At 47.6% G+C, this 253,564-nt stretch overlaps 8 protein-coding genes and 2 non-coding genes across 16 annotated transcripts; 6 read left to right on the forward strand and 4 right to left on the reverse strand.

Annotated features, from left to right (window-relative positions):
* Positions 1–20,323: 20,323 nt before the first annotated feature.
* Positions 20,324–69,654, reverse strand: LOC132583346 (cathepsin D-like). The gene is made up of 9 exons (XM_060255008.1): positions 69,518–69,654; positions 64,921–65,068; positions 55,716–55,839; positions 47,541–47,659; positions 42,476–42,675; positions 38,134–38,262; positions 28,195–28,384; positions 25,742–25,840; positions 20,324–20,605 (listed from the first exon to the last, which is right to left on the reverse strand). Exons 1-9 carry the CDS (start codon positions 69,580–69,582, stop codon positions 20,324–20,326), a joined length of 1,356 nt encoding a protein of 451 aa, XP_060110991.1. The 5' UTR covers positions 69,583–69,654.
* A 5,416-nt stretch (positions 69,655–75,070) lies between these two features.
* LOC132584438 (protein kinase C and casein kinase substrate in neurons 2 protein-like) lies at positions 75,071–109,171 on the reverse strand. Of its 3 annotated transcripts, none has more exons than XM_060256317.1 (10): positions 109,055–109,171; positions 92,649–92,716; positions 91,129–91,285; positions 85,607–85,842; positions 84,392–84,553; positions 81,931–82,106; positions 80,697–80,817; positions 79,668–79,765; positions 76,271–76,365; positions 75,071–75,457 (listed from the first exon to the last, which is right to left on the reverse strand). In XM_060256317.1, exons 1-10 carry the CDS (start codon positions 109,095–109,097, stop codon positions 75,342–75,344), a joined length of 1,272 nt encoding a protein of 423 aa, XP_060112300.1. In that variant the 5' UTR covers positions 109,098–109,171; the 3' UTR covers positions 75,071–75,341. The 3 variants fall into 3 exon arrangements, with proteins under 3 accessions (XP_060112300.1, XP_060112301.1, XP_060112302.1); XM_060256318.1 differs by lacking the exon at positions 109,055–109,171 and adding an exon at positions 103,932–104,123; XM_060256319.1 differs by lacking the exon at positions 109,055–109,171 and adding an exon at positions 102,672–102,877.
* A 5,534-nt stretch (positions 109,172–114,705) lies between these two features.
* On the forward strand, positions 114,706–114,789 carry LOC132584917 (small nucleolar RNA SNORD88). The gene has a single exon (XR_009556292.1). It is a non-coding gene; the product is annotated as a small nucleolar RNA SNORD88 (small nucleolar RNA).
* Positions 114,790–115,461: 672 nt separating this feature from the next.
* On the forward strand, positions 115,462–115,551 carry LOC132584916 (small nucleolar RNA SNORD88). Its single transcript, XR_009556291.1, has one exon. It is a non-coding gene; the product is annotated as a small nucleolar RNA SNORD88 (small nucleolar RNA).
* An 11,358-nt stretch (positions 115,552–126,909) lies between these two features.
* Positions 126,910–138,472, reverse strand: ACP4 (acid phosphatase 4). Its single transcript, XM_060255904.1, has 11 exons — positions 138,236–138,472; positions 137,192–137,287; positions 136,895–136,981; positions 134,757–134,894; positions 133,434–133,532; positions 132,331–132,426; positions 132,115–132,247; positions 130,319–130,401; positions 128,345–128,451; positions 127,279–127,448; positions 126,910–127,054 (listed from the first exon to the last, which is right to left on the reverse strand). The coding sequence occupies exons 1-11, from the start codon at positions 138,332–138,334 to the stop codon at positions 126,969–126,971; spliced, it is 1,194 nt and encodes a 397-aa protein (XP_060111887.1). The 5' UTR covers positions 138,335–138,472; the 3' UTR covers positions 126,910–126,968.
* Positions 138,473–149,462: 10,990 nt separating this feature from the next.
* LOC132584468 (integrin alpha-M-like) lies at positions 149,463–154,806 on the forward strand. Its single transcript, XM_060256360.1, has 5 exons — positions 149,463–149,587; positions 150,068–150,213; positions 151,246–151,399; positions 152,404–152,554; positions 154,459–154,806. Exons 1-5 carry the CDS (start codon positions 149,513–149,515, stop codon positions 154,641–154,643), a joined length of 711 nt encoding a protein of 236 aa, XP_060112343.1. The 5' UTR covers positions 149,463–149,512; the 3' UTR covers positions 154,644–154,806.
* Positions 154,807–157,275: 2,469 nt separating this feature from the next.
* RABEP2 (rabaptin, RAB GTPase binding effector protein 2) lies at positions 157,276–169,083 on the forward strand. 3 transcript variants are annotated; one of them, XM_060256313.1, is made up of 13 exons: positions 157,276–157,535; positions 157,815–158,045; positions 158,391–158,512; positions 158,600–158,719; positions 159,574–159,888; positions 161,684–161,779; positions 161,875–161,973; positions 164,379–164,510; positions 164,621–164,798; positions 165,757–165,768; positions 165,880–165,902; positions 165,951–165,998; positions 168,796–169,083. In XM_060256313.1, exons 1-13 carry the CDS (start codon positions 157,529–157,531, stop codon positions 168,856–168,858), a joined length of 1,446 nt encoding a protein of 481 aa, XP_060112296.1. In that variant the 5' UTR covers positions 157,276–157,528; the 3' UTR covers positions 168,859–169,083. The 3 variants fall into 3 exon arrangements, with proteins under 3 accessions (XP_060112296.1, XP_060112298.1, XP_060112297.1); XM_060256315.1 differs by having other exon boundaries at positions 161,875–161,937; XM_060256314.1 differs by lacking the exon at positions 165,757–165,768.
* A 7,945-nt stretch (positions 169,084–177,028) lies between these two features.
* On the forward strand, positions 177,029–183,085 carry TUFM (Tu translation elongation factor, mitochondrial). The gene is made up of 11 exons (XM_060255630.1): positions 177,029–177,305; positions 179,331–179,377; positions 179,489–179,648; positions 180,647–180,813; positions 181,064–181,168; positions 181,305–181,469; positions 181,550–181,682; positions 181,794–181,898; positions 182,065–182,216; positions 182,430–182,549; positions 182,680–183,085. The coding sequence occupies exons 1-11, from the start codon at positions 177,254–177,256 to the stop codon at positions 182,851–182,853; spliced, it is 1,380 nt and encodes a 459-aa protein (XP_060111613.1). The 5' UTR covers positions 177,029–177,253; the 3' UTR covers positions 182,854–183,085.
* A 1,932-nt stretch (positions 183,086–185,017) lies between these two features.
* On the reverse strand, positions 185,018–198,177 carry ATXN2L (ataxin 2 like). Of its 2 annotated transcripts, XM_060256652.1 has the most exons (23): positions 197,820–198,176; positions 195,852–195,888; positions 195,057–195,113; positions 194,528–194,599; positions 194,230–194,380; positions 194,019–194,143; positions 193,833–193,924; positions 192,513–192,713; positions 192,043–192,218; positions 191,640–191,744; positions 191,342–191,539; positions 191,027–191,116; positions 190,769–190,833; positions 190,411–190,685; positions 190,254–190,323; positions 189,846–189,992; positions 189,616–189,685; positions 189,180–189,367; positions 188,945–189,074; positions 188,725–188,846; positions 187,189–187,398; positions 185,665–185,845; positions 185,018–185,468 (listed from the first exon to the last, which is right to left on the reverse strand). In XM_060256652.1, exons 1-23 carry the CDS (start codon positions 198,065–198,067, stop codon positions 185,419–185,421), a joined length of 3,060 nt encoding a protein of 1,019 aa, XP_060112635.1. In that variant the 5' UTR covers positions 198,068–198,176; the 3' UTR covers positions 185,018–185,418. The 2 variants fall into 2 exon arrangements, with proteins under 2 accessions (XP_060112635.1, XP_060112634.1); XM_060256651.1 differs by having other exon boundaries at positions 185,018–185,845; positions 197,820–198,177.
* A 6,403-nt stretch (positions 198,178–204,580) lies between these two features.
* Positions 204,581–219,007, forward strand: SH2B1 (SH2B adaptor protein 1). Of its 2 annotated transcripts, XM_060256655.1 has the most exons (10): positions 204,586–204,729; positions 206,303–207,231; positions 207,369–207,470; positions 208,448–208,539; positions 208,832–208,938; positions 212,720–212,908; positions 213,274–213,500; positions 213,605–213,776; positions 214,039–214,147; positions 217,828–219,007. In XM_060256655.1, exons 2-10 carry the CDS (start codon positions 206,380–206,382, stop codon positions 217,844–217,846), a joined length of 1,869 nt encoding a protein of 622 aa, XP_060112638.1. In that variant the 5' UTR covers positions 204,586–204,729; positions 206,303–206,379; the 3' UTR covers positions 217,847–219,007. The 2 variants fall into 2 exon arrangements, with proteins under 2 accessions (XP_060112637.1, XP_060112638.1); XM_060256654.1 differs by lacking the exon at positions 214,039–214,147 and having other exon boundaries at positions 204,581–204,729.
* Positions 219,008–253,564: the final 34,557 nt, after the last annotated feature.

A 253,564-nucleotide genomic window follows, 5' to 3' on the forward strand; every position in this document is an offset into this window, starting at 1 on the left:
AAACTTGAAAAAAAAAAAGCTTGGGAGTACTACTGGAGCTGTCAGAACTTGTAACTTTCCTGTATGCTAAATGTGGTACTGTTAGCCTGACAGACTCCATGTTGGAAAGCCTTACTAACCAAGTGCTGTTATCTTTATGCCTACTAACTAAATGCCTTTGCATTTCAAACAAACCCAAGGCTCTGGGAAGCATCTGCAGGTGTCCTTTGAAGCCGGCTTGCCAGAGCAAAGCAGCAGGGTTCCTTCCTCCGCCTTGTAGATAAGGGGCCTGGGAACAGACAACTGTCTCCCTAAGTGTGAGAAAAGGTTTTATTGTTTCTGTTACCCCCGTATAAAGAATGCGCCGATAGCCAGACTGGTTATCAGAGTCAATTTGCTTCCTTACTGAATGTAGTTCTCAATAAACGCTTCAACTTTTGAAACAAAGTAACGCGTCTTGTCTGAAGTTCTCCAGTTCTGACAGGAGCCTTCCTTGACAATGGAGGCCCAGATAGCAGCCACCGCTAAATCCGCCTTTTTCCATCTTAGAGGGCGAGGCAGCTGGCCCCCTTCCGGGAATGTAGCAACCTGGCAACAGTGATCCATGCAACGGTCACCTCGAGGTTGGACTACTGTAATGCCCTCTACATGGGGCTGCCCCTGTACCAAACTCGGAAACTGCAGCTAGTGCAGAATGTGGCAGCCAGGTTGTTAGTGGGACTACCTCGGTGGGAACATGTATGGCCTAGGCTGTGGGAACTGCACTGGCTGCCAATTGTGTACCGAGTTCATTACAAGGTCCTGGTTATTACCTTTAAAGCGCTATATGGCCGAGGACCTACCTACCTTAGGGACTGCCTCTCTCCATATGTTCCCCAGAGAGCACTGAGATCTAGTTCTCAAAATCTTCTAAAAATCCCTGGACCAAGGGAGGCCAAGCTAAAAACAACAAGGGAGCAGGCCTTCTCGATAATGGCTCCCCAATGGTGGAATCAGCTGCCAGAGGAGGTGCGAGCCCTGCGGGACCTCAATCAGTTCCGCAGGGCTTGTAAAACCGCCCTCTTCCAACTTGCTTTTAAGGTGGAATCCTGGTAATGACATCTAGCCATCTTTATATATATGTATGGAACTGTAGCACTTTCAATTTATACTGGTTTTAATTTATTTATTTAACTTAGTTTATGAATCTGTAATTTAATTGTATTTTATTGTAATCATGGTATGTACCATGTCCTGTGAGCCGCCCTGAGCCTGCCTCAGCGGGGAGGGCGGGATATAAATAAAAATTTATTATTATTATTATAGATGCAGCTGTTGTTTCCTTTGGGGCTCTGAACCCAGAAGGAAGCCCTGCCAGCAGGAAGCACCACAGTGCTTTTTTTTGTAGCAGAACTCCTTTGCATATTAGGCCACACACCCCTGATGTAGCCAATCCTCCTGGAGCTTACAGCAGGCTGTACTAAGAGTTCTGTAAGCTCTTGGAGGATTGGCTACATCAGGGGTGTGTGGCCTAATATGCAAAGGAGTAGTATGTACAGGAGTGCAATTCCAGCTGGCTTGGCATAGGGGGTATGGCCTAATATGCAAATGAGTTCATGTTGGGCCTTTTCTACTTAAAAAGCCCTGTGTGAAACAATGGTGAAATCTGGGGTGTGTGGCCTAATATGCAAATGAGTTCCTGCTGGACTTTTTCTACCAAAAAAGCCCTTAACATACCCTTGGTTGCATGCAAAGATCCAGGTAATGGGTTGGATCCAATCAGCTTTGTCATTCACACTTGCCTAAATCTTCTCACTCTTCAGCCCCCCTCCTTTGGAAATGCCTGGAGATTTGGGTGCTTGAAGAGAGTGTAGTTTGGGGAGGGGAGGATGTTCAGGCAGGATCTCATGCTTTTTCCTTCAGGAGAGGTGGTCTTTGTTGCCTGGAGATTTGTTGGAATTCTAGGAGAACTAGTCCTGTCCTTGCTTAGAGGTTAGGGTTGCCAAGTCCCATTTTTAAAATATCTGGGGACTTTGGGAGTGGAGCCAGGAGACACTGGGATGGAGCTAGGGGGAGGGGGGGAAACGGCGCCGGGGAGCGTCGCTGCGCTGCCGTGGCTGCTCCTCCAAGATGGGCTCAGGCTGGGCCCATCTCGGAGGAGCAGCTGCCGGGGGGGGGGGGGAAGAGGCGTCGCGGCGGCGTGGCGCGCTCCGCCTCTGCATTGGAATGGGGGGGGGTGGAGGCGGGCCAGGAGCGTGGCGAGCCGCGAGTCCGGGTCCTAGAGGGGCCCGGATTTGCGGCTCGCCATGCTCCTGGCCTGCCTCCACCCTCCCCTTCTCTGGTTTGGCTGCTCCTCCGAGATGGGCTCAGGCTGGGCCCATCTCGGAGGAGCAGCTGCCGGGGGGGGGGGCGGCGCGTCAGCGTCGCGCGCTCCGCTCAGCCTCTGGGTTGGAATGGGGGGTGGTGGAGGCGGGCCAGGAGCGTGGCGAGCCGCGAGTACGGGTCCTAGAGGGGCCCAGATTCGCGGCTCGCCATGCTCCTGGCCCGCCTCCACCCTCCCCTTCTCTGCTTTGGCTGCTCCTCCGAGATGGGCTCAGCCTGGGCCCATCTCGGAGGAGCAGCTGCGGGGAGGGAGGGGGCGGCAGCAGCGCGGCAGCGTCGCCCACTCTGGGATGGGGTGCCCGCCGTTTCCCCCCTCCCCCCGCTTCTGTTTTTTGGGGGAGCGGGGGAAGAGGGTGGAAAACCTGGCATCCCCCGCCAGAGCGGGAGGGTTGGGAAGGCTATTAGAGGTTGGTAGCCCTGTCCCTCATTCTCATGGTTTTTGTCCATGCAGGTCCCAGGATTCCCAGTCTAGCCTTTTGGATGTCAGAGGGGTCTCCCACCTCCCTTTCCACTTGTTCTGTTGAGGGAAATGGGAACCAGATATGAGTGCAAACTGCTCCTCCTTCTGATTTTGGCATAATACATTCACATGTTTTGTTTGCAAACAAGGAAAAGATTTTGCCAGTTATAAAATCATCCGCCCAAATTGTCTTCTCCAGGATCTGAACTCATTGCTCAAGCTTCGAGAACGTGCCCCTCCGCCAAACACTCACACGTCATCACCAAAATATGTTATATATGTATTTTCAAAGCAAACACAAAGGTTCCCCCCTCTCCACGTCTGCCTTCTTCCTCTGAAACTATTTTTATGAAGCCGATTTCTGTAATCGTTTCTAATGAAAATTAGAGCCCCTGTGCGTAATGCACAGTGTGATTGGTGGAACTCTGGGGAAAACTCGTGTGCGGCTGTCAGATGCTGCAGGAATCCACCTGCTAGTACAAGACAGCAAGGAAGAGATGTTTTCCGGTGATCAAACAGGGTCTCACAGAACAAACGAGGCCTTTTAATGTGCCTGTACGTAGTTCTGTGTGTGCACGTGGCTGAGTGACAGATTCTTGTTCTTTTTTTCCCTCCCCAGCGTCTCTTGCTATGCCCAAGGGCCTTTCCAGATGTAGATGCCTTTGCACAAAGAATGCACAATTATTCTTGATTTATTGGATGGATCCAGATGTTAATTTCCCTAGAGAGTGCACAGGCCAAAGCTGGAGTAATGCCCCACCCCCAAGTGGCTGTTCTATGCAATCCAAAAGGGGTACCCTGGCCAAGACTCAAGCATCATCCAGAGAGGAGAGAGACATGCACATGTAGGCTTGTGGGTCTGGCAGAACAAGCCTGAGCTACCATTACTGTAACATGGTCTTTTATGCCACTTTGGAAACAATTTATTTTTCTTTCATGAGTGCATGGGTTGGGATGGCCCAGGCTTTCCAGGCTCTGGATCTCAGAAGGTAAAGCACTGTTGGCCTTAGTTAGCACTTGGAAGGGAGACCACCAAGCAGGCCTCATTTTGGGCAGGAGTTCACAGGAGTGGAGCTCCAGAACCTCTAAATTTTATTGTGGTCTCTCTCCCCCCCCCCCCCCAAAAAAATACTTGCTTCTGGGCTTCATTGTTCAAACCCCCTGTAATTTTGCTTAACTCTAAGATTTGACAATTTTTTAAAAAAAATTCCCCACAAAAAGTGGGAAAATAACCAAAACATATAAAGCAGACATGAAAATCTTCATCAAGCAAGTGGTCACACAGGAGAAAGTGGTCACATAGGAGAAAGCAATTGAAAAAGTATGATGGGCTTATGACAATTCTAATTCAAGAAAGGCTTATGACAATTCTAATTCAAGAAGCATTTTAAGGTAGATGCTGAGCTGATATAACTTAGTGCACTTCCCAGCTACTGAGTTGTGCTAATGAGCTCTGGCACCTCTTTTTCTACAAAATGACCCCTGCCACCAAGGAAGTACAGAGGCAGCCAATAGCAAACCATCTCTGCTTGTCTCTTGCCTTGAAAATTCTACCAGGTCACCACAAGGCAGCTGCGTCTTAATGGTATTTTAGATCACTGGGATTGGGAATCCCAGGAATATGATTCTGGGGGAGTATTTTAGGCTGCTGTAGGAGTCAGGATACCATGTCTGGGGTAGAAGTCATTCTGCTCATAGAAGCATTAGCCTGGATCCTGTGTATGTCTGTGTATAGATTGCGTGAAGGGGGAAAACACAGGGCTATTTTTGTAGCAGGAACTCCTTAGCATATTAGGTCACTCCTTCCTGATGTAGCCAATCCTCCAAGAGCTTACAGGGCTCTTATTACAGGGCCTACTGTAAGCTCCAGGAGGATTGGCTACATCAGGGGTGTGTGGTCTAATATGCAAAGGAGTTCCTGCTACCAAAAAAAGTTCTGGGGAAACACATTACAACTTTGTACCTGGAAAAATGATGCTTAGAAACTGCTCCTGACATTGTCTGTGATGCTGTGAGAGGTCCTGGGATATACCTATTGGCTTGCACCCTGCTTCAGTGGAGCCTTTCAAACTGCCCTGAAGGTTATTTATGCAAGGCAGATAGCCCTGAACATGTGCCTTCACACTCTTTAAAGAATTAACCAGATCCAAGTAGTATAGCAACCTGTGAATAAGATACACTCGCAAGCCAGAGCTATGTAGTAACTTGGGGCAAAACAGAGCATCTTAAACAAACAAGCTTGTTTGGGGAAAACAGACCACCAAAATGGGGAATGTTCAGGAACAGCATGCTGACTGAAAATGGTGGCACAGTGGGATAATTCTCTGCAATCCAGTCATAGCTGTTTCAGTATTACAAGCACATGGAATTAGAGGGGAGGATTACAACAAAGCAAAATTACTCACCTATTACAGAAGAAAAGGTACTGATTTAAATATGGCTGCTGGCCTTAGTAATCAGGTGATTCTGAATCAATCCAGAAGAAGAGTTGGTATTTTATACCCCATTTTTCTCTACCCTAAGAAGCCTTTCCCTTCCCACAACAGGCACCTTGTGAGGTAGGTGGGACTGAGAGAGTTCTGAGAGATTTATGTCTGGCCCAAGGTCCCAGCAGCTTCATGTGGAGAAGGGGGAAATTAGACTTACTTCTCCAGATTAGAGACCGCCAATGTCAAGATCGACTAATAACGACTTAAGACTGGGGGATCATGGCCTAAGCAATAGGCCCTGTTAAAATCATAATGGATCCACTGCTGCTGATGTTTTACCTTAGTTACTTCCCTTCCCCCCTTTTCTTATTTTGATTTGCAACTGGTGTGAAGGAGGATGCGGATGGCAACCACCAAAGGGCCCAATCCTGGACCCATGGAGCCGGAGGAGATTGATTCCATTGTGGCAGTCCCACTACACAAAGAGGGCCCGGAGCCAGACAAGGGAGAGCTGGGCGCAGTGGCTCCCAAGGACGAGGAGGACTAAACAGCCAGGGAATTTTGAGCCACGGTCCGCAATGAAGTGGAGAGCGTGGTCAAGGGCCTGAAGGCGGAGATGCAGGCCATGACCAACTGCATGGCGAGAGAGATCACCCAGGAGATCTCTCGCTCTCTAGGGCTGCCCGGGCCTAGAAGGCGACTCAACCCCCCTTGATGCGGCAGCAACCAGCACCAGCGATCCCCGTGCTAGCGGCCCGGGCTGTGGCACCAGCGCCGCCGCAGCGCCCCGGCAGGCGGCTCCCCCTCCCGCACCTCAAGACGGAGGGAGAGGAAGGGAGCTTGATGCTACATTTGATGGGGACCCCGACGAAGTAGAATACTTCACCATCCAGCAAACAGCTACATGCATTATTGGGGGAACACCTTCCTGGACGAGTTCAGCCGAGTGGATTACCTGGGGTCGAAACTGAAAGGGGTGGCTAAAAGATGGTAAGTGAGTCTGTACGAAGCCATGAGCCCAGAACTGGACTATGTGGCAACGTTCCTACAGGCTCTGTTGGCCCAGTACGAAGACCCCCTCCAGGAGACCCGAGCTTTGGCAGCCCTGCACAAAATGCAACAGGGGCAGAAGTCAATCCGGGAGTATGCTGCGGACTTTCGAGCCAACGCAGCGAAGGTGCGAGGGTGGAGTGAGCTAATGAAGATCGAGCACTTCACCCGGGGGCTGAATGCAGGCATATTGGATCAGGCCCTCAAACAAGCCCGACCTACCATGTTGGTAGGTTGGATCCAATTAGCGGGTGAGGTTAAGACCAATATGAAGCGCATCGCCATGCAACGCCAGCAACAGAGCGGGAAAGGGGGATGAGACCCAAAGGCAGCCCCGAAAGCAGAGGCGAAGAAACCGGCAGGGAGTTCTAGTGGGGGCAAGCCTGCTGGGCCCCAAAAGTGTTTTCGGTGTGGAGACCCTGGGCACTTAGCAAGCAGCTGCCCGAACCCGCCACGAGCACCACCAAGTGCCCCGAAGCAGAGCACCCCTGTGCCCAAGAAGGCCCCCAGCCGCTCTAAGGATGCAGCAAAAGGCAGCATGGCGACCATCGAGGAGGCAGAAGAGGACCCGTTCCTGAGTGATGAGCTGAGCGAGCTGGGCTGGATAGAAGAGCTGTCAGGAAACGAGAACAACCTGCTCTGAAGGGTGCCCACCAGCAGGTCGCAGAGGAGCCGGCACCAGTGAGGGTGAGAGTGACTGGATCACTAGACTCAATTTCTGCCGATGGGGATCGAGGAACATTGGGAGCAGGAGTCTTTCGTAATCGCCCCCTCCTGCTCTTACCCAGTAGTGTTGGGGGTGGGGTGGCTGGCCAGGCACAAACTGGACATTCGGTGGGGGAGGCAAACCATAAGGTTCATAGACCCGCTGTGCAAAGATCACCTATGGAACTCAGAGTGGGGGCCTAGCCCTCCGCCCTCCACCGAGAGAGTGTGCCTGACACTGGAAGAAATCCTGGAAATCCCCCGGGCATACCGGGACTTGATGGGGGTGTTCAGCAAGCAGGGCGCCAATGAGCTGCCGCCCCATAGGGACACGGACTGTGCTATCAAATTAATACCGGGGGAATCGCTCCCCAAAGCCAAATTGTACCTGATGGGATGGGCGGAGAAGGCGGAGCTGCGCAAATTTCTGGACAAGAACTTAAAACAGGGATTTATTAGGCCGGCCACGGCCCCCCATGCAGCCCCGGTCCTGTTCCAGAAAAAGAAAGACGGCTCGCTTAGACTTTGCACAGATTTTTGCGGGATAAACGCGATTTCAACCTCCAATGCCTACCCCATCCCCCTCATTAAAGACTTGTTGAGTACTGTATCGGAGGGGAAAATTTTCACAAAGTTGGATTTGAGAGATGCATATTTCTGGGTGTGCATTAAGGAGGGGGACGAGTGGAAAACAGCGTTCAACACACCACTAGGGCAGTTTGAATACCTGGTGATGCCGTTTGGACTGCAAGGGGCCCCCGGGGTGTTCATGAGTTTCATAAACAATGTACTGAGAAAGTTTTTGTTTAAGGGGGTGGTGGTATATCTGGATGACATCATTATTTACTCGCAAGACGAGTGGTCTCATGTGAAACTGGTGCAGGATGTGTTGAACACCCTGTTGAGTCATAAACTGTATGCTAAGCTGTCCAAATGTGAATTTCACAAAACAAACTGGACTACTTGGGCTTCCGAGTGTCCGCTAGGGGGCTGGCAATGGACCTGGGAAAAGTGCAGATTGTGCTAGATTGGGCTCCCCCGAGGACACGTAGACAACTCCAATCGTTCCTTGGGTTTGCAAATTTCTATAGGACGTTCATACCGGGGTTCGCACAAATCATGCTCCCCTTGACTGAGTTGTTAAAAATGAAGGGGAAGGGCCCAGAAGCCAAGCGACCGGGAGCCCGGTTAAATTGGACTTCAAACTGCCAGTCAGCGTTTGATAAATTGAAACGGCTATTCACAAGTGAGCCGGTCCTGAGCCACCCCAACGAGCTCAAACCCTTCGTTGTGCAATGCGACGCCTCCGATGTAGCCGTCGGGGCCCTTCTCATGCAGAAGGATGAGGAAGGGAAACTGAGGCCGTGTGCTTACATATCAAAAAAGTTTGCAGCAGAGCAAAGAAATTGGTCAGTGTGGGACAAGGAGGCGTTTGCAGTAATGTTTGCATTAAAAACATGGCGGTCCTGGTTAGAAGGGGCGAAAGTGCCGTTTGAAATATGGACCGACCACAAAAACCTCGAGGCCCTCACAAGGAAAAGGAAGCTGAGTGAGAAACAAATCAGGTGGGCCATTTTTTTCTCTAAATTTGACTTTGTGCTAAAGCACATTCCAGGCACGAAGAACTTTCTAGCAGATGCTTTGTCTCGCTTGCCCCAGCACAACAGCCAAAGGGAGGAGATAGTGGACTCGTTAATTTCGCCCACCCAAGTGGCCACCGTTGTAACTACACGGTCACAAAAGAAATGCCAACTACAGGGGTGGGGAACGGAAAGAATGGCCGCAGAGACTGAAAAGGAGGGGGACGAGCGGCCAGGAGAAATCCAAAAAAGAGAGGATGGGCTATGGTACAGGGGAGAAAAGCTATACGTCCCGAAAACCATGAGATTAGAGGTATTACAGTTCTGTCACTCCAACAAATTGGTTGGGCATTTTGGGTACATCAAGACCCTACATCTGGTCAACAGGCAGTTTTGGTGGCCCTCCATGAAAAAGGACATATCTGAGTTCGTGTCTACATGCCCTATTTGCATAATGGCTAAAAGAAGGGGAGGAAACCCCCTGGGCTACTCAAACTGCTGGAGACCGCCTCTAGACCTTGGTCGATAGTCTCCATGGACTTTATTGTGGAACTACCGCCCTCTCATGGCAAAACAGTAATATTGGTGGTAGTAGATACTTTTTCCAAGCAAGCCCACTTTATTCCTTGTGCCCAATTCCCCACCGCAAAGAAGCTGGCGTATTTATTTTTCAACCATGTAGCCAAGCTACACTCAATCCTTGATAAGGTGATCAGCGACTGCAGCCCGCAGTTCGTTGCCAACTTCTGGCGGGAGTTCTGTAAACTGATGGGCATGGAGCAGGGGTTGAGTTCCGCCTACCACCCACAGACGGACGGACAGACTGAGCATGTGAACGGGCTTCTAGAGCAGTACCTAAGGTGCTATATAAACCACCAACAATCCAACTGGGTGGACCTATTACCCTTTGCAGAGTACTGCTATAATAACAGTGTCCACAGCTCCACCAAAGCCTCCCCATTCCAAACCATGAGTGGATATGAGGGAAAACCCCTCCCCTTACTACCAGGGGGGATGTAAAGAAAGAGACCCCTTTGATCAGTGGTGGGGCACACTGACTAAGAGTTGGAAGGAGATACAGGAAAACCTAGAAATAGCCAAAGAAGCTTACAAAAAGCAGTATGACAAAAGCCATGTCCCTGCCTGGGATTTCAAGGTGGGAGATTCAGTGTTTGTGTCTACAAACAATCTTCCACTCACTCAACCATCCAAAAAGCTGGCTTACAAATACCTGGGTCCTTTTAAGATCAAGAGGGTGATAAATAAAGTGACCGTAGAGCTGGAGTTGCCAAAGATGTTTAGCAAAGTACATTCTGTCTTTCATTGCAGTCTTCTTCGAAAAGACCCTGGCTGTTCCCCTTGGCATCCTCGGCCGGAAGCACCTCAGCCTATCCAAATGGGGAGCCAGAGTCACCATGAGATCCAAGAAATCTTGGACTCAAAGCTCAAACATGGGAAGCGGTATTATTTAATTAGATGGAAACATTTCCCTCCTAGTGAAAATGAGCGGGTAGCAGAAAAATATGTGTCAGCCCCTGACCTTATCAAGAAATTTCTATCCAAACACCCTCAGAGGCCGAGAGGGTCAGCTTAAGGGAGGCAGTATGTCAAGATCGACTAATAATGACTTAAGACTGGGAGATCATGGCCTAAGCGATAGGCCCTGTTAAAATCATAATGGATCCACTGCTGCTGATGTTTTACCTTAGTTACTTCCCTTCCCTCCTTTTCTTATTTTGATTTGCAACTGGTGTGAAGGAACTAGTCGGCGCCTTCTCAGGGCCTGAGGTGGGAGGAAGCCTTGCATAACAATCCAAGGGCATTTGCTGGATATCACCTGAGAAAGTATCTAGTAGTTATGTGTGAATGTTCCCTCCTGTAAACGCACCCCCCGGTAGGAATGTTTTTGAAGTGTATCTTAAAACCCATGTATCAATCTATTGGTTTCATTCTTAGCAAGCTAGAGGCTTGCACCAGAGTACCGGTTATCAATAAATGGGAACTTAGTATCAACTTTGACTCATTCTTGAATCCATCGACTTGACAGCCACTCTTAACCATCGTGCTAGCTCCAAATCACTTCATTTAACCAAAGGCTTAGAGACAAAGTCTTTGCAAGGAAGGAGGTCACCCACTAGAGAAACATTCATTTGGAAGTAGCTCTTGGGAATGATATCTTGTTTATCATCATGTCTATACATACATACATACTGAACATCAGGTCCTTGGAAATGTCCAGCTATATTTGCAGCATGGATGGTTTTCTGTTCAGATAAATAGACTATGTGGCTGTACCCCAAGAGTATAACGCTGTCATTTGGCTATTGATGAGCATGCACATAACACAAAATAATTAGAAAAATGAAGTTAATAGGTGTCCCGCCCAACCCGGGCGAGGACTGCGCAAGGGCGACCCCCCGGTGCCTGCCAGCCGCTCCCAGCCCCCGTCGCCGCCCCAAAAGCCTCCCACACCTTCCCAAGCCCCCGCGGTGGCCCCACCCCTCACCTGGGCTGACGGGGCGGCAACAGCCGCCCGAACGACGCCCCTCAGCCAATGAACCCGTCTCCGGGTCCGAGGAGCCTGGCCAGAGCGAGACATCGGGGAGCAGGAGGGAGAAGTTGAGCCCAGCACTGGGCAGAGAGGAGGAGAGCCGCCTAAAGAGTTCTGTACCTCTTTAAGTTGCAGCAACTGCATAGGATGGGGGCTGTAGCTTCATGGCAGATCTCCTGCCTTGCATGCCAAGGGTCCCAGGTTCAGTCCCTGCTATCTCCCCCTTGAAAAGGCTCTCAGGCCTCAGAAGGACCCCTTGCTGAGATCTTGATGAGCTATAGCCTGTACAGAGGGGGGGGGGAGAGATGAATTAATGGTCTGACTCAGTTTTAAGGCAGCTTCATAGATTCCAACGGAATGGTTTAAGCATCGCAAGATAGCCTTGTTATCAGTGGAATAAATTATGCAAATTGCAAAGACGACATAAGCTGCCATTTGCTAGAGCTATTTGATCTGAGAATTCAATTATATGCCTTTGATCAGTTTATTAGTTTGTGGCTGCAAGCTCCATTAAGCATCCGCAGAAGTGGTAGCAGTTTATTCCAGGCACTGGGAGACAAAAGGGCTGAGATCAGGAATGCCTGAATCCCACAGTTCTACAAAAAGGCAGGAAGGAAAGATCTAAAATCTAGCGCTGACTACAGCATTCGGTTTATTTATTTTCATTTATTTATTTCTTTAGTTGATTTGTATTCTGCCCTTTCCCAGGAGTGGGCTCAGGGCAGATAACAACATAGATAAAACAACAATTAAAACTTACAATTAAAATCAGAACAGTCTAGAACAATACAATAAACTATATGAGTTATAGACCATAGATGGTGGTTTCAGTTGGGCACATTCTACAATTCAGCATACTGGTGGTCTAAAAATATGGTGAGTGATGATAATAAGATGGTATCGCAGCAAAGAAGGTCACCCTATGGAGTAGGACGTCTGCTGCCTCAACCAAAGGCCCAGTGGACTCAGCCAAGACAACAGAAGAAGGATTGCCTTATGGAAGCGTTTCTTGAGATCCAGTTCTTATCACTTTTTCATTTAAGGAAAACCCAAGTTTCTAGCCTTTGCAATACAATGGCAGACTTGCCTCATGGAAGCATTTCTTGAGATCCAGCTCTTATCACTCTATTTAAGGAAAATCCAAGTTTCTAGCCCTTACAATACAATGGCAGCCTTGAAAATATTTGAGCAATATCTGATGAGATCTCAGAAGACCCAGAGGTGACTGAATCAGATTTACATATGGGATGGGGCTCTGTGTCCATAGAGGGGTTGATTTTCAATACCCTGCTTAGCTCCTTTACCTTTCTGCATGGCAAGGAGAGTCAGAATGAATAAATTATTCAAATAGGTTTGATTTGCATAATTTTTTTTTAGCTGGTGAAGCAGCATGGAATGTTTTTAAATAGATCCCATACAGACTTAGATGTTTTGCTTTAAATAGTGGAAATGGAATAAAGGGAAATTAGAATGGAAGCACAACAGATTTGAACACTGAGAAGTGGCAGTAGCATTAATTGGAAGGGGGGGGGGTTCTATTCCAAACACACAAACTGGAATTAATTCGCAGGGTCCTTTTAAAGACTGCAGTGAAAGAACAAAATCCTAGAAAGAATCAGATATGGGTGCCCTTCACTGTTTCCTTTCTTTATTAGGATATACAAAATAGTTATCATTCTTGTGTCATGTATAAATGAAAAATATCAAGGCCATCTTCTCTTGATACAGAGCCTCTCAATTCAACAAAACACGGCATTCTTTAAAGCACTGTCCATACAATGCCTACTGCGACATGAAGGTTAAATAATCTAAACAGTTTCCAAGAGTAAAACAACAAAAAGTGAATTGGCCAGATCTGGTCTGCTTGGAGCAGTCAAGGTGGGAGGCTTCCAGCAGTGATGGAGAATTGGCAGAAACTCAGAGAGTGACCGGTAAGAAGAGAAAACATCCCCTCTTACTCCCGTGAGCCATCTTTTATACATATCCGAGATGTAATCTCCAACCCCTTAACTGTGTCATGTCAAACTGATATGCAAGCAAAGGACAAATCCTTCTTTACAGGGTGAGTTGTTGATACCTTTCTGGTTTATTGTACTTCTATGTACAACATCCCTGACTTGGATAGCCCAGGCTGGCCTGATCTTGGAAGCTAAAGAAGGTCAGCCCTGACTAGTATATGAATAGGAGACCTCCAATGAAAACCAGGGTCATTTTTTATGTGTGTGTGAGAGTGTGTGTGCACCTGGGAGTCATGACAACCTCTGGTGACTGACTCCTACTGGGGGCCTGGAGGTGGCCGAATAAAGCCTGTCCCTGCCTCCTAGCTCTAGTATTTCAAGGAGGACTCCCATCCAAGTACTTGCCAGAGTCAACCCTGCCTAGATTCTGAGATCTGATGAGATCGGGCTTGCCTGGGCTACCCAGGGCAGGGCAGGAATATCAGGGTCATGATGTCTCTTGCCTTGAGATCACTATGGGGTCATCACATCACCATAAATCAGCTGTGACTTGACGACAAAAAATGTATAACATTCTAGAAGATTCTGACCAGAACAGACACCACCAAATTATTGTGTCCTCTCCTTGTGTTCTGACAACTTATTTCATTATCTTTCTCGCTTTTTCCTCATATTCTGATATGTGCCTCAACAACACAATCAGTGGTACCTCCCCTGGCTAACAACACACACACACAGTTCAAGAATCTTCCTTTCTCCTGATCTGGAAGATAGTTCCAGCCTTTTTCTTTAAATTTAACCTCCATCTGGTTCCAATCAACTGGTGCCTCTCAGGATGGCAATATCCTACCCTAGGTTACCATTGGAGCTGACTGTCACGGCTGGGGCCGGGTCAGGCAAAGTCCAGAGGCAGTCCGAGGTCTTTAGCCAGTAAGCAGGAGGGTCCGAGGCGCCAAATCCGAATCACTGTAGAAGTATCGCAGGTCTGAGGTCCAGAAGCCGAGGTCAGGGAGTCCAGAAGTCCAAAGCCAAAGTCAGGGAGTCAGGAACCAAAGTCAAGCCAGAGTGGATGCTAGAATGTCAGGGAGATGACTAGTTGCTTCCACAAAGCTTCCTCCCAAAGCCCACAGCTATATAGCCCTCTGCTGGCTGTTGCCCGTTTGGGCTAATTGCTGGCTCAGGGAGGCAGCCAGGATCCTGTTACCACTCAAGCATCCTTGCTCTTAGAAGGGCCAGAATCCTCTCAGAACTCAGGGCTCAGGGAGCGTCTTGCTTGTGAGCGTGCCGCCCTCCTCCGATCCCTGAGGTCCTGCCGGAGGCGGTCACGCACACGAGCCACCCGAGAGGGCGAGGCAGGGGGGCTGGGATCTTCTCCAGCAGGAGGCAGGGGCACTGGTGCAGGTGGCAGGGGCACAGTTTCCTCATCAGACTCAACTTCCTCTGAAGGGTCCCCAGCACCCATGACACTATCCCCCCCCCAGGGCCCCCCTCCGTCGAGGGACCTGGAAGGTCGGGGTGGTCGTTGTGGAACTGGTGCACCAAGTCCGGGGCATGAAGATTGTCCTCGGGCTCCCAAGACCGGTCTTCTGGGCCGTATCCCTCCCAGTCCACCAGGTACTGGAGGCCTCCACGATGGTACCGGGAGTCCAGGATCTGGCGCACCTCATATTCTTCCTCGTCATCCACCAACACTGGTGGTGGCGGCGGTGGGGAAGGAGTCCGAGCTGGGTCAGGGGGTGCAGCCGGAACAAGGAGGGAGCGATGAAACACGGGGTGAATGCGGAGGTGGGGTGGCAACTGGAGCCTGAAGGCGACGGGGTTTATTTGTTCGACGACGGGGTAGGGTCCAATGAACCGTGCATCCAGCTTGTGAGACCGACCAGGCCGGCGCAGGTAGCGAGTTGAGAGCCACACCTGATCCCCCGGCTGCACTGGAGGGCCTTCTTGCCTCTTTCGGTCCGCAGCCCGTTTATATGCCTCCTTGGCTTGCTGTAGCTGCTCTCGGAGCAAGTCTTGGCTGGCACGGAGTTCTTGCAGGTAGGCATCGACGGCGGGGACATTCGTGGGTGGTAGGATCGCTGGGAAGAACCGAGGGTGGTACCCGTAGGTTGCAGCAAACGGGGTCATTTGGGTGGATGAATGGACCGCGTTGTTGTATGCAAACTCCGCTAGGGGCAATAGAGTGGTCCAGTCATCCTGCTGGTAACAGGTGTAACAGCGGAGATATTGCTCTAGCGTGGCATTGGTGCGCTCTGTCTGGCCATCTGTCTGTGGGTGGTAGGCCGAGGACAGGTGCACTCGAGTACCCAGGCTGGAATGGAGGGCTTGCCAGAACCGAGAGGAGAACTGAGGGCCCCGATCGGAGATCAGATGGGCTGGGAGTCCATGCAGACGAAAGATGTGTTGCAGGTAAAGCTGGGCCGTCTCCTGAGCTGTGGGGAGTTTCGGGCACGGAACAAAGTGGGCCATCTTGGTAAATAGGTCGACGACCACCCAGATACAAGTCTGACCCTTGGAGCGTGGAAGTTCCGTGATGAAGTCCATCGAGATGGTATCCCAGGGTCCTGAAGATGTGGGCAAGGGCTGCAGCAACCCTGAGGGTTTGGCTGGGATGTCTTTGGCCCGTCGGCAGACGTCACAGGAGCTGACATAGCGGGCAACATCAGCGCGAACTCGTGGCCACCAGAATTCCCTTGTCAGCAAGTGGGTGGTCTTATGCTGTCCAAAGTGCCCGGCGGGTAACGAGTCGTGGGTCAGGCGTAGCACTTCTGCCCGCAAGGGCCCGGGCGGCACATAGAGGCGTTCGCGGTGTAGCAAGAGGCCGCCTCGAGTCGTGAACTCCCCTGTTGGGTCATCTTGGAGAGCCTGGAGGTGTTGCTGGACCCAGGGATCATTGGCCTGGCTAGCCCGAATGTCCTCCACGAGTGCTGGTGAAGTGGAGGTGGCTGCAAATACTGAGGGCGGCAGGATTGGAGCAGCGGGCGCGGTCTCAGTTGAGGCAGGGGCGTATTCCGGTTTCCGGGAGAGCGCGTCTGCTTTCCGGTTCTGGGTATGGGGGATGTAGGAGATCCGGAAGTCGAAGCGAGAGAAGAATAGGGACCACCGGATCTGGCGCTGGTTGAGACGGCGGGTGGTCTGGAGGTGTTCCAAGTTCCGGTGATCGGTGAGCACTTGAACAGGGTGGCGAGCCCCTTCGAGGTAATGTCGCCAAACCTCAAACGCCGCCTTGATCGCGAGCAACTCCCTCTCCCAGATGGTATAGTTCCTCTCTGCAGCAGTGAGCTGCCGCGAGTAATAGGCGCAGGGCTGTAGTGGCTGGGACGGCTCCTCGCGCTGGGACAGCACTGCTCCCAGGGCCACGTTGGAGGCATCAGCTTCCACCGTAAAGGGAAGCTGGGGGTCGGGGTATCTCAGGAGTGGCCCGGTGGCAAAGCGAGTCTTCAGGGTGGAGAAGGCGTTATCGGCCTCTGGGGACCAGTGGAAGGGTTCTTTGGGGCGGAGTAGTTGAGTCAGGGGTGTGGTCAGGGATGCGTAGGCCGGGATGAATTGCCGATAGTAGTTGGCAAAACCGAGGAACCGCTGCAGGTCTTTGCGATTCTGAGGAGCCTGCCAGGTCAGGACCGCTTCTACTTTTTTCGGGTCCATGAGGATCCCCTGCGGTGACACGATGTGCCCAAGGAACTCGACGGAGCGCAGGTCGAAGTCGCACTTCTCCAGCTTGGCGTAGAGACCATGGGCTCGTAGGCGCTGCAGGACCTGGCGGACGTGCTCGGCGTGCTGGGCAGGATTGCGTGAGTAAATTAGGATGTCATCCAGGTATATGATCGCGAAGCGGTCGAGCAGGTCCCGGAATATGTCATTCATGAACCTCTGGAAGACAGCGGGGGCATTGGTCAGTCCGAAGGGCATTACCAGGTGCTCGTACTGCCCGTATCGGGTCCCAAACGCGGTCTTCCATTCGTCTCCGGGCCGTATGCGCACCAAATTGTACGCTCCACGGAGGTCCAGCTTGGTGTAGATTTGGGCCCCCTTTAGGCGATCCAAGAGTTCAGGGATCAGTGGTAGAGGGTACCGGTCGCGGATGGTGATCTTGTTCAGGGCCCGGTAGTCATTGCACAGCCGGAGCTCCCCACTTTTCTTCTTCACGAAGAGCACTGGAGCAGATAGGGGAGAGGTTGAGGGTCGGATGAATCCGCGTTTCAGGTTCTTGTCCAGGAAGTCTCGCAGAGCTGCCAACTCCGGCTCCGACATTGGGTACAGACGCCCCACCGGGAGTGGTGCCCCAGGTACCAAATCAATGGCACAGTCGTAGGGCCGGTGAGGGGGAAGCTGATCAGCTCCTGTCTCTTCGAAGACATCAGCAAAGTCCACATACTTCTGAGGGAGCTGAGGACCACCACTCGGGATGCCAGCTGCTAGAGTGGTGGGAGGAGTCAGATGGGGGCATGGGTCTCGGAAGCGTAGTTCCTGCTGGGCCCAGTCCACGATGGGGTTGTGCAGCTTCAGCCAGGAAAGGCCTAGAATCAGCGGGAAGCGAGGCATGCGGGCGACATCAAACCGCAGCTGTTCTTGGTGCTGCTGGACGTGGAAGGTGATGGGACAGGTCTCCTGGGTGACGGGGCCAGAACGGAGGAGGCGCCCGTCAATAGCCTCCACCAGCGACGGAATCCCTTTTGTCTGCACAGGGATCTGGTGCTGCTTCACAAAGGCGGCATCTATAAAACAGTGGGCCGCTCCCGAGTCCAGCATGGCATACACGAACAGCCAGCGTTCGTCAGGCAGACGGAGTTTGACTGGTAGCAGGAATGGCCCTGGGGTATCAGCCCGCTGTTCGGAGGACCCAGCTAGTCGCCCCAGGCTGGGGGGTCCACTTACGCCTGGGGCTGCCCTTTTGGCGGCGGTGGCAGCGAAGGTCCAGGTATCCGATGCTTAGCAGGGCAGCCAGAGGCATAGTGGCCTGCCGTGCCGCAGTAGAGGCACAGATTCTGCGTGCGGCGTCTGGTCTTTTCCTCTGGGGTCAGGCGGGGTCGAGCAGCTCCAAGCTGCATAGGCTCATCTTTGGTGCTGGTACTAGCTGGGGACGGGCGAGGAGCCAGGTAGCACGGCGCAGGGAGCTGGCGCCCTCTGGTCTTGGCTTGGCGGCGACTTTCCAGGCGGCCATCGATGCGGAGGCAGAGGGTGATAAGTTCTTGGAGCGTGGGTGGCTGCTCCACCCTGGCCAGTTCATCCAGGACCTCCTCTGCCAACCCCTCAGTAAACTGGTCCATCTGGGCAGCCTCATTCCACGCCAAGTCCTGGGTCAGGAGCTTGAATTCAGTGGCATATTGAGCCACCGAGGAGTTGCCTTGTTTCAGTGCCCTGATCTTCCGGTTGGCTGTGGCTGCTTGGACTGGGTTTGAGAAAGCAGCAGACAGGTGGGCCTCAAACCCCTGGTAATCAGTCAGTAGGGGAGAGGACGCGACCAGTAAGGGTGTGGCCCATTTGGCTGCCTGCCCCTTTAACAGACTGATGACGAAACACACCTTGGTTTTGTCATTGAGGAAGTCCCGTGCTCTCAGTTCAAAGTACAGCCGACACTGTGCTAGGAAGGCAGGAAATTCTTCCACGGCACCCCCAAATCTGTCAGGTGGGGGAACTGGGCACTTGGCTGGAGCACTGGCCGCAGGTTGTTGCTGCAAGTGCACTACTGCCTGTGTTAGCTGCTGTACCTGGGCTTGGAGCGCAGCCAGTAGTTCTGTGGTTTCACTTGCTTCAGCATCCATCCTGTGGAGTGGGTGTTTGTCGGTGGAAGCAATCTGTCACGGCTGGGGCCGGGTCAGGCAAAGTCCAGAGGCAGTCCGAGGTCTTTAGCCAGTAAGCAGGAGGGTCCGAGGCGCCAAATCCGAATCACTGTAGAAGTATCGCAGGTCTGAGGTCCAGAAGCCGAGGTCAGGGAGTCCAGAAGTCCAAAGCCAAAGTCAGGGAGTCAGGAACCAAAGTCAAGCCAGAGTGGATGCTAGAATGTCAGGGAGATGACTAGTTGCTTCCACAAAGCTTCCTCCCAAAGCCCACAGCTATATAGCCCTCTGCTGGCTGTTGCCCGTTTGGGCTAATTGCTGGCTCAGGGAGGCAGCCAGGATCCTGTTACCACTCAAGCATCCTTGCTCTTAGAAGGGCCAGGATCCTCTCAGAACTCAGGGCTCAGGGAGCGTCTTGCTTGTGAGCGTGCCGCCCTCCTCCGATCCCTGAGGTCCTGCCGGAGGCGGTCACGCACACGAGCCACCCGAGAGGGCGAGGCAGGGGGGCTGGGATCTTCTCCAGCAGGAGGCAGGGGCACTGGTGCAGGTGGCAGGGGCACAGTTTCCTCATCAGACTCAACTTCCTCTGAAGGGTCCCCAGCACCCATGACACTGACCCAGATCAGTCAGCAGCTTTCCAGAAGTAAGAAAAACGCCTCTTGAGTCATGACCTGCGTGTAGCAAGGCCAAGTTGCATCAGATGAAATGGCACAGAGGAGACACAAAGAAACTGGGGAGGAACCACAGCTCAGTTAGTGATAGAGCATTTGCTTGTATGTAGAAGGTTCCAGATCCATTTCTGGCACCACCAGTTAAAAAAGGGATCAGGTAGCAGCAGGAGGGGTGACAGACCCCTGCCTGAGACCCCAAACACCTGTGGCCAGTCAGAGGAGACCAGACTGCTTTTGATAGACCAAGAGTCTGAATCAGTAGAAGTGCACTGGGATCACGTAAGGTTGCCAAACCACCACCTGGAGATTCCCTTTAAACCCTGCTGCTGAATCTGGAGATTAAGGCCTCCTCCAACCCATTCCACACACCCCTCATGTCCTTTCATCTCACTTCCTTCCACAACCACTGCAGAAATCAAGATTAATGGTACGGTTCTAACTAAGCAGTGTTATACCCTTCTAAGCCCAGTGTAGCTCTGTGAGGAACTCTGCTTAGGGTGGTGATACCATACCACAAGTGCAGGAGGAGAGTAAAAACCAGGTGGGAAGTTTAGCTGGAGGAAGCTCCCTCATCTCCTGGCTCAGCACATTCCAAGGTTCAAAGGAGAGTCTCCAGGTTGCAACTCAGCAATCCTTTTCTCAGGAATCATAAGGGTCAGAAACTTTTTTTAAAAAGAGAGAGAGAAACTAGTAGTCTCTGGTGACTGCAGATTCCATGCAGGAAGCTGATTCAACCAGTTCTTCTATGCAGCCTTGCCCCTCCCACAACCCATTTTCCTGAATCGCAGAGAACACGACACAGCTAGCATTGGGCTTCTAACTCTGCCTCTGAGCTGGCAGAGGTGGTGGTTTCACTGGCAGCGGTGGTAGCCGTGGTGGGAGTTGCAGTTGTTTCAGCATCAGAAGAGGAGCTGCAGAGGGTTCTTTTGGAAATGGCCAAACCGACACGGTCGTTATCTCGATCAAAGACAGAGTAGTATTGGCGGAGGAAAACATCACCTAGGATCCAGAGCGGGCCAGTGGGGGCAGGGATATCGAGGCTCATGAAACCGCTGACGCAAGCGGTCATTTTCATCTGGGTCACCTGCAAAGAGAGGGGGAAACGGCATAGTTCAAAGGTAGGGCCGGGTGCGTTACAGGGAGAACATAAGAGAAGCCATGTTGGATCTGGCCAATGGCCCATCCAGTCCAACACTCTGTACACACAGTGGCCAACAAACCCAGATGCCATCAGGAGGTCCATCAGTGGAGCCAGGATACTAGAAGTCCTCCCACTGTTGCCCCTCTCAAGCACCAAGAATACAGAGCATCACTGCCCCAGACAGAGTTCCATCAATACGCTGTGGCTAGTAGCCACCGATGGACCTCTGCTCCAGATGCTGATCCAATCCCCTCTTGAAGCTGTCTGCGCTTGCAGCCGCCACCACCTCCTAGGGCAGTGAATTCCCATAAGGGATTCTCACCCCCGCCCCACGTGGACCTCACTCCTGATTACTGAACTGATGTGCCTGAAAATGTCAATGTTTGTTATCTTTCTCAGTCAAGAGCAGAGGAAAATAATGGCTGCCCAGCTCGTTGTGTTTGCTGCACATTCTGCGGATTGGCAATAACCATAAGCCAGTCTGTAGAAGTGTCGGAGGAGTACATATCTGGTGAACCAAGACAAAGATTAAGGGACTGTCCTACTAATGGCATCACTCTTATCAAGCCCAAAGAGCCGCTGCTGACTCAAAAGGTTCTTCCACCCAGGGGACATATGATTTGGAGGTATGCGTCAGTTCAGATGTCTCATATGTCTTCTAAGTGCGCTCTATTGTGCTGGAAAACGTGTGGAGAAGTGGGTTTGCTTGAGCATTTTTGGTGGAAGTGCAAGGATGTCAAAGCATTATGGGAACGGATTTTAAATTGGATTTATACTATGACTGATTTTAATATATCTATGGAACCAAGTATATTTCTTATTTCCAAATTACTGGTCAGATCTAGATATGCCAAAATCTACAAAAGAATTAATAGTCACATTACTGATTGCAGCAAAAACAGCTAGAGACAAGTCAGGTCCTTTCCTAAGTATGTGGCATAACAAGATATGGAATTTGTATATAATGGGAAATAATCACTGATCAAATAACTAAAAAAATGATATGGATATATACTCCAAATGTATAGAAAAGTGGTTTCCTGTTATTAGGTTATTTGTCTTCTCACAATGCAGTTCCTAAAATATTGGTCCATATGAATTTGCTTAATATCTGATATTAAAAAGGTTGTATGTTAAGTTCCAAAAGCAAGATTGTTTGGATGTTGGTTGTTTTAAATTCGTTATGACCCGCTTCTTTAATGCAACATAATTGAGAAGTATTTTTGTATGACATTCTATGCATCTTATATGTTCAGTATCTTACTTATCACAAGGCTGTATGATACTGCTATGGTCTTATTTTGTATATATACTGCAATAAACTCAATAAAATGTTTTTTTTTAAATGTGGAATGTTATTAAGGGCAACTATTAAACTTCTAACTCCCATCCAGGCAAGCACTGAGTGTGACACAGTTTTCTAGTGACTTGGAATAACAAAAGGCTCTCAACATTCATCAGTATCTTATTGGCTGCCATAGAATGGTATGAAAACATTAAGTTGCCTTATAGTGAATCAGACTCCTTGGTCTTCTCCTATTACTTACTCAGACGGGCAGAGGCTCACTAGGGTCCCAGGTAGAGGTCTTTCACATCACCTACTACCTGACCCTTTCAACTGGAGATCGGAAACCACAATTCCTTCACAGTGTTGAGCAGTGTTCCCTCTAAGCTGAGTTAGCATGAACTAGCTGACAGATTTTTAGCCTCCAGCTCAAACATTTTTGTTTTAACTCAGGAAGGATGACCCCAGAGCACACTAATTTATGCAGTAGCTCACAACTTGAATGCTAATGCCAGTAGCTCACAAAGTATAATTTTTGCTCACAAGACTCTGCAGCTTAGAGGGAACATTGGCGCTGAGAGAAGGGAACTGGTCTCTGTAGGCTGGGGATTAATTGTAATTCCAGGAGATCGCCAGGCCCTACCTGGAGATGGCAACCTGACTGTACACCTGTAGGAGTAGAGTCATGATTTTTTTTTGGGGGGGGGGACCAGGCTCAGGCAGTGATCCTTGTTCTTGAAAACGAGCACCACCAAGCACGTCACTCTTTTCATCTGTGAACTGTTGACACGTATGCAAGCACCAGGCTTTACAAAAACCATTTATGTGTTACATTTTTATACTGCAGGAGTGGCCAATGGTAGCTCTCCAGATGTTTTTTGCCTACAACTCCCATCAGCCCCAGCCAGCATGGCCAATGGCTGGGGCTGATGGGAGTTGGCAAAAAACATCTGGAGAGCTACTGTTGGCCACCCCTGTTATACTGCATCCTGTCCCTGTGTGGCCTTGGAGAGTTTTACAATAAAATATTTGACAATAACATGCCATAAAATGGATCTAAACATTAAACTTTGGCTAGAGGTGTGGGAGAATGGGACTGTTCCACTTCAGGATACAGGGTGGAATGTAACATGTTAAGTACCTTCCTGTGCTTAAAAAAAAACAAGGGAAAAAAGCTCCCTGCAGTGAAAATATCTAGCATATAAAGGGTGAGGTCTTTCTAAGGTGCTAATTTTCTATTTGTCAGGACTTTTCCGTACAGACAACATTAAACCTCACCCTTGATATGCTAGATATTTTCACTGCAGGGAGCTTTTTTCCCTTGTTTTTCCTTGTGTGTAAAGTATGTGTGTGGGAGGGCTCAGTTTTATGTTTTGAGACACTGTTTTTATTAGCTGCTGTTTTAATATAAAATTGTGAGTCTCCGCTGCTAATCATTGATCTTTTGAGCTGGTTTTTCAAGAGTCTATTTATTTCTGCAGCTGTTTTAAATGTGGAATGTTATTAACAGCAGCTATTAAAAGCAGGAAACAATGTAAGGCAGAACTGCTTAAGAGGGCTTTTAGCTAATGTTTAGGTTGACGTGAAGGATGTGGACAGACTGTACAGTTGCAAGATGCTTACGGCCTGTGTTTTGATTTTTAATTTCTTTCATAATTGATTCAATCTTTGTATGATGCCACCTTAAGCCTGCAAGCAGGAAAAGGCAGGGTAAGGCCACCTTAAATAATGTATTTTTTGTAATGGTGTTGTGAACCACCCCTGAGTATTTCTTGAGAGGCAGGACAGACCATAAATATTTTAAAATGAGTGCACAGCACTCTCCACCACCCAAATGCCTGCTTGCTCCCTGTCTGCACAACCTGTACATTTGCAAACAAACAGATATTATTAAAATGTCAAGAGGTCTTCCAGTTCTTTCCCTTCACAGGAAGTAGTTATTTATTTGTTTATTTATATATTTATACCCCACTGTTCTCCCCAGCAGTAACACAAAATAGCTTCCTGCATTGTTCTCCCCTCCTCCATTTTATCTTCTAACAATTCTGTGAAAGAGATGAAGCTAAGAGAGTAGTTGGCCCACTGAGCTTCCATGGCAAAGTACAGATTTGGTCTCTTAGATCCTAGTCCAGAGCTCCCCAACATGGTGCCTATCACATAGGGTTGCCAGCCTCCAGGCAGGGCCTGGAGATCTCCCACTTTTACAACTGATCTTAGGGTTGCCAATCCCCAGGTGGGGGCTTCCCGGTTTGGAGGCCCTCCCCCCGCTTCAGGGTTGTCAGAAAGCGGGGGGAGTGGAGGGAAATGTCTGCTGGGAGCTCTATTATTCCCATAGAAAATCATGGAGAGTTGATCCGCAGGTATCTGGGGCTCTGGGGAGGGGCTGTTTTTTGGGGTAGAGGCGCCAAATTTCCAGCATAGCATCTAGTGCCTCTCCCCAAAATACCCCCCAAGTTTCAAAAAGATTGGACCGGGGGTCCAATTCTATGAGCCCCAAAAGAAGGTGCCCCTATCCTTAATTATTTCCTGTGGAAGGAAGGAATTGAAAAGGTGTGCCGTCCCTTTAAACGTGATGGCCAGAACTCCCTTTGGAGTTCAATTATGCTTGTCACAGCCTTGATCTTGGCTCCACCTCAATGTCTCCTGGCTCCACCCCCAAAGTCCCCAGATATTTCTTGAATTGGACTTGGCAACCCTAACTGATCTCCAGCTGGCAGAGATCAGCTCCCCTGGAGAAAATAGCTGCTTTGAAGGGTGGACTCTAGGGCATTGTCCCATGCTGAGGCCCCTCCACTCCCCAAAACCCCACCCTTTCCCGGATCCACTTCCAAAGTCAGGTATTTTCCAACACCAACCTGACAACCCTATGCCAGGGTCAAAAAGGCTGGGAACACTATGCCACCTATGTGGTATAGTTAGAATGTTAGATTTGCTTGGAATGTTAGACTTGGTTTGGAAGGCCCAGACTTAAATTCCTGGATGCTGTCAGGGCCTGATTACACAATACTCTTGCTCCTGGGTCAATCTCCAAGTCACATAAAGCATAGTGTGCCAGGAAAGGGGAAGGGGTGTTGGTTGAAGTTTGGATTCTCAAGTGTGCTGGAGCAGATTCAGATAAAGACTACAGTTTTCCCAATCTGCAACAGCCATGGACCTATTGTTTACCCCACAGAGGAAACTTGTGTGTGCCCTAAACAGGGCCGGATCTAGGGGGGGCAGAGGGGGGGTGCTTGCCCCTGGCGCCAATGGAGGGGGGGCACCAAATTAGGTATGGAGTCCATTGTATTCTATGGGACCATAAAATAGAATGGCCCATAAGGGGGCATCATTTTTTAATTTTGCCCCCCCCCCTCAAAAAACATGTAGATCCGGTCCTGGCCCTAAGGACAACATCACGTGTCAGGTTACTGTGAAGATAAAATGGAATGGTGGTGGTGGGAGACATGCGCATCACCTGACCCCCATGGAGATGGGTGGGATTAAAAAAAAAAAGTACGGTAACTTCATCTGTCAAAACTTCCCCCATTCTTTTATCCAGAAAAACTGAGGCAGCAAAACAGGCGCATTCTAAACCAGGACAGTTACACTTTGAGTCCAAAGTTTGTGCTGCCCAGAGTCCTCATGAAGTGGGCAGCATATAAATTTAAAGTAAATAAAGTAAATAAATAAATAAAAACTGACCTAAGCATCCTATCAGTGACAAGTGAAATGATTTCTGACCCAAAATATGCTGTCTGATATGCTTGCCAAAGGCATCACTAATACTTCACAGGTCTTTGTTGCAATTCTCTTACCTTGAGGGTGTATACGTCTGGGGTCAGGGTGTGGGGTTTGCCACTGAGGTAGAAAGTCACATTTGGTAATGTGGACATCTTCTCACAATCTATCAGGTACTGTGGGAAGAAAAAAGAAAGTACAACTGAGGTGGGGAAAGAGAGTTCAAACCATCACCCACTGTGGCCTGTGCCTCTTCTAAGATATTCGCTACATGTTTTCACTGCAGCTTCCAAGAGAACAGATGAACTAGATGTTGCATATCTGCTGCAAATATGAAGCTGCCACTGAAAATGGTATCACTCTTGTTCTCCTTATCTTCCTTGAGAGATAGAAATACATCCCAGGCCAGCCCAATCTCATCAGATCTCGAAAGCTAAGCAGGATTGGCCCTGGCTAGTATTTGCATAGGAGACCACCAAGGAATATCAGGATCACTGTGACCTGGATAGCCCAGGCAAGCCTGATCTCATCAGATCTTGGAAGCTACACAGGGCCAACTCTGGCAATGAGAGACCTTCTTGGAATACCAGCAGTTGGAAGGGCAGAGGCAGGCTTTATTCAGCTACCTCTCTGAATATCCTCCAGACCCCCAGTAGGGGTCAGTCACCAGACATTGACATGACTTCCAGGTGTGCGTGAACACACACAAACATGCACATTAAAAATTACAAAAATACCCCACAAGGAATAGCAGGGTCAAGGTGCAGAAGGAGGCAATGGCAAACCACCTCTGAATATTTCTTGCCTTGAAAACCCCATTAGGGGGCGCCATAAATCAGGTGTAATACACACACACACACTACAATTCCACTGTGATACAATATTATCATACAGCAAACTCTCAGTGTGATGAATTTCACTTTATATTACAGGGAAGAAAAGGAGAAGATACAGAGATACCATTTTGCAAGGCAGCTCTTAACCAAGAACATAAATAAAAGGGGATGAGACAAAATATCCCCTCAATATCCTTAGAATCTATGCTGAGAGGCCATTTTTACTTCTCTCAACTTTGGCTCATGCATTAAACTGACATCGCATAAAAACTTAGTTCATTGTCAGAATGATGTGCACACCTTCTTTCTCCCTCTCCATTCTCTCAGTGCAATGAATGACTTGTGATTTAAAACAAACTCTGGTTACTCTGTTAATCAGAATTAGTTCTCTTCTTGCTGCTACTGGGATTTTAAACCAGGATTAAACTGTGAATTAGAATCCCAGATTGACTAGGAGGTGGTGGGGGAGCTGATTGGGAGGAAGGCTTCTACACACTTGATCTCAACCAAGAAGTGAGAAGGGCTTCAAGAGCCACAGAATATGTGTGAAAGGTTGACGTGAAGAGACTTTTGTCTCTTTAAATCATTTCTCCAAGCCAAGCCAGCTGGCAGCCTGGAGAATGCTTTTACTGTTAAAGTTACTTTCCTTCCTTCCTTCCTTCCTTCCTTCCTTCCTTCCTTCCTTCCTTCCTTCCTTCCTTCCTTCCTTCCTTCCTTCCTTCCTTCCTTCCTTCCTTCCTTCCTTCCAACTCTCAAACATCTGATGTTCATGTCTTGCAGCTCTCAGACATCTGACATTCATTCTATGTGGCTGTTACGTTAAGCAAGTTTGGCCATCCCTGACATATACACTATACTGCTCCTCCTGCTCTGAACCTCAGAGCAATTGCATCACTGCCTGCTGAGGTTCAGGGCTGGATGAACAGCAAGCTAATCTTCACCCAGCCCCAGAGCCCTGCAGCACTGTTCCGCTCTGTGTGGTTTGTTGGCCTGACCTATGTTATGTTTGATCCCTCCCTTCCTTCGAGGTGCTCAGAGCAGAACATATTGTTCTTGTCCACTTCATTTTCACAATATTCTCCTTCTCAAATGCTCACGCTTGCAATGTAAGCCAGAGGATTGTGCAAAATGCAGCAGGTTAGAGACCCTGGGTCAAGGTCACCCGGTGAGTTTCCTGGCTGGAATCTGAACCTGATCCCAATCTGTCATTCCAACTACCATACTATACTGACTCTCACTGCCTGGGAAGAATCCTCCCATGAATCACTGCCATGTGGTATAGTGGTTGGAGTGCTGGGCTCAGATCTGGGAGACTCCAGGTTCAGACCCCTGCTCTGCCGTGCTAGCTCGCTGGGTGACCTTGGGCCAGTCACACTCTCTCAGATTAACCAACTTCACAGGGTTGTTGTGAGGATAAAATGGAGGAGAGGGAATGATGCAAGCTGCTTTCGATCCCTGTTGGGGAGAAAAGAAGAGGACTGAAGTACATCTCTAGTACCAAAATGTTATGACGATTAGATTGTGCATAGAGACCAGATTAGGTATAAATAGGAAAGAGAGAGAGGCAGAGACAGAGAGGCAAATGAGTACAGGATCAAGGTGTGGATCAGTTCAAGTGGAAAAGCAAAGGTGTGTTGGTTGGTTGGTTGGTTTTTGCACTTAGCATTATGAGATCCAGGCACGTTGTTGCTTACCTGGCCTCCAAAGGCGTGTTCAGCCCCAATAGCCTCGTGCAACATACGGATATCCTCTCTGGGCCCTGTGATTAGCGAAGTTCCTGTGTCCACAATTGCGTTGCAGCCACCTTTGCATATCTTCCCTGAACTAGCATCAAACGCTTTCCAGGGCCAGCATCTCTTCTTGGGGAACACATCCACCGTCATCCTAAAAGGAGAGATGGGGAGAGAGAACAGTGATTACACAGGGTGTTTTGGCAGAGGGAGAATGGTAGCTTCCCTGACCACAACACCAGGAGCCAAAATGAGGCCTCTGCCACTGGATCTGTTGGCCAGCTCCTCCCAGGCCGCAGCAAAGTTCTTACAAACCAGCAAAATATTTCCCCCATCACAGGCTCCATATCATAGAAATAAAAAACACTTAATTTCAATGGGAATTATCTCAAGTGAGTGATTCAGGCCACTCATGCAGAAAGGGTGCTGATGTTGAATAAAAGTTTATTCATTTGTTCATTGAGTCATTCATTCTCTTTCCTCCCCAGTGGAGACCTAAAGCAGTTTTCAACATTGTTCTCCACTCCTCCATTTCACCAGCCCCTTGAGGCAGTTCAGCTAAGATAGTTTGGTACAGTGGTTAAGAATACAGACTCTAATCTGGAGAAATGGGTTCAATTCCCCATTCTTAACTTGAAGCCAGCTGGGCAACCTTGGGTCAATCACAGTTCTCTCAGTCCAAAAAATAAACTTAGCTTGCCACAAAAAGAGCTAGAGTTTCAGGCTGCCAAACAGCTGCTGGACAGATCTCCTGGCTATACAGCACCCACCACCATATGATAATTATTTGTTCTGTTGAAAGGGAGACTGGGCTGAGGTTATCATCAAACTACTGTGGGCCAGTCAGAAATCTGAAACCAGGCCTCCCAGATCTAGGGTTGCCAATCCCCAGGTGGGGGCAGGGGATCCCCTGGTTTGGAGGCCCTCCCCCTGTTTCAGGGACATCAGAAAGCAGGGGGTGGGGAGGGAAATGTCTGCTGGGCACTCCATTATTCCCTATGGAAACTGATTCCCATAGGGTATAAGAGAGAATTTTTCTGCAGGTATCTGGGGCCCGGGGAGGGGGGCTGTTTTTTGAGGTAGAGGCATCAAATTTGCAGCATAGCATCTGATGCCTCTCCTCAAAACACCCTCCAAGTTTCAAAAGGATTGGACAAGGGGGTCCAATTCTATGAGCCCCAAAAGAAGGTGCCCCTATCTATTATTTCTAATGGAGGGGAGGCATTTAAAATGTGTGCAGTCCCTTTAAATGTGATGGCCATTTGGAGTTCAATTATGCTTGTCACACCCTTGCTCCTGGCTCCACCCTCAATGTCTCCTGCCTCCACCCCCAAAGTCCCCAGATATTTCTTGAATTGGACCTGGCAACCCTACCCAGATCCTAGCCCAGCATTCTAAGCACTGCACCACCACACTGATTAGCAGAACAATCAGTTCTGCTAATGATTCTTGCTCTCTGACTCTTGCCTCTGTTGAGAGCTCTTTGGGAAGCTAAAAGCAAGTTCTGCTTCCACCACTGTCGGGTCTTCGGTACCCCTCCCGGTCTCCCGGTGTCGCCGTTGCCCCTCCCGGGCACTCTGGGGCGTTCCCCGGAGGTCTCAGACACAGGGGTGGGCGCTGGGTTACTTCACCGCAGGCCCCCGTTCCCCTCTTGGCTGTGCTGTGGCTCCTGTCCCTCTCTTGCGAGGCAGCCTCTTTGCGCATCAGCCAGTTTCCTCAGCGACCTCCTCCCTCCCTCCTTTTATGCTCCCCGACCCCTCCTTCCCCTTTCCCGGGTCCTGCCCCCCTCTGGCCCCTCCCCCCTTCAAAGCCCCCGACGCCCAGGAGAGGCGTGCCGGGGCTGGGCTGACTGGGCGTGCCTCGGGCGTCCTAGCCCTCGGCTGCGTGCTGCGATGGGGCGTCTCGCGCTGCGACGAGACAAACGGGTCTCCCCCTCTGGCGCCGGGCTCAGCTTCTCCCTCTTGCTTCCCGGCGTCTTGCCCTGGCCAGACTTCGCGGACTCGAAGCCGGGCTCGCCGTCTGGGAGGTGTTGCTCGGGCGGCTGCTGTTGCCCCGTCAGTCGAGGTGAGGGGTGGGGCCGCCCCGGGGGCTTGGAGAGGTGGGGAAGGCTCTTGGGGCGATGACGGGGGCTTGGAACGGCTGGCAGGCGCCGGGGGGTCTCCTCCGCGCAGTCCCCGCCTGGGCTGGGCGGGACACACCCCCCCCCCGTGTCCCTTGCTTCTCCGCCTCCTCCTCGAAGACCCGGGAGAGGTAGTCGGCCACGCGGTGGTCGGCCCCGGCTTGATGGTGCACTGTGAAGGAAAAGGGGAGAAGAGACATATACCAGCGAAGGACTCGGTCATTGGAGTCCTTCATCCTCGACATCCACAGCAGGGGGGTGTGGTCCACCACCAACCGGAAAGGGTTGTTGGTGAGGTAGAACTTCAATGCCCCGACGGCCCACTTGACCGCCAGGGCCTCCTTTTCTACGGTGGAGTACGCCCGCTCAGCGGGCAGGAGCTTGCGGCTGATGAATAGCACCGGGCGTTCGTCCCCAGGGCCCCCCTGGAGCAGGGCCGCCCCGATACCGGTCCCCGAAGCATCCGTGTGTAACACAAAGGGCTGGGAGAAGTCCGGGTTTCTCAGCACGGGGTCTCGGAAGAGGCTCGTACGCAGCACCTCAAATGCTGCGTCTTGGGCTGGCCCCCACTGGAGGATGTTCGGGCACGCCTTCCACAGGCTGTCCGTCAACGGGGTGGCCACTGCCGCAAAGTTGGGGATAAACTTGCTGTAATAGCCCGCGAATCCCAAGAAGCGCCGTAGCTGCTTCTTGGTGCGCGGGTGGGGCTGCTGCTCTAGGGTGACGACATTCTCTGGCAGGGGTCGGAGTTGGCCTTTCCCTACCAGGAACCCTAGATATTTTAGCTCCTGGAAGCCGAGGCGGCTTTTCCGCGGGTTAGCGTGGAGCCCGGCGGCCTGCAGGGCTTGGAGTACCTGGCGGAGGTGGAGCAGGTGGGCCTCCCAGGTGGGACTACACACCACGATGTCGTCGATATAGGCCCGAGCGAAACCCTCGCATTGGGCTAGGGCCTTGTCCACCAGCCGCTGGAACGTGGCCGCAGCCCCATTCAAGCCAAAGGGCATGCGCTTGAATTGGAACAAGCCTTGTGGGGTGGCGAAGGCAGTCTTTTCTCTGTCGGCCGGGTGTATGGGCACCTGCCAATAGCCCTTGGTGAGGTCCGGGGCGGAGAGGTACCGGGCCTCCCCCAGCTGGTCGATTAGGATATCGGCCCGTGGCATCGGGTAGGCATCGAATTTGGCCAGTTTGTTCACTTCCCGATAGTCCACACAGAAGCGCACGCTGCCGTCGGGCTTTGGCACCAGGACCACTGGGCTGCGCCACTCACTCTGTGATGGTTCGATGACGTCGAGGCGCAGCATCTCCCTTACCTCCCGGGCGATCACGTCCCAGCGCTTCTGTGGGACGGGCCTCCACCGGGCGCGTGCCACCTGGCCTGTAGGGGTCACTACCCGGTGCTTGACCAGGGTGGTCAGGCCCGGCTGGTCGGAGAATACCGTCGGGCACTCGGCCAGGACCTTCTGCAGCTCCTGCCGCTGGCTGGGGGTGAGAGCGGCGTCCAACACCGGGCCTCCCCCAGTGCCCCCCGCGGTCTTCCAGGGCAGGGTTCCGTCCTGGAGCTCGCCCGGGTCTTCGGCCAGGAGCCCCTGCTCCAGCCGCGCCTCCCGCCGCACCCAGGCCTTTAGGCTGTTCACATGGAGGGTCTTCCTTTGGCGGGCGCGAGGCCCGCACTGGACCTCGTACGTCAGGGGACCCAGGACTCGGGTGATTCGGAAGGGTCCCCGCCACGGGTCCCCCTGGCTCTGGCCCATCGCTCCCCGGTGGACCAGGACGTCGTCTCCCGCCTGGAACCCGCGGGCCTTAGCGCCCTTGTCATAACGCCTCTTCTGGACCTCCTGGGCCTGTGCGAGGTTCCCCCGGGCCTCCCGCCGCACGTCTTCTAGGCGTTCCTGCAGCTGTCTGACGTACTCCTCCGGGGCTTCTTCTGGCCCGGCTCTGCCTTGCACCCACTGCTCTCCGAGCAGCCCCAGGATGCCCCGGGGTTGCAGCCCATACAGCAGCTCGAACGGGAAATACCCCAGGGACGCCTGGGGCGTCTCTCGGATGGCAAAGACCAGCGGGTCTACGTAGAGATCCCAGGCAGTGGGGTGGTCGTATGCCGTCTTCCTCAGCATGGCCTTCAGGGTCTGGTTCATCCGCTCCACCAACCCGTCAGTCTGGGGGTGGTGAACGGAGGTGAAGAGCTGCTTGATGTGCAGCGTCTGGCACACCTGCCGCATGAGGCTCGCCGTGAAGGGTGTGCCTCGGTCCGTGAGTATCTCCCGGGGCAGCCCCACGTGCGCGAAATAGTGCATCAAGGCCCTGGCCACGCCCGCGCTCTTCATGGTGGGCAGGGGGATAGCCTCCGGGTACCGGGTGGCGTAGTCCATGAGGACCAGGATGTAGCGGGCCCCACGAGGGGTGCGGGGTAGGGGCCCCACAAAGTCCATGGCCACCCGCTCGAACGGAACCCCCACTATGGGCAAGGGGGGCTTGCGGCTCGGCCCTAGACGCGAGGCGTTGGCAGATGCCGCAGGAGCGACAGTAGGCCTGGACCTCCCGGGCTACGGAAGGCCAGAAAAAGTTGGCTAACACCCGGGTCAGAGTACTCTTCACCCCCTGGTGGCCTGCCCATTGGTGGTCGTGGGCGCCCTTCAGGACCTCGGGCCGGTACCTGTGAGGGACCAACAGCTGCTTCCCGGGGCCCAGCCGCCCTTTTACCTCTCTGAACCACACGCCCTCTTCCCGGATGATTCGAGGCAGGCGCCGGCTCCTGCGCTCGTCCACGATCACCCCGTCGCGGACTGCTTCGTGCCGTCGCAGCGCTTCCAACTCTTCGTCCTCGGCCTGAGCCTCCACGAACTGCGGGTCCGCCGGCCACGTCTCTCGGGCGCCCGCCCCGGGACGTTCCGCGGTGGATGGGCCTTCCTCTGGGTCGCTGTCCTCTGTCTCCCCAGCGGGGGCAGCGTCGTCATAACCGGCCCCTGCGGGCTGGCCTGGTCGGCCGGGGTCGGCCGCCTCCACTACGTCGCGAAAACGCGGAGCATCCCGCCCGAGCAGTATTGGATAGGGCAGGCTGGTGACTTTGGCGACTGGCACGCTCCAGTAGCGGCCCAAGTATTTAAGTGGGATGGACACCACTGGGCTTCTTTCGATGTGCCCATGGACGCACCTGATGGCGGCGGTGCGGATGACAGGCAGCGGGGCGGTCACCAAGTGGGCCCGTATCATGGACAGCGAGCTGCCATTGTCGACCATGGCCTGCAGTTGCCGTCCTCCCAAGGACACCGGGACCGTCCAAGGGGGGGGGGGGGCGAGCCCCCACTTCCGCCGTCTGCAAGGACTCCTCCCAGCTCACGTCGCACTCCATCAGGGGGCACTCACGCTTGAGATGGCCCCACTGGCCGCAGGTGAAGCAGGGCCCTATGTCTCCCGTCGGACGGCGGGCCTCTGGCGGCGGGCGTCCCTCGTTCTCCCCCTCATGGCCTCTGGGGCGTAGACCCAGTCCGGGTAGCACCGGGCGTGCTCCGGGACTCCACCAACCCGGCGTGGCACGGGCTGGCGGCGGCCGCGCCTGGCCCCCGCAGTCTCCGGCTCCGGGCGCCCTCCCCGGTGTCGCTCCTGGGGCGGCCCGTCCGCCGGGCGGGGGCAAGCCCTTCCCTGGCTTGCTGCCCTCTGCGCGGGGGGGCAGGCCGTGGTGGTCGGCGGCCTGAAAGTTCTCCCACAGCTCCTGTACCTCGCTGAGACGGGTTGGCTTCCAGCAGGCCACCCAGTGGCGGGTACGCGGCGGCAGCACCTGTAGCAGCTGCTCCACTACCACCAGCTCCACGATGCGCCGCCCGTCGCTGGTGGTGGGGTTGAGCCAACGGGTGGCGGCATCCTTGAGGGTCGCTATTGCTGAGCGCGGTCGCATCTCCCCTGTTGGAAGCCAGGAGCGCAGCTTCTGGCGGTGGGCTTCGGGTATGATCTCCAGGCGGTCCAGGATGGCTGCCTTAAGCGCGGTATAGTCCGCCGCCTGAGCCCGCTCCAGGGCCTTCATGGCAGCTTGGGCCTCCCCGGTCAGGTAGGGTCCCAAAATAAAGGCCCACTGCTCTCTGGGCCAACGAGCGGCCTCAGCCACTTGCTCAAACGCCTCCAAGTAGGCCTCGACATCGTCCTCCGCCCCCAGCTTCGTCAGAGGGGGCCAGGGGCTCCTCCCGGCGCCGAATGGTGCTGGCCCCGCCGGCTCCGGGCGGGCGAGGAGCGCCTGGTGAAGATCCCGCACGAGGGTGGCTTGGGCCGCCGTCTGCTGCTGGGTGACCTCCCGCAGGAGTTGCGCCTGGTGGTCTGCGAGCCACTGCCCAAACTGGGCTAAATCCACGGGGGCGGGGTTAGTGTCCATGGCGGCGGTCCGCCCCAGGTGTATCACGGAGTCCTCACTTGACTCGTCTGTCGACGACTCGCTGGACTCCGGCTCAATGGTTGGGGTCGCCACTCGGCTTGAGTGCCACCCGGGCGGGGCCGGAATATGGGGGCGTGGCCGTCCTAGGCTCGGGAGAGTGCCCGCGTTCTCAACCACGTTGTCGGGTCTTCGGTACCCCTCCCGGTCTCCCGGCGTCGCCGTTGCCCCTCCCAGGCACTCTGGGGCGTTCCCCGGAGGTCTCAGACACAGGGGTGGGCGCTGGGTTACTTCACCGTAGGCCCCCGTTCCCCTCTTGGCTGTGCTGTGGCTCCTGTCCCTCTCTCTCGCGAGGCAGCCTCTTTGCGCATCAGCCAGTTTCCTCAGCGACCTCCTCCCTCCCTCCTTTTATGCTCCCCGACCCCTCCTTCCCCTTTCCCGGGTCCTGCCCCCCTCTGGCCCCTCCCCCCTTCAAAGCCCCGACGCCCAGGAGAGGCGTGCCGGGGCTGGGCTGACTGGGCGTGCCTCGGGCGTCCTAGCCCTCGGCTGCGTGCTGCGATGGGGCGTCTCGCGCTGCGACGAGACAAACGGGTCTCCCCCTCTGGTGCCGGGCTCAGCTTCTCCCTCTTGCTTCCCGGCGTCTTGCCCTGGCCAGACTTCGCGGACTCGAAGCCGGGCTCGCCGTCTGGGAGGTGTTGCTCGGGCGGCTGCTGTTGCCCCGTCAGTCGAGGTGAGGGGTGGGGCCGCCCCGGGGGCTTGGAGAGGTGGGGAAGGCTCTTGGGGCGATGACGGGGGCTTGGAACGGCTGGCAGGCGCCGGGGGGTCTCCTCCGCGCAGTCCCCGCCCGGGCTGGGCGGGACAACCACTTTAGCCCTTCAGTCACTACATGTGGGTGGTGGTGGTGGAATATTAATATTAGCCTACCTCACAAGGCTGTTACAAGGAGGATGACAAGATAGTGAGTGCAAAGCATTTGAGAAAACACAACAAAACCACCCACTTACCATTCTCTATTCCCTACACACAGCAACAGTGCATGAAGCAACTTTGTGAGATCTTATCAGCGACTTTATTTTATTCTACAACCCACCTTTCTATCACCAGAAATTGAAGGTGGCAAGCAGAAAGTTCCTTAAGCATAGTGGCCAGGCAACAAGCTAGGGCTGCCAATTTCCAGGTGGCACCTTGAGATCTCCCACTATTACAACTAATCTCCAGGCGACCAAGATCAGTCCCCCTGAAGAAAATGGCTGCTTTGGAGGGTGAGCTCTATGGCATTATACCCTGCTGAGGCCCCTCTCCACCCTCCCCTGGCTCCACCCCCCAAACCCCAGGTACTTCCCAACCCAGAGCTGGCAACCCCAGAGCTGACCCAGAGCTCTTTCACACACTGAGCTCTCCAACCAATCCAGATGGCACATCCTCCCGCCATACCTTTAGCACGATCCTCCTCTCCCTCTGGCCGGCCTATCCCTCCCATGGACCGGGGTGGGGTGAGGAATCAGATTCGGGAGAAGGATGAGACCGGTCGTTCTCAGTTCCCAGCAGTTTCCTCCTGTCCAGCGTCAGCCTCACCCCGGGATAGGGTAGAGGGATGGTATAGTTTATGGGAGTTGGCTTTCTGCTCCCTCACGCCTTTTTCTCTCAGGATGGTGGATGGGAGATGGGAAGCTGCGAGCTGTTTGAATGGCTCAGACTATTCTGCATCTCCTCAGCAAATCACACCTATCTAAAATACGTATCTTGGATGGTACAGCAGCATTGCCCCCTAATGGCTGGTGCTGCCATTGCAAAAAAAAAAACCCTTGGAAACGTGTTCAATAAATTAAAAAATGATAAACTAAACTATCAGCAGTAATTCTAGCACACTGGAATGAAACGAGTTAGGGTTGCCAGCCTCCAGCTGGGGCCTGGAGATCTCCCGCTTTTACAGCTGATCTCCAGCTGGCAGAAAATGGCTACCTTGAAGGGGGGACTCTATGGCATTGTAACACGTTGAGGCCCTTCCCCAAACCCCGCCCTCTCCCGGATCCACCCCCAAAATCTCCAGGTATTTTCCAACCCAGACCTGGCAACCCTAGTTTCAATTAGCAGAAGCCAAACAAGGAATAAACAACTTTGTCCTTCTCTGGACACCTCTGATCCAATCAGGACTGCACATTCCTGACGTTTTGCTTTGCAAGAAAAAAACCTGTGACCTTCTTTGTGTCTTTGCTCTGTCATTAATCAGGGTGACTCTTTTTGCCAGGTAACTCTGGACCTGTCTCTTCCTGTCTATGCTGAGTATCACAGCTTGAACTATGAGGGCTCTTTCAAGAAATCCACAAGCTCCACCCCCTTTAGAGTAACCCTTCAATGGAACAGAACAAAGTCTGAGTCCAGGGGCACCTTTAAGGCCAACAATCTAGGTATAAGCTTTTGTGTGCATACACTTCTTTGGATATCTGAAGAAGTATACGCTTTCATGTGCACATGCAAGCTTATACCCTAGGGTTGCCAGTCCCAGGTGGGGGCAGGGGATCCGAAGGTTTGGAGGCCCTCCCCCACCCCACTTCAGAAAGCGGAGGGGGGGGGGAGAGGGAGGAAAATGTCTGCTGGGAACTCTATTATTCCCTATGGACACTTATTCCCATAGAAAATAATGGAGAATTGATCCATGGGTATCTGGGGTTCTGGGGGGGGGCTGTTGTTTGAGACAGAGGCACCAAATTTTCAGTATAGCATCCAGTGCCTCTCCCCAAAATACCCCCCAAGTTTCAAAAAGATTGGAGCAGGGGGTCCAATTCTATGAGCCCCGAAAGAAGGTGCCCCTATCCTTCATTAATTCTTATGGAAGGAAGGCATTTAAAAGGTGTACAGTCCCTTTAAATGTGATGGCCAAGCCTTCCTTTGGAGTTCGGTTATGCTTGTCACACCCTTGCTGCTGGCTCCACCCCAAATTCTCCTGGCACCACACCCAAAGTCCCCAGATATTTTTTTAATTGGACTTGGCAACCCTATTACCCAGAATTAAACTTGTTGGTCTTAAAGGTGCCCCTGGACTCCCACTTTGTCCTACTGCTTCAGACCAACATGACTAACCACATGAATTTACCTTTAATGGAATGAGAGAGACCAAATCTGTTGGCTAAAGGGGCCATCACTAAACACAGAGAGCTGCCCCCTGGAATTCAAGCCCTGCCATCTGTCTATTGGGGTAAAAATCAAATCAAGCTCTTATACAGGTAATCACCCACCAGCAGTCCTAGTTCTCAAATATCAATGTATTTTTGTCAAGGAAATCCAGAATTTGTGCCCACCAAATGCACAGACCGGCTTCATTCAAAACAAGCATTTTCTTTGCTTTTAGAAGAGCAGATCCCTTATGACATCTAAAAGACAAGCATATTCATTATGATGAGAACCACAGATAAGGCCGCTCACTTACTTATCCATCTTGATCTGCCAGTAGGCCTTGCGTACTACAGGATGGTACTGAATTTTCCCTTCATAGGCATTGTGATTGATCTCCCCAAAGCTGATTTCTCCACCATGGTCTTGTGAGACATAGTTGGTGCTAAGAGAAGAGTTGGAAAGGTTACAAAGCTAGGTTCAGAACTGGGAAGAAGCCACAGTCAAATAGCCACTAACTTACTGTGAATGTTCCCAGCTGGCCTACTGCCCTTTTATCATTATTATTATTTGTTTATTTTTATCCCGCCCATTCCCCCATTTGGGGGCTCAGAGTGGAGTACATCAAATAGAAATAATATCACAATAAATCATAATAAAACCAACTTCAACATTCAGTAAAGTGCAACAAAATGATTCAGCAAGATGATATGACAGCTAGGTGGTATAGCACAAAAATGGTACCACAATACAGTAGTGCAGTAGGGCCGTAGGGGGAGGCCAACCGGTCTACTAGATAGATGCCCACTGCCTCATCCAAAAACCTGGCAGAACAGCTCCGTTTTACAGGCCCTATGAAAGGCCAGCAAGCCAGGCAGGGCTTGGATCTCCGTCGGGAGCTGATTCCACCAGGTTGGGACCAGGACCGAAAAAGTCCTGGCCCCGGTAGAGACAAGATGGACATCTTTTGGGCCAGAGACTATCAGAAGATCCTGGGAGGCCAAACGAAGCGACCTCTGGGGTGTATATGGGAGGAGACGATTCCTGATCCACTGTAGGGTTGCCAAGTCCAATTCAAGAAATATCTGGGGACTTTGGGGGTGAAGCCAGGAGAATTTGGGGGTGGAGCCAGGAGACATTGGGGGCGGAGCCAGGAGCAAGGGTGTGACAAGCATAATTGAACTCCAAGGGAGTTCTGGCCATCACATTTAAAGGGACAGCACACCTTTTAGAATGCCTTCCTTCCATAGAAAATAATGAAGGATAGGGGCACCTTCTTTTGGGGCTCACAGAATTGGACCCCCTGGTCCAATCCTTTTGAAACTTGGGAGGTATTTTGGGGAGAGGCACTAGATGCTATACGGAAAATTTGGCACCTCTACCTCAAAAAATAGCCCCCCCCCAGAGCCCCTGACACCCGCAGATCAATTCCCCATCATTCCCTATGGGAATCGTTCCTGGAGGTGCATAATGGCTGTGGGGGTGGAGCTTCCCCCGCCGGCCAGCTGGCTGGGGGAGGGGGGAAGCCTGTAAAACCAGGGGATCCCCCGCTAGGACCTGGGGATTGGGAAACCTAATCCACTGGCAGCCATAAGCCAGGCAAATTTACATTTGTTGGCATTGTGGCTCTGGTTGAAACTGAGTGGCTCCTATGGCACTGCCAGCAACACAGGATCAAGTGGGCACAGGATACTCCAGAGCTTTTAACATCCCAATCCACTCATGGGGAGGTGGGTTAGTACTAGGCTTGCCATGTGCCTGGAATTCCTGCCCTCAATTGTCTGCATTTTATCAGTTCAGAAGAGGGAGAAAAATGGGACAGGGATGACAATGTGGATGCTATGGGTGTTTTCCCACAGAGCTTACCTCGGAGCGACGTCCCTCTTCACTGCGCAGCGTCTGTGCAGATTTCCCACCAACTGCTCCGCATAACCAGGAAGTGCCGGACCTTTTGCGTCGCAGATGTAAACCGCTAAAAACCAGTTTACGTTAGCGACGCAAAAGCCGCGGCTCTTCCTGGTTATGCGGAGCAGTTGGTGGGAAATCCGTGCAGACACTGCGCGGTGAAGAGGGACGTCATTCCGAGGTAAGCTCTGTGGGAAAACACCCTATGACTTTACTTCTAGGCAGGGGTGGAATTCTAGCAGGAGATCCTTGGATATTAGGCCACACCTCCTGATTTAGCCAATCCTCCAAGAACTTACAAGGCTCTTTTTTTGGCTACATTGGGGGGGGGGGTGGCCTTATATGCAAAGAAGCTCCTGCTAGAATTCCATCCCTGCTTCCAGGTCACAGAAGTAGCAGCACAATATCTCTATGGTCTTTAGCACAAGGATAGGGAACATTTCAAGAACATCATAGGGCTATGATGCTGTGATGTTAAAAGTGGGTCTAGAATGTTAAAGAGTCACAGTGTCTGCTTCACCCTCTCCAGGCTCCATCATCCACAACTCCTTGCGATTCATGGACACAGGACTGGCAACCCTTGTTAACATAGCTGAGCTTCTGTGTGGCTTTCCTTACATTTTCTCTTGGGGCACTGTATACTCTACAAATATAGATTTGCCTCCTGTACAGTGTTTTTTTAATGGGAGGGCTGTGGCTCAGTGGCAGAGAATTTTTTGGCATGCAAAAAGTTCCATATTCAATCCCTCCCTTTAAAGAAGCTCAGATGTTGGGAAAGATCTTTCTCTGCTGGAGAGTTACTGCCAATGACAGCAGACAATGCTGAGCAAGCAATAGCCTGACTCAATACAAAGGAGCACAACATGTTCGAGGAAATCAGTCTTCCAAAACTGCCTTGTAACTAAATATCACTTGGGGAAATAGGACGACGTGTCAGACAGTAGCATGGCTAAAGTGCAACCAAAACAACTTGTCACCAAATGAGGAACAGCTAAGGATTAACAGAAGTTTGGGACGTACACACAACCCTGTGTGAAGTTTCCACTTTTAATATATGCATTCTGGCATGGGCTTGGCTACACAAGGCAATGAGATGTCTCTTAATTGTACTGTGTACACTGAGCCTATTTTGAAACTCTAAACCAGTCTTTGAACCAGTCTTCATGAGTCACAGAAGAAGAATGCTAAGGCAATAGCAAGAAAGACAAAACAAAGGGGGAAAGCAATGACAACACGGACTGCTCAGATCTGTGCATAAAAAAAAATATATCTGACTGCAATAAGATGTGCAGTTCTACAGCAGGCTCTTGTTAGGAGCCAGAAAGGAATCCATAAGCAATATTACAACCCTTTGTTAAACTTTTCTTGAAGTCACCTACATCCAGTCGTCATGGAAATAAACAACAATCCATTATAGTATTGTGAAACTGCTGTAACAGGACATTGAAGGAGACTATCACTATGCATTTGGCCTCAGGAGACACACCTTGTAGAAGATAGGGTCTACAGTAGAAGACCACTAATGTTACGGCTGCTAGGTGACCATTCCTTTACTAGGTTAATAGCTCAGAATTGTCAGCCATAACATGATCAGTGGTGCTTATTGATAGGACTGATGAGAGAGAATATGGGGATAAAATTTCAGGGGCCTAGTCTCAGTGGAGGACATGGAGCCAGGCAAGTCATATGGGTGGTCTGACAATGGGCCCAAAGGAAATTTTTGAGGGGCTATGGTGTAACTTTGCTGACCTACTAGAAAATGACTTCCTGTTAGCTTTGGTGTGGGATGGAGAAGGTGACCCGTGGTTGCCAGCCTCTAAGTGGGGCCTGGAGACCTCCTGTTTTTACAACTGATCTGCAGCTGGCAGAGATCTGCTCCCCTGGAGAAAATGACTGCTTTGAAGGGTGGACTCTGTGTAGGGCTGCCAAGCTCCCACCGAGGGCAATGGATCCCCTAGTTTTTTGGGGGGGCACCCTGCCGGCACAGAGCAGGTCCCTGGGGGGGTCCCCACCCCCAAGCAGCCCCATTGCCATGCAATGTCCTCCGTGTGATGACATCTCCCTGAAGTGTCATCATCACACTGAGTATATCATGCTGCGGATGCTCTAGGATTCACAGTAAAATTCTATGGTACCATAAAGTTTTACCACGAATCTTAGAGTGTTAGTGATGCAACGTGCCCTGCATGATGGCATCACTTCTGGGTGATGTCATTGCACCATGTGTGCAAGAGAAGAGTCCTCCGCTGGCGTGGTGGAGGGACTTGGCAACCCTAACTCAATGGCACTGTCCCATGCTGAGCTCCCTTCCCTTCCCCTCCCCAAACCCCACCCTCTCCCCAAAGTCTCCAGGTATTTTTCAACACAGACCTGGCAACCCTAAGGTGACCCCTCCCAGCTCAAGGGAGGGACAGGGGTATGTGTGGAGAGAGAGAGAAGGAGAGCTGTCAGTCAGTTGAAGTTTAGAGGTGCAGGATTTCTCCCTCTCTCTTCCTCTGGAGAATCTCATGTATGGCAGCCATTCTGTTGACTGGTAAGAATGCCTCTTGCCTCCACATAAGATTCTAGTGTTCTCTTTCATCAAGAGAAATCCCAAACCCAAGCAGCTGTGCCCCTGGAAATTCTCACTGCCCACATCAACAACAGCCAGGCCAGGGAAAAAAATGAAAGGCACTAGAAGAGATCTGGACTTGAACCAACACACACATAGCTAAGAAGAGAGAAACAAGAAGATTGGGGGTGGGTTTTCATACTTGCAAAGATGAAATGTAAAGATGTTTTTCTTGAGCATCTTTTCCTTCATCATGTTATCAAAGGGTGGGATGACATTGTTCACCGAGATGGTGGGATAGGCCAACCCCAAGATACCGTCGAACTTGGCAGCTACAAAAACCAGTCCTGGCATATCTGTGGCCTCGGCAAATGTCTGGTTTTTAATGGTCATGTTGCCAATCTGAGGGGTAGAGAGAATCACAGCTTGTGGTCTGTTCTACAAAGTAGATTGTCCGTCTCTCCTCCACGAAACAAAGCACACCGAACTTCCACTCTTGCCCTCTGCCTAGTTTAGTTTAGTTTATTGGATTTATATCCCGCCCTCCCTGCCGAAGCAGACTCAGGGCGGCTCACAGTACACAGCAGAATACAATAAAAAGCATTTGCATTAAAAACATTAAATTAAGACAATTTAATAGAGGATGGGATCTTAGACCTTTTCCCTGACAAAAGCCGGCTTGACAAGGTCTCATTTATGTCTGATCTGACCCTCATAACAAATGAGTTTGACACCCCTGCTCTAGGGCATCACAGCCTCTCTTTAGTCGAAGCCCTTTGCCAAATCCTGATCTCTTCAGGCTCCATCCCCAATCTCCAGCAATTTCTCAAACTGGAGCCAGGTTTACTCAGGACTCACTAGCACTCAAGGACCAACTCTCCCCGTATGTCCCTGTGTGCCTACTACAGTTCTCATGTTACCAACTACTGTTGTACCGCTACATAAGGTAGCCCACCTAGCATCTACCAGAGAGCATATGCCTTTTTTTATAGTACCTCCTCTCTATGGAACAGGCTCCCTGAGAAGGTGAGTGGCTACCATCTTTAGATACTTTGAAGAGATGCTGCAAATCCATTTTAGTTGCCAGGGCTTGCCAGGGATTTGGGGGGGGGGGAGGGGTTACCTGAGTTTTTATTGTATTTTTAAAATTTGGAATTGTAAGCTGCATTGAGCCACAAAGGAAAAGCAGGGTATATTTTTTAAAAAATAATAAATCACCCTCATTGCAGCAATAGAACCATTGTGGTGTGCTGGCTTGAGGACTTGGTTTAAAAGAAAATCACATTCAGAGCCCATCGGGTAGTCATAGGCCTAACCTACTTCCTAGCTCTGTTGTGTGGATAAAAAGGGAAATAAACATAATTTCTCAACTCCTTGGATAACAAGGGTGGAGTTCAAGTATAATAAATCCATTTCACTGCATTCTAACTTGGTTAATTGTGTCCCTGACTTGCCTTTCCCTCCTCTCTCCCCTCCCCTTGTGTTCTTTGAAATGTAGATTGGAAGTTCTTTGGGGAAGAGACCTTTTTTTGTTTTGTTTTGGCCACCTTGGTAAACATTGAGATATTAATTATATTATATTACCGGTATATTAATTATAACAAGGATGACTAGCATCAGCATCATTTTAATTAATACTCTTCCACTGCCAAAAGATTTTTACTTGATTTATCATCTATTGCTTAATTAACCCTTCCATCTATCATTTAGTTAGCGCATCACATTTAAATACATTGGCAGGTTATAGACCTTTCAACATGAAGATCTAGAAGGAAATGTGAGGTAACTCCCATTGAACATCCAAAAAACAAAATAACTCATTGTTAGGAAGAACATCCTTCTTGTATATTTTCCTTTTTATTCTCTCTTACAGCAACACATACCAGAGCAAAAATGACCTAAGGTATTTATATCCTGCAGACCTTGGTTAAAGTTTGATCCCACCAGTTTACCGACTAAAGTTTTAGTATATTTTGTACATTTTTGTCCCGCCCTTCCATCAAGGCACTCAGAGCAGCATCCATGGTTCATCCCTCTCCCATTCTCACAACTCTGTGAGGTAGGTTAAACTGAGAGAGTCTGGCTCACAAACTCCCAGAAAGCTTTAGGGCTAAGAGGGGAATTTGAATTCCAGTCTCCCTGCTCCCATTTCCTCCTCACAAAAACCCGATGAGAAAGGTTAAGCTGAGAGAGACAGCAGCTGGCCAAAGGTCACCCAGTGATCTTGACAGTTTTAAAAGTGGATCTCCCTAGTTCATCCCTGACAATCTTATCACTATGACACATTGGTTGTCACAAAATTAATTGACCTTTCTACCCTGTTAAACTGATTAAAACTTTGTTGCCTAATTATAAACAATTCTTCGGGATGGGGCAGAGTTAAGTCCAAGATGGTTGACAGGAGAACTGTTGAGGGATCTCAAATGTATATTGGTAGTATCCATGGGAGCCCATAATTCAAACTGGGTCTCTGGTGCCCCCTTCTATATGTTCATCTCCCATCCCTGGGGTTGCTATTTACTTCACAAGGACAGTATATATGTGCTAGTGTGGTCTACTGAGGAAATAATTTTTTAACTCATTATGAGTGTCATGCTTTTAACTCATTCATATATTTGTTTGTCAGGTCAATCAGCTCTACTTGGATATATTTGCAATTTTTCAAGAAATATACATTTTTTAAGTTTCAAAAATGTGCGATCAATTTCAAATTTCTTAAAAAGGCAGGGCCACTTTTAATATTTTTAAATAAAATACACTGGTGCAAATGCCTTCAAACATTGGTGGTGGTAGTAGTGGAAACTACCATCAAGTCGCAGCCAACTTGTGGTGACCCTGTAGGGTTTTCAAGGCAAGAGATGAACAGAGGTGGTTTGCCATTGCCTGCCTCTGTGAAGCAACCCTGGACTTCCTTGGTGGTCTCCCATCCAAGTACTAACCAAGGCCAACCCTGCTTAGCTTCTGAGATAGGCTGGTCTGGGCTATTCAGGTCAAGGCTTTTCAGATATTAACCAATTCAAAAACTTTTTTTCCCCAAAATCTGGATCTTTTCCCATAATTACTCATAGATTTTTAATTTCTCCTTAGCAAGTTCAACATCCATGAGTAATTATGGGGGGAAATCCATATGTTTAAAAAAATTGTCTTCCACTAAGAACATTCAACTTCTGTTGCCTTTACAGACAAGAGGAGCACGGTCACTCTGAAAAGCAGAATTTCTGTCAGATTTTGACTCCATCTGGAGGCAAACACTAACTTTCAGTGCTTTTTCTATCTATCACAGAAGAAGGGGTTTCAGCATGAATCCAAGCAAAAAATACTGCTACAAACAGTACTGCTGAAAACAATACAAATGCTTCAGTCCTCATATAATTTAAACCAGTGTATACAATGTCATCATACCTTGCCTCCAAAGAAATTACAATTACAGTTCATTACAAATCAATTGCTTCCAGTTTCCAATAGAGGGATTTGTAGTCTTCAACAATTCCTTCCCTCAGTAATTAAAGTTCATAATACAGTCCATGAAAAGTTCTGAAATTCTTTCAAGTAGGAAGGACCAGGAAATCCTTCATAAGACATCCCCTCTAGATTTCAAGATGTTTCAATACTGATCTTCTTCAGTTATCAGGCTGTGAAACTGGAACCCAATTTCAATGACTTCTAACGCAGACTCATAGCTTACAATAGAATCAATAGGTTACAAATTGATTTGTAAGGAATTGTAATTGCAATTGTAATTTCTTTGGAGGGAAGTTATGATGACATTGTGTAAACTGGTTTAAATTATATGAGGACTGAAGCATTTGTATTGTTTAGAGCGGTACTGTTTGTAGCAGTATTTTTTGCTTTTCTATCAATCAGGCAGAAGACAGGAGAATCATTGTAGTGTGTTATAGGAGTTAACTAGCTTAACAAAACTATTTGAAACTTGTGAACAATTGAAGCAAGCTAAGCATCCTACACAGAGCCGGCCCTAGATTGTCTGGCACCCTAGGCAAGGCTAACTTCTGCCCTCCCCCCACCACACCCCGATAATGTCACCGAGTCACATGGGGTGCCCAATTCAGTGCCCAAAAGGCTGGCACCCTAAGCCATCACCTAGTTTGCCTAGTGGCAGGGCCAGCCCTGATCCTACAAATAGCTCTTGATCTGAGCCCTTAATACTATGGCCCAAAAGATGTGTTTCTCCCACCCCACCTTTTATATTTTTGAGATCAATCCTGATGAAGAGTTCTGGAGAACTCAAAAGCTTGCCTGCTGTTTTGTAACATTTTGGTTGGGCCTAAGAAAAATATCCCATGGCTTTGGTTTTCATATTTTGTTTGGGATTAATATGGCTATTTGAGCCCTCTTTCTGCATAACCACGGCTGTAATGTATTTTTTTGTTATTTTCTTCATTATATCTGAATTGGACATCATTACATCTCACCTAGTCTTTCCTGCATTTCACCCTTTGACTCTACTGTAGAATTTTTTTTACCTCAGATATAGAAGAAGAAGAAGATATTGGATTTATATCCCGCCCTCCACTCCGAAGAGTCTCAGAGCGGCTCACAATCTCCTTTACCTTCTTCCCCCACAACAGACACCCTGTGAGGTGGGTGGGGCCGAGAGGGCTCTCACAGAAGCTTCCCTTTCAAGGACAACCTCTGCCAGAGCTATGGCTGACCCAAGGCCATTCCAGCAGGTGCAAGTGGAGGAGTGGGGAATCAAACCCGGTTCTCCCAGATAAGAGTCCGCACACTTAACCACTACACCAAACTGGCTCTCCTATCTGAGAAAGCGGGCTCTAATTCATGAAATCTTATGCCAGAATAAAAATGAGTTAGTCTTTAAAGTGCTACAAGACTCCCATTGATCTTTGTCTGATGTCAACCCCATCAGTTACTGTTGAGATATTTCTTTCATAAGACACTGAGTAACCCAGCATTAAATAAATAAATAAACACATGCACACATACAGTCATCATTACATCTTGGCAACCTGATTAATTATATCCAGAATCTTACCTAATTGCACCCTTCCCCATACTAGGATCACTAACCTCCAAGTGGGACCTAGGGTTCTCCCAAATTGCTACTGATCTTCAGACTAAACAGATCAGTTTCCCTGGAGGAAACAGGCAGCTTTGGAGGGCAGCCTGTATGGCATCATATCTCCACTAAACTCCCTCACTTCTCCAGATTCTGCCCTCCCAAGACACTGCCCCCAAATTGCCAGGAATTTCCTAAGACAGAGTTGGCAACCCTGTCCTATACTCACAGTGAGACTATCCCGGCTCAAGAATCCTTTCAGGCTGCCGCTTCCGTAGTGGATTTCAAATTTGGATTTATCAGCCTCGTGGGTGCAAGAAAACAAGGACCGGTAGTGACTGTGTACCCCTGAGGAAAGAAAAGGAATTAGTGGTCATGGTGAATGAAAGCAGGTCTTGAAACAGATAAGGCTTCCAGATCTCAGCAACTTCCTTCTTGATTGAAACCCAGCCCAATCTACCCTGAATGTTGATCCCTTATAGCAGAGTCCCCCAATTTGATGCCCCAGGATGCTGTGCAACCCACAGATTTCAAGAATATTCAGTGTTCCTTAGTTTTGTTTTTGTTTTACTTCACTAAAAATGCATATTTACACACTTTGCGTGAAAGTTTTATTGCTTCTGGTGGTTATCTTATTGTTGTGTCCTAGGCTCAAATAGGAGAACTGTTACTTTTGGAGGGAACTGTTACTTTTGGAGGGAAGCTGAACAAGCCAAAGCTTGTACTCCACACCAGGGTTCCAGAGAAGGCCTAAGCGTGCCCAATCAGGGGAAGGATTGAAACATAAGTAGCCAATCAACATCTAGGCTCATACTGTACCCTGATAGGCCCTTAGGCCCCTGTAAATAGCCAATCCATGTACATAGTTAAGGACCAATCAGAAGGGGGCAAGAATTGTATAAAGGAGCGGGAGGTTTGAATAGAGCTCAGCTCAGTCTGTGTTGGTGTTCCTGAAGTAAAGCTTGCTGAAATCACTCTCCGACTCTGGTCTCTTACTACATCGACCCCAGTACTTTACACTGGCGACGAGGATGGGATGCCAGTAAGAACCAGCAACAGAACCAGGAACACGGAAAGGTGGCTAAATCCAAGCCATCTGGGTCCGCACCTCCGCTCTGCGCACACCCCAGCTCGCAAGCCGCCCAGACACGCTGCCAAGAATGGAGGCTCCAGCCAACCTCCTACAGCCCTTTAGCATCGATCGCCCCGAGCTGTGGGACTCGTGGGTCGAAGGCTTCCAGTCATACCTGACCTTCCGGAAGATTACAGAGACTACCATGCAGAGAGCTCTGCTTATCAGTACGTGTGGCACGGAGACCGTGGACTTAGCCAGGGCTCTTCTCCAACCCAGGAAGCTCTCAGAGACGCCGGTGGACGACATCATCAGCGCTCTGGAGAAGTATTTCCAGCCCCAGCCAACCAAGCTCACCCGGCACTGGGACTTCCGACAAAGGACACAGAAGGCAGGCGAAACCACCATGGCGTTCTTGACAAGCCTGCGCCGGGTGGCAAGCCGATGCAGTTTCGCAGACCTCAATGAAGCCCTGCTCGACCAGTTTGTATGGGGCTTGAGGGACGAAAAATTAGTACAGAAACTCCTGTCCCTCTCCGAGTGCGACCTAACAAAGGCAATCGACGTGGCCACCAGCTGGGAGAAGGGCAGATCAGTAGAGCCGCGGCTGACAAGACAGGCTGCGACACACCAGATCAACCCTGAACCATCTACAGAGGACTCAGATGAGGACAAAGCTCTACAAACCGGCTATCGTTCAGCAGGAAGGAAGACCACCCATGTCCCACAGGGCATGAGACACAAGACACCACCTGCATGTGCAAGTTGCGGGGGCCAGCACGAGCGGAAGACCTGCCGATTCCGGAATGCCACCTGTCGACTCTGCAACAAGAAAGGCCACATCGCCTGTGCCTGCAGATCCACATCCCGAGCACGCGTCCCGCAAAGATCTGCGCACTCCGAAGGCCAGCCAGACTTCGAGACCGACGCTCTCCACGCCCACCCATACCCGGTACAGTACCTACCCTCGCCAGTCAGGCCCTCCAAAATCTGGGTCAATGAAGGGATCGGGGGGGTGCCCTGCCAAATGGAGGTGGACTCTGGGTCAGCATCATCTATTATAGCGGCAGAGACATTTTTTAAAATCCCCACCAAGCTGAGGCCTCGTCTCAGGGACCTGGGGTTTACCTTAGTGGACTTCCAGAAGAATAAGGTGCCTATCTTGGGAGTGGGCCCGGTCCCAGTCCAATACAAGGGGTTCAAGGGCCAGCTACAAGTGCTAGTGGTCAAGAACCACCTTACAAACCTTTTGGGTCTCGACTGGTTCAAGCCCCTGGGAATAGAGATCAGGGGGGTCAATAAGACTGTCGGAGTGGACTTTAACAAGGTTTGTGAAGAGTTCCCGGCCATTTTCGATGGCACCTTGGGCTGCTACAAGGGTCCCCCGGTTACACTACACCTCGACCCCACAGTGCGGCCTATTAGGCTTAAAGCGCGGCGAGTTCCATTCGCGCTCAAGCCTAAAATTGAGGAGGAACTGGATAAACTGATTGCACAGGGAATACTAGAGCCTGTCACCCATGCAACCTGGGAAACTCCCATCGTGACTCCAGTCAAGCCCAGTGGGGAAGTGCGGATCTGTGCAGACTATAAGTGCACCCTCAACAAGGCTCTTCAGGCCCACGCATACCCTGTGCCCATCGTCAGCCACGTTTTAGCCACCCTAGCCGGCGCAAAAATTTTTGGCAAGTTGGACTTGGCCCAAGCTTACCAACAGCTGCCGGTGGATGAGGCCACGGCCAACGCCCAAACAATTGTGACCTACCGGGGGGCCTTTAGAGTAAAGCGGTTGCAATTTGGCGTGAGTGTGGCTCCGGGGTTGTTCCAGGAACTCATGGACTCTCTTTTAAAAGGACTTCCCGGAGTCACTCCATTCTTCGATGATGTCCTGATTGCTGCAGCCTCGCCTGAAGAATTCGCCGCCCGCCTTAGAGGAGTCCTACAACGTTTTGAAACAGCCGGCCTCAAGGTCAAACGGGAGAAGTGCCTCCTGGGCGTGGATCGGGTGGAATTCCTGGGGTTCTCCATCGATGCCCAGGGGGTCCACCCCTCCGACGCCAAGCTGCGTGCCATCAGAGATGCTCCAGCGCCCACCAACAAGCAAGAACTCCAGGCCTTCCTCGGCCTCCTAAACTTTTATCATGCTTTTCTCCCCCACAAGGCAGCGGTGGCCGAACCCCTGCACCGGCTTCTAGACAAGAACCGACCCTGGGCATGGGGCCGCCAGCACGCTAAAGCCTTCCAGGATATCAAGGGCCTCCTGATGTCCAACTCCGTCCTTGCCCATTTCGATGAGACCCTGCCCTTGGTCCTTGCATGCGACGCATCCCCTTATGGCGTGGGGGCAGTTCTGGGCCACCGACTCCCTGATGGGACCGAAGTCCCTATCGCGTACTACTCGCGGACCCTCTCGTCAGCGGAGCGGAACTACGCCCAAATCGACAAAGAAGGGTTGGCAGTTGTGGCCGGCATCAAAAAATTTCATGATTACATCTACGGCCGGCCCTTTACCCTCTATACGGACCACAAACCCCTCTTGGGCCTCTTTGCATCGGACCGGCAGACCCCTCAGGTGTTGTCCCCATGGGTCCTCCGATGGTCCATTTTTCTAGCCGGCTACACTTACACCCTAGTGCATCGCCCGGGCAAGGCAATGGGCCATGCTGATGCCCTGAGCCGCTTGCCCTTGCCTGACGTGGATCCCAATCCAGCCCCGGCTCATCAGATCCTACTGATGGACATGCTTCCGGACAGGCCATTGCTCGCCCGCGACGTTGCTGCCCGCTCCACTCGTGATCCAGTCCTCTCCCGTGTCTTGGACTGGGTGGGGAGGGGGTGGCCCAAGGGCTCGACTGGGCCAGAATTTACTCCGTTTGCAGCCCGGAAAGACGAACTATCTACCCACAAAGGCTGCCTACTATGGGGCAACAGAGTCGTCATCCCCAAACCCTTGCAAGACCAAGTGCTTAGAGCCCTGCACGAGGCACACCCAGGCATAGTCCGCATGAAGGCTCTCGCACGGAGCTATGTCTGGTGGCCCGGCCTCGATGCAGAAATTGAGGCTTGGGTTAAAAGGTGCCCGACATGCCAGGTGTCAAGGCCTGAACCCCCACGTGGCCCAGTGCAACCATGGGAATCCACCAAAACCCCCTGGTCAAGACTGCATATGGACTTTGCTGGCCCCTTCCATGGGCGGACTCTACTCATACTAGTGGATTCATACTCCAAGTGGTTGGAGGTGGTCCAGGTGCCCTCGCCATCATCGCAGGCGACCATCACGGCTCTGAGGGCCATCTTTGCAACCCATGGGTTGCCGGAGACCATCGTCGCCGACAACGGCACAGCATTCACGTCCGCAGTGTTCCAGGACTTCTTAGCCAGGAACCTCATCAGGCACATTCGCTCTGCCCCGTTTCATCCAGCCACCAACGGCCAGGCAGAGCGGATGGTGCACACGGCAAAGGAGGCCTTGAACCGTCTGGGCCCCTCAGACTGGCCAAAAGACATGGCGTGTTTCCTAATGGCCTACCGAACCACACCCACCGCCTCCACAGGTCGCAGTCCAGCCGAACTCCTCATGGGCCGCCGCATCACCACCCTGCTGGACAAGCTGCACCCTGACCGAGCCCCAGACAGGCGACCGGCGCCGGAACACCTTAAAGCCCCCAGAGGGTTCTACCCAGGGGAGACAGTGTGGGCACGGAACTATGCCACCACTGGCCCCGCCAGGCTCCCTGGAAAGGTGGACCACGTCACCGGACCGGTCTCCTATGCAGTGACCTTGGAGGGTGGACATCTCCTGAGGCGACACATCGACCAACTCCGTGGTCGCCTGCCTGCCGGGGAGCCAAGGTCAGAGGCTCCAGATCCGGACAACGTAAGTCCCCGTGAGCCTGACACAGAACAGGGTTCCGTGGAGCCCGCTTTGGCCCAGCAGGAGGAGACCCCCGACCGCGCAGCTGAACCCAGGTCTCCCGGGGCCGCCGTCCCAGATGTCTCCAGCTCTGCAGCCGCGGAACCACCAACCGAGCCGGAACGCCCAGTCCCCTCGGAGCTCTGACGCTCGACACGAGACCGCCGCCCTCCGGCATATCTCCAGGACAATGTCACCTGATAGCTGGAACTATGGGGGGAGGGGTGTTGTGTCCTAGGCTCAAATAGGAGAACTGTTACTTTTGGAGGGAACTGTTACTTTTGGAGGGAAGCTGAACAAGCCAAAGCTTGTACTCCACACCAGGGTTCCAGAGAAGGCCTAAGCGTGCCCAATCAGGGGAAGGATTGAAACATAAGTAGCCAATCAACATCTAGGCTCATACTGTACTCTAATAGGCCCTTAGGCCCCTGTAAATAGCCAATCCATGTACATAGTTAAGGACCAATCAGAAGGGGGCAAGAATTGTATAAAGGAGCGGGAGGTTTGAATAGAGCTCAGCTCAGTCTGTGTTGGTGTTCCTGAAGTAAAGCTTGCTGAAATCACTCTCCGACTCTGGTCTCTTACTGCGTCGACCCCAGTACTTTACACTTATATTGCTTTTTGGAGATCTGACTGGCTGTGCAGATTTTTAAAAGTTGCTTTGGCTATAGCTGCCGCCACATCACAAAGAACTTCACTGTATGACTGAAGATAAGCTATGTGTATGCAATAGGGTTGCCAAGTCCAATTCCAGAAATATCTGGGGACTTTGGGGGTGGAGCCAGGAGACTTTGGGGGTGGAGCCAGGAGACACTGGGGTGGAGCTAGGAGCAAGGGTGTGACAAGCACAATTGAACTCCAAAGGGAGTTCTGTCCATCACAATTAAAGGGACCTCACAACTTTTTAAATGCCTTCCTTCCCTCCACCCTCCCCTTCTCTGATTTCACCTCAGAGGTGGAGCGGAACGGGCGATGCCGCTGCGCTGCCACCTCTTCTCCGCTTCACCGTAGCTGCTCCTCCGAGATGGGCTCAGCCTGAGCGCATCTCGGAGGAGCAGCTACGGTGAAGCGGAGAAAAGGCGGCAGCGCAGCGGCGTCGCCCGCTCCGCTCCACCTCTGAGGTGAAATCAGAGAAGGGGAGGGTGGAGGCAGGCCAGATTCGCGGCTCGCCATGCTCCTGGCCTGCCTCCACCCTTCCCTTCTCTGATTTTACCTCAGAGGCGGAGCGGGCGATGCCGCTGCGCTGCTGCCGCCTCTTCTCTGCTTCATCTTAGCTGCTCCTCCGAGATGGGCTCAGCCTGAGCCCATCTCGGAGGAGCAGCTACTGTGAAGCGGAGAAGAGGCAGCGGCAGCACAGCGGCATCGCCCGCTCCGAGATGGGGTGGCTCGCCACGCTCCTTGGCGCCATTTCCCCCCCTCCCCCCGCTTCCGTTTTTTTGGGGAGCGGGAGAAGAGGCTGGAAATCCCGGGGTCCCCTGCCAGGGCGGGAGGGTTGGGAAGCCTAGTATGCAATGCAAGAAAACATTTTAAAACAATACATTCATTTAAAAAGGCATCCTGGCATTTCTGTCCAAAATGTTAGAGTTACTATTTGGAAATAGATTCCAAATAGAATTTATAATTATAGAATTATAGATTCAGGTGGGGTAGCCTTGTTGGCCTGAACCAGCAGAAGGAAATTTGAGTCCAGTAGCACCTTTAGAACCAACAATTTTGAATTCAAGCTGCAGTGCAATAAGCTTTCATGTGCATACGGAGAGGGCAGGATAAAAATCTAAAGTAATAAATAAATAAATAAATGTGCCCTTATTTGGATGCACAGGATACATTATGCTCAGGGTTGGGGGGTTTTGGTAGAAAAAGTTCAGCAGGAGCTAATTTGCATATTAGGCCACACACCCTGGCATCACCATTGTTTCACACAGGGCTTTTTTGTAGAAAAAGCCCAGCAGGAACTCATTGGCATATTAGGCCACACCCCCAAGGCCAAGCCAGTTGGAACTGTATTCCTGTGCGTTCCTGCTCAAAAAAAACCCTGATTATGCTGATCGTATCTGCTAATTGGTGAGAGAGGGACACTCTACACTGACTCAGAGGAACTTCAGAAATTCCATTCTCCACAGCAGAGGTTCTGCACCGAAGTCACATTGTGGGCACTGCTCTGGCATAGTTAAATCCAGGGCCCTCTCTGAATCCCTTCTAAATAAGCCCACATCAACTAGCATAGTAATATAGTATAGTAGCATAGTAACATATAACATACAGTGCTGAAAAGAGGTAATGTAATTAAACCATCACATACAAAAATATGTAAGAATTAGAAATATAGAACAAATCCGATAATATCTTTTTAAAAAGTGAATCACTGTGTATCTGTTTTTGTACAGAAAATTATATTGCAGACATTTGGGCATATATATCCACCATTGGGGCAGTCTTAGCCAATGGACAACCAGTGGAGGCCACCTACCACCCTGTACCCCAGCAGGAAAAGAAGCAGGCTTCTCTTGGCCTGCTGCATGTGCTCACCCAGATCAGTACTTGTCTGGTGTCCGCTCAGTGTCCGCTCACACTAATGGCTGCTTGTACCCATCATGAAGGCTTGTACAGCCCTGACTGCTGCTTGTGCCTACCTCATCCAGGGCTTGGGGAGCTGGCTTCCAGTGGTACGGGCAGCTCCCATCTGCCTTGCACGGGATAGGGCTGCCCTTTACCTGGCCCTCCTGAAGTGTTCAATGCCACTGTGTTCCATGCTACCCCCTAGGTAAAAGCTCACCCACCTTTGCCATCCTCCCTCTCCTCTAGGATAAAACAGCTGCCCTCGCATTACAGGAATGGTGGGGGGACCCTGGTCAGGATGGTGATGGCAGCAGTGATTCTGGGGCCCCTTCCTGGATGTTTGCCCAGGGCATTATCACTAAGGCCAGCCCTAGTCCCACATCTTTATCCTTGTAAAATTAAGCTCAATTTGGTGACCAGCAAAATGTCACTGTAGCCAGTGTGGCTATAGAGCCCACTACTCTTAACCACTACACTAAACTGGCTCTTATCTGCTGGATGGACAAACCATTCAGGTGTTGGTTCACAGCTGCCAGTTCATGGCAACAGCACTCAGTGATTATGTGAACCATCGTCAATCTATAATGTCATATTAGTGAACATCAGTAAACAGAAACTGTCTGGGAGGAGCCAGTCCACAAGTTCATTAAAACAAATTTAAAACTGAGGAATAAAAAAATAAACAACTGATGTGTGAACTACCTCTCGCGTGCTTGATCTAGTGAAGCCACATTCTGGAACTTGAGAATCCCCTAACAACTGGCCATCTCTTCCTGGAGAGGCCTCACATCAACTTCTGGACCATCACCATTTACCACCATGCCCTTTTCCCCAGATAATTGAGTTAGATGAGCTCTTACAGCAGGCCAGATGTGCCAGGCAACATCTGGAAGAAGGCACCCACAAATTAGAAGAACCAGTATCAAAGACAACAGTGAAGCGCTGTTTCGGGGTCCCGAGGTAGATGTCCCCATAGTACTGTGCCTGGAGAGGGGTGGGGAAGAGAGAAGGAAAGAAAAAGATGAATACGGTCTCCCACCCCTTCTCCCCTGTCCTGTCCATAGAACTACCTTGCTGGATCAGACTGCCTAGTTCTGTCACCTAAACCTGTGGCACAGACTTCATAGAATCATAGAGTTGGAAGGGGCCATACAGACCATCTAGTCCAACCCCTGCTCCATGCAGGATCAGCCTAAAGCATCTCTGACAAATAATCATCCGGCTGCGTTTTGAAGACTGCCAATGAAGGGGAGCTCACCATCTTCATTTTAACTACCATGATTAATTGCTGCTGTCAAGAACATCTTCCGTGAATTTGTCTAATCCTTTTAAAAACTCAACTGAGTAACTGGCGATCTTTACAGTGCTTAATTTCAAAAGAGAGAGGCGCTGGGGCTCCTGGGAGCTTCTGTCCAGATCAGCCATTTAGGACTGCAAAACTTGGATGTTTGACCAATGAAAAGAGGAGCGCATTGAGGCATAACTATTGCTGTCTCTGTTTGCCCACCAAGGATCATCGCTGCTTGAGTGCCGCCCCATTACACAGAGCTGAAGGTTTTTCTCTACCTGCTGCGCACAGCTTTTGTTTACTCTGTTATGTCCGGGCTTCCGAAACAGCTTACTAACTGTCCGTAACAGCTTCCTTTAAAGAAATGGATCTTAGAATGTTAAATTGAATAATATTTCATTTTACAGTGGATCCGTTTGTACTTGGAACTCTAACACTCTGACGAAGACAACAGTATTTATCCCACAGATAGGCAATTATTGCCATGTTCCCACATGGATATATTTACATGTATTTAGAGTTAAAGCAGATTCTAACCGCCCTTTCACATTTCTGGGAGAGAGGACTGAACAATTCTACTGAATCATGGATAGCTGCTGCTGATCAGATTAGATAATGCTGAACTAGAGCATCTGATAATCTGATTTAGCATACCTTTATCTGCTACATTTTAATTCCCCCTTACACTAGGGATTTGTGGTAGCCAGTGTTCCCTCTAAACTGAGTGAGTGTGAGCTAGCTCACAGATTTTTAGCCTCCAGCTCACACATTTTTGTTTTAGCTCAGGAAGGATAATCCCAGAGCATACTAATGTATGCAATAGCTCACAACTTTAAAGCCAGTAGCTCACAAAATAGAATTTTTGCTCACAAGACTCTGCAACTTAGAGGGTACAGTGATGGTAGTGTACATCAATCTCCTTTTACTCACAGTAGCCCTATGAGGCCAGTTAGGATGAGAGAGTGTCCAGTGCCACTCATGGCAGAGTGGGATTTGAACCTGAATCTCCCAGATCTTGACACATTAACCAATACACCAAGTTTCTGGGTGTGCACTGCATTTTATTGAAAATGGATCCTCAAAAGGCCAACAGGAACAGCAATTTACCAGATATGTTATCCCTCTATTGCAAATGCACCTGTCTTTGTTCCTTGTATATGAAGGAAGAGTCTCCTTTCTGGACACTGACTGGATGCAGTTAGCTTCAGGAGCCATCAGACCAGGGCTTGGAACCCCCAAATAGGGCTTGTCTCTGATAGGAAAAGGAAAGGTCCCCTGTGCAAGCACCAGTCGTTTCCGACTCTGGGGTGACGTTGCTTTCACGTTTTCACGACAGACTTTATACGAGGTGTTTTGCCATTGCCTTCCCCAGTCATCTACACTTTCCCCCCAGCAAGCTGGGTACTCATTTTACCGACCTCGGAAGGATGGAAGGCTGAGTCAACCTCGAGCCGGCTACCTGAACCAGCTTTTGCTGGGATCGAACTCGGGTCTTAGGATTGCAGTACAGCAGCTTTAATACTCTGCACCACGGGGCGCAGATAAATAGGTAGCAAATATATGTCTAGTCAGTTCATCAGTTAGCCTAATCCATGAAAACCGTTCTGATCCACTACTCCCCAATTCATTGTGGGGCAGCGTTGTTGTTGTTGTTTATATTTTTGTATTTTTAGTGTGCACCTGGAAATTATGGCGACCTCTGGTGACTGATCCCTACTGGCGGCCTGGAGGATAGTCAGAGAGGATATTCAAAACGCAGCTGGATGATAATTTGTCTGAGATGCTTTAGGCTGATCCTGCATGGAGGAGGGGTTGGACTAGATTCTTATGTTTGCAGACTGCAGTGTAGCTGCTACGCTGCATGAGCAGAGTTTGCTTCCCTGGATGGGAAGAGTCAGGGGGCACCCGTTTCGGCACGCAGAGATAAAGGCTCCTCGTTGGCTCCTTGGTCTTGGCAGACGATCGGCTGAGGCTGAGGCTTTTCTTTTGTTTTTGGTTGGATGTTGGGGTTTGTTGGGGCAGTCGACTGGGCAGTGGCGGGTGAAGTGTTGGCTGGAGCGTCGGCTGCAGTGCTGCGGGCTGGCAGCAGCATCGGAGGCAGTGGAGGACATGGCGTTGTCCTTCTTGTTGGCTGAGTCGGCCTAGGGTTTGGGGTCTGCTGGGGCAGGGGTTGTGGAGCCCAGGGGTTGGTCTTTCCTCTTTTAATTTTTGAGGGTGTGGGGCAACCTGGGTTTTTATTATTGCGCTTGAGGTTGGCAGGTAACCATTTTGGAGAGCCTCCCCCCCCCCCATTTTTCTCCTACTGGAGACATTGGTGTTCAGCAGAGGCTTTTGTGGCCATTTTGAGTTCCCTTTCTTCTTCCAGGGGGAAGCCATTTTAGAGTGGAGCTGCAGGAGGCCATTTTGTGGTCTTGTGCTTACTATTTAGATGGCTGGTGGAAAAGGGTTGGGCAAGCCCAAAGGAAAAAAGCCAGCGCCTAAGGCGCCCAAGGTTCCTGCGAAAAGGCCACCACCGCCGTTATCCTCTTCTGATGAGGAGGGTGATATGGTGGTTGATTCCAATATTACTTGTAGATTGAGAGCATTGGAACAGGCAGCTGGCATCCTTTCTCCAGGTGGGGAGGATGGTGTGAGGCAATCTAAGAAGGGTAAGCAGGCGAGTATTCTCACCAGGCTGTCTATTCTTGAGGGCAGGTCTGGTGGAGTCATGCCTGGCAGGGACGCTGGCCCTTGCGGTCCGGATGTGGGTTTGACGGCGGCAGCTGGAGCATCGGGGGACGGTTTGCCATTGGTTCCTGCTGGATTTGAAGGTAGGTCAGGTGATAATTTACAGGCGGGGCCTGGGCAGGTTTGGCCATGGGGAGCATGGGGGCCTGCTTTGGCAGCCGGGCAGGGCGCTTCCATGTCAAGTGCGGGGGCGCCTGCCTCCTCTGCATTGGGTGCATTTCAGAATTGGGCTTGGCCATGTGGGCAAGGCGTTCCTAGTGTGTACCCGGGCGCAGGGCATCCTGGCATGGCTGGTTCCTTTATGGGGGCACCCTCAGCATATTGGATGGTGCCTTTTGCTGCTTTGCCGTTTGGGGAGGTTGCCTTGCCACTGGGGGACCACTTGCTTCCCGCCACTAGGGAAAAAATATTAAAAGGGAAGTACGTGGATATTTTTTCTCTTCTCTTTCGGGAGGTTGAGAAAAAAGACAAGGAAGAATTGGATGAGAAAGAGAAGGAAAAATTGAAAAAACAGAAGGTGGACAGGACCTGGGCTAATTGGCTTCCTGGGTTCTGTATTTATGCCGGGGTGATTGCGAGGGCGCAGCCATGGCGGGCGGCATCCCTATTCCAGTATTTGGACATAATTTATAAAGGCTATACGGCCTTTAGTGGACCAGCCTGGTTACAATATGACCAGGAATTTAGGATGAGGATTGCCCTGTATCCGTCCCTTCAGTGGGATCGGATCCATCAGCAGCTTTGGCTGCAGGTTATGTCCCCGGCTAAGCCTAACCTGGGTGATCGCTCTGATAGCGGTCACTTGGTGAGTAGGTCATCCACATCCGCTGCTGGTTCATCAGGCTCTCCCCGCCGTGCAGCGGGGCAGGCGGTTCAACCCCACATGCTCTGCTGGGAATTTGAATCCCTTGGGGTATGTAATAGGAAGGCATGCCAATTCAAGCACAAGTGCCCCATGTGTGGTGGTTCCCACTCATTTGACAACTGCCCTAGAACCCATGGGCATAAAAATATGAAGAAGCCTGCTGGGAGCGGAGGTGCCAGCCCGATAAGGGTGGGACCTCTTGAGCAGTGGCTGGCGAGGAACCCTCGAAGAGTTGATAGTTTGTATTTGTTAGAAGGTTTTAAAGTTGGGTTTAGGATCCCTTTTCAGGGTCCTCGAGTTCCGTTTATGTCAGGAAACCTTAAGTCAGTTCAGGGCTTGGAGCAGGTTGTTAGGGACAAGATTGCAAAAGAGCTGGCTGAGGGAAGGATACTGGGTCCTTTTTCACATCCTCCAGAGAGTACTCTTAGAGTCTCACCTTTGGGTGTGGTGCCTAAAAAGGCGCCTGGTGAATTTCGTTTGATTCACCATTTATCTTTTCCTAAGGGGAAGTCCGTGAATGATGGGATCCCGGAGCACTTATGCTCTGTTAGGTACACCAGCTTTGACCAAGCTATTGCTGTGGTGAGGCGTTGCGGGGTGGGGGCAGAATTGGCAAAATGCGACATTAAGTCTGCGTTTCGCCTTTTACCTGTCCATCCCGATGATTTTGAACTTCTAGGGTTTTCTTTTGAGGGTCAATTTTACATGGATAGAGCATTGCCAATGGGCTGCTCTGTGTCATGTTCGGCTTTCGAGCGTTTCAGCACATTTTTGGAATGGGCTGTGTGGGAGAAAGTGGGTTTGCAGGATGTCGTTTATTATTTGGATGACTACCTTTTTGTGGGTCCCGAGGGGACTGGGCATTGTGGGCAGCTGCTGTCTGGCTTTGTTGAGCTGGTGGCGGAGCTTGGGGTTCCTTTAGCGCCTGAGAAAACTGAAGGTCCGACCCAGAGGTTGACCTTTTTGGGGATTGAGATTGACACTATTGCGCAGTTGTCTAGGGTGCCTTTTCAGAAAATAGTGGAGCTGAGGGCTAGGATTTCTACCTTTCTTCTTAAAGGGAAGCTTACTTTGTTGGAGTTGCAGCAGCTAGTTGGGCACCTCAACTTTGCTTGCAAAGTGGTTGCTCCTGGGAGGGCTTTTCTTAGAAGGCTGTGCGATGTTATGGCAGGGTTACGCTTGCCTCAGCATAGAACTAGGGTCGCCTGCAGCATGAGGGTTTGGCAGGAAATTTTGGAGTCCTTTAATGGAGTCTCTTTTTGGAGGGACGACATGAGGCTCGAAGCTAAGCTTCAGGTCATGTCTGATGCTGCTGGTTCCTTGGGTTTTGGAGTCTATTTCCGCGGACACTGGTGCATGGATAGTTGGCCTGACTCCTGGGTAGAGGTTGGTGTGAACCGGGATCTTACGTTTCTTGAGTTCTTTCCTATTTTAGTCGCGATTTGGCTGTGGGGGAAGGATATGGCCAATCACACTGTCCATTTTTGGTGCGATAATATGGCAGTGGTCCACGTCATTAATTCCCTTTCATCCAAATCTGGCCAGGTTATGACATTGGTGAGGGCCTTCACTCTGCGCTGTTTGTGGCTTAACATTTTGTTTTTAGCCAAGCATGTTCCTGGGGTGAGTAACGGGGTGGCTGACGCTCTATCTCGTAAACGGAGAGGTTTCGTCAGCTGGCCCAGATGCCGAAAGAGAGCCGGTGCCAATGCCCTAGGAGCTATGGCTGATTGAAGAGCCGAGGACTGCAGAGCGATAGGTCTAGCCATTGTGCCGAGCACCAGGAAGTCTTACGAACAGGCTGTGCGGCAGTTTGAAGACTTTAGGGCTGAGGTAGGGTATTGCAGGGTTTGGCCCCTCCCAGTGGAGCATTTGCTCCATTACTGTGTTTCGCTGCGAGGTAAGAGGTTGGCCGTGTGATCCATTAGGGGGCTCCTGTCTGCATTGGCTTTTGTCAGTAAGGCCTGGGTTATAGGGAAGTAACAGCTGACTTTTGTATTCGAAAGATGCTGGAGGGTTGGCCCAGAGAGGCCGGTCCCAGGGTTGATATGCGGAATCCTGTGTCTCCTTTGATTCTGCGGGGTTTGAAGAGGGTTTGGGACGTGGTGTGTGCTTCATCATTTGAAGCATGTTTGTTTCATGCTGCGTCTTTGTTAGCTTTTGGGGGGGCTCTTAGAGTAAGTGAGCTGGTGGCACAGTCTAGAAACGATGTTTCTGGTAAGGTTCTGTTGTTAAGGGATCTGCAGCTATTTGCGGTAAGGCAGTCATCACTGTCCGTCGCTCTAAGATGGATCAGTTGCAGAAGGGTACGGTGCTCGAGTTGGGTAGTTGTTCAGAGCTTGAGCTGTGTCCAGTTACTGCGTAGGCTGCTTATTTGGCAGTTAGGGGGCCCATGGAGGGTTTTTTGTTTATACACTTGAATGGTAGCCCGTTGATGAAGCATCAGTTTTGGGCAGTAACGTCACAGGCTTTGGGTGAGTTGGGGTTGTCTGGGGTGCAGTTTGGGACCCACTCCTTTAGAATTGGGACAGCCTCAACAGCGGCTGTCATGGGGTATCCTTCCACTTCCATTCAGAGATTGGGCAGGTGGCATTCCTCAGCCTATAAGGCTTAAGTGCGACCTTTTATTAGGCCGTGAGTGACTTGGTGTCTGTTTATTGTTGGTTCTGTTCTTGTTTAACTGTTTTTTCTCTTTAGATGCTGTTGTTCCTGGCCAGAGGAGCCGAGTTCTCGTATGCGGCCATAGCCACGTGTTTTGGGCCGCTCATCAGGCTCAGAGAACTGCGGTTGGCTCTCAGCTGGGACTCAGCCAGCATGTGTGTATCGAATGGCGGGGGCGCCGGGGCCTTCAGTGGCCGGGCCTGCTGCCTTTGTTGTTTAAAGATTGTGTGGGTCCTCCTCCTCAGGTTTTAACTGTTCACCTGGGAGGTAACGATCTGAGACTCTTAAAGGGCAAGGCCTTCGTTTGGCAGGCCCGGGATGATTTCCAGCACATTCAGGAATGATGGCCTGGGACCACCATAATTTGGTCAGCCATGCTGCCCTGTCTGGTGTGGCATTGTGCTTGGGACCCTGCAGCTATAGAAAGGGCCCAGTATAAGGCTAATAAGGAGATCAGGAAGGTGCTGGAAAAGGGGTTGGGCCACTATTTGCCCCATCCGGACATTTTGTTGAAATTTTCTGACCTCTACAGAGGGGATGGGGTCCATCTCTCGGAAAAGGGTAATATGCTTTTTCTGAGATATTTGCAGCAAGGGTTGCAAGTGGCTTTGGGCCTCCCGGTGGGCGCTAAGCCCTAAGTAGAGACTTGGCTATAGTAGTGGCAGGTTTTTGGGGTTCAGGGCACTATGCAGCTAGGGGAGGACTGTGAAGCATTCCCCTTTTGGGGAATTTGGGGTCTGGCATGATCAGCCTTCGAGTTTGAAGACCCGGGTTTGGAGAATGCAGACTGTCCGGGAGGCTCGGCTAGCGGGTGCCTTTCTGGTGAGATGTGCGTCTGGGTTTGGGCCCTCTGGTGCGTGCCTCTCTGCTGGGCCTGCCTGGAGGGAGCTGAGTAACACTCAGCTCCGGCTGGGGGGCTGGGTCTCTCGCCCATTAATGGCAGGGGAGCAGTCGCGGTGACCCCTAGCCCTGGCCAGGCCGCTGGTGGGGTACCCTTGCTGTTTATTAGAATATTGAATAAAGTGGCCCAATTTTATACCAATACTCTGTGTCTGACTCTTTCCCGTCCTTAGGGAGCAAGGTCTGTATGGCCCCTTCCAATTCTATGATTCTATGAAGTCTGCGCCACAGGTTTAGGTGACAGAAAATGCCCCTGTCCTCCTGACTGCTGGTATTCCAAGGAGGTCTCCCATCCAAGCACTTGCCTGAATCAAGTGCTTGGTTAACTTCTGAGATCTGATAAGATCAGGTTTCCTGGGCTATCCAGGTCAGGGCCCATTGGCTTTTAAAAATGTCATTGAAATATATTCTTCTTTCTCATACAGGAGGGAATGCCTTTCCTAAGATGGTGCCAGCTGGCTCAAACGCACGCCTCACTTCATAAACAAGAAAACAACTATATCCTTTTTCTATAGAAAGTAGACACTGTCCTACCTGAGGCTGGAGGAAGCTGTTCTGGCCTAAGGAATGTTCCTTCAATGTAAGTGGTTTTTCCACAATGGAAGAGCCACTTAAGTAAGAGAAAGTCTCCACAGATTGGAGGAAGGGATCCAACTTTGCTTAGTGCAAGGGCAGAATCCAGGCCAGGATGTTTCGCTCGTATGCAAAAGCATGGCAGTTTCAATTATTAATGATCCCCTGATAATGAACGGCCGGGGGGGGGGGGGGGAGGCTAAACTGATGGAGGCTGCAGTCCTAGACACACTTACTTAGGAGGAAATGCAAAGGCCCTGACTTCTGAAAAGATATACAGTACATAACACTGGACCGTGCGATAGCTCTAATCGCCTAGACCAGTGGTTCCCAATCTTTTTGGCATCAGGGACCGGTTTCCTGGAAGACAATTTTTCCATGGACCGGTGGGGGGGCCAGCACTGGGGTTTTTGCCGCCCCAGGCTGCCCCCACCTGCCCCCCATCCCTGCCCCCATGGGGATCTTTAAATGGGGGGGAGAGGAGAATGGGGCTGTTTCTGCCATCTCCCCGCTAAGTGGCCTGGCAGCAGAAGGCCAATCCCCTTCCATTTAAAGACCCCTGCCAATCAGCTGATCAGCTAGGTCTATAAATGAGGGTTGGTTAAGGTTGACTTCTGCTGACCCGGGACCCAGGAAGACGAAAGAGGTGGTGTGGCCTCGCTCTGAGGCTGCCTCCCCTGCAAAGGGAGGTATCTTCGGAGCAAGGCTGTCCTGCCTCTTTCATCTGCCCAGCTTCTGGGCAGGCAAAAAGGGCGGCGGGGCTGCTCTGCCTCACTCCAAGGCTGCCTCCCTGCCTTGGAGTGAGGCCGTGCTGCCTCTTTTGTCTGCCCAGGTCCTAGATGGGCAGGGGTGGTGCGGCAGCTCTGCCTCGCTCCGCAGCCTGGTTGCTAGCAGGCCACGGACCAGGACTGGTCCATGGACCAGTGGTTGGGGACCCCTGGCCTAAACTGTCCAACCAAGGCAACCCTGCCCTCACACAAAGCCAAACCAAAGGGTCACTGCTAGTCTTACTCTTAGCTATTGTCACCCTCAGAGGAAGTAAAGCACTTACATCCATATAGTTGTGGAGACGTTGGTGGGTGACAGAGGCATTAGGGGGCTTCCCAGCCCTGAGTCCTCCTCGCCTTAAGAGATCAGCAATGGGCAGGCCCGACTGGCCAAAGCGATTCCGGACTGATGGGAATTTCTTCAGAGGGATCCTGTCCCAGAGAACAAAATCAGTGAAGATGGAGGGTATCAGAAAACAGTCTGGAGACTGCCTGTTATGTTGTTTTTTCACAGCCAGCTTTTAGCCCTCGCCAGTGTTCTGGTATCATCCAAAGGCCTCAGAGGAGAACCACCCCCACTGATAAATGTTCATTATCGTATTCTGAGTTTTGCACTCAGTGTTGTAAATAGAGATGAGGAAGGGGAAGATCAGTAAACAACTCATTTATAGTTAAGCACAAACATGGCTGTTTTGTAAGGTTGCCAACTCCAGGTTCAGAAATACCTGGGGATTTGAATGTGAAGCCTGGGAGAGTGGGTTCTATGGAAGGGAGGAACCTTGGTATGGTATAATGCCATGCAGTCCACCTTCCAAAGCAGCCATTTTCTCCAGGAGAAGTGGATGAATGTTATGAATGAATGAGTGAATTAATTAATTAATTAATTAATTGCTGTTGCATAGAGATCAGCTGTAATTCCAGGAGAACCCTAGCTCCTACCTGGAGGCTGTCAACCCTCCTGTTTTGTTGTGCAGTTCTCACAACACAATTTCCCCTTTCCCACTTTTAGTCTTCCCAATCACCAAATGGGTTAGACCTATGGCTGTCAACCTGGACGTCCAGGTGCTGGCTCCCTCCTGGATGTCCAGCTGGAGGGAGCCAGCACCTTTGACTCAAAATGTTTATGAAAAGAGTATAGACATATGAAATTTTGCATGACCCCTATATGAATATCTAATGAAGCCTCCATGTGAAATGGCCAGCTCCAGCTTGTGGCCACATGATCAACTCATGGAATTGGGGTTCAGCTTTAATGCCAGTCTCTGAAGAATGGCACTGGACTTTGCCCTTTGAATGATTGGAACGGTTGCAGTGGAGTAAATTGGTTTTCGAACTGCTGTTTTGTGGTCTCCTGGATTCACTGGGAGTTTATCGGGTAGACTTGCCAATCCCCAGGTCCCAGCGGGGGTTCTTCCACTTTCCCAGACTCCTTCCCGTCCCCAGCCTTTGCACCTCCAGAGGCTTCAGTCTCCGATTGAAAGGGTTCCTCTTGGGATGGTGTGTCTGTTGCTGTGAAGAAGTTGGCAGCAACTTGTGAGTAGAGAGGCCAAACCCTCGCTTCAGAGTCGCCAGAAATGGGGTGGGGGGGAGAGAAAGGGGAGGGAAACGTTTGCTGAGCACTTCATTATTCCCTATGTGGAGATCGATTCTCATAGGATATAGTGGGGAATTGATCTGGAGGTTTCAGGGGCTCTGGGGGAGCTGTTTTTTGAGGTAGAGGCACCAAATTTTCAGTATAGTATCTAGTGCCTCTCCCCAAAGTACTCCCCAAGTTTCAAAATGATTGGACCATGAGGTCCAATTCTATGAGCCCCAAAAGAAGGTGCCCCTATCCATTATTTCCTATGGAAGGAAGACATTTAAAAAGGTGTGCTGTCCCTTTAAATGTGATGGCCAGAACTCCCTTGGAGTTCAATTATGCTTGTCACACCCTTGTTCCTGGCTCCACCCCCAAAGTCTCCTGGCTCCACCCCAAAGTCCCCAGATATTTCTTGAATTGGACTTGGGTCAAAGTGGAAAACATAGGAACAAACGCATGATAAAATTGTTTTTTAATGTTTATTATATATGTTGGAATTTTTGAATAATTATACTCTTTACATCGTTTAGTGTTTTTGCCAATAATTTTCAGCTATGAGCCCTTTGGCTCTATATGTTCCCATGGCTTCCTCTTATTTGCTTGCTCCAACTCTAAGGGTGGAGGAAAAGAGTAGTGGCTCAGTGGCAGAGCTGCAAGGTTCAATCCCCAGGATCCCCCATTAGAACAGCTACATGATGTGAAAACCTTCCACCTGAGACCCTGGAGAGCCACTGCCAGTCTGAATAGTCAAGACACAAGAGTGATCTATAGTCTGGCTCAATATAGGCAACTTCCTGTGTTTGTGCCTGTAGGAAAGGCTGGAAAGCAAAACCCACAATGTGGGAGGCCCTGCTAGCAACCAACTGGAGGATTTTCTGAGTGTGTATTTTAAGTCATCGGTTTTTTAAAGCTCATCTTCCCTTCACCTACAAGCCATTTCCGGCCTGTGTGACAACTGAGCTTCGTTCTGCTCAAACATCAGGTATGCTATTTAACATGCATTCTTCCACCTCCCAGTTCATGCTGGAATACATTAGCCAAAAAATAATATTGCTTGTTAAGAGGGCCTCTATAATTAGCCACACCGATACCTGGGCATCACCCAGTCGTAGGCAGCTGAGTGGGGCAGGGCTGGTAAGGGTAATTATAGAGACGTAACTCCACTTCCCATGTTGCATGGCCCTGCCACACTCTCTAGGTTAAGGCAGGGACCAATAGTGCTTTGTGACTTTTTCTTTGCCCACATATCAGCAGTCCTATTTGCATAGAGCTGATACGCTGGGAAGGACAGCCAGGAATGGTGGGTGACAACAACATGGGGATTCCCCTAGAAACAGTGGGTGGGTTAGATCTCTCCCTATTAGGGTTGCCAATTCCTAGGTGGGGGCAGGGGATCCCTTGGTTTGGAGGCCCTCCCCCCACTTCAGGGTCATCAGAAAGCAGGGGGAGAAGGGAAATGTCTGTTGAGCACTATGAAGACCGATTCCCATAGGGTATAATGGAGAATTGATCTGTGTGTATCTGGGGAGGTTGTTTTTTGAGGAAGAGACACCCAAATTTGCAACATAGCATCTGGTGCCTCTCCTTAAAACACCCTCCAAGTTTCAAAAAGATTGGACTGAGGGTCCAATTCTATGAGCCCCCAAAGAAGGTGCCCCTATCCTCCATTTCCAATGGAGAGAAGGCATTTAAAAGGTGTGCAGCCCCTTTAATGTGATGGCCAGAACTCCCTTTGGAGTTCAGTTATGCTTGTTACAACCTTGCTCCTGTCTCCACCCCCAAAGTCCCCAGATATTTCTTGAAGTGGATTTGGCAACCCTACTCCCTATTTGCCCTGTGCCAAACCCCTTTCCAGACTTCTGATCACATTTATCACTAAAGCTGCCTATGGTTTCCACTCCTTTCAGCCTTTAAATGTCTTTGGAACAGATATTCAACAGGCAAAGCTCCTGTAGGTTCAGTGATAGGAGCAGACATCCCTGTTGAATTGCTGTCTGTTTTCACAAGTCACACAAATATTTAAGGGAGCAAGAGTTGCATCAGGCTGGTAGCAGTAATGATACTTATGTAACTCTCATCCAATAGAGTCATCAATTAGGGCTGCCAACTCCTGATTGGGAGATTCCTAGAGATATGGAAGTGGAAGTTGGGGAGGGACCTCACAAGGCTATAATGCCATAGAGCCCACCCTCCAAAGCAGCCATTTTCTCCAGGGGAGATTATTTCTGTAGTCTGAAGATAAATTGTAATTCCGGGAGATCTCCAGGTCCCACCTGGAAGATGGCAATCCTGTCACCCCAATTCCTAACAAACCCAACAATTCATATGTGGTTCCTAGGGAATTAAGGATTATCCAGAAACTGTTTGCTGTCTTTCATGATGTTTCCTTTTATTAAAATTAAAAAAAAAAATCATAGAATTTAGGAATTTTGCCATTGACCCTCATCCTATTGCTATTAGGAATTCTGTATTTGTTTTGTTTAAAATGTCTGTAACCCATACACTCATCACACAACCTTCTCAAGGCAACTTCCAGACGTATCTAAATCATTTCTCAAGTGTCAAATCCCATTCTGTTCCCACATAATTCAATCACACCCAAACCTTTAATTCACCCTCCAGTTCTAATACGCAGAATCCTTTGCTCCAGTTCAAGGATGTCCAAGCTGTTTCCTGTCAAACACCGTCTCTGAGCTGCTGCTGTTGCCGCTGCCACCAAACACCCCACCATGCCATTTCTTTCGCCTCCCCCACAAACCTTTGTTCTCAGCTATTGTTTAACCCTTTTCCTACCAAAAACCTTGAAGTTCTCAGCTTGGCTGGGCAGCATCCCTTTAACTCACTAGAGGTCAGAAATTCAGGTATCCATCAGTTTCCATCCATCAATCTACTTTTAATCCCTGTGTAGCCCAAACACTCTCTGCTTTAATCCACTGGTCCATATTTCCTTCTTGGAGTGCTGTCACTCTCTTCACTTCCTGATCACTAGGCCCTTATCCCCTCCTGGAATACCCAGAAGTCATGGCTCTCTAATCTCTAAGTCTTTCTCCATCATTAGACTCCACATCTCATCCAGAAAATTTATCAGAGTAGCTCAAGCTTCAGTTTGAGCTTTCCTCTCCTAGAAGATCGATGTCTGGAATCCCTGTCCTCTCCAACCCACAAAATTCTCTTTAAGAAAGGGGACTTTGGCATCTCCTCCCTATAGAATGCAGGAGTCCAAGCTTCTAAAGATGCCACTCTGGACCTCTGCCCCTCTCTTTGGTCAGCTCTGGGCATTCAAGGATCTTGCATGCACTTACCGCAATCCTTGAACCCCAATTGCCAGCAGCAACATCATGATCCAGACTTGGCCTCCCATCTTCATCCGTTCTGCCCTACAACCTCCAGCTGCCTTTTCTTCCTTCTGTCTGTCCTGGCTGCACCCAATAATTCAACTCTGGGGTGGACTAGATTAATATCTAGACCGGTTGGGTAGCAGCAAGCTGCCTCACCCATTAGCCCCAGGAATGTTGATTGCAGCTCCTAATTGGCTGAGTCCTGGGGCTCACCACCCCTATTTCATACAAATCATTGGGGTTCAGGCCCTGATTGGCTAAAAACACCCAGGGCATGGGTTCAACCTTTGTTGAGCCCAGATTCTAAATGAATGATTAATTTCCAGAACTTGGAATCTCATTGGCCACACAACAGAGTGTATTAGATCTTCAAAAGTCTATGGGATCCAGATGATAACTGGCTGCTGATTCTCATGGTTCAGTTCTTTACAGATTATGAGATTTGAGAAACAACTTGGTTTCCCCTAAACTCTCAGGTGGGTAGGGGAACTGAAGGTGCAGAAGCATTCTCCTCCTCCTTACTACCCCCAAATCTGATTTGACTGAGCAGTATGGACTTCGGGGATCCCCTGACTCTTTTGTCACAGATCTGGCACAGGTTTTAAACAAATTTCCCAACTCTGGCTTTGGGAATTCCTAGAAATCTGAGAGTGGACTTTGTGGAGGGAAGGAGTTGATGCCAGAGTCCGCTTTTCAAAGCTGCCATTTTTCTCCAGGGGAACTGATCTCTGTCGTCTAGAGATCAGTTGTAATTCTGGAGAAACTCCAGGCCCTGGCAAATAAGGAGGAAAAAACACGGTGAGGTTGAAGACCTGGAGATAACCATGTACTACGTTACTAATATATATTTGCTACTTACTATTCTTCTTTAGCACTTAACACTAGTTTGCTTACAAGAATCACAGAAGAGGATTATTTCCCTAGTGCTAGTGGACTTTAGCTGTACATTCACTCTATGGAACCTATGTGTTGTTCTTAATGTATAAGTGTATTTATCAAGTTGTTATGTATCTCTTAGTAGTGATAGTAAATAAAGAGCAAATATAGATTAATAACATAGTACATGGTTATCTCCAGGTCTCCTGTCTGGAGGTTGGCAACATCCACAAACCATCTTCTTTAAAGTGGGCCCCCGCCTCATGCAAAGTAGCATACTACCCAGTTTAAATGAGACGCCACTTGTGCACAAATTCCTATTTTTGCCCTGGCCAGCATCACATTTCAGTCAGGCCTCAGTGAAGCTAGGAAAAGGGGTTAGACCCAGGAGTGTACTCTAACCCGGGTAGCCCAGGCTAGCCCAGTCTCATAAGATCTCAGAAGCTAAGCAGGCTTGGCCTTGGCCTATATTTGGATAGGAGACTTCTGAAGAATAACAGGGTCCTGATGCAGAAGCAGGGAATGGCAAACTACCTCTGAATGTCTCTTTTCTTGAAAACACTCTGGGGTTGCCATGTCAGCTTTCCACCACTACCCAGGAGCATACTTTGACCCCTCATAAAGAGGCATTCTCTGACTGGCAAACAGCAGTTCTAACAAAGGATTGTTGAGAATCGGGGTGGCACTCTCAGTCCTTTTCCTAACAAATCAGCACTAAGACAACTGAGGCTACTTAGTACCACCACAGCACTGGTTTGTTAGGCAAGGTGGGAAGAAGACCTTGACACAGAATCAACATTTTTTTTTCATGGCACTGACTCAACAGTTTGATAAACCACGCAAACTAAGCAATGTATCAGCCAAGCGGTAGCCCTACTTTGGCAGCCTCTCCAATAATTCACCTCCGTGCCCTGTTCCCTTTCATGGAGCACAGCCTCTCCCATCCTTTATTAAACCGAAGCCTGCAGGGCTCTAACCTGAGAGATCAGAACTTGGATATGCAACCTGGGGGCCGAAACTGCAAACCTATGACTATGAATGAGCCCATTTATGTAACTTCAGAATAGTCCTTTTTCCTTTGTGGCTTACAGGGTTGAACATATGGGATAAGATTGTGTGTGTCTGTGGAGGGAATGGGAGTGGGGCGGGTAACATGTTCATAAGGGCCCAGAGAACTGATGCTTGAGCTCTGGCGAAGCGACCCCCTTCAGATGGCAGATTGCCAGGTACTATTCAAGGGCTGCTGCTAATTATTCTTATGTCATCCTTTTCTTCTGGTTTTGTTGTTACATTTCGATTGCCAGCCTTACCTATCAATATATCTCAGGGCCATCTCAGGGTAAATCATTTGCTTGTTGCGTTTCCCAATTCCGTGAAATGCGAATAGCTACCTTTCACATGACTATAGGGAAATATTTTCCTTCTGCAGTTTACTTTGCTGTCAACCCTGTTTCCAATGCAGGCCTCAAACTCCCATCATCTTACTTCCTGGACAGTTCACCATTCCTGACTCAGGAGAGATGATCAGGACGAATATCTCTAAACAGGTGTGGAAAACCACAAACTAAATGCTTGTTTCTTACCGTTGGGTAATAATGGCTCATTGTGTAAATCTTTTAGAGTTGCCAATCCCCAGTTGGAGGCAGGGGATCCCCTGGTTTGGAGACCCTCCCCCTGCTTCAGGGTTAGCAGAAAGTGGCGGGGGATAGATGTCCCCTGGGCTCTTCATTATACCCTATGGAGACTGGTTCCCAAAGGGTATAATAGAGAACTGATTTAGGATATCTAGGGCTCTGGGGAGGCCTGTTTTCTGACGTAAAGGCACCAAATTTCCAGCATAGCATCTAATGCATCTCCTCCAAACCCTCCCTCGTTTCAAAAAGTGTCCAATTCTATGAACCACCCAAAAAAGGTGCCATTCTCCAGGCATTTAAAAAGAGCATGGTCTCTTTAAATGTGATGGCTAGAACTCCCTTTGGAGTTCAATTGTGCTTGTCACAACCTCGCTCCTGGCCCCACCCCCAAAGTCTCCTGGCCCCACCCCCGAAAACCCAGATATTTTCTGACTCAGACCTGGCAACCCTAGACCTGTCACAAACCCAGCTGTCAATGGTTAAACAAAGCAGGCCTGAGAATGTATTTTTTTTACCATTTCAGCAAAGTTCTTGCTGTCACATCGTTGGAACAATAATTGTGAATCACTGGAAACTTGCCCAGAAATAAATCTTGCAAACTGAAGAACAGCCAGATCGCTGGATTGCAACAGAGCTTTGGGAAAGCTCAGAAACGCTTACATCATACATTTGAGGAGATGAATTAATTTGCTTTGATAGTTGTTTTATCTTCTAATCTTAAAATGGAAGAGATGACATATATTTGTTTTTGATTCGTTTACATATGCGAGTATTTTTTGTATCACTGTGATTCTTTCATACAGGTTTCACAAGCGATGAGTGATTTTAAATACAAATCTTGAAAGATAAACATGAGCGATCTTTCACTGGGTTACAAAGTTTTCACTTACCTGGAATAAACAGACTTCTGTCTTCTGTTCAGTTGGAGGGCTGATAACTCAGAGACTGGTTATTGAAGAGAATAATCCTCTCAATATAGCTCCGTGGTTTAGCAGTTGCTTTGAAACAGGCAGAGAGACTTTATTTCTATGTGCCTGTTTTAAAGAGAATGCTTCCCCCACAGTTGGAAGAACTGATGGGACAATTTCCAGGCAATCATCGGCTCTGGCACCAAATGAGTCTCTGGTTATTCTCTTTGAAGCACTGAAATGGGGCTGGAAACAAAACTAGATCCATCTTTTTTAAACCAAAAAAAAAAAATTCTACTCACAGAGGGGCCAGCAACCCTGTGGCTCTCTGGCAAATGGACTTCTGCTGGGACTTTTCCTTTTTGGTTCCAAAATGTCTGCCTGCTTCTGTAAGGCCAGCTTTATAATGCATCCCAGGTGACAGACTGGGGCACTCAGTTCGTATTTCCCTCAATTATATTCTATACAGCAACCAGAATTTTTCCTGGAAAGTAGAGCTTACCTGTATCTCCTTTACTAGGTTAATGCCAGTGGTCAAATAAAAAATGCCAGTGGTCAAATAAACAAAGTTGGAGCTGCGCGTTGACAGCATGATCACACACATCCAGTGTTTGCAATTTCACCAGGCATGACCCCACACTTCCAAAGTAAACTACAGCCATAAGGACTGTAAGAAACATAGAAACCAAAAGGCACAGAAATCAGCCATCGGGCATGTTTATTAACTGATTTCCTACAATTTTCAGATGATGTCAAACACCTCAGATTTTTTTTTTCTTTCAGAATGTTCATTCCCATAAGCTTGCTGTACAATTTTTTTCTCAGCCTGTTTTTTATGCTTTTTTGGGTGGAGTCAGGTAACTATTTTATTACATGGTTTCCTCTATATTTGTTGCAAATTTTCAAAAATCCCGCTCCCTAACTTTCCACAGAGGAAAACAGGGGCATGCTTGTTTCACCCATATTCGTACCACAGATCACTTTTCTAGCCCCTCCTACACCTTGCTGAAGGTTCTACTCTGTCAGCTGTGAACAGTGGTTACTGACTGTATGGTTGTCCTCCATGAATTTAAAAGCCAAGACTGCGCTCCTTCTCTTGCTTAAAGGAGTATTAGAAAGGCGTCGTCATTTGACATTATTCAGTCACAGTTCAAAATATACCAGCAGGCGTAATGTCTGAATCCGCAGGCTGTGCGCTGCGCAGTGTGATCATGCGCACGTACATGTGCTTGAGACAAGATGAATCCATCACCACCACAGAATTTAACTCCCAGCAGACCCCGGGGGCAGGAACTGAACCCTGAAGAATGGCCACTCGGGCATTTTGTGCTAACAGATTCTTAAAAGTTATTCCCCCAAAGATAAAAATAGGATCAAAATAGCATTGGTGTTTGCAACTGGTAACCAGACACAGCTATCCCTGGTAAATAAGAACATTTGGAGCAAACTCTGTGGCTTATGAACAGTCAGTTCCCTGCTGAGTTAATTTCCACAGGGGGAAATTTCCAGCCAGCACCTACACACTCAATGATCATCTCCCTCTGCTCTCGGTAACCCACGTCAGTCCATCCGTTCTGCTGATAAACATCTTGTGATTTCTGTAAAACATAGCTCGCCAACTTGGAAACGACTTCCTCGTTTTGTTTTTCAAATCCTCAAGTCACAAACAATATCTTTTGAAGTCTGACTCAAGTTTCCAGAAAAGGTTTGCCAAGACCTCGGAGGCAGGGAGGTCCCCTGTCTCAGCCAGTCCAATGAAAGCTTAAAGGCACCTTGGTTTATTGGCATGTCTGTCATAGACATGCGGGAAGAGTGTGGCAGTGTGCGTGCAAATGTGTAGGTGGGCATGAGGCGGCCAGTGCACAGTATACAAATCAAACCGGACATGTGCATAGTTACTGGTACATGGAACACATTGCATTTCTGTTGCGAACCGGGTGACAGATGCTTATTTGCTTTTGCCTATTGATCATCCCCCTCTTTTCTTTACTTTGCCAAGAAAAAGTCAAATTCTGCCCCCCCCCCAATAAATTATGCAAAGAGAGCATAATTAATCCTATAACTAGACACACAGGGAGGGCAAGAATTTGTGCAAACAACCCCCTTCTATTTGGTTCAGCTCAGCCCACCTGGGCTTCTGAGATCTCCCCAGCCATTTTCTAAATTAACTTTGCAGCCATAAGGACTAGAAACTTTAAAGAAAAAAATAAAGCTAAGGATTCTCAGGATGCCGAACGGTGGCCTGTTTTGTGGTCATGTGGTGTGATCTCATAAGTGCAGAATAAACGCAGTCTTTCTAAATTGGTGTACGGGTGTGAGATTCCCCCCTCCCCCAGCCAGACCCTTCCTACTGTCCCTAAACCCTTCTCGCTAGCCTTGTATGGGTTCCACGTAATTGGCTGGATAGAGCCCCACATGTCCGCTGTCTGTCACCCCCTTGCACCAGCCTTGCTCATCTTCATCTTCCAGCTTGGTAAGCAGCTCTCCTGAGGGAAAGACAGAGAGAGAAAACACTGTATATTATTACTAATAATGGAAGGAATTGAATCATAACGATGACTAGTATTGGGTGCCAGTGGTCAGGGGTCATTTCATAGAAAAAGAGGTGCCAGAGCTCATTAACACAACTAATTTGCGTAACTCATTTACACAGGACCTTTTTTGTAGAAAAAGCCCAGCAGGAACTCATTTGCATATTAGGCCGCACCCCCTGACACCAAGCCAGCCGGAACTGCATTCCTGTGCATTCCCCCTCAAATAAGAAGCCCTGCATTTTGCGTGTGCCACACACCCCTGACATCACTGGAAGGTGTACTAAATTATATCAGCTCTGCATCCACCTTAAAATGCTTCTTGAATTAGAATTGTCATAATAAAACCTTACTCCCATCATACTTTTTAAATTACTTTCTCCTGTGTGGCCAACGTAGCATGATGAAGATTTCCATCTGTCTGCTTTATATGTTTTGGTTATTTTCCCATTTTTTGTGGGGAAAAACATTAGAAAGTTTGTCAAATCTTAGAGCGCAGCAAAATTCTCACAGGGGGTTTGAACAATGAAGCCCAAAAGCAATTATTGGGAGGGGGGGTAAGAAAGAAAGAGTACAATACAATTTAGAGGTTCTGGAGCTCCACTCCTGTGAGCTCCTGCCCAAAATGAGGCCTGCTTCTAGTCCTCATGGCTGCTATGGTAACCTTTGCAGGCCACCTACAGAAGTCAGAAAATAGCTCATAGCTGAAAACCAGCCTTTGGTAGGATAAAACAGGGGCCAGGATGAGAGAAGCAAGGTAACACTCACCAGCCTTAAAGCTTAGCTCATCTGCCTCCTGGCCAGTATAGTCATACACAGCACGGACCCGCTGTCCTGACATGGAGATGGGTGCAGACTTTGCACTGTAGGAAGAGGTGACAATTTGAGCAGAACTCCGGGCAAGCTCCCTCCTTCCCCTTTTCCATTATTTATCCCATCATGAGTTCCTCATGGGCAGGGCCCAAAGGAAGATGACTTCTGCCAAGTCCATGTGGCAGCAGCTCTCTGGGCTCTCTTTGGCAACACATTTTCTAAGATACCCTGGGAAGGGGCTACGAGTCAGTGGAAAAGCCTCTGCTTTGCATGCAGAAGGTCCCTGGTTCAGTCCCCAGCATTTCCAATAAAAAAGGATCAGGCAGTAGGTGATGCGGAAGATCTCTGCCTGAAACCCTGGAGAGCAGCTGCCAGTCAGAGTAGACAATGCTGAGCTTGATGGTCTGATTCAGTATAAGGCAGCATCATGTTTATTTAGCTCAGAAGTGCCAGGGACTGTACCCGCAAAGCAGGGGATTTACCTCTGAGCTTTCTTCAAGATGCGTAGGTACTGCAACGAGGCTTGTGCAAGAGGACTTTCAATGGGATGAGGATTGAGTTCCATGTTTTAATTAGGGTTAAGCAGCTTTGACAATTGGCTTTCCTGCCTCTTGGTCAGGCAAGACAGTTTACGACATTCCTGGCTGGTGATATGAGGTCTGTCAAGAGGACTTGCCATGAGTGTTGGTCATTGCAAACCATGATGTGCGTTATGTGGCATAAAGGATTTTTTAAATTTAAAGTATCAGTTGCAATGCTATCTGTCCAGCTGTGTGTGGTTCTCTTTTGTGCTGCGCCAGCTGCACTGGTGTCAAGATTTTGGTGTTGACCTTTAAGGCCTTGAGCAGGACTGATGTATCTGTGGGACTGTCACCTCCAGAATGTCCCCTGTGGGGGGTGTTACACTCCTTGGAAAGCAATCTGCTGGTAATCCCTGGCCCTAAAGATATCCAGCTGTCCTCGGCCATGGCCTTTTTGGTCCTGGCCCCAACCTGGTGAGATTCTCTGCCAAACACCTTCAGGGCCCTGCAGTAGGGCCTGTAAGGCAGAGATATTCCGCCAGGCTTTTGGTTGAGGACAGAGATGCCTTCCATCCTGGCTGGCACCCTCTCCCCCTCCTCAGATTGCTTTACCCCTTCTTGTCCCTGCCCACGAGGTGGTCGCAGTCCAGAACCGGGAAGAAATTGTAACTTTCGCCACCTGATGCTTTTAGATTGCTATATTAGTTTTTACCTATGTATTCATTTTATGGTTTTTAACATTTTTATCATGTATTGTATATCACCCAGAGCCTGCAGTAGCAGGGAAAGAAGAAGAAGTGATGACTTCTACAGCTTCCTTTAAACAGTTAGGAATGATTTGTAGTATATGGGACCTCAGAGCTTCTAGAGCAGGGTGGCCAAACTTGCTTAACATAAGAGCCACATAGAATAAATGTCAAATGTTTGAGAGCTGCAAGACATGAATGTCAAATGTTTGAGAGCTGCAACATGGATGGATGGATGGATGGATGGAAGGAAGGTGACAAGCTACCAACTCAACATGCCAAATGTATGTGGTAACTCTGATGAGCAAGCAAGTATATCACGCGAAAATAGTAATCTCCCTGTGATGACAGTATTGCGTAGACTTCAACTTCGTTGTGCCTTAATCACTCACCCTCATGCTCACAGCCTCTTCAAGAGGGAGCTTGTAGCCCCACCCCAAGTGCCTTGTCTCTTAACTGATCTTAAATGAGGCAGGGCCCAAAATCTGAAAAATGTGATTTGTTATAGAGGCAACAGAGCCTCTGTGCATGAGCAAAATACACTCACGGCTCCCTACCCGGTTGGGATGCCAACAGGCATGGAGAAAAATATCCAGTCCCTTTAACAGAGGCTTAATGGGATTTTATTTACCAGGTGATGTTGTTTACCTCCATGCCATGAAAAGGAGAAGAGAAGAGATTGGATTTATACCCTTCCCTTCGCTGGCCAAAGGAGTCTCATAGTGGCTTACAAATCTCCTTTCCCTTCCCCTCCCCACAACAGACACCTGTGAGGTAGGTGGGACTGAAAGAGCTCTCCCAGAACTGCTCTTGAGCAGAACAGCCTTGAAAGAACTTGTGGCTGACCCAAGGTCAAATCAGCAGGTGTATGTGGAGAAGTGGGGAATCAAACCCAGTTCTCCCAGATAAGAGTCCACACACTTAACCACTACATCGAACTGGCTCTCTGCTGCCCATTTCCATACATTAAGCTTCTATTAAAGGGACAGGATGTTTTCCTCCATGCCTGTTGGCAATCCTGCTATACAGGCTTTTAAGCCCCTCTCTGTTTTGTTTTGTTTGCTTTTTACATGCTCTAATTTACCATGTACATTGATAGCCCTGTATACCTGTTCTCCAAGAGCCAGAAGAATACTGGAGCCATGCAGTGGGTTGAAAGGTCCCTTGTTTGAACCTCCAGGGCTTTTTTTGTAGCAGGAACTCCTGTTCCTGTAGCAGGAATTCCTATCCACCAAGAGCTTACTGGGTTATTCTTACAGGGCCTACTGAAAGCTCTTGGAGGATTGGCTACATCAGGGGTGGGTGGCCTAATATGCAAAGGAGTTCCTGTTACAAGAAAAGCCCTGTGAACCCCAGTTCAGCCCTGAATGCAAGAGGTAATATTACTGGTTTCTCATCAGTCTCATCTGAAAGATGGATATGAGAATCATCCTGCCCAGCCCTAAAGTGCTGATCTAAAGATTAATGAGATACTGCATGCGAAGGACTCCAAACATCTGAAACAAGACACCATGAGAACAATTATGTATATATCAAGAATTACAGCTCCTCCTAGTGACAGTCTGTGGTAGCACATCCATTGACTGTTTTTCGGCAGGAGCTCTTAACAAGGTTTCTCTCAAGTTATAAGGATGGGGTTGATATGCAACAGCACCCTCAAGAGTGCCCTGTGTAAGTTAAATGGCTTCCAGCTGACTTCGGTTTTACAGCCTTTCTGCAAAGAAAAGACATGAAGGAATGGCAGCCATGTGGCGAGTACAAGTTCTCTGTGGGAACACACTTCTGGAGTGCTGCCAGGGGACCAAGAAGAGGCTTCAGCCTCCCCTCCACCACACTGTTTCCCCAACCCTGTAATGGCTCCAGGAGAAGTGTTATTTGCCCCATGGCTGGGCTGCATGTGTACTGAAGCTCTGAGAAAGTTGCCCACCATCCCTTCCTCCTCTGTCTTTGGGAGCCTCTTTGAATATCTGGTTGCTTGCAGCAAAGCTACCACTATAGCCAAAGCACTGCAGATTTCTGTTCCCTTCCTCTTCTGTTCCCTTCCTTCCTTCTCTATCACTTATTGGGAGGGGGGGCAGAACTCACCTGCTCTGGGAAGGGGTGACACTGCGGAGAATGGCTTTCTCCGGCTCTTTGGTTTTCTTGATTTTCACTGTTGGCCGCTCCTGGTCAGGGCTCCAGCCCTAAAGGGAGAGAGGAAAAGAGGAGAAACAGTTAGGCTTTGGCTACAATTTCGTCTCCAGTGTCTAATTTTAGGACCTTTGGGGATCCCTTGTTAAAATGATATTAGTAAAGTAGTACTGCTATTCTCATTTCTCCAAGTCTTTGGGAGTTAAGCTCATGATGTGGAATGGAGATGTCCTCTCTAGACTACATTTGTGTAAACGCTTGCAGTGCACTGAAGGCCCTGTGGTGCCCAGATTTCCATTTCAAAACTGTAGCTGCTGAGGAGAACTGTTGATAATATGATAAGGGAAGAAGGAGTATTACCAGCAAGTCACTACGTACACCTGAGAAACACTGAAGGGTATGCAGTAGGAAGCTCCAGGGCAACCTTTGGCAGGACAAGTTTCTAGTGAAGTGAGTGAACTGATGGCTGAAAATCAATTTATTACCAAAAAAAGGGTTTACAGATGTACAAACTGAGCATGGGGGAGACAAATGAACAGGTGTTTCTGGAAGCTTTTTAAATGAGCTTCCACTTGTGGCTTTTTGAATGGACTTCCACTATCTGGCACCATTTCTCTCTGTGTATACAGGTTGGCTGGAGAGAAAAGTGTCTCTGGAAGTTTGCAGAATACTTCTCCTGTAACTAACCAGGGGCCCATGGGGCCTGGCCTCTTGACAGTTTTGGAGGGCCCCTCATCCCCAGACCACCCCTCTCCCTCCTGCACAATTTAAATCATATGGAAGGGACACCCAGGAGCAGCTGTGGCCCCTCCCATGACATTTAAAGGGTCCACAAATCAGCTGATTGGTGGGATCCAAATCATGAGGGAGGGGCGGCAGGAACAGTCACTAGCCTCCTGCATTATTTAAAGGGCCCCCTCCTCCATGGCCCCTAGCTACAGCGCTAGACTTCTCCCATCATGAAAGAAGGGAGATGGTCCCTACCTCAAACCGTGGCCAGTTCATGGGCATCCCAGGACCATTTCGGTTACGCCACCATTTGAGGTCCTCCTGGTCGTTTATGTCCTCAATCGCTTGTTGCAAGTCAGCATAAACTGCTTGGATGCTGAATGAAAGGAGGAAAAGGAACAGGAAGGGTTGTTGGATGGCATTTCACAATCTGCCTCTCTATGTAGCTCACCCGTAGTGGGAGAATCCTCTTGACTAATTATTAGAATTGAGTTCGTAGATTAACTGATGTACAGCAAGAGATTTTAGAGTCTGGTTAGCTGAGTGTATAGGTTACATACCTTTTATCTATCTTTAGTGGAAGGTGATGATGGCTGTAATATTTATGTAACTTGTATACTTGCCAGTTTATATATTAATAAATATTATATATTTATATATTTATTTTACAAAAGAAACTGTTATAAAACATAAAGGTAAAGGTAGTCCCCTGTGCAAATACTGAGTCATTAACAACCCATGGGGTGACGTCATATCACAACGTTTTCTTGGCAGATTTTTTACAGGGTGGTTTGCCATTGCCTTCCCCAGCCTTCAACACTTTCCCCCCAGCAAGCTAGGTACTCATTTTACCAACCTCAGAAGGATGGAAGGCTGAGTCAACCTTGAGCAGGCTACCTGAACCCAGCTCTCGAACTGAGGTTGTGAGCAGAGCTTAGACTACAGTACTGCAGCTTACCACTCTGCGCCACGGGGCTCAATCCTTGTAAGACTAGCCATGCATGAAACTGCACAATCCAACTCTTCTTTCTCCTAACCACAAAACTATGATAATTTCAAGGAATCCTTTTTTCCTCTAGAGGCAGGCAGAATATACTGCAGTCCAAGCTTGGTGTAATACCCTTCAAGGCAACAATGGAAGCCTTGGTGCTCCCTCTAATGACCACTAGTGGTAATGCAGCCCTGGAGGACTGATCCCTTCTATTTTGATAGCTGTTGGCAGGACTCCCAGTCCTACCCTTGAGGCTCCAACACATAATGGTAACTTGAGAGCCCCTATAAATGAGGAAATGCTGTGTCCTTTGAGGATGAATCAAGAGCGGAAAGCACACAAGAGAATCAAAAGATCCTGTGGGATCATTATTATTATTAGTTTATTTATATTCCGCCCATCCCCCCCATTTGGGGACTCAGAGAGGCCTTGAAGAGGCCTTCAAGATGCTGCTCTATGTAATGTATTGTCTGGGCCTCAGCTAACCCTTTCTCACACCTGGGTTCAGCGGTGACATCTAGGCGCCGGTGCAGGGCGAGGAAGGCCCCTTTGAGAAACATGATGCGTCGCTGCTCCAGGGCTTGCCCCTGTTCAAAAACCGTTTCCATTTCCTCCATGTAGCGAGGACTGCAGCGGTCAAGCTCCTGCAGGGCTTTCTCATAACGTTCACGAACCTGTAGGAAGGGGTGAAGGATTGTCACAGGTCTCCTCTCCTCTGAAGCACAAGCCCTTTCTATCACTGTGAAATCAGGAAGTGGCCAGAAAGCAACCTTAGATACATAGCTCATGGTTAAATCACAGGCCTCCTCCCTTTCCTTCCCCTTCCACCATGGCCAACTTTTACCTCCCATGTCTGATGTAGGGTTGCCAAGTTCTCTTCGTCCTGGAGTGGGGAACTTTTTTTTTTGTACCATAGAGTTTTCCCTCCAAAATGGCTAGAGCGTCCAAGAAAACCATAGTTTTCCCGGAAACACCTAGAGCAGTTGCTGCACACCATCACCAACTCGATGATGTCACTTCCAGGTGAAGTCATCGCACTGGTGACGTAGGGAGCGGTTCCCAATGTGGGCTGGCAGGCTGGGAACCTCCCGGGCAGGGGAATCCCTGCCCGGACTAGGGGCTTGGCAGCCCTAGTCTGATGGCCCTCCAACTGTAGGCAACACGTTTCTCTAAGATACCACTCAGATCACCTCAGGGCTTTTTTTTTGTAGCAGAAACTCCTTTGCATTTTAGGCCACACACCCCTGATGTAGCCAATCCTCCAAGAGTTTACAGGGCTCTTCTTACAGGGCCTACTGTAAGCTCTTGGAAGATTGGTTACATCAGGGGTGTGTGGTTTAATAGGCAAAGGAGTTCCTGCTACAAAAAAAAGGCTTGGGTCACCCAATGTACACTGAAAAGGTGCCATCTATGAAATGATGAACATTTTTTTCACATCCTAAAGGAACAGGCCCCCTTTTGAACCAGCCTCAGCTCCTGTGCTTTCAGCATCAGCTGGATCTTCAGATACTAGCAAGGAATCATGCTCCCAGGGACATAGCCAGTGGTGGGGAGGGGGACTGAGGCCAGTGCCCCCTACAGAACCTGCAGCGCCCCCAACCAATCTTTCCCAAGCTTCCTTTTCCCTTTCAGTGAAGAAAGTCTTTGGAGATTGGGGAAGACTGGGTAGGAATGCTGCAGATTCTATATGGGGCACCACCCCCAGTGCCCCCTGCTGGCTACGGCCCTGTATGTTCCTCTCCACACGTTGAGACAGCACAGGATAGTGGTTACAGCATCAGAGTAGGACCTGGGAGATGCAGGTTTGAATTCCCACTCTGCCCTGGCAGCTTGCCAGGGGACCCTGGGCCAGTCATTCTTTCACTCAGCCTCACCTTCCTCACAGGGTTGTTGCTGTGAGGATAAAATGGAGAAGGGGAGAACAATGCTTTAGGATGTTCTGGTTCTCCAATGGGGGAAAAGGCAGGCTCTAAAAAAACTAAATGCTTCCGTTGCTGATTCCTGGAGACCAAGATGCTGTCTAAAGCACAGGCAGAGAACAACAACCCAGGATCACAGTACATATTACAGGCAATACAAAAAACAAACACTGTGATATACCAGCTAACAATGTTTAATAAAACTTTGAAAGAATCCCATAATTATTTTCTATATTATAAAGAAGAAGATATTGGATTTATATCCCACTCTATACTCTGAATCTCAGGGTCTCAGAGCGGTCACAATCTCTTTTATCTCTCCCCCCCCCCAAAAAAAAAACAGACACCATGTGAGGTAGGTGGGGCTGAGAGGGCTCTCACAGCAGCTGCCCTTTCAAGGACAACTCTGAGATAGCTATGGCTGACCCAAGGCCATTCCAGCAGGTGCAAGTGGAGGAGTGGGGAATGGAACCTGGTTCTCCCAGATAAGAGTCCGCACACTTAACCACTACACCAAACTGGCTCTGCAAGCACAGCTTTGCAATATTACAAGACAGGTCCATCCAATGAACACCCAGATATAGGCTCATTTCATCAAAAATTCCTCAGGAGTATTCCTATTTACTTCAAGGTTATTGGCCTCTTGTTACAATTCTGTGATAATGCTCTCTACAACGTCTTGATTTCCTTCAAACTCTCTCATCCTGGAATAAACATGGTAATTACAACAAGATAAAATACAAAGCTGAATGGAAGTGGATAATTCTTAAATTACTAAATGAATGGTTTTAAAAAATATGATTGTTATTAAGAACTTGGTGTTTCTTTTCTGGTCAGTGGGCTTATGAGGAATAAGGTGGCTGGCCTACAGGGGCAGTGAGCAACAGGCTGAATGACTCCACAGCACAGGTTAATGTTCTGAATTGGGAGCTGTAAGCAGGTAGCCAACCTGGCAATTCAGAGTGACACAATACCCTAGGCAGAAGGTCCGTATTGCTGCAGGGGCCCAGATATAGACAGAAAGGAAGGGGGGAACCCACCTTGTTGGCATCCTGGCTGCAACGCTGATGCTCTTCTCTCAGGGTACGCTGCCGATCGGGGGGCACTTCAGGCCCCCCCGAGGCCTGGATTCCGCTCTCCCGTAGTGCTGCAATGTGTTCTTTGCGACAGGCCTTGTGGTACAAAGATTTGGCTTTCTCGACCTGGATATGTGTGCAGGAAAGGGATGGGTAGAATAAAAGAGGCAGACAATCAAGCAGCAGATGCCTCAGGGTTTCTTGTCCCTTCCCCAGAGAATGTAGGTATACCCTGGTTCCCACACCCCTCATGACCTATGGCAGGAATCCCCAGCATGGTGCCTGTGGGTGCCATGCTGCCCACCAATACCTTTCCCGGGACCCACCAAGTATTTTTAGAAAGTGGGCAGGATGGGGTGTGTGGACTTTTGTCCAGAAAGGGTTCTGATTGGCCTTGGGATATCTGATTGCTTGCGTAGATTTTTTAAAATGTTGCCTAGGCAACAGCGGCCATCACAGCACAAGGATCTTCACTATGTGCTTGAAGGAAAGTTGTGGCAGCCATTTTGTGTCTGGCTCCACCTTCTGTGGTAGCCATTTTGTGGCTGCACAGCACACTGTGTCACAATTCCAAAAGTACCCAAAGGCTGAAAAGGTTGGGGACGCCCTGACCGGGATAGCCCAGGCAAGCCCAATCTTGTCAGATCTTGGAAGCTAAGCAGGGCTAACTCTGACAATATTAGATGGGAGACCTCCTTGAAATACCAGCAGTTGGGAGGAGAAGGGCAGGCTTTATTCAGCCACTTCTCTGAATATCCTCTAAGCCCCAATAGGGGTCAGTCACCAGAGGTTACCATGACTTCCAGATGCACACATGCACATATTTTAAAAAATACAAAAACAAAGTTTGGGACCCCTGCCCTACAGTCAAACCATGGGTGTGGGCCCCCAGCAGAAAAAAAAACACTAGTAACACGGAAATGCATGATGGGCCTGCCATGTGAGCAGGTAGGGTTGACTTTTTAACCTGCTATCATTGGCAGCCACAGACAGCCACATTCTATCGCTCTTTTCCAAACTAGCCTTTTAGCGACTGAGAAGAATTGAAGCCAGGCAGAAATATGGGGTGACAGGAAAAAGACAGTGATCATAAAACCAAGGCCCATCCTCCTTTCTGGAGAACCTCAATTTCTTTGACCCGCTAGGATCTCCCCGTCTGCTCCTAGGAGTTCCTCCTACCTTCTTCAGCTTCTTGGTCCAGGGTTTCTGTGCCTTCTGGAAGCCGCTTTCTAGCTCACATGCCTCCTTGAAGCCTCCAAACAGCTTGCGGTGATAGGAATCATGCTGCCAGGACCGGATACGTGCAGCATCCTCTGAGACCAAAGCCCTTTGCATCTCCATGTGGAGCCGGCTCAGCCGCTCGGAGGCTCCCAAGAACGCTTGCCAAGCTCGGAGTAGGGAGCCATACAGTGGACCTGTATTGGGGGAAAGGAGGGGGATATGAAAAGGGATTGCTAATGACTTCAGATTTCATATTTTGAGTTTTCTGATAGCAAAACCAACAAAGCCGAAAGATTCTCATGGATTACAGCACTGTAAAACTGCAATCATTACATTTCCTTTACGGGCCAAAGTTACAAATTGGGAGGAGGTGGAGGAGAAGTTGTTTTTATACCCTGCTTTTGTCTATCCTAAGGAGTCTCTAAGTGGCTTTCAATCATCTTCCCTTCCTCTCCCCACGATGATCACCTTGTGTATTAGGTGGGGCTGAAAGAGTTCTCAGAACTATGACTGGCCCCCAAGCCTGCTTCATGTGAAGGAGGGGAGGAAAGCCATGAGATCACTTTGTGTGGCAAAATATACTTCCTGCCAACAGATTAAACAGAGAAGTAGAAAAGATCCCAAGGTAACAGATGATGTCCATCCCTGGTTCACCAACTGGTAACAACCTTGGCAACGAGCAATACAAAATGGCCTCCAAATGGCGGCCATAACATATAAGCTTGTCCTCAAGCAGGCAGGGATTCTGAAATCTTGCCATGCTTGGGCTCTTTCTCTCAAGAAAATAGCTTTGCAACCAATCCCAGATGCAAATATTATACATCCTAGATATACTGATTAAAAACCAGTTGATAATTTCAATAAACAGAGGGCTTACAGGGTGATATTTTTTTCTGCTCTGAGTACTAGTTCAGTAAGACAAAAGCAGAACTATTCAGGCCCACATCATTTACAGGCCAAAAGCATCTGGAAAATGTGTGGCTGCTTTACTGATTTCTATCAGGGATAAACCCTGGCTTGGGAACAAAGGGTGAAGAAACTGCTAAATAAAAAACAGGAAAACAACATAAATTGAAGTATGAAAAAGCAACATTCTAGCTAAGCATTCTCACATAGTACTAGACACTGCAATAACACAGGTCAAGTCACAGGACTTTAGAGTAATCTCTTTAAACCATATTTTGTCAGTACATTTTTATCCGACCATTCCTCTAAAGAGCTCAGAATCGCATACACGGTTCTTCCTGATCTGACTCCATTTTAGCAGCATAATAACCCTGCACAGGGCTTTTTGGGTAGAAAAAGCCCAGCAGGGATTCATTTGCATATTAGGACACCCCCCTGACATCACCATTGTTTCTTAAAGGGGTTTTTTATGTAAAAAAGTCCAGTGGGAACTCATTTCCATATTAGGCCACACACCCTGTCACCAAGCCAGCCAGAACAGTGTTCCTGTGTGGTCCTGCTCAAAAAAGCCCTGCCCCTACAAGGTAAATTATGCTGTCACCACAGGGGGACTTGAACTTGTCTCCCCCCATTTGCACAGTCAATGGTGAAGAAATGGAAATTGAAGATCTTCTTTTCCTTGGCTGAACCATCAACTAAAAGGGAGACTACAACCAAGAAATTAGAAGGAGATTGAGGCTAGAAGGAAAGGCAGTCATCAAGGAGCTAGAAAAGATACTTGTGTAAGGATATGTTGCTGGTGACCAAGACCAAGATAATTCATATTATAGAGACTAAGATAATTCCTACTATAGAGCCAGTTTGGTATAGTGGTTAAGAGCATAGACTCTAACCTGGGAGAACCTGGTTTGATTCCTCACCCCTCCACATGCACCTACTGGTGCAACCTTGAGTCAGTCACAGTTGTCTCAGAGCTGTTCTCGAAAGAGCTCTCTTAGCCCACCTACCTCACAGAGTGTCTGTTGTGGGGAGGGGAAGAGAAAAGAGACTGTAAGCCGCTCTGAGAATCCAAGCGAAGGGCAGGGGGTAAATCCAATCTCCTCCTCCTCCCTTCTATTCTCTATTACTATGTATGGGTGTGTAGGCCCGGCCCTGAAGCGCATGGCACCCCAGGCAGACTGACTGCCCATCACCCCCTCCGCATAGGCACCCCCCTGCAGCGCCATGCTCCCCCCCACCCCGCGCTTACAGCAGCAATCCTCCTGCCATGCTTTGGCGGGCATTCTCTTTGAAGCCCCTTTCTGATGCTTGCTATGGAGAACGCCTTCCAAAGTGCAGTAGCAGGAGGATCACTCCTGTAAGCATGGGAGGGGAGGGGAGCGTGGAGCGAAGGTGGCGACTGGCAGTTGGAGGGAGCAGCGGGCAGCTACGTAATACTCCTGCTTCCGCATTTCGGCGGGTGTTCTCTTAACAGCAAGCAGCAGGAAGGGGCTTTGATTTGAAGCCCCTTCCTGCTGCTCGCTATTAAGAGAATGCCCGCCAACCGCGGAAGCAGGAGGATCATGGCGCTCCTGTAAGCACAGGGGTGTGTGTGTTCCTCTGGGAAGCTCATGGGGAGGAGGTGGGGCAAGTGAGCTAAGGAGGAGGGGAAGGGGTGGGCGGAGGAAGAAGATGGTGGACAAGGGGGGAAAGGGGCAGGCGGGCTACTGAAAAGGAGAAGGCCCAGGTGGCCGGAGGAAGAAGACGGCAGGCGGGCGAGCTACGGGGGTGGGGAAAGGGTGGCGGCAGCGGCGGGAGAGGGGGGAAGTGTGGCAGAAGGTAGTGGGCTGGCGGCGGCTGGGGAGGCAAAGTAGGCTGTTATCTTGGGCACCAGGAGGAGGGGGAGCCCAATTTGGTGCCCCCACCTTCCTGGCGCCCTAGGCAACTGCCTAGTATGCTGTAGCAGTACGATTCTTCCTCAATCTCCTTTTGTCCTCAAGACCAGCTATGCGTGCGTTCTCAAAGGAAGAGACAGCCTGGTGGATGGTGTGCCTCCATGCTTTGCGATCTGAGGCTAGGCCAGACCACTGGTGATGGTTAATGCAACAGGTACCAAGGGATTTCTTCAAGGAGTCCTTGTACCTCTTCTTTGGTGCCCCTCTATTTCGATGGCCGGTGGAAAGTTCGCCATAAAGGGCAATCTTGGGAAGGCGGTGGTTTTCCATCCTGGAGATATGCCCTGCCCAGCGCAGCTGCGTCTTCAACAGCAATGCCTCGATGCTTGTAACCTCTGCCTGCTTGAGGACTTCAGTGTTGGTCACAAAGTCACTCCAGTGGATGTTGAGGATGGTGCGAAGGCAGCGCTGATGAAAGCGCTCAAGGAGTCGCAGATGATGACGGTATAAAACCCACGATTCGGAGCGGTAGATGAGGGTTGTCATCACAACCGCTTTGTAAACATTGATCTTTGTGCCTTTTTTCAGATGCTTGTTGCTCCACACTCTTTTATGCAGTCGGCCAAATGCACGGTTTGCCTTTGCCAGTCTATTGTCAATCTCCTTGTCGATCTTGGCGTTTGAGGAGATGATGCACCCCAGGTAGCTGAACCGCTGGACTGTCTTCAAAACTGATTCACCCACGGTGATGCAAGGAGGGTGATAATCTTCCTGGGGTGCAGGCTGGTGGAGAACTTCTGTCTTCTTCACACTAACTTCTAGGCTGAATAGCTTGGCAGCCTCTGCAAAGCAGGATGTCATATGCTGTAGAGCTGATACCAAGTGGGAGACAAGTGCAGCAGCATCAGCAAACAGTAGCTCTCGGATAAGTTTTTCCATTGTCTTGGAGTGGGTCTTTAGTCACCTCAGGTTGAAGAGGCTGCCATCGGTGCGATAGCGGATGTAGACACCATCGTCATCATCTAAATCTACTGCAGCTCTTTGAAGCATCATGCTAAAGAAGATCGTAAAGAGAGTTGGCGCGAGAACACAGCCTTGCTTTACACCTGTGCCTATTGGGAAGGGCTCCGAGAGATCCTTGAAGTGTCTGACTTGGCCTCGCTGGTCTTCATGTAGCTGGATGACCATACTGAGGAACCTTGGGGGACATCCTAAACGTTCCAAGATTTGCCACAGGCCGTTCCTGCTAATGGTATCAAAGCTTTGGTAAGGTCAACAAAAGTCACATAAAGACCTTTATTCTGTTCCCTGCATTTCTCTTGGAGCTGCCTGAGAACAAATACCATGTCGGTGGTGCTCCTGTTAGCTCTGGAGCCACACTGGCTCTCTGGGAGGAGTTCTTCTGCAATGGTGGGCACCAGTCTGTTCAGGAGTATTCTAGCAAGGATTTTGCCTGCGATGGAGAGCAGGGTTATCCCCCGGTAGTTGGAGCAGTCTGATTTTCCCCCTTTGTTCTTGTGTAGAGTGATAATGATTGCATCGCGAAAGTCCTGTGGTAGTTTGCCTTGTTCCCAGCAGGTGACAAGTACTTTGTGAAGTGTGCTATGTAGTACTGTGCCCCCATGCTTCGAGATCTCTGGTGGGATTCCATCAACTTCCACTGCCTTGCCACTTTTCAGTTGCTTGATGGCTTTAACAGTCTCTTCTAGGGTGGGGATCTCATCCAACTCTGTTTTCACTGGTTGAAGTGGGGTGAGGTGGATTGCTGAATCTTGAACTACGCGGTTGGCACTGAAGAGAACCTGAAAATACTCCGACCACCGGTTCAGTATGGATGCCACGCAGCGTTCACTACACCGGGAAAGGAGAGGCGATGTATTGCGCATGCACTTTCCCTGGGGGGGGGGCAGGACACCCAGAGGGAGCCCACCCCCCCACCCTCCCCCTATGGATACCATGGATAGCCAAAAAGACAACTAAGTAGATTCTAGATCAAATAAAGTCAGAACCCTTCCTGGATGCTAAAATGAGTAAACTGAAGCTATTATACTTTGGTTACATTATGAGAAGTCAAGACTCACGGGAACACTAGGGAAAGATGAAGACCCAGCATGAGATGGATTGACTCAATAAAGGAAGCCACAACCTTCAGTTTGCAAGACCTGAGCAAGGTTGTTAGTGATTGGATGTTTTGCAGATCATTAATTCACAGGGTTGCCATAAGTCAGAAGCAATCTGATGACTCATACTATAAACACACACAGAGAGGCCTAGTCCAACACTGTTAGCAACCAAAAGGCAGCACGAGTCTTTATAACTGACAATTATCACAGTACCACACTGACGAATGATATACCTTTTAAACTTTGATACTAGTTTGGTGATGACTCGGAAGTTTAGAAATCTCATTATCAGTGCTATAGTTAGCCATATCACCATTCAGAATAGGTAGAAAAGTACAGCAAATGTTCAGAGATACAAAATAGATAAAAATTGGTTAAGTATGTATTCCTGTCAACCTTAAGCAAGATCTCTTTTCAGGACAATATCAATAATATTTATATATCATAAAAGTGTTTCAGCATTTCTGTTATCTCTTCTCACCCTGCTTATTCTCCGGAAAGGCTCTGCATTGAAAATGGAATAAATTATACAGATCAGGCATTAAAATTGCTTTGAAGGAAGGGTACAGCAACTCACTTGCGTCCACAAGGGGCCGCCACTTGCGAGTCCACTCCTCCATCTGCAAAGCATAACTGCGCTCGATCTTGGCCCTGTCCTGGAAACACGCAACAATCTGATCGCAGACGCGGTAGCCATCATCCAGTCGTTTCACTGTGCTGTGGTAGTGACTGGGCTGAAGGAGAAAGTAAGAAACAGACAGGAAGCAGTTTCAGCTGCAGTGTGGAAGGCCCTCCCCTCAAACAAATACCAGTGATGCTAAAATTGTCCAAAGAACTACAGAATCCTGGATCCCAAAACTGCTGAATTAGCCAGTCCTTCCTTATCCCCCTCCCACCTTGACTTCCAGCAACCCCTGTTCCAGCTCAGGAGACCAAAAGAGGGCAGAAAGTAGTGAATTGGTGGGCTTTCCCATCCCATCCCATGCCCCCTTGCTGATTGCTGGGACTCTTGGAGTGGGTGCTGTAAGAACAGTGAACTCACTTTGATGCAACCCGGCACTTCTTATGTTCTTAATAGTGCAGGGGTGGCCAAATTCCGGCTCAGGAACCACATGTAGCTCTTTCACACATACTGTGTGGCTCTTGAAGCCCCCACTGCCCTGTTGACCAGCTTGGAGGAGGTATTTGTCTCTAAACCACTCTGCCAAGCCAGCTAGAGGCTTGGAGAATGCATTTAAAGTTGCTTTCTACCTCTCTCTCCTTCACGCATCTATTTTCCTGCCTGCCTGGCAGCTCTCAAAGATGTGACATTCATGTCTTGCGGCTCTCAAACATCTGATGTTTATTCTGTGTGGCTCTTACATTAAGCAAGCTTGGCCACTCCTGCAATAATGCATTCTCAGGATCACAGCAAAGACTGGTTATAGAGTCTACATATTCTTGCCCTGCCCTGGGCAGTCCAGACTAGCCTGATTTCATCAGATCTCAAAAGCTAAGCAGGGTTGCTACCCAGAGGCAGGCAACAGCAAACCTCTGAACATCTCTTGCTTTGAAAATTCCATGGGACTGCCATATGCCAGCTGCAACTTCACAGTACTTTCACCTCATGTATTCTTATTTTTTAAAATTAATGGAGTACAGAGATTATAGGGGTTTTTAAAAAGTAGGTCAGACAGGATTGGTTAACCCACCCCAGCTCTAGACTATTCCAATCCCCAAGCATTTCAGGTCTCCCACCCCCTTGCCCTGATTCCACATTTTCTCCAGAAATTTAGTACTTGAGAGCAGCCATGTTGGTCTGCAGTGAAACAACTAGACTTGAGACCAGCAAGATTTCCTATGGTATAAGCATTTGAGAATAAATCTTGTAAGTCTCTGAAGTGCTACTGGATTTGATAATTGCTGTTCCAATAATTTAGGAATCATGATTCCCCTCAACCTTGATCCTATTAAACCTCTAGGATTCTCCAGAAAACCTGTCCCATGTTATTGCACATGCAGTCTGTTAACACCACTGGCTGCATCTTCTGTCCAAAAGGTCTGTCAGTGTCTCACCTTTCCACCTGCCAAGCTATATCAGCCTTTTCAGGTACTCACCATCCAAAAACTGTTGGTTGTAGGCTCATCTGCAGCGACTTCACTGTATATAACCGACATGGTATCACCTGTAGAGGGAATACATGTCAGGGGTGAGACTGACCACATTGAGAGCATTTTTTAAAAAGAAAAATATTGCCATGCATTTCCCAGTCACTAGGGTAGTGACAAATTCCACAGGCAGCACCGCCAGGGTTAGTTATACAGGTTGGTTTTCCCATGCACCAGAAAGCACATCACTGGGACCACTGCAGGTCAGAAAAATGGTGCTGTAAAGGCTATACCTCCTTCTCCACAGGTATCACAGGGCCAAACTATATGATATGCTTAACCATGATTTGGGTTGGAGTTCCCATGACCTGACTCACTTTCAGGGCTGGACCTAGACTATCTGGCATCCTAGGCAAGGCTAACTTCAGGGGGGCACACTGATAACCACATTGCAGGGGTGCCCAAGTCGGTGCCCCAGAAGGATGGTGCCCTAGGCAATCGCCTAGTTTGCCTAGTGGCAGGGCTGGCCCTGCTCACTTTCTCCTCAGCCAGACAATCTTCTTCCCTAAGTGTCATGGGGCCAATTCAAGTCAGGACTGCAACACCAGGGGAGAGGGGGACCTCTGCCTACACACACACACCACCCGTGTGGCTTTTCCAGAGACAAGATGGTTCTAGGTGGCCACTATTTTTCTGACCTGCATGCCACTGGGGCAAAAAAATGACCCCAGGACCCTTTTGCCTCAAAAAAACAGCATGAGAGGGAAGCGGAGGCCTCTTGCCCCTGGTGCTGTGTACCCAGTCCAAATTAGGACCTGCACTGTCTGGGAAAGAAAAAGTCTCTCACAGCTTCCATGAGCACAGAACTTTGACCCACCTTGGGGCCAAACATATTGACAAGTTTGGCTCTACAGACATGATCAAAATTGTGGCACCAGATGAAGGGAAACTGAGGAGAACCCACAGCTCATGTGTGACTGTTACACAGGACTCAATCTGTGCTTTTTGTACTGGGTGAATTGTCCTGGCCCAATTTGAACCTGGATTTCTCAGGTCATAGTCCAGCCGCTACACTACAGTAGCATAGCTTAGAGGTCCCAATTTGCCCGCTAGGAGGACAAAACAATGGGGCTTACAAAGGTTAAGGGGAAAGGAAATTGGAGTGAGATGCAGCAGCAGAGGAGGCTCCTTCTAGTATCTTCTGCTGTGTCAACGCATTTCACTCAACCCCTGCAGATTCTGAACATAAATTTGACCAAAAAAAGCAGCTTCAGGAATGCTGAGCAGCAGCTTAAGGAATATTGAATACCAATGATAAAAAGAGCTGAATTTAGACATAGCGGAATAATCCTTTAAAAAAAAAAATGCAAATAATTTAAAGGGGAAGCCAGTCCCCCCATAACCTATGCAAAAACGCAAAATCAATTCTAGCACAGAATACTAGGCCACAGGAGGCTAACCAGTTAGCTAACTTGGCTATTTACAATTCCCCCCCCCCCACACACACACACCCCGTTCTCAAATGACACGATTTCTCTGGATCCGGCTGGCAGTTGTGTTTCCCTCTGTCTCATTTCTCCCTTAACTCAACTCCACCCCCCCCCTCCTCCCCGCACCCCCAATTCCCAACCAGTCTGCCAAGGGAACTTGGACTGCATCACTTGGGAAAGGAGGGAGCCTCCGACAGACCTTTTGTCTTCAGCACCGGGTGGAAAAGTCATTGGGAAGGGGGGGAGGGGGGCAGGCCTCGAGGCTGTAGCTGTGTTGGAGACATGTGTTTGCAGTTAGCGCGGACCGCAGGCTGGAGAATAAATAGCAGATTGTAGAGAAAGGCCGCGCGGCAGCCGCATTGTCCCAGGCGCACATTCTTCGGCAGGCCGGACTCCAGGCTCTAATGAGCCTTTCCACAAGGGGGACCCAGCAGAGAAATCCAGCCTTTGAAAACTGCCACTTCGCTGCCAGCAATCGGCTTTCAAGTGGAGGCTCACAAATTCTAATCGGGTGGGGAACATTTTTTTTTCTTGCAAGACGCAGTAGGAACTCGGCTTTTATAGGAGAAGTGTGCTTTCTGGCCTTTCCCCACAGCTGTAGTATTAGTTGGAGGGCCCGATTTATAGAGTGGCCAACTCCAGGTTGAAAATTCCTGAAGATTTTGGGATGTAGCCATGGGACAGCAGGGTTTGGGGAAGGGAGGGGCCTCAGTGGAGTCATAATGCTGTAGAATTATTCTTCCAAAACATCCATTTCCTTCAGGGGAACTGATCTCTCTGGTCAAAATCAACTGCATTTCGGATCTTCAGGCCCTAGTACCTAGAGCAGGGGTGGCCAAACTTGCTTCACTAAGAGCCACATAGAATAGACATCAGATGTTTGAAAGCTGCAAGACATCAATGTCAGATATTCAAGAGCTGCAAGAAATTAGGAAGGAAGGCAAGCAAATAGATGGGGGGAGGGGAGGGAAGTAGAGATGGAAAGAAAGCAACTTTAAATGAATTCTCCAAGCCACCAGTGGTGGGGGCTTCAAGAGCCACATGTTGCTCCAGAGCCACAGTTGTCCATCCCTGACCTAGAGTTTGCCTAACCCTAAGGCATCCAGCATTCCCAAGATTAATCTTTGAACATTTGGGGAGCCATTTTTACACCTGCATTATGCCCTGCAAGCTATCCTGGTAAGTAGGCCAGCAATTATGCTCTAGTGCCAGCTCTAGGTTCAGCAATTCCTGGAGAACTGGAGGTAGAGCCTGGGGAACATGATGCTTAGGGAGAGGAAGGGGCTCTGCAGGGATGGGATGCCACAGAGCAGAGTGTCAGACAATGGGATCTCAAATCAACCAGACTTTGAATTGTTGCAAAGTTAGGCTTTATTCGATAATCCATAAGTATCTGAACGAAGGAAGATTGAGACTGATACATTGTAGCATTAGGAGGCTGGCTATATGGGGATACATCAAAGGAAACTACAAAGCCACAATTCTAAACATTGTCGAGGTGAGGTGCAAAGATTCACACCGTCTCTCCCTCTTATCTCATTGTTGCTGCTAGTCTTCCCGGGATAGCCAGGTGGCTGTCCCTGGAGGCACCTTATCTTCAAAGAGGGGAATTTCTGCCCTTGTTAGTATCAAGGGAAAGAAAGGTTCACACAGAGCATTGGTAACATCTGCATTCTCTGCTTTGATATGCAAGGTCTTTTCTCATGGTTAGTAACAGTTTAAAAATGGCTACAGTTCGGCTAAGCATTGTGTCCATTAAAGTTACATCAGCTGACACAGAGGTGGCCAAAATTGCTTAACATAAGAGTCACATAGAATAAATGTCGTATGTTTGAGAGCCACAAGACATGAACAAATATTATACACATGTTTTTATTAAAATTCTTAATTCTTTCTTTCCACAGAAAGATAAAATACGCATGTATGTACTTTACAACACAACCATGCTAGGGGATACTTTAAATTTGATTTATTGTGAGCCTTATTGGTACAAAAGCTGGGAATAACAGTCCCCATAAAACCAGCATAGGGAAAGGTTGGGGAATTATTTTTCGGCACCAGTGGGAGAAGGAAACACACATGTACCATATAAATCACCATTTGCATCATTATGCATCACTCTTTGCCTTGACTCCAAGGTTAGCAAATAAAGCTCTTACAAAAGCCCTGAAACTAAGGGGGAATCCTGGAGAACAGTTGTAATTCTGGGAAATCTTCAGGCTCCACCTGGAGGCTGGCAACCCTACCTTACAGGTAGGATGCTTAAGACTATAACGGATCACCTCCAGGCACTCGGCACTCTCTGAACTATGCATAAATTTGATTCAGGGTCTTCCAAGCTTATGCCCTGCACCCATGGCATTTCTTTGCAGCTGGGTGACGTAGAAATTACTTTGCTGCAACTGGGAAAGCAATAAATGAGTTTTGCTCTATCGCTACCAAATTTGGGTGGGACCATGGCTCAGTGGTATAGCAGCTGTTTGGTATGCAGAAAGTCCCAAGTTCAATCCCTACTGTCTCCAGTTAACAGGATCAGGTTGTATATTATGGAAGACCTCATCCTGAGCCAATGAGAACCAGCTGCCAGTCAGAACTGGCAATGCTGACTTTGATGGACTGATTCAGTATAAGGCAGCTTCATATGTACAGGTGTGCAGTCTTAGACTTAGACATGGGAAGCGCCCTGTAGTTGCAGCTGACTTATGACAACCGGGTAGGGTTTTCTAGGCAAGAGATGGTTTGCAATTGCCTGCCTCTGTACAGCAACCCTGAAGTTCTTTCATGGCCTCCCATCCAAGTACAAACCGGGGCCTACCCTGCTTAGCTTTTGAGATGCCAAGATTAGGCTAGCCTGGACCACACCTGTCAAGCCAAACACACTTACTGGGGAGTAAATCCCATTGAAATCAATGGCATTTTCTTCTGAGGATACACATTTAGGATTGTGCCACAAGTCCGTGCAGCCAGAAACAATGCTGTGTACTGGTTAGAATATCAATATAGGGCTTGGAGACCTTAATCCAAATCTGTGTGTCAGACAATGGAACTTCAAATTAACCAGACTCCATTTGTTACAATGTTAAGGCTTTATTTGATAGTTCATAGTTTCTGAGTGCAGCAAGATTGGAACTGATATTTTAAAGACTTGTACATCAAAGGTTTCTAAACAAATCTACATTCCCACTATGAAGTGATACATTTCATATGGTTGCTTTCTCTTATCTCTTTGTGGTTCCCATTCTCACAGGGATAGCCAAACCAGCATTCCCGGAGGCACCTTATCTTCAAAGGGATGTTGCCTCTGTTAGTATCAGGGACAGAAATTCACACCAGTGTTAGTAGCAACTGTGCTTCTACTTTGATATGCAAGGTTTCTCCTTGAGGTTAATAACATATGCTAGAAAATGGAGTCAGTTAAGCTAAGCAATTCATCACAGTTTGAACCAAGCATCATATTATATCATAGTAACTTTCCAGTGTCTGACACTGTGCAGCAGTGGTGCTCATTGGGTGTCTCAGGGTTGGGAAATTCCTGGAGATTTGGGGACATAGCCTGTGAAGGTAGAGCAGGAAGTAGTGCCATAGAGCGCACCCTTCAAAGCAGCCATTTTCTTCCTGTCATCTGAAGATCATTTGTAATTCCTGCAAATCTCCAGGATCCACCTGGAAATTATTGAGTCTGTGTGAAGATAAAATGTGGAGCGGCATGGACGCTGACACAGGATCCTTAAAACAAGAGTGAGATAAAACATGCAAAACCAAAGAAGGTCTAAAAATTGATTTGTGAAAGTACTAGAACAGAGGTGTCAGACTCATTTGTTATGAGGGATGGATCTGACATAAACAAGACCTTGTTGGGCTGGGCCTGTGTGTACCTATTTAAAATTAGGTAACAGAGATATAAACTTTATAAAGGACACAGATAAACACAAAAACTTAAAACATGATTAAAACATTAGCACTTGTTGGTCTTAAAGGTGCTTTCTTTGTATCTCTCCGATGGGATCCAGGGAACTGGGCAAAGAAAGCTCTGGCTCTTTCCTTCCCTAGGAGGCCAGGAGAGGGAGGAGCCTCAGCCAACAGAATAAAGAGAGGCTTGGCTCAGTAGCTCTGCTGTGTGATTGAGAGAGTCTGGCAAAGCAAGTTGTCCCTCCCCAAGGGAGGAGCCTCAGCCAATAGAGAAAATATAGACTTTGCTCTGAGGCTCCTGTGCGGTTGAGCAAGCCTGGCAAAGCAAGCTATTATGCAGAAGAAAATGAGAGAGGGAAAAGGATGCAGATGACAGCCAGGTGCTTGGGGGCCTGATAGGAGCCCTCCGAGGGCCTGATTTGGCCCCTAGTCTGCATGTTTGACTTCCCTGGACTAGAAACTTCAAAAGATAGAATTTGGCTTGCTAAAAGTCTTAATGCTACCCATGCTTAATACCAAACCTTTCTTATTTTTAATTAAGCCTTTACCAGGTGAGGTTCCAGGCAGGTCTTTTTTTCCTGTGAAAAGGGGTGCTAGAATTCTGAAGAGGGAAATGGAGAAATTATTGGATTTATATCCCGCCCTCCACTCCGAAGAGTCTCAGAGCGGATCACAATCTCCTTTATCTTCCTCCCCCACAAGAGACACCCTGTGAGGTGGGTGGGGCTGGAGAGGGCTCTCACAATAGCTGCCCTTTCAAGGATAACCTCTGCCAGAGCTATGGCTGACCCAAGGCCATTTCAGCAGGTGCAACTGGAGGAGTGGGGAATCAAACCCGGTTCTCCCAGATAAGAGTCCGCACACTTAACCACTACACCAAACAGGTGCCCCTCATGAACTTTTAAAACATTTTTTGAGAATTTTGTTTCCACAAAGAAGTTCTGGAACTCCATTCCACCGTGGTCCCCAGAAAAAATAGTTTTAAAACTATTGGGAGGTGGCTCAGGAATGCCAAAAGCCTGCTATTCAAAGAGATAACTCTATCCTGAATTTTTTAAAAAAATTCAATGTGGAATCTACACATTTCAGGCTCTGTTCAACATTCAGAATATAGACGTAAAAAACCCTAAGATCTGGGCATTTTTTAAATACTAAATATTTGAGAACCTTTAAAAAACTAAGTGCACAATCCAAACACTGTTAAGTGCATGGAAATCCAATTTATTTCAGTTAATCATATGAGAAATTCACATTAAAATCAGACCTCAATGTTATTCAGTTTGGATCTTTCCATAAATGTTTGGCAAAAGAAGGTTCAGGGTTAACTTGCCAAACTCAAAAATATTTTCAATGACCCTCAGTGCAACTTCATTCATTGATTGGTGCTGTTACAAAAACTAAACTATGAGGATATCAGTTTGAGTTTTTCAGAGCAAAGAACAAGATTTCTCTTTCTACTTAAAAACTAATTTCAGCTCTGAAAAAGGCAATATTATAACAATTCTTTGAGCCCATAACAATGCAGTGCAAAATAGGGTTGAATCCAGCCATGCTTTTTTCATTTAGTCATCTTCCTCGTTTCCTCTCTTTATTATATCCTGGTCACAGGTGGCTTTTGTCCATGATCCTCAGCATAGTCTTTCGGGGTTACTAAAGGAGATGCCTTCCTCCCTTTTTCTCAAAAAGAATGGTTTGCTGGATCCAACCCATAATGATCACTGCCATCTCTTTTCCTGTACTCAGGACAGTGGCATCAGGCAGAAATTTAGCAGATACAACCTTCGCCATCATTACGTGAAAAGCCTGCATTTGCTGAATTGCCACCCAAAGCTTTTAAGGGCACAGGAGTGCAGGCCAAGGGAAGCAAACTGCATTCTTGCATAATTTAGGCTGCAATTTTAAGTACACTGAATGGAGGAGAGGAGAAGAAAGAACTTCCCTTTGATTTCCACTGACAGTACTAGCCCCAAGTTTTGGGGTTTTCTGGGCAGACACTGACCAGGGGTCCCCAACTGACCATCTTCCCATGCCTCCTTCCGCTTGCAAGCCCCCGCACTGCCCATGCTCAGTAGCCTGCAACGTCTGCACACCTTTCCCCCAACAGCACTGGCCAGCAGGATGTGCTGCTGGCATTGCCACTAGGAGTGCCACTACTGTGCACTACCCATATGCCCTTCCTCAGTGACACTGGGCAGCTCAAATAACGGGTACAGACAGATGGCAGGGAAGGTGCATGGGTGGGATTGGCTGCAATAGGCCGTGCTAGACATCCTGGGCCCTGGCAGCTGCCCTGCCTCAAGATATGCTGACGCCAGCCCTACCCACTGGTGAGAAAAGTGAGATTCGATTGAAGCAAATAAACAAAAGAATACTTGGGATTGTATTGTAAATACACTTCATAGAATCATAGAGTTAGAAGGGACCTTCAGGGTCTAAAACTTAAACACTGTTGTTTAGGAGGGGGGGGACGACATTATAACAGCAATTTTGAATGCCAGACCTATTCCTATCCCAGCCCTTTTACCTGGGGAAAAGTGTGTGTGTGTGTACACATAGAGGCCTTCTCCCTGCTGCTTGCTCTTAGCTCCATTCAGCTCCTCTTCCCCTTCTCAGAGCTAGGATCCATCCATGTGTTTTAATTCCATTTTGGCTCTGGCTGGTTTTTCCAAAAGCTGAAAAGCTGGAAAAATACCGAGAAGGAAAGAAGGCAGGCCCAACTGTGGTTGGCAGGAGTGCATCTGGGCTGGGGAGGATGGCTCGGGGTGTGTTGCGAGAAAACTGGCTCTGCTCTGCTGTTCCTAACCTGGCTTTGAGCAACTTTGGGTTTCCATCCAGGAAAAGTGAAGAATGGGAAAGAAAGATGGGAGGGGGGGCTGCCAAATCATGGCCACCTCTTTCCTTTCTAAACTGGGGGTGGTGGGGGGGGATAGTTTCTAAGCCCTGCCATCTCAGTACAGTTCAACATTCCTAAATCAGTATATTTCCACACATACCCAGTTTCCTTTACTTTATTCTGAAACCCCAAACTACCAAATATGGGGTATGTGACATCATGACAGCCTGTGATGCTTTTGATGTTCCTGACCTAATCTAGCCAAACTTAGTCCAGACTAACTGCTCCATCTCCCAGTTAACAGCTTCCAATAGCTGTTTCTAGGCATCTTCCAAGATGGCAGAATTCCTGAACAGCCTAACCTTTCCCCATAAAAGCATCCATCCAGGGCCTCTAAGGTGGTAGCCCCCCAAGCTAGACAGATTTCTTAAAATAAATTGCCAACATACCCAGGGGTCATTTTGTGGAAAAAGAGGTGCCAGAGCTCACTAGCACAACTCATTTTCATAACTCATTTGTATATGCCACACGCTCCTGACATCGCTGGAAAGTGTACTAAATTATATCAGCTCAGCATCGACCTTAAAATGCTTCTTGAATTATAATTCTCATAATAAACCTTACTCCCATCATACTTTTAAAATTGCTTTCTCCTATGACTCAGCCTTCCATCATCCGAGGTTGGTAAAATGAGTACCCAGCTTGCTGGGGGGAAAGTGTAGATGACTGGGGAAGGAAATGGCAAACCACCCCGTAAAAAAGTCTGCTGTGAAAACGTCATAATGCGACGTCACCCCAGAGTCGAAACCTTTACCTTTTTATGTGGCCACAGTGGCATGATGAAGATTTCCATCGATCTGTGTTCTTTGTTTTGGTTATTTTCCCATTTTTTGTGGGGGAAATTTTTAGAAAGTTTGTCAAATCGTAGAGGTCAGCAAAATTCTTACAGGGGGTTTGACCAATGGAGCCCAGAAGCAAGTATTTCTTTGGGGGGAGGGGGGAGCACAATAAAATTTAGAGGTTCTGGAGCTCTGCTTCTGTGAGCTTCTGCTCAAAATGAGGCCTGAACATACCACAAATTAGTGGGTGCCCCCCCCTCCGGCAACAAACCTAATATTTTACAGCTATCCCTAAAATTGCACAGAAACTATACACAATCTGATTACACACTATTTGTGTACTCCAGAGAGGGACTAACACAACAGGATCCCCTCCAAATAACTGCCGTATCCAACTTAAGACTGAGGTCTCAAATATCTTCTCATGTGCCACATCTGAGGTGCCACATCTGTAAATTCACAAAGTCTACAGCCACCGTGCCCTGCAACAGGCATGTCCCCACAAACTGGAGACTCCTCACAAGCATCCATGCCACAACCCCACTGAAAGTCTGTACCTTTATCAACCACCCACTCAATCCACAGCAGTGATTTCCCTCCACTTCTTCTGCCCTTCTCAAATAATATTCACTACCCGCGCCTCCCAAATTATGTGTCCTACAAAACAGACCGAAAAGTGGCCTTTTGCCAGAATGACAATATCAGTTCCTGGAGAGTAAATATTATATGCCTTTCTTATATGTGGTATAGGAGCCCCCCACCCCTGCATTTCACCCCATTCCCTATAACCTTTCCTATAACCGTAGGCTCTCTCTCCCTTGACATTCTTCACATCACTATTTTCATCCAATTTTAGTGCATACTCTGTGTTTTTTGGACACCCCTTTCTCCCCATTTCTTTTTTCCTCAGCAAATGCCCAGCCTGCAGTTCTTCTCCCCACTGGGAATAAGGGACACTTACCCTCTGAAGGGGCCCCCATCCTGCCTCTTCCTGCCCCCAAAGCAACAAATGGCGGCAGCTTTCAGCTGGGTGAGTGGGACGGCGGAGGGAAGAGGAGAGAAACTTGGGGCAGGTGCCAGGGAGGACTTAGCTGTGGCGCTCTCCCTTTGCTGCTGTCTCTCTCACACTCCCGCTGCTCGCTAGTTCTCCATCCGTGCCTGCCACACTCACTAATTCACAGCGCCTCCCTCCCTCGAGCGCTAGCTTCATCCAGCTACATCGACTGTTTATTCATCCATCTTCAAAGACTCTCCCTTTAAATGTGTAACCTAATCTCTATTCTCCTTATTTTCACTTGATTTCTCTGTCCGCTCATCCCCCAAATATACGATTTCATTTTGTCATCTCTTTTTACGAGTTTTTATTAGGTTTAACTTTTTTCCCCTGTCTCAAACCATTGATTCATTTCCCCTCTAATACAATTTTCTTTTGGTCTGTCTAAGTTCTCTTGTATGTACCATAAAACAAGAGAGTGATTTCCATCCGTATGATATTTCTATACAATAAACTGTTGGACTCCATTCATTAACATAGATCCTTCACTTGGGGAAATTTTTCCCCCATGCCTCAAATCTGCCAGGTCCAATACTCAGTAATAGTGTGTGTCATAAACCCCAAGAAACCAGCTGGTCTTCATGGTGTTCCGCAAGATTTTTTATTGTTATGGCTGCCACATGGCTACCACTCTGGCTTTCATTCTAAGGCAGAGTAGCCTGAACCAATAAAGAGATCTTAGCATTTGCACCCATGCAAGTTGCCTTTTCCTCTACCCCTTTATCTTTTCCTTTGCCCTCTCAATTATCTGCCCTACATTTTCAAAACCACATGTATCCTTTTTCCTCAAATCCATTAGGAATGCATAAAGAAATCTTTATACCTTTAGAAAGTTCTAGAGGCAAACCTCCCCTCTTTATCTTATCAATCTTCATAGAAATGCTGTGGGTGGGGTGAGGAAGATCACAATGGTTTCCTTTTTAACTGGCAGGAAAAACTGGCAATGAGAACTCACAGCTTGCCCAGTGAGGCGGAATTTGAACCCAGCACTCCATCCCACTGGCTCACACTTTTCCCCCCATTGTGCACCGTTTGAACAAACTGTTTGTGATCCACTCCCCCTTCCCAAGTCTATCACTCTATGATGCTGACTCTCATTCTTCACTCTTTTCACCTACTTTCCCCCCTTGCACCCACACCCCGTTCCTTTGTGCCAGTTTCACTTACCCTTTCCCCCTTTCTCCTTCTCTCCGGCCTTTTCTTTCATGCCGCTGCCTTCAGTCCAGAAGACCCCAAGGCTGGAAAGAGGCTTGGCTGTTGGAGGATGAATTAGGCCTGGAAAATTCCTGGCTGGGGAATGTCAAACTTCAGAAGGGAAAGGGAGGGGGGGGGGTGACATTCATGCTCTGATTAACCCTTTGCTGCTAAAGCCATCATTCGTTATCTCATGGCCCCCCACCCAGACATGGAGGCATTGCTGTGGAGAAGCTCCCAGCGCTACTGTCCCCACACAGTGACCCTGGCAGGCAAAAAAGTTGTTTCCTATGTGCTGTCCCGGCACATTCCTGGCCACTCCACGCCCTGACAGCTGCCACAGCTGCACCCCTGGCCCTTTTCCAAAGCTCTGGGGAGTGAGGTTCTTCCATTCCAGGGTGACATCGCATATACATGCGGGCAGGCAGCAGATTTCAAATGTTTTACTAAGGTGGTTATGCAGGGGAGAGGCTGTCTTGCCAATAGATTTTTCTCTTTGTTCAGGACGCCAAAAGTAAAAAAATCCACTGCAGTTATTTAGGCTACATTCTCAGAGATGAAAGGAAATCTAACAGCCTATCCAAAATACCAATAACTGTAAAAAATCAGGACGTTCCGTGGAGTTTCAAAAGCAACAAAAATTAGGCCAGTTATTAATACATGTCTGTGTCTGTGCTGGCATTCAGAATTTTTGTTCTGTATGTAAACACATTTGTTTGTTTGTGTGCATGCAGTTTTATTTCAGTTTTTGGCAAGAATTAGAAAAGGAAGATGGGAACATTTGGAGCATTTCCTGGAAGTTTTTAGGGATTGGGAACAGAAGCAACCAGTTTCTGTGTCCAGGATAGTTCCAACCCCTTTAACTGCAGGGATTCCTATCCATTCCTCTGCCTTGAACAAAAATTGGCTCACACAGTTTTAGTGATTTATCCCTACCTGGGCTGGCCCTCCCGCTAGGCAAACCAGGCAGTTGCCTAGGGCGCCGAGAGGCGGGGGGGCAGCAAATTGGGCTCTTGCCCCCCCTCCAGTGCCCCAGGCAAGCGCTTAGCTTGCCTCCCTCCCCGTCGCTGCTGATGCTAGCCCCCTCTGGGCTGCCACCGCCGGCCCCCCTTGCGCAGGCGCGAGCTGCTCGCCAGCTAAGCTTACTTTTAGCCAGCAAGCCCGAGGGGGAAGGGAAGGGAATGAGTGGAGCGCTGCTGCTTTTAGTGGTGGCGGGCAGGCAAGCGGAGCGCTGGGGAGGGGTGGGTGGGACACTGCGCCGGGGGGGAGGGAAGGGGGCATGGAGCCATGGGGGCGAGCCTGGGGGTGCTTTGGGGGGGGAGCCTTGGGGGCGCCAGGCAGCAAGTCTGCCTAGGGCACCCCAGGGCGTCGGGCCGGCCCTGCTTTCTACAGCTACCGGGACTAGGCACTTACTGAAATGAAATCTTTAACTTCTAAAGGCTCCAAATTCAATATATTCGGTGTTGTATTCAGTGTGTCAGCGAGATGGTCAAGCAAAATCCAGGCCTCCCTGTGTATTGTCACCAATGACTTCTGCTGAGTCCGTTTTACACCCTCCTGCCATAGCAACTGCAACCCCTTCCTGCTGTTGCAGATCACTGGGCTGGGCTACACAGAAAGCCAGGGGCAGCCCCACACTGTCTCCAGAGAAAGAGCTGGAGAGGAAAGAGTAGGATCCCATCTCAGCTTCCTTCAATCTGCATATTCAGTGGTAGTCCAAACCTATAAATATCCCCTCATCCTTCTCCCACACCCGTCGCCTGGCTCAGCCTCTGAGAGCAGGAATTCACAAGCCGTCTATTTTGAGGGAGGTTTCTGGTTTCAGCAGCTAGTTGCTACCATTTTGAGGGCCTGAACCACCTGGAGAATAGGCTGGTTCAAAGAAGAAAACTGGATCTTGTTTTTCTCCCCCCTCTCTGCAGGGTAGTCAACATACCCTGAGTGGGGGGAGCTGCCCAGGCCTAGGACTTCCAGGAGGGGCCATTGCTGACATTCTCCCCTACTCACTTGCTAGCACTCTGCCGCCCATCTTTGCACACTTCCCAGGGACAGGGGTTGCAGGAGGTGCAGGTGGCTGTAAGCCTGGGCAGCAGGAGGCCTCACAGGCAGGTGGGAGGCATGAGGAGGGGTGGAAGGGAAAGAGGGTGTGAGCAGGGCCTGGTAGTTGGCAGAGGAGGGGAAGTGGGGGCCTTGGGAACTCTCTGCCCCAGGGGGCCTCCTAAAACCTGAACCCAGCCCTGATTTGAGGAGGAGGGTATACCAGGAAACCCCAGGGAACAGCTGGTATTATTAGGGGGCTAAGACTTTTCCTGAAGCTCAGATGTAGCAGAAGGATAAGAGAACCAGAGATTTGTGGTAACTAAATGAGGGAAAGAAGCTTGGTTTCCATTCCAGATATATTAGGGATCATGGGTGCCTTAGCCCTGGAAGTTCTGGAACCCAGATGCAGCCTGGTAGAGATTTCCTCTCATTGTGTCATTTCCAAAGTATGAGGGCAACAGAACTGTTTTTACATGTCTTTTTTTGGTGAGCTGGCATTCTGCAATCCACTGCGTACAACAGCTGGCATTCAAGATGGAAATTGCAAGCCTCTCAACGCCACCTGCCAATTTGTAATTTGTATTTTTTGCAGCCATTGTTCAGGCCTCTGCCAATGCAATGCAAAATACACATTCATTCTCTGTTTCCTGGCTTTTGAAATGAAGCCCAATCAGCACCATTACTCCTAGGTAGTGTTCCTTCTAAGCTGTGTTAATGTAAACTAGCTCACAGTTTGTTATAGGGTTGCCACGTCCAATTCAAGAAATATCTGGGGACTTTGGGGGTGGAGCCAGGAGACTTTGAGGGTGGAGCCAGGAGACATTAGGGTAGAGCTATGATCAAGGCTGCGACAAGCATAATTGAACTCCAATTATGGCCATCACATTTAAAGGGTCGGCACACCTTTTCAATGCCTTCCTTCCATAGGAAATAATGAAGGATAGGGGCACCTTCTTTTAGGGTTCATAGAATTGGACCCCTTGGTCCAAACTTTTTGAAACTTGGGGGGTATTTTGGGGAGAGGCACTAGATGCTATACTGAAAATTTGGTGCCTCTACCCCAAAAAACAGCCCCCCCCCCAGAGCCCCAGATACCCACAGATCAATTCTCCACGATTTTCTATGGGAATAAATCTCCATAGGAAATAACAGAGTTCCCAGCAGACATTTCCCTCCCCTCCCCCTGCTTTCTGATGACCCTGAAGCAGGGGAAGGGCCTCCAAACTGGGGGAACCCCTGCCCCCACACACCCTGGTACCAAGCCAGCTGGAACTGCATTCCTGCTAAAAAAAAAAAGCCCTGCTCCTACGTAACTCCTACTGAAGCTGCTCACACAGTTCAGGTATTTTTACTTGAGTGCAACCTTGGGGGTTTAGCTTGGAAGAGACCCTTTGTGTAGCTTTCTTTTCAAGGCTGCTCTATCATTTTTATAAGAGCCCCGTAGCGCAGTGTGTTAAAGCTGCAGTACTGCAGTCCTAAGCTCTGCTCACGACCTGAGTCCGATCCCTGGTGGAAGCTGGGTTTTCAGGTAGCCAGCTCGAGGTTGACTCAGCCTTCCATCCCTACGAGGTCAGTAAAATGAGTACCCAGCTTGCTGGAGGGAAAGAGTAGATGACTGGGGAAGGCAGTGGCAAACCACCTCGTAAAAAGTCTGCCATGAAAACGTGAGAGCAATGTCACCCCAGAGTCGGAAACGACTAGTGCTTGCACAGGAGACCTTTCCTTTCCTATCATTTTAACCTTTACTGGCCATTTATTTACTTTATTTATATCCCAACTTCCCCCCAATGGGGACTGTGGAGAAACGCCATCTTAGTTAATGTTGGTGCTTCATTGGAAGGGAACATTAAACTACTAAAGCAGGCTTTGGCCTAGCCTCTCTTCATCCCCTCCTCCCTTCCAGAGTTAAACCAGCGACTCTAGGGGGATAGCCTCCTAGAGGGGCAGGAAGTTCTTTTGTTTTATTTATTTGAGTTAGGCGGGAAAAGGCCAGTTCTCAGCTGGCGCTCAAAGGAAGAGGTTGCCAGTGTGGGGGCTCTTGCCTGTGGGAGAGGCCTACTCAAGAGGAAAAGGACCCCAAGCAGTCAGACCGAGTAAGTCATCCACAAGGCAGGGCACGTTTAGACCAGGGACAGTAGGATGCGTTTAAATCCACCTTTTATTTGTCATGCTGGTTGCTGTGCGGGTGCTGTGCTGTGCTAAACTTTTACATGCAACTGTTTTTGTTTTGTTTCTCTTTTCTTTTTCTCCTTTAATTAAATATTTTTACTGTTTTGAATGCTGGCAGTCAAACTCTGTACCACATAGATCCCCAACCGCTTTAGACCACACTTTATGAAGGGGGCCCCGGGGAAAGGGGGAAGGCCTGTGGTTGGATAAGGTGCCAATCCTCCAGGGGTTCCCTGAAGAAGTGCTGTGGTCTCTGTGAATCCCAAGTACAGGGTGGCAGAGGACCGCCTGGGCTCAGAGCTGGAGAGGGGGATTGGGAGTCCTGTTCCTCTCAATCCGAACCCCTAGACTGAGCAGGTGGTGGCAGCGAGCCCAAGTGGCCGAAGGAGAAATAGCTCCCTCCAGGAGTTGGTGACTCAATAGGGAGTTGACGGGACTGGGTCTGAAGGCAGAATTGGGCCGGTTCCGTCACAGGGACCAAAGCGGCTTACGTAGTTCTTCCCTCCTGCAGCTTATCCTCACAACAACCTTGTGAGGTAGGTTAGGCTCAGAATGTGTGACTAGCCCAGGGTCGCCCAGCAAACTTCCATGGCAGAGTGGGAATTCAAACCTACGTTTCCCAGATCCTAGTTTGCCACTTTAACCATTACACCATGCTGTTTCTCTATTATGACCTACTTGGGCCCCAGAAGAAGGCTAAGCAATCCTTTTAAAAATATTGAGAAAGGAATTAGCTGAAGAGTAGGATGCTAGTCCATACAACTATTTTTTGTGATTTTCCTATAAGCCACAATACAGAGTCCATCGAAAATTCATCTTCCCAAAGCAAAACTCCCTCTTTACACTTTTTTTTAGACGGGTGCATCAATACAGACGGTTTTCTGTGCCTTGGCTTCCAAAATGCAGCGAGTTGTTTTGTCGCATCCACATGACGTTGTCTTCCAATAATTCACTTTCCAGGCTTTCTCCATTCTTGGCATGTCCTTTCTCAAACCTGATCTGCTATGATCTTTCCATAAAGAATGCAGTCCAAGCACCTCAGCAAGCTGTCTGAAAAGGAAGGTGCACATTTCCATAGGTCCCACTCACACTAGTGCTATTTTCTTTCCATCAGCCGATCAGTAATTGCTATCGCACTGTTAACACAATGATCCATTTCCGCAATTTATTAGTTCCTCTGAATTTTCAGCTTTGTTTAAAAACAAACAAAAAGGGGTTCCTCTCATACCTCTGGAACAAAAAGGGCACCAGTTTCTTTTTCAATAAATGGAAGCCAGGAATTCAAAAGGAGTAGATCATAGCAAGAGATCATCATGGCATTATTTCACTATAAAGCAATATCAATCAATAATTTCTTAAAAACCTCTGGGAATATGGGGAGGGATGCAGGAAAAAATGGTTGCTGACAGAGGAAAATGTGCACAAAACTCCCATTTGCATGCTCCACTGCTCCTGTGACTACCTGTGGAGTCATAGCAGCTATGGAAAACAGAATCCTTGCTCTGTGAATGTAGCCTTGAGAGATACTTACTTTGTAATAATCATAAAGAGCCTCGCAGCACCGTAAACACTTGATTGTGGCATTTGCTTTTGTGATCACTTTGTCAGAGGCACAAAACCACAATCAATTCATGAACCTTTACTGTGCCATAAGATTCCATGCTATTTTCGGCTGTATTTTGGAATTTACCTTATGATGACTTTGGGACCCCTTAAGTAATCATGCACGGCACATACTGTAAGGTTCCAGGCTTCACACGAGAAGAAATGCTAATTATAACACAACTAAGCACAGATTAAAAATACCTTAGTACATATTTCCTCAAAATAGTTGTCCGTTTGGATTCCTGCAATCACACTGCATGAAAAGGACAGGCTCCCAGGCTGATTTGTGGCAGCCCAAAGATTACATTAGAGCAAACAGGGCCAGCGCATGGGAATAAGCAAACTAGGCAAATGCCTAGGGTGCCAGCTCCCAGCAGGGGCGGGCACCCCCTCCCCACTCGCGCCATCCCCTAATCTTCAAGCCAAACTCTGCGAGCGTTCCAGAGGGAAACCAACCAGAGTTTTTTCTTGGCTATAAGGGGTCAGGAGAGCTCCCGACCCCTTAAAGCCAAAAAACCAGGGCTTCCCCTCTCTACTGCCTGCAAAGCGCTGCAGAGGGGACGTGCTGAGTGCCTGGTATGATGACATCACCTCTTGGTGACATCATCATGCTGTGTGCACACAAAGCATGCGCGCAAGAAATCTACTTGGAGAGGCATATGTTGGGGTTCTGCCTCAGGCGACAGAACCCCACACACCAGGCCCGAGAGCAAAGACCTGTTTCTAGTAGCAAAATACCCACAGTGCAAATCAATGGGAGGCCCACAACCCTTCTTTCCAAGTAATTTTTCTGGCCTGAAACAATCCCAAAGTGGTGGTGGTCAGTGTTCCCTCTAAACTGCAGAGTATTGTGAGCAAAAATTCTACTTTGTGAGCTACTGGCGTTAAAGTTGTGAGCTACTGGCATTAACCTTGTGAGCTACTGTGTAAAGAAGACGAAGTAGATATTGGATTTATATCCCGCCCTCCACTCCGAAGAGTCTCAGAGCGGCTCACAATCTCCTTTACCTTCCTCCCCCACAAGAGACACCCTGTGAGGTGGGTGGGGCTGGAGAGGGCTCTCACAGCAGCTGCCCTTTCAAGGATAACCTCTGCCAGAGCTATGGCTGAGCTAGCAGGTGCAAGTGGAGGAGTGGGGAATCAAACCCGGTTTTCCCAGATAAGAGTCCGCACATTTGACCACTACACCAAACCGGCTCTCCACACCAAACTGGATCTCCAAATTAGTGTGCTCTGAGGCCATCCTTCCTGAGCTAAGACAAAAATGTGTGAGCTGGAAGCTAAAAATCTGTGAGCTAGCTCACACTAACTCAGCTTAGAGGGAACACTGGTGGTGGTGGTATGTGCCCAGCTAAGTAAACTTATGTGCAGGCTGTGGCTTGGTAGGAGAGCATCTGCTTGGCATGCAGACAATCCCAGGTTCTATCCCCAGCAGCTCCGATTGAAAGGGACCAGGTGTCAAGCATGCGGTTTCAATGACCAGTCGAGTTTGATACAAAACTACGTTTATTGATAGACTGATACTTTCAGTGTAACAGATTCTTGAGAGTGATGCTAAAGATACACTGATACAATACTTTAAAGGCTTACTTCAAAAGGATTGCAAAAGGTGGGGGCGAGGGATGCGCTCTCACACATAAACTATCATAAATGTCTACATTCTCATGGCGTTATCAGTATCTCGTCCTTGCTTTCCCCAGATGTGTCACACTCCCTAACAGGAATGTATGGGAAGGTACTGATTACTCTTTCTCAAGTTAGTTTTGTTTCTCTCCACTTCTACTTTGCAAACAATAAAGTAAGAAGGGGGAGGGGGAAAGAATAACAACGCTAACAAACCTTGGCCCTCCATATTTCACAGACCAGCTTTATGGAGGACCCTAAAACAATCAATTACCATGCTTGACACCAGGTAGTAAGTAAAATGGTGGAAGACAGGAGGGCCTGGCGTGACTTTGTCCATAGGGTCACAAAGAGTCGGACTCAACTGTGTGACTGAACAACAACAAAAGTAGGTAAAAGACTTTGGAGAGCTGCTGCCTATCTGAGTAGACAATACTGACCTTGATGGACTAAGTATGAGGCACAGTCACAGGAAGGCTTAAGCTCTTGTCTACCCATGCACCCCTGGCTCAGTCTGAATCATCTCCCCACCTTTAACCTGGGAACTGAGCTCCAGGCATTGAAATCACAGCACATGTCTAATCACCAAAGCTCTTGGAGGGGTGGGGTGCAAGGAAAATGCAACACACACTTAGGCCCTAGCTAAACTGCCAAGTATGGAGTAGCCATCAGAGTATTAGGCTAGAGGCAGGGAGGCTTGGGATCATATCCTCCCATAGCCATGGAGGTCACTGGGCAATCTGGAATGCATTGTTTTCACTCTAACAGGCTGCATAGAGTTGCTGTGGGGATAAAACAGAGAAGTGGAGAACACCATGGTTGCCATTCTGAATTCCTAGGAGGAAGGATGGCATTTCTCTTATATATATAGTCAGAAGCCAGCACATCAAAAGTGGTTTAAGGAGCTTTGTGATCTGAAGAACGGGGCTGGGATAGAACTAAGTCAAAATCTGGTCCAGAAGATAGATCTTTAAACTTAATCTGGGTCCCTCTGCTAAGTCTCCTTGACTGGCCAGGGGGAAATCATTGTTCACGCATTTCCAGTCTGAAAACTGGGAATGTTTTCTCCCTGTTCTAAACAAAGAGAATATTGTGACATACATAAACAATGGGCAGCTGGTGTTAGTAAAGCTCTTAATAAAAAGAGAATTGTACTAATGCAGCAAGGCCACACTGAAACGCACATGCTAATGTCACGCATGAGAATCTACATTTAGGTTTTGTTTCCTGCTGTTTTATGCATCCAAAGGCTTCCCATGGTGACAGGTGCTCCGAGAACCAACACAGGATAGCAGCCAAAGCTGCAACTGTACTCTGTGTGTAATTCCTTGGCAGTAAGCCCCATTATCTCAATTCTGTGTAGATTTATAGACCAAACGGTCAGTGTTCCCTCTAAGCTGAGTTAGTATGAGCTAGCTCACAGTTTTTTAACCTCTAGCTCACACATTTTTTGTCTTAACTCAGGAAAAATGGCCCCAGATCATACTAATTTATGCAGAAGCTCACAACTTTAATGCCAGTAGCTCAAGGAGTAGAATTTTTGCTCACAAGACTCCGCAGCTTCCAGGAAGTATTTTAAGCGGTCCCTATTTTAGATCTTGTTTTTACAACGAACTCACCAGGTGGTCTTCGGATGCCCCCACCCACCCGGAGACCTGCAAATGATACCAAATTCCCCGTCTGATGAAGTGTGCTTGGAGCACACGAAAGCTTCCGTTCTGAATAAAACTTTGTTGGTCTTAAGCGTGCAACTTGACCCCTACTTTGTTCTACGGCTGCCCACTTGGATCTATTTTTTGGAAATGGAGAACATTTCGACCTTCCAAGCGATAACAGATTTAAAGGATACAATAGTTTAGCGGCACCCTCATTATTCTACATGTGCGAGCCAGGCCTTACTCTTGCCATTCCAAATAACTTCATAAGAATTCTATTCCTGGAATGCATAAACTCCGACAAACTTAATACTCCCAAAAGGGAGATGCGCCGCGTGTTAAAAAGGAAGAGATGAATGGGCATCTATCCACTCGGCTCCACCTCCAGCACCCGACCCGCTCACTACGCACGCGCGGCAGCGAAAGGCGACATCCGCTTATCCAGGCAGACGGAAAGATCGGTGCGCCCTTGCTTCAATTAGGCGCCTGCGCAAAACGGCGAGCCTTGGGCGGGCGTCCTATCCGGAAGTGTGGGAGGGGCCAAGGAGAGTGAAAGTATAAAAAGGCCACGTGGCGCGAATTTGTTCTTTTTCGATGGCGCCGGGAAGGTGGTGAGTCTGGGGGGTTCAAAAAGGTGCAGGCGAACCGGGTTTTCTTTGTCCCCGCCCTTAGTGCCTATAGCAGTCACAGTCATTCAGCTGCAGTTTGATTTCACTGTGCAATCCAACCGGTGAAGCTCATCCTAGCTCTAAAAACGGACAGCGGAACCTTTGGGATTTCTGCCCGGCTAGAGGTCGAAAATGGCAAGGTTGGAATGGGCGATGGGCATGGAAGGCGGGGAGGTGTATGGGGCTATCTGGACTCCTTAGGAGTAAAGGGGAAAAGGAGCGGATTAAGAAGCCGCTGCTGGGACGTAAACGTGGCGAGAGAGTCTTAAATACAGGAGAGAGGTTATTTCGGCGTCAAGGTGCTAAAGCTAAATTCCATAAGGTGGTGGTGGCGCTGAAATTAAGGTGGGAGAAAGAGATGCATGGTAAGGGGGAGTTGGGAGGGGCTTCAGCAAGGTGATCCTGTGAAAGAACTGAAAGGTGGTGCTGTGAGTGTGGGGAGAAGGCAAAGCATACTCTTCTGTAGGACTAAAGAACAACACTTAAGAGCAGAATTACATGTGTAAAAGGAATCAAGGTGGGGTGATGGGGGTTCCTGGCACATGTGAATAATTACACATCTTGTGTCTTACTTGCAGGAGCTTTTCTTTTCACTCTTCTCTGTTCCAAGCAATGAAGCAAGAATTGAAGGCTGCCAGCCATTTTGTGATGTTACTGTACTGGGTAAGCATTCCCTGGGAGGGCATGCATCTTCAGGCTGTGGTCCAGTGATGTGTGGGGTCCCATTAGGGGATTGTCTGCAGAAAAATCTGTAGTTGGGTGAGGCTGCACTGTTCAGCTTTCCCCTTTGAGGTACAGCTGCGTGTGTTGGGTTTTGTGCTTTGGTTTTGTGCTGGTAGTTCATACAGGATGACAGTCAGACCAAGACAGAGGCCTGGCCCAGCACCGAAAGTAGAAAGCTTTCCACTTCAGTCTTCCCTTATTGCTTCTTTTCAGAGATTGCTGTCAATAAAAGATGTTGATGACAGCTTATAGGCGTCAGCAGGATCCCTTCCATGATGTTAGCACTGGGCTCGGATTACTGTGACGATGACTGTGCCCCCCTAGACATTATGGGGGACTGAGGAGCAAAATCCCTGCTTATTCCAGGTTTCCACCTTTTTCTCCTTTCAGTGTTTCCTTACCAGTGTGGGAATTATTGGCCTTGATTAGTCAGGAGTCCCTTACCTTTCCCTATAGTTTAAGTCTTGGTCCTTAAAAGGAATTCTAATGGATATAACTGGTTGAATACAGAACTGTGTGTGTTAATTTAAGAAGATGAAGTTTTGTGGAGGCAGGTTCAAAGTGCATGTTCCAAGGGTGGGGTTAGGGGGAAGCCAAGACAATAATTTAGGAAGTCAAGAATGCTGTTTTCTTCTGCCCTTCTCGCAGAGCCATGCATTTTGATTGTGAATGGGGGGGAGGAGGTAACCATCTTTCTCTTCTCCCTTTCTCCAGCCTATTCAGGAGGGTTCCTGACATAGTGAGAGACTGAATAGATTGAGAATTCCTATTAGTGTCTAGCTGTTAACTACAGTTGCTTTTTCTTGGTAGATGGCGTTAATCATTTTGCATGTGGTCCCAGCATTAGCCCCAGGATGAAGATGGCCACTTTATATGAATATGGCTGCCTTTGGGGGTGTTCACTGTTGGAATAAGGTAAGAAAGGTTGTCTGGCATTTGCTTGGGGTGACAGGGAGGAGAGATGTGGAAGAAAGATGCTGGAGTTAGCAACGCAGCAAAGCTCAAAGTGGAGAAAGGAGACACCCCCAATGATGTCAGCACTGGGCTCTGAGCACTGTGAAGTCACGTGTGCCTCCTGGGGACTTGACACCCCAGGAGACTGAGGGGGTTCTGAATCTGACTATGCTTACATGTATATACCTGGCATGCTGAAGTGGAACAGTTACAGCCATGGATTCCAAGCCCTGATTCTTCTTTCTTAAAGGGAATGGTTAGATCTGGGGAGACTCCATAAAGTAATCTTGGCCATTCAGTTGATGGTGAGTCTCTGAATTGTGACCAGCTGGAAATGTGGAATAAAAAATGCCAAAATGTCTATTTCAAAACTTCAGGAAGTGAAGAACTTCTTGAACTTAAATGAACTTCAGAAAGTGAGAATTTAGAGTGGAAAAACTGCAAGAAGCAATGCATGGGGTTGGACTAGATGGCCTGTATGGCTCCTCCCAACTCTTGTGGCAAATTTTTTTATTAGTAACATATGGTAGCAAAACTATATCTACAACTTATAAAAGCTTAAAATGAAAGAAAAAACTTTCTGCCCCACATCTTACTTTTCCCGCACCCCTCCCCCCGTTACTTGACCCCCGCCAGTGTTATTTACTTAAAGAAAGCAAATATTAAGGGTACCCTTAACTATTAAAAAGAAGAAAGAGAAGAAAAGAAAAAAAACCCCAGAAGTTATATTATTATTTTAAAAACCTTAATCATTATCAAAGATTGTCCAATGTCCTTTTATTTTCCACTCTTTTTCTACGTATCTTCTGAATTTCTTCCACTCCAACTTAAAAAGTTCCAAATCAGAGTCTCTTAATTTTCTTGTTAATTTGTCCATTTCACTCCATGACATAACTTTTGTAATCCAATCCCATTTCTCTGGTATTTTTTCTTGCTTCCACAGCTGCGCGTATAATGTCCTAGCAGCTGAGAGCAAGTACCATATTAAAGTTCTGTCTTCTTTTGGAAATTTTTCCATTTGTAATCCCAGCAGAAAAGTCTCTGCCACTTTATTAAATTCATATCCCAAAATCTTAGAAATCTCTTGCTGAATCATTTGCCAAAACATTTTAGCCCTTTCACAAGTCCACCACATATGGTAGAAAGAACCTTCATGCTTTTTACATTTCCAACACCTATCTGGCATCTTGTTGTTCATCTTTGCTAATTTTTTTGGAGTTATATACCATCTATACATGTAATGTAATGTAATGTAATGTAAAATTTTATTTATATCCCGCCCTCCCCGCCGAAGCAGGCTCAGGGCGGCTAACAGCATTTCAGGTAAACAATAGTAATAAAAACATTAAATTCACATTAAAATTCACATTAAAATCAGTCAATAATCAATAATTAATTAAAACATTCCTAAGTCAACATTGGCGGTAAACGTTACTAATCTGGCGGTAAACATTAATTCAGTTATTGGTGAACGCCTGTTTGAAGAGGGCGGTCTTGCAGGCCCTGCGGAACTGGTCTAAGTTCCGCAGGGCCCGCACCTCCTCTGGGAGTTGGTTCCAGAGTTGTGGGGCCGCAACAGAAAAGGCCCGGGTGCGGGTGCTTTGAAGTTTAACTTCTTTTGGCCCAGGGATATTCAGTCTGCTTTTCCCCACTGACCTCAGTGCTCTCTGGGGCTCATATGGGGAGAGACGGTCCCTCAGGTAGGTCGGTCCTTGGCCATATAGGGCTTTAAAGGTTATGACCAGCACTTTGTACTGGATCCGGTATACGATTGGCAGCCAGTGCAGTCCGCGCAGCCCTGGCCGTATATGCTCCCATCTTGGGAGACCAAGTAGCAGCCTGGCCGCCGCGTTCTGCACTAGCTGCAGCTCCCGGGTCCGGTACAGAGGCAGCCCCATGTAGAGAGCGTTACAGTAGTCCAATCTTGAGGTGACCGTCGCGTGGATCACCATTGCTAGGTCCTGACGCTCTAGGAAAGGGGCCAGCTGCCTCGCCCGCCTCAGGTGGAAGAAGGCTGATTTGGCAGTGGCTGTTATCTGGGCCTCCATTGATAATGAAGGCTCCAGTAAGACGCCCAGGCTCTTTACCCGCTGCGCCGTCTTCAGCGGCGCCTCGTCAAAGGCCGGGAGAGATATTTCCTTCCCCAGAGTGCCGCGACCCACATGGAGAACCTCTGTCTTCGCTGGATTTAACTTCAGCCCACTCAGTCTAAGCCACGTTGCAACAGCCCGCAAAGCCCGATCCAGGTTCCCCGGGGCGGAGGCGGGCCGGCCGTCCATTAGTAAATAGAGCTGGGTGTCATCTGCGTATTGATGGCAACCCAGCCCAAATCTCCGGGCAATCTGGGCGAGGGGGCGCATATAGATGTTGAATAACATCGGGGAGAGAACTGCTCCCTGGGGCACCCCACAGTCTAGTGTGCGCCTCTGGGATCGCTCACCCCCAATCGCCACCCTCTGTCCCCGACCCATGAGGAAGGAGGAAAGCCATTGTAAGGCTAGCCCCTCAACCCCTATGTCGGCGAGGCGGTGGATCAGCAACCGATGGTCGACTGTATCAAACGCAGCCGACAGATCTAGTAACATCAGTATTGCCGCACCGCCTCGATCCAGTTGCCGCTGGAGGTCGTCCACCAAGGCGACCAGGACCGTCTCCGTCCCGTGGCCCGGTCGGAAGCCAGACTGGCACGGGTCTAAGACAGAAGCGTCATCTAGAAATCTCTGTAGCTGTAACGCCACTGCCCTCTCGATAATTTTACCTAAAAATGGTAAATTGGACACCGGTCGGTAGTTTGCCAATTCGGCCGGGTCTGCTGTAGGTTTTTTCAAGAGGGGCCGGACCAAGGCCTCTTTCAGAGGCGCTGGAAAATGCCCCTCTAAGAGGGATCTATTTATGATGTCCCGTAGAGGACATCTAAGCTCCCTCTGGCAGGATTTAATCAGCCAAGAGGGGCAAGGGTCCAAATCACATGTTGTTGGGCGAGCAGCAGAGAGAATTCCATCGACTTCCTCCAGGCTGAGTGGGTCGAAGTGGTCCAGTACTAAATCTGAAGACAGGCGCGGAGCCTCAGTTTCACTTACTGTGTCTAATGTGATAGGCAGGTCTTGGCGGAGCGATGAGATTTTATCTGCAAAATATTTCGCAAATGCCTCACAGCCTATTTCTAATTCCCTAATATTTGGTTTGCCTTGTGGCAATGTTATAAGATCTCCAATTACTCTAAACAATTGTGCTGGGCGCGATTTTGCAGATGCAATCTTGGCTGCGAAGTATTCTTTCTTTGCAGCCTTGACTGCCATCTCATAAGACCTCATAAGCGTTCTATAGGATGTTCTCGTCGCTTCGTCCCGAGTATGCCTCCACCGTCTCTCTAGTCGTCTGAGCCCTTGTTTCAGCTGGCGTAACTCCAAGGTATACCATGGTGCCAGCCTCTTGCGAGGGCGCAGAGGGCGCCGAGGTGCAATTTCATCGATAGCCCTGGATAGCTGGCCCTGCCAGACTTCCACCAGGTCATCGAGAGAATTGCCAGTGGGCCAGGGATCCCTCAGGGCTGTTTGGAACCGTTCCGGGTCCATCAAGCCCCGGGGGCGAGCCAAAATAGGCTCTCCGCCCATACAGGGTTGGGGCAACGTCTCCATACGGGCCTTAAGGGCTAGGTGGTCCGACCATGGAACCGCTTCAGCCGCGATATCGTTCACCAAAATCCCGGATGCAAAGATCAGGTCTAATGTGTGCCCGGCCTGATGCGTGGGAGTTGTAACAAATTGAGAGAGCCCCAGTGTCGCCATGGAAGACACTAGGTCCATCGCCTGAGTGGAGGCCGTGTCATCGGCATGGACATTGAAGTCACCCAGGACCATAAGCCCCGGGAACTCCAATGCCCAGCCCGCCACTGCCTCCAATAGTGATGGTAAGGCGCTGGCTGGTGCGTTGGGCGTACGGTACACCAGCCAGATCGCCAACCCCTCTCCAACATCCCACGTCAGGCCGGCACATTCAATGCCATCGATCCTTGGAGCCGGGAGAGCCCGAAAGGTGTAATCCTCCCGTATGAACAACGCTACCCCTCCCCCCCGCCCGTTATTCCGTGACTGGTGAAAGACCGAGTAGCCTGGGGGGGTCATCTGGGAGAGAGCTACTGTCTCTCCGTCCCGCACCCAGGTCTCGGTCACGCAAGCCAGGTCCACATCCTGTTGGAGTAGAAACTCCTTGAGGGTCGAGGTCTTGTTGTTAATAGACCTGGCGTTGCATAACACCAGTGACGGAGACGGGCATTTCCTCTTGGTCCCACTACCTACCACCGTTGGGATGGGAAGTAGACTAGAAGGTGGCCGAGCACCGTTTTGTCTCTGTCTCCTTCTCTTGTGTATCTGTCTATTCCCACCGTCATATCTTCCCCTCCCCAGGAGCACTGGAATCCCTTGGGCAGACATCCGCACTTGTCCGGATAGCTCACAGTATGTCCTCTTACGATTGATCTCCTAATCTATCCCTACCTGTTGTTTAACTTGTCCCCCCCCCCTACCAACTCCTCCTATTCTTGGCTGCTAACTCACTAATTACATCTTAATTTAATTAATTTAATAGCCCAACCCAATCTCCCCTTCTGATCAATTAATAAGAAATTATAAATTCAATCGATTCCAGCACAGTTAATAAATAAATAAATACTCCCTCCCACCATTCCTAGTTACTGTGCTAAAATTTGTAAATATAGATATATATAAATTAATATATAAATATATTATACATAATCAATCATTAATTAATTGACTAAAATCAAATAAATTAATTAATAACAGTTTTAGTGAAATTCATTAGCGGTCAGCAGTCAGTTGGTTCCTGGTTTATAAGTCCAAGTAATCAGTAGAGGGTGGTAGTATATATTGTCGATGGGGTACAGATGTTAGAGTCATCTTAAAACAGTTTTCTTTAATACTATGACATGTTGCAAGTTTCATAGAATTTTTCCACAAATATTCCCAAGATTCCATCTTTATTTCTTTATTTACATTAATTGCCCATTTTATCATTTGAGATTTCACTACTTCATCTTCTGTAGACCATTGTAAGAGTAATTTGTATACTTTTGAAATTAATTTCTCATTATCCTCAAGCAGAACTCTTTCCATTTCTGTTTGCTCCTTCCTTATTCCTAGTTTTAATATCATTCTCCACCAAACTTTTTATTTGTTGCATTTGAAACCAGTCATATTTATAACTCAGTTCTTCTGCAGTTTTCAGTTCTATTTTTCCACTTTGTATTTTTAGTATCTGATTGTATGATAGCTGTTTTTCTTTGGCTGTTTTAGCCGTTATCTTTATCACTTCAGCTGGCACTATCCACAAAGGTCTCCTCTCATCACCATATTTCTTATACTTCATCCATGCATTTAATAGATTACTCCTTATATAATGGTGAGAGAAAAGGCCATCCATCTTCTTTTTTCCATAATATAAGTATGCATGCCAGCCAAATTTTTTTCCATGGCCTTCCAACATTAAAAGTTTTTTATTTAACAGCGTTATCCATTCTTTCATCCATACTAAACAAACTGCTTCATGATACAGTTTCAAATCTGGTAATTGGAATCCACCTCTCTCTTTTGCATCTGTCAAGATTTTCATTTTAATCCTTGGTTTCTTCCCAGCCCACACAAATTCTGAGATTTTCCTTCGCCATTTATCGAACTGTTTAGCATCTTTCGCAATGGGAATAGTTTGAAACAGATACATTATCCTTGGTAGAATGTTCATTTTTATCGCAGCTATTCTGCCCAGCAATGACAAGTTGAGCTTGTTCCATTTTAACATATCTTCCTCTATTCTATGCCATAACTTCTCATAATTATTCTTAAACAAATCCATATTTTTCATTGTTATCTCTACCCCTAGGTACTTTACCTTAGAGGTAACTTCACAGCCCGTTAATCTTTGTAATTCTTGTTGTCTATTTATCTGCATATTCTTGCACAAAATTTTAGATTTTTCTTTATTTATGTACAGTCCCGCCAACTCCCCAAACTCTTGTATTTTCATTAATAACAAAAGTGTAACTTGTATGGGGTTTTCATTTATAAACATTATGTCATCAGCAAATGCTCTGTACTTGTAGGTATAGCCTTCTATTTGTAGTCCTACTAGATCTTTTTCTTCTTGAATCTGCATCAATAAGATTTCAAGAGTCATTATGAACAACAATGGTGAAAGCGGGAGGCTCCTTCCAACTCTGATTGTATGACTGTGTCCAGGGGTGGAATTCTAGCAGAAGCTGCTTTGCATATTAGACCACACACCCCTGATGTAGCCAATCTTCCAAGAGCTTACAAGGCTCTTTTTGTAAGCTCTTGGAGGATTGGCTACATCAGGGGCATAGCCTAATATGCAAAGGAGCTGCTGCTAGAATTCCACCCTTGATAGTGTCCCCCATGGCTGTGGAATTTTTCCCTAACGTTCTTGTTGTAAATGTGCCTCATGGGAGAAAAACAGTGTGGAGGGGGGAGACAAATTCTGAATGGAAAATAGCAGGGAAGGGGTTAAGTTTTGCTGTTTAAAAAAACAGCATTAGAGTATTGCTTCTTAGTGTGTAACACATATGTAGCCCTACAGAGTAGCTGTAAGTGATCTGAATGGTGGGATAGATACATGGGAGAAAGCAGAATATGCTTTGCAAAAGCTAATACAATTTGAACAGGTGGCCAATCTCTGTAATTTTCAGTTTTCAACAGCCTCCACTCAAGGGTGGCAACTAAAGATCACTTATAGAAAGGAGAGCTGCAGTTTGGGACAGACAGATGCATGAAATGGGAAAGATGATCAGGGTAAAAATATGGGCAGGGAATTGGTAACAATCTAATACTGATGTTGAGATAGGTCCCAAAATTGTAGAGAAAGGGTAGGGAACTCTGCTTTGCTAATTAGTTTGCTTTCCACCCTCCCTCTGCAGGTTAGTTATGGAGTCTTCCAAATCCTGGCTTTTTGGTGGTGTTTCTAACCTGATCCGTGTCTGAGAACTTGCAGGTATAAGGGGCAGCTTGGGACTGAGGGAAAGGTGAACAAAGTCTGCATGTTGATGTGCCATGTTGGTGTGGGGGGGGGGGACTCGGTTGGGAGAGATCAGGAGTTAATGGTACAACATCCACAAGCTTTGAGCATTCTGTGTGGTGTTGGAGAGACATTTTTGCAGGTGGAGGTGGAGGCAGCTATTACCCCTTCTTCCCACACCCAGCACCACTTTACTCAAAAGAACATAAGAGAAGCCATGTTGGATTAGGCCAATGGCCCATCCAGTCCAACACTGTCACACAGTGGCAAATTTTTTTTATATATATACACACACACACACTGTGGCTAATAGCCACTGACGGACCTCTGCTCCATATTTTTATCTAAACCCCTCTTGAAGGTGGCTATGCTTGTGGCCGCCACCACCTCCTGTGGCAGTGAATTCCACATGTTAATCACCCTTTGGGTGAAGAAGTACTTCCTTTTATCCGTTTTAACCTGTCTGCTCAGCAATTTAATCGAATGCCCATGAGTTCTTGTATTGTGAGAAAGGGAGAAAAGTACTTCTTTTTCTACTTTCTCCATCCCATGCATTATCTTGTAAACCTCTATCATGTCACCCCGCAGTCGACGTTTCTCCAAGCTAAAGAGTTCCAAGCTTTTCAACCTTTCTTCATAGGGAAAGTGTTCCAGCCCTTTAATCATTCTAGTTGCCCTTTTCTGGACTTTCTCCAATGCTATAATATCCTTTTTGAGGTGCGGCGACCAGAACTGCACACAGTACTCCAAATGAGACCGCACCATCGATTTATACAGGGGCATTATGATACTGGCTGATTTGTTTTCAATTCCCTTCCTAATAATTCCCAGCATGGCGTTGGCATTTTTTATTGCAAACGCACACTGTCTTGACATTTTCAGTGAGTTATCTACCACAACCCCAAGATCTCTCTCTTGGTCAGTCTCTGCCAGTTCACAACCCATCAACTTGTATTTGTAGCTGGGATTCTTGACCCCAATGTGCATTACTTTGCACTTGGCCACATTGAACCGCATCTGCCACGTTGACGCCCACTCACCCAGCCTCAACAGATCCCTTTGGAGTTCTTCGCAATCCTCTCTGGTTCTCACCACCCTGAACAATTTAGTGTCATCCGCAAACTTGGCCACTTCACTGCTCACTCCCAACTCTAAATCATTTATGAACAAGTTAAAGAGCATGGGACTCAGTACTGAGCCCTGTGGCACCCCACTGCTTACCGTCCTCCACTGCGAAGACTGCCAATTTATACTCACTCTCTGCTTCCTATTACTCAGCCAGTTTTTGATCCACAAGAGGACCTGTCCTTTTACTCCATGACTCTCAAGCTTTCTAAGGAGCCTTTGATGAGGAACTTTATCAAAAGCTTTCTGGAAGTCAAGGTAAACAACATCTATCGGGTCTCCTTTGTCCACATGTTTGTTCACCCCCTCAAAGAAATGTAACAGGTTAGTGAGGCAAGATCTTCCCTTACAGAACCCATGCTGAGTATTCCTCAATAACCCGTGTTCATCAATGTGCCTACTCATTGATAATGGTTTCTACCAACTTTCCCGGTATTGAAGTCAGACTGACTGGCCTGTAATTTCCCGGATCTCCTCTGGAACCCTTTTTAAAGATGGGGGTGACATTTGCTACCTTCCAGTCCTCAGGAATGGAGGCAGATTTCAATGAAAGAAATGCAATCTACACAGGATGCAAATAAGAATATTAAGGGGCCAGAATCTTATTTACTGTATTTTTCGCTCCATAAGATGCACCTAGTTTTTCCTGTTTTCCTCCTCTAAAAACTAGGCAAGGAGAGCTCCAGCAGCAGCCCCAATGGCTGCTCCCGGCGGTGGCAGGGGGAGGTGGCGGTGGCTTCCGGGCTGGCTCCAGCGCACAGCGGGGCTGCTGCAGCTCTCCTTGCTGGGGCTGCTGCAGCCGCTAGTCGGTGTGCCTTGCAACGGTGCCTTGTTCTTCTGGTTGCTTTTGCCCCACAGCGATGAGCCCTGCGGCAAGCTGCGCAGGGGTGGTGGTGGTGATGCTTTGGGTCCTCCGTGTCACGGTTGTGCAGGCGGATCAGCCCGATCTTCCGCAGCAGAGTAGCCATCTTCTGCACAGCCTCCTTCCTTGGGTGGGGCAATCTGCCGCTGGCGCCTCCCAGCGCCAAAAGCCTGGGCGGGGGCAGGGGGGAGGCACTCCAGGAGGCAGAGCCCCCCTCTCGCCACGCTCACTCGCCGCTTTGTGGCACAGCCGTCGGGGATGCTGCTGCGGGCGGCATTGCAGCCTTTGGGCTGCCTCTGCCGGGGGCGTCAGAGCCGCGCAGCCAGAGCCAAGCAACAGGCATTTGCAGGCTGCGACTCCGGGCGTGGAAAGCGAAGGGGCCCCCCCTTCCTCCTGCTGGTGCTCGCTCCATAAGACGCACACAGTTTCCCACCCTCTTTTTTGAAAAAAAGTTCAAAAAAACTTGAGAAAGCATGTAGGTTATTTTGTCTGATTTTTAAAGAAAATTATTACACAATTTGGATTTAGAGATAGAATATTAACTGATGGGAGGTGCGTAGGCTTTGACAGCCTGTTGGCCAGATTTAACCCACAGTGGCCACATGGATTTCTGGGATAGAACAATGAGATGTCAGGCTGTCTGGTGGAAGTATATAGATTCCCAGAAGCTAACACTGAATGCGTATTTCTTGCTATTTAGTCTCAAGTAAGCTGACTATTCTCTTCTTGGGACAAGGTTACAAGTTATGCGGTTGGCCCTGCAGAAGTCCAAGAGTTTTTTAAAGTGGATTCCCAACAAATTTACCAGTTAATCTCTGTGGACAGGGATTGTTATATTTTCTGTATGATAAATAAAATTCTAAAAGCAGTTGGAACTTAATACATGAATGTCTTGTTTCTTTTGCTTAATTCACGCCGCTTTATTCTCTTAATAAAGTTCAGATTTGGGGGGGGGGGGGGGCTAGGTGACTAGACAGATAAAATCATAGAGGCAAGTAGTAGAAGCCAGGAGTGGATGTTGGAATGAGAGATGTGAGTTGAAGTGGCATTACTGAATGGTATAGGATAACCTGACACCATAAATCATGTTTGCAAATTATACTGCTCCATCCTATGTTTCACCCAGCCTGAAATGTCCTTCCAGTCTCTCTCTCCCCCCTTCCCTTCATTACAAGGACTTGCCATCTTGTACTTAGAAGCTTGTTTTCCATGAATAGTTGTAAAATTCAGATATTCCTGCTAGTGGGGGAAGTTCAGTGTATGGGAATGTCAGACACTGAAAAGGAGCATGTAGAGCCTTGATTCCTAAGGATTGTCTTGGTGGAGCAGACCGAAAGGCCTGAATTGTGCACACATTGGAATTCCACACAGAATGGCATGCAATAGCAGATGTCTTATCTTCACTTTCCTTACAGTCAGTTAGAAGAGCCCTGTGGCACAAAGTGGTAAAGCTTCAGTACTACAGTCCAAGCTCTACTCACGACTTGAGTTCAATTCTGCGGAAGCTGGGTTCAGGTAGTTGGCTCAAGGTTGACTCAGCCTTCCATCCTTCAGAGGTCTGTAAAATGAGTACCCAGCTTGCTGGGGGGAAAGTGTAGATGACTGGGGAAGGCAATGGCAAACCACCCCGTTAAAAAAGTCTGCCATGAAAATGTGAAAGCAACATCACCCCAGAGTCAGAAACGACTAGTACTTGCACAGGAGATTACCTTTACCTTTTACAGTCAGTAGGGGAAGTAGTGAATGAGTAGTGACCGGGAAGACATCATTTTTGGGGTAAGTGATGTTGGGCTGTTGAAGACGTAGCTGCGCTGGGCAGGGCATATTTCTAGGATGGAAAACCACCGCCTTCCCAAGATTGCCCTGTATGGCGAACTTCCCACTGGCCATCGAAATAGAGGGGCACCAAAGAGGTACAAGGACTCCTTGAAGAAATCCCTTGGTACCTGTTGCATTAACCATCGCCAGTGGTCTGACCTAGCCTCAGATCGCAAAGCATGGAGGCATACCATCCACCAGGCTGTCTCTTCCTTTGAGAACGCATGCATAGCTGGTCTTGAGGACAAAAGGAGATTGAGGAAGAATCGCACTGCTACAGCACCAACCCCAAATCAGACTTTTCCCTGCAGCTACTGTGGCCGGATCTGCCTGTCCCGCATTGGTCTTGTCAGCCACCAGCGAGCCTGCAGCAGACGTGGACTACTGCACCCTTCTTAAATCTTCGTTCGCGAAGTCAAGCCGAGAGAGAGAGAGAGATGTTGGGCTGACTATGTTACAGGATGATTATGAGAAGAATGTAGAGGAAGGGAGAACAGTATATTCAGTCAAGACTCCTTGGAGGAGGGGGAGGAAAGAAAAAAATTATACTAATCTCTCCTACTGCAGCACAAAAGAGCTGGCTCCTTGACTATGAGCCACTTCTCCCAGCATCCCTCACGCTAGGGCCTAGTAGGCCACTATAAAGCCGCACTTTTTACAAAAAACAAAGATGGCTGTCTTTATTTTGGTATGGGGCTTTCCTTGTTGCTGTTGGTCCATCTTCTCACCTCCTCCAGTACAAGACACAAACACCAACAAATGCCACACTCAGCAGACCCACTACGACAGCCAAAGCAGTTATGGTGCGTCCTGCAAACAAGTGAGGGAATGGGTGTAAGTGGGCTTTGCCTGACTCCTCTATCCCAAGGAGGGAAAACAAAGGCGGGAGCGGATGTTTCTAGTGCCCCACTGATGGACCTCCTGATGGCGCCCGGGTTTTTTTGCCACTGTGACAGAGTGTTGGGCTGGATGGGCCATTGGCCTGATCCAATATGGCTTCTCTTATGTTCTTATGATGCAGTCTCTGTTCTTACCTGGCCCTCCTTGCGGGTTTTGACATTCAGCTTCCCAGTCCTGAGGCATAACCCTACGTGTAAGGCGAATGAAGAGCGGCAGGGGGCAAGGTGTGGGGCAGCCAGGTAAGGCTAATGTGTGGGGTTGCTGGCCACTTTCATTGCGATAGAACATGGACACACTGAATGAACTGGAACAAGAGGAGAAAAATGGGAAAGCTCAGTTGAAGGTGCTTCTCAGCGCCAGTGGTCACAGTGCCTCAAGATACGTGGTGCTTTCCTTCAAGCCCAGCCCTAAAAGTCTTCCACAGCTTCCTCTTTAACCTCTCTCTGTTCCGAATCTAAAATTTTACTTGGTAGCATTGAGTCAATCACTGTTTCAGCCTAACCTCTACCACAAAGGGTTGCTAGTCAGGAACATGAGAAAAGCCCTCCTGGACCAATCTGAACATCAGTCTAATCCAACATTTGGTTGCAGAGGCCAACTAGACGTGTTGGGAAGGTTCCCAAGTGGGGAGAGAAGAAGTAGTGCTTCCCCTCCCCCACTGAGGTACATTGCCTCTGAAAATGGAGATTCCACTTAACTGTCATGGCTTAGCCCCCTCTGGATTTCCCTGGTTGCCTTGTAAAGCCCTTAACATCTGGCAGAGAATTCCGTGTCAATTATGCATGGTGCTTTTCCACAGGAAACAATGTATAAAAGTTAGAAACAAATATTGGACTAAAGGGAATGAAAATATCTGCTTTAAACAATACTGCAGCCTGCTCAAAAACAGCTGTTGTGTATAGTGTATGTGGTTGCTTGAGATGGGAAGATTGATAGGTTTTTCTTGGCTTATGATGCAGATAGGTAGTGTACACAGCCCTCCCTCTTAGCCTCAAGAGCTGGAAACTCCTAATTTTTAAAACAAAGTTGATGGCAGGAGATGGAGTTATCAGCCAGTATCAATGTCTGGCTCCTCTGAGTGTGCCCGCAAAGTCCTCACCATGATGCCTACATCTATTATTTCTGTGTAGCTACAGGATTATCTTCACAGGGCATACCTAAGCACCATGTTTCTAAGTAAAAATAATCAAGTAGACATACTCATTGCTTTCTTGGTAGAACTCGAATCCGTGGCAGGCAGCGTATGGTGGAGGGTGACCATTGTAAATGCCCAGCGCCCCTTGCAGGGCAATTAAGGTACTGTCATGCTAAAACAGGACAGGAGAGCAGAAATAATTTATCAAAATGTGATTGTACATATTGGAATACACTCGGGTACCTTCCTCCCTACCTAAAATAGTAGGTTCACCCATCTACAGCCTGTTTGGTGTAGTGAGAGGTTCACCCATCTACAGCCTGTTTGGAGAGCCAGTTTGGTGGTGTGGTTAAGTGCGTAGACTCTTATCTGGGAGAACCGGGTTTGATTCCACATTCCTCCACTTGCACCTGCTGGAATGGCCTTGGGCCAGCCATAGCTCTTGCAAGAGTTGTCCTTGAAAGGGCAGCTTCTGGGAGAGCCCTCTCAGCCCCACCCACCTCACAGGGTGTCTGTTGTGGGGGAGGAAGATAAAAGAGATTGTAAGCCAGTCTGATTCAGAGAGAAGGGTGGGGTAAAAATCTGCAATTCTTCAGTCAACTGAGTTGTATTCTAATCCAATGGCAGACTGGTCTATAATATTCCACCATCACCTTTGAGGAGGGATATTGTCTAACACACACACCCTTGCCTTCATGCTGTTAATGGGATCTTGAATTTGCAGGTTTCATTCGGAGAGAAGACAACAGTTCTCAGACATTTCAGTACCCTTGAAAACTATCGTTTGCACAGTTCTGTGCAGAGACAGCTTGGAGTTCTGTCCTCAATTGAGAGGCCTTAGTAGAAGAAGAGATTGGATTTATGCCCTGTCCTTCACTTGGAGTCTCAGAGCATCTTTTCCCCTTCCCTGCTACAGACACCCTATAAGGCAGGTGGGGCTGAGAGAACAGGTCTGAGAGAACTGGATGGCCCAAGTTCACCCAGCAGCTGCATGTGGAGGAGTGGGGAATCAAAACCAGTTCTCCAGATTAGAGTCCTCCACTCTTACCACTACACCAAACTAGTAGCTAGGTCACAGATCTGTGGATCAAGTAATCCCTAGTTCAAATGCCACCTTGGGTGCATCACTCACACATTCACAGACCTTTTGCACACATTCATAGACATAATAGTACAGAAAATCAGGAATAAAAATTCAAAGCTAGGCACCAATAATTATAAATAAATTATTGGTGCCTAGCTTTGGATTTTTATTCCTGCATCACGCTCTTTTAGGCTTAGTCCCTTATCTGTAATAGGGGGATAATAATATTGACTTATCTTACAGGGAAAATGAATGACAGTTTTGTGCCACCTTAAAGACTAGCAAATTGTTATTTTGGCGTAAGGTTTTGTGGACCAAAGCTCTCTTTGTCAGACGCACATCACATTCACATATATGAAAAAGCATCTAACGATCTCTAGTCTGAAAGCAAACTCATTTGACTTGAAGATGCACAAGACTGGTCAGTTTTTGCTGTTACAGGCTAACAAAGCTATTCGTGCATTACTGCCTTACAGGGTTTCTGTAAGTACAAGAATTTACAACAAGGCATTGGAAAGCAATATTCAAATACAGCAAGTGTAGTGTAGTGGTTAGAGTGGGATCTGCATTTGAATTTCTGCTGTTATGGAAGCTTGTTGGGTAACCTTGGGTCAGAGATGTTGTAAGGATAAAATGGAGGAAAGGAGAACCCTGTAAGCTACTTTGAGTCCAAGTCAGTGTTCCCTCTAAGCTGTTAGTGTGAGCTAGCTCACACATTTTTGTCTTAGCTCAGGAAGGATGACCCCAGAGCACACTAATTTATGCATTAGCCCACAACTTTAATGCCACTGGCTCACGAAGCAGAATTTTTACTCACAAGACTGCAGCTTAGAGGGAACATTTGTCCCCATTAGGGAAAAAAGTGGAGTGTAAATGTAAATAAATCCCTAGAGATCCTTGACTATCTGTGCCTTTCCATCTGGCCCTTTGAAACATTCAGCAGGGAAGGACTTACTGCAGAATACATGAGCATCTTCAGGGGCAGATCTCTGCACACAGCCTTGGAGAAGTTGCTCAGAATGGCACTCAGGAGCAGCCCTGCAAATGGGGAGAGAATGCAGATCAAGAGACACAGCAGCACCAACTCTGTAAACCACAGGCAGGGGCAAGTTCTGCCTCACATCAGACAGCACTGTGGCAAGCCTGGAAGAAAAATGAGAGTGGACCTGGCCTTTCAGAAGCTGTATCTCAGACTCATCCAGCATGTGAAATACCAGCTCCTGCCACTTGGAGGTGCCATCCAACAACACATCCATCCGTAACAGCAAAAAGGAGAATGAACATAAAACAGATTTGTAGCACAAGCTTTCATGGATTTTGTCAGAAGCACAAACAAGGCTTGTTCTCTGATGGCGCAAGGAGAAGGGCTGCTGTGGCTCACCTTGCTGCTGTCCAGAAGTGATACCAGAGAAGGTAATAAGCGTGCACACACACACAGGCTCTTGTGTGGTGACTTCTTGGACTTGTGCTGCTGGACCTCATACAAGCCCTGATGGCAATGTTAGTGTTGCAAGGTCCAAGCTGAGCCCCATGGCCCTGCTAGAGCTCAGTCTGCTCCTACAGCAGGAGGCAACCAGTAGCATGCCTGCTTGGACAACAAAAAGCCCATGCATGAGCCCTGTGACTGGAGTGTGTCCTCAGCTGCCAGACATTATGTTTACATGCTCAAATGCAGTCACTGAGGGAAGGGAGTAGTAAACGGTAGTCAAAAGCCCATGGATTTTCTTTTCTGTTCCCCCACTGTTTTCCTGAAATACATTTTACAATTTAAAAATCATGTTTTTATGTCTTATAAAGATAGACAGATATACACACAAATACAAGATTTTTTTTCTTGTACAATATATTACAAGGGTTTTGGAAAAGTGCATGAAAGTCAAGAGATTTAACCTGGCACATTTCTCTCTGCAAAGCCAGAATTTGTACAACTGTTCTACTACTCTGTGCTCTCTGTTTCTATATGTTTTTATCTTGCTCTCACTGCATTATGTTTCTATTCACATATCATTTCTTGCCCTGACTTGGATGGCCCAGGCCAGTCTAGTCTCATCAGAAGCTAAGCAGGGTTGGCTGTGGCTAGGACTTGAATGGGAGACCCCCCTCCCCCCCCCCACCGGGAAGTCCAGGAAAGCTACACAGAGGCAGGCAATGGCAAGCCTGGTAGAAGTGAAGGCGCCAGCTCTCTTGAGCTCTTGCCTTGTAAACCCTACCGGGTCACCCTAAATTGGCTGCAACTTAATGGCACTTTCCACCACTGATACTGTTACTGGCATTCTTTAACATGTCACTTTTGATACTTATGCCTTGTTACAGATTTCTTCAGCTCTAATTCTTTACATTGTTTATTAGATGTTTCTTCATCCTATTGATTGATCTCACATTATGCAATCCGCCTTAAGTCTCCATGAGAAAGGTGGACTGTAACATAAATGAATTCAAGGTAAGCACAGTGGTAATCCATGACTGCCAGAATCTTGCTAGATTTATCAAACGTAACACCTGTTGTATGGAAAGAGCCCAGAATCATGACTGAGTCCTAGCCGGTTCATATCAAGTTTTCTTATGAATTCAGAGGATTTGAATGTTAGATTCTTCCTCTGGAGGCTCTTTTGTTGGAGAATGGTGGCTTTTAACTCAGCAGCAGAATGCCATAGGAGAGTCATCCGATGAAACTGACTTGACACTTTTACCACATCTTATGCCCCTGTTGTTTTCACTGCTTCCAAAAGTTACTTGGGAATCTGTCCTCACCTCCAGTAAATCGGGCTTTCTCTTGGCTGGCATGCATTCCCACATGGGCTTCGACATTAAATGCTTCCATCTCCTGAAGTGTGGTCAGGACCTCTGGCGTAGCCCAGCTAGGCAAACTCAGATTGTGGGTTTTCTTTCAAAGAATGAGAAAGAAAGGTGTGATTGAAGGTTATCCATTGCTGAGGGAGGAGTTGTGATGAGATGCAGTCTCCCTACCTGGCAAAAGAGGGAATCGTGCACCCTCCAAAGGCCCCTCAAGGTTAGATGCTCAGGTTTTAGGCCTGTATAGTTGGCCATAGCAGCTATGAAGCCCTGCAAGGGAGAAGAGGTTGAATAATTAGACTGGGAACTCAGGCCTGCCTGAGAAGTAACATGATCCGCAGAGGCCCTTCTCTGGGAGATCTGTGCCTTCAGAGGTGACACAAGTGGCTAACGGAACAGAGCCTTTTCTAAGGTGGCACCTTGATTATGGAACTCATTTCCCAGAACTGCCTGTTGAATGCCTAGTCTGTTTAGATTTAGGTGCCAAATTATTCATTTCCTATTCACTTGGCCTTTTCATTTTGGTTTCTTCCTTCTCCCAAAACACTACGATCAACCGACAAAATTGAACAGGAGTAGATTCAGGACAAACTAAAGAAAGTACTGTCTGTTGTGGGGGGAAAAGATACAGGAGATTGTAAGCTGCTCTGAGTCCCTGATTCAGAGAGAAGGGCGGGGTATAAATCTGCAGTCTTCTTCACATTATAGACAAATTATACAAATGAACCAAAGTTGACAACTTCCGCATGATTGTTGTGGGTAGTCAGCACAGAACAAACTCATGAAGTTCTTTTACACAGTGTCAGACTCCCCAGATTATCATGGTCATTCTGATTGGGTACAGCTCTCCAGGATCTCAGGCAGAGGAGTTTCACATCACCTACTAGCTCATCCTTTTAACTGGAGATGCTGGGGATTAGAACTGAGCAGCTTCTGCTCATCGAGCAGAAGCTCTACCTCTAAGCCATTGCCACATGGCTGCCTTACCCCTCCTAAATGACTTCATTCACAGATCAGCTCCTTCCTGTCCTAAACAACCATGTTAGAGTCCAACCGTTTGAAAGATTTAGCAGTGGGCTGGGTATTTCTCAACTTGGGCAGACTACGCCAGAGCTAATTAAAGATATGGTTGCAGTGGAAAGCCCCCACTGCACTGAAATGGTTTTTCATCAGCAACTACCTCATGTTACATTTCTGTGAAATAGGAGAGAAACTTTTCCCACATAACTTCTTTTGTTGTTGCTTTCCCTCCTGTTCTTAACCTCATTCTGTCATACCTTCCAAGCCTTCATCTTTGCCTGATAGCTGGGCAAATTAATTGTCTCCTCCATCAACTGTTGGGATCGTAGGCAGTTCTGTGTTGGTGGCTTCAGCAGCTGTAGGGTACAAATAGGAAAAATGGGCAATGTCCAACCAATGCCATTTGTCAAACAGAAACTAAAGATTTGAGTACAACATGATGTTACAGTGTTGTACAGAAGCCATGAAGAATTGTGGTAGCATTGGATGGTAACTCTCTGGAGAATCGAATTTTAAAAGTAAATACAGTGCAAATGTAGGATTTATATTTTCATTATTCCAAATGAAATCTTGTTGTTATTTTTAATTAGTTTCATTTATAGTCTGCCTTTTTCACTGAGTCAAGGCAGTTTATGGATATGTTACGAACCGTTCAGGCAATCAGCAAATAAATTACAAAGTATGGAAAACATTTGAATCCAACAGCAACAATTTCTTGCTCTGTTGGTCTGCAATATAACAGCTAGATTCAAGTCCAGTAGCTCTGTAGAAACCAACAGGATTATTATCAAGAGTGTTTTAATGGAGAGAGCTTTGACTCTTGAAAGCTTATACCCCTAAAACAGGAGTGGCCAAACTTGCTTAATATAAGAGCCATGTAGAATAAATGTCAGATGTTTGAGAGCCACAAGGCATGAATGCCAGATATTTGAGAGAGGAAGGAAGGGAGTATAGATGGGAAGGGAGGGAGAGGTGGAAAGAAAGCAACTTTAACTTTAAATGCATTCTTTAAGCTGCTGGCTGACTTGGCTTGGAGAAGTGATTTAAAGAGATAAATGCCTTCTCTAAGATGGCTGACGGGGTGTTGGGGGCTTTGAGAGCCACACAATATGTGCGAAAGACCCATATGTGGCTCCCAAACTGCAGTTTGGCCACCCTGCCCTATAATCTAGTTGATCTTTAAGGTTCTATAGGACTCGGATCTAGTGAACAGAGTAATAGAGTGGGGCTGGGCAAACTACATGTCTGAGAAAGACTGTTCAGTCAATCAGCACACTGAGTATAAACTATGATAAAACAATTCCATTTAACTGCAAAGATCCTTAATAAAGCAAAATAATCCAGTGGAGCTGGGATTGGATGTTTGTTAAACAGCACAAGCAAACAAAAGACTGATGAAGGCAACAAAACAATGCGGGAAACATTTATTGCTCAAAGGTGTCACTTCCTGAACTGATCCATTAGACTATCATCATGTCATATCATGGCACAAAATGCTCTGGCACAGGACATGTATTGTTACATAACCAGCATAATGTCCCTCCCAAAGAACTCAGGCTAACAGTGTCCTCCTCGTTTACCTTGTCATACCTAACAGGCACTGTGTGGATGGGAATCGGTTTCCAGCCAGTCTCAGGGTCTGAGCTTGGATAAAGCCCCATCAGGTTAGCTTGAGCACTCATTATGGTGCGGTCATAATCGGTGCTGCGAACGTATATCTGAAACAGGCACAAACATGTTTTTTGTCACATGTGTTCACCACAAGGTGTTGCAAACAAAATCGTAATCAAGTGAGATGAAAAGGGGGGGGGGAGAATTATGGGAGAGGAACTATTTGGAAAACTCCCAGTCCCCAGTTTTCTCCAGGAGTATGAGCAGGCAAACTTTTTTGCACCCCCCTCTCTTTAAATAACTCAAAACTGTTCTCAACATTCTTTGTATCTTGGGTCATATTCAGAATTCATCAGGCTGTTTTATTTTCTTTTGGTGAATTTACAAAGTCATATTTTCCTGCATACTTTGGGATCCTCCTCAGTATATCTACATTGTCTGTAGATAGCTTTTTGCTACTTTTGTGACTGGAATCAGATCTAGCTACAGTTATTAGATATAATTATATTTAGTACAACAGTTCTATGTGTTTTCGTAGTCAGATAAAAGAAGCTTGGGAAAACTAAGCATCTTGAAATGATAGCACCAATAATAATGCTTTAATTTTCAAGGGGCTTAGCATCAGTTGTCATCCATGCAAAATACTGAGGTTAATCAATGTTGTCCCTGTATTACAGATGGGGGACTGGAGCTGTGTGGCTAAGGCAACCTTGTGGGTTCATGAAAGAGAAGAGTTCAGGATTTTCTGATTCACAGCTTGTAATCTTCCCCAAACAATTTCTTTTTAATGAGGTGCAACAAGCTGAAAAATATGTCCAATTGTAGCCCCTAGAAGATATTCATGGCTGGCCTGAAGGGAAAAGTAGGAGACTCAAATCTAGCTCATCTGTTATTTTTGGTAGAGTTTGCCATGAGAGGAAGCTATTCAACAGAAAAGGTCTTATTCTATCATCACCTCCATAACATGAAGGACTGCATATGTTAACTTTCTGTTTGTCCGGTAATGGTTTAAAGACACAAGAGCCTCATTTTAAAAAGGGGGGAGGGGAGAGAAGATGGCAACCATAGAAAATAGTACAGGCCAGCAGAACTTCTGGCCCACCAACCCAAACACAGCCTCTTGGGCATCTGTATTGTGCCCAGCAAAAAAACCCAAAACCTTTTGCATAGCCCCTTCCAGGCCTCAAAACCAGAAGTCACCCCATCCCCCCACCCCAGGTCCCAGTGCATGGCAGGAAAGCTGCATGTATTTTGGTGAGTTAAGTTGTAAAGAGATTTCAATTATGAGAAACAAAGGTTGTAAAATTATGACCTATTTTACAGATAACTGGTTTATGGAGACTCCTGTTTTTGTGTTGTTTTTTTAAGGAAGGAAATAAGGTCTAGTGCCAGAGGTCTAAAAAAAAAAGGTTATGTGGCACTTCAAAGGTAAAACTGATGTGATTATCTGACCCATCCACGGGGAGGGGGGGCAGCGGTCCAACCGTCTCCTGCTGGTGACCAGGGAGATCACAACAAAAGGGGAGTATAGGTAAAGGGTGCTAAATTCTAAATTCTGACTTTCCACTTTCCCACCTGCCCACTTATCTCCTTACGTGAGCTCCAGTGTTCAAAGTGAAACTGGATAAAAAGACCAGCACCCTCTTTGTACATGATGGTTTAAATGCACAGTTTGCCACTTATTGCAGCATGACTTGGGGACATTGGTCATTGTGCCATGTTTGGGCTTGTCATGATGAAGATCCAGAGCATTCTCTGGATCCAGAACATGGAAGCTCCATTTAACCACCATGAAATAACAGCTATCACAGAACTTGTGTTTTGTGACAGACCTATCCAAAAACAGACTGCAAAAGAAATTCTACGGCACAGCAGTATTTTTCACTACCATAACTCAGTGGTGACCTGTAGCTCTATGAAAGCAGCAGCATCAGAGAAGAGAGATTCAGGGGCAGCACTGCTACAAAGAATAGCCAATATGAGTATCTGTCAGTCTCTTCCAGCCTCTGCTCTCCAATGCATACTATATATGAACAAGGGGATGCATTGATACAGGCAAATTTAAGATTATGGGGAGAAAGATCAAAGCTACAGGAACTCTATTTACCTCCTGTGGTTTGTAAGAAGCACTCAGAAATCCAGCGTATTTTTCCCTGAGGAAACGTCCCAGTGCTTTCTGTTGTAAGATACCTAACTGTAGTTGGGAAAGGGAGAAAAGGAGGACAAGAAAAAAGGAGATGTAAATCCAGACATAGATGCACCACTTATCAGCACAGGAGGCCTGTTGTAGCCCAATGCCAAGATGGGAATCTGCCTAACATTTGGGGGGAGGCATAGATCATATTCACTCTCTCACATATACCAGTGGGGATGCACACAAAATTCAACTCGCTCTAGGTTCTACCTCAGTGAGTTGCTGGAAGCCTTGAGGCCAGGCTGCTGCTTTGTGGGGATCTGTGGGGTAGGTGCCCAAAGGGGATCGGTCACCATGGCGATAAACCTGAGGAGGAAGGAAAAGTGTGTGGGGAAATCACAGTATATAGAAAATCCAACACCTACTGAGGAAACAACAGCTTCTTAGATTCTAACCTACAAGACCAGTCAGACTAGACCAAAAATTTTCACCTCTGAAATGGGACCCTTGATTGTTTTCCTTGATGTAATATGTCCTCCTGTTTCCTTCTCTCTTTTCACTCCACCCCTGCCCCAACACACACACACAATAGATGGCTGTGACCCTACTAGGGGGAAATTCAATCTTATATAGCTGCTTTGTAATAAATTTTCATTCAAACTGACTTTTGGTGGTCTGGGATACAGAAGAATGGGGTAGAATAATTACTGTGGGATACCACACCCCTTACTTAATCATTGAGATGGTGAAGACAATCCAGTCAATCAATTGGGATCCAGTGTGCAGCGTATACAGAGACACACTGGGCCCTCTCTTAGGACCCTTGGCAATATATTGGCCCTCTCATTTTCCTGCTGATCATCATGTTGATAATTTCTCTGTATGGAGCTTACCAGTACCCTAGGTAGAGATGCTAGCCTCCTGATGGGGTCTGAATTACAGGTCATTTCCAAACTACAGAGAAAATGGATGCTTTGGAGGGTGGACTCTGGCATTGTACCACACTGAGGTCCCTGTCCTCAGGCTCCACCCCCAAATCTCCAGGAGTTTCCCAGCCAGAAGCTGACAACCCTCCCCCCCATCCCCCACCAGTGGCCAGGGGAGACCTGGGAACCCTAACCTTAGGCCTTCACTCATGTTTAAAATCATCCAGGAACCCTGGCTCAGCATCTTTCCTTCAGTAGTCCATTCACAACTCCACAGAGTCCTTCCAAGGAACAAAAGAAACCCTTGTACACTGAGGTATTACGCCCTTCTCCATTCCCAGAGAACCCAAGCATTCTAGCCCCAGGCATCACCCCGCAGTCTGGGTACCAAGGTAACGAAGCGAAGAGTCCTTTCCTGGCCTGCTGTAGGAGCAAGAACGTTCTGGAGGAGAATCATCAGGGGGCCCAAAGTTATAGACAGCCTCATGGTGATGAAAAAGCTGCACCATCTGGATGCAAGTTCTTTGAGGGCTGGCAGACAAACTCTTTCGTTATATAGGCCCCTTCTCAGACCCTATAATCAACCCTCATTTTCCTTTGCTGACAGGTCAGATTTAAAAAGCGCCACCACAAAAGAAGTGTGCAAAGAGGGAGAAGGAACGGCACCTCCCCACACATTACTTTCCCTGATTACAAGGTCCAACCAAGACATTACGTCTCACAGGTTTGATCTGCAGAGCATAGAGGTTGCCATGCTGTTTTTTGTCCCTGGCTGAATCCCGACATCTTTAGCTGCAATATGACTGGCAGAAATTCAGCAGGCGTATTTCCTCCCACCCCCAGCATTTAGATGCAGTGATAGGGAGCTTCGCCTGATGAGTTTCATATATTTCTATGTAGATAGATCCAAGAGGGCAGCCGTGTTGGTCTGAAGCAATTGATCAAAGCAGGAGTCAAGTAGCACCTTTAAGACCAACCAAGTTTTATTCAGAACGTAAGCTTCCGTGTGCTCGCTAAGCACACTTCATGAGATGAGGGGATCAGGTATTGTGGGCTGAAATACATGCAGTTTGTTGTTTAAGAATGCAGACTGGCTGTGGTCATGGGATAAAACAGTGTGGCTTGGGCATTTTGTCTGCATAGCCATAAAAGGTAATAAAGTTCCCTGCCAATTGGTGTTTTTGCAAATCTGATGAAGTGTGCTTAGAGACCACATGAAAGCTTACATTCTGAATAAAACTTGGTTGGTCTTTAAGGTGCAACTTGACTCCTCCTTTGTTCATATATTTTAATGCCCTGTTTTCTCGTACCTCTCTGTGTTAATACATCAGTCTCTTTTGGAGGAGACATATAACACTGAACTCAGTGGAGTAAATCTATCATTACTCAGCCTCTACATCCCGACATTTCATAGAGGAAACAGGGATAATCTTTGTTAAACCCTGAGCCCATTAGGGGACGGTGGGATATAAATTTGATAAATAAATAAAATGAAACAAATCTTTATTTTCATTCCAAGAACTCCTGCTACCTTACCTTCCCCTTCACAGAACTTATTGCTGGTTGTATGCTTTAACTCTAAAGTCTCCAGGTGTTTTCCAACACAGACCTGGCAACCCTAAACACAAAGCAATTTACAATACTGTTCTGCCCTCCTTGCTTTTGTCTTCACAAAAAGCCTGTGAGGAAGGGTTGACTGAGAGTGTGACTGGCCCAAGGCCTCCCAGCAAGGTTTATCATGGTGGAGTGAGGATTCAAACCTTTCTCCCGGATCCTTATATGGCACTGTAGCTCATATGTGTACTGCATGGTACCTAAATGTTGATGATATGTTGCACTGAGAACAGAACCAGAAGATCATTATCATGTAAGGTTGCCAGATCCAGGTTGGGAAATTCCTGGAGATTTAAGGATGGAGCTTGGGACCTCAGTGGTATACAATGCCATAGAGTACTCCCCCCTTAAAGTGTCCATGTTCTCCAGAGGAACTGATCTCTGGAGATGAGCTGTAATTCCAGGAGATTCCCAGGTCTCACTTGGAGGCTGGCATCCTTGTTTATCATTGCAAAGAGTACACTGAACCCTTCACAGGCTCTCATGACTGGATACATCTTGTCTCAAAGGCTTCATTATATGTATTAATATGACAGTGATCTTCTGGTTTTGTCCCCAATACATGTATAATATTTATATGAATGATCAGGGCTTTTTCTTTAAGGTTTAAGGTTTTTGTAGAAAAAGTCCAGCAGGAGCTCCCCCATGCCTTCCTCAGTGAGCAGGCTGAGGAAAGCTGAAGCCATTGGGGAGGCATTTAAAGATGCCCCGCTGTGCTTTCCCTAGCATGCCAGCTGGAAGGGACTTTTTTGTAGAAAAAGCCCAGCAGGAACTAATTTGCATATTAGGCCAGACCCCATGACATCACCATTGTTTCACATTGGGCTTTTTTGTAGAAAAACCTCAGGGGGAACTAATTTGCATATTAGGCCGCACCCCCTGATGCCAAGTCAGCTGGAATTGTGTTCCTGTGTGTTCCTTGGTCCAATTCTATGAGAGGACCTCCAAACTGGGGGATCCCCTGCCCCCATCTGGGGATCGGCAACCCTATCAGGCGGAGTTCTGCTCCTGTCCCCCAAAAGTCCTGTGAATTATCATTAGAGGTAACAGCTCCCTTGCTCAGGCTGCAGAGCCCTTGGAGAGAGAGTTGAACTCTGAAAAGTGATTGCCCTAACAATTTATGATATAAAAATGTTAAGATTTCCCCAAAAGCATAAAATTAAAGACAGAACAGAGGCACTGGTTAACCAGGGATAAAAATAAGCTGGAGTCTTGTAGCAACTTGAAGACTTAACAAAATTTTATTCTAGTAAACACTTTCATGGACCCACTTCTTCATACGCAGTGAATGGATCATCACCTTTTTACATAGGAGGTATAAAAAAAAGGATAGCATATTTTCTAATAAAGCAGCATTAATTTACAGAACTCAGGGCCATCGACCAGAAACTGTATGTCTTCTTTTCTTTCATATGTATCCATTGAGGGATGTGAAACTGTGCTTGTGGGGACACTGACAGCGCTTGCTGAAACCTCAGAAACCAGAGAAATTGCTGAATAAGATGGAGGATGGAGTATAAATTATTACCCCCAAGATTAGCAAAACAGGAGGAGCAGCTGCAGAAGCAGAGTATGTGGCTTGCAAGCGGAAACTCCCCCCTGGCATCTCCAGTTAAAGGGTCTCAAGTTAACAACTGCTGGGAGAGATCTTGATGTACCTGAGATCCTGGCTGCCAGTCAGATGAGAAAGACTGGACTGGATGCACCAAAGATTTGATACATCTAAATGATTTCACTCTCTCTCTCGGCTTGACCTCGCGAACGAAGATTCAAGAAAGGTGCAGCAGTCCACGTCCGCTGCAGGCTCGCTGGTGGCTGACAAGACCAATGCGGGACAGGCAGGTCCGGCCACAGTGGCTGCAGGGAAAAGTCTGATTTGGGGTTGGTGCTGTAGCAGTACGATTCTTCCTCAATCTCCTTTTTTCCTCAAGACCAGCTATGCGTGCGTTCTCAAAGGAAGAGACAGCCTGGTGGATGGTGTGCCTCCATGCTTTGCGATCTGAGGCTAGGCCAGACCACTGGTGATGGTTAATGCAACAGGTACCAAGGGATTTCTTCAAGGAGTCCTTGTACCTCTTCTTTGGTGCCCCTCTATTTCGATGGCCGGTGGAAAGTTCGCCATACAGAGCAATCTTGGGAAGGCGCTGGTTTTCCATCCTGGAGATATGCCCTGCCCAGCACAGCTGTGCCTTCAACAGCAATGCCTCAATGCGTGTAAGCTCCGCCCACTTGAGGACTTCAGTGTTGGTCACAAAGTCACTCCAGTGGATGCTGAGGATGGTGCGAAGGCAGCGCTGATGAAAGCGCTCAAGGAGTCGCAGGTGATGACGGTATAAAACCCACAATTCGGAGCCGTAGATGAGGGTTGTCATCACAACCGCTTTGTAAACATTGATCTTTGTGCTTTTTTTTCAGATGCTTGTTGCTCCACACTCTTTTATGCAGTCGGCCAAATGCACGGTTTGCCTTTGCCAGTCTATTGTCAATCTCCTTGTCGATCTTGGCGTCTGAGGAGATGATGCACCCCAGGTAGCTGAACTGCTGGACTGTCTTCAAAACTGATTCACCCACAGTGATGCAAGGAGGGTTATAATCTTCCTGGGGTGCAGGCTGGTGGAGAACTTCTGTCTTCTTCAGACTAACTTCTAGGCTGAATAGCTTGGCAGCCTCTGCAAAGTAGGACGCCATATGCTGCAGAGCTGATACCGAGTGGGAGACAAGTGCAGCATCATCAGCAAACAGTAGCTCTCGGATAAGTATTTCCATTGTCTTGGAATGGGCCTTTAGTCTCCTCAGGTTGAACAGGCTGCCATCGGTGCGATAGCAGATGTAGACACCATTGTCATCATCTAGATCTACTGCGGCTCTTTGAAGCATCATGCTAAAGAAGATCGTAAAGAGAGTTGGCGTGAGAACACGGCCTTGCTTTACACCTGTGCCTATTGGGAAGGGCTCCGAGAGATCATTGCAGTGTCTGACTTGGCCTCGCTGGTCTTCATATAGCTGGATGACCATACTGAGGAACTTTGGGGGACATCCTAAACGTTCCAAGATTTGCCACAGGCCGTTTTTGCTAACGGTATCAAAAGCTTTGGTAAGGTCGACAAAAGTCGCATATAGACCCTTGTTCTGTTCCCTGCATTTCTCTTGGAGCTGCCTGAGAACAAATACCATGTCGGTGGTGCTCCTGTTAGCTCTGAAGCCACACTGGCTCTCTGGGAGGAGTTCTTCTGCAATGGTGGGCACCAGTCTGTTCAGGAGTATTCTAGCAAGGATATTGCCTGCGATGGAGAGCAGGGTTATCCCCCGGTAGTTGGAGCAGTCTGACTTTTCCCCTTTGTTCTTATGTAGAGTAATGATGATTGCATCACGAAAGTCCTGTGGTAGTTTGCCTTGTTCCCAGCAGGTGACAAGTACTTTGTGAAGTGTGCTATGTAGTACTATGCCCCTATGCTTCCAGATCTCTGGTGGGATTCCATCAACTCCCGCTGCCTTGCCACTTTTCAGTTGCCTGATGGCTTTAACAGTCACTTCTAGGGTGGGAATCTCATCCAACTCTGTTTTCACTGGTTAAAGTGGGGTGAGGTGGATTGCTGAATCTTGAACTACGCGATTGGCACTGAAGAGAACCTGAAAATACTCCGACCACCGGTTCAGTATGGATGCCTTGTCTGTGAGGAGCACTTGGCCATCTGCACTACCAAGGGACTCTGAGCCTGATATGATGGACCATAAACTGCCTTCAGGGCTTTGTAGAACCCTCTTAAATCACCAGTGTCTGCGCACAGCTGGGTTCTCTCTGCAAGCTTGGTCCACCACTCGTTCTGAATGTCTCGAAGCTTGCGCTAGAGGCCTGCTTGTGTGGGGAGGGCGGGATACAAATAAATTTTTTTTTAAAAAAAGGTTGCTACATACAGCGCGAAAGGTTGCTTTTTTCTCGGGACAGGAGGGCTGAGCAAGATGTGCTTGGTAGGCAGGTCTCTTTTTTGCCAGTAATTCTTGGATCTCTTGATTGTTCTCGTCAAACCAGTCCTTGTTCTTCCTTATGGAGAACCTGAGGACTTCTTCAGAGGTCAACAGGATGGTAGTTTTTAGGTGTTCCCAGAGTGCTTCTGGAGAAGGATCTGTGAGGCAACTGGGGTCCTCAATTCTTGTCTGGAGTTTTGCCTGGAAGGCAGCTTTAACTTCGGCTGACTGAAGGCTGCCAACCTGAAACTTCCTCCAGGGGATACCGCCTCTCCTGGGTGTAGATTTAAAGTGAAGACGGAGATTGCCGCGTATAAGACGATGATCCGTATGACATTCTGCACTGGGCATTACTCGGGTGTGTAAGACATCTCGAAGGTCTCTCTGGCGCACCAGAGTGTAGTCAATAAGGTGCCTATGCTTGGACCGTGGGTGCATCCAGGTTGTCTTCAAACTGTTCTTCTGCTGGAAGATAGTGATGGTAATGGTGAGCTGGTGCTCCTTGCAGAATTCTAGCAGGAGGCGCCCGTTATCATTGCAGTTGCCAATGCCGTGTTTGCCAAGTACTCCTTTCCAGGCTTCTGAGTCTTTACCTACTCTGGCATTGAAGTCACCAGGGATGATCACCTTGTAATGTAGATCAGCATAGAACTTGTTCTTTTCTGCAGGATCTGCTTGAAGAGTTGGGGCATACACATCTAAATGAGTTCACTAAATGGTACAAAACTTTAGAGCAAAAGTGCAGTCTTAAACAGAGTAGCACAATTTTAAGCCCACTGATCTAGAAGGGCATAACTCTGCTTTAGAACTGCACTGGCTGTTATGCCAAGCAAGCAAGCTTCTTGAACAGAAGAAATGAATCTTGTAAGTTAGAAATGAATCTTGAGAGACTGACAGGTCCAAGGTCACACAGCAAGGATTTAAATCTCCTGGGTCCAGCACTTTAACCATTGCAGAAAAACAGCTCAAAGACTAACACATAGGGTTGTTTGGACTCCCCCAGCTAATCAGCTAGGGATGGGGAGATAGGGTTGCCAGATCCAGATTGGGAAACTCCTGGAGATTTGGGGATGGAGCTTGGAGACGACAAGGACCTCAGGGAGATACAATACCACAGAGTCCACCCTCAGGGGATCCATTTTCTTCAGACAAACTGATTTTTGTAGCCTGAAGATGAGCTGTAATTCCAGGGGATCCCCAGGTCCCACCTGGAGGCTGGCATCTCTATGTAACACATAGGTTGGATCCATCCAACTTTTCCACTCGTTAAAAACAAACGAGGGAGTCCCATTTGGCCACTATGCTGCTAGTCATGGGCCTGCATGAACAAAAAACGTGTGCACTGAAGAGTGTCCTAAAGGGAGGAAGTGGACAACACTTAGCAAAACAGCTGGCTGGATCCAATGCACTGTATGTGGACATACAGAGAAAGAGAGTAAACCCTTCCCTCCTCCCACTTTCTTTGCTGCAAATATTTGCACACCAAAGAGCGGCTGCTGTCCCAAAAAGTGAGGCATCCTCTTTGCCTCCCACCTTTCCACTCAGTGCCCTTCTGACTTCTGACCCCACTCAGAGGCACTCTTTGCCCTGTTGCACCAACTCCAGCGTTCAGACAGTGAAAAGGTGATTTAGAGACAAGCCATGGGAGCATTTGGAGTCTTTGTCGTCACCCTCCTCTTCTTTGGAGCAGCAGGTAGGCAGTGGCTCCCCCATACTGGGAGTTCCCATGCAAGGGGGGATTGAGAAATTAAAAGGGCAAGCTGGCCAGGAGTAAAGAGAATGAGGGACACCCATTGTCATTGCTACTGGCCAGGTCTGAGCCAAATGGCCTCACCATTGTTATCAGCAAAGCTGGGGTTTGGGCACAACTTGATTCAGGTCACCAACAGCCCTCCAGGGCAGGCAACAGGCCACCCAAAACTTTCCTGGTAAGTTAAAGAGCCAGTCTGTCCCTTACCTTGTACCCCTTTCTCTGGGCTGAGGCAATATCTTCCTGGCCTTCTTAGTGTCTTGATGTTCTCGGCACATTCTCACCCCTTTTTCCTCTCTCACAGAGTCTGTTGATGGTGATTTTGACCTCTGGGATGCTTTAGATGTGCCAAAAATCCCACAAAGAAACGAGGGAGGACGTAAGCAAAGGGTTTGGGAAAAGATGGATGGAAAGGTGTCAGGCCAAGTGAAAAGATTTGGGGTGAAAAGGTGTAATAGTGACAAAAGGCACAGGCTGAAAAAACATATGTTGAAAGAAAAGCAGGAAGACGAAATATGATTTGAAAATGCCATCTTGCATAGCTATCAATCATTTCAGAAGCACAGTACATTGTATTCAAAACTACCGCTCTGTCATGTATACCAGGCATGTCCAACTTCGAACAGGTCATGATCTATTTTTTCCGGACAAAAGTGCTGGTGATTTACCACCATGAAAATTAAGTTTCAAATTAGTTTTGAATTAGATTCTAATCCACCAAAGTTGGGTTCCACCGCCCCCCCCATTTACAATGTACCTTCTGTCATTTAAGCAAAATGGTAAGCAAAATAAGCAAAAACAAAACAGAGACGAAGATCCAGAAAAAACTGCGAACAGTTTTTCTTAAATTTTTATTGTTATAACTTTCTTTAACTGTCTTAATAACTTTCTTTAACTTTTATTGAGTAATTTGTGTTAAATGTAGGTCAAGTATTGATCCAGGCTGATCTTGCGCAATCTTTAAAACTTTGCTCTTGCTAATTAGTTAGACGCCTGAGCCTCCAATTCATCCACCAGCTTTTTGAAGTTGGGTGAATATTGTGTGAGGGCCAGTCTCAGGGAATCCTGGAGATGTTCATCTGTCATGTTGGAACGCTATGTACTCTTTGTCATTTTCAGATGGGAAAATGCAGATTCACACAAATAAGTTGAACCGAAACAGGAGTGTACAGCTTCACTGCATCTTCTCAAGTTGGGGAATTTGTCTCTAGGCACTAGCTTCCAAAATGATTCTTGCTCAGCATGGGAAAAATGTCATTTTTAAGGGTTACTATTTCATTTTCAAGAGATGCCTTGTCCACTGAGTAATTTTTACTGATAGCAGCTGCAGTTTCCTTAATGTCCATATCTGTTTTGAATGGATATGGCAAGTACTCCACAACTTTTTCAGTTCTCTGGAAGTCACAGAATCTTTTTTTTGAATTTCTGGATAACAGCAGATTTCTGTCACATACTTCTGAAAAACAAAATTTGGATATTGTCCCAGATGGTCCTGCGTATTACGAAAATGATCAAAAGTGTTGTTTGCAAGGTCAGTCAACATTAGCTCAAATTTGCTCGTGTAGGATGAAACTGTACTCATCATCATACCAGTGCATTTGTTTTTAATTGTAGTTCAAAGTTCACTTAGTTCGCCTGTAAAGTCAGCGAGAAATGCCAGATCACATAACCACTCCTCATCTTCCAACTCTGCTTTGTCATCTCCCCTCTCTTTCAAAAACCGTATTTCATTCAGCAAATCACGAAATCTTTGCAGAAATTTATGCCTACTTAGCCACCTTACATCTGTGTGCAAAATGATTTCCACTGCCCCTTCATCAAGAGTAAGATTGAAAAGCCATCTTTGAAGTGATCTTCCACGAACTGAATTTACAATTTTGAAAGTGATGTCCATGACAGTCTTTGTATTGAGTCTCTTGCTTGCCAAAACTTGCTGTTGAATGATGCAGTGGTAAGAAAAGAAATCTGGAAAGTCGTCATGCTGTCTACAGAGGCCTATGAAACCGTTAACCTCACCTGTCATTGCTCTTGCTCCATCAGTAGTGATGGAAACAAGTTTATGCAATGGAAGATTACGCTTTGTCACAAAAGAATGGAAAAAGCTGAATATTTCCTGACCGGTAGTTCTCCCTTTTAATTAAATCATTTCAAGTAGTTCTTTTTTGAAGACTTCAAAAACCATCTGGATAAAGACTAGTAACTGGGCTATGCCTCTTATGTCTGTAGACTCATCCAGTTGGAGTGAGAAAGCAACACAAACTGAAACATCCTCCAATAATTGTTCAGTTGTGTCTCCACACATCTTTTCTATTCACAACGCGACGGTGTTTCTTGACAATTGTACATCTTGAAAAGCAGCTATGAGCTCTTTCTTATTCTTAAATTCTTCAAAAAGATTGTCTGCTGCTTCAAGAAAACAATCTTTTACAAATTCTCCTTCATTGAAAGATTTGCATTTCTTTGTGATCAGGTTGCTGACCTTGAAGGATGCCATGGTTGCACTGACCGAATGTGACCTTGGCTTCACCATCAACTGTTGCTGTGCAGCCAATTTAGATTTAAGTTCTTTGAGCTTCATTTTACGAATTTAATTTTTGGGTGGAAAATCAGCATCAAACTTATTGCTATGCAGAGCCTTATAATGACGCTCCAGATTACCTTTTTGGGCAAGGATACAGCGGCATTACAAAGTAGACAACAACACTTGTCTTTAACCATGATGAAAAAGCAGTCCATTTCCCACTCATCATGAAAGTGGTAGGTTTTGCTCTTCTTTGGAACACTCATCTTCATAATACTGGGGTGCTAAGTTAGCACTGGCTGAATCTGGTCCAAAACTGTCACTGTCCCAAAGTATTAAGGATCAACAGGAACTGAAGACCTCTGGATGATGCCAAAACCACACATGCGGTTCTAAAAGTAAAAATAAGAATTCATCATACTGGCACCAATAATCAAATACCACCACACCAAACAATCATCAAAAAACCCCAAATACCTGTCCAGCAAACCACGAGACCAAGTGGGGCTGGTGATCTACCTCTGACCCCTCTGTGATCTACTGATAGATCGCGATCTACCTGTTGGACATACCTGATGTATACAATACCTGATGCTTGCACATTTAAAAACACCCCCCCCCCCAATTTGGGTGTATCAACGGCAAGAGAAAAAACTTTCAGTATGAATTCAGCCTTATGTAGCATATAGACAGATGCTAAACAGAAGTTCACAGAAAATTATTTGAACCCTGTTTTAAACATACTGTGGCATATATGAGAAAGTTCAGTGCTGGTGTCATATCTGCCAATTGCCATTGTTAATCAGGAACAGTCCCTGGTTTGTCCTGTTTTTAGTCTTGGGAGGAGGGGGGATGCCCTTTAGCATGAGTTGCTGATGTTGTCATTCTTTAGGACTGAATCCCCTCTGAGCCTTGAGAAGTTAAATCTCTGCTTGGGGCAGCAAATGCCTCTTTTCTCCTCTAACATCTATGAGAATGGCCAAAATTAAGCAGAGAAAGCTTTTCCTGACATGAAGTAGGGAGATTTGGGGGAGGGGAGGAGCTTTGCCTACTATATTTATTATTTTATTTATTTAATTCCATTCAGTTCGTATCCCACCCTCCCTGCCGAGGCAGGCTCAGAGCGGCTCACATGGTCATGCATACGCATGAATACAAGCATACATTAAAACAGTAAAAACAATTTAAAACATAGAAATTGACATTTCATTTCAAGTACTATGATCTTAAGTGTGTTGTCTTGCTATTCCAGCTAGGTGTTCTCCGTAAAGCAGATCTTAATGGTCCAGATGTTCTATATGGAGCAGATTGCAAGAGGTGGTCCAGATAATTTTTAGAGACTGTAGTAGCCAATGATCTAACTTGCAAATGCCTGGTGGAAGAGTGTAGTCTTACAGGCCCTGCGGAACTGTACAAGCTCTCACAGGGCCCTGACCTCCTCTTGGAGCTCATTCATCCTGTGTACAGGGGTGTTAAAGGCACAGGTGCCCCACCAGGAACAAAGTTGTCAACCCTGGTTCAAATTAAACTCTGATGAACTGCCAGGCTGAGGTTGTTTGCCCATATCTTGGATCCTTTAATTGGATACGCCAGTGCGTACAATGGACCTTGGGACCTTCAGGATCCAAAGCATGTGCTGAACCACCAAACCAGGGCTCCTCAGTGACCTAAGGAATGCAGCTGAGTCTTAGGAATGGAGGGAAATGGTTTTGCCTATGAATAATCTGCTCTGCTCTGCTTTACTTCCTTTACTACACCCAGGGTGTCCAAATAATGCCCGAGATATTATCTTCTTAATTGATGGTTCATCCAGCATGCGATCCTCAGAATTCATGCATATGAAGGAGTTTGTTACACATACCATGAAAAGCTTTCCCAACAATACACAGGTAATACACAGTAGGGGGAGCTGTACTACAGGTAATGGGGATGGAACAGCCCCCTTGAATTACAGAGAAAGGTGTGGCAAGGAAGACGTCTAAGTGGCAATGAAGGCAAAAATTGACTTATGGGAACCTACCTTATAGCAAGTAGGAGCCTAGGTTGCCAACTCCCACTGGGAAATTCCTGGAAATTTGGGGGCAGTGAGTGGGAGGGGTGGTGCTTGGGGAGGGAGCTGAGCAGGGATGTTAGGCCCCATAGCTGACCTACTGAAGCTGCCACTTCCTCCAGGGGAAATGATCTCTGCAGTCCAGAGTCTACAAGTTGCATGACTTAAATGCAGGGGTACAAAATTCCAGGCACAAAAAATAAATTAATTTTTTAAAAATCTGTTGTGGTGGCTAATGGGAAGCTGTGGAATTCTGCAAGCAAAGTTTCAGTCAGAAGAGCTCTCTTCCTTCCCACTAATTTCTCCCCATCCCCTCTAGTTCTCTCTCCTGCAGTTCTCCAGTCGCTTTCAGGAGCACTTTGACTTCAAGCAGTTCCACAGAAATCCTGATCCAGATCAACTGCTCAACCAGGTTAAGCAATTGGGAGGCTCCACGCACACAGCCTCTGCCATCAGGAAAGCTGTGTGGGTATCTTTGGTCTGTTTCTTCCTGCTCTGTGGCCAGCATGCCACAGAAATGTTTTTACGACCATTTACTGTCTCTCCTTTGTATTTATAGCATTTTAGTATGCTTGTGAGGTGTGGTTCATAACTTCCTAAGTTCTCTTATATTCTTAAGTAACCTACCAAAAGTTCTGGAACCCTGTCCCCAAGCCTAAGTGCTGTATGAATTGTGAGCATCAGAAATATACATGTGAAATAAGTTATTTTTAAACTCTTAAGGGTTTACCTGCTTACAATGAACACTTTCCAAAAGTAAATTATACTTAAATATTCCCTCTTTGAAGAACAATCTTATGCTGTTAAGTTAATCGTAACTAAAGGAGGGTTTTTCTGGGGATCATTTATTCCTCATAAAAGTGATAGAAATCTTGAAAAATTCACCTTTAGCCAGGGAAATTTTTTGGTGGGCCAGATGGTTGGTATTTAGAGTACCAAATAGTTTGGAGCGACACCAATTTTTTTAAAAAATAGACATATCCTTAATTTAAAAAATAAATTCTTACCCCCCCCCCCCCCCCCCCCGGAAATCTGATTGAAATCTGATTGGAAATCTGAAAACAGCAGCTTTCCTGAAAAATATTTTAGGTGAGTGGTGCACATACCAGACTCATCCTAGCTATGGTTGGAAGGAACTCATTTGCATATTAAGCCACATCCCCTAATGCCAAGCCAGCCAGAACTGCATTCCTGGGCATTCCTGCTCAAAAAAAGCCCTGTCTATGGTCCTACAATGATTCTTAGTGGTACTGGCACAGGACAAGAAAAGAGAAAAAAATAATGTCAACTGACCAGGAGATAAATGTCCTGATACTTTAATGGAGGTTTAATGAATGATAGTGAACAGTTGAAATTTTTAATGTTATGGGGATAAATGACAACCCCTGGTATTTACTGCCAATCAAAAGGGCAGATAGAGGGACAAGTTTAATTTGGTATTGCTAATAGCTTTTGTATCTCCTCATTCTGCTCTCCTTTCTTCTCTCCAATGTTTAGAAGGGAGCTGTTTGTGCCACACAGAGGTGCCCGCAACACGGCCACCAAGATTCTCGTGGTGGTGACCGATGGGCTGAAAACTGGGGACCCCTTAGAATATCTAGAGGTTGTCGAAGAGGCAGAAAGAGCTGGAGTTGCGCGCTTTGCAGTTGGGGTGAGACCTAAGTATCTGTTCTTTCTTATCTGCTGCCTTTCTTTCTTTCAACATGAGGCAGAAAACTTGGAGTGCAGATTTTGTCTAGAATCCATTATCCTGACAGTGCTGGATTAAACCCTGTGGAGGCCCCTAGGCAGTCAAAACCTCAGGGGGCCTCTTGCAAATGATTGCAGAGTTGGAGCGCCCATCCTGCCACCTGTAGCCCTCACTGCAGCCTACAGGCACCTTCTCCAAAGCCCCTTTGACAAAGCTGTGGGGGAGAGGCAAACTTGGTGGCGATGCTAGCAGTGGCCTCCTCAGTCAAATTTGGCAAAGAGTGGCTCAGTTGCTGGCTGCATTGTGCAGGCTCTGAGAGTTGCAAGCAGGGAGAAAATCAGGGGGGGAAAGCTGGCCCGGGGCCCCTAAAGGCATGGGGGCTCATAGGCCAGTGCCCACTTGGCCTAATTGTTAATCTGGCCCTGTATCCTTAGGTCCTAACTTCATTTACAGCTTCTTGTGGGGCAAGAGATTCCAAGATGGTGCCAAATGCAGACAGAAGCATGCAGTTGTCCCAGAGCAGTGGTCTTCAATCCTTCCAGACCTGTTATGACTTGAATATGGGATCCACTAATCTGTGGTTTAGGGAGGGACTATAGAGTCCATCTTCCATGGCAGCCATTTTCTCTGGGGGAACTGATCTCTGCAACCTGGAGACTGGTTGTAAATTCCAGGAGATCTCCAACTACCACCTGGAGACTGGCAACCCTAGCTGCTCCAACTTGACTTCCAGCCAGTCTGTTTCCTGTGCTTTGCTTGTGACCCATAAAACGCACCAATTACATGAGCCCTGTGTGTTGACACACTTGGGATGGGACTCTGTGCAGCCCACCTTGAATTGTGCCTTCAGAGAGATGCCTAAGCAACTCTGAACTTTTGTATTGCTTCTTCCAAGTCTACCTCTACCCTTGTAGCTTTTGAAGGCAGTTTGGTGGTGCTTATTAAATGTCTTTTCTCTTGGGAAGGTTGGTTTGGGCTTCATCAGTGCAACTGCCCAACAGGAGCTCCATGCCATTGCTTCCAGTCCTGCCACACAGCACACGTTCCATGTGAGACACTTCACAGACCTGCGTGACACCCATCACCAACTGCAAGAGAAGATTTGTTCCAGACGTGGTACGGTGGCTTATGGGGGAGGAGATTGGGAAGAGGGAGATTGTGGGAGATTCTCTGTCATGGATGTCAGAAATGGCCAGCTTTTTAATGCCTTTATACTTATCCCCCCTCCCCCCCCTGCAAAAAAAAAAAGTTTACAGCAGCATTAATAGCCAGCAGAGTATTGTGATCTATGCCTGCCTGGTGAAACAACAGAAGTCCTGGGGTGGCAGAGTGAACAGGATTTCCTGTAATTAAGAGGCGGGTTTCTTGTACCCTTTTTGGAGATCTCTGTAGCATTCATCACTCTAGTGGCAGTGAATCATATATATTAATTGTACTTGTGTACTTCCTTTTGAGAGACAGCTAGTGTGAATGATGCTAGGATTTTGGAGACCCAGTTTTGAATCCCCACTCTGCCGTGGAAGCACAGAGGGTGATCTTGGGTCAGTCATAGACTCTCAGCCTAACCTACCTCACAGGTTGTTGTGAGAATAAATTGAAGAAGGGGAAAATAACATTGTAAACTGCTTTTTTTTTTCAGTCAAAAATTTCTGTTTTCCAACATACATATTACAGAACAAAGCAACACATACTCTATTGCACTAACTGAAACACACAAACAATAAACTAAATAAACAAATAAACAATAAACTGGAGAATAAGGGTTAAAGTCATTTACAATATATCGCATCACTTCTATTCCCATCTATTACTTTCTCTTGACCTATTCATTTATTTCTGGTTTCTACAACATTCTTACCTACTACATTTCAATTTATTTTTTTTTAAAACCAATCATATAGGGGTTGCCAGGTTTCTTTACACTCTCATATATTTCCTTCCTTCAGCTTCACTGAAAGATAGTCCATTTCTGCTGTTTCAAATAAGTGCTTTGGGACCCATCTGGAGAGAAAAGTGGTGTATAAATATATAACAACAATTCCTTTTTGTCTCTCCTGAATCTACTGCCAGTCATTTTAGTTTAGTGACTCTGTGTTCAGATTATGGGAAAGGGAGAAAAGGTTCTCTCTGTCCAGTCCACCATGTCTGCTTTTCCCCACTGCAGCTACCTTTTTAAAGCCAGATTTGAGTCCAGTAGCACAAGATTTTTTGGAGCATATGCTTTTTAGTCAAATGCCCTTTGTTAGAATCTGATAAAGGAAACTTTGATTCTTGAAGGCGAAGAACACAAAAATCTTGGTTTCTAGGGTTCTCCTGGACTCACATCGAGCTACCTCCTGCAGACCACCATGGCTACCTTCGGAAACTCTTTTTTTGTGAACATGTCATGTACCCAGTCCCCCTTAGTTAAGAGCAAAGCTCCAAACGCTTCAGCTTTTCCTCAAAAGAAAGGCAGTTCTTTAACACATTTGACATATTTATTGTTTCACTGTTTTCCCCCTTAATTAAATCCACAGAACTATTGACCCTTTACACTTGTTAATCCTGTTTGTCTCTGCATATCTTAAGATATCTTCACCATGCTATATGCTAATTTGCTGTTCAGCCTCTGTCTATGTTTGAACGGTTTTCTTCCATTTCATTTTATTTGAAGAAGTGTGTGCGCACCCGAAAGCTCATACCTTGAATAAAACTTTGTTGGCCATAACGGTGCCACTGGACTCTAATTTTGTAGGAGAATCTGTGGTCATCCAATGGAAGCAGTTCCGTGCTGGTTCTTCTGATTTTGCTCATTGCACTCCAGGAGGTTTTAGCAGTGGTTGTGTTCAGGACTGGCCCTGTCGCTAGGCAAACTAGACAACTGCCTTGGACGTTGGTCTTCTGGGGGCACCAAACTGGGCACTCCTGTGTCTCAGTGACATTATCAGTGCGGAGAGGGCACCAGAAGTTAGCCTTGCCTAGGGTGCCAGTCTAGGGCTGGACCTGGTTGCGCTGAAGTTTTTGCTCTGTGCCTTTTCTAGGCCCTGCTGTGCCACAGCCCCCTGTTCCGCCGCAGTTGCCTGACACTTGTGCTTCACACTCTGATCCGCGAGTGCTGCAGAAACTGGAGCAAGTGTTGAGCAGCCTGGATGCGATGACTGCCAAGCTGGACTTGCTGGCCATCAGGCAGGATAAATGTGGGCGCAGTTCCTATTCTTTGTCCTGAGCCAGGCAATATGATCTGCCCCAGGAAATGATTCGTAAGAAGGAAAGCTTCAAGTCGGTCTGGATGGAAGGAGACACATGGAAGTCCTCCCATGTTGTCTTTGATCTAGTTTTTGACTGAATGCTGATGTAGCCGTGATGCCAATAAATTCACCTGCTCACAATCTTTGTGTGTTCTTTTGTTGACAGCAGTAGTAAATCACAGACTTTGTCAGTGCAGCAGTGGGCTACAAAGGGCCTTGTGTGTATATTGTTAACTAATCCCAGTGCTTTTTTGGTAGAAAAAGCCCAGCCAGAACTCATTTGCATATTAGGCTACACCCCCTGACACCAAGCCAGCTGGAACTGCATTCCTGTGCGTTCCTGCTCAAAAAAAAAAAAGCCGTGACTAATCCCAAAAGCTAAGCATAATAAAAACAGCAGAGCCAAACTGAGGAAAATGCCACCACTCACAAATTCTTGTGGAACGACACCAGCCATTCAAAAAGTGGTTTGGGCTGAACTTAGAAAATCCCACATTACCTAACTGGGGGCGAAGTTGGTTTTCAGTTCCTTGTCTAGAGTTTAGTTCCTGTTTGAATCATGCTACAAATGTAGTCAGAATTGGGATTTGAACACTGGGGCACCCATAAAGAAACTTTGGTATGGCTGGCTGAAGCCATTTAACCACCCCAAGCATATGTATGTACATAGCTGCTTTGTACTGAATCAGACCATTGGTCCATCAAGGTCAAACAGGCAGCAGTGACTACTTGATCTTTTTAACTAGTGATGCCATGGCTTGAACCCAGGACCTTCTGCAGGCCAAGCTGATGCTCTGTCACTGAACCACGGCCCCCACCCCCTGTGCCACTGTGACTGAAGATTTTTTTGGCTTCCCCTATTTAATCTATCATGATCCCTTATTCTTGGCTTCTGAAGAAGTTAAAACCATTCTGTTCCAATAAATTGAAGTCTTGGGAAGATTCTTCTTCTGATGCTGGTCTTTTATTGGCTCTTTGCTAATGCTGCATGGCTACTTTATTACTATAGTACGAGTGACTGATATTTCATTTTATTTGTCTGGGGCTCATGCATTCATGTCTATATGCCTAATAGTATTTTAAAACTGTAAGCCATATTGAACGCTACTTTAGAAGAGATCAGACTGAGGGGGGAGCAAACACTCACCATAATGTGTGTGCAGATTTAACTGACCCTAAAGGAACTAGTTTGCTGGTAAGAGGTTATACGGAAGAGACCTCAATTTGTTCAGTATGTATATCAGAGTTGGTTAAGTATTCTCATCCAGCATTTCAAAAACAATTCAAAACACGCCGCTGCAGCTAATGTAACAGAATATTTTAATGATTTTATTAGTCTTCTCAGCATTTTTTCCTTAGAAAAAGCCCAGCAGGAACTCATTTGCATACCAGGCCACACCCCCTGACACAAAGCCAGCTGGAACAGCATTCCTATGTGTTCCTGCTTTTAAAAAGCCCTGAGTCTTGTAACAGCCAGAAAAACTTGACAGCATATTAAAAATATTTTTAAAACCTACATCATTAATATCTTTCCTAATGCTCTGACTTCCCTTACCTCTTTTCCTGTTTTTGTTATCAGACACTCCCTTCCTAATGCTCTAAAGCAAAGTGCTAAATGACAGCCAGGACAATCTTAAACAGAGTTACACCCTTCTAAAGCCATGGACTTTCAGTTTAAGCCAGTGCTGAAAAGGGGGTGAAAGTGCTTTCTAAATTATGAGATAACTTGAAGAGCAGACTTGTGCAGTGCTACCATGGGACTGGGTCCAACCTGCTTTTTCCACCCAATTTCCCTCCTTATTACAGTCCTCATGCCCCGTGTATCACCAGCAAAGCCTTTTTTGGGTGATCCTCCCCCTCCCCCCTTTTCTCTAGCTGGTGTTAGAGTTTGGATCTAGTGTTTGGCTCACCGAAAGCCATGTGGATTAGCTCTGTAGAATTTGGCACTGTGGGCCAACTAGTATGGAAAAGAGGGCATCTGACAAGCTTTACAGGACAGAGGTGGTCCTTCTGTATAAGACACCTTGCAGGGACCTGAAGGCCGCCTGCATCTGGTAAAAAAACCCCAATTTGTACTTACTCAGTGTTATTCAACCACTATCTTTCAAAACAGGTTCACAAGTGACATGAAGCTTGCTTTACTGCAAACCAGTGGATACGAAAGCTTACATTCTGAATAAAACTTTGTTGGTCTTAAAGGTGTTACTAGACTCCTACTTTGCAAACCAGTGCTTCCAGTTCTGATCATAAGCATTCCCTTTTAAAAACCAAAGCTTTATTTTCAGCCCCGAAACTTGATTTTCAATATCAGCTCAAGCCTCATCATCACTTTGTTTAATTTATACCCCGCCCTATCCCATGAGTGGGCTCAGGGCGGCTTACAAACATTAATTAAAAACACTATGTGGCCTCTAAGCATGGGCAGAGTGTGTATCTCAAGCGCTCAGGAACCACCCCTCCTTTTTCCCCGTCCGGCCATCGACCAGAGACTCACTTCCAGCTCAAAGGTTCGGAGCGGGGGGCGGGGGATGAGCCCCGGTACATTCTACTCCACCCAGCCGCTGCCTAAAAACAAACAAACGCCCCCCGCCCCCCCCCCCCCACGTCCGGCTTCAGCTCGGCTCCTTTCGGAAACATTCGGAGGGTTCCGAGACGTCCGGCAGCCTTCTTAGAAAAGAGCGAACTGGCGGGAAGGCACTGCCCCTTCAGCGGCACTCGGACATTTCCGTCCATACGCGACACTGCGGGCTTTTTTTTTTTGGTCGATTGTTCTCGTCTCTACTCGGCTATTTCCGGTTCCGCTCGGGCGACTCCGAATCCACTCGGCCTCCGGATCAGCAACAGCAGCAGAAGCCTCCGCGAGATGGAAGGTACTCTCGAGCCCCCCCTCCCCGCTCGTCATAGACAGGAAGAGGGGGCGGGACGACGGGAAGCCACGCCCTTTGAGCCCCCCCTTACAGCAGAGTTGTGGTTGACGTCACAGTTAGTGGGGGAGGTCAGAGGTCACGGATAGGGTGTTTGTCCCAGTTCAAGCTGTTGGATTACTTTGGGGTTAAAGGTCAAAAGGGGGGGGAGGAGGAAACTCAGAGGTCCTGGATTCAGATTCAGTCCCGGTTATAATTTCCCCAATTTCTCCCCCCCACTGCAAGAACCTCAGCAAGTGCAGGAGGTGGGTGCTTCCCCTGGTCCAGACCTCCCCAGAGAACCTAACCCCAATCAGACGATCCAAAACCTGCGGGTCCAGTTGGCAGCTGCACTAGCTGAGGTAGAAACTGTCCGGGCTGTGGCTGCTGTGAGTGAAAACACCAAGCATGAGGCCGTGGAGGCTGTCCGACGCCAATGCCAAGAAGAGGTGGCCTCTCTGCAAACTATTCTAAAAGGTGAGAGACCCAGGTGTCAGGCCAGAGGAGGAAGGAATGGGCTGGGCATACTGGTACAGAAGTGAAGAACCCTGCTGGAGCTGACCAAAAATGCATCTAGTCCAACTTCCTGGCTGACTGGAAGATGCTTAAGCAGGGTTGTGCTGGCCAAAGCCTCCCTCTAATGCAGCTTAACACCCCCCCCCCCACACGTACTATTTAGAAAGACACTGATTTTGAAAACGCAGGTTCCATTCAGGCTTTCCAATGTTACCTCTGAGAATTGGTGTGGGAGGGAGGAGCAGGACCCCAGAGTTGAGCTGGCTTTCCGTGCACGTCAACAACATGAGAGTTCTTTTCCTACAGACACCATCTCTAGTTATGAGGCGCGTCTTTCGGCTCTAGAGCGCGACAGTCGGGAGAATGTGTGGAGCCGCCTCCTGCCAAGGAGCAGCCCCTTGGACTCCTTGGAGAAACAGATGGAAAAGGTGACTGAGGACTTCCTTCCGATCCATCGGGGAGGCAGAGAGCCTCTAGGTGGGCCTCTGACGAGTGTGTTTCCTCTCTCCCTGCAGGCACAGGAAGACTCCGAGCGGCTCCGGGCCATTGTGCTGCCGATGGAGCAGGAAATCGAGGAACTGAAGGGGAAGCTGGCCAGGGCGGAGGGGCTGGTTCAGGAGCTTCAGAGTGAGCAGGTGAGCTGGGGAGGAAATGGAAAGAGAATCTCAAATGCCAAAGCTGCTTGGGTGGGCGAGACTGCGATGGGGAAAGGAAGGGGAATCTCTGCCAAAAGCACTCATGGGAACTGGGTATTCACAAATAAATTGGCATTTCAGTAAGTGTCTTTGAAAATCTAGGACAGGGGTGGCCAAACTGTGGCTTGGGAGCCACATGTGACTTTTTCACACATATTGTGTGGCTCTCAAAGCCCCCACTGCCCTGTCAGCTGGCTTGGAGAAGGCATTTATCTCTTTAAATCATGTCTCCAAGCCAGTCAGTCACTTAGAAAAGGCATTTAAAGTTAAAGTAGCTTTCTTTCCACCTCTCCCTCCCCATCTTCCTTCTTGCCTGCTTGCCTGTCTTCTGGCTCTCAAACATCTGACATTTATTCTATGTGGCTCTTATGTTCAGCCAGTTTGGCCACCCCTGCTCTAGGGCTACATATTTGCGCTGGGATGGTGTAGCTTCTTCTTTTTCTTTTTTTTAATCTCTAAATCAATAGAAGGTCAATATACAAATTAACAAATAACAGAAATTTGACTGATAGGTGCCAGAACAGTGGCAGGACAAATTGAAGTTTTAAGCAATGGCTGCTGTTCTGGCAAAATCCTGCTGGATTAATTATCTGTGAAAATTTGTGTTGCCAATTAGAACTTCTCCAGCTCATGTAATTTTGGAGATTCCCTTTGGCCCCTGAAATTATAGGGCTGGGGCAACAGGTTTTCCTGCTGGCAGCACACAAATGAATGCTCATCCCATCCAGGCTGCTTTGGCATTTTTAGAATTTCTGTGAAGGCCTCTTATTAATTTGTAGTTTGTTTGCTATCAGGGCGGCCTCTTTAGCTCCTCTGAATCCCTCCTCACTGAGCCAGTACTCCCTGACGGACCAAGGAATGACCGTGGCACTTCAGAGGAAGGAGGGGTGGCTGAGAAATTTGCCTCTGGCCTTGACAGTGTCTCCATCGCCTCATCGTCCTTGCTGGTACCAAGCCCTGGGCCTCCAATCCGGCGCAGACGCTCCCCCAGCCCTGAGACCATATCAATTGCCTCCTCCAGTGGGACCCTGGTGCCAGAGACCATCTACCTATCACCTGCTGGGTTTCAGCTGGTGCCTGACTCAGAATGGACGCAACTTCACAACAAGGTGTGTGTACGCGTTAAGAACAAGAGTGGAACCTGCAAGAGACAAGAAAGCTGTATAGGCTTTGGGGTGAAAACAAGTGTCCTCCCACCCTCTTTGTGGCCTTTCAATTGTAGCACACCTCTGAAGATCAGAGGAATGGTTTTGCTCTTGGCTGAACCTGGAGATGGAACTGAATGCTGGATTGGCTCTGGCTTGACCGTGACTTTTGGCTTCCTTCTAAATGGAAAAGCCCCTGTGAGAGAATTCACAAGCCTGTCTCCTGTAGTGAGGAGGGGGACGGAGAGGAGGGGAAGTGAGGCCTGTCCCAGGAGATGGACTGGATGATGTGGGACTAGTGAGAGAAGGAAAGGTGGGCAGAGAGCCCTGGGAGGGACCTGTTTTGCTGGGCATGTGCAGGACAGAACCAAATATTCTGGGCACTGCAGTTACACTTGGAGGCCACTAATATCATACTGATTCTTGGTGGACTTCCCCATCAGCCAGGTTTCAAAGGCAGCAACATCACCAGCAATTATGTATGTCATATCCAGTGTTCTCTCTAAACTGAGTTAGTGTGAGCTAGCTCACAGTTTTTTAGCCTCCGGCTCATACATTTTTGTCTTAGCTCAGGAAAAATGACCCCAGAGCAAACTGATTTATGCAGTAGCTCACAACTTTAATGCCAGTAGCTCACAAAGCAGAGGTTTTGCTCACAAGATCCATAGCTTAGAGGGAGCATTGGTCATACCAGGGGGAAGATGCAGAGTTAAAATTACAGTATGAAGGAAACTTGTTCCAGAGATCTGTTGCCAGGGAGCAGGACAGGAGAGGAAACGTGTTGCTTTTCTGACCTGCTTGCAGGCTCCCCCAAAGCATCTAGCTGGCTATTGGAGGAACAGGATACTGGGCCAAAAATTGCCATCCTAAGCATCTTCTAAGCCCATAGAGCTGAATGGATTTAGGAGGTTGTGAATGTGTTTAGGGCTGTAGTGTTACACTCCTACGTTTTTAGTGGGCAAGGACCACAAAGCACTCCTGTTGCTCTCCAAGAATATACACCTGGCCTGACCCAGCTAACAGCTTCTCTTTTCTCCTGTTCCATTCTCCCATGCAAAAACAGCACCTTTATTTCAGTTGGGCAATGAGCTGTGATAAACTGCAGTCCCTGGGCCATCTGACTTTTGCAATTGTTCCCATGAGCGCCAGGGGAATCCTGTTACATTCTTAATGGGAGAGGGGTTCAAAGAAGAACACTTCAAGCATACTGAATCAGGTCATTGGTTCATTGAGGTCCCTGATCTCTCATCTTGCACCATGGAGGCTGGACATGCGCCCAGCATCCAGCACCATCTAGTTAGCCTGAATAGGTAACCTATCTCTATCTCATAGCTGTGCTCTCCAGAATGCATTTCCTTTAATAAACGTTACTTATTAGTTTTAGATCAGGTTACTGACTCTGTGTAACCTTGTAAGTCTGCTACCACACCTAGTTCTGGCTTTGCTGCATTGAAGCCTTGAGCTCTCTGCTTCATTTCTTGTGGTTCCCTGGCAGTACCAGAGAATCCAATAGCCACAGTGGTTTACTCAGAATGGTAGCAGTCCTCTAAGGTCTCAGGTGCAGATCTTTCATGTCACATAACTACTTGATCCTTTTTTAAACCAGAGATGCTGGGGACTGAACCGGGAACCTTCTGCATGCAAAGCAGAGGGGTCTTCCCCTGAGCCACAGCCCCTCGCCAAGAAGCTGTGGAATAGTCAGAGTGGGACCCCAGCTTCCTTCTCTTACTCTTGATGTGGCCCTGATCCTTTCCCCCAGGTGCGGCAGCAACGGGAAGCTGTAGAAAAAGCATCTCGGGAAAAGGCCAACTTGGAGGAGATTCTGCAGCGCAGCAGTGAAGATTGCAGCAAGCAGGTACGTGTCGGCGGCATGCTGCTGAAACCCACCCGGGACCTGTATCCTGACCACCTCTCCACACTCCATGACCTCTTGGTTCTTTCTTGGGGCAGGTCCAGGTTCTTTTTGCTCAGATCCAAAACTCAGAGGAGCTTCTCCGGGACCTCCAAAACTCGGTGAGCAAGAGCCAGCGGTTGACTCAGGAGCAGCTGGTGAGTGTGATTTGTGTGCATTGACCGTGAGCAAGGGTAGGGAGGCCCGGGAAAGGCTGGGCAGCAAATGTTGGGGTTTGCAGAACTGTGGCTTTGAAGGGAGAAGGCTGGGAGTGAGTGTTGACTGGGAACTGGTTTGTGTTAAAGCTCCCCCCCACCCCACCTGTGGAAGTTCCTGGAAAAAATCCTGTGCTGGCCTGGGGATATGAAGCCTCTTCCCAAAGGCATTCCGCTCCTCCATCCCACTGCAGCATATGAAACGCATGAAACTGCCTTTTATTGCCTGCTCAGGCTGGCAGTGGCTTTCTGCTGTCTTCCATGTCATTTACTATCTGATCCTTTTAACTGGAGATATTAGGGATTGAAGTAGGGACCTTCTGCGTGTGAAGCAGGGGCTGTGTTACTGAGCCACAGCCCCTCCCTTCTCTTCCCATCACTGGCAATGGCTGTCTGTATGGGGGAGGGGGCTGTGCTGCTGCACTGACAGCAAGGCTTTTTTTGAGCAGGAACGAAGTTCTGGCTGGCTTGGTGCCAGGGGGTGTGGTCTAATATGCAAATGAGATCCTGCTGGGCTTTTTCCACAAAAAAAGCCTTGTGTGAAACAATGGTGATGTCAGGGTGTGTGGCCTAATATGCAGATTAGTTCCTGCTGGGCTTTTTGTACAAAGAAAGCCCTGACTGATAAATTCGGCTGGCACACTTATATGTACTATGGAAAGAAAAAGTCGGATGGTTTTTTCCCTCACCATTATATAAGAAATAATCTACTAAATATTTGGATGAAGTACAAGAAATATGGCGATGAGAGAAAACCACTATGGATAGTGCCAGCAGAAGTAATAAGAATAAAAGCTGAGACAGGAGAGGAAAAAGGGATGTCATATAATCAACTACTAAAAATACAAAGTGGTAAAATAGAATTGAAAACTGCTGAAGAGTTGAATAATAAATATGATTGGTTTCAAATGCAACAAATAAAAAGTTTGGCGGAAAGCGATGTTAAAACTGAAGGAATAAGACGAGAACAAACAAATGGAAGAAGTTCTGCTTGGAGATAATGAAAAATTAATTTCGAAAATCTATAAGTTACTTTTAAAATGGTCTACAGAAGATGAAGTAGTGAAATCTCAAATGATTAAGTGGGCAATTAATGTAAATAAAGAGATACAGATGGACACATGGGAATATCTGTGGAAGAACTCTATGAAACTCTCAGCATGTTAGAGTATTAAAGAAAACTGTTTTAAGATGATGTACAGATGGTATATGACTCCTAAAAAGTTGGCAAAGATGAACAATAAGATGCCAGATAGATGTTGGAAATGTAAAAAACATGAAGGTTCTTTCTACCATATGTGGTGGACTTCTGAAAGAGTGAAAAAGTACTGGCAGATGATTCAACAAGAGATTTCTAAGATCTTGGGATACGAATTTAACAAAGTTGCAGAGACTTTTCTGTTGGGATTACAAATGGAAAAATTTCCAAAAGAAGATAGAACTTTAATTTGGTACTTGCTCTCAGCTGCTAGGACATCGTATGCGCAGCTGTGGAAGCAAGAGAAAATACCAGAGAAATGGGATTGGATTGTAAAAGTTATGACATGGAGTGAAATGGACAAGTTGACAAGAACCTTAAGAGACTATGATTTAGAAGTATTTAAGATGGAGTGGAAAAAGTTCAGAAGATACGTAGAAAAAGAGTGGAAAATAAAAGGACACTGGACAATTTTTGATAATGACTTAAGTACAAGAGGGAGGAGGATATTAATTTTGCTTCTTATTAATTAAGTGTACCTTTAATATTAAGATTTTAAGTATATAACACCGGCAGGGGTCAAGTAACGGGGGGGGAGGGGGGGGTAGAAAGTAATATATGGGATAAATTTTTTTAAAAGTAATTATTAATGAAGTAAGAAATTGAAATTTATTACCATATGTTACTAATAAAATTGTTTGTACCACAAAAGAAAGCCCTGACTGACAGTAAATCCAGCTCTTGTGCATTGTTGGCTGGGCACGTAGCATCTCTCCTGCCAGCTGTGAGGAAAGCTGTCATGGAGCTCTTCCATGCATTTCAGCAAATGCACAGAACAAGAGGCTTTAAAATGTAATATCCACTGCCAAGGGGAAACACTTTCCAAAGCTTTCCATGTGGGCCTTGGAACATTTAAGCTGGCCCTTGAGAATCCCAGGACAGGGGTACAGGCTGAAGTATTCAGCTTCTCACTGTAGAAGCAGAAGAAGGCCAGCAAAATGAACTTCCTGGCGCAACTGAGAGAAGCCACTGCCTGTGGGCCATAGAGTGACATCGCTATGGTGAGAAGTCTCTATGCCTCGGAAGTTAGAGTGCCAGCCTAGTTTAGGGGCTTTAATCCTATTTGCTCCCTTCTCCTCTTACCTCCTAGGCTGACCTGGCTGCATCTCACAAGCGCCTGGGCTATGAAGTGCAACGCCTCCACTCTGAAAACGATGGGTTGCGCCAAGCCTCTTCCCAACTTTTGGACGACAAGATCCAGGGCCCGCCCAGCTCCATCCGGGTAATGGTGACCAGTTTCTTCTTTGCATTGTGGTGAAGTTGTGGGATATCCGTGCGGGAGGGGTGAGACTCCTCAAGTCACAGAGAGGGCTGTTTTGCTCGCTCTGCCAGGACCTGCAGAGCATGGTGAGCCAGCAAAGACTGGAGGCCGAATCGCAGCTCCGGAGCGCCGAGCACCAGGCCGAACGTCTGCGGATAGAGATTGTGTCCCTGCGGGAGAAGCTGGAGCAGGAGAGAGCAGCCCGGTCGGGGCTGCAGGGGGAGCTGCAGAGAGAGCTAGAGGAAAAAGGTAGGTGGGAGAGAGGCCCAGAGATGGCAATGGTTGCAGAGGTTGGGGGTCCAGCATGAGCAGTGGGCCCCCAAGGTGGTGTTCATGGGCACCGTGGTGCCCTCCAACGCCTTTCATGGCACCCGCCATGTGTTTTTTAAAAGTAGGTGGGGCAGAAGGGCTTTTTGCTCAGCAGGACTTCTGATTGGCCGCAGGAGATCTGATTGGCTAGGCAGATTTTAATTTTTTTTTAAATTAAAAATTGTATTTATATGTGCACGTGTGAGTGTGTGCGCACCTGGAAGTCATGGCGACGTCTGGTGACTGACCCCTACTGGGGCCTGGAGGATATTCAGGAAGGGGGCTGAATAAATCCTGCCTCCAGGCGCTGGTATTCCAAGGAGGTCTCCCATCCAAGTACTTGCCAGAGTTGACTCTTGCTTAGCTTCCGAGATTTGACAAGATCAGCCTTGCCTGGGCCATCCAGGTCAGAGTTGCAGATTTTTTAAAAAATGTAGTTTGGGCAGCAGTTGCCATCACAGCACAAGGATCTTCATTGTGAGCCTGAAGAGAAGTTGTGTGTGTGCAAAGAAAATATTTTAAGTGATTATGTTCATTTTTAACAAGCATCATCTTAAGCTGAGCTTCTGTCTGAAATGTTAAAGGGTTATTATATAGTGATGCATAGACTCACTCCTGGGAATGTTGTGACTGGCTTTCTTCCTGTGGCAGCCATTTTTTTTTAGTTGAGCCCACCAACCAGAGGGTGCCTGAAAGCTCAGTAAGGTTGGGGACCCCTGAACTAAAGGGATGGAATGGATTCCTGGAATCCGGAAATGCTGCACCTCAAAACTCCAGTAATTTGATGCTGCAGTGGAATCCAGCAATGTCAAATATCTTTCCACTTCTAAACATGTGACTTTTTCTCCTTCCCCCCCCCCTTCTCTTTTTTCCTTCCTGCCCTACTTCTGGCTGGAAGAACTCTTGCAAGGTAGGATATGGGTTTGTTTTTAAGATGGAGATGCCTGCATGCCTGTTAAGAGCTGGGTGTGCAGCGCTCCCCAAAGGGTTTTAACCTCCTCTTCTCCCTCCCAATCCCCAGCCTCTTTTAACAGCATCCAGAGTGAAATGGAAAGACTGCAAGGACAGGAAAAGGAGAATTGCAGCCAGAGCGAAATGGAAAGACTGCAGCAAGGACAGGAAGAGGGGAATGGAAGCCAGGTAAGGGGGTTGAAATCCCTGCTGTCAACAGAACAAGTCAGAAAAGGGATTTGTGCTCCCCCCCCTTTTTTCCCCCTGACCATTATAGTCAGTGTTCTTGCACAGATCATACACTTTCTTCTGTTTTGCTGCAAGATCTCTCTTTTCTGTTTTCAACTTTTGATTTTTCGTGCCTCCCAGAGGGCAAGACCCTACCATATTTAGCCAAAAAAAGAGAAAGAGACAACCTGAAACCCGGTGTGTATTGCTGAGAATGTTGAACTAGGAGCTGGGAGATTCAGATTCAAATCCTCACTCTGCCATTGAAGCCCATCAGTTGGCTTTGAGCCAGCTACTTTCTCTTAGCCTAATCTACCTGACAGGGTTGTTGTGAGGATAAAACAGAGGAGACCAGTGAGCTTCTTTGAGTCTTTATTGGGAGAACAGTGGGGTATAAATGAAGTATATAATTGATACATGTACCTGCAGAAATAGGTTATAAGCAATGGCAGATTTAAGATTACTCTTCTCTTTAAAAAAACCCAAACCTCCCAACAACATGAAATGCAGTGTAGATGGCAAAAGGATCCAAGCCAGGATTTTTTATACACATGCTAATAATCTGCCTTCCCTATTTTTAATGTAATGTCATTAAGCCTTTCTAAGGTAAGACAGATCATCAGATGACCTTGGAGAAGTGCAGCAGGTTTCCCTGGGGGGCTCAGTCAGCCTTCTAGTTTCCTGGTCTGCCTGGTCTGCCTGGGAGCCACCTAGTGGGAAGGGCGGGATATAAATCTTAGATAAATAAATAAATAATACAACTAAAAAACAAGACAAGCTGGCAAGGCTCAAGAAAGGGTTTTTGCTTGTTACGCAACAGTTTTGTAGACTTTGTTGGGATGCAGTCGTTTTAGCTGTTTTAGAGGCCGTGGAAGTTCAGTTTCTTCCTCATCCTTTTGTTCAAAGAACTGAAAGTCCCCAGTGAAAGGAGAGATGGGGGCCACATTGCTGCAGACTATGCTGCAAAGTCACTGAGGGAGGGATCTTGGGACAGCCATTAGTCTCTAAGGCCTTCCTTTCTGCCAGAGAGCCATCTTTCTTCTCCTAGCCACTGTGTCATCCTAGCTCCCTGGCCCATTGCTTGCATTGCTTGTTTGCACAGGGGGTGACACAATCTGCAGCATTCCTAGGGTGAGCAGGTGATATCCCAGGTGACTGGCTTCATCCCTCGCCTCCTTTGCTACTTCTTGGTTTGTTTGTTTTTTAAATAAGCAGAGACAATTCTTTATGGTCTTTTGCTTATCTTATCTGTTTTCTACATAAACAACTATTCTACGTTTTACAGTGGACAAATGTAAACTTTGTTACATAAGATATAGTTACACAGGTTCTAATGTTTCATTTTTGTGATCTCTATGATCCGTCTCTTCTTCATTACACCATATCTAGCATTGCATCAGAAGTATAAAACATGTATTCATGAATTCGAGGAATACAGCAAATGAGTGTAATGACCAGAACATATGAAAAACATTTAATACAACTAGGAAGGATGGGTGACAACAGGAGGATAGAGGGATGAAAGCGGACTTTTATAAATTAGGGAGAGGAATTCATCCGATCATGTTTCACTCCAAGATTCTATGCATGTCATAGCCATGTTTGTGATTGGGACCCTTCCGGTGGGATAAATTGTTGGTGAGACAAATAACCTAAGAGTGTGAAGACCCTCTTCTCCCCTCTTGCCGTTAGGCAGAAGGAGCATTGCAAAAGCCCTGTTGTTTTTGCAAGTGTGAGACTTCAGATCTATTGCCAGGTTTGTGCGTTTCCTCCAGTGGGCACAGAACATATGCAGATAAGCAGAATATATCCTCCCAATAATCTTTTTTTCCTTTGTAAAAACAGAAAGCCCTAAGAGCTGCTGGAGTCAGACTGAAAAGAGGTGGATCATTGTCTAGTAGGGACCAAAGACAGTAGCTCCCTGGCCTTTTTTGGGGGGGCAAGCTCAGGTTAAAGGATGAAGTTCCCTGTGCATCTCTGCATCTTAAGGCACACATCACATAATTCAAGTAGTAAAAATGAGAGGTCAAGCAATTAGATCTCAAAGAAATCAGTCCTTGATTTGAAACAAAGTATGTTTTATTGATAATCCAAGATGCTTCTGTTGAGCTAGGTATTGGAACTGATACATAGTAACAGTGGAGGACATACTTAAAGGTAGCACATCAAAGGTTTCCTAAACAAAGCTAAATTCTCTAAACAATGCTGTATTCACGTGTGAATCTTCACACGGCAACTTCTTATCTCCCCTGTGGTTTCTTTTCCTGGGACCAGGTTTGAGAACCTGTCCCTAGAGGCGCTTATCTTCAAAGTCTACATTCCTGCATTTGTTAGTGAAAGCAAGAGAAGCAAAAGAGGCGCGAACTACACTCTGGCTATTCCCTGCTTTGATGTGCCCAGCTTAGTTCATGGTTAGTAACATTCATGGAGCTTCACAGATACATTCAGTTAGCATCATACTATTATCATTATATTATTAAAAGAAAGATTCACATTGCTTGACAGAAACTACAGTGGGTTATGATTGGGATGAGCATGTGCTTATATCAGAGGGGACTGGTGTGGTACTGAGGTGCTGTGTTTGGTAATTCATTGTGGCAGCAGTTAGAAGGGGACTTCAAGGTGGCTGACACTGGCTGACCAAGGACAGCATTTCCTGCTCTTTCGAGATGAGTGCAAGATGCTGTTTTGTTAGAGTAATGCATTATGAGAGATGTTGGTAGGCTCATTTTTCCTTCTTTTCTTTATTTCACTACAGGTGCAGACAGATGCTGCTTCTGAGAAAGAAGCCAGTGGCACCCAAGATGGAAATAAGCCTTAGGGGGGGGGGCGGGGAACCTCAGGGAAATCAACTTCATGGGAACCTCAGGGAAATAAGGATTGTTGTACTCCAAAGGGGTCATCTCTGTCTTCCAGAGATTTTTCAGGACAGCATTAGGTAAGAGTAAGCTCTGGAAGAAGGTTGACTGGGGTATCTCTTGTCCCTTCCACCTATCGCTTACACACTGGAGTCTCCAGAACACAATAAAGGAGGTTTTTGTATTCACCCTGGTCTTTGTTTCATTTAAGAGAGGTCGCACTGTTTTCTTGAGAAAACCGTCTGGGTCTCCAGTACCCTTCAAGACTAACAAGGTTTAGTAATAATAAATATTTAACAATTAAACAAACAAAAAATTACGTAGTTCACAATTATCCACTCATCCAGCACCCTGTGACCCGTCACCCTTGTTGCCCATACTTATCTATCTCTGCCTATTGTATGCCTAATACTTGATATAGCTCTCTGGACCACCTTGGCCCCCACAGCCTAGAGGGAACTATGTTCAAATTCACATCCCGGACCCTGTAAATTATTGACAGCCGCCAAAAACGGTGCCCAAATGTCCTCGAATTGTTGTTGTTGCATCATTCGTCGGTAGACCAGCCTTTCATCCACCGCCAATCGCAGCATGTCCTCCAGCCATTGCGCTACGGTTCCTGAAAATTCCGTTCTCCACATCTGCATGATTATCCTCTTTGCCGTCATCAGTGCCCGAAATCCCCAATATCGCTGTGGACGAGACAACACCCATGCTGACGGGAAGTAGTTTAAAAGAACTTGCATGGCTGTGAATCTGTGCTGACCTCCCAATACGCGGTTTATCCACCTGAGTATATCGCCCCAGAAATCAAGCAGCACCGGGCATGACCAAATCATGTGGCTTAGCCCCGCTTCACCTCCCTGGCATCGCCAACATGCTGGTGAAGTCAAGAGGTTAAATTTGTGTAGTCGAACAGGTGTCCAGTAAATACGGAAATGAATTTTTTGCTGAATTAATATCAAGCGTTGATCTTTAGAAACTTTTCGGATCGCCCTGTTGATTGTGAACCATTGGAATGGTAGAATACTAAGGTTCAGTTCATCTGCCCATTTTACCCGTAATTCTTCAATTAACTGTTGTTGTTGCGTCCCATATCGAAAGTACGTGTACAGGGCTTGCACTGGATTATCTTGCTGCCATGTCCGCCTTAATACAGCTAAAAGGGATGGTGGATCAGGGGCAGCCAAGGCATCCGGACCCAGCAGCTGCGTCCGGATCTGTTACATATACTAATTTCAATAAATGATGAATATATAAGGAAAAAAAAAAAAAAAGACTAACAAGGTTTATATGGAACATCAGGTTTTGTGGATGAAGCCCACTTTGGCAGATACAAGATGTGTAACTGCCATTGTTGGAATCTATACACTGCAGAGGGAAAGGGGAAAAATTGTGATCGGTTTGTGAGGTCACCTAGAAACTTTTTGTTGCTGCTCTATTGGAGTGCTTAGAAACACCTGTGGCCAGGTAGGTGAAACATGACTTTATTTTATTAAAAAATCTTTTATCTTTTCTTCTACACTGGGGTTTCAAAGCATCTTAGAAAGGCACATACATTACATGCAAATTTCTCAGATGCTGCCTTGTTTTTATCAGGGTTAAGCATGTTCATTTCCTTATTAGTATTTTGATCCAGAGGAGATTGGGGACCCATGTGCCTACAGGGACTTATAGCAAGCCCATAAAATAGTTATTAGAAGAAAGACCTAAGGGAACCTGGGAGTCACTTTTAAAGTATTTACCTAGGTTTGTTGAAAAGCAGGCACACCACATCACAGCTTATTGTTGGAACTCTCTGTCTGGGGCAGTGATGGGGGGGGGGTGCACAATGGAAGGGCTTCTAGCCCCACTGGTGGATCTCTTGATGGCACTTGGTTTTTTTGGCCACTGTGTGACTCAGAGTGTTGGACTGGATGGGCAATTGGCCTGATCCAACATGACTTCTTTTATGTTCTTACAGTTATGAAATACACTCACTGAATCAAAACCTTCATCCTTAATTTTTATAGTTTAGCGTTCTGTTGTTTACCCTCCTCCAGGTTCTCTAGAATAAAACTGTCTTGTGTGCCTTTTCTTTCCCATACCTGCTCTGCTAGACCATTCCAACACAGAAAAGGCTTGGCTGTGATTGTAAAGGCACAAGGAGTAGCACCATCGGGAAGCCATTTGATGAATGCAGCTGGTGGATAGGATTAGACCTTTTGACATTCCTTTGCTGCAGAATGCTACTTTTCATGGCAACAACACAAGTTTCTACTGGAAGATTAAAAGGTCCTGCCACAGGTTTTTGAATGTTAGCCTTTTTTTTTTTAAATGTGAAATCCATGTCCATGGATTTTTCTGCAGAATGACTTGCATATTTATCCAACGGAAGGAGCAGAAGGATGTTGTTGATGGCTGATTGCCAGAGAGTGAGCAGGTGAATGAGTGGACGGGCTGGGCTGATAGTATTGGGTTCTGTGATGATTGTACCCAAGTGGAAGGATATGGGGCAAGGCTGGCATCTGGGCTTATTGCAGTTAATGACCTGAAAGTCATCATTCATTGGAAGAGCTTCAAGGAGAGATTCCAATGAGAAACTGCTGTATTAGAATTTGTCAGTGGGTTCAGGTGTATTCAGGCACACACAGTTGGCATGGTTTGTAGTCACTGCAGATGTTGAACTGCTTGACTTGAGTAGGTTAACATCAATTCTGCACATTACTTGGACAGCAAAGGTGACACACAAGCAAGCACTGGACTGTAAGAAACCAGATATGCATGGGAAGGAAAAATCACAAAACTACAACTTATTTTGGCCATGTCACTAGAAAAAGCAATTATGCAAGTTGACACCAGCCTGAACATAGAACAACTCAAAGAAACAGTACAAGATCAGAAAACATGGAGAGCACTGGTCAATGACTGCCCTTGCAAAGTATTGTGCTTTATTTTTATATACTATAGTTTTTTACATAGAAATGACATGCTGCATTTTTTGTGCATATACTCCATTTTGCAAAGATTTTAATTCATGTCTCATGCTCATTTAAAAAAAAGATGAAGTTTTTTTCGTCTTTTCTAGCACTAAGCTGTTGTCTTGGGAGTTAAGAATTGTAGTAAGCTAGGATGTAAATGCTTCAGATAGTTTGCAAGCTATGGCACATGTATTTATTGCGCTTCAATATACCTACTCCAATACTCCTTTTTTTATTTGGCTTGCCTCAGGGGAATTATTCCTTGGGAAGATAATGGAAACAGCCCTCACGATAAACAAGGTCTCCTTAGTTAGCACCATCAAGTTTGGTGGAGATCTTTATCTGGTGGTGGTGGGGGGGGGTGTTCCCAAATCTTAAAAACCCGCCATTGTTCATGATTCTCTATGGTCGCTGAATGGCTCAGCCCTAGCATCGCTATGGACGTCATCTGTAGTTCGAAACCGGAAGTTCCTATTCTTGGCTTGACTTCGCGAACTAAGATTTAAGAAAGGTGCAGTAGTCCACATCTGCTGCAGGCTAGCTAGTGGCTGACAAGACCAATGCGGGACAGGCAGGTCCGGCCACAGTGGCTGCAGGGAAAAGTCTGATTTGGGGTTAGTGCTGTAGCAGTGCGATTCTTCCTCAATCTCCTTTTGTCCTCAAGACCAGCTATGCGTGCGTTCTCAAAGGAAGAGACAGCCTGGTGGATGGTGTGCCTCCATGCTTTGCGATCTGAGGCTAGGTCAGACCACTGGTGATGGTTGATGCAACAGGTACCAAGGGATTTCTTCAAGGAGACCTTGTACCTCTTCTTTGGTGCCCCTCTATTTCGATGGCCGGTGGAAAGTTCGCCATACAGGGCAATCTTGGGAAGGCGGTGGTTTTCCATCCTGGAAATATGCCCTGCCCAGCGCAGCTGTGTCTTCAACAGCAGTGCCTCGATGCTTGTAACCTCCGCCCGCTTGAGGACTTCAGTGTTGGTCACAAAGTCACTCCAGTGGATGTTGAGGATGGTGCGAAGGCAGCGCTGATGAAAGCGCTCAAGGAGTCGCAGGTGATGACAGTATAAAACCCACGATTCGGAGCCATAGATGAGGGTTGTCATCACAACCGCTTTATAAACATTGATCTTTGTGCCTTTTTTCAGATGCTTATTGCTCCACACTCTTTTATGCAGTCGGCCAAATGCACGGTTTGCCTTTGCCAGTCTATTGTCAATCTCCTTGTCGATCTTGGCGTCTGAGATGATGCACCCCAGGTAGCTGAACTGCTGGACTGTCTTCAAAACTGATTCACCCACAGTGATGCAAGGAGGGTTATAATCTTCCTGGGGTGCAGGCTGGTGGAGAACTTCTGTCTTCTTCAGACTAACTTCTAGGCCGAATAGCTTGGCGGCCTCTGCAAAGCAGGACGTCATATGCTGCAGAGCTGATACCGAGTGGGAGACGAGTGCAGCATCATCAGCAAACAGTAGCTCTCGGATAAGTTTTTCCATTGTCTTCGAGTGGGCCTTTAGTCTCCTCAGGTTGAACAGGCTGCCATCGGTGCAATAGCAGATGTAGACACCATCGTCGTCATCTAAATCTACTGCGGCTCTTTGAAGCATCATGCTAAAGATCGTAAAAAGAGTTGGCGCGAGAACACAGCCTTGCTTTACACCTGTGCCTATTGGGAAGGGCTCCGAGAGATCGTTGCAGTGTCTGACTTGGCCTCGCTGGTCTTCATGTAGCTGGATGATCATGCTGAGGAACCTTGGGGGACATCCTAAAGGTTCCAAGATTTGCCACAGGCCTTTCCTGCTAACGGTATCAAAAGCTTTGGTAAGGTCGATAAAAGTCACATATAGACCCTTGTTCTGTTCCCTGCATTTCTCTTGGAGCTGCCTGAGAACAAATACCATGTCGGTGGTGCTCCTGTTAGCTCTGAAGCCACACTGGCTCTCTGGGAGGAGTTCTTCTGCAATGGTGGGCACCAGTCTGTTCAGGAGTATTCTAGCAAGGATTTTGCCTGTGATGGAGAGCAGGGTTATCCCCCGGTAGTTGGAGCAGTCTGACTTTTCCCCTTTGTTCTTGTGTAGAGTAATGATGATTGCATCGCGAAAGTCCTGTGGTAGTTTGCCTTGTTCCCAGCAGGTGAGAAGTACTTTGTGAAGTGTGCTATGTAGTACTATGCCCCCATGCTTCCAGATATCTGGTGGGATTCCATCAACTCCCGCTGCCTTGCCACTTTTCAGTTGCTTGATGGCTTTAACAGTCTCTTCTAGGGTGGGAATCTCATCCAACTCTGTTTTCACTGGTTGAAGTGGGGTGAGGTGGATTGCTGAATCTTGAACTACGCGATTGGCACTGAAGAGAACCTGAAAATACTCCGACCACCGGTTCAGTATGGATGCCTTGTCTTTGAGGAGCACTTGGCCATCTGCACTACCAAGGGACTCTGAGCCTGATATGATGGACCATATACTGCCTTCAGGGCTTTGTAGAACCCTCTTAAATCATCAGTGTCTGCACACAGCTGGGTTCTCGCTGCAAGCTTGGTCCACCACTCGTTCTGAATGTCTCGAAGCTTGCGCTGGAGGTTGCTACATACAGCGCGAAAGGTTGCTTTTTTCCCGGGACAGGAGGGCTGAGCAAGATGTGCTTGGTATGCAGATCTCTTTTTCGCCAATAATTCTTGGATCTCTTGATTGTTCTCGTCAAACCAGTCCTTGTTCTTCCTTATGGAGAACCCGAGGACTTCTTCAGAGGTCAACAGGATGGTAGTTTTTAGGTGTTCCCAGAGTGCTTCTGGAGAGGGATCTGTGAGGCAACTGGGGTCCTCAATTCTTGTCTGGAGTTTTGCCTGGAAGGCAGCTTTAACTTCGGCTGACTGAAGGCTGCCAACCTGAAACTTCCTCCAGGGGATACCGCCTCTCCTGGGTGTAGATTTAAAGTGAAGACGGAGATTACAGCGTACAAGACGATGATCCATATGACATTCTGCACTGGGCATTACTCGGGTGTGTAAGACATCTCGAAGGTCTATCTGGCGCACCAGAGTGTAGTCAATAAGGTGCCTATGCTTGGACCATGGGTGCATCCAGGTTGTCTTCAAACTGTTCTTCTGCTGGAAGATAGTGTTGGTAATGGTGAGCTGATGCTCCGTGCAGAATTCTAGGAGGAAGCGCCCGTTATCATTGCAGTTGCCAATGCCGTGTTTGCCAAGTACTCCTTTCCAGGCTTCCGAGTCTTTACCTACTCTGGCATTGAAGTCGCCAAGGATGATCACCTTGTCCTCTGTAGGGGTCTTCCGTACGAGGTTGCGTAGATCAGCATAGAACTTGTTCTTTTCTGCAGGATCTGCTTGAAGGGTTGGGGCATACACACTGAAGAGTGTTGCATGCTGCTTGTTTTGAAGTGGGAGGTGCATGGACATGATGCGATCTGAGTGACCTGTTGGCAGGTTTTCAAGTTTAGAGGCAATGGAGTTCCTGACCATGAAGCCGACGCCAGAAAGGCGGCTCTCAGCCTTTGACTTACCCGACCAGTAGGGGGTATAGCCAGCACCGTGTTCTCGAAGACTACCTTCCTCAGGGAAACGGACCTCACTGAGAGCTGCTATGTCGATATTCAACCTGAGAAGTTCGTGGGCAACTAGAGCAGAGCGTCGTTCAGGGCGACCACTATCTACTATGTCAAGCATGGTTCTGATGTTCCAACACGCAAGCTTTAGTCTTTGCACATTTTGTGAGGCAGGTGCATGCCTTTTCTTTGTTGTTATTTTTTGACCACAAGTAAGGATGCCCGTTGACCGCGGCTAGCCAACTGAAGGGGGAGGAGACAAGCTTTGTTTAGGCCACCTTTTCTAGGCCCCTCTCCATACGGAGCAAGCAGTGCTGTCCCTAAATAAGGCTGCTTGGTCGTTCAGGGTGCTGCTGAAAAATGCTCTCGTCTCCGGGTCAGCATCAGGCGACCAATACCCTGAACCGCCTACATGCAGGATCGGGACTGCGGCTTCCGGTGGCATCTTCCATCTGCTGTTTCGCCCCTTGCCCATCGCTGTAGGACTTGATATGTTGTGGGTTGTGGATGTGGATACCTTTCAGGCCTGCGCAGAGGAATTTTTAGGTGAAGCACAGTGTGCGCAGTACTGGCTCCACCCTTTCACCTTGGGGTCATCTGCCATGGCCCAGTAAGCCAGGACGCCAGCAGCGAGTCCTCCAGGTGGTAGATGTTACATTAACGAGCTCTGTCTGCCCGGGCTTGATGTTAGAGTTTTCCTTCTCTTGGCTGGCGAGGTTGGTGAGCCCAGCCTGCCCATCCGGTTATACCGCCAGACATTCGGTCACACCATGACGTGGCAAACTCTGTGAAAAACGGGGGGGACAAGCGAGAAGGTGTTGCCACGGATGCAGTAATGTAGGAGAGGCCATTGCAGTTACCATCTGCCAGGCGTAGCCAGACAGTGACCACGCAGCATTCACTACACCGGGAAAGGAGAGGCGATGTGTTGCGCATACACTTTCCCTGGGGGGGCAGGACACCCAGAGGGAGCCCACCCCCCCTACCAAAGCTGCAGTACTGCAGTCCTAAAGCTCTGCTCACGACCTGAGTTCAATCCCCGACGGAAGCTGGGTTTTCAGGTAGCCGGTTCGAGATTGACTCAACCTTTCATCTTTACGAGGTTGGTCAAAGGAGGACCCGGCTTGCTGGGGGGAAAGTGTAGATCACTGGGGAAGGCAATGGCAAACCACCCCGTAAAAAAGTCTGCTGGTCACCCCAGAGTCGGAAACGACTGGTGCTTGCACAGGGGACCTTTCCTTTCCTCCTTATCTGTGTTCTCCTCCTTTTGGTTTTCAGCATATACAGGGAGGCAGATCTTCAGACTTGTCTTCCTGCAGATGCATACCAAGAACACTTTCCCCAGTTTGAAAGTCCTGCAATCTCTTAAGAGAATGCTTTGCTGAATGCCCTCGTCCAAGTGGGTAAAGGGGAGGCTGGCGTTGCTCCTCTGAGCACGCCGGGGAAGGGAATTAGGCATTTGTCTGGGGTACCAAGAGGGAGCCCAATTCGGCGGCTCCCCACGTCCCGGCACCCGAGGTAAATGCCTAATTTGTGAGCCGGCCCTGGCAGCGGCTCTCCAGAATCTTTCCTATTAGGCCTTGGTTAAAAAGCAAAAAAGAGGGCGGGTCAAAGCGGAAGGTTCGGTGGACGACCTCGCTTAACGAAACGGGACCACCCACCCTGCGCCTCCTTCTGGAGAGAGGGAAAAAAGGGTCCCCGTGAACCATAAAGACGAAGACCTAGAACGCCGGAAGTGCTTTCTTATATGACAAAGGAAGACGGGTGTGCTCGAAAACCAACGGATATTATTATTCCTCCGCGAGCCGGGAGTAACGTGACTTCCGGGAGGAGCTAAGATGGCGAGCCGCGCGCTGCTGGTGGCGCGAGGAGGCGTTTTCGGCGTTGCAGGTGGGTAGAAACGGGGCTGGCCGGGGACTGGGGAAGGGAAGGTGGCCCCCCTCCCGTCCCCACAGCCCGCCCTTCCGTGGGCTCTCTGGGGGCAGGGCGCGTGACCTTCGCGCTCCCCTCGAGAGCAGCGGCCCCTGGCAGCGTGGCTGGCGGACACCTTTCCGTCTGTCCCGGGAGTGCCCCGCGGCGGTGCTGCAGCTTAGCGGGCGCGCTTCTCTCCCTATGTGGGGAGGAGGGGTGGCGGCCTTGCCTGCTGGGCACGCGCAGTTGCAGCGCTGAGGCGATTCTGTCTTGCGGCTGCTCTTCTTCCTTTTCCTGGCCGGTGAAAAGATGCCGTTTCTTCACGAGTCTCCTCTTTCTCACGCTCGCAAGGATAGCATGTCTTGCGGTGCTTATTATGTCTTGCGATTCTGTCTTGCGGTGGATGGATTCGGAGGGCGGAGCAAACGTGCGTGCCGTAGGTCATAGTGAAGTGGCACCTTTAAAACCAGGAAAGTTTTATTTCGAATGTAAGCTTTCGTGTGCTAGAAGCACACTTCATCAGACAATAGTATGGAATGGCAAGCAGTCCTAAATATAAAGTGGGCAATGAGTTAGTATGCAGAGTTATGGAAAATACTAACTCACTGCCCACTTTCTCTATATATAGGACTGCTTGCTATTCCATACTTTTGTCTGATGAAGTGCACTTCTAGCACTCGAAAGCTTACACTCTGAATAAACTTTGTTGGTCTTAAAAGTGCAACTTGACTCTTGCGTTGTTCTACTGCTTCAGACCAACAGAGCTGCCCATTTGGATCTGGCTTAGGTAATGTTAAAGGAGATGATTCCGTCTCCAGGTTTGAGGAGATTATGGGATGGAGAGGCAACAGGGACTTGTATAGTTCATTGAGGAGGAAAGGGTAGAGTAACTTGGCCCTTTGTTTAGTTTGAGTATTGTATTATTTCATTGTGCGTTGCCTCTGAGGCATGTAAATAAAATACCCAAGCATTCAAATCAGTCGGGGGGGGGGGGGGGCGGCAGTAGGGGCTTAGCAACCATGGCTATTTTCAGTGAAATTTCTGGAATTCCAACTGTTTATTTCAACATCTAATCCCGCTCCTGGTTTCCGTCTAATTTTATATATATATCCCACAAACTCTTAGCAATTGGATTTTCAAGGTGAATTCCAGACTCAGAAAAAAACTGCATCTTTATAAATGCACACACATGTACACAGAGGTCAGCAATAGAACTGAACAACATAAAAAGAGCCCTGCAAGATCTGGCCAGTGGCCTCTCAAGCTCAGCATACTGCTTCATGCAGCAGTGAACTGGTTGACTAGGAGGACCAACAAATAGGGTACAGAGACTGCAGCCTTCCCCAGATGTTAACACTCATATTTAGAGGTTTGCTGCCACTAAATATGAAGCGCCCCCCCCCCCCCCAGTCACTCTGACTAATTGCTGATGGAACTAATCTCCATGAATTTGCCTGCGCTTCTCAACATCACTACGTCAACATCAAATTCCACAATAGGAATTGTTGAGTAAAGAAGTATTTCTTTTTCTTTTTCCCAAATCTACTACTCATCAACTTCATTAGGTGCTCCAGCTCCATCATATTGGTTGCCCTATTCTGTCCTTTTTGCAGTTCATTATATCCTTTTCAGTCTAATTATCTTCATAATTCAGAATATACTCATACGTTCAGAATCATCATAGAAGTGCAAAAACTGATGGCATTGTGTTAAATAAAATGCCTCAACAGAGTTCTCATGTAGAATATGGAGATCCCTGGCCCTCCCACTAAACAAGAAGCCATATGCCAATAAAGTTATGTACTATTAGTTATGCCAATAAATTAGTTATGCCAATAAAGGTGTACTATTGCTGATAAGATTTAAACATGCCAAATGACTGCATTGCTGTCTTTACATCCTCTTATGATTTTAACTACTATCAGAAGAACAGGGAGGACAGAAGAGGTTTGCATGTCACAGGAGTGGATTATTGTGAAAGCTAATCTTGTCTTTCTCTTGCAGGCATACGTAGCTGTCTGTCTCGATACTTGCAGGGTGTTATTGCCACGGTAAGAAGAATCCTGATTTTGAGGAATGTAGACATAAAAGTTGTTTCAGCCCTTAGCTTTATGGAGGGGAGGAGCTAACAGGCTTTATTATATTTATTGTTCTCCCTGCAGCCATCATCGTGCCCAGCCTTACATGGACAAACTTTCTTTGTACGAGGGCTTGCGGTTGAAGCCAAGAAAACATACATACGGGACAGGCCACATGTCAATATTGGGACCATTGGGCATGTTGATCATGGCAAGACCACATTAACAGCAGCCATCACCAAAAGTGAGAGTTTGGGGAAAGGGGTTGGGAAAGTTATTTCAAAGTTATTTCAGGCCCTTTCTGTAAAAAGTGAACAGACCTGGGATTTTGTCCTCCCCAAAACATTCCACCCATCCATGCATCTTATAAGCCATTAAACTAGGGACAGGCAAATGAAGGCCTCCAGGCGCTTTCCATCTGGCTCTAACACAGCCATGACCCCCCAAGATATCCATACAATGTTATGAACATTACAAGAGCAAAGGCCTTTTTCACCCTGTCCCTACTTATAAGCTACTTTCTTCCAAAATGAGATGTAGGCAGAGGGCTGTTAAGTCCTCTTTTGTTCAATGTGAAGAGAGGCTTTAACAGAACCTTGTCTTTATTATGCATCTCCCCTACTGTGTTCCAAGATGAGACAAGAGCAAAGAGCTTCTGAACCCCTTCTCCCCCAGCGTGAATGGGGGGGGGGGGAATGGAGCTGCTTGCTTCCCTGCAGAAGTCAAGAGATGAGAAAAGGGGCCATGACTTGGATAGTCTTGGCAAGCCCAATCTCATCACATCTTGGAAGCTAAGCAGGGCCAACCCTGGCAAGTATTTGGAAGGGAGGCCTCCAAAGAATATTGGGAGGCAGAGGCAGGCTATATCAAGTCCCCCATGCCCCAGTAGAAGTTGTCAGATTGCCATGACTTCTAGGTACAAGCATGCATGCGCATATGCTACCCCCTTCCCCCCCGGCCCCAACAAAAAAAAAGTAATGAGAAAAGGGGAGTAGCTGAAACATCTAAAGGAAACTCTCTGCCAGACTCCCACTGTTTACATGGGGAGAGGCGTTTCAAGAAATTTTCTCTTACACCATGTAATGTACTTGTGATGTTGCTGGCACTTCAGCTGTTACTCTGCCAAACACAGGTGCTGTAAAAATCAGTTGCCTGTGAGGGTACTTGAAGCCACCTTTTTCCTATCAACTTTGAGAGTATCTGATTTCTGACCTTTGCCTGTCCCATCCTCTCTTCCTCTAGTTTTGGCTGAAGCAGGAAATGCCCAGTTCAAGAAATATGAAGAGATTGATAATGCACCAGAAGAGAAAGCACGTGGCATCACCATCAATGCCTCTCATGTAGAATATTCAACAGCCAATCGCCACTATTCACACACAGATTGTCCTGGGCATGCTGATTATGTCAAGGTGGGAATTGGGAAATGCAATCTGAGGAATATCTGAAAACTCAGAAGTTCCTTCTCACTTTTTGTACTTCTTGGCTGGAAGATAGCTTGGTGTTATTTCCAACATGTATTTAAGTACAGAGGTGATTGGGAGGATTTAGTAGACATGGAATGGCTTCATTGGGTCTGGAATACATAAGGGGCTAGTTTTTCAAAGGAATTGGTGTAATAAAGCAACCAAAATTTGCTAATGTTCTCTTTGTTCCCTTTAGAATATGATCACGGGGACATCACCTCTGGATGGCTGTATCCTGGTGGTGGCTGCAACGGACGGGCAGATGCCTCAGACAAGAGAGCACCTTCTGCTTGCCAAACAGGCAAGGCCGTGACCTGGGATTGTGACATTTTGTGCACTTCCAAGAATACTTTTGGGCTGCTTTTCTGAAGCATAGCTGGGAGGGATGGCCATGTGGGTTTAATTGTTTGATTTCTCTCCTACCCCCGCCCCCGCAGATTGGAGTGAAACACATTGTTGTGTACATCAACAAAGCTGATGCTGTAGATGACAAAGAGATGCTGGATTTGGTTGAGCTGGAGATCCGCGAGCTTCTCACAGAGTTTGGCTACAATGGGGAGACAGTTCCTGTCATTGTAGGCTCTGCTCTGTGTGCTTTGGAGGTAAGCAGTGTGCATTACAAGTTCTAAGTCATTACTTCAAATGAACCCTTTTTTGTGGCATTTCTTATTTTCCTTTGCAGCATCGGAACCCGGAGTTGGGTTTGAATTCAGTATTGAAGCTTCTGGATACAGTGGACGCACACATCCCGGTGCCAGAGCGGGAGCTCGACAAACCTTTCCTGCTTCCCATAGAGCACACCTACTCCATACCAGGTGCTTACCTCTTTGTTTCCATAAGTTGTTCCTTGTTTTGACATCTCTGTGGTGGGTGGATGTCATGACACTCTCTAGCTTATGCTTCAGACCCAGTTATTGTTTTTTTAGGCCGGGGTACTGTGGTGACAGGCACACTTGAACGTGGCGTTCTTAAGAAAGGGGATGAGTGTGAATTTGTGGGGCACAATCGGAACCTGCGCTCGGTGGTAACTGGTGAGTCTTGTCCACTTAATGACATCCTGAAACCTCTTAACCCAATCTATATATTCACTTTTCCTGATGTTGGGAGTGGTCCAAGTACTCTTGCACAGTATCCACCGCAAGAGGTAAAGGGGATGGTATAGAGCATGTGCAAAGAGTACTATTGTCTTGCCGTCAGGTGTGGAGATGTTCCACAAACAACTGGAGCGGGCAGAGGCTGGTGACAACCTTGGTGCTTTAATTCGTGGGCTGAAGCGGGAGGATACACGGCGGGGGATGGTCATGTGCAAGCCAGGATCTATCCAGCCGCACCAGAAAGTTGAGTGTCAGGTAAGCTGAGACATTGATAGGGTTTCTCTGAGAGTGATTGTGTTTGGAGTTTTCCTGCACATTTAAGAATTCTAGAGTGGATTCTAAAAAAAGAGCGGATGTTTACTCTTCGTTTGGAGTACTTGTGGTCACCCTGGCATGGTGGGTGGATTTGGCAGCCCACTCCCTAAAACCTGGTGTAGTGCAACAGTCCCAGCCACTTTCTTCTCATAGGTTTACATCCTGAGCAAAGAGGAGGGTGGTCGTCATAAGCCATTTGTTTCAAATTTCACACCTGTCATGTTTTCTCTGACCTGGGACATGGCCTGCCGTTTGGAATTGCCTGCAGGGAAGGTGCGTGTTTCTTCTTGCTGTACCTTTCAACCTTGATGTACTTTATTCTTTCAGCAAATAGCCTCACCTGGAGAACAAGCACAACTCAGTGATCATTGGTATTGTGCTTCTTTCCTGACTTCTTCCACAGGAGTTAGTTATGCCGGGGGAAGACACCTCTATAACTATGATATTGCGGAACCCCATGGTCTTAGAGGTGGGGCAGCGATTCACACTACGGGATGGACACAAAACCATTGGTACTGGAGTGGTTACAAAGACATTACCAGTGACTCAAGCAGATAAAGAGAAGTGGGAAGATTAGAATTACATCCTACATCAGCAAGTTTCTGGAAGCTGTTTCCTCTGATGGCTGCTGTGAAACTAAAGACTAGGGCGAGGCAAGTGAATGGGAAAGAGACAAAAATGTGAGCATCTTCTCAAAGAATACATTTCATGTAAGCCTTGGAAGGGGATATTAAATGCATATGATGTTTTGTTCAGTCCTATTTCAGAGGAAAAACTGGTTAAATAAAAAACTGTACAGCTGATCTGAAGTCCTTTTAAGTAGCAACTAGTGTTTTTGGCAGGTCAATTGAAAGACATGGATAAGACTATGTTTCCATTAGTGAATCTGAGATTTACTCTACTTATTGTTTTCTTACATAGCTCATCCTGAAGAGACACAGACTTTATCTATGACGATAGATGGTGTATTGGTATAAACTGCATTAGTAGACAGGCAGCCCTGAATTAAGACCCCTTTAAAAAGTGGGATATCAAGGCGAAGTCTTCCCCCTTCCAGCATGGTTTTTCATTGATGGATCTTTCCTCTATGAATCTGTCTAAACACCTTCGTAAAAAGTCATTCATTGCCATCACTATGTCCAAGGGCCGTCAACTCATTTATTTACTCATTGAAATAAAGTATTTCCTTTTGTCTGTCCCAAACAACTTCATTCACTTCTCCGAACGTCATGGAAGCAACAAAAAAGCTCCCTCTATCTACTTCCTTCATGCATGAATTATTTTATAAATCTATACTTGGTCAGTTCTCCTCCTTGCAACAGACTTTTGTTCATGGAGGGCCTATGCTCTCCAGCATAACATTTTATGGCATCCAGTGAGGAACATATCTACTTTTTTTAAAAAATGAAAACATTTAGTTTTTGTTGGCAAGCTAGTGTAAAACAGGGACTAGGACAACAAACTGTGCTCCAGCTGTCTTCTTTGGGTACTCAGCTCTCCCCCACCTCCCATCTGTGGTTAACTGTAGCCTAAGTTACAGAGCTATTGGATTCTACTTAGAAATGTGAAGCACTTAAAATGCCATATAAGTGGTGTACTATTTTACAAATTATGTATGTCTGAAATAACTACAGAATTAGAAATGCAACACGTGCACAAAAACCCACATAAACTTACTTCAAGTGGCAAAGTTCCTCTCTGAGGAACTTGCAGCTCAAGAAGAGCCCAAAACATAGATTTTAGTCTGCTCCAAAGATCATACAATACTTTCAGGCACTGGGCTAGGGCACAAAAATGAGCCTTTAACTGCTTTGGTTACCACATACCAGAACCATAAAATTGGAAGGTACCTCCAGGGTCATTTAGTCCACTCCCTTACACAATGCAGGAAACTACAAGTACCTCTCCCCACAAACCCCCATTGATGCCCACTCCACACCTCAAAGATGTCCCCCACCAAAAACACCCTCCAGGAAATTGGCCTGAGATCCCAGCAGGGCCTTTCGCAGTTGCCATCCTGCAAGTGGGCAAAATAGATAGCCACCTGTACACATGCATTTTCTGTTGTGGTCCCCACCTTATGAAATAGCCTCCCCAACAAGGTAACAAAGGCTCCCACACTCCTGGCTTTCCACAAACTATAATAAATAGAATTATTCAAGAGGGCTTTTTGCACAGATAAACAGGTCTGTGCATTAATGAAATGATCAGAAAGTTGCGTTGGTAAAAGGGATATGGACTACACTACTATATTGCTGCCTAGAACAGTTAAGGTAGTTTCATGTTTAAAGACTTCTGTTTTAAAATTTCAGTAGTCCAAACCCCACTGTATTGTGCATTTAATGTCCCATCCAGTTGACTGTTACCATCCTGACTGAGCAAGAAAGGCAGACTACAATAATTCAGATAAAAACTAGCATTGAGGGATGGTTTGTACTGCTGTGGTGTAAGTGGTCCCCACACTGAGAACCACAGCTTTTAAGTTCTCATTTCCATTATCATCCCAACTACCAGTACAGGAGAAAAGCAACAAAAGAGCTTCAGCCTCCAAGCCAGATAAATGGAGACACCATGATACATCAATCTGTTTCTGTGAACAGCTCTTGAAGCCTAAATAAACTCTGGGGGCACCAAATCAAATCCCTCCCTGTTCAAATTCTCAAAGTTCACATGGCATCACAAATAACTATTACTGGTTAGAAATTGTCCCTCCCCTCCACACAGTCACCCCAAGCCCAAAATTAGTTAGTTTAAAATTTTATTGTTTTTTTTTTAACTTTTTAAATATTTTTACTTAATAAAAAATCAAGGTTTGTCCATCTGGTCATGTCCTTGTCAAGTTAATGTGGGAAAGTGGCATTTGCTCTAAGAGCCTGAATGGAGTCATAAATAACAGAAAAGAAACCCTGCCCTTCTCCAGGCAAGGGGAAGGGGCCTTGCTCCATCCCGCTGGCTGACAGCGCCCCATGCGGGCTTCACTAAACCAACGGAAAGGAAGGTGCTTGGCGAGGGGGGTCCGGACCGGGCCAGACTGCACCCCTCCAGGGGCTTCTGCCATGGGCATGAGGGCTGGCCCAGGCGTGGGGCCAGCAACTGAGCCAAGGCTGGCTGGGGTCTCAGGTCACAGGGAGAAGTGTGGACATCAGTTCCCAGGGGGGTGGAATGGAAGCTGCTGGGAAGGATGAGACTGAACTGGAAAGAGAAGAAAGAGTCAGTGAGGTGAATGAAGGTACAGATGGTCCGGAGTCACCAGTCCTATCCAGCTCTCATAACCCCAGCAAGCCCTGTATGCCTCCCACTTGCAGCCAAGGCCCAAAAGCTCTTCCCTACTCATCAAAAGCAGTGGAGAGCATTATCCAATTGAGCCCATTTCCCTCTCTGGACTCACCTTGGTGGTGCCCTATATAAGTGTATGGGGAGGGCGTGGAGGCTGAAAGAGTGGGCACACCGCTCTGGGGCACACCTCCCTGGGGAGGCCCACCATGGGTCTGTGGGGGGTGCAGCAGCATGACCTGGGGAGCTCCAGGATGAGGGGGCGGGGCAGCTGCAATTCCAGTCTGGACATGGGCCTGTGGAGAAATATGAAGTGTTTCAGCCTTGCTGCAGATCAATATTTCACATTAAGAGAGAAACACCTTGACATTTTGACAATAACGCAGAAGCCAACAGATGCAGCAGCCCTCAAAATGCTAGGAGATGATACTCATTTGGCACCTGGTTTAGTAGATGGAGCTGCAGTCTCAAACTAGACCTTACTAACCCAGAATACATTTTCCCAAGTCCAGTGCTGCTTACAGTCCTTCTTAATGACTGTATGGTACATATATCAACCTGGCTAATATGAGTTGTTCTCTGACTGGAGAGCTCAAATGATGACAACATTAAACCTAATGGTTAATTACACATGGGAAGAAAGTAACTGATGCACCTGAGCTAAGCAGCAGGTGCATCACTTCCATGCAAGTTATGAGTTGCCAGCACACCACTCAACCACAAAGCATAATACCCAAGGCTGGGCAGGCAACAGCATGGCTCTGGCAAGCACTATTCGGTTTAGGAGCACGAAAAAGAACCACATTCAAAGGAGAACAGACGTTCTAGTGCAGAGCTACAAGAGTTAATTTCCTAAAAGTTGGAGCTTTCTGGGCCTTTAAAAAAAACCTTCTAATTTACTAGCCTCAAATGACTTACGCTCTCTACAAATATATATGTAGCATGTACCCTGCTGAGATGCATCTGCAAGGCACTTGACAAATGCAGGGGAGTCCCAGAAGATGGGAGATTACTGTAACTGATGTCCCCCCCCAAAAAGAATAAAAGTATCAATCATTCTTCCATAGCAATAATATAGTTATCTGTATCCCCAGCTGTTCCTCCCCCAAACAAAGTGGTCTTAGCTCCCCCATGACATTTAATGAAGGGAAGCATTCAACTGGCAGAAGGGAAGGGGGGGCCTGTTAAGTGACCCTATAAAAATACAAATGGGTGAACAAGGCTCTGATTTATATAATCCCAAATTTAATGGTTAATTTTAATTCATAACTTTTCATGTTTTGTTTTTATTCTGTAACCCACTTCAGGCAGATTCCTTTAAGAAGCAGCATAAACATTTTCTAAATAATTGCAGTCACTTAACACACAAGGCCAGAATCCTCCCTTAAAGTTGGCCTAGAAGGCCATAAGCATTTTTAAAAATTCAATTTTTAGTGGCAAAGGGATGCTTTAGCACAGCGCTAGTGGAAGCAGATAAAAATGACTTCATTTACTGCATTTCTTAAAACTCTATGCAAATCATACACCTGAACCCAATGAAGACCTTCAAGTAGTACAAACCCACTTCATTTGTTTCCTCAGGAGTTGCTGACATGGTTAATGTTAGAACCTTCCCTGATCCAACACGCAGCACACTTACCTGGGTTACATGGGCCATGTTGGTATAGCCATGCTGTAGCTGCTGGTGAGCATGGATGGCGTACACAGCCGGCTGGGGAAAACTGCTTTGTGGAGACTGAGCACTCGGCCCTGGCGTTATGGAGGGGGGCGTAGCAGTCAGTGTGGCCGTGTGGTAAAGGTTCTGCTGCTGCTGGGCGCTGGCCAAGTGAGGTGGCTGTCCAGCCTGGTGCTGTGGCGGAAAGCACAAGAGTCACTGCTTAATCCCTGAAGCCTTGCACACAATCGACTCGCAAGCCATATTCTCCTCCCCCTCTGCTACCACCATACTGCAAAGACTAGACACAACAGTGATATGGAGTACATCTTTGTAAAACCAGAAAGTGTCCAGTACATTTAATATTGCTGCTTTCTCCATTGCACTGACTGTGGGGAGGCGGAAAAGGTTCTTTGGTTGCTAATCCTTTCCATCACTGATATAAAGCTGTAAAACTAGGCCAGGAAGTTCAGGATTCTTGGAGAAAAAAAATTGAAATAAAATCCTTTCTTGCCCTTCTCCTGGGTAAAAAAAAACCTAGACTTGAGTACTCTATGTTTGACCCAAATAGGATACGGTCATAGGTTGAATTCAGTAAGTATGATGGCCTGAGCACAATCATCCAGTTTTCCTACACTTCTCTCTGTTCCTGCAACCCCTTCTGATCAACAAGATGATAAGTTGCAGGAACCCATGGGGAGGAACAGCCACACAGGCTGGGAAGCCTGAATAACTAGGGGCTCGGTGAATGAAACAGCTCTGCTTCCTTCTTCTCCAAGCACAGCTCCACTGAAGGAAGAAGACAATTTCACCCCTTGTCTCTCCGCATTTAGCTGTTCAAGTATTCTGCTATACAGGTTTCACAACCCCAGGAATAATCAGTGGCCAAAGGGAGCTACAGGAACAAAGGAAAACATGGAAGAAATGCTTTCCGCCTTGTGTGCAGAGATGGTTGGACACAAGCTACCATCAATATAGGCATACACATAAAGCTGCCTTCTACTGAATCAGACCATTAATCTATCTGGGTCAGTATTATCTACTGAGACTGACAGCAGTTCTCCAGCTTCTCAGATGGAGGTCTTTCACATAACCTACCATATAATCCTTTTGCCTGGCTATGCCAGGGATTGAACCTGAGACCTTCTGCATGCCAAGCAGATGCTCTTACCACTAAGCTACAGACTCTCAAAAGGAGAACACAAAAGACTGAACATTTATGTGCCGTTAGGCTAATTTTAATGCAGGTATTAAGTGGATTATTTTCTTGACTTTTTGAACTTCACATACATCAACTATAAGGATTGGTAGAGATTGAAAGCAGCTTCACTCCTAATGTGCTAGACTATTCCTGTCATGAAATAACTTTAGATTTTCAGATGGGAGTTTACAAGAACACATCTGTGCCAGTCCCATAACATAAAAAACAAAATATGCAGGTCGCAAGAGCCAGACAAGCAATACATGCCCCCCCCCCACAGCTAGTAACCCATTCCCTGTGCACCCCATCTCTTCCAGTACCTGCACAGGGCTGGGGGCAGCATGTTGCGCTTGCTGTTGGTTGCCCGTGGGCGTGGTAGCTGGTTGAGGCTGATGTGGATGCAGCTGTGTGGCATGGTGGGGATACGACTGATGCACTGTGGCTGGGGAGAGAAGCGGCAAGCAGCAGTCAACGATGTGAAGGGAGCAAGGGGAAAGTAAGCGCGGAGTGGGTGCATCTCCAGGCACAGTGCAAACTCACCATAGAGTGTCTGGGGCGTTGGTTGCTCTGCTGGAGGGTACTGGGGAGTTGATGACGAAACAATGGCCTGGGGGTGGCTGCCAGACGTCATCATACGAGGGTTGCTCTGCAGCATGGGGGCAAAGACGGGCTGGGGAAGGGGGGGAGGGAAACAGCATTGGTTAGAGCAAAGGGGGACAAGACCTGCACCAGAAGGTCTGTTTCTTTTTCTCACTGGCACACTGTAACAACCCACCTGCGAGGGATAATGTGCCATGGGCTGCATCATGGTGGGCTGCCCTGTGAACTGCTGGGGATTGTAAGAGATATATGAAGAATACGGCGTGGCAGCCACCAGAGGGGGGCCTGCAGCTGCTGCAGCCTGCATAATGGGAGGCGCTGAAGTAGGCTGGTGCTGGTCTGAACGCTGTGGGGGTAGAGAGCCTGTGCAGAAATAAGGAAAAAAACAGGTTGTTTACTTGTAACTGATTATCTTTGAGTGGTCATCTGTGCAGTCCCACACATGGGTACTGTGGAGCATGAACCCAACCTCGGTACCAATGCACAGGACTGCACAGAGATCACAAAGATCCAGGTCACACCCATAACCCTTTCCCAAATTACAGAGGAATAAGGCACCCAATTCAAGCTCCCCATTGGTCTTGCCAATGCTTTCAGAAACATCCACTCACCTTTGGCTCGGTACTTCCCTTGCTGTCCAGGCACAGAGTTGGAAACTGGATAGGGGTACATCTGGGGTGCCTGTAGCAGATGGGGCAAGCCAATTAACCCTACAGCTGCGCCATTCTCCCACCCCAAGCAGTAATTTGAAAAGGACTAAAGGTTATGAAGCTCAAAACTCTGTTCAGAGACAGAATCAGCCACAGGGGAACACTGCCACAGAACCATCCCCTCCACTTACCTGCACAGCTGGACTCATGTGAATCTGTGGGATGTAAGAGATGTACTGTGGACTATACATGCCACTTTGCCCTGGTGTGATCACAGGGATGGAGGGTGTAGAGTGGGTGCGTGGTCCTGGTGAAGTGGGCGTACTCGTTGACTTGTTCTAAATGGTTAAGGGGGGGAGGGGAAAGAAAAGATATAAAGCCAGAACACCAACTATCAAGAATCTTTTTAAAAGACCACAAGCCTTCAGCAAACGGTATACTGTTGCAGACCAGCCTAGCAAGTTCCTCTTATTTGAGACATTGATATGCCAGCTTTTCTTCTTATCATCTCAGGACCCAAATCTATAAAGACTTTAGATCTCTTTCCAGTCCTCCCACCTTTGTGAGAGTAGTTACTCTGGGGTTTGTCCCCCACTTACCACAGACAGAAGCGTCTTTGAGGGGTTGAATTCCTTTGCATTTGGGTTTAGTGTTGACTTCTTCACCTGCCTGGAGGCACAAAGAAAAATGAGAGGAGGAAACCACCAGGACTGTACAGCATCAGTGCATATGCTGTGGTTCCCACTAGTGACTCACTCTGAGACAGGTCCATCCTCCTTGTCATCTGTGTCACCTTTGCCTGGAGGGCTAGCCGTCTGGGTCTGACGTTCCATGCCTTCACAGGGTCCCTTCTCCTCCTTATTGCTGCTCTCAGACAGCTCAAGGTTGGGCTTGGGGGATTCATCAGGCACTTCACACGTGCCCCCTGCCCCTACCAATGCTTCTGGAGGCTTATCCTTCACTTTCCCTTCAAGAGTCTCCTTGGGTCGGAAAGGGTCCAGCGAAGCTTCTGAGGAGGAGCTGGGCTGAAGCTGGGGAGGGAAGAAGGTGTAACAATTATGGTCATATGACATGTCCACACATTATCATTCCCACATGGACAACCTTCCCTCACCTTGAACTGGGCTCCAAACTTGCGCAACTCCTCCAGCTGATTCCTTTTCTGCTCATTTTGGAGTCCTAGAACATGACAAAAGCACCAGGACAACTGAATAAAACAAATGATCAAAAGTTTAAAACTTTAAATCTTAAAAAAAAAAAATACAGCAAAATTAGCCATGCAGTTCAGGCTTCACTGTGGGAAGCCTCCAACAACTCTCACGGAAACAGAATTTTCAAAAGGGTTTTGAGAGAAAAACAAGAAGTCACAAACCTTTGCTGGCCTGTTTAACCAGGTCTGAGGGCCCCATACCTTCTAAGGTCCTGCTGGGTTCTTTGGTGGCAGAGCTAGGCACCTCTTTAACTAGGAAAGAGGGAAGAGAAAAAGCAATTAGAACCACACTCTTAAGATCCACCATAAAGAACAAGGTAGAAACTACTTCCAAGAGTCAGAGTCTGGATATTCTGGGAAAGGACAAACAACTGAGAAAAAGGTGTGCCTGGTTCAGTTCCTGACAGCAGTCCACCTATGCTGTCCGGCAGACTGCCATTGGGCTAGACTTGTTTCATCCTCAGTGAGAATGCTTACCCTCAACAGCAGCTATAGGGGCAGATGTCAGGACCTTGGGCGAAGGCGGGGTTGGGGAAGCACTAGGCTCCAAGGCAGTTCTTGATTCAGAGGGTGATGCAGGAGCAGCAGGGACAGCTGATCCCACGGGGGGATCCTGGGAAGAGACTGGCACAGCCGAGACAGACTTGGGAGAACGAGGAGGATAGAGACGCCCCACTGCATGGAAAGATATCAAGAGATGTGAGCACCAACACATGAACACCAGCTTGTATTCTAGGTTTAGGAGAAATAAACTTAGCTCCGCTGTGCACAATACCTGTTGGAGATGCAGCTGAGACTTCCATGGGGCGGCTGGAAGCGGAAGACATAGTCTTGGCCCCCCGGAGGGGTCGCTGAGACTTCGGAGACATTCTGGATGGACCTATAAGGCAGCAAATAAGCAGTGAGACAAGTACATCAAATAGACCTGTGCTATCTGTAACTCTCCCATGCCAGAAAAAGACAAAGTCCATTCATTCACCACAACCCAGAAAAATGGAAAAATGGAAAAGCCACGTTAATAGGAAAAATGTCACTTCATGGAAACCTTCATGGGAAGAGATTCCACAGCCTCTAGATAATTTTTCCTCTGGGTAAAGTAGGACTCAAGTAGGACTCCCATTCCATGGGACAGCAGCACCAAACCATTCAAATTTCCAAGTCCAAGATCTCAGTCTCACCTCCATTGATTCCTCGCTGCTCTGGAATGGAGCCAGGGCTGCTGTCTGGATGATGCCCACTTCCACGGGGTGGTAAAGAGCCCATGCCTGGCCTTCCACCACGAGAGCTGCTGCAGCGCATGCCTCCTCGTGTGCCTTCTCTGACACGCTGGGGAAGTGGGATGTATTTGCCATCTCTGGAAAAACCAAAAACTCTGTAATGTAGTACCACAGCCAACTTCTAGAATTCAAAGGCACATGTTCTGCAAAGGGAGCAGCAGACCCCAGATGCACAAGATGACCAAGCTTCCAGGTGCTGGCTTTAGAGAGGAGACCTTGGTATGGTTTTCCTTTATCTCAGAAGATGCTATCTGAACCAGCAGCAAGTGACAGCTATAACTGCCCTATGCTGGTGAAGGTATTTTGCTGCTGGGACTAAACCCAGCCTTTCATTTTAACCCTCTTCTCTTAGCCTATTGACACTGTCTCACCTGGATGCCAGACTAGGGCTGTCCCTCCCCGACACTTGTCTTTGCACAGAGCTGTGCTTCTCCTCTTCTGTGCGTCCATCATCATTCTCCATGGCAATACGTTGTCGGTACTGTGGGCTTGACTCAATCTCCCGAGCCAGTTGGGCAGCCCTGGCCTCTCGTTGCCGGAATTCCTCAGAATTATCTTTCTCAAGAGGTACTCTACCATGCAGAGACAAACACAAAACTGGCTAGGAAAACTTATGATGCCAACTACTTCTCTACAAAGGTCTATTGTTCTATCAAGAACAGAAATACCAATCCTCTGCCAAACACAGCTTTAGAAGGTATTGATACTTTCAGCAGTTCACAGTCTTTGTCTGGCCTACATTAGATCTGCCAGCCTCAGATGCTGGTTTATCTCCAATCAAGATTTGACTATCACCTTCCACTTCCCACACAAGTGTGACCCTGAAATTATGTTTCAAATTTCAAAGAGACACACAACTTCCATCAACAATGGGCACAGTCAATCTAAGCAAGTACCATAAATAAAAAGGTATACGTTTTGCTACACTTGTTGAATCAAGAGACAATTTGCTGGCCATATATTTTCCACACCCACTAACTGTCCATTTAGTCTCTCAAGTGATACACAACCAACCTCTTGGCAAGCACTGCCTGGACAACAGGACAGGAAGTTAAAATCTAGCACTTACTTATATAGCTTAGAGATACTGCAATATACTATCTGGCGTGGCATGCTCTTCTTGTGACTACATTCCTGACTGCGGCAGAGATAGCTTACAACACAGCTATCCAAGTACATCTGATACTCCTTCAAGACTTTCTCTCGGTTACAGATATGATGACCAATAAAAAGTAGCATAAAGTTTTAGCCCACTCCATACACAAACAGTACTAGCAGCTAAGGATGAATAACTCTTTCACATTTAAGCTAAGAATCACTCCTACCAACAAGACCTTGGCCATCAAAAATACTCATACATCACTTTTGATTGATAGCAAAGAACACCTTAGTTAACAGAAATCAGAAAAGTATGGAAACTGTTGGCAGCTTCAAAAGGTCAAGACCAGCATCCTGAACAAATGCTGTCACAATTCGTCTATTATCCTTTCCCTGCCCTATCATTTTCACTCACTGCTCATTGCTCTGCAATGACTAAAAGACAAATTGGGGGCAGAGGGAGAAATGACTAGTTTGGTGTTCCACCTGTCTCCAGTGGGTTTGCTGGACAGGTATTCAATCAGCATCATCTGCTGTTTCACCGCCTTCCCTGGGGTCCCCCAAGCTCATTCATGACTGAAACTGTCACTCACGTGTAAGAGGAGAGGCTGCTGTCATAGGTGGTCTTCACACCATAATTTTCCTCATTGAACTTGAACATCTCATTTGGGTCCCAGCCATTAGACTAAAATAACAGACAACAACATTTTCAAGCATTTCAGCCCAAATAACAGCTCAGCAAAGAAGCAAACCCAAGCAAGACACAGCAGGACAATTACCATGTCGGATTCCAAGTCATAATCATCGCTGTTACTGTCTCCCCCTTCCCAGCGTTGTAGAACCTTCTCCTTGTGCTCTCCATTTACCTTTGAATTCATGGCGATGGCAGAATCTGTGAACTTATCTAAGGCACAGAACAAAGGAGGTGATCTGGATGCGAAGTTCCAACCTTTTCATTCTAGGCTTCAAGAGAGTCACAAGATGTATTACCTTTGGTGGCGTAGTTAAAATCTACGTTGCGGAAGTGCACAAGCATAACGTCGGCAGGCTTGAAGACCATCGTGTCCACAATATCCTCCCGCTTGGGCCCTATTGGCTGATCAGGCACCTTCTTGTGCACGGCATCCACAGCCAGCTCAAACTGCAGAAATAATCCATATATCACATGCACACTGCCCACCCTGGAACTGTGAGCACAGCTGCATCACACCATTCCACTGACCCGCATCTCTAGCTATTACCAAGTAATTCTTGGCCTCCCAAAGTTACAAGAGAACCAAATGCTCACCTTGGAGCTCAATGTTTTAAAAATCCCTTCATAGGTGCTTCCATTTTTCACCTTCACATCACATGTGGAGCCCTGGGAAGGAAACAGGAGAATGGGAAGGAACATCAAGGAAGATATGTTTTTCAAGTGGTAGTTCATCACACCTCTTCTCTTCACCAATATTTTCATCTACTGCAGGAAGAGGAAGAGATCTAGCACAGGAGGTTAAGCACTAGATTCACTGATATGGATTTTACCACCCATGAATATACCATTTGGGCAACTAATCAACAACATTCCTGTTTGGCTTGCAGGCAACATTTGCACTCTCTAGAAACACCCTTAAAGCAAAACCCTAAAAGGAAAGAAATGTTTGGGTTAGCTTTATGAGAGCAATAAGGCTGAGCAGGTGTTTATACGACAAGGCTTCCTACACCAAAAGAAAGGACTAGAAGAAACTCCTCTGAATACCATATTATATTGCACATTCACCCACCTGTATATTTGCCCTTCAAATTCTCCACCATTTTAACTTATCTCAGGGACTCACCACAACAGCTGTCAGGAAATGCAACATTCGGGAATTGTTGTAAACACCCTCAAAGACCTAAAGAAGGGGAAAACAGGGTTCATCAGAAAACCTGCAAACTTGCATTGTTCTTTTCAGTTGATGGCCAATTAGCTGCAGAAATCCAGCACAATTAAAAGAGCAATAATAGCTACCTTTAACAAACTATCTCACTATGAAAGCAATAAATTAAAAGGATTTCCCCCCCTTTGGTGGGTGCAAACAGTTTCTCCCAACAGTCACATGGCCAGTGTACAGGGGAATGGGATCACCAGCAGTCCCTAGACAGAGAGATAGAACTAGGGACAAAATTCCAATATTTTCTAACCAGGTAGGCAGTAAATGTTGCTATGGAACAACCAATTAATCCTGTATTGACATACCTCACATGGTTAATGGGTTTCATTTCTAGATTTTTTTGTCTAAACACACCAGCACCCTCCAATAACACAATTAGAATATTTAGTAAAACAGAAGAGGCAGCAAAGTCTTTCATGACTAAGACATTACAAGTGACCTCTTTTGCTTCTAAAAGATGATCAAATAATGTTGCTCCAAAACTTCAAAGGGAACCTGATCAGGAAATCCATTAGAAAAACTCCACTTAAAACTTCACTGGTTACATCCCAGGAAACATGCACACCATACTACCAGCAAGAGAAGATGGGCAGCTTGGTTCAAGGGCTCAGGTGTCATTTAACAGTAGAAGTCTTAACACGAAAGAATGGCCATGAAGCTCTGGGGAGTCTAGATTCAGGTTGATGGCCAAATACTTACAGGAGACTGCGGAGGTCCTTTGCCTGTGCTCTGACCCCTGAAAAAGAATAAGAGATAAGTGTAACTTCCCCAGGTGATAGCCCCTCCAAACATACATTATATTAATAAGCCATCTCTGAAAAGTATCACCATTCATTATATAAACTGAATTCCCACCCCCAAGGATTCAAAATAGGTATGAAACATTTTAGAGCAAGAAATTTACAGTGAAGAAAGCAAGGGATGGATTGCCTAAATCAGCTGCTGATACAGGAATAGCAACCCTCTCTCTTCACAGCATGGGACAGCAAAGTCTCAAAAAAAGCATGTACAGAGTGCTGTTGCAAGAAACATCATTCTCAGCAGAGGCAGAAGACCCTGTAAATTGTAAAAGAAGCAAAACATGCGGAGTCTATATATTCCAGCATTCCTGCCCCATGGTGCAAAGGACAGACTGTCAACAACTGTGAAGCCCTTTGTATGGAAAGGGTTCTTATGGATCTTGCCCACATTTCTAACTTTTCTGTAGTCAATACTTCAATTAGGTTTTTTACAACAATTATTAGGTAACTTTCAGCCAAGCAGAAAGTTATGCCCCAGAAAGAGGGAAGTCATTCTTATGGAAATAAGGCAACTAAGTCCACCCAAGAGCAAAGAGTCTATGTTAAATCATACCCTGGAATCTGCACTCCTGACACATACACCCTCTTCTGTCAAAACCTATACAATTACAAAGTCTTTCATAGCTCCTGATATTCTGTAACACAACTTCCAAGGCTAGAGAATGTTCACACCTTCTGTTGTGAAGGAGTCTAAAAACTGATACTACCATGTGTTTCTGAAGGGGTTTTCCAGCCACAGTGTGCCCTGTTCCTCCTTACAGTTTGCAGGCTAGTTGTGCTACTCAGTTCATTACAACTGGAAACACAGCTTACTTTATTACCATACAAGTTGAATGTGGGTAAAGTAACCACCTGTCAGGTATAAACTGTAATATATTCTTTCAAGGCCCTTTCAGCTAAATTCTCTAGTATGCATCCTTAGGAATGGTGAAGAAATAACCAGCTTGCAGTTCCCTCTTCTGTATGTGTCTAAGATTTTAAAATATACCTTAACAAAGTGAACCATTTAACCTGTCACACTCTTACATTGTTACATTTGAAGCAATTTACATGGAGACTTTTTAATTTAAACCACACCTTTCTCCCCAATGGGGATCAAAACAGCTTACATTGTTCTCTTCTTCCTTCATTTTATCTTCACAACAACCTGATTAGGTCAGATTTACAACGTGTGACAGCTCCAAAGTCACCCAGCAAGGTTTCACAGCAGTCTGAATATCTGATCTGGGTTCTCCCAGATCACAGTCAGACACTAATCACTACACCACACTGGCTCTTAATTTAAAAAGCATGATTCTATGCACATTTACTCAGATTTGTCACAACTAAACTCAGTAACAAGCACATGCAGGGCTGCAACATCACCCTAGACAAAGCCTTGTGACATTTTAGAGATTAACTAGTTCGCTGTGGTGAACTGGACAATGGCCTATAAAAGTCAGTGACAATGTAAATCGGTTAAGTATTTTGCAAGGAAGAATCACGGAGGTTTGGTGTATTGGAAGCTGTGTTACCGCACTGGTATAAAACCATCAGTTTAAAAGATATTTAAAGATATTTATTGTGCCAAGGCAGCTACCCCTTTTGGACTATGTCCTTACGCCCCCTCCCCCATCACACTACAGAACTTACACTGGAAGCACCACTTTTAGGAAGCCGCTTCCATCGTGGTTCAACGTCACATGCCGGACTGGGAAGGGATCAGCGTCATCCAATCAGCCACCGGCTTCACAGACTAGGCTCAGCAGAGAACCAACACTTTCCCCTTCTCCCCCATATGCGCGCGAATATGCATGCGCGCGCGCAACATCCATCTCTCCCCCCCCCCGCCTGACCTCCAGGTCCCCGGATGTAAGGAGCCGTTTACCTGGTGCCGCTTCCTCCGGGGGGGCCTCCTGCTCCGCTGCCGGGGGGCGCCACCGTCGCGGCTCTAACTCCTCCCGCAGCGCCGGAACTCAGGCTGCCGTTGGGGCTGGCGGGGGCAGCGTTGGGTTTCCGGGAAGCAGCAGCTGCGGCGACGGCCGGAGGAGGCGGCGTCGGCGTGGTGGGCGGCGGTGGGCCCGAGGCGGAAGAGCCGGGCTGAGGGGAGGGCGGCGGCAGCGGCTGTTTCAACATGGCGGCGGCGGCGGCGAAAGGGCCGGGCGCCGCAGTCTCAGCCCCCCGCTCCCGCCTCCTGGGACGCGCGCGAGGGCCGTTGGGCAAGAGAGCCGAAAGGAAAGGGGGAAGGAAAGGGAAGCCCACGAGCTCGCTCGGCCCCGCCTGGGGGCGGGAAAGGATTTCTTGAGGGGGAGCGAAAGGGGAAAGGAAGTCACGAACCGGCCCCCCGGCTGCCACCACCCCGCTCCGAGGCTGCTGCCGCCGCCCGTCAAGAACGACGATTTCAAGCCGACACCGCCGCGCGCACCTCCTGGCCCGGAAGGGGAAACGAGCAAGCGAAAGGAAGGCCAAGGCGGGCCGGCTGTCGAGAAGGGGCCGAAAACTCCAGACGGGCAAAAAATCCCCTGTAAATCAAAAAAGCAGGCGGGGGGGACCTCGCTCCCTCCTCGCGGCGCAGGGGAGAGAAGCCGGGAGAAACTAAACGCGGCACGTAGGCCCGGCGCAGAGACACACAGGAACGAGTCCCGCGAGGCGCGCTCTTATTGGACACCTGGCCCTGTTTCTGGAGAAGGAGAGCGCGCGCGCGCTCACCCCTGTAGTGGTTGGGCAGAAAAGGTGGGGGAAGGGTGAGAGTAGAAGGAAAAGTATAAAGTCTCGAGGGCGCGAGCCAATCAAGAGGCAGCGCTTGAGGGAGAGGAGGAGGGGGGGAAGGGCCAATCTCTCCAGTGAGCGCGCGGGAGGTGGTGGGGCGCGCGAGAAAGGGAGGGAAAAAAAGAGGAGGGGGAAAGTGGTGATGTTGGCGCTGGGGGGCCTCGACGCCAACGGTCTCAACTCCCTCCCCTCCTTTCCTTACACTTTGGGCCGGCGGGTTTCCGTATCTTAGCGGGAGCGCGCTTGCTTGCTGAGGGGGAGTGAGGTGTGGGGAAGGATCCCCGCTGGCCCGCGCGGACGAAGAATCAATCCGGTTGCTGCACAATGAGTCCCTGGTGGAGGGCAGGGCTTCGCTCAGCGCCGGCGCGCGCTCTCCTTGCCGCGCACGTCCGCAGCCGGTGCGCGCACGCTCCCCGCGTGATCACAGGAGGGGGGCGCCGTTCTTGGCCAATTGGAGAAAGGGAGACTCTGAGATTGGAGTAGCCGACCAGGTTTTGCGTCTCCGGTAATGGGCTCGAGGCTTCAGTGCACATGCGTAAAGAGAAACAAAGACTGCCTTCCTTCTTGTTTCCACCAGTTCGATGTGCGCGTGCGCATGAGGACGCGAGAGTGGGAGGAGACGAATCGCGCATGTGCCTTATTCCCGTAGACCTGTCTCTTAAGAAAACGCCCTGGTGTCTCGAAATGCGCATGGGCGAGAGGTGGGGGCCAGTTGCTGAAACTAAAGGTCCCGGATGTTAGCCTGAATCTGGTTGACCCGAAATGACCCCGATTTCTCAATGTCACATGGGTTACAGTTATAGCCTGGCCTCAGTGACCTCAAGGACAACGTAACCCCCATTCCCAGAGACTATGGGGCGCGGGGGGAGGCAACTGAGGTTTTAAGGAGAAAATATTATTTTTCTTATGATTTTTATAAACTTTTAAGTTCATGCTGTGAGCCTTATCTGCCATTTTTATGGAAACTGGGGATTTGCTGTCTTTTTCCAGAGTGTGGCTGGCTGGAGACTTACAATTGTTCTTAAGAGAACATAAGGGAAGTTTTGCTTTCTGTAATGCTATATGCACCCACTTTTTTCTCACAATAACAGATTATGACACTTTCTGGAACAGTACAAAATCCTGCAAGATCTGTTTCCAGAGATGACAATGGGACATGGACATCCCATGAATAGTGACCACCTCCAACTTTCTGGAAAAACAACCCCCCCCCAAAAAATGCTGATGTACTGGCACTGTGGTAGATCTGTGGATCCTGATCCTGTATGTACTTGAAGATTAGCCTCATTGACTTCAGTGACACTAGTTCATCCCTCATAAAGTTGATGGTTGCTGCTCCCCTAATGCATGTTAGAACAGTGGGACTGCCTTTGAAGACTTCAGTTGATACAGGATGCTGTGGCCAGAATGTTGACTGGAGTGGTTCGTAGGGATGATACCGCTGGCTCCCAATTTGCTTCCATAGCCAAGTCAGGGTACTGGTATTGACCTTTAAATCCCTATATGGCTAGGTGCCTGCATATATTAAGGACCATGTTCTCTCTTATGAACCTCTGCCCATTCATTCGGATCACCTTTGGAGGCCCTGCTTTGGGTACCCTTGCCATCTAAGCCTAGACTGGTGGCAATCCAAAAAAAAGGGCCTTCTTGGTTGTGGTGCCAAAACTTTGTAACTCCCTCTACAGGGTGATTTGTCTGTCTCCCCCTATTTTTATCTTCCACCAGCAGGTGAAGACTTGGTTTATTTGGCATCTCCCACTGTTATTAGCCCTCCTCCTTGGCTGTGTTTTGTTTGTATTTATATGTGTTGTTGAATCATTCAATTATTTTGTATGTGCTTTATATGGAATGCTGTTTTAATGTTGAAGTGTGTTGATGTTCACTGTCTCAGGATCCTGGTTGGCTGGATAGATGACACAGATGTTTTAAATAAATCAGTAAGCAAGTCTGTGACTCTCCAGCTGCCCAGGGTTAATGCATTTGATGTTTAGTTCTTGGTATTTCCCATCAATGCAAGTTCTCCCTTCAGACTCTTGAGCTAGGAAGAATTTCTGCCCACACCCTGGTGGGAAAGAAGAGAGGACAGAGCTGTGACACTCTCCATTGCACTGTGCCTTCATTCATTTCCAGGGGGTTCAGCTCACGGTTAGTCTCCAACATACAGGAAGCAAGGCAACCCAGGCTACTCTGCCACGGACTTGAGGTGCTACTATGATTAAAAGATAGAGTAGGTTTAGAAGTGAGTCCAGTTTTGTTTAAAAAACCCACTTAAGGCTTACTGGAGGGCAGCAGTGGTTTATTCATACAGGAAATGCTATCCATACCATCTCAAGGCAGACATAATTCATTTTGAGTCTCAGAGATGGGAGGCAGAATATAAATAAGTGAATAAATTATATCATAACTGTCTCTTTATATAATAGAGCCTTATTAACAATTAAATGGATCAGGTGGCATTGTTAGAAAAGAGTATGCATGAATTAAAATGTATCAAGGGCTTTTAAAGTAGGAGGGCAAATATGAGAATCTCAAACCTTAGCCTTGTTTGTTATTTTAACATGATCCATTATATGTCTTTGTGAGCAAGTTTGTCCACTTTATGACTCCATTCTGATCACCCCAGTTTCACTCACTTCACTTGGTTCTTGAACTGATATATACTAGTTTGCACTGATCAGAATACATTCAGTATTTTAATCATCTGTTACCTTATTTTTCTTTTCAAGTCAACTCAGCATTTCCAGTTTTTGTTGGAGAGAGAACTTGGGCTCAGACTTCCTTTTGGTTAGAAATATTCATCTGGAAACATGTTGGGCAGTGGTTCACTGTGCTTCAGTTCTTTACTATGTACTTCTTCTGTATGTCAAAACAGATGGTGCAGCCTAACCAAATCCCAGAAGGCACTAGAGATACTTTCAGTTGTGACTTGCTCTTTCTCATGAGTCTTTCAGCAAGCTCTGATCCCCTGCAGAAGCCATAAACCTTACTCATTTGTTAATTGTAGGGCACAACTGTAAGACTAAACTGCAAGGAAGATGTGAGTTCACAGTTTCATCTTTGATTCCTGAAACAGTGGCATCCTTCAGACTCTAGACTGAAAATGGCTTGCATTGTCCTCCTCTTCTCACAACAACCACTCTGTGAGCCAGGTTAGACAGAGAGTGACTGGTTCAGGATCACTCAGTTAAATTCCATAACATGGGTATCTTACTTTCTGAACCACTGCACACTGGTATGAGCCTGTCCCTTTGGTTTGGGAACAAGTTTAAATTTTCTGGAGGGGTGTTCATTATTTCTATGAAATGTATTTGTTGCTGTTTGGTAACAGGTGTGTTTTAGAGTTTACATTCCTGTTTTCTTGCTGTGGAACAGCAAGCAATGCAGAAGAAAGGTGGTCAATAGAAAGCTTAGTACCATTCTCCCTTCCTCCACTCTCTCCTGGGTACTTGCTTGTGTGCTCCTTTCTGAACTATTGAAAACCTCCCATAACCATTGTTCCCCCTAAGCTAAGTTAGTGTGAACTTGCTCACAGTTTTTTAGCCTCTAGCTCACACATTTTGTCTTAGCTCAGGAAAAATGGCCCCAGAGCAAACTGATTTATGCAGTAGCTCACAACTTTAATGCCAGTAGCTCACAAAGTAGAATTTCTGCTCACAAGACTCCACAGCTTAGAGGGGGTATTGCCCATAATGCAGCTGTACTTCAGATTTTAAGATGGATTTATACCATGTATTTCACCTATGATTGGCTGCCAAAGTAGTTTGCTGCAACATAAGATGTTAGGAATAGATAGTGGCATATAGACTCTTCCAGTTGACCCCATGCTACAGAGAGGTCTCAGGAGTTGCAGGTGAGCTTGGGGGCCAGCTGATGATAAATGCTAACCCACAGATGCAGCCCTTACATGTGATCCTACTCAGATTGTGGCTTCAACGATAAAAGGATAAGATAATCCTTCTAATGCTTTGGAATAATTTATGAACACCATCCCTGGTAGGCTGCAGTCCCTCTTTGATCTTGATAGTCTTGTTTGGTTTATAACGTATTTTTTAAAGTGTGTCTGCAGTTCATGAAGATAGATTCAGGTGGGAAATCATGTAGGTCTGAAACAGCAGAACAAAGTTTGAGTCCAGTGGCACCTTTAATATCAACCAATTTTTATTCTGGGTATGAGCTTTTGTGTGCATGCACTTCTTCAGATACATTGAAACAGAATTTGCCAACCATTGCCCACAGGTAGTGGATGATGAGGATGTTGCCAGGAGCCCATTTTTAAACCTTAAGTTTTTTTGGGCTCAAGTTCCTATTATAAGTTCAGGGCCATTCATAATGGCCAGTTGATTTGACTCAATCTGAGAAGCCCTTGACAAATCCCGGGCCAGTCCTACGTGATTTTAGGCTATGCTAATTGCTGCTTCCCCTTCTTGCTTTTTAAACAGTACGCACAATTTCCTCAATGAGGAGACTGTCAGCTAAGGTGGGAGCAAGTATGCTGGAAGTTTGACATGCCTGTTTTCCAGCTTTCCTCTCTTTCATGGCCCTATCAATGACTGTTGACGCTGCCCTGACCTGGATAGCCCAGGCAAGCCCAATCTCATCAGATCTTGGAAGCTAAGCAGGGTCAACTGTGGTTAGTACTTGAATGGGAGACTTATTTGAAATACGCAGTTGAGAGGACGGGCAGGCTGTATGCAGCCACCTCTCTGAATATCCTCCAGGCTCCCAGCAGGGATCAGTCGCCGAATGTCAACATGACTTCCAGGGGCAAACACACACAATATACAAAATACAAAAAAATGAAGGGAATGACTGTTGAAGCTGAAGGAAGGGGATTTCAGCAGAGATTCAGTCCTAACACAGTGAAGGGGTAACTGGCTGCTTCCTGCCTTCATTCCAATGGCCTCATCAATGGCAGTTGGAAGCTGGAGCCAGATTACATTCCACTAGATTCCTAGCATCTCATCTCAAATCATGTACAAGAGGCCCACATTAGCAATGAGGATCTCAGTCTACCTCTGAATAGCAGTTGATTCAGGGCAACAATCACAGGAGGCTTTTGCTTTTGATCTCTGCCTCCAGGCCTTACAGGGGCATCTGGTCTGCCACTGTGGGAAATGGGATGCTGTAGATGGACATTTGGACTGAAAGCTATCTTATGCTGTTTGCATTGTTTGGGATTCGGCCTTATGCTCCTTTCCCTTGCTGCAAACGAATTCCAGAGAGTTGGCTTTGGCTGCTCACGTGACATAAATGGAACAAAGTTGGAGTTCAGTAGCACCTTTAGGAACAACTAAGGTTTATTCAGGATGTAAGCGTTCATGTGCTAAAACGCACACACTTCATCAGATAATAGTATGGGATGGAATTAGCAGTCGTACATATAGAGAGTGGGCAACGAATTCATATGCAAAACTGTTGTTAGCCGCCCTGAGCCCGCCAGAGAAGGGCGGGATATAAATCCGATTAAATAAATAAATAAATTAGTGAAAATGTTTTTTAGCTCGTGATTTTCTTCTTTTTTAAAAAAAGGTGGTTGGATTCAGCACTGGCGTAGGCGCTTGACGTGCACGGGCGCAGTTCAGTGCCGGGGGACGGCACTCTGTCTATACACAGAGATGGCATCCTAAATACGAAAAGCTCCAGGCGATGCTACTGCATTGTTACCCGATCAACCCGAGACAGCAGCAAGCGAAAGAACTGGCAGGCGCAACGCCCTGGGTTGTCATAACAACGCCTGAAGGCCCCAACCAATAGAGAATGGAAGGCGCGTCCACAGGCGGTGACGTCACGGTTCTCCGCGGGTCCCCTCACGAACCCTCTAGCCTTCCACGGGGAGGCCTGCTCTTTATGGTACTAAAAAAAAAAAAGCCTTGCAATTTCCCCTTCTGGCTGATGACGAAGACGGAAGTGAAAGAAAGGAACCAGGGGGTTACCTGCGTCAGGGGACCCGGAAGCGGAAATGGCGCGCGAGAGCCAGGCAGAGAGACGGACTGACAAACCCTGGCTGTGAGGGAACCAAGGCCGGGATGGTGAGTGACAGACGCATAGAGCCCAGTGGGCTCCCCTCCCCTCCCCCCCATACGGCAAACCTCTTTCCCCGCCGCTCCCGAAGGGGACGGGCCGTTATCCGCTTCTTTCCCCGCTCGCCTTCCTAAAACTTGTTGTTAGGGCTGCAGCCTGCGAGGGCTCTTGTCAGTTGGAGCGCTGCGTTAAAGGAAGTGTAGCCTTTCTCCTCACGCTGATGTAGCAACGGGAGAAACCGCATCTGAGGAAATTCTTCACCGTCGGCAGCCAGCCCTTTGTCTGTGTTGACCCAGAGAAGTATGAAAGGCCGCCCCCCCCCCCCAACATTGGCTTTCCACCTCCCTATATGCGTCTGCAGAGAGGATGCATGTTTTGTAAACATATGAACATATGAAGCTGCCTTCTACTGAATCAGACCCTCAGTCCGTCAAAGTCAGTAGTCTACTCAGACTGGCAGCGGCTCTCCAGGGTCTCAAGCTGAGGTTTTTCACATCTATTTGCCTGGACTCCTTTTAGTTGGAGATGCCGAGAATTGAACCTGGGACCTTCTGCTTACCAAACTGATTCTCTACCACTGAGCCACCATCCCTCCCTGTCCTGTGCCTCCTAAGTATCATCCACATCCCTTGTGCTTTTTCTGAAGGCTCCCAGATGTTACTCCCAATTTTTCTTCCTCTCCCCCACCTCTGTAAATGTATTTATCCATTCTCTCCCGTGCTGGTAGCTATCACCCTGGTATACTTAAGTAGGGAAAAAACAAGTTTAATTTAAACAAGAATGCTGTAGCAGCCTGAGATGTTCAGAAGTGGGAACCATATGCCCTCTTCAATTATATTGTTTGTAATGCCAGACTTTAGAACTGATTTGTTTTTCTTGTTTGCATTCACTCAGGCTGTGTGACATCTCATTTGTGAAAAACACCCCTTCTTAGTCCTGATTATAAGGTCTTTGTTTTTGTGATTATGCTGCAATGTTTATCCTGCTCTCTACCAGTTAATCCTATGATGCTTATTTTCTAGAATATCATGGTCCCATTTCTGTACACTAAATTTATGGAGGAAGAGTGCATGTTCAGGAATAACTAATAAGGCACTCAGTATTAGGTGGATCCTAAATAAGTGCGTAAGCAGAGCTGCATCAGATCAAAGCTGTTTTATCCAGAATTCTTTGTAAGGATCCCAGAACCAGCAGGTGCTAGATGATCTACCAGAAACTGCCTAGTTTATTTAGTGAAGAGCAGCTCCTTTATCATCTCTTAGGCATCTGTCCTATTTCTCTGAACTGGGCTTTTTGGGTTTAATTTTTCGAAGAAGTCACTACAAGGTTGCAAGGTCAAGGTAGATTGGGATGGTGTAATTTTTCAAAGAAGTTCTTACAATCTTACAAAGCCCAGATTGATTGAGATATGTTATTGAAAGCAATCTGCTTGAGTAAAATGTTCTGTGGAAATGTTGCTGTACTGTTGCTTCTCTTGAGTACAGGTGGGTTGTTTTTTCCCTTTCATGACCTTGCAGTAGCATTTTGGTTATGTGGTTTCCTCCAATATGTTCATAATTTTCTCTTTTCTTGGTCCTACAGGTCACAAGGTCACTGGTGCTAGCAGCAGCCCAGTCCTGGCGCTGGACTTGTTGCCACCCGGCCCCACCCGGGCAACCATGAACGGAAGTGCGGTGCCCCTGTCACCAGCAGGTGGAGGGGTTGTGGCAGAACCCATCTCTCTCCCCTCTCCTGGCTGGCGGGAATTTTGCGAGGCTCATGCTCGTGCAGCTGCAGTGGACTTTGCCCGTCGTTTCCGGGCCTTTCTTGGTGAGAACCCACAGTTTGCCACGCCTGGGGCAGAAGCTGCCTTCTCACGCCGCTTTGCTGAGCACTTCCTGGAGCATTTTGAGGCAGAGGTGAGCCGGGCCTACGCCAGCGACTCGCCCCCTCGGTGTGACATTGCTCCCTTCACTGGCTGCACCTCAGCACGTGACCTCTCGGAGACTTGCAGTGACTCATCAGTTGCTTCCCCTGTGGAGCCTCCACTCGGGCCACCCTCTGGCCTCTCCAGCAGCCAGTCCCGGAGTTCTGAAGATGTTTCTACTGTGGCTACCGTTACAGCCACCAAACCAAAGCTGAAGAAGCGCTTTTCTTTGCGCAATGTTAGCCGTAGTGTCCGAGGCAGCATGCGTGGCATCCTGCAGTGGAAGACCTCGGCCGAATCGTCCCCTGTTGATGGTGATGAGGCAACCACTGGAGCGAACAGCAATTCCAACTCCTCAGGAGGTGGCGACTCTGAGCGATGGACTCACCGATTTGAACGCCTGCGGCTGAATAAAGCCTCTCCAGCTGCCCCACGCATTGAACTTGCTAGTGTGCGTCGTGAAGGCCTACTGAACTACATTGTTGCCGATGACGGGGCAGGCGGGGGAACCAGGACACGCTGGCAAAAATGCCGTCTTCTCCTGCGCAAAGCAGGAAAAGGGGAGGGGGAGGGTTACCTGTTGGAGTTCTACATCCCGCCAAAGGTGAGCAGAATGGGTCTTTGGGCTAAGATGGGGTGGGTATAGAGTTGGTGAGGAAAGACCAAAGGTGCTTTGGTCTCAAAGGACATTCCTGGTGTGGGATTGCTTGACGATCTGTTTTCCCTGCCTTCTACCACCAGGCATCAAAGCCCCGGGTCAGCATTGCCTGTTCTTGTGTAGCAGATGTGCGAACAACAACACCCCTGGAAATGCCTGACAAGGAGAACACCTTTGTGCTCAAGGTCAGCAAACAGTCAGGGTGGGGAGAGAGAAAGTAGCAACTGCTTCCCTCGGGCCTGCTTTGTAATTTGGGTTGGAGGCCTGGTCAAAATGTGTCAAAGGTCAATGTGGTTTGTATAGATACTATAAAATATGTCTCTTAAACCTGCCCACTTATCAGTCATCGTTCTGGTTGCAGTACAAATGTTTTAAACCAATTGACGCATCAGCATCTCAGCAACAGAATACCTGATAGTGGGTATCTCTTCTGCCAACACCGGCTTTCAAATAAAATTATCAGGTTTTTCTCCAGCAGCCAATACAGGCATGCACTTCCTTTTCTCTCTGTCCTCCATTTCTGACAAAGAGGAATTTGCAGTTCACCCCACATCTGCCCTCCTCCAGCCTTGTTAATTCCAAGATTGGCTGCTTTCCCCAAGCAGACTTCTCTCAGCCCAGCAGCTTTTCCTTATGTTTTTGGCCTCTGTGGGGAGCAGTGCCTATTTCTCATTAGAGAGAGAGAGCCGCCAATCAGAATGTCCAGGCAACACCACCAGTAGCCATTAATGAGCAGCAGTGATAGCTAGGAATCTCTTCTGGACAAGAGCACAGAACAGGGACAGGTATAATTTGTTGCTAAAAGAGTTCTCTGGTCACTGCTGCTAGTAATGGGCTCTTTTGTGCTGAAGACCAGCACAGGCAGAAAGGGGCTTGATTCTTGGTCTCCCCTTGTTAAAATAACAGTCTGCATTGGCCCTTTCTTATAAACTTATATTAATGTTTTTGCAGTGGTTCTTGAAGTGCTACAGTTAAAACTGCCTTTGGCCTCAACAGTTCATTATGGTGCTTTCCATAAATTGTTTTCTGATCTTCACTGTGTTTCCCTTTCTCATTGGTAGATGCCTTCTTTGTTTTTCTTGGCTGGGATTTAGGAGTAGGCTGTAGCATTCCTTCTAGCCACTTAATATTTGCAATGTTATTTTTCTCCGTTGTGCTCTAGCTGTCAAGTTCCTTGGAGTATATCCTTGAGACGGTTGACTCGCTACAGATGCGCTCATGGCTGGCAGACATTCAGGAATGCATGGGCCTGGGGTACGTTATGTTGAACTCAAAGAGACTGGCAAACCTGGCTAGCCTCTATGTTCTTAAAGAACGTGAGGTGTGTTTTATGATCCTTGTATAGTAATAATTTAAGAAATCAGACCCAAAGTCTTATCAAGTTCCATGTTCTGTTGCCAATGGCCAGAGGCCTCTGGGAACCAGCCAGAGGCCTCTGGGAAGCTCACAAGTGGGGCATGGAGGTTGATCAGTTTCCTCTGTTGTTTTCCTCTCTTCATGGAGGTTCTGTTTTTTCCTTCATGGCTAATAGAACTTACTTTCTCAGAGAGAGCACTGATAGCTTGGAGCAGCCCTGCATGAACCACTCGGAGAGCATGCCCAGCCGGGAGCTTCCCATGGTGCCGAGTGAGAGCAGTGAACAGCTTAGCCAAGGTGAGTGGCATACACACAGACCCGGGTACCCTATCCTGCCTGCAAAGCTTCCGTCTGATTGGTTTGTTTTCCGTCAGAATTGACACATGCTGTTCTTGTCTCTCTCATGGTACCCTTTCTCCCAAGCATTATGATCTTCCAGTGGGTTATACCACCTTCTGAATGTAGAAGAAGAAGACTGCAGATTTGTACCCTGCCCTTCTTTCTGAATCAGAGTCTCAGAGTGGCTTACAATCTCCTATGTCTTCTCCCTCCACAACAGACACCCTGTGAGGTGGGTGGGGCTGAGAGGGCTCTCACAACAGCTGCCCTTTCAAGGACAACTCCTGTGATAGCTATGGCTAATCCAAGGCCATTCCAGCAGGTGCAAGTGGAGGAGTGGGGAATCAAACCCAGTTCTCCCAGATAAGAGTCAGCACACTTAACCACTACACCAAACTGGCTCTCTTACGTTTACACACTCTTATGCAGGATGAGATGTCTTTTCTAAGATGGTGCTTGCTGTGTCATATCCTCACACCATCGAAAAATATTTTTTTTCTTTTCGAAATTTTGCTCAAATTTAGTAGAGTAAAAATGCATGCAATTCATCAGTAAAGGGTGCTTCAAACAAGTGACCACTTTCATGTACATTTGTTAGGCAGTTAGAATCCAGAGACTATTATTTCTTGCACTTCTGGTCTTTCACTGGTAGTTTTCGCAATAAATTTAAGAGCAGCAGTATAGGATAAGACCAATGGTCTATTTGAGTCTGGCATCTTGTTTCATACAGTGACCAACCAAAGGCTCACAAGCAGTAGCACAGAGCCCCAGGCCTCCTGTCATTGCTCTCCAGTACTGATGCTTAGTGCCTCTGAACATGGCCATCCAATTTACTTGTCACATCTACTGATTGGTTTGTTTTCCTTTGGTTTACCTAAGCCCCTTTAGAAGCTAACTAAACTAATGGCCAATATGACGCTCTGTGGCAGTGAATTGTACACGAATTGTAAACTAATGGCCATTATGACACTCTGTGGCAGTGAATTGTACAAATTGGTTACTCTGATTAGTCTGAGTGAAGAATCTATTGCTAGTCAACTTCATTGGGAGCCCACGAGTTCTACTGTTAGAAGAGACAGGGAAAAACTTCTCTCTAGTACTTTCTCCAACCCCATGCTCCACCCTCATACATTGTTCTATAAACCTCTATTTTGTCTCTTTTTGTAATTTTCTGGAGACTAAAAAACCAAAACTCCTTAGTCTTTCCACATGGGGAAGGTGCTTCAGCCTTGATAACTTTAGTTACCGTTTTCTGCATGTATCCAGCACTTTCATGTCTTTCTTGAGAGAGGATGACAAAAAACTGATTTGCTAAAAACTAATATCACAGAAACCGATGCAAGGGCATTATAATAGCAATTGTCTTTGTAATCCTTTTCCTAACAAATCCTACAACAGAATTTGCCTTATTTTCTGCTGTTGCAAATTGGGTTGGCATTTTCACTGACTGAGCTGTCTGCCATAACTTGGAGGTATTTTTTTTCCTGCTCTGTCACCTCCAGTTCAGGCCTCATCAGTGTGAATTTAAAATGGGGATTCTTTACCCAAAGGTACATCACTTTACACTTGAATCTCATTTGCCATGGGGTTGCTTGTTCACTCAGTTTTGGAGCTGTTCACAACCCTGAGTTTGGTTCTTACTATCCTTTTAAATGCTCCTGAATTGGAGCTGAGTGGCCAAAATGCCAAGTTTAGCAGATGGCACTATATTATTTTAGAACAAATCAAATAGCACTGATCCCCGGGGAGCCCCTGTGCTTCCTTCCTTCAAGAGAACTGCTGTTTACTCCTATTCATTCTGTTTAGATTAGTTATAGAATAAGTACTTAGAGACAATGTGATCAGCAGTTTTGTTTTGTTTTTGGTTGGGTAGTGACTTTAGGTTCCTAGTGCTTCTACTTGCTGTCTTTTGTTCATTCTAAAGTCTGTTTACTTTTTTCAGAAGTCCTGTAAATTTTAAAAAAAAGCACTAACACATGCATTTCCATCTTGCCCAGGGTTTGAATCAGTTGACTGGTTAAATCCACTGCATATCCAGAAAATGAAAATACAGCCCAAAACTGAATATTTAACCAGCAGAAAGTTGATCAGAAAATATGTAAAGGAAATGGATTAAGTTTATCCAATACCCACTAAGAAATTACACATTAATGAAAAGTCTTTAGCATTAAGCTATAATATGCTAGCAGGATCATCTCAGATTTGCTTGTAGAAGTCATCATCATCCAATGCGAAGATATTTTTGTTCCAATTTAAAAAGTACCAAACCAGTTGAATAAACCAAACTAGTGTGAAGAAGACTATATCAGGCCCAAGGGGAAACCACTAAAACCCCATCATCTTGCACCTGCTGCAGTAGCTTTTGCAAAGTGCACGGGGCCTCAGTTTTTCAGCTTCAGGCATTCACATAGGTTCATGGGTTGGATCTGGTGCAAAATTTCCACTTCCACCTGAGCTCTGGTTCTAGAGGAAATGCAAGGCAGCAACTGCAGTAGCTGTTTCCACTAAGTCAAACTGGCTGTATCCCTGCTTGTAGAAGTCCTGTACAACCAATTTCATAGCAGTATAATCTATAGGGAGGGAAAGCACAAAGTGTTGCACAAGATTTCGTGCAAGTGGAACTGTTGCTAAGTCTGTTTGTTTCCATTGACACATTGCTGAATCCAAGCCTGTAGACCAGGGCTGTCAGACATGCAGCCCAGGGGCTGAATCAGGCCCCCGGAGGGCTCCTATCAGGCTCCTAAGCAACTAGCTGTCATCTGCTCGCTTTCCCCTCTGTCTTGCTTACTTCTATATAACAGCTTGCTTTGCCAGACTTGCTCAATCGCACAGGAGCTACAGAGCAAAGCCTCTATTTTCTCTACTGGATGAGGCTTCTCTCTTGGGGAAGAAGGGGGGAGGAATAGCTTGCTTTGCCAGGCTCTCCCAATTGCACAGCAGAGGTACTAAGCCAAGCCTCTCTTCCTTCTATTGGCTGAGGCTCCCCCCGTTCCCCTGGGGAAGGAAGGAGCGAGCCAGAGCTTCCTTTGTCCAGTTCCCTGGATCCCATGGGAGAGATACAAAGAAAGCATCTTTAAGACCAACGAGTGCTAATGTTTTGTTTTAAGTTTTTAAAAAATCTTTGTGTTTGTCTATGTCCTTTAAAACGTTTATCTCTCTGCTACCTGGCATTACATTTTATGGCACACGTGGCCCGGCAAGGTCACATTTATGTTGTATCCGACCCTCATAACAAATGAGTTCCACACCCCTGCTATAGGCCCTTACTTTAAATAAATTCTGTATCTAATATAATAGAGAATCTATTTATTCAAATGACCACTTGTTCCTGTATGAGTCTGGCCAGCAACTAAGATGTGGGCTGCTGAGGGAAGAAGACAACTATGGGGACTAAAGGATCTGGTGGCATTAAGTTAACAGAAGGTGGCTTTGTCTTGAAGGCTCAAGTGATTGTTCTTTACTGCTGAGTTTGATTTTGTCGCTGAATGTTCTCCTTGACCGCCATTTAACATGGGTGTTTTAGTGGTAATGAAATTGGTATTTTTTATTGTTAATTGGTCTCCTCTAGCTCTGTGGCTGAGAGGTGAACTTAGACATTGTTTAAGCTATAAATAAGTCAGCCCATATGAGATGTTCTCAGTATACAAAATGTAGCAGCCCATGGTTATTTGAAACGGGAGATTCCTAGAAAGCCAGAAGCCTGCCCAGATAGTGACTTGATGCCTCTGCCTGCTTGTAGGTGCCTACGGTGGGCTGATGGACCGCCCATCTGCCTCCATGTCCCCCAGCTCCGTCTCCATTGCTGCCTCGCACTTTGACTCAATGGAGCTACTTCCTCCTGAACTGCCTCCTCGGGTGCCTATCGATGAAGGGCCATTTCCTCCCAGCCTCCTCCATACAGCCTTCCCTGAAACCCCAGATGCCACAGGTAACATTAGGGCCAGCCCAGCAGATTTTAAGCAGTGCCCCCAGTCTAATGCGGTTGTACTGCCCCATAGAGGTCTTGAACCTCTCTGGTTATGGTGCCACTACTTTGGGACAGTTTACCAGAGGAAGTACAGAGAGCACCTGTGAGGGCAGGCAGGACCCCCTTTTCCCCCCTTGTTCATTGGGCCTCTGGAGATTAATGTGTTCTCTGGTTTATCTACTTGGGATCCAGCAGTCCTACATTCTCTTCCTAACTTCAGAGAAGGGTCTGGTGCACTAGAGCCTTGGGCAGCAGCTAGGAGAGGAAATTGTGGCATTCTCTGGATGAGCTTTAAAAGGCTACAGCTACTTGCATCCTTGTCTCAGGTTCCTTCCTCTTCCAAGGGGAGCCAGACCCAGGTGGAGGAAGTTTTGGTGACACAGATCACCCACTCTCTGAGTACCCGTGGTTCCATGGCACTCTGTCCCGTCTCAAAGCGGCCCAGCTAGTGCTGGCTGGGGGAGCCAGCAGTCATGGTGTCTTCTTGGTACGGCAAAGTGAGACACGGCGCGGCGAATACGTCCTGACCTTTAACTTCCAGGGGAAAGCCAAGGTGAGCGGTGAAGCCCATGGAGATCTGTGAGAGATTCACAGGGGCAGGCAAGCAGGCTGAGCAGCTCACAAGCGGTCTCTCATCAGACTTTCTCTTGTCCTTAGCACCTCCGCCTCTCCCTGAACGAGGACGGGCAGTGCCGGGTTCAGCATCTCTGGTTCCAGACCATCTTTGACATGCTGGAGCACTTCCGGGTCCACCCCATCCCCCTCGAGTCAGGCGGTTCAAGTGACGTGACGCTCGTCAGCTACGTCGTTGCTTCACAGCGGCTGCACGGTGAGAACAGGAAGAGCGGGGAGCGGAGAGAACATGAACACCATTCCCCACCCATGTCATGCTCCATTTCCCACCCATCTTCTTCGTCATAACTCCATGCATATACCCCCTTTTCCCTGCTCCCTTCAGTCCAAGTTTTTTGCTCCAGCCCTGTACAATATGCATATGCAATGCAGGTGGGGGGACCCTTTTACATCCATCTTTCTGAGCTGCTCTTCCCATCCCCCCACCCCTATTTCTGATGCGGGCATCTCTGTCACAGGCCGGGACCGGGCTGGGAGCCGAGCGCCGGTGTCCGGGTTCAGTGGGGACCCTGACTCGCCCCCCAACCTCATCTCCATCCTTGCTGCCGCCTCCGCGGGTGACTGCGTGTAAGTGTGCAATAGCTGTGGGGGAGGGCTTGGAGGGGGGAGAAGGCACGGCTATGAGAGCGTGTGTGTGTGTCACAGCCCCACACCATAGCCCATCACTCTCCATGGGTCGTGCGAGTGTGCGGTGTCCACACCATCTGCTGTGTTATGCAATGCCAGGCAGGGGAAGGTGTTAAGAATAATGGTCCTTCTTTGCAACTGGGCCTTTCATTACGATGAATGAGCAGCTTATGGGAACTCCTGCCAGCAGATCCGGTGGGTGGCATGTTCTGTAGGGGTGCAAAGCCCCATCAGTGTCTTCCTGAACCTTTCTAATGGCCTCCCTTCCTCCTCCCCACCTTCGTTGTCCATTGAATAGTAGGTGCAGCTGCATAACAATTTCTGGATTAGGAGAGTGGGCAGCCAGCCACCCACCAGGAGCTTTGCCACACCCCCAGTAGCCCTCATTAACCCCTAGAGGAGTCCACGCCACCCTTTCTCCACTTCTTATGTGATTTTGGGTGGCTTGTTGGCCTTTTGATGGGGCAGGGGGGCTGCCAATGAGAGCCTCAGGTGAGCAAGACCTGCTTGGGCTGGTTGGATCTCTAGCTAGCCCAAGCAGGCGTCGCTTGCCTGGGGCTCTCCTTTCTTGTGTTGGGTTGCTTTTGGCTGCTGGGGGGGTGGCAGCATATGCTAATGAGTTATGCTAATGAGTTCCACCACCTATTTTTCTACAAAATGACCCCTGGGTTGGGGGGGGGACCTTTCTCTGCAAGAGACCCTTGGAGAGCTGCCACCAGTCGGAAGAGACTGAGTGAGGTGGACCAGTGGTCTGACTCAGTGAAAAGCAGCTTTGTGTGTTCAGAGCCTGACTGCTTTAGTTACAACAGTGTCCTGCCCTGCAGCCTGATCGCTCATGAACATAATAGTGGCAGACAGTTACAATCAGTGGGTGGAGCTGCCTATTCTGCACACCCAACAGTAGCACTTTCTTCCAGCAGAAGAGGCTTTTCTGGAAGGACTGTTAGCTTAGTAGAATGGTCAGGTTCAACCCTGTGTACCCAGATGCCATGGAATGCAGTAGATCTTCTGCCCCTTTCCAATCCCCCCCCTCCCAAGCAACCTTCCAGCAAAATACGGCTGTTGCGATTTTGAATTCCATTGCCAAAAAAACTCCTTCCCTTGTTCTGCCCAGTAGTCTTTATTTTGTCCAATGAGGAGCTAAAAGGATTCTCCAGAATTGTGAGAACACCAGCCTACTGAGTAAGAGAAAAGTGGACATAAGGTAGGTATCCCCTGAAAGGAGTTCAAACCATTGCATCTGCCCATTTGTGAAGGAGAAAGAATGGGAAGGAATGGCATGCTTATACAATGTACATTTGGCAAGGGGGACTGACCATTGAAGATAAGGTGTACGGCAGCTTGTCATGAACTGGATAGCCCAGGCTAGCCTGGTTTAGTCAGATACTGGAAGCTAAGCAGGGATGGCTCTGGTTAGTATTTGGATGAGAGACCACCAAGGAAATCCAGGCTTGCAATACAGAGGCAGGCAAATCACCGCTGGACGTCTCTTGCCTTGAAAACCCCACTGGGTTGCTGTAAATCAGCTGTGAATTGACGGCAAAAAAGAAAAGAAAGAAGAGCCGTGCTGGATCAGACCAAAGGCCCATCGAGTCCTGTTCACATAGCTTGCTTCCAGGAAGCCCACAAACAGGATGACAGCAGCTGTTTCATCCTGCCCATGCACCTAAGCCACTGATGCAAGAGGCAGTACTGCCTCCGATGCTTGAGGGAGTAGAGTACTGTCATAATTCATAGCTGTGGATAGCTCCATCTTCCATGAATTAGTCCTCTCCTAAAGCTTTCCAAGTTGGCAGCCATGAGCACATCCTGCAACAGTGCATTCCACAAATTTACTATACACTGTGTGAAGAAGTTACTTCCTTTCATCTGCCCTGAAAACTCTCACCCTTCAGCGTCAGTGGATGGCCCCAGGTTCTAGTGTTATGGAAGAGGCAGCTTTTCCCTGTCCACTTTCTCTATACCATGTCTAATTTTATAGACCTGTCAAACGCATGGCATTCACAGTATTGAACAGGCACACTTAGTCTAGTCCAAATAACTCACCAAAGGGCTGCTGCTGAATATTGCCCAAGTTGTGAGTATCCCACAATTCCAGCCCAGCGTGGAATATGATGCTGGTCACAGAATCGGCCTTTATTTTGAGAAATAATCAAGTTGCTGGTTGCAAAGGTGGGTTTGAGGAAGTGTGGATGAGTCAGTAAAAGCTGGTGGTATGTACAACTCCACCCAATTAAAGTGAAACCTGTAAAGCCTTTGCAAAGCATAATTAGCTTGGAGTTTTAGTTGATTTTTTAAAAATCTGAACACATGTTTGAATAGAACATTCATTCTAGGAATATGCATTTTTTTTTGTTTTTAGAACATGCACGCGTGAGCCCATCAGGAGGGCGGGATATAATTCGATAAAATAAAAATCCTAGAAGAAGCATTCCTTCCTGTGTTAGAGCAAGGGAGGAATGCTTCTTCTAAGAAGACCCAAGCCACATTTGGAGTTGCAAGTATTTAATTATGTCCAATATGATATTAAAAAGCCAAACAAACGATTGCCTGTTTGATCAGGGCTGTCCCGGCTAATTAAACAGCCTTCAGACTTCAAAAACTAAACTCATGTGCTTTCTTCCCCCTCCTTCCGTCTAGCTTGTGAGGCGCAGAGCAAATACTTCCCGGTTTGAGGCAAACCCCACTTTGCCTCGGCGGGGAGGGCGGGGTATAAATAAAAAAATATTATTATTATTATTACTTTGTTGTGCTGCCTGTACTCAGCTTTCGTTTCTTACCTGCAACCCTAGATTCGCAATCAGAGTTCAATTTGTTGTTATGCGCCCTGAGCCCACTTGTGGATGTGCTAGAAATGGAGGATATAAATAAGATAAAACAAACTGTGGTTTTAGAAGGAAAGAAACAGCATGGCTTGTCGCTTCATCCAGTCTGGATGCCCACAGTAAACCCCAGTTTGTTCAAAACCAGGAAATCTTTGATCCCCTGCTCTCCACAGGAGGGAAGAATGCTAGCGTGTGACCTTGCCAAGGACTTCAGGGCTCCGGGTGCAAAATGTTGCAGTCCTGACACAGTGTCATATTATCTAAAAAGCTAAACAGCAGCTGTTCACATCCAATTCACTGGCACAATAAACCGTTCTGAGTACAATATTTTGCAGATTAATTTATGCCAATTGAGCAAATGGGATAGTGTGTAATTTACATAGGCTGTGGAATTCACTTCCTGCTGCAGAATGGTGATTTGCACTCTAAAAAAATCATCCAAATGTACACATTGCCTGGAAATAATACCATTCTGTCTGTCTTGCTGCACCGTCTTTTGCTAAAAATCCTGGCGCCCCTCCAGGCAGTCTAATTGGGGGCTGTTTCTGAGCTATTGGCTGCCCCTCATCCTGCTGTCCTTAAAGGCTGGTATTTGAAATTCTCTGATTGATTGATGGCAGTCCTGGTCACTGCTGTTTAAGTTAAAGGAATGGGTCGGATAGTGGCCTGTTCTGGATTTGGCGACTGGGGTGTGGTGGGATCTTGGACAATGCTGTACATCCTGCAGTCCTGTTCTTCACTTAACTTCCAGCCACCCTCTCTTTGTCTGTCTGTGTCTTTCTGTTCTCTCCACAGAACCGAACACCTCTCGTAACCTGCCACCACCACCTCCTCTCCCTCCAGCGCGGCCACCTCAAGTTCCCCCAGACCGAGGACTGCCGGAGGCTGAGAGGCAAGTGGAGGAGGAGGAGGAGGGCCTGACGGAGCCAGAGGTGGACGAGGGAGCAGCTGCGAGAGGAGGGGGAACCCACCCCCTGCCGGAGGAGTCGGAAGGACGAGCCAGGGCTGTGAACAACCAGTACTCATTTGTCTGAGCCCCCCACCCCTCCCCCGGGTCTGGGATGGAGGAGGGGACCAGCCTCACCACAGTGCCCTCCTGATATCCCCAATGGAGATCTGACTCTAACCGTGGGTACAAGATGGGCTTGAATACCCAATAGACTTCTACACTTTCCTCAATAACCTTTTCTGGGGGCAGGGGGGACCGGTCTTTCTTTCTCAGCCTCCCCTCTTTCCCTTGGGTATGGAGCAAATATCTCTTCCGCTTGGCCCCCTCCCCCCAAATGAAGGTACAAGACCCTCCCCCTGGTTTCGTGCTCCCAACCTGTAACAGCTTGGTGTGCACTACTTTAGGCCCTGTTTGGTTGCTAAGAGATTGGCCTGCTCTCCCGCCCCCCCCCCCCGAAAAAAAATACAATTTGCAATGGGGCAGAAGCAATGACTGTAAAACACTACATGGAAAGGGGGGAGGGAAAGTATCCCCAGGCTCTGCTTCTTGACTCCAGACATAGTGTCTTTCACCCCTAACCTTTTTCTTGCTGAATGTATGGAGTCTCTGAATGTAACACCCTCTCCCTCCTCATCTCCTCTCGGGGTGGTGAGAAGGGGGGAAGTCTGGCTCCCTCCTCTTTCCAGCTCTGAAATATATTTATAGCCTTTCTCCTTGCCTCCTTTCTCCCCCCCTCCCCAATTGGGGCCTGGCCACACTCTACAAAGCCTCTGCCACCCCCAGGTAAATTTAAAGATGCTATGAATATATGCCCCTTGCCTCAGCTATTGTCCTCCCTCCCTTCCTTCCGCTCCTTCTTCTCCCTAAGGTTTATTTTTCTACTGTGGACTAGCTGGACTGCTCAGGCCCCTCCCTCCATCAATTCTCTCTTTTTTATTTGCTCTGAGGTACTGTTTATCTGTGTCTTTTTTTTGTTGTTTAACTTTTTTTGGGAGTTTGTATGAAAATAAAGGAAACATCATTTTATCTTTTTGAAAGAAAAAAAATTACGAGGCAGGGCAGAAGAAAACCCAGTCATGGTAGACCTCAAAAACACTCTTTCCTTCTTATTGTGCTTTTCATCACTCTCTGAAGAAATATCTTGACATAGAACTCTTCCTGTGGGTGCCAGGTATAGAGGGTAGGAGGGATAATACAACTCTCCATTTATGTAATGCTTGAGAGCATTCAAACCACTTCATGGATATCCTCTCATTAATCCATATGGTAACCTGGTAAGGTAGCTTGGTATAATGTACACCTATAATCCAGATGTGAAGACTGAGGGTGAAACAGAGCAGTTTGTGAGATCAGGGCAGAGGAAGAGTTCATTACACTACTAGGATCCAACTGGAGTTTGATTCAAACATGGTGCAGGTAAAATGGAAGCACTCTCACATGACACTTTCCATATGCCTGTTATCTGGGCTGCTGCTTGTGTGAAGCTGTTGACTGAAGCAGTGGCCGGGATCAGCTGCATGTCTGCATGAGGGAGGTGGTGAAAAAAGTCTTCCAGATGTGTCTGCAACACTGATGCATCCACCTTTCCTGGGGAATTCATCTCCCCACCCCCCTGAGAGTTGCGGTTTACAAAGCATGGTAGGGATTACAGTGCTCACAGTGGACAACGACGGGGAGTCAATGATGAAGTGGAAAGATCAGTGGTTAAATGTGTTTGATGTGACCACCCAGAGAGCAAAACTGAATTGCAAAGCAATATTTTTAATAGGTTCCCTGCATTGTACAGCCTGTAGTTTTCAGGAGACTAACAGAAGTGCAAATCGCCTAAAAGATTCAGATTCATGGAAAATGAAGGCCTCTGTCCTTGAAGGCCATAAGGCTCAGAAGTGGAGATTTGTCCTTCAGTCTCTTGCAGTGATGAAGCTGGAATGTGGGTTGTCTTATAGCTCACCATGTGGATGTAGGTGGCATCGACCAGGTGGCAGACCTAATAAACTGTTGGTGCAAGATGGTCGTGTGAAGGTGCTGTGGAGTAGTTGGAGCTCTAAGTGTCAGAACTGGCAGAACTTCAAGTAAGGCCCAAGACTTAGTTGCAAAGTATAGGCGTTTATTGAGAACTACAGAGCTGAAGGTACAGGATAACACTGATAACGAAAGCTAGCAGTGGATACACTTTATGTGGTTCTGTTGACAACAATAAAACGATCTTTCACACGCTTGGAGACAACAGTCTGTTTCTCAGGGTTTGTTATCAGGCAGGGAGGATGGAATCCCGCTGAGAAAGCTCAGGCCGGCCTGGCTTCAAAGGCCATCTGCAGATGTTGACCCTGGGCTATCTGTTACCCTTCAGTGATCACAGTTTGTTTGAAATGCACAGAAATATACAGAATGCAGGCTGGTTAGTTACTGGGGCAAGGTTGCATGGGTTAGTATTGGATTTCAATATGGAGTCGCTTAAGCTAACAGCATACAGGAAAGTTACAAGTTCTGACATACTGCCCCCCCTAAGCGTTCGCCCTGGGCTTGTGTGGGTACAGTAGGTGGAATTTCTTGAGCAGTTGCGGAGCAGATACATTGCTAGCCTTGACCCACTCATCGCAGCTCGGGGGAAAGTACTTCCAGTGAATCAGATAGTACAGAACCCCCCGGTGGACCCTGGAGTCCAGGATCTCCTGGCCCTCATGGTGACTCTGGCCCTTCACTCGTGTAGGAGGTGGCTCAGGAGGGCGAGGGTGCCAGGATGTAGCCCCAGGATCTTTGCGAAGAAGGCTGCAATGAAAAACAGGGTGGATCTTACTTAACAGTTTTGGCAGTTCTAGCTCCACCGTCACGTTGTTGATCACTCTCTTTATTGTGAAGGGACCTAAGTACTTGTAGGCCAACTTGCGACAAGCTTGCGGCAGGGGGAGATTCTTGGTTGACAGAAAGACCCTCTCCCCCACCTTAAACTCCCACTGGGGAGAGTGCTTCTTGTCAAACTGTCGTTTGTACTCTTCCTTGGCCCTCTCCAGGTTCTCCTGGATCACGTCCCACCCCCGCCGGACTCCCTCCCACCATTGTTGACAGGAGGTCGGTTTTGGCTCTCCTGCGAACAAAGGAAGGTGGGGGAATGGCTTGCCTTCGTAGCCGTTTACTATCTGAAAGGGGGAGGTTTTTGTGGAACTGTGTAGGCTGTTGTTATAGCCATACTCGGCAAATGCTAGTAGTTCCACCCAGTTCGACTGTTGGAAGTTGATGTAGCACCTAAGGTACTGTTCGAGAAGCCCGTTCACCCTCTCAGTCTGTCCGTCCGTCTGCGGGTGGTAGGCGGAGCTGAGTCCCTGCTCTATCCCTGCGATCTTGCAAAACTCCCGCCAGAAGTTGGCAACGAACTGAGGCCCGCAGTCGCTAATGACCTTATCTGGGAACGAGTGGAGGCGTACCACGTGATTGAAGAATAGGTGGGCCAGTTTTTTGGCGGTGGGGAGCTGCTTGCATGGGATGAAGTGTGCTTGTTTGGAAAAAGTGTCGACCACCACCAGTATCACTGTTTTCCCCTGTGAGGGAGGTAGTTCGACTATGAAATCCATCGATACCACCGCCCACGGCCGGGTCGCTGTCGGCAATGGGACTAGGTGACCCGGTGGCTTCCCCCCCCCCCTTTGTTTAGCCATGATGCATGTCGGGCAGGAGCTCACAAACTCCAACACGTCCCTTTTTATTTGGGGCCACCAAAACTGCCTGGTAATTAAGTTCAGTGTCTTTACGTAGCCAAAGTGCCCCGCTAGACGGCCTGAGTGGCAGTGTTCTAGCACTTCCTTTCGTAGGGTTTTGGGCACGTAAATCTTCCCGTTGTGGTACGAGAGCCCCCCTTCCCCTTTTTCCACTCCTTCGGGCCGTTCCCCTCCCTCCGCCTCCGTTTCGGCCACGAAGCGTTCCTTTCCATTCAGTTCCGGGGCCCCGGTAGTTTTTCCAGACCTGGTGGTGACCCCCCCTGCTACTTGGGTGGGTGGAATCAGGGAGTCTATCACCTCTTCTCTCTGGCTGTCATGTTGGGGCATGCGTGAGAGCGCATCAGCGAGAAAATTCTTAGTGCCGGGGATGTGCTTTAGCACAAAGTCAAATTTTGCGAAAAATCCCGCCCACCTGATTTTTTTGGCCGTTAGTTTGCGTCGGCCGGTCAGCGCCTCTAAGTTTTTGTGATCCGTCCAGATTTCGAACGGGACTCGGGCCCCCTCCAGCCACGACCGCCAGGTCTTAAGGGCGAATGTGACCGCAAAAGCCTCTTTGTCCCAGACCGACCAGTTCCTCTGTTCGTTTGAGAATTTGTGTGAAATGTACGCACATGGTCGGAGCCCCCCCCTCGTCCCTTTGCATTAATATTGCCCCCACCGCGACGTCGGAGGCGTCGCATTGCACCACGAACGGTTTTAGCTCGTTGGGGTGGGCCAGAACTGGTTCACTCGTGAACAACCTTTTCAGCTTGTCAAAGGCGCGCTGACACTCAGGCGACCAGGCGAGGCGCGCCCCGGGCTTTTTCGCCTCCTCCCCTTTCCCTTTGGTTCAGTGAGGGGTAACATGACCTGGGCGTGTGAAGGGTGTGACGGACTCAGGAACTTAGCCTGAGTAGCTGAGGAACAGGCTTGCGGCGATTGGCTGGAATGTTGCCCGAGCAACGAAAAAGTATCCATTTTGAGGTTTGCTTAGCAATGGAACACCTCAGGATTTTAGTCTTAGCCAGGGAGTCTTCGAGAGAAGTCTTCAGAGAAGGAGTCTGAAGTAAAGACGGTGGGTTTAGGCCGAGCAGTTGTAAAAGTTGTGGGGTCCATTGCTAGCCCCTCCCCCGACACTCTGAACCCCAGGTAGTCTAGTTCCCTTTTATGGAATTCACATTTTGACAGTTTAGCATACAACTTGTTCTGATACAGGGTAGACAGCACTTTCCTGACTAGCGGCACATGTGACTCTAGGTCCTTCGAGTAAATAATGATGTCATCCAGGTACACCACCACCCCCTTGTACAAATACTCCCGGAGGACTTCATTGATGAAGTTCATAAACACCCCCGGCGCTCCCTGCAGCCCGAACGGCATCACCAAGTACTCGAACTGTCCCATTGGCGTGTTAAACGCCGTTTTCCACTCGTCCCTCTCTCTTATTCGGACACGGAAGTACGCATCACGCAGATCGAGCTTCGTGACCACCCTGCCCTCTGCCACTGTGCTTAACAAGTCTTTTATCAGCGGGATCGGGTAGGCATTAGACATTGAGATCCCGTTTATCCTGCGAAAATCTGTGCAAAGTCTCAAACTTCCATCCTTCTTGCGAAATAACACGGGGGCTGCGTGGGGGGCTGTGGCGGGCCGGATGAAGCCCCGCTTTAAATTTTTGTCTATGAACTTTTTTAGTTCTGCCTTCTCCGCCCAGCCCATCGAGTATAGTTTAGCTTTTGGCAGTTCTTGCCCCGGTATTAGCTCGATGGCGCAATCGGTGGGGCGGTGGGGGGGAAGCTCGTCCGCTTCTCGCTCACTAAAAGCCCCTTTTAAGTCCCGGTACTCCTTGAGGATCGATCTCACTTCTTCTATGGTCAAGCACAGCCGCTCATTTTGCGGTGGGGCTTTGGGCCCCCACTCCCCCCGCCAGTGGTGGTGCTCACACCGCCAGTCCGGGAAGCGTACGACCTGGGCTTCCCATTGTATGTCTGGTTGGTGTCTTGCTAGCCAACCCGCCCCCACTACCAGGTCGAACGAGGACGAGGGGGCAACTACAAACACTTCTATCCCCCAATGGTCTTCGGTCCCCATCGGTACCGCTTGGGTCTCCTCGGTGCAGGGCTCCCCTTTCATCACTGACCCGTCCATTTGTTCGAATTGGATGGGGCGGGGCAGGGGGGACTTGGTTAACCCAAGGGCTTCCACCAAGCGGGGGGACATGATGTCTCTAGTGCACTCCGAGTCAATTAGGGCGCGGGTGTGCATGAAGCGTTTTAAGTGGGGGTTTAATAGGGTCACTGCCATAAACAAAAGTTCCCCGGTAATTCTCACCGTCATGGGTGCCGGCGTTTCGTGGACCTGCTTTGCGGCACCTATTAAAGCAGGTCGCTGTCGTTTCCCGTGGACTCGGGTTCCCACGACTCCTCACTCGATTCCCGATGGTTATAGTCTCCTCGTCAATCGCCATGGATGTGGTGACGGCGCCCCGACTGGGCTCCTTGGCGCGGCTCCCTCCCTTCTTCGGGGTGCCTGTGGACGACTTGGGTGATGGAGTGGCCGCTGGTGCTCTCGCGGGGCAGTTGGCGGCGAGGTGCCCCGGGTCTCCGCACCTGAAGCATCTCCGGCCACCCCCTGTTGGTGTGGAGGTCACCAGTGGCTTCTTTGCCTCAGCTTTGGGCGCGGTTGGGGTCGCCTTTCCTCCTCTCTTCCCCAACTGCTGTTGCCGGCGCATTCCGACATGTTGCAGGTTCGTTTCCACCTCGCCCGCCAGCTGGATCCATCCTACCAGGGTGTCGGGTCTCCCTTGGTGGTAGCACCGGTCGAGAATGTTCGCGTTCAGCCCGTTCTTGAACACTGAGCACTTCATTAGCTCGCTCCAGCCTCTCACCGCGGTGCAATGGGCCATAAACTCGGTGGCGTACTCTTGGATTGTGCGGTTCTCCTGTTCGATCCGTTGGAGGGCCTCGGTGGCTTTTTCCTCCCGCAGGGGGTCCCCGTACTGTCGTAGCATCGCCTGGAGGAATTCCGCCACCGTGGCCAACTCGGGTTTCCGCCCGGTATACAGCCCCACGTACCATTTTCTTGTGGCCCCTTTCAATCGGGATGCTATGTGGTCTACCCGGCTGGCCTCCGTTGGGTAGCCGGCTCCCCAGTGCGTGAAGAAACTGTTGCACTGGATGGTGAAGTACTCCACTTCGTCCCCGTCCCCATCGAACGTGATCTGCAGCTCGTGCGGTCTCCCGCCGTCCCCCTCCCCGGGGCGGCCGGGGGTGGCGCGGGCGGTGGTGCCGGCTGCGGTTGGGGCGGGACCGGCACCGCGGGCGCGGCTGGGGCCGCTGGAGCAGCTGGGGCGGCGGGGGCCTGAGGTGCGGGCACGGGTGGTCCGACTGGGGCCCCCCCAGTTGCCTCCCGTCAACTGGCACTGCAGGGACCCCCGGGGCGGGCGGCCCAGGGTGTGCGGGGCCCCCACCCGGAGGCCCGGCTGGTCCTGCCGGGGCAGCCGCCTGCAGGGCGCGGATCTGGTCGCGGAGGGTGCCTAGTTGCAGCTGTATCTCTTGGGCCATCATGATGCGGGTCTCGTGGACCTGGTCGTGAATCTCTCTCACCCACTGGGACAGCTCGTTGCGGAGCGCTTGTGCGGAGTCCCCGGTCCTGGGGTCTCGGTACTCATCTTCGTCGCCGTCCCAGTCGTCTCCCCCCGCTCCGCCGGCAAGCACCTTGTACCTCTCTTCCGCTGCGTCCATTAACTTGGTGGACTTTCGCGGGCTCCAGCTCCGCGAGGGGAAGACGTCCGTGGAGAAAGGAGCCGGGTCCCGGATCTTGCGTCTCACCGCTGTCACCCCGGGCTCCAAGGGTCTGTCCTCTATTGGAGTAGTGGGCTCTCCGTCATCTGGAGCCTTTGCTGCCATCCAGCCAGGTTGCCAGTTCGGATAAGTCCCAAAACAAAGGGATCAGTGTTATAATGTCAGAACTGGCAGAACTTCAAGTAAGGCCCAAGACTTAGTTGCAAAGTATAGGCGTTTATTGAGAACTACAGAGCTGAAGGTACAGGATAACACTGATAACGAAAGCTAGCAGTGGATACACTTTATGTGGTTCTGTTGACAACAATAAAACGATCTTTCACACGCCTGGAGACAATAGTCTGTTTCTCAGGGTTTGTTATCAGGCAGGGAGGATGGAATCCCGCTGAGAAAGCTCAGGCCGGCCTGGCTTCAAAGGCCATCTGCAGATGTTGACCCTGGGCTATCTGTTACCCTTCAGTGATCACAGTTTGTTTGAAATGCACAGAAATATACAGAATGCAGGCTGGTTAGTTACTGGGGCAAGGTTGCATGGGTTAGTATTGGATTTCAATATGGAGTCGCTTAAGCTAACAGCATACAGGAAAGTTACAAGTTCTGACACTAAGTACTGACCGGGGGGGGGGGGGTAGTTGCAAGCTCTCAGCAAATTTAGTCTGGAGGCAAAGTTACTTGGAAAGCTAAGCACCATTCAGGATTGGTCAGAAAGGAGGTATGGAAAAGTGCGGGCCATTTTACCAAATGAGGACCCTGTAGGGCCACCAGTCTCTGCCCTTAGAGTCAATTGAGTTGGATCAGTTAAATCTACACAGATGTAAAGTATCTGACAGTTGTTACTTCTCACAGCCAACAACATAGGAAGCTTTCAGCATTACAAATAAGAGCAACGCTGAAGAAACAGGTGAATGGTTCATCTGATCCAGCCTCTGCTTTCCCCACACTGGCTAAAACCAGATATCCCATGTAGGCCTGCAAAGTAGGGTCTGCTGTTGATTTCTGATGCAGCTCCTGCTGGTGCTGCCATACAGTGCAGACCTAAACTCTTGATCTGTCTCAACTGCGTCGTTGCTTATCCTGGAAGGGACAAAAAGCTCTGCATGAAACAAATCTCCCCTTTCTAGCCCTGAAAGGCCTGATTACTTACCTGTGACTTCTTCCCACAAATTTTTAATCTTGTTTTTTTGCAGTTGTAAGGGCTTAGATTATTTTCACTCTGGGAAGAAATGGACCTTATTGCTCAGTTCTGCAATTAACACTGCATGGGTGTGGAACGCACATAGCCTTGACATCAGCCATACTAACTTGGTTGCTTGAATAGGAATCCAGAGACAAACCTTGATTAAATGATGGTGTGGCAATAAAGCAACCAAGATGGTTCTGTGATCTCTTGCACAATGGATGAAACGGACCGTGTATCTTGCACCAATCTACTGCCTTTTCTTAAATCAGAGTGCCCTCATTTCATAGATGAGGTTGTTTCCCCCCTTGTGGTGATCTGTACCCAGACTTCTGCCTTTCTAGGAAAACAAATCTGAAGCTGAAGGAGGTAAATATTTAGTTTTCCACTGTTAAAATCTTCTAGAGATGGGACGTTATTCTCTTGATTTATGAGTGCACGCACTGCCTCAGTCTCCTGCCCTGTCAATGTCTTGGTTTGGAGTTCATGAATATGAAGCTTTAGAGCATAAGATGCAGGAATGGCTGGACCATGTAGAACAAGGAGCATTTGCTGCTATTTCTCAGTAGGTTGGGGGTTTTTCACAGTTTGCGTTTTTATAACATTAGTACAGTTAGTTGCACAGCTGCTAACTCCACCCCCCCCCTTATGTAAATTACAGGGATCCCCACTGTTTGCATTGGCAGGTACGACCCAGCAGATGGCAGGAGTAGAGAATGATGGGGATGAAGATACTGTGTTGGGAAGGTGCTGGGCCTTCTTGCTACCTGAAGGTGGCACTGCCGATCTTTAGGACAATGCTTCGACCATAGTCGCTGTTAGAGCAATAGGATGGCTCCTGCTACATCTTCCGCTGTTTCAACTGAAAATTTAAAAGTGCAAGACAAATGGGGGAGGGAAGAGCCCAACATTCAGATATTTTAGGAAACAGATCTGTAGCTTTGCCTCTTGAGTTTTAATGTTGAATTGAAACACGCATTACATAGATGGAACTTGAACTTTAGAGCAGCTTTTTGCTCTGGAATGCTGCATTCCATCACTGCTGCTTTAAGTTCTTCTTGGACAGAGCTTGCTTTTCCTTTTGACAATTTTGGCTGCATTAAATGAATTGGCTTTTAAACTTGTAAATTGTGTGCTTCTCCCCATCCCCTCATTTCCCCAACAACATTGGTCCTGCTGTGAGTGCATGCCTGCTCAGCTGCCCCCCACCATACTGTCCAGCAACAAGAACAGGGAGGAGCAGTGCAGAGCCTGCATTCTTTTGCTGCCTAGTGATAAATGATGCCTGTTTTTAAGTAGAGGTAGGTTTGGCTTTGGCAGCTTTTTTACTCAGTCTTGCCCAGTTCTTACTACATTTCCCATTCCATCTGCTGTCTGTCCATGCAAGGCCCGTGATCCCCAGCAGTACATTTTGTGAGTAGTTAAGACACAGTGGGGAAAAGCCCATATTTCCATGATGTACGAAGTTTCACCTGTTGATTATTGGAAGCGAAGCTGCTTTTAAAGGCACAAGTTGAGGCTGGAAAGTTCATTTTCGAAGCAGCTGGTAACTCTTTCTTGGTTAGGTGGCTTTCCTACTATTCCAAACCAATATTCCCTCTAAGCTGTGAAGTCTCGTGAGCAAAAATTGTACTTTGTGAGCTACTGGCATTAAAGTTGTGAGGGAGTGATTTAGCTACTGCACAAATTCGTTTGCTCTGGGACCACCCTTCCTGAGCTAAGACAAAAATGTGTGAGCCAGAGGCTAAAGAATTGAGCTAGCTCACATTAAAGAGAGAACACTATTCCAGACACTTCTGGGTGACAATCTAGGATAGGGATGCCAGACTTCAGATGGGGCCTGCGGATCCCCTGGAATTACAGCTCACCTCCAGACATCAGTTCCCTTGGATAAAATGGATGGTTTGGAGGGTGGACTCTATCCCACTGAGGTCCCTGTCCTCCCCAGACTCCATCCTTAAGTCTCCAGGAATTTCCTAATCTAGATCTGGCCACCCTAGCCCCTCCATTGGCCAAGGGAGACCTGGCAAATCTAAGGTACAATTTCTGGTACCCAGGTGGGGCCTAGTAGCAGATCAGATGCTTGTGTTATTGTCTAAACTGGGCAGCTTAAAGGAGAAACAGCCTTGTCTTTTTCATTTCTGGCAGTGGGTTCAAAAGCAAGCAGCCAGGGCAATCTGGTCAATCAAGATCTAAGGACTATGTGGTTTAGGTCAAAAGTGGCCAGTGTTAGTTCACTCATGCGGTGGGAAAGGATTTGTCTGCTGGAGTAGGGAGAAAGAAACCAGCTCTAAGTTCCAGAGGAGGGTGATGAAGATGGTGAGGGGTCTGGAACCAAGTCCTATGAAGAAAGGTTGAAGGAGCTGGGCATGTTCAGCCTGGAGAGGAGGCGGATGAGAGGTGATATGATCACCATCTTCAAGTACTTGAAGCGCTGTCATAGAGGATGGGGCAGAATTGTTTTCTGGCCCCAGACAGTAGGGCCAGAACCAACGGGTTGAAATTAAAAGAGTTTCCAGATCAACATTAGGAAGAACTTCCCAACCGTTAGAGCAGTTTCTCAGTGGAACAGGCTTCCTCAGGAGGTGGTGGCCTCTTATTTGGAGGTTTTTCAACAGAGGCTAGATGGCCATCTGACACCAATGAGTATCCTGTGAATTTAGGGGCAGGTATTTGTGAGTTTCCTGGATTGTGCAGGGGGTTGAACTAGATGACCCTGGAGGTCTCTTTCAACTCTATGATTCTATGAACAGCAGGGAGTTTTTGTTTTTTTAAGTGGATACAACCACTAAAAAACAATGGAGGAGGGAGGAGGCCACTCAAATAGGCTATACTGGGGGTCATGGGATCTGCATGGATGAAAGCCATATGGGATAGAGGCTGTAATAAGAAGGAGAATTGGGCAAGATTGAGCCAAAAAGCTGATGATCCCACTTGCAAATCTCCCAGCATTATGTATGTCTTCCCTGGTCCTGAAGGTAATCTCCAATGTAACCTACAACTCAGCTAAGAAATTCTCAGGATGGAATTACACCAGTGATTCCTAACGTGGTGCCCAATGACGCGTTTCCTGGCACTCACATGCTTTTGAGTCTTGGTGATAAAAACCGTAAGGGTCTGTCTAACAAGCAAAGAACTGAGTTCACTCCAGGTAGTCAGTTCACAGCATGTGCTTTTTGGATTGACTATATCCACAAACTTCCCTAAGTCTCTAAGCCTGGCAACCTCTCCTGGCGACTGTGCAGGGAGAAAACCCTCTCCTCATTTTTTTGGAAATTGAACACAACAGACAGGGATTTTTTTTGAGCAGGAGCACAGGTTTGGTTGACTTGGTGTCAGGAGGTGCGGCCTAATAGGTAAATGAGTTCCTGCTGGACTTTTTCTACACCCCCCCCCCCCGGGCACCTGTTTCCCAGAACAAAGCCAATCTTGCTTTACCTCACTGGAGCACAAGGCAATACAGAGGACTCCAGGAGGTATCTATCGCCTTTGTGTCTGCTTGCTGGGGGCACCCATTCAGAAGTAACTGGCTCTATTGAAGAGGAGGTTTGGCCTGAAACTGCTCAGTGTTTCATGGAATCTCCCAACACGTCAGCCATTTTGTGATTCTCCCCCCCTCCTCCACCTCCCAGCTGTAAGCAGCTATTTTGTAACTGGCCTCACTGTCTCCATGGTGAACCACAACCCTTTCTCAAAAATATTGGGGACCTCTGAATTACATGTTCTATGTAGTTCTGTGGATGTAGAAACCTATGTACAACTTAGTGAGTTAGGAAAGTAGCAGGGGAGTAACCAATGCCTTACTTAACAAGCAAAACAATATTCATCTCTGAAGCTGGCATGTAGAGGGGGCTACTGGTATAGAGGAAGAGGTGGTATTGAATCTTTTTTCTTTAGCCCGGAATCCCACAGAAAATCCATCCCTTAAATTGTTTTTGGCCCCAAAGCAGAGGAAGAAAATACTATTCCACCGCCCCCCCCCCCCTTGCAGGGGCCCACAACCAGCTGACAAGGAGGGTGGGATGATTTTCAGCAAGGAAAGAATTAAACCTCACTACATTATTTTTCTTTAATTTAGTATTCCCAGTAACTACATTGTGTAAAATGGATCATGGGATGGCAAGGATCATGGGATGGTTCAAATAAATCTGCCCTCAGGCTTGATCATTTGCTTCAAGTAATAGCGATAGAACAAATCCTCCTTTTCCTTCTCTTTTTGTATTAAAGCAGTAATCAAATCTGGCTCTTTCTTAATTTTCACCTTCTCTAACAAGTGTGCAGGAGCACACTTAAAACATGGAATCCTTCCTCTGCTTATGTCTCCCCCCGCCCGGCCCAAGAGGACTAGATACTTAGTCCATATTTAAGTGAGACCTAAGGCTGTCATTCAGGGCTTTTTTTGTAGCAGGAATTCCTTTGCCTATTAGGCCACACACCCCTGATGTAACCAATCCTCCAAGAGCTTACAGTAGGCCTTGTACTAAAAGCCCTGTAAGCTCTTGGAGGATTGGCTATATCAGGGGGTCTGGCCTAATATGCAAAGGAGTTCCTGCTACAAAAAAGCCGTGGCTGTCAGGATTCTGTGGGAGACTGTGCATCGAATGGGTCAGCCTATATTTTGTCTGACCTAAAAGCACCCCACATCATTAGGTGCTTCTAAAACAAAACGTGCCAAAGCAATAAAAATTCTAGGCTTTTTGTGTAGAAATGTGTACATGTTTGTTTACTCTGGCATAATTTATTCTGCGTAAGGACATAGCCAAATGTTCGAAGAAATGCTGCTTGATCCCTGGAAACCCTGCTCAAGCCCTTGTGCCTGATTTGATCAGCAATTGCCCACACAAGTCGCTCTTCAAAGCCTTAATATGGACTAAAAAACTTTTTAAAACAGAAGCTGAAATGGAAGCTATGACAGTATGATTCTCAAGGCAACTTCTATGTTCAGTACCAAGTGTTGTGTTTGTGTGCTGTGACTGTGGGGTACACACATTCTTACAGAAATCATACTGGCTTGATTCCCCCCCTCCCCCGTTAATTTAAACCAACATGCAGAGTTTTGGTTAGCCCACAACCAGACAAGTATGCTTGTGCGTGTGCTTCATTTAGCAATCATTTGTATATAGGAGAGACCTGTCTGACTTTGTTTCTCCATCCCCATTACGTGTCTCCGATCGAACCCAATCCCATCGTCCCACCTGTCTATCAAAGCGTTCTCCATAATCTCTGTCCCTCCCCTGCCCCCTTCCCATCTTAGTCTCCCTTTCCCTCTGAAAGTCTTCTCTTGAGCTCTATAATCCAGAGGCGGCAGCTGCATCTATTTTGGGCCCAAGGAGCTCCCAGCTGCTCCCCTTATAGGGTAAAAGCCGGTGCCCCAGCAGGGGACAGACACGGACACCAGCTCCTTCAAGACGGATCTTGTGGCTGGGGTTGGTGGGGGGGGGGGAAGAGGACCTGCCATATGGGTGGGTGGAGGAGGTCGAGAGTGATGCTGGGGTAAGGGACCTCAGCAAACCCAGTCCCTGCACATGTGTGTGTGATTGTGGCACCCAAATGTGAAAAGAGCCCGGATGAGTGGCACCACAAGCTGAGAATTCTTTTTCAGAATTTGCAGTAATAATGTTTTCACTGGTTAAGCCTGATGGTGACAAAAGCATAAACCTCTGGAATAACCCTGATCTGGGACTTTCTAATAGATCCCAAGATGAAGAGAGAATATTTTGTATAAAATATTTGCTGCTCAATATGTTATGATTAAGCAATCTAGAATGTACAGAAAGGGGCAACTGAATCAATGTTAGAACATCTTCCTGAGAGCCAGTTTGGTGTAGTGGTTAAGTGCGTGGACTCTTATCTGGGAGAACCGGGTTTGATTCCCCACTCCTCCACTTGCAGCTGCTGGAATGGCCTTGGGTCAGCCATAGGTTTCACAGGAGTTGTCCTTGAAAGGGCTGCTTCTGTGAGAGCTCTCTCAGTCCCATTCACCTCACAGGGTGTCTGTTGTGGAGTAGGAAGGTAAAGGAGATTGTGACCAATCTGAGACTCTGAGATTCAGAGTATAGGGCAGGATATAAATCCAATATCATCATCATCTTCTTTATGCAAAAAAATTCTTAAGATGCTATTGCTTTTCAGTCTTATTTTTAAAAAGGCAACTAAGGTGAGGGATGACAAAGAATTGCTAAATTATTATGATAAAAGAATAAATAAAAAAGGTAAAGGTAGTCCCCTGTGCAAGCACCAGTCGTTTCTGACTCTGGGGTGATGTCATATCACGACGTTTTCACAGCAGACTTTTTAATGGGGTGGTTTGCCATTGCCTTCCCTAGTCATCTACACTTCCCCCCCAGCAAACTGGGTACTCATTTTACTGACCTCGAAAGGATGGAAGGCTGAGTCAATCTTGAGCTGGCTACCTGAACCCACCTTCTGCAGGGATCGAACTCAGGTTGTGAGCAGAGAGCTTGGACTGCAGTACTACAGCTTTACCACTCTGCGCCATGGGGCATACATACATAGATGCTATTTTCTCTGAAAATACTACAGCTTGCAACCATTTAATGAATCCAGGCTGTCCTTGATTCAAAGCAAACAATAAAGAAAGCGGCTGTGGCCGAGTTGTAGAACATCTGCTGGGGATGCAGAAAGTCCCAGATTCAATTTCCAGTGTCTCCAGTTAATAGGATCTGGTAGCAGGTGATGTGAAAGGTGTCTACCTGAGACCCTGGAAAGCTGCTACCAGCCAGAGTAGACAAAGTGACCTTGATGGACCGACTCAGTAAATCAGCTTCATGTGCAATTTTTCAGGCAAAACACAATTCACGTGAGAGTTTGTGATAGTCACTAGCATAGATGGCTGGGATAAAGCTTAGATAGAGAAAAAAAAATCATCTATTATTTTTTGACACCTGTATTTCCTGTAATGTGATAACCCCCTTCTCCATTTTAGTCTCACCACAATCCTGTGAGGTAAGTTAGGCTGAGAGAGGACGCCCGTCCCAAGGTTACCCACAGAGCTGCAGGCTTGAGAGGAGGCTGGATCTCAGGTCTCCCCCACCTGCTGATTTCAAACTGATATTTATACGAAATATCAAACTGGGTAGACTCGTTAGCCTTCCTTGGCCTACAGGGAACCCTGCACAACCTTAAGCCTATCTCTCCATCTAGTTTGCATCATAGGATTGCTATTGTTATACCAGAAACCAGGGGTCATTTTGTAGAAAAATACGTGGTAGAGCTCATCCAGGGATTGTTATGCAGCTGCACCTACTATTCAATGGACAAGGTAGGTAGGTGTGGAGGAGGAAGGGGAACCCTCAGAAAGGTTCAGAAGCTGCACTTCTGTGAGCTCCTGCTGAATTCAAGGCCTGCCAGAAACCACTAAATGTTCCTCCCCAAACAGATTCTTGCAGTGATGATTATTCAGGCAGCCTCTAAACAGTACAAATCAATAATTAAGGTCTCAATTACTCTTAACAATTAAGAAAGATACTTTTACACATTAGTCTTCTACTTTGACATATTTATTGCTCCACAGTTTCTCCCCCATAATTAAATCCAAATATATTGTGACCTATGCCCTTAGCTTGTTATTGTTATGTAGTCTTTGCAAATGTCAAAATATCTTCATTAAGCTATATGCTAAAATGCTGTTCACATATGTAGAGGTATCTGCCTATATATATGAAACATTACCTTCCATTTCTATGTATCTGAAGAAGTGTGCATGCACACAAAAGTTCATACTTTGAATAAACTTTTGTTGGTCTTAAAGGTGCTACTGGACTTGAAATCTGGAAAATGAAAATAAGACAAAATAACTGCTAGAATGTGCATCCCAGAATTGTAGGGTTGCCAGGTCCGACTCAGGAAATATCTGGGAACTTTGTGGTTGGAGCCAGAAGCAAGGGTGTGACAAGTATGATTGAACTCTGGAGGGAGTTCTGACCATCACATTTAAAGGGACCGCATGCCTTTTAAATGCCTTCTCTGCATTTTGAAATAATGAAGGATAGGAGCACCTTCTTTGGGGGCTCATGGAATTGGGCCCCCTGGTCCAATCTTTTTGAAACTTGACGGGTGTTTTGAACAGAGACACTGGATGCTATGTGGAAAATTTGGTGTTTTAACCTCAAAAAGCAACTCCTCCAGATACCCATGCATCAATTTCACGTTGTAGTTTTCAAACATACTACTCCCCACTCCCTTAAGTTGAGAAAATGTTTTATAACTGTGGAAGGAGAGAAATGCATTTTTGTTTGTCTGGGTGAGTTAACATGTGCAAAAAGAGATTTCTCTTCATATTAGAAAATCTCAGGTGGCTTGGCCTTCAAGGAGAAATCATTGTGGGGGTGGGATAGAATTTTGGAATCTCACCCAATTAGAGTTGGCCTGGAGAACAAAAAAATCTCCTATCCCTTTAATAAAGGGTTCATAAGTAGAAATGGGCTGTTGAAGCTTTTGTGGCACAGAGATAAATAACATCCCATCGCACTTTTATAAAAGGGATGGGACACTTTTCTCTAAACCAGTGGATAACCCTATACATAATCCCTCAAAATCGTCCCATCCAGGCTTTTCTAAAATGTGAGAGGGCTTGAGTATTCCTGCCCCCTCCATCTTTAACGCGTGACAGCCCTCACTTTTGGGACCCTTTGTCTTCAGGCCTTATCAGGCTATTTTTGTTCTTTGCCGTTATTAATTTACACGTGACAAAGCCACACTTTCCAGTATGGCTGGGGAGTCCCCCTACCTTGTCTGCTGGTGGCTCAGTTGTGGCATTCATCACCCACACAGAGGCTGTGATCACACACACTGAATAATGCACTTTCCAACTGGATTTTGCCAATTCACATGGTAAAATCCAGTCAGAAAGTGCATTATTTAGTGTGTGTGATCACAGCCAGAGCCATCCACTTTTTTATTAGCTAGAAGGTACTTTCACACATCCTAAATAATACACTTTCAATCCACTTTCCATGCACTTTGCAACTGTTTAAATGGCAAAATCCATTTGCAAAAGGTCACTGACATGAATTGAAACTGAATTGCAAAAGGTCACTGAAGTGGATTGAAATTGTGTTATTCAGAATATGTGAAAGCACTCCTAGAGAGAATATGTGCTGGTTATCCTTCCTCCCCAGACAGCACCCAGGGCAGTGCACAGGAAGGTATCCTGTTTTATCCCTGTACCCCTGTAGTTTAGGTTAGGATGAGAAACAGTGACTGACTTCCGTGAACTTTGTTACTTGAACAGGGATTTGAATCCAGGTTTTGCTAGACACAGACCAACAATGCTATCCATTACACACCCCAGACAGACTGGCCTGAAGTGGTCCTCCTGATTCAAGAGCCTCAAGCTGTTAAGGTGATGGGCCCGTTTCTGAAGGACCAGACAGCTGCAAGGATATTTGGTACAAAGCAGCGTCTTAATCCAGCAAAAGGAGAGTCTGTAATTGATGCCGTTCAGAAGGATTGGCTATTGGGGAGGAGGGGGGGGGTTGTATGTGAAAGAGAGAGAGAGTGAAAAACCCAGTGATGACCAATGTTCCCTCTGCCATGGAGTCTTGTGAGCAAAATTCTACTTTGTGAGCTACTGGCATTAAAGTTGTGAGCTACTGCATAAATTAGTTTGCTCTGGGGTTATTTTTCCTGAGCTAAGACAAAAATGTGTGAGCTGGAGGCCAAAAATCTGTGAGCTAGCTCACACTAACTCAGCTTAGAGGGCACACTGGTGATGAATTACTGGGTGATCCCACAGAGCTCAAGGATTCCAGGTTTCCTTCCCATTACCATCAATGGATCCCCAAGATTCCGTTAGATCTGGGAGAACTACAGAGTTCTGGGTATGGATGGAGGACCATAACCTCAGGCAGACCTGAAGCACATGACCTGTGAAAGTGCTTGTCAGGACATCAGGGACAATGAGGACTCACTCACCCCATTTTCACTCTCAGCTCAGCTTTTGCTGATTCCACGGTCACCTGTGGGATTGGTACCTTGGCCTGAGGTAACCCCATTCCTCAGCAGGGAGGCCATGGAGAAGGACAATCGGTCAGAACTTGGGTGGGGGCAACTGACCTCACCAGCTGCAGCTCCTGGCAAAACAAGGTGAACCAAGGACAGACAGCAACCCCCCACCCCGCTCATCCTTCCAGCCAGAGACCCATATGTCTGCAGGTGTGTATGCATAAGGTGAATAATCAATTCCAATTATGGGTAAAAGCCAATACACTCCCAGCAGTGGCAGAACAAGATTCAAGTTTCCCCACCATCACCACGGAACCATGTTTTTTTTAAAAAAATTATTGGATGCGTAATTCAAATATGATATCTAATACTGGGAACAATGTATGTCTAGTTTTTATCCTGCAATAGCAACATTCAAATGTGCACCAAAAGAGAGAGAGACAGAGACAGACAGACAGACAGACACTCAAATAAACTTGTGTGAGAACCCTATGACACAAGGTGAAGTGATGGGAGATTGGACTTCAGCATTCTCAGGGAGAAGAGGCATGGCAGCTGAGAGCCAGAAGGTACAGATTCTGTCCTCACATCTCATGTCTCTTCCTTAGTCTTACTCCTGACATCCTTAGGAATTCAGGAAACATACCAATATTGGATGGCATCACTGTACTTTGCTTCCATCATGGAGGCGGCCTGGTTTATCGGTCCTTCCCACTCCCTCACTACCACCTCAAAATGTGGGCCGAAAGTCCCCCTCCTAGAGCCCCCTCCCCTCCCCCCCCCCACTTTCCATTCTCTCTTGTGGCCGCTGACTTTGCCAGTCTTGAAAGGTTGCAATGGTAACTGGAGCCAGGCGGGATGCAGCTGCTGGGCTCGTTATTGAGTCCAGGGAACTCAACACCCTCTCTTTGCAGCACATAAAATTCACGGGTTTCCCAAGCCGGCTGGTTGCATAACCTGACCCTGATCCCTGTTGCAAATGGACTCCCTGATCATTCCTGTCCTGAATGACTTGGCCTCAGAGACCCTGCCCTGAGCACTAGCGGCTGTGGCCTGTGGTTTCTGTCCTCACCTCTGGGAACAGAGCTTGGCCCTACTGGGACTGATTGCTGGTATACTGGATTGTGTCCCTTCCACCTGAGGCCCTGGAACCATCTCCGACACTAAAGCCTTTCTCTTGCTTCTAGATAGGGTTGCCAGATCCCAGTTGGGAAACAGCTGGAGAGTGGGGGTGGAGCCTGAAAAGAGGGAAGTTTGGGGAGGGAGGGGAGGGACTATGATGGGGGAATGATGCCATAGAGTCCACCTTCCAAAGCGGCCATTTTCTCCAGGGGAACTGATCTCTGTTTCCTGGAGATCAGTTGTAATAATGAGGATCTCCAGCCACTACCTGTAGGCTGGCATCCCCACCTCTGGAGCAGGACCTATCCATTGATTTTCCTGCCAGCACAGTGTGTGTGAATCCCCTTGCTCACTCACTCTGCCCTGTCTCCCATTTCCTGCACCTTCCAGATAGGATTCTTGAGTTTTAACCTATGAATCCCTTAGAGATATCAGCCTCCAGGTGAGTCCTAGAATGATATCATATGTCAGCTGAGTTCCCTCCCCTTCCCAAGCAGTGCCTGCCCCAAATACCTAAATATCCAGGAATTTCTCAGGCTGGACTTGGCAACCCTACAGAGTGGGCCTTGTCTAGTTTAAATACTCCTTCTCCTTTTAAGTCCCTGAGACCTATCATAATGTAGAGATTAAAAGTGCAAGACATGTGTTCCTTGTTCAAAGTTGCACTGTAAATGTACTAGATGACCTTTAGCGAGTCATTTGCTTCAGTCCCCCCCCCCCCATTGACGAAATAGGTATAGTAGCCTACCTTACAGGGTTGTAGGGTTGCCAGCCTCCAGGTGCAGGATGGAGATCTCCAACTTTTACAACTGCTCTCCAGCTGGCAGAGATCAGCTCCCCTTGAGAAAATGGCTGCTTTGAAGGGTGGACTCTGTGGCACTGTCCCATGCTGAGCCCCCTCCCCTCCCCAAACCACACGGTCTCCTGGATCCACCCCTCAAAGTCTCCAGGTATTTTCCAACACAGACCTGGCAACTCTACAGGGTTGTCATTACTGAGATAATGGATGTGAAGGGGTCCCTGAATGACAACCCTATACAAATGCTGTTTTATATCCTGGGATTGCCACATGGGTAGTATTAGAGGCTTAAATGGGATGTTATAGACCAGGGGATTATTTACTGCACAACCTGAAAAGCTAAAACTAGAGCTTCTCGTAATAACTGAAATGTTACTGCTCCGTGTATGCATTTAAAATAGTATTACATGGTACTTTATTTTTAATGGCTTCATTATCCCAGATTTCCATAGGAATATGTTTATAAATCCATAGGAAACAATGTTTGGTTAATCCAGTCACATCTTTCCATAAGCATGTGAGCCTGAAAATGATTATTTCAATTTCAGCCCTATGGACAGCTTTCTACAGTAGAAACAAAACACTAAACAATGAGGCTGCTACTTCTCTGCTTTGAAAGAAGTTATGGACCCTGACCTAAATAGCCCAGGCAAGCCTGATCTTGGAAGCTAAGCAGGGCTGACTCTGGCAAATACTTGGATGGGAGAACTTCTTGAAATACCAGAGCCGGGAGGCAGAGGAAGGCTCTATTCAGCCACCTCTCTGAATATCCTCCAGGTTCCCAGTAAGGGTCAATCACCAGAGGTTGCCATGAGTTCCAAGTGTGCATGCCTGCATATGCACACACACACACATGCACACATAAAAATACCCCCCCCCCATGAAAAGGTCATGCTGATGTGTTTTGAATGTTTCTTTGTGACAGAAAAGAAGTTTGTATGTTTTTTAAATAAGTAACTGTTGGAAGAGGATGTACAGAAGAAGCGGAATTGATTCATTGAAAGGCAATGAAAGGTCAAAGATGAATAGTACTAGAAAGTGACATTGAAAAATAGGTTTTTAAAAGCTTCCAGCATTTCCAGAACATTTTGAATGTTTTTTTTTCTCAGCAGAAACTCAGTATTTGTTATACAACTGCTGCTTTGTCCAAATCCAGTTGATCAAGTTTGCTTCCTACTGTGTGGTGCCACAGTTTTTCCTGTTGAACTACTCAAGCAATAGCCAATTTTTGCAGATGATATAGGAAAATGATAGAGCTGGGACAGACAAGATTTATGGAGAAACAAAGATAATTTGGTCAATCTCTGTTTTCTCCCATTAAAAAGTCTTTTAGATAGAAGATGCTGGGAAATACTCTTTTCTGCCTGAAACCTAGAGAGTCACATCTAATAGGCAATGCTGAGATGGGCTAGTGGTGGGGTTGCCAGCTCCAGGTTGGAAAATATCTGGAGAAATGGGGGGTGGAGCCTGAGGAGGGCAGCGTTTGAGGAGGAGAGGGACTTCAGCGGGTCGTAATGCCACAGAGTCCACCCTGCAAAGTAGCCCTTTTCTCCAGGGGAACTGATCTCTGTCACCTGGAAATCAGTTGTAATTCTAGGAAACCTCCAGCCACCACCTGTAAATTGGCAATCCCAACTAGTGTCTGATTTGGTATAGGCCAGTTTCATATGTTCACAATGACAAAGGCTAAGGAATGTATAGGGTTCTCAGGTCCAATTCAGAAAATATCTGGGGACTTTGGGGGTGGAGCCGGGAGCAGGGTTGTGTGTGACAAATACAATTGAACTCCAAAGGGAGTTCTGGCCATCACATTTAAAGGGACCACACTCCTTTTAAATGCCTTCTCTTCATTGGAAATAATGGAGGATGAGGGCACATTCTTTGGAGGACTCATAGAATTGCACCCCCTGGTCCAATCTTTTTGAAACTTGGGTTTGTTTGTTTTTTAGGAGAGGCACCAGATGCTATGCTGAAAATCTGGTGCCTCTGTCTCAAAAAATAGCCCTCCAGGAGTCCCAGATACCCAGATTGATTCTTCATTACACCTTATGGGTACTAGTCTTCATAGGGTATAATGGAGTGCCCAGAGGACATTCAAATCCCACCTCACACATTTTCTGATAACCCTGAAGCAGGGTGAGGGCCTCCAAACCAGGGGATCCCCTGCCCTCAACTGGGGATTGGAAACCCTAGACATATATGAAATATCTGGATGAATTAAAATCAGCAGGGCATGATGGTGTACACCCAAGGGATCCCAAAGGAGACAGCTGCACAAATCTTAGAGGCATTAATTATTATATCTGAGAACTCATGGAGAACTGGCATGGTACCAAAATAAACAAGAAGCACATGGCGCAGAAGAAGGAACGACAATGGAAATACGGGTTGGGAAAGAATACATATCATTCTATTGGAGTTGACAGATAAATACTGCCCTTTATAAATTTGTGGAAAACAGTGTGCAACTGGAAAAACAGTGCCCTTTCAAAGAAGGTGTAAAGTGCTATGTAATTGTTACTGAATATTCCATATTCTGAATAATTTTTAGCCTAAACCCTGACAGACTGAGTTACAGTTTGTCTGCATGTGAGGTTGGGCCATAGCCCCGTGTTCTTAGCCACCTATAAGTGACAGCTCTCAGAAAAACGCAAAGGAATCAGTTCCAGTGATGGACTGTGGTTGGGAATGGAACCTGAGCATGAAACAGGTGAGAGAAGAGGATGAATAATATCAGGACAATGAAGTGTCCCCTGGACAGCGTGCACAGGCTGGAGAGGGGGAGTGAAATGCTAAACTGGCATCGTCCTCTGGTCACTCTCAGACCACTCCTCCACTCCATCCCCCTAGGCTGGCTGCCCCTAAATGAACTCTGGATGATGGTTTCCCATGGATATTTCTGGACTTGAATTCTGGGGAAAGCCCTAGGGATGCCGCTTCTATCTTGTTGGAGACTTTAAACTTGCTGGCACAGTCATGGATGGGGATCATCTGTGCTGTACTCAGATTGTTTAAGCTAGAAGCAATTTTTGTATTAAACTAGTGTTACCCAAAATATAACAACAGTCTACTCTAAACCAGCTCGGTCTCCTCCAAACTCTGCTGGCTAGAATTGATTGGAAGTGGTTCTGTGACATAACATAAAGCATCCTTGTTACAAGAACAGCTTGGCTTCCAATCCCAACCTCTCTGCTTTCATACAAATATTTGTGGAGATATTCACAATCTATTTGATGATCCCCTGTCTCAGCATCAGTACTGTAGTACTGTATTGTTGTCAGGGTCCGCCCTAGACTGTCTGGCACCGTAGGCAAGGCTACCTTCTGGCTCCACCCTCTTGCACTGATAACATCACCGAGTCACACGGGAGTGCCCAATTTGGTACCCCTAGAAGGCCAGCGCCCTAGGCAATTACCTAGTTTGCCTAGTGGCAAGGCCGGCCCTGGATGTTGTCCAGTTGGATGATCTGAACTCAGCCCCTCACTTTTTCCTGGTGTATCAACTATGACTTCTGCTTACTATTCTCTTCCTCTTTGGAAATAAGACTGAAGTCTTTTCAGTTGCATGTAAACAGATCTGTATTGGAAAATACCTGGAGACTTTGGGAGTAGACCTGGGAGAGGGTGGGGCTTGGGAGGGGAGTGGCCTCAGCATGGTACAATGCTAGAGTCCACCCTTCAAAGCAGCCATTTTCTCCAGGGGAGCTGATCTCTGCCAGCTGGAGATCAGTTGGAAAAGCAGGATATCTCCAGACCCCACCTGGAGGCTGGCAACCCTGACAACATATGATTGGTTTTTTTTAACTTCATAGGACATAGAGCTACATATTTACCACAGCACTTTCATGCATGCGAACACTGAGTGGAGAGAAAGGAAGGAGGGGGCCCCCTTTGACAACTTAAATAGGCTGTTCTGGGAAGCATGGGATCTATATGTGTAATAGACACTTGAGAAGGGGCTACAGTAAGGAGGAGAACTGGACGAGGTTGAGTGAAAAAGCTGACTGGATTGAACCTTTTGTAATTAGTTTTCATTGATTATAATATTTGTGACTCCATCTTGCTGCTGTTTTTATTTTTGTCCTCTCTCTTGCAAGAATCTGAATCCATTTCTTCTTTGTGAGCTGTATTCACTAAATTTCATAGCTGAATTCTAAATTTCCTGAGGGACAGTATTTCATCCACAGATTCCGCCCTCCACGTTGCACCAAAGAAAACGCAGTATAGTTCAGTGGAGCCAGACATGACATTACCCCTGAATCTATGGCGTTCTTTAGCAGCCCTTTTACTATCCAGAACTTATTTTTACAAGGCCACTTGATTATGTGTAAGTTGGACTTGAAGTGATGCATCAAAACCACAGACCTTAGCAAATTTTAATTCCTGTCCAAAAAAGTGAGGGCCATTATCAGATATCGAAACACATGGTATGCTGTGCCTTGAAATATTATAACGTTGCCTACAAGATTTCTAATATGGAAATGGATAATGAGAATCGTAATTGAAAGCTAACATTATCTTTATCAAAGTATATAAAGATGTCAAAACCCACTGTGTATCCTGCTGGTACCTTACATTGTTTACCCACACATTCTCTTCCATTGTCTAGGCTAGTGTTTGTTTTTTTCCCCATTGGACATAAATCTCTCTGTCAATTGAATGTAAAATTTCATGCCTCTAATGAAGTGGGTTCTGGCTCACAAAAATATGCCATAATAAATTTCTTGGCTTTAAGGGGCACCAGTTGTGACATACAGATTCACCAGACCAGTGGTCACTGTGGTAGCATCTCTACTTCAGACCAGCATGGATTTCTTCTAGCTCTGTGGAACTGTTTCTCTGAGGTAACATAGCTCCCCCGCCTTGAAAGCCTACCCAACAATGGGAGCTGCTGGTAGTATTGTTATAATGGGTGCCTGCTCTCACCTCAAGTGTGTGTATTGGTGTATGTGCAAGGATATTGCCCACTAGGCTCCCAAGAGAACCTCCCAGTATCCCCTCGACCCATACACATGGTGCTAACCTCTAACCTGAGCAAACTACCTCAGAAGAACACATTTATTTCTATTTAAAATATTTATATTCCTCACCAACTCAAACTGTTTACAGTCACAGAGTTTTAAAAAAGAAATATATAACTATATTAAAATCACCACTCTAAAACATATCTGTGCAAATAAACATTTGCTTTCACCCAAACTCAGACTTTCCCCAAAGTTCTCTAGAATATGTACGTTCCACAGCCTCACCAGAAAGCCAGAAGCCCCCCTCACCTCTTCCAAGAAGTTTTTCTGTAAGTGGGGCAGCCACTGAAAAAGACAGAGCCCAAGTTGTTGCAGAATGTGCCTTAGAGAAAGGGGCACTGACAATAGACTTTGCTGGGAAGAACAAAGCTGCCACAGGGGAACATGCAGATCAAGGTTGTCTGTCAAGTATGTGGGCCTCAGGCATGAAGGGATTTAAAGATAAACACAAGCACCTTGAAGGAGATCCAAAAAAGCAATAGATACCCATTATGGGACACTTTTTTTGGCCATTAAATCACAGCTGATTTATGGCAATCCCATGGGGTTTTCAAGGCAAGAGATGTTCAGATGTGGTTTGATATTGCCTGTGTCATGACCTCCCACTTCCTTGGTGGTCTTCCATCCAAATATTAATCAGTGCTGACCCTTCTTAGCTTCTGAGATCTGAAAAGTTTGGGCTAGCGTGGGCTATCCAGGCCACAGCAAAGTGACCTTAGAATAAGAGTAATCAAGTTCCATCAGTTAGCTCCAGATAGGCTTACCATTTGCCTGTTAATGGCATTGGGTAGCTAAGCTAAGGGCTAGCAAACCCCAGGGGCACGGAGGGATAGAGACTCCAGAAACCAGTGTCATGTGACACCATGATGTCACTTCTAGTTGCATGCCTGGAAATGACATCATAGCACCCGCAACACTCTAGAAATGTCTCAGATCTCTATGATAGACTCCTGCCCTCAGCCCCAATCCCCCACCCTCTAGAAATTGAGGAACAGGAGAAAAAAATGTCTGGGAAATGGCTACAGTAGTGACGAAAAATAAAACAGAGGTTCAGTGGCACAACAAATACTAACATTTATTCCAGTATGAGTTTTCATGAGATAGAATTCACTTCTTCAGATTCTCATGAAAGTTCATACTGGAATAAATGTTAGTCTTAAAGGTGCCACTGAGCATCTGTTTTGTTTTGTCACAATAGAATTAACATATCATACTGGAATCTCCATAGTAATTTCCATCTGTCTCTATGGTGTTTATCAGAAAGATTAGGAGAGTTTCCTAGAGCTCCACCTTGGTCAGATGTCACAACTTTCCCAAACTCCGTCCCAGACACTTCCCTCAAAATCTCTCAGCATTTGCCAAAGCAGTTCTGCCCCCGCCCCCCCCCCCACCCCGCACCCCTGGTAAAAAACAGGCTGCCGTATTTTGCACCAGGTGAAGTTTCCAAATGATCTTCAAGGCAGCCCCACATAAAGTGCATCTGAATAAGAAGAGCACTTTGGATTCCCGAATATATATAATTCCATTTTTACCCTGGGTTAAACGCTGAATCTTGAAAGTGTGTAGTATCCTTTGCACATAATTCCTGCTGTCAGTCATGACAATTGCACATTGCTATGTTATGTGAGTACTTCCAGTTCACACACACAGTGCGAGAAGATGGGACAGGGGAGACTTGATAAAACAGGATTAAAAATCAGGACCAGATTAACAGTGATGTTAAGTATTGCGAGTATAAACAATGTTATTGGTAACATATGGTAGCAAATCTATACCAATATCTTACAACCTAAAAAGAAAAATTTATCTACCCCATATCTTACTTTTCCCCCACCCCTCCCCCCATTATTTGACTCCCGCCGGTGTTATTTACTTAAAAAAACCCAAATATTAAAGGTACCCTTAACTATTAAGAAAACCAAAAGTTATATTCTTCTTTTAAAACTTAATCATTATCAAAGTGATGTTAAGTATTTTATTGAGTAGGCACCCAGCCAAACAGGACTTTTCAGTTGTGGTTGAATTATTTAGAGTTCCCAGCATGGAAAGGGCCCAGCATGCTCCTGGCATGGGCTTCTTAGACATTCCCCACATTTCAGAACGTGATGTCTCTCTATCCTTGTTGCAAGTGGTGGCCGGTTTCCAGCAAAACGGGTGACATTATTTGCCTGATGAGGCTGAAGCACAGAATATTCTAAGTAATGCAGAAGCTTTCAATGGGGAGAAATCAAGATTGGAGCTTTCCAACCTGGATCTGGCAATCCTCCCCCACCCCCCACCCCCCAATCCTGCGCTGGTGGCCAAGGAGGACCCAACAATCCTAATCCAGTCTCAGGTGTACCATTCTTGAACAAGGTGAGTCATAGAGACTGTATCAGTATAGCCTTGTCAGTCTACACTGGCACCCAATTTGCTTCAAGGCTCAATTCAAGATTTTATTTTATTTATATCCCACCCTCCCCGCCAGAGCAGGCTCAGGGCGGTTCACAACACAGAAATCCACAATAGTAAAATATACCAGCTATAAAATAATCCATTCAATAAAATTATACATTCAGAATTAAAATCAGCATTACATATCGTTTGGTGCTAAGATCTAAGTATTATTCCATTTTTCAGTGTGACGGCATTCCATCTGCGCTGTAGGCACTATTAGGCTTCCCAATCCCCAGGTCCCAGCGGGGGACCCCCGTTTTGACAGGCTTCTCCCCACCCCCGGCCTGCTGGCTGGTGGGGGAAGCCCCGCCCTCACAGTCATCCTGTAGTTTAGAAACCTGCAAACAGTTTTTAAAATGTGTGCCTTTAAGGCTGAGCAGGAACAGGAAGGGCTTCATGGGAAAGGATCAGTAACAGTTTCCTCAGAGAACGGCCCCTCCCTTTCTTTTGCTTTCGTTTTCAGAGCAAGCAGGAATATTCTGCAGGAACAAGACTCAGTAAGTATTTGTGTGTGAGAGATAGGTTTCCCAACCCTCCTGCCCTGGCGGGGGACCCCAGGATTTCCACCCTCTTCCCCCGCTCCCCCAAAAAATGGAAGCGGGGGGAGGGGGTGGAAACGGCGCTGGGGAGCATGGCGAGCCGCCGTATCCCGGAGCCAGCGAGGCCGCCGCGCCGCTGCTGCCCCCTCTCCTGCCACCGCAGCTGCTCCTCCGAGATGAGCCCAGGCTGAGCCCATCTCAGAGGAGCAGCCAAGAGGTGGCAGCAGCGCAGGGGAGGGCGAGGCAGGCCAGGAGCATGGCGAACCGCGAATCCGGGCCCTTCTAGGACCCGGACTCGCGGCTCGCCACGTCCCCGGCCCGCCTCCACCCCATCTTGGAGGAGCAGCCACGGCGAGCGGAGAAGAGGTCGCCGCGCCGCTGCCGCCTCGCCCACTCTGCTTCTGGGGTGGAAGCGGAGGGGGGGGGTGGAGGCGGGCCGGGGATGTGGAGGCGGGCCGGGGCTCGTCGTTTCCCCTCCTCCCCCTAGCTCCACCCCAGTGTCTCCTGGCTCCACCCCCAAAGTCTCCTGGCTCCACCCCCAAAGTCCCCAGATATTTCTGGGGATGGACTTGGGAACCCTAGTGTGAGAGAGGGAGGGGGCAGGGATTCCCTGGTTTGGAGGCCCTCCTCCCCCCCCGCTTTAGAAAGTGTGAGGGGGGAGGGAAATGTCTACTGGGCACTCTGTTATTTCCTATGGAGAATGATTCCCATAGGGAATAATGGGGAATTGATCCGTGGGTATTGGGGGCTCTGGGGGGGCTATTTTTTAATTAGAGGCACCAAATTTTTAGTATAGCATCTAGTGCCTCTCCCCGAAATACCCCCAAGTTTCAAAACGATTGGACCAGGGGGTCCAATTCTATGAGCCCCAAAATATGGTGCCCCTATCCTTCATTATTTCCTATGGAAGAAAGGCATTTGAAAAGGTGTGCTGCCCCTTTAAATGTGATGGCCAGAACTCCCTTGGAGTTCAATTATGCTTGTCACAGCCTTGTTCCTGGCTCCACCCCCAATGTCTCCTGGCTCCACCCCCAAAGTCCCCAGATATTTCTTGAATTGAACTTGGCAACCCTAGGCGCTATGTTAGTTAAAGGTCAGCTTGAAGAGGATGGTTTCGCAGGCCCTGCGGAATTGGCCAAGATCCTGCAAGGCCCGTATTTCTCCTGGTAGCTGGTTCCACCAGTGCGGGGCGGTGATCGAAAAAGCCCTTTCCCTGGTGACTTTCAGTTTGGCCTCCTTCGGCCCGGGGATTACCAGTAAGTTTTGAGAGCCAGATCGAAGTACTCTCTGGGGAATGTATGGGGGGGGGGGGGACGGTCCCTAAGGTAGACAGGTCCTTGACCATATAGGGCTTTATAGGTAATAACCAGCACCTTGTAGAGAATCCGGTACACTTTTGGCAGCCAGTGTTCCCACAGCCCCGGCTGTATGTGTGCCCACTTAGGGAGCCCCAATAACAGCCTGGCCGCCGTGTTCTGCACTAGCTGTAGTTTCCGGGTTCGGCACAGGGGCAGCCCATGTAGAGGGCGTTACAGTAGTCCAGCCTTGAGGTGACCGTTGCGTGGATCACTGTTGCCAGGTCGTCACGATTCAGGAAGGGGACCAACTGCCTCACCCGCCTAAGATGAAAGAAAGCATATTTAGCAGTGGCTGCTATCTGGGCCTCCATGGTCAGGGCAGGCTCCAGTAGTACCCCCAAGCTCTTGACCTTGTGCGCCACTTTCAGTGGCTCACCGTCAAGCGCTCGTAGGGGAATTTCCCTTCCTGGACCGCCCCAACCCAGGCAAAGGACCTCTGTCTTCGCTGGATTCAACTTCAACCTACTCAGTCTGACCACCACGCCACAGCCTGCAGCAGATGTTGATAATGACCTTTCAGGCCTGATAAGACACAGGTCCAGCACAGCTGAAAAATTGCCTTCTCCCATATGAACCTACCCATCCACTCCAGTCATCTTTGGAGGCCCTGCTTCCAGTGCCCACCCCATCTGAGGCTAGACAGGGGGAGCCCCTCCAAAAACCTATGAAACTCAGTCCCCAGGGAGATTCATCTGTATCCCACTATCATTGTCTTTTGCCAGCTGGTGACGACTTCTTTTGTTTTGTTCGCCATAATTCCAGAAACTGTTACTGGCCTTCCTCCATGGCTGTGTTGGTATGTGTGTTCATATGTCTATGTTTTTACAATTTTTCAAAAGGTGTGTGTGTGTGTTTGCTCTTTTCATGTTTTAAATGTTTTAATTTTCAGCACTTTGGGGGCTCTGGGTGAAAAGAGGGCACAGAAATGTTCTAAATCAGGGGTGACCAAACTTGCTTAACATAACAGCTACATAGAATAAATGTCAGATGTCTGAGAGCCACAAGACATGAACGTCAGATGTTTGAGGAAGGAAGGAAGGAAAATAGATGGAGGGAGGTGGATGTGGAAAGAAAGCAACTTTAATGTTAAATGCATTCCCCAAGCCTGCAGCTGGCTTGGCTTGGATTAGTGATTTAAAGAGTGAAAATGCCTTCTCCAAGCCGGCTGACAGGGCTGCGGGGACTTTGAGAGCCGCACAATATGAGCCGCATGTGGCTCCTCAGCTGCAGTTTGGCCACTCTAAAGAAATAAATAGACCCCCCTCCCAGTACAGATTTAATGCAAGTGATGAGTCTCAAGGACACTGTGGGATGATGTGTGCTCCCCTGATGTGACTCACTACAGGCTTCAAGGCTTGGTCTAGGAGCCAGGGGTCCTTTAGCCAATGCCAAAGTTTACACTTTGGCCAAGCCCAAACTTCAGGTTAGCTGCAAAACAGGGATTTTTTTCTCATAAGTAATACTAGTGTTTTGTATATTATTTATGTGTTGGAGATATTTAGTACATTGTTTTCATTATTCAAGGGAGATATCTGGTGTTTTCTGGTTGTTTAGTCTTTCTCCCCCTCCCAGGTTTTTTCATTGTTGCAAAACAGGGAGGGGCAGATGCTCAGCCCAGGTTTTATTCAGCCAGCTCAGATGTTTACAAGATTATGCATGGGACAGAGAGGTAGAGAAAGAAGTACTTTTCTCCTTTTCTCACAATACAAGAACTCGTGGACATTCAATGAAATTGCCGGGTTAGAACGGATAAAAGGAAGTACTTCTTCCCCCAAAGGGTAATTAACACATGGAATTCACTGCCCCAGGAGGTGGCAGCGGCTGCAATAATAGCCAGCTTCAAGAGGGGATTGGCCCTTCATCATTCCCTTCTCTGCAATCTTCCGTCCCTCCTGCAGAGAACTTAAAGTGCTCCATCCTGGACCTGGTGGACTGGTAGTTTTTTTAGGAAGAAGATGAGATCTGGAGCTCAGTCAAGCTCAGGTCCTGAATCCGCAGAGCTGCCAAACTGAGTGGGACCCTTGGTCTGTCATGGGCACTCTTCACTGGCAGCGGATCTTCAGGGTCTCAGGTGGAGGTCATTCACATCACTGAATTACTGATCCTTTCAACTGGAGCTGCTGGGGATTGAACCTTGAGACCTTTGGCATGCCTAGCGAATGCTTTACCACTAAGCTTTACACATACTCACACACACACACACAACCCCAGGCTGGAAGCTGAACTGAACTGAGCTGCTTGTAAGGTAAGGATGCAGGGAGGGTTCAGCATCAGGTTAAAGTCAAGAATGTCACTGCAGCAGCCGTCTAGTAACTTTATCTTCCTCTCTACTACCCCCTGAACCTCTACACACGCAAGGATTTGGTGTCCGTGGGCCAGAGGATTTAATGTTCCCATCAGGAAGAGAGTCCTGAGGAATCAGATGTCTTGGGGTGCAAAGGCAGCAAGCTGAGGGTGGTTCAGAAAACAGGGGAGCCAAATGGAAACACAAGCCACCTTCTGTTGCCCAGTTATTCACCACCCCTGGAATACAGCTGATCCCCAGACTACAGAAATCAGTTGCCCTGGAGAAAATGGCAGTTATAGAAGATGGAGTCTGTGGGGCCTTTTCCAAGCTCCACCCCCAAATCTCCAGGAATCTCCCAATCCAGAGTTGGCAACCCTAGTAGTCATCTTCTCATTCTTGGGACAAGGGTTGTACCTGGAGATGATTTCTTTGCTCAGAGCCCTCTCTCCTTGGAATGCAAGCATTCCATCCAGTTTGGTGGGGAATCTTATCCTCTGTGGACAGCAGTGGTTAAGAACCTGGTCTGCGAAACAAAGTTTCCACTTCTCTTGGATTCTGCCTCCTCCCAGCTGGATGGCAAGCAGAATCCCCTCCCTCCTCCTCACACTCTCCAAGCAAGTCTGTAGAAGTCCTCACACTCTCCAAGCAAGTCCCCATCATCACCTCTTCACTTGATGAGTTGATGGAACTCCTTCTATCTGTCACTTGCCTTCAGGTACTCCTACAAAAGAAGCTGTCAGTTCCACACATATGTCATTCTCAAAAAATGATGTTTGCAATACTCAAAGAATCTGCTTTCCCATCCAGCCCTCTCTTCCCAGATGCCTTCCCAGAGATTTAACCAGAACTTGGGAATTGGCTCTGAGACCCTCCTTTATATTGTGAACTTTTCTATTTGTCCTAGCCAAAATATTATACAATCTGTGTGGAAGCTTTCATGGTCCTCAGGACTCTTCATCAAGCTGATAAAAAGCTCCAGAGAGACTCAAAAGTGTGCTTCCTGCATAGTAATATTATGGTTGGTCCACATAAACACACACACAAAACAACAGTTTTTAAAAATTAGGGTTTGTAGAATTTTTCGGGATCAAGTGCCGTGTTCTACTGGAGAAAGTTTTCCTTCCAGACGTTTCGTTCTCAGCTGCGGAGAACATCCTCAGTGGAGTTGCAGCCGGAGCAGGCGCTCAGACCTTCTTGGCTGCTGTGCATTGAGTGGGGCCAGGGCTGCTGGAGAGCTGCTATTTGTAGGCTGGAGGGGGTGTGATGAAAGGGCAATTGGTTTGTGGATGTGCCCATTGTTTGGTGGGGCTTCCTGGAAGGGTAGTGATAAGGAAACTGGCTGTTGAATGTGACCATTGTTCTGTGTTAATTGCTGGGAAGGTTGGAAAGGGTTTGAAGATAAGGAAGATGGTTGTTGACTGTGCTGATTGTTCTGTGGAATTTGCTGGTTGTTCTGAGACTGGAATTTGCTGGTTGTTCATCACACCCCCTCCAGCCTACAAATAGCAGCTCTCCAGCAGCCCTGGCCCCACTCAATGCACAGCAGCCAAGAAGGTCTGAGCGCCTGCTCCGGCTGCAACGCCACTGAGGATGTTCTCCGCAGCTGAGAACGAAACGTCTGGAAGGAAAACTTTCTCCAGTAGAACATGGCACTTGATCCCGAAAGATTCTACAAACCCTAATGATGTTACCAGCCGTGAAAACCTGAAATCTTTGATAATTTTTAAAAATGTTTCTACAGACTAACATGGCTACCAACAACCATTTTCAGACCACTCACACTCTTTCCTCCCCCTTTCAAACTACAAAGCCAGAGCATAATATATCACCAGAACACATTTCACCATGATGCTATGTAAAACCTAAACATTTTAAAGAATTGTCTGCCATTTTTATGGTTCCTGGAAGGCTGATTTCTGTGCCCAAGTATTGGTCAAGAAACCTAGGACTTATTCTATCCCATTTATTTAAATATTTATATGCTGTTTTTCTTTCCAATGGGAATCCAAAGTAGCTTACAACATCACCACAGAAGCTTGGTGGGTGAGTTTGGGCCAGTCACACACGCTTAGCCTAAACTACCTCACAGGGTTGTTGTGAGGAATCAGATAAATTGATGGAGAGGAGAATGATGTAAGCCACTTTGGAGGTTCCTATTGTGAAGAAAAGCAGGATATAAACAAACAAACAAACAAACCCCTGTAGACATGTTCCTTCAGTGCTTTTAGTGAATGTTTTTTATAATTTCATATAAGATGCCCCAAGAACTTTCTGGAAGACAGCATGGCTTGAAAATAACTTAATGCTAACACCCTTCTCCCACAGTACTCAGATGTCGCAACAAAACTTTAATTGTGTTCACATGATGTTTTCGTGCTGTAAGATATCAGCTGCAATTTTGGTAACCACAGAAACATCTCTGTAACCAGAGGGTTCCGACAGCCTGTTACCAGCCCATCAAGAGGTGATGATCTCACCACTGAAGAAGCTTTCTTTCAGCTGCAGGCACTTCTTCTGATGAGAGAACAAATCAACTATTTGGGGTAGATTTTGAAGAAGGCTTTAGAGAACCAGTGGCTGCTTGAACTAAAAATTACTGGCTTGAGGGGATAAAGGGAAATGGTAGAGGGGATAAAGAGAACTGCGGAAGGAAGTGGATAGCAGAAGTCAAACTCAAAATCAGAGACAGTTCAAGAATAAGGTACTTCCTAAAATATATTGGGTTTGTTGCAAAAATTTCTGTTCTGCTAATTACAGAGCCTTCCTCTGGTGGAAGAGATGAATACCTTGCAGTGGAGAAAGGCTCCACTATTAGCGGAACAGAACCGTTGGAGCCAACCAATAGGCTGTGAACATTTATTTATTTTCTTTATATAATATATTGGGTTCTATATATTAATAAGGCGAGGTGGTAGTGAACATAGCTCTTTTATTGAATACAGCATGGTAAAGCGCTGCCTATGAAGACCGGAAACTAGGGCTGCAGGGCCCCCTATATATACACACCCAAAGTTCCCGCGCTGCCTGTGACTGGACCATTCAAACCAGTCGGGGGCTCTTGATTGGAGCAGGGCAGCAGGATTTGGATCCTGCTGCCTATTGTTCCCGAGTCCCCCAAGCTCTGTCCTGCAGACCGCAGTGAGCCAGGCAAGAACTCCAGCTTATAGATACAATTCTAAGCACATATACAACACTTTATATCCCACTTTTCACATCAATGGGAACTCAAAACAGCTTACATCCTCCTCCTCTCTTCCATTTTACCCTCACAACAATCCTATAAGGTAGGTTAGGCTAAAAAAAAAAAACGATGAATGAAAAGAGTGTGTGACTGGCTCAGTGTCACCCAACAAATTTCCATGATACAAGTGGAGATTTTAA

Source organism: Heteronotia binoei, chromosome 15, assembly GCF_032191835.1.
Source record: "Heteronotia binoei isolate CCM8104 ecotype False Entrance Well chromosome 15, APGP_CSIRO_Hbin_v1, whole genome shotgun sequence".
NCBI lineage: Eukaryota > Metazoa > Chordata > Lepidosauria > Squamata > Gekkonidae > Heteronotia > Heteronotia binoei.

Excerpts from the sequence above, each read along its gene's own strand:
- LOC132584468 (XM_060256360.1), top strand. The coding sequence starts at position 149,513 with ATGCGATCCTCAGAATTCATGCATATGAAGGAGTTTGTTACACATACC. Across the intron at positions 149,588-150,067 it reads GCTTTCCCAACAATACACAG|TTCTCTCTCCTGCAGTTCTC; the intron begins GTAATACACAGT and ends CATCCCCTCTAG. Across the intron at positions 150,214-151,245 it reads TCTGCCATCAGGAAAGCTGT|AAGGGAGCTGTTTGTGCCAC; the intron begins GTGGGTATCTTT and ends TCCAATGTTTAG.
- ACP4 (XM_060255904.1), bottom strand. The coding sequence starts at position 138,334 with ATGAGGCTGTCTATAACTTTGGGCCCCCTGATGATTCTCCTCCAGAAC. Across the intron at positions 133,533-134,756 it reads TGCCTGTTAGGTATGACAAG|CTGCTGAAGCCACCAACACA; the intron begins GTAAACGAGGAG and ends TGTACCCTACAG. Across the intron at positions 127,449-128,344 it reads TTCTACCAAGAAAGCAATGA|TTCATTCAGTGTGTCCATGT; the intron begins GTATGTCTACTT and ends CTCTTGTTCCAG.
- TUFM (XM_060255630.1), top strand. The coding sequence starts at position 177,254 with ATGGCGAGCCGCGCGCTGCTGGTGGCGCGAGGAGGCGTTTTCGGCGTT. Across the intron at positions 179,378-179,488 it reads TGCAGGGTGTTATTGCCACG|CCATCATCGTGCCCAGCCTT; the intron begins GTAAGAAGAATC and ends TTCTCCCTGCAG. Across the intron at positions 181,683-181,793 it reads GCACACCTACTCCATACCAG|GCCGGGGTACTGTGGTGACA; the intron begins GTGCTTACCTCT and ends TTGTTTTTTTAG.
- SH2B1 (XM_060256654.1), top strand. The coding sequence starts at position 206,380 with ATGAACGGAAGTGCGGTGCCCCTGTCACCAGCAGGTGGAGGGGTTGTG. Across the intron at positions 212,909-213,273 it reads TGAAACCCCAGATGCCACAG|GTTCCTTCCTCTTCCAAGGG; the intron begins GTAACATTAGGG and ends TCCTTGTCTCAG. Across the intron at positions 213,501-213,604 it reads ACTTCCAGGGGAAAGCCAAG|CACCTCCGCCTCTCCCTGAA; the intron begins GTGAGCGGTGAA and ends TCTTGTCCTTAG.
- RABEP2 (XM_060256313.1), top strand. Across the intron at positions 158,046-158,390 it reads TCTGCAAACTATTCTAAAAG|ACACCATCTCTAGTTATGAG; the intron begins GTGAGAGACCCA and ends CTTTTCCTACAG. Across the intron at positions 161,780-161,874 it reads GTGAAGATTGCAGCAAGCAG|GTCCAGGTTCTTTTTGCTCA; the intron begins GTACGTGTCGGC and ends TTCTTGGGGCAG.
- ATXN2L (XM_060256651.1), bottom strand. The coding sequence starts at position 198,067 with ATGTTGAAACAGCCGCTGCCGCCGCCCTCCCCTCAGCCCGGCTCTTCC. Across the intron at positions 194,600-195,056 it reads ATTTCCTGACAGCTGTTGTG|GGCTCCACATGTGATGTGAA; the intron begins GTGAGTCCCTGA and ends TTTCCTTCCCAG. Across the intron at positions 194,381-194,527 it reads TTAAAACATTGAGCTCCAAG|TTTGAGCTGGCTGTGGATGC; the intron begins GTGAGCATTTGG and ends TTATTTCTGCAG.
- LOC132583346 (XM_060255008.1), bottom strand. The coding sequence starts at position 69,582 with ATGAAGATGGGAGGCCAAGTCTGGATCATGATGTTGCTGCTGGCAATT. Across the intron at positions 47,660-55,715 it reads CCTGGCACATCTGGCCTGCT|GGGTACACAGTCACTACCGG; the intron begins GTAAGAGCTCAT and ends TTCTTTCCTCAG. Across the intron at positions 25,841-28,194 it reads AACACGCCTTTGGAGGCCAG|TACCTGATAGATTGTGAGAA; the intron begins GTAAGCAACAAC and ends TTCTTCCCACAG.
- LOC132584438 (XM_060256317.1), bottom strand. The coding sequence starts at position 109,097 with ATGTGGATGCGACAAAACAACTCGCTGCATTTTGGAAGCCAAG. Across the intron at positions 91,286-92,648 it reads CAACCAACAGTTTTTGGATG|CCCAGTCACTACCACAGCAC; the intron begins GTGAGTACCTGA and ends TTTCTCCTTCAG. Across the intron at positions 82,107-84,391 it reads GCAGCCAGGATGCCAACAAG|GTTCGTGAACGTTATGAGAA; the intron begins GTGGGTTCCCCC and ends CCCTTCCTACAG.